The sequence below is a fragment of the Watersipora subatra genome, chromosome 3 (genome assembly GCF_963576615.1).
Source record: "Watersipora subatra chromosome 3, tzWatSuba1.1, whole genome shotgun sequence".
NCBI classification, from domain to species: domain Eukaryota; kingdom Metazoa; phylum Bryozoa; class Gymnolaemata; order Cheilostomatida; family Watersiporidae; genus Watersipora; species Watersipora subatra.
In genome coordinates this window covers 54,113,833-54,376,331 of record NC_088710.1, presented here as the reverse complement: position 1 = coordinate 54,376,331, position 262,499 = coordinate 54,113,833, and the positions used below count along the sequence as shown (strand labels likewise).

At 36.3% G+C, this 262,499-nt stretch overlaps 13 protein-coding genes across 13 annotated transcripts; 8 read left to right on the top strand and 5 right to left on the bottom strand.

The window, feature by feature from the left end:
* The first annotated feature begins 9,945 nt into the window (after positions 1–9,945).
* On the top strand, positions 9,946–22,564 carry LOC137391136 (uncharacterized). Its single transcript, XM_068077500.1, has 12 exons — positions 9,946–10,080; positions 10,421–10,582; positions 12,255–12,432; positions 12,796–12,990; positions 14,473–14,663; positions 14,828–14,941; positions 17,085–17,382; positions 18,260–18,499; positions 19,139–19,345; positions 19,709–19,910; positions 20,080–20,248; positions 21,866–22,564. Exons 1-12 carry the CDS (start codon positions 10,010–10,012, stop codon positions 22,101–22,103), a joined length of 2,265 nt encoding a protein of 754 aa, XP_067933601.1. The 5' UTR covers positions 9,946–10,009; the 3' UTR covers positions 22,104–22,564.
* A 5,825-nt stretch (positions 22,565–28,389) lies between these two features.
* Positions 28,390–58,017, top strand: LOC137390083 (mitochondrial sodium/calcium exchanger protein-like). Its single transcript, XM_068076331.1, has 19 exons — positions 28,390–28,559; positions 31,233–31,371; positions 35,116–35,259; positions 35,598–35,650; positions 36,183–36,240; positions 39,499–39,613; positions 41,432–41,599; positions 41,988–42,110; positions 42,580–42,639; positions 43,249–43,329; positions 43,442–43,477; positions 44,049–44,191; positions 45,270–45,408; positions 45,648–45,763; positions 47,668–47,745; positions 52,073–52,148; positions 55,685–55,765; positions 56,279–56,343; positions 57,405–58,017. The coding sequence occupies exons 2-19, from the start codon at positions 31,285–31,287 to the stop codon at positions 57,606–57,608; spliced, it is 1,827 nt and encodes a 608-aa protein (XP_067932432.1). The 5' UTR covers positions 28,390–28,559; positions 31,233–31,284; the 3' UTR covers positions 57,609–58,017.
* Positions 58,018–58,767: 750 nt separating this feature from the next.
* On the bottom strand, positions 58,768–65,327 carry LOC137391154 (uncharacterized protein C22orf15-like). The gene is made up of 6 exons (XM_068077525.1): positions 63,659–65,327; positions 63,293–63,420; positions 62,377–62,466; positions 60,673–60,801; positions 60,504–60,575; positions 58,768–59,053 (listed from the first exon to the last, which is right to left on the bottom strand). The coding sequence occupies exons 2-6, from the start codon at positions 63,390–63,392 to the stop codon at positions 58,809–58,811; spliced, it is 636 nt and encodes a 211-aa protein (XP_067933626.1). The 5' UTR covers positions 63,393–63,420; positions 63,659–65,327; the 3' UTR covers positions 58,768–58,808.
* A 3,095-nt stretch (positions 65,328–68,422) lies between these two features.
* LOC137390742 (putative helicase mov-10-B.1) lies at positions 68,423–84,855 on the top strand. Its single transcript, XM_068077065.1, has 7 exons — positions 68,423–68,531; positions 70,292–70,318; positions 74,532–74,782; positions 81,445–81,700; positions 82,951–83,061; positions 84,307–84,484; positions 84,703–84,855. The coding sequence occupies exons 1-7, from the start codon at positions 68,527–68,529 to the stop codon at positions 84,853–84,855; spliced, it is 981 nt and encodes a 326-aa protein (XP_067933166.1). The 5' UTR covers positions 68,423–68,526.
* Positions 84,721–108,168, top strand: LOC137390034 (putative helicase mov-10-B.2). Its single transcript, XM_068076263.1, has 12 exons — positions 84,721–84,845; positions 87,444–87,638; positions 88,974–89,121; positions 90,800–90,955; positions 94,404–94,513; positions 96,760–96,947; positions 98,963–99,180; positions 102,287–102,511; positions 106,706–106,903; positions 107,000–107,088; positions 107,477–107,589; positions 107,793–108,168. Exons 2-12 carry the CDS (start codon positions 87,514–87,516, stop codon positions 107,864–107,866), a joined length of 1,644 nt encoding a protein of 547 aa, XP_067932364.1. The 5' UTR covers positions 84,721–84,845; positions 87,444–87,513; the 3' UTR covers positions 107,867–108,168.
* Positions 108,169–111,247: 3,079 nt separating this feature from the next.
* LOC137390741 (kinesin-like protein klp-3) lies at positions 111,248–137,910 on the bottom strand (the record flags this gene model as incomplete). Its single annotated transcript, XM_068077064.1, has 15 exons — positions 111,248–111,686; positions 113,028–113,123; positions 115,271–115,457; positions 116,736–116,941; positions 120,492–120,689; positions 123,117–123,290; positions 124,807–124,926; positions 125,881–126,057; positions 126,337–126,471; positions 127,389–127,589; positions 128,202–128,414; positions 133,667–133,714; positions 134,816–134,902; positions 135,737–135,835; positions 137,872–137,910. Coding segments are annotated over 15 exons (2,115 nt in total), but the record flags the coding sequence as incomplete, so codon positions are not given.
* Positions 137,911–145,965: 8,055 nt separating this feature from the next.
* LOC137391919 (beta-TrCP-like) lies at positions 145,966–161,277 on the top strand. Its single transcript, XM_068078477.1, has 12 exons — positions 145,966–146,116; positions 154,288–154,440; positions 155,896–156,139; positions 156,627–156,813; positions 158,219–158,306; positions 158,512–158,649; positions 158,843–158,961; positions 159,268–159,373; positions 159,608–159,751; positions 160,117–160,346; positions 160,451–160,529; positions 160,792–161,277. The coding sequence occupies exons 1-12, from the start codon at positions 146,030–146,032 to the stop codon at positions 160,942–160,944; spliced, it is 1,728 nt and encodes a 575-aa protein (XP_067934578.1). The 5' UTR covers positions 145,966–146,029; the 3' UTR covers positions 160,945–161,277.
* On the bottom strand, positions 161,261–189,874 carry LOC137391918 (RRP12-like protein). Its single transcript, XM_068078475.1, has 30 exons — positions 189,719–189,874; positions 189,215–189,396; positions 188,919–189,002; positions 183,620–183,696; positions 183,418–183,523; positions 178,678–178,794; positions 178,084–178,246; positions 176,302–176,429; positions 175,647–175,745; positions 174,397–174,488; positions 174,042–174,153; positions 172,576–172,782; positions 172,248–172,381; positions 171,929–172,169; positions 171,717–171,828; positions 171,459–171,607; positions 170,817–170,981; positions 169,012–169,170; positions 168,043–168,235; positions 167,620–167,729; positions 167,144–167,255; positions 166,458–166,593; positions 165,916–166,095; positions 164,948–165,117; positions 164,501–164,626; positions 163,973–164,037; positions 163,823–163,889; positions 162,788–162,876; positions 162,530–162,612; positions 161,261–161,395 (listed from the first exon to the last, which is right to left on the bottom strand). Exons 1-30 carry the CDS (start codon positions 189,867–189,869, stop codon positions 161,293–161,295), a joined length of 3,912 nt encoding a protein of 1,303 aa, XP_067934576.1. The 5' UTR covers positions 189,870–189,874; the 3' UTR covers positions 161,261–161,292.
* A 4,886-nt stretch (positions 189,875–194,760) lies between these two features.
* On the top strand, positions 194,761–229,967 carry LOC137390740 (uncharacterized). Its single transcript, XM_068077063.1, has 39 exons — positions 194,761–194,862; positions 195,100–196,330; positions 196,795–197,160; positions 197,450–197,658; positions 197,777–198,047; positions 198,278–199,026; positions 199,310–199,385; positions 200,548–200,719; positions 202,166–202,335; positions 203,486–203,685; positions 203,872–204,447; positions 204,880–205,048; positions 205,231–205,431; positions 205,738–205,885; positions 206,007–206,052; positions 206,370–206,415; positions 206,870–206,984; positions 207,087–207,241; positions 207,346–207,544; positions 208,010–208,118; positions 208,337–208,450; positions 208,655–208,859; positions 209,021–209,127; positions 210,834–211,108; positions 211,421–211,696; positions 211,805–211,958; positions 214,682–215,093; positions 218,109–218,470; positions 218,591–219,106; positions 219,236–219,310; positions 219,507–219,713; positions 219,889–221,581; positions 221,767–221,948; positions 222,351–222,504; positions 222,587–223,135; positions 223,467–223,504; positions 224,055–224,176; positions 224,604–224,700; positions 225,150–229,967. Exons 1-39 carry the CDS (start codon positions 194,761–194,763, stop codon positions 229,299–229,301), a joined length of 15,000 nt encoding a protein of 4,999 aa, XP_067933164.1. The 3' UTR covers positions 229,302–229,967.
* Positions 229,968–230,316: 349 nt separating this feature from the next.
* Positions 230,317–245,647, bottom strand: LOC137391887 (thioredoxin reductase 2, mitochondrial-like). Its single transcript, XM_068078435.1, has 17 exons — positions 245,566–245,647; positions 243,492–243,595; positions 243,153–243,236; positions 242,998–243,054; positions 242,045–242,195; positions 241,841–241,915; positions 239,750–239,825; positions 237,924–237,986; positions 237,606–237,676; positions 236,661–236,772; positions 235,277–235,433; positions 235,019–235,164; positions 234,631–234,726; positions 232,893–232,985; positions 232,635–232,706; positions 231,469–231,566; positions 230,317–231,368 (listed from the first exon to the last, which is right to left on the bottom strand). The coding sequence occupies exons 2-17, from the start codon at positions 243,553–243,555 to the stop codon at positions 231,245–231,247; spliced, it is 1,539 nt and encodes a 512-aa protein (XP_067934536.1). The 5' UTR covers positions 243,556–243,595; positions 245,566–245,647; the 3' UTR covers positions 230,317–231,244.
* Positions 245,648–246,631: 984 nt separating this feature from the next.
* LOC137391381 (tRNA-splicing endonuclease subunit Sen34-like) lies at positions 246,632–256,666 on the top strand. Its single transcript, XM_068077837.1, has 7 exons — positions 246,632–247,409; positions 252,284–252,356; positions 253,212–253,349; positions 254,274–254,374; positions 255,141–255,330; positions 255,712–255,867; positions 255,966–256,666. Exons 2-7 carry the CDS (start codon positions 252,296–252,298, stop codon positions 256,151–256,153), a joined length of 834 nt encoding a protein of 277 aa, XP_067933938.1. The 5' UTR covers positions 246,632–247,409; positions 252,284–252,295; the 3' UTR covers positions 256,154–256,666.
* A 1,760-nt stretch (positions 256,667–258,426) lies between these two features.
* On the bottom strand, positions 258,427–260,524 carry LOC137391574 (F-box only protein 5-like). The gene is made up of 4 exons (XM_068078088.1): positions 260,440–260,524; positions 259,382–259,874; positions 259,171–259,255; positions 258,427–259,051 (listed from the first exon to the last, which is right to left on the bottom strand). Exons 2-4 carry the CDS (start codon positions 259,858–259,860, stop codon positions 258,632–258,634), a joined length of 984 nt encoding a protein of 327 aa, XP_067934189.1. The 5' UTR covers positions 259,861–259,874; positions 260,440–260,524; the 3' UTR covers positions 258,427–258,631.
* Positions 260,525–261,294: 770 nt separating this feature from the next.
* Positions 261,295–261,882, top strand: LOC137390739 (caldesmon-like). The gene has a single exon (XM_068077062.1). It carries the CDS (start codon positions 261,295–261,297, stop codon positions 261,880–261,882), a length of 588 nt encoding a protein of 195 aa, XP_067933163.1.
* The last annotated feature ends 617 nt before the right edge of the window (positions 261,883–262,499 follow it).

Here is a 262,499-nt window from a genome sequence, read left to right as displayed (position 1 = left end):
ATCTGTAATAAACTGATAATCCTTTAATAGTAATATTTGCTAACAACAGACAACTTCAAAGCGACATGCCCATAGTTAATTATTTCACTATTCAACTACAAACATACAATTTAGCTATAAAATATTTGGGAAGAGGACGAAATCCGTGTCACCATTTGCTTGGTATTGCATCTTGCCTTCCACTCGTGCATGGTGTGATATGTGGAAGTTAAACGACTTGAAAATTCTTCTGCTATGGCTAGTGGAACTGTAGACGATTGGACAGCTTGCTAAAATGCTTTCAGTGCTCTTAGTTTCAGTGGAAATACATGTAGTTTAGTTAGACCAAAGAAAGAAAGCAAAGAGCATAGTAGTTTGAGTTAGTCGCTCGCTCTATTTCGACTTTTGATATATTTGCCTATTTATCCAATGGTAATTAGGGTGGACAGTGAAAACTGTACTTTTCCCAGTATATACTGCCCCGGAAAAACATAAACCGCCCAGAAAAATCTTGCAATGTTGTATAGTTATATATGTATCTATACATGTACTTTTGAGCAGCTCACAATCATTTTATAGAAAAAATGTTTAATATATGGTGCCAGAGAAAAATATAACAATAAAGGTATTGTCATCTGGTGTCATCAATGCAAGAACAAAAATTTACACTAGACTTGAAATTACTAAACTCACGAATAGATTAGAAATTGAGCTTTTTTTTCGTATTCTTTAAACAGCCTGTTGAACTTTCATAAATAAGGGTATCAAAGTGTGACCTGTTTGTTGGTTAAAAAGAGGCTCTGGCCAAAATGTTTGATTCGTAATCTGTATACAACAGTAAGTTTACACTAGTGCAGATCAAATATTATGATGCTCGATAATACGAATGTTATAAGCATGCTACTGATTTTGTACACAAATTAATCCACCGTTTCTTGTCACATACATGTTTTGATTTCTATTCTCTGGTCCGGCCTTTACTGTCCACTCGTAGGTAAAATAATAGTTATGGTGTTTTAGTTCATACCTGTCTGCCTCCATCAATTGAGTTTTAAAATTATAGAATACTGGACAACTTCATAATTTGTTGTAGTGTCAACAGAGTTGTATAATTCTGAACATCAAAGTTAAAAGTAATTATTCAATGTTTTAAAAATATTGAAAAAATATTTTCTCGCTAGTAAGCCTGTAAATACATTTTCATTGAAGTTTTAGCAAATATCCATCCTTATAATAATGCAAATTTTTAACGCATTTGTTGCTAACTTTTTGGGGCATGAAAATTGTTTCAGGTAAATCTACATTAGATGCTCACTACCAATCGCGAGATGTCTTACTATTTGCTGAATCCTAGACCAGCACCTCGTGTGGTTTCAAAATCTACATTCCTTATAATAGAGTGTTGTTAAAACCGTATGAGCTGGACAAACTAATGTGTATACTTATGCCATTATTTATTATTATCAAGGCTCTGCAAGGGGCATACTACATTTGATGTTTAAAAACACAGTCACCTGTGCCACCTGTCAACGGTTGATTAGATAGAGGTTAGCAACTCTTTCCTGCTGCTTTTAAAATCTTGAGTTCTGCCACTCGTAATCATGAAGCTTGAGTTCATGAATAGAATGATAGCAATGTTGTGAGAAAGGACATAATGATGCGTATTCATCCTGAGCCTATCGATGTACTGATAGCGTATCATTGTTAGGTTTTGTAATGATGTTTGGCGCCTGCTGCATCCCATGAGGTGTGAGTCGTAGATATGAAAAACACCTGGGCGCATTACAAATCAGCGATTCCTGGTAACAGGTCGCATGATGTCTGGTATTCACAATGCTGTAAGGACATTGACATTCCTCACTACTTATTAGGTAAGTAAAACGTATCACCATCTATGATTTGTTACAAGTAATTTGGTTAATGGTAACCTTTTCATCCGTGATAAAAAATGTTTGCTGGAGGTGAACTTGCATTGCTAGCTGCAAACTTTTTTCAACAAAGAATATTTGGCATTGTTGTAGGGTACGAAAACGTAAAGCTCGGCATGCCGAGGCTACTCTATCCTTATTGAGACAATGGGAAAATAGGATATGGAAATTCGATGAAGCCTTCGCCAACTATAGCGTACGAGTAAGGTCGGTATGGAAATGGGCATATCATAAGAGCTCTGAACTCGTATATGTAAACAAGAAAAATTGTGTGTCATGTGGCTGTAAGGTTAGTTGTGTGTGGAATAGAACATACAAATTATCGTGGCACATGAACAGCATTGCAAACATAAGATACCTACGAATTGCTATCTTGATCGGTGTGTACAAAAAATCCATAATTTCTGTCATAATCTTATGTTGCTGCATTATATGAACACAGTTGATGTAAAGTTTAGTTACATCAGACATTTTATCAAGCTCCCATATTAAGTATTAAAAATTTATGAAATATACTTACATATACAGCTGACAGTAGATACCCAAACAGTTACATTGCTGTATTTATATTTGCTTGGAAGAGCAGCAACACAGCATTCTATGAAATTCATTAAATTTTACTTTAAAATCGATTACGGTGGCAGAAAAAAAGGCTGACATCTTGTAAGCATTTTTATATTGAATTTAAACTACATGTGTCTCTGTTGGAACACTATGAAAGTTTTCAATCGTTTATGCAATCGGTCATTTTGTAGCAAATCACAGGATGTCTGACAAAAAGCAGCAACCTGCTTTGGCAAAAAAGGCATCTTTGGCTCACCCAGCATCAAAGGAGGCTGGCTCCATACACTCCCCGACATCAAATGCTAAAGCGAGGTATTAAATGCTACAAGCTACCATCATGACATCTCAGTATCAAAATGATAAGTTTACACCGTATCATTTGAGTCCTCTTGTAGATTTGCTCTTGAGATTATAAACTTTTATCTTATACATGTTTTCCTGTTTCAAACACTTTGGAAACTACCGGCTTTATGTTCTTTATCAAGATGAGATACGCTGACAGTGTGATTTTACAGAAATTTCGCCTGCCATCATGCGTGTTTGAGGAGGTTAAGAGGTTTGTAAGGGCCAGTGATCTACAAATTTCAATTTTCGTTCTTCACCTAGGTTTACAGGCGTGTTTATTAAGTGACGCATACTAGACACACACATAGCACAGCTTATTATTTTAGTTTCAGACCATTATCTTATGTTATTTTAGACAGAAGTTATCTGCATCCCTCATGGATCCAGCCCCATCAAGACAAAGTGTTAATCGAAGACAAAGTTTCATCTCACCTAAGCCATCCAAAAGTCCAACAGTTGCCCTCCGCCGGCAGCGGTCATATAGCATAACAACCACAAGTGGCTCTGGGACTCCAGCAACAGGCTCCGTGTCACTTTCACCTTCTAGAGCGAGCATGTGAGTTTTTTAGTTGAATACTTTAATTATTACTCAGTAGGTAAGGCCAGGTCAAATGTGGTTGCTAATCATTGTACCTAAATCTACCTTAGTTTAGTATGTAGCACATTGTAGTCAATATATGCAGGTATTTTACCGCACAACATGCGAGTACGTAACAAATTGCAGTCAGTATATGTAGGTATTTTATTGCACAACATGCGAGTACGTAACACATCGCAGTCAGTATACGCAGGTATTTCACTGCACAACATGCGAGTACGTAGCACATTGCAGTCATTATACGCAGGTATTTCACTGCACAACATGCGAGTATGTAGCACATTGCAGTCATTATACGCAGGTATTTCACTGCACAACATGCGAGTACGTAGCACATTGCAGTCATTATACGCAGGTATTTCACTGCACTACATGCGAGTACGTAGCACATTGCAGTCATTATACGCAGGTATTTCACTGCACAACATGCGAGTACGTAGCACATTGCAGTCATTATACGCAGGTATTTCACTGCACTACATGCGAGTACGTAGCACATTGCAGTCAGTATATGCAGGTATTTCACTGCACAACATGCGAATGCATCAGTTGTGAAAAATGACATAGACTATAGATCTAAATATGTTAAAAAACGGTTTATATTTAGTTGTACTTGCATATGAGTAAACCATCAGTCAACGAGCTCTATTGTTAAAAATGGGGATCACTATGTCTTTCTATATGCACAGAGACAAGCTGTCTGCACTTAATATTCATTGTGTTTTCATGTAAAGACAATCCCTGCTGCTTCAATTCTGTTTATGATGTTCACTGTATTTAAAAATATCAATTAACAAGTTCACAATTACTATTTGTATTCCATAGAACATTGAGCTTTAGTTTTGTATCATATTGTGTTTGTCCTGTTTAGTCGAAATGATCTGCAAGTTCCAGAAGAGTCTAGACGCATAACTGATGACACAGTTGATGCTGGGTGAGTTTTTAGCCTCAATACTAGTTGATGCTTATGCTTATGATAGGTGCAATGTAGTAGCCAACTCATACATGCCAAAGATACTCATACTAAAAAAGAGAGGGGTGATTAAAAATGTTGTTACATGTCGGTTAGTGTTTATGTACAGCTGTACTTGTTTGCACCTTTCAGCACCAGATGAGGCAGTTACACATTCTTAACCATTCTCAACATAAAAGTTGATACACTCTGCTAATGTCTTTTTGTATGTTTTAAAAGCATAACTAGATTCCATAATAAAATTAGAAGTCCTAGAAGTCCATAATAAAATATTTAGTTAAATTTGTCAACTGATAAACTCCCTCAAAGGTCTAATAACTTCCTATTTTTAGTAACAGTTACGTATGGTTTACAACGTTTAGCTGATACTGGTGTCATCTCCACTTACTCAGCTGTCAGAGAGTTCAGTGATTCTAGAAAAAGAGACTAATCAAATATTAGCAACATTTCATTATTGCACATTAAGCACGGCAGCAATAGCTAGTAATAACATCTGTTTGTTGCTGTTCAATATGATGTATATCGGATTTGCTTCTAGTTATGAATAAGTAAATATTGTTTTAAAATAATTAACGCGCCATTAGAGGCAGCGCTGACCATGTAATATATTCTCGTAAGTTGTAGTAATTGATCGTGTGTTTCTGTTATAATGTTTGCATCATAAAATTAACATTAAAACATGTTTGCATCGTTTAATATAGCTCAGCCACATTTTAGAAACACGAGGCGTATTTCTCCTAAAAGTTCGCGCACGCGGTCATTATCCTCATCCCCACCTAAATTCTCACATAAGAAAAGAAAAGGTGTACATGTCAGTGTGATAGAAGATCCTGCACTTTCTCTGTTGCAAGCTGTAGATGACTTGTAAGTAAAATTTGGTAGTATATGAAGTTATCTTCACATGCTTCTAAAGCTGGTCAGACGTTTAAATTTTTTTCTGTTGATAGAATGTAAATTATCCAGAATTTTATTAAAAGTTTAGAAGTTTAAAATTTTTTGGAGTTAGTAGTTGCTCCAAATGTCAGAGTTAGGCTTTTTTTCTTTTTAATGTCGTTTGAACGCTGTGCAGACAGGAAACTGATGGGATAAGAATGTGAAGAGTGGTACAATACACGCACATTGCAAACAGAAATGTTTAGCTTGATCAAACCTTCTCACCTCGGTGCTTGACCAAATCGAACATTGCTAAAGCAATAGAAAGCTTTTTGTAGATTTAGTTGCATTGTATTTACTAAATTTAAAAAGTTTTAAACATTTCCAATATTTTTTTGAATATAATTAGAAGTAGTTGCTGATAGTTGCACTTTATTTTGTTATATTTTATAATCAACCATCAAGTATTTCCCAGATTATTCAAACAGTTTTATAAGAGTATATTATCAGTAAGGGAGAGCATTCAATATGCTAATATTCATACAGTTTCTTACAATATACCTGAGGCAGTCATTAATTTCATAGCTACGCACATAAAATAATACTATTCATGCAGCGGTCTATTCTGTCATAGAGGTGGCAAATTTTGTCAAAGAGGCGGTGGACCCTGTCTACACAACATAAATGGAGCTACTGATTGTGAACAAACAGTATTAATTCTAAATAATTTGTTCACTGGCATGACCGGCCCTTATTTGTATAAATTTTGGGCTAAACCAACTAGATTAGCACTTGAGCTAGATAGCTACATAATTTAAATGGCTCTTCGTGGAACATCCATTGTGAACTAATGAATTATTGTGTTGTACAGAGTGAGAAACTAGTGTTTAAGACCAGAAATCATGTGATTATTTTTAAGGATTTAACGAGGAGCCCACTGGGTGGTGAAACACAAAATGTGCTTGCTTTTACTACTGGAAGTTGTAAACACAAATTTGGTGCTTTTGTCATTTGGTGCTTTTGTGTCATTTGGTGCTTTTAATAGGCTATCGTAAGTGCACCGGGATAGCTGATTGTGTCACCTTGTATGAAATGATAACCTTCAGGGTATACTTTTTGAAATGTGTAATCATCTCATTGTATTTTGGTTGCGTTTAGCTGAACTCAAGCTAAACTTCAGGACTTTTTAATTACAAAAATACTAACTATTTTTTAAACTACATGTATTTATAGACTTGGCTCTACACTTCATGTTGAGCAATTTTTATTAGCTTTACTTAAGTGATTATCTTTTAGATATATCCTTACTTTTGCAGTTGTAAAAAAAGAATAACATATCTATATATAAATGTCAATGTTTGTCTGTATTTTGTCTGTCCATCTGTTCGCTTAAAGCTTTAAAATTTTGGGAATTAAAAATTTGCTACGATCTGGTTTAAACACAGTACACAAAAATAACAAACACCTTCATGAAAAAGTTACAATGGTAAATGTTGTATATATGTAGATTAAAAGTAAATTTTTTGTGCAAAAACGTTTTAATTAACTGTGCAACACAGGGCATTCAGTAGTATACAGATATCGGCAAGTCTGAGTGTTGAGATTTATATAAAATTGAAAGTGTTTACAATAAATATGTGGCACTGTTCAAAGTATGGATGCCTTTTGTACCCTTGTTTGTCCCTCACCCACTTACTTACCTCCTTACTTACCTTCTTACCATATAACTCGTCATTTAGTCAGTTCCACCATGTCTTCTTGTTGGTAACCTATCTGTCATTACCAGCCAGTCAGTTGTCTCCCTTGGAAGCTTCCATGTTATAAAATGTCAGAAACTCATCAGTCTTTCCTCAAACATGTGCTCAAGAAATACTAAATTTATAACTTTAATATGATTCCTGATTGTCTCTACAGTGCATCTGGACAAGGTGGGAAATCTGCCATTTTGTTCAAAACTTATTAAAATGTTTGTAGCTCTGCTCATTATAGCGATATGCCATACGCTTCTGACTGTCAAGTAATATGATAAGGCAATTGGGTGAAATTGGGTTACGTTAGTTTCTTGTTGTCCATTATCAAAACAAATTATTATTAAAAACAAACATTTCCAAAGGCTTAAACATGCAAATCATTTCATGTTAATGAGTACATGTAGATATGAAATAAAAAAAACTTCCTTAACTAAAATTAATAAGACTTTAATGAAATACTCAGCTCTGTGGCTCATTTTTACTATAATAAGAGCTGAGTCCATTCGTCTGTCCAGAGCCACAGTTGGAGGTCGAGAAAAAACATTGCATCGAACAGGGATTGAACTCACTATCCTTGGGACAGTAAATAAATCTATCACCATAACAGATCACAAATTCAGAATAGTTGTGAGGATAGTTATTCTTTGTGCTTTATTGGCACCCTTGATGATCTCTCACAACACACCGGACTGCGAGGGTACTAGTGACTATAATGACTATTACTAGTACTAATAATGACTATACCATAGTCACTATTAGTATTGCTAATAGTGACTATAGTATATATAGTCATTATAGTACTAGTGACTATATATTATAGTCATTAGTACCATAATGACTATAGTACTAGTGACTGTGAGAGTACCAATGATTGTTAAAATAACATGGCCAGCTTGAATTGCTGAAGGCTAATAGCGTTTTCTGTGCTAAATACTTTTTATCTCCATATATTAACATGTCATTTGTTGTACATATAATATTTCAAGCCTAGACAGGCAAGAATCAATAAAAAACGACAATCTTAAAATTAAATTGCATTTTTAAGTGTTCAATTTCTGCATCTTATTGGTTGCCTGGCGTTACTTACTGAAGGCGGGCAGGAAGATGCCAACTAGCCTGTCCTCTAAATGTAACTCTTCATTCAGATTCGCTGCCATTGTACAATTGTGTTCACTACCTGTCCAAAGTTTAGCAGCATATTTTTCATCAGCAGTACAAATATCATCAGTATACGGGTTCACTTTTTGTATCATTATAAACAAAATTACACTTAAATATTGTATTATATATGGTAGGTTTATACATGCAAATAACATACTAGTCTTTATGTAATCACAGATTGTTTAAATCATGTTTCTTTCATTATTCCTTTCATAAATGTCACTCACCTTATCCAACCGAGAATTTACGTATATCCCTCCCCTTACACAACCTCTTGAGCTGACAGAGTTATCTCCTCATCGAATGGTCATTGCCTCTTGCTTCATTGTTTCCTTTCAGAACTGTTGTTCACCTTGGGTTAGAATTACCTTCAACTTATACCCTACTGATATATAACAATGACTGTTACCTTCTGATTCATAATAGCATACAATTGCTTGTACTCGTTCACTGTATCGTTTTTATTGAATTTAAATATTTGACGAGTTTCTAAAGACTTAAATTAGCACTCTTTCAGTTGATTGAGTTTTAGATTCGCTTTGCCGTGTCGCGTTTACTTGAAGTAGTCACTGACGTTATGTAGGGCTGCGTGAAGAGCGTTTGCCATGCCATACAAAAGTCGTCTATACTAGGTATTTAGTGAGAGGAAACATACCAATAGTCGGTTTTAGTTTAACAACATGGCTGTCGAACGAGCCGAGGAAGGATCCAGCGACATCGAATGTATAAATCTCAGCACATTTACTGCCCACAAGTGAGTATCTCCTTTCTATGGTGTTTGCATTAGTCACTCTTTGCGCTGGACTCGTGTTGATACACCTCGGTTGCTATGCGTCATGAAGTTTCGATGTAAGACCATAGAAGATGGATTAAAGAGCAGCCTGACAACGATCTTTGTTATGATCGAGTATCAACTAGGCTTCATTGAAAGGGTAGGTTCGTTCCTCGTTTAGTTGCTTTTGTCTGCATTATTCAAAAATCCGATAGCTAACATGTAATGACTGTCGCAATATTAGTTGTGTACAAATGCTTTTCTTAATAGTTCTGACTTAGCTGCCAGACAGCGTAGCTGTGTGCATGTTCTTGGCTTCAAAGGATATATCTGTACAACTTTTGGCATCAGCATTGGCCAGCGCACCAATTGCAATGGTTGTTATGAAAGGAAGACGTCGCAAACAATCATCATCTCATATACTTCCGTCTCCAGATGGGTAGGTGTATGGAAAGGATTTGTCTGCTGACTTTGAAGGGCTGTTTTTATGTAGTTAGCGAGTTCAACTATACGCTCTTCCATTGTTGACTATGTTGTGTTTTTAACACGAGCCGGAGTGAATTTGAATCTGAACAACAAAGCATAAACACGGACACAATGGTTATAAATTTTTATTAGTGACTAGCTCTATTATTGGAAAAGGAGACCTCGCTAAGTCTTACTACAAAAGCAGGCTGTCTGCATTTATCAATCATTATGTTTTCATTGACAGCTGACCCATGCTGCCTCACGCTGTTTGTAATGTTCACAACTCGTGAAAATAATAGGCTGCCCCATTTTTGTGTTTGAGCCCGACTATTATAAATCTACTGTGTCCCACGGCAATTGTTCAAAAATATAGAATCATATTTATTCCTTGCGCAGCTCTCTATAGAAAATAAGAAGCCCTTTACCTGGCAACGGTTGCATGTCGACGCTTGTGGCATTATACACACAGCGACAACAGGTTATTGCACCTGGTACCATTAAGCTTGGTAATGAGTTATTATTAAGCTGTGACCTGCTGACTTTGAGCTGCCACAGCTGCGCATTTAGTTGAGTATTTGGAACAATTTACTCAACAGCATGAGAGTGAAAGACGAAGTGGTGCGGAGCAACCGTGTCCGTACTGGACGACTAATTAACTACCTGGATGCGTGGGTTGCTCACTTTTTATTTGCCTTCAATAGCTTAAAATATAACACTTTGCAGAAATTGTTTGCAAAAAGAAGATAAACGAAAGTTACAAATTCAGCATGAGTTAAGAAATCTGAATTTTAATAATACTAATAACTGTTACAGATTGCTGCCATACATGTATATGTTTGGGTTCGTGTCAGCATACAGCCTTCTTATTATACAAGAACCTGTAATATATCTACTTCTCTATCAAAAATGCAAGGACAGATATTTACCGGTTTTCCTTTCTACTTTCTACTTTTCCTTTCCGCTTTCTTATATATGCTTTTCCAAACATGAATGTTTCATTGATTGAAGGAACACCTTGGACATATGGTTACACAAGAAAGGAGGAGATTTTGATATATTCGATGGAAAAATCGTCATACATCCCGGAAATTACCAGCCAAAGAAAGACTATATAACTGTCAAGCGAATAACGGCTACTGACCGAAGGGATCATGTGCCAGAACTTAGCAGGTAAGAAAATACAATGAATACAAGTGATTTATTTACAAATGTATAGACAGGATGACATCTTCCGTACAAAGATGAATGACCTAGCCCATGATATATATATGTGAAAGTCATCAAGCATCATACAACACTTATTGGCAATTTTGTTCTTTTGTGTTACACTTGATGATGCCGCATAACAGACTAACGGAATTACTGAGGTTCATGTTTACAATAAGAAACTAAGCCTTAGCCTTAGTAGATATTTAGCGTGGTAAAACTAGACTGTCAGGCAAAGTTAAAGCAGGGATGACACAACGTCTCCTAGTCAGTTTATTTCAACACAGGATTATCTGCTAAAGCACTGCATAAATAATCTGCTAGGTAATAAATAGAAACTATATAAATAATATCTTAAACTAGTTGGTTATATATCGACATATCCTACTATAGTTTGCTAAGAAAAGGTGAACCTGTGTTTCATTTACTAGGAGAAAAATTCCAGGTTGTAGCTCTAGTTGAGTGTTTTCTACTCCAAGTACAGTCAAATTTTTACATTTATTGTATGTTGAGAAATCTTCATGTTCGGGTGGTCTAGGGTAGAGGTTTGACTGTACCAAATCAGCACAATAGTTTACATATAGGTGGTTCAATTGCAGCTAAGACATATTTTGAAAATTGTAGCAATTACTTTTATGAATAACCTGCAGGATGAAAAAAAGGGCAGGATCTAGCTATGGCTCTATGAAAAGCCATAGGAAATGTATTTATTTACATAGAGTTATATAGCTTTACGACTCGTAGCATGTTACTTCCATGTAAAGGCGAATGACTGATACCTTTCTCAAAGGGTTGCTATTTGTTTTTGAAGCTGGAATGTTAAACACGACTGCTGACTCGTTATTAACGTTCTCCTCTTCTATCGAACACAAATACTGCGGTCGGCACGTCTTTGTAATTTGATAGCCTTTTAAAGCAATTGTTACTTTTGTAAAAAGGTATGGGTGGAGTGTTTTGTCTCCATGGACAGTTGATACAGTCTATGTAGACTCACTAATCTGAATGAACTAAACTCTCAAGTGTAATAACAGTAGAACTATACAAGATAATTTCCTGCAGACCGAGACAGCATTATATTTAGTCATATGAAATACTTGTAATATCCTGATAGCGGAAGATCTTTGCTAGATTGTATTGCGTTCCTCGATTCCTCACGCTGTCATCTGCAGATTTCAAATTTTTTACTCATACTGCAATTACAAAAACGGTTCATGTAGGTTATTGCTTGTAAACAGAGTTTTTCTTAAGTCTGTTGCTGAGACAGCAAGGAATGACGCAGTTGGTAATGCTACAACCTCTTAATTGGATAGGAGCAAATTTCCAACTCTTGATCACTGGGTTTATTTGAATTAAGACTTCAAGCTAAAGAAACTTGCTGGCATGTAAAAAATTTACCTTTCAGTAAAAAGTGAAAAGGGTTGTAAATTTCCTTGTCTTACCATACATGCAGTCTTCACTCACCGTCAAAGAAAGGTGATCTTATAACTGATGACAGTCCTGTTGGTACATTGTACGATATAAGTTTGACTGCAGGCAGGCCTTACTACACCTAGTTGGCTTCAACTAATGTGGGAGTTGTTGCTCTTCTCTTGGAAATCTTCATAATCTTTTTACACAATGAAATTTTTTCTACCAGATTAGAGAAGATCAACGGAGACATTTATGACTTTTCCACAAACAAGAAACACTTGAAACATCCAGTTGAGGTATGGCTACCATGCCACCCCATCACCCATCCACATCTTCAAGAGATCAAGCTAAAGGCTAAGTTCAAGGGAGAAGAAGAATGGACCTATCACGATTGGACACTCTACGTGAGTCTGACTTTACAAGTTTTAGACTCTTTCGCATTTTTTTTCAGTTTCTTATTCAACTACCGCGCTGTAAGCTGTCGTGCCAACTGGTTGCTGTCAAAATTGACAGCATTCAGCAGATACACAGAGTTGAATCTCTTTTATGACTGGCAATCATTCTGAATGCCATATAATTTTAATTGTCGGAAGCTTCCATAGCAACCAAGTAAACAATACAATCAGACAAGCCATATAATCAATATATTTCAGTTTCTACGATTAATATGTTCATAACTCATGGCATCTGATCAATTAATTATAATACTGATCTGTCTCGAGGCAGAATTTAATAGCTATCGATGTATATTTTATTTATGATTTTAGGGCGATGATCCTCAGTACCCTGTGATGGAATTCGCCACAGATAGACTAGGTGTATTCGTAGCCACTGTGCAGCCACGGGTAGAGCGTGTAACCGTCACCGACCAAGGTCTACTATACAACGCAAAGCTCAACCGCTATATATCGCTACGATTTCCTAAGAAATGTGTAGACCATGACACAGCCATTGAAATACGGGTTGGTATTCCATAGCTTACTCTTCATGCGCCTGCTTATCGGTGAGCTGTATCTATCGCTACAAAATTGAAACGAAGTAGTGAATAGGTGAAACTAAAATGCATTGTTAGGATTAAAAAGATAATAACATGAAGTGTGCGTTGCTAGGCAACAGAGATGTGTAGTCTGCGTTGGCAAAGGAAGGCTGATTGGCGTCTAAGAGAGAAGAGAATATTGGTGAATGACTAATAACAACAAGATGAATAATAGGCAGCGTTGAATAGCGCAAGCTAATACAAACATTGCTGCCTCATGAATAATTAACTATATACTGTAATGAGAAAACTTTATATCTATTGAATGGAATTATAATCGGCAGCATTTAATCTGATGTCTGTCAGAATTGACACATCTTATTGGTCACATTACCTATTATTAGCCTCATTAAATGTGTAATTAGTTTGTATCTGTATAAACTTTATATTTCTATGACATTTCTAGCGATACACGAGTGTAGTCTACAAATATAATCATATAATCATTGTCTACCCATAAGAACCTGCAATTCAAGTGTGAAAATTCACTGATTCTTTTGACCTTTTGTATGAAGGAGTTTTATGGTTATTGTTAAGATTTGCTCAAATATGACATGACATCAATCAGGCATGCTCTTGCTAATTGCTTGTTTGTTGCATGCACTCGCTTTTGATCACGTATTGCGTCATTTCATTGGTCGGATCAATAAACTGTAAACAATTAGTTTACGCATGTATCGAGGCATATACCGATAATCGAAAATGTTTTTATTGTGCAGCAATGATTTTATCTTACAATCTGGGTGACCTTAATGTGACACGATTTTGGTGGTCCACTCACTACTATAATCTACACCTACGGCATATTCAGTTGGCAAGCCTAGTACATAACGCGCATGTTATGATATACATGTAATATGGAACCCTTGATGGATAGACTGTGTTATACAATCCGGTGAATGCAACCTGAAATCTCCAACTAGACTTTTGGGTTGAACAGTCTTGCATAAACAGAGTTCTTATTCTTTGCATGGTACACAGACTAAAAAAAGTTTTAATGTTTCTGATTTTTTTACAAGCATTAAAAAAACTCGGAATAACACTGTATAGTTTAACACAATGCTCACATCCGCTTTGAATCATTGATCATCAACCAATCATCTGTAAATAATTCTCTACCATTAGGTGTAAACATGCTAATCCTATAAGTTAAATGTTACAAAGCTTTTTTCTGAATGTTGATTGGTCAAATTTACTTGTCACCATTTTACAGCAATTTTTTAAAGCCTGTAGCATATCTTGTGATATTTTTAAAATTATTTCGTAGTACGATTTTGGATTTTGTAGTGAAACTTTACCCTAAACAAGGCCAAAGTTTTCAGATTTTGAAAATGTCAAAGAGCGCTGACAGATAGTTTGGTGTCCGCATTGTTTATAGCTATCGGTCATTGTGTTTCTTTCCTTTCAGATTATACCATTCAACATGGAGAAGGCAGAGATGGTGAAGGAAAGCTTCCGTTACAACTACCCTGATCTGAATGACTTCGAGCTAGCCACAGATTATTTTGAAATCCTTGCGGATGGCGGCGCAACCAGCTTTCGTCGCATGGTTTCCGTTAAGCTTCCCACCACTGCAGATGGTTTTACAGAAGAACACAGGTCAATATATAAATAGAACTATTTATATGAATTACACAAAAGCGAGTTCACAATCTATTTGCAGTCTAATTTCCTGGAGTGTCTGAAGTCGCAGCTAGCTGTCGTAAGTAATGCGCTGTCCCTCGGGAGCTGGTCATTGACTGCTGGTTTACCTTGTCTTATAGAGATGAGATTATAATTATGAGGAAGGACATGGAGCTCAACCAGTGGTTTGTGGTGGAGAGTAACATGAAGATTACAAGAACTACCGTAGCTTTTGATGCCAAGAACCTCGGAAGGTACGTAGTTAATGACCGACTAGACTGCTGCTGACCAGTCTTGACTTCTGAGTTTCACTAGAGCTCTGTGAGCCTCAGTGAGACATCGGATTGAGTTCAGAAGTTTAGTGACCCCTCATTAGAATACTAACTATCTAGTCCGAGAGCTAGTCTTTTTCTTCTGAGTGTTTTAATTGTGATCAGGTTTTGTTGATTTTAATCTTGAAACGTTCTGGCAGTCAGATAACCTCAAACATAAAAAAACAGTCGCAAATGATAGAAAAATACTAATACTTTCTGATAAAATATACTAAAATTTTGGGCAAGTTCACCTTCAAGTCTGTCATTGATAGTGACAGTGTTACAGATTCGGAGAAAACGATTAAATGAATGATATCATAATCTTATTTCTGAGCAAGTTTCATGTAAAATATTTTGACAAATTTAGCATTCAGTTGCGTGAGTCAATCACAAACTTGGATTGTTAGTGTTATTGCTATGTAGTTAACTTTTAACTCGGTTATTGGAAAAGCTATGCCATTGGTGATCTATGGTTTTGCATTAAGAAACCTTTTCAAGACAACAAAATGTTTATGAATGAAAAACTTTTGCTATTGATACGATTGCAGGTTGTTTGACTGTAAAACTTAATTCTTTAGATGTTTTTTGCTAAAAAATCTATTCTCCTTACTACTTGAAAGGTGTTGTTAGTTAAACTTGTATAACTATAATGAAAAGCGCAAAATGGAATTTTCTGTGTTGAGTTGCATTAAATGTGCAAGAACAGCTCAATTTTGCAAGTTCTTGCTAAATGTGAATTATTGAATAGGCAGCAGTGAAAATAATTTTTCAGCAACAATTGAGTTTACTTACCAAGGGAAGTAAGTCTAAATTTAGTTTTAGTATAAAGCAAAATATTGAGAAAATGTGACAATGTAAAGTGTTTAAAAATTCTCATAGATATGCCACAAAAATAGCTAAAAACTTTGCAATATGATGTTAGAGTGATGGTGGTAGACTACCGATACTATCTCGAGTTACGGCTTTGAACAATAAAGTTTTTTTATGGTTCAAAGGTGAAAAGTACTTGAACAATTTGTAAATACGCATACAGTGTCAATACGAAATTTACCATCTAGCATTCAGAAACTTTATAGTTTCATCCGGTATACCTGTTTCCTGTAGCTACCATTTTTAATTAAAATCAGATTCAAGAGGTGATCGAACTACACTTGTGTAGGAAGTTTGACTAGTTTGTTTGCATTGTAGGATTAGAGGCTATTTGCTGCTAATGCCTGCTCTGTTTTATACAAAGCATTACCCTGGATTGACTTTATATACATGTAATTTGTGAATCTTTTCATTAGTGACGACACTGTCAGACGACGGAAAACCATCTTTAGCATTCAATTCGAGACAAAATCTTTTGGAAGGTATAACTTCCTTTGCCACTTTAGTTTTCTCCACTTTTCACTGTCTCAATACTGGCACACAAACCTCTGTTATACTTTCTACTCTGTTCAAATTGCTTTTTGCTGCTCACTTTATTGGTTTTTGTACCTATTCATAAAACTGGTAAATAAAAAATTAATTTGAAATAATGATATTTTTTGTAAATAAAAAGACAACGTATTCAAGGCAATACTTTTAACATTTTGCATAAACAATAATTATTTTAATATTTTTTATTTTTTGTTGGTTATTTTTGAACTATATTATTATTGCGTTATTAGAATATTTATCTTTTTGTAGCATATCATTTGAGGCTGCTGGTATCTATAGATGTGATTATAACATGCCATCTAAGAATATTCACATCTATGTAGATGTCGCAATAACATGCCATCTAAAAATATTTGTATCTATAGGTGTGACTGTAACATATTTCCTAAGATTACTCACATCTATAGATGTCTATAGACATCTATAGATGTCTATAGACATCTATAGATGTCTATAGACATCTATAGATGTCTATAGACATCTATAGATGTCTATAGATGTCGCAGTAACGTTACATCTAAGAATTTTTATAGACATGATCATAGCATGTTATCTAAAGTTGTTCACATTATCTACAAAGGCTCCCAACTATAGGCATAATTATAGCATGCTATCTAAGGCTGTTTGTGATATTCTGTAGTATCAGGTGAGTGTGTTACAGGTTTGTTATACTTCGAGCTCCTGCTAAAAGAAAGCTAAGGATGAAAAATGCTCTGCCAGTTCTGGAAACTAAGATGACTAAGTGTCGAAGAGAAATTCTAATATTTAAGAAAATGTTAAAGAAGTCTTGGAACGTGTGGATAGAGCTAGTCAAGCCCCTGCAATTAACTGAGGTAATCAGCAAGAGAGAGGCAGATGGAATTATGTGCATCAGCCGACCGGAGCACGTGTCTTTAGACTTGGATGGTCAGCCGGAGTATGCTGTGCCTGTAACAAGGGAGCCTTCTCAATCAGAAGTCGTGAGTTTCAATCGTTTTCGAATTGAAGAGCCCAGTACTAAAATTGCTCGAGTGAGATTCCTAATAAAATTTGATTCGCAATGGTTAATTTAAAAAAAATGAACTTCAGCATTTCCAGCAAAAGTGATCTATATAAAAAATTAACTTGAGAATGTCTTAAAGGGTGTTTAAATTTTATATCTCAGTTTTTTCTAGAAGAAGACTTGGGTACTTTCAGCACTGGGCTCTCCAATTTTACTTCTTGTAACTATTACTATGCATTCACCTTATGTGCATAGTTCTATACCTTTGTTTATTTCTCCCTTTTGGAAAATGCGCCTTTTTATCCCTTTCAAGAATGCAATGAGGGGATCTACTACAGCACGCCAAACTCTTTATTTACTACAACAAGATTCGTTTAGGTGCAATGACTGAGAGTTGAACTTAATCTTCAGTTCATTAAATAGGGGACGGGTGCTCAACCTCCCAATCCCCCTTTGAATACATATTCCTCATGGACATTGATATTATCTAGTAGGCTGTAATAGGGAAATCCATTACCTGTTCATTGACATTGACGTAGCAGACATTGTTTTAAAAAAGGTAGATAGCAGTTCAGAAAATAGGTTGCATTTAGGCCTACATGTATGTCACAGATAACTGAACAGTATCAATTGAAAAGTGCGAAATTATGAATTCTTTTCTTTTTTGCACTATCTTTAAAAAATGAGCAGATGTTACGATAGTTTAAACTAATACTTGTCCAAACTAATATCCTAGCAATTGTTTGTTGAACAAACCATGAATATAAAAATGCGCAAATAAGCAAACGTTTAATGGCAGCTGATTTTTACCTCTATGATAGCTCAAAATAATGATTTTTTTATTGCGCTTTTAGAAGCTGACTGATTCCGAGTTAGACTTTGCTAAAAGTCTTTCAGAAAACGAAAAAAAGGAATCTACACTAGAGTTTAGACACATCTATGACGTCGAGTCTGAAGATAATATTCAACATTCCCGAGCCAAGCCGATCAACAAGCAGCTATCTAGGTCAAAGTCTATAAAAAAAGACTACAATTATATAGAAGTCGATGACGGGAGTGACTGTGGGTTCATAGAAGTCGGAGGCAGCGTGCAGGTAAGCTAATACGTTATGGCATAACAGAGAAAGTCGTCACTTCTTGGTATTGATACTAATCATTTACATAGATTAAAATGCAAGGCATGTAAAGGTTAACTCCTAATTTATGAATTCCTACCCTACAATTGTAGAAGCTTGTGTTATTTTTTGCTAACTGCCAAACTAGAAAATATAAGACCGATTTGGAGCTACTTTTCACATTCCGGAATTACTTTATGAAATTTTTTCTTGTAAAAAACGGAAAATAATTTAACCGATTGTAATGGTTCTTACATTGCTTTATTTAATACATTATCTGTATTATTTGTTTTTTTAATCAATCCAAAGTTTGTAACAACGCTTTGTGCAATTGTTTATAGTCACAGAAAATATTCGTAAAACAGAGTTTTCTGGTTTTATTTTTGAGTTAATAAGTTTTGAAAATCTTGCCTACGTGTAAAACACAGCAGCTTTTGTAAAAATAACTTTTGTAGATTTTTTTTATTTAACATTGGTGATTGATTGCATTGACAACTCTCTTTTTTTGGTCTTTTATGTCCTTATAAATCCATCGGTATGAGGCATTATGGAGAGCTCCCCAACTGGCTTTCCTCTCCTCAGTGGCCTCCGAGTCTAACCTAACTATTCAACTTGTAGCCAGTCGAAGATGCTCCACTGCATCCTTACTTCCTCGAGAACCATGTTGACAACTTCATGACATTTGAGATTGAGCCAAAGAGTACAGACGCTAGAGGTGACATCGAGGCCTTCATAAAATATTATGTCGAAAACACCAGCGCCTCGGATGGTCTTGTCACCAAGACTTTGGTGAGAGAGTGTCATTTTACCATCACAGCAGAACAGGTGCGCATAAGATTGGTTTGAGTCAGAATTTTTTTATAGCATTTGTATCAACGAATGCTAAGAAAAATATTAACGTTAGTCAATAATTGGTTATACAGCAAGTTATCTCTGTTTTGTGTTGATGTGAGCATTAGCTACCCGAGTAGTCAAGATTTCCAGTAGAATGGCTCCTTCCGTTTTTTACATGTTCAAGACCTAGAAGCCGCAGCTTTTTTTCTATGTTTTACGTACTGATTTATACGGTATACATACATCAGTTGAAATATCATGGCAAGATATGAGATTACAGATATTATGTTAATCAATCCAGTCTTCTCGCTTGATGAATGTCGCTCTATTGACACAAACGACACTGTCTTACAGGTGGCTGAATACTTCTATGTTGAGCAAGAACAGGAGCCTGTGGTGGATGAAACTAAGGAAGAGGGTCCTCTCTCTGACTTGAATATTTATGTCAAAGACCTGGTTAGTGCAGAGGAAGCTGCTAAGGTTACAGCAGAAAAAGCGCGAGAGCAGACTGTCACAGTGAGACGCCTTGCTGCACCTCTCCGACCAAAGAGGATGAGTAAGTAGATGAATTGCTAATATAATATATTTGTTAATCCATTTTATTGCTATCAGTGTGCACTGATATAAATTTATTACTATACAGTCATGCACTCTGAAGTTGACTAAGTTTGAAGCCAGTCATGAGATTTTTACTCAATCGCTGATTTGACCTTTGCTCTCTACAGTTTACCGAGAGCCTCGGGTGCTATCTGGACGCTCTCTGCAGACCCTATCTCGCATGATAGAGGAAGGGTTAACTCTCGCTGTTTACCTTGACATGCCTGACAGTACCATCACTGGTATTGGATTTGATGCTCTGAGCAATGGACTCAGTCTGTCTGACGTCACCTACAGGTGTGCTATACTCCCCTTTTTAGATTATTTAACCATAAGTATCATACCGTGTCAAGGTCAATTCTACCTGGTAACAGTGTTTTAATGTACCCCTTGTTCTTTTATTATAAAAAGTTGTCATTTACAGAGCAAAGCGATAACTAGTTCCATGTCCTACAGAAAATACTAATCTGTAGCAAAACATAGCATAACAATTCAAAAGCTTGTAGAACATTGTTATGGTAATTAGCTTAAAATAAACAAGTTTTCCCACTGATCAAGTGTAACGCTCAGTGCATGCAGCTAGTTATGTGTGTAGCTGAGCATATGTAAACTTATTTATACCTAATGCTGCCATCCTGCTGTCTAACCAACCTGACTCCTCAAATATCGTATATTTCTACCTGTGATTATTGAGTTATACTGCTAGAGTATATGTAAATATTGGGCATAAAGTGAAAGTCGAAGAATTGAATCATTCCTTGCGCTTAGCCAATAATAACACATACCATGAGTTCCTGCATACAAGTCGACACGGCGTATAAGTCGAGGTCTAAAGTTTGTACCCGATGTATGAGTCGACTCTCTTCTCTGACTAAAATTATTCGATCGCTAATAGTTCAGTCGGCATCAGAGGCAGGAGATGCGTAGCTAAATAAATAGCATTCAAAATTGCCATCAGCAAAAAACGCCCATGTTTTTTGTGCGGTTGGCATTATGTACAACCATTAACAAAAGAGCGAGAGACGCCAGTTCTAGTGAAGACCACAAAGCACGACAAACAATACTTAACCATCGTATTGACCAGCCTCACCAATAAATAAACCGAAACTACCACCTATGATAATATGTACACTTTTAACAAAAAATTTATGCCACAAGACAGATTTCTGTCAGGAATCGGGATTCATGTTCAAGAAAAAGGATTGATAGACTATAGTGGATGTGTCAAATGGATTACTGAAACGTGGGTTTGTGGGCAAATGGGTTACTGAAACGTGGGTTTGTGGGTAAATGAGTTACTGGAACGTGGGTTTGTGGGCAAATGGGTTACTGAAACGTGGGTTTGTGGGCAAATGGGTTACTAAAACGTGGGTTTGTGGGCAAATGGGTTACTGAAACGTGGGTTTGTGGGCAAATGGGTTACTGAAACGTGGGTTTCAGTGGGCAAATGGGTTACTGAAACGCGGGTTTCTGGGCAAATAGTATGAAAAAGAATTAAATTAAAAAGAAAGTTTGTCTAGATGAGAATCTTAGTGATGAAAATTGGAATGGTGAAAAGTAGAACTTTGTGTTTGATCCATTTCATATTGAGTAGGGTTACTAGTATTTTACTATTTTATAAATCTCTGTATATTATATCATGTAATTTTGATTTGCTATGGTTTTTTAAAGTTGAATTTTACTAGAAGTTCTGCAATAAAAAATGTAACTGCTGTAGAAGTTGAGGGTGAAGGTTTAAGCTTGAAATTTGGTGTCAAATATTTGACTTACATGCCAGAATCTAATGAAACAAACAATGAACAAGGGAGCATAACTACCAAAGAAGGCACAAACAGAATTAAGATTTTTATGTATCTATCTTACACTTGACTTTTGTTTACCATTTTTGCCACGAAACATTGGTATCTCATGTAGAATACTGCTGAGGTGGAAAAGGAGCACCAGAACCAGAGGTGATAGTGCCGTCGAGGTTCTACTCAAAGCTCTCAGTGGGATGGGTCGAGAAGATATAGTCTCTGTAGTCCATGACGCACATCGTAGGAACTCTGAGCTAACACCAGCATCTTTTCTTCATCTTCAGCAGGATGATGACGGGGAAGGTCTGCAACGTAGAACTTCCAATGCAGTCCCGGTGAAGGAGTTCACTTTTTGATATTATTTATTGAATTTTTTTAAGTCAAGAAACACTAATTATTCCAGCATGATGTTTTAGATAAATCGTCTTGAAAATCTATTTTATATTTCACTATGTAGTAATCTCTATAAAATACAGTTCAGTATGCTATCTTATCAGCGTGTTTCGCACAAGTCAGAGACTACAGGGCTTTTGGAAATGATAGTACACTGCGCGCCATTTTGGTATTGGCGAGTGTTCACTTTTCATATTGACAATGATGACATATTAGCATTGCTATAATACTATTAACAGTCATTGCATGACTATTACAAATCTTTTTGCAATGGCTATAGTAAAGTTCTGATAGCCCCTTCATAAGCCCTATATAAACACTGTATGTCACATACGACTGGATACAATCCAAAACTCATTTACAAGGCAGAATCTGTTGCTTCTAAGTTTACCGAGGCTACCGCTGATATTATTTCAATAGTTATATGTATTTATTGTGCATTTAATAAAACAATTTAAATAAAAGTGTAATAGTGATACATGTATTTTATTAGATCATTGTGTTTTAGAGGTATCTAACTTTCTCATCATTAGTATATCTGGCTGTTCACAAAAACTAGTTGGTAGCTTAACCAGGTGCAGATAACTAAACATCAACTTCACCTCTGTCCATTGGTGATTATTTCAGACCTTTCCAACTGCTCATTTACTCTGCCATTCAGTAAAAAATCAGGAATAGGCAACTTCTGAATGTTCCCAGCTCATTCGAAGAAGTATTTTTAAGAAATGCTGTCTCTATGAAAATTCCTTTAGAGACATTTTGAATAATCTTCTCTAAAATAATAAGTCTGTCTGTCTGTCCATATGTGCGGCGCCACTGTCGGAGGTTGCGAAAAAGGTATTGCACCGTACAGATTCGAATTGATGACATACAGCTTAGTAGACTTACATGTGTATTCGAATACCTACGCTAATCAAGCACCTTGCTGCCTTTCAGAATAATAGTGCAGATAGTTATTTTTTATGCTTCATTTGGACACCTGATGATCTCTCACAGAGCACTAAAATGCCAGGGTACTAGCAACTAACAGAGATAATTACCTAAAGGAGGAAAACAGCAAAAGTTCGACTTATGGTAAAACCAATGTAGGGAGTGCTCCATTCTTGTTCGCGTTTAACAACGTTCGACATAATAATAAATTCAAACTGTTTGTAAACTTTGCTGACTCTTGATGGATGCGGTTGGGAGGTGTAGCAACTCCAGCATTACTAAAGACTAAAAGTTTGCCAGTCGATTTTAAAGAATATAGTCTATATACAGCAAAAAAGTTGACATAAATGGCCTGTTAACTCGTGACGATAAAGAGATAGTGTGGAAAGATAACTACCACTATAATAAGTTCTACCTTCATTTTTTGAAAATATTTTATTAACTTTTTACTATTTGTAGTAAAGTCTAATGTTTTAGAAAATCTTAAAGCTTTTGTTCATCCGAAGTGAATTAGTAGAAAATTAGCTTTTGTCTGAGTCAACACCCCGGAAGCTGAAAGAAAAGATGAAGTGTGGAACACAATGCTATGAATGAAGAGGGAAGAAAAACAGAAAAAAAAACAATAGTTACTAAGTTTCTTCTTAGAGAAGGAAAAAAGTGAAATAGAAGTTGGTCTGGATGATTAATGTTACTGTAGGTAAAGAAGGTAGAGAGAGTTTGGCATATCAAAACAGGTGAGTGAAACGAGGATGAGTATGGCATACCAAAACAGGTGAGTGAAAAGAGGATGAGTATGGCATACCAAAACAGGTGAGTGAAACGAGGATGATTGAGGAACTCTAGTAAAAAAGTTTGAACAGTTTGTAATATTTGTACGCATAACCATACATTTGCCATGACCAACAGAATATAACAAGCTATATGTTTGTTTCACAAACAGAATAGCTTGTTTTTGTGAAATGTTCTGGTTACTAGCCATTGGATTGAAATGGTAAAATAAGTGCCTACTACTGATCTATGAAATATTTATAAAACATCAGAAATGGGCTCACACATAGAATAAAATAAATAGTGTAGCTTAAATAGGCCAATAGATTTAGAAGTGAACCTGTTAGAGGTAGCAACTCCATTTTTAAGCTGTGCATTTTGCATTCATAAAAGGGTCAAGTTTGTGATGGAAGGCTACCGAACATTATGATAAAAAGCAATTCAATCGAAGCCTTAGGTTTAATCTTGTTAATGGTTGACTGCAGAATATCATATTAGTATATTCTATAGTCCAACGCTGTTTACAAAATCACAAATAAGAAAACTACAAACAGCAAGTCATTATTGAGAAACAGAAAGACTAACTAGGATATTTAAAAGACATTGGATTAGAGCGGTGAAAAACGTTTGGGAAACATTTTCAAGAAGAACAAAAATCGTAGTTGTTACTGACATTTATTTATATTTTACTAGAGTCTCTGTTTGTTGTTCAACTAGTGTATTCAGTCAGAGTAGCTATTCATTGCATGAGTTGAAATTCCAAAAAAAATACATGTGTATCTATTTTGGTATGTCAATGTTATTATGTACTGTCTATAAATATTTGCTCAGACTAGACCATATATTAGGGAACCCATGCTACTTGTTTAGCTTGTCTAGCTTAAGGGTTTATATACTGGTTTGTCTGAGACAATGTTTTAGGGGAAAAAATTTAGAGGACAAATCTGTCACATGCATTGGACTCACTACCATACTTATGAACAATATCATAGTTTTATTTAAAACAAACTATACAAAAGTCTAATAATATACTATTGTACGATTTTAAGACAAATGCCCAATCGCACCATAGACCTATTAACTATACTAGACTGGGCAATCCAATGCATCACGGCTCAGCATTGTGTCCTACTTAAATAGCCACATTCTTCACGACGTAACGTCAACGCTTTGTTCACTTGCAGCCGGTCAGGCAAGCGAGTCATCATTGTTTACATTGAAAGAATGAGAGAGACAGCTTTGTTGCTACATGTCATTTGACATAACTACTAAAGTACACAAGATATTGGTTTAAAATTTTAGATGCAAAGCTTATACACTATGCATTTCCTACCCTGCAAATTTGTAAACATAAAGTGGAATATTTCATATGTAAAGTGCCAGTAAAAATGTATATTGATCTATTAAAAAAATATTGCAAAATTATCAATGTTGCCCTATGCTATGGGCTAACATGTCAGATAGCTAGGTGTACAAATTGATTTCAAAGGCCTACACACTGGTACATCGTACACTGATTGCAGTCTGCCATGAATATAAATGTTGGGTCTTAGGTGTTATGCAAACAGCATCAGAAAATAGGTTTATGTTCACTTTATTTCTTTGTTCACTTCGCCTAGTCCAGGCCATAGTTTCAAGTAGGAAGCCATGGAAAGTGGAGCAACTACCAGCACTGGAAATGATTCGAAGGTAAATTTTACTCCAATTGTTATCAAGTGTGGTTGTGAGAGGTACCTAGATATGAAGAGCAAGAAATCTTGTGGATTTTTCCGAGATATGCATACAAATAATAGTTTTTTCCAAAATGTTTTCTTATAGTTCATTGCTGGCACTAATATTTGAAAAGTTGCTTCGCACAAAGAGGTGCCAACCGCGAAGTAGACGAAGTTTTGCCCATTTCATGAAGTTTTTCATCACCATGGCAGGTGGACATAGGCTAGTAAATGAGTATGGTGATGGCTGTGCTATATTTAGAAGTGTAGTTAAACCCAACGAAAAGATTTTTACTTTATGATGGTCTCATAATAAGATTATGAATATATGAGTTATGAGTATATGATAATATACTCATAATATGATTATAAATATATGAGTTATGAGTATATGATAATATACTCATAATATGATTATGAGTATAAGAATGCAATTATTTACTGATTATTTTGCAGGACAAGAGTAAAAATTTTTGCTGTGCATTTGGTTGTTCTAATACTCCAGCAAAAGACAGCTAACTCAGTTTCCACACCTTTCCATCGGAAGAAAAACACCGAGACATATGTAACAAGTGGATAGACGCCGTGAAACGTAAGGACTGGATGCCTTCCAAATACTCTGCGCTCGGCAGTGATCTCCTGCAGACCTCCTGGTCTGACGATGGCTGCCATACTAAAGCCTACTGCTGTACCAAGGGTGTTTGATTCTCTGCCAAAATATTTACAACCGACTCAACTAAAGCATAGCTGACTGTTATGCCGACCAACACTATCTAAATCATCTCCACCAGACCGAGATGAGCCAGTCCTGGAACCTTCACTTTGCTATGAAGAGCCAACAGCCGCCGAGCAATCTGAAGAGATCATTCCCCTCTACATAAGCGTACCTCGTACCTTGGAATAGGGAATTAAATTTTTCAAACATTTAGCGAGGCTAAGTATCTACTTCTGTACAAGCTTGGACAGGAGCATATAGAAACACTGCCCTCAAAGATTCAGGCCAAGGGAGGTTTCAACCATAATCCAGATGTCTGTAGCTTCAAATCTGCACTGAAAGCTCGACTAGTGAAAACAGACATCACACCTAGCACGAGTGCTAACTGTCTTGATTGTGATAGCTCAGATGGCTCCTGCTCCCTACTTCTCTCATCTAAACGAAGAAAAATTCATGTAGAAAGTGACGATAACTTCCATGATTATTTGGAATCAAGCAAACGGCTGGAAATCGATCTGTCAAAATCTGTCTCGAACATAGTGGAGTACATCAGTAGGTAAATACAACCAATTCCTCCAAATCTTTTACAAAACAAGAGATCTGGCACACATTGCAGCCTTGCTGCATGTGCTAAACTGCATGACTGCCCATATTGTGGTACATGATTTAGGTATGTACATGTATTTTGGTATTAGCTACTTTCACTTTTTGTTAGTGTATAGAACAGATATACAGGTAGCAGAGTGGCTTGAAATAATACTGCAGCAAATCAGTGAGATGTAGGTAAATTTATTTTACGGTTGATACATATACTTTTTATAATAATATTAACATATGATATTTATTTAGCAGGTTATGTGGTACGGAGCTTAAAACTCAACTGCAATGATTGCACCAGCTTTATAGCCTTCTGTCCAGATTTACGCACCAGGGATGATGCGATACTAATCAGTGTAAAATATGGAAGTGGTCTGTTTACACCTCATCCTGTCATCACAAAGATATGTCTAGGCTCAGAACAGATCATATGGCAGTGTGTCGACTTACAAGGAATCACTGCAGACATACACAAGCTGGTAGTCACGAAGACTCTTTCATTGGTTTTACAAAGCAATTTGCATCAGGAATTTCCATGCTCAAGTCACAGCGCAGCGTTAATTAAAACTATCACATCCAGATATGTCAGAATTAGAATTCACCATGAGGCTACAAAGGTAGCAGCTAACAAAAGTAATCTTAGATCAAAGCTCCGCCGACTGGTCGTCTTTAGTCATGTGTAGCCTGTCACAATATGTCTAGAAAAGTGTACCATTTGTCGTTTGTTTTCTACGATTTTTCTGATGCTGTTTGCATAACACTTAAGACCCAACATTTATGTTCATGGCAACTGCGATCAGTGTACCATTTACCAGTGTGTATGCATTTGAAATCAGTTTGTACACCTAGCTATTGGACATGTTAGCCCATAGCATAGGGCAACATTGATAATTTTGCAATATTTTTTGAATTGATCAATATACATTTTTACTGGCACTTTACATATGAAATATTCCACTTTATGTTTACAAATTTGCAGGGTAGGAAATGCATAGTGTATAAGCTTTGCATCTAAAATTTTAAACCAATATCTTGTGTACTTTAGTAGTTATGTCAAATTACATGTAGCAACAAAGCTGTCCTCTGTCATTCTTTCAATGTAAACAATGATGACTCACTTGCCTGACCAGCTGCAAGTGAACAAAGCGTTGACGTTACGTCGTGAAGAATGTGGCTATTTATGTAGGACACCGTGGCTTGGCATTGCCCAGTCTAGTACAAGTATAGCCCTGTAGGCCTATAGTTAATAGGTCTATGAATCGCACAATGAGAGAACTAAAAGTTATGTGCTCAATAGTGCGGGCTTTGACAACTCCCTTCTTATCACAATATGACGATTATTTTATGTCGGGTTTAAATATTGGCGGCACAAATATTAGCAAGGACTCATAAACTTGGAGCAGAGAAATATTTGCCGTTCTCGCCCCGATAAAAAGTGTAATTTCTGCTATTTTTATGGATACGTTTCATGCGTGTTTACTAATTACTGCTCGAGCTGTTCACGCTTGATATACGCTTACCGTTCTACCCTGGTATAAGCATACCGTTGCATTCGTCTTCAGCTGGATTTTATCGAAGGAATATCAAATATTGCTAGCGCTTACATAAGCACAGCAGCCGTTCTTTGAACATATTGTTCTGCAAAAACTTTAACTTGATGCATACACTGTCTATAACGAAACTTCTCAACTGGAAAGGTAATTAAAGCACCAGGTATGTACTATTTGCACATTATCTAAACATACCTTGGGTCGTATCTATCAGAATTCAAACGTGTTTATCTCTTCAAATCGCTTTTGTCACTAGTCTAACATCGAAAAAAAATGTAAAAATTTATTATTTAGTTTACGGTTAAGCGCTTGTGCAAGAAGGCTGATGGCATTGAAAGTGTTGTGTTAGCTAGCTATCAAACGAAGGTGGAGAATTCTTAGAAGACGGTTTTTGGAGATACGATTAAACCTTTTTTGCGAACTTAGCCCAAGTGTACCGTAATAACAAAAACTTATGTAAGTAAAAACAATCCTATCAAACCGGATGTTAACATAAAAATACAATAATACAACAGAATGAATGATAATACCGCTAACATCGTTTTACGTACATGTAGCGGCAAACCCAATTGAACAATTTGATGGTGTTATGCCTGAGTTAGCCAACATGAGGCTTGGGCACCATTGTTCATGCATTTTACTATGTATAATTTGCATTAACAACGGTCTGACGCCAATTTCTGTTTTGCTTAATTGCCTAAGAACTCAAGTTGCAGGTAGGCTATGCAATTGAGAAGAAACTAAACAAATCCAAAAATGACATTTTTGCCAGGTCATAACATTTATAATTTTTACTCAGGCAGTCAGTCTTAATTGCATGTAAAGTTACAATGACAATTAAAATAAATGATGCTGTTGCCATCGCTAACCCGATGGCAACCATATAGATACTGCGGTAAAATTGCTTATAAATAGCTTCAAACATGATTGGGTTAATGGAACAAAATTGTCTTGTTAAAAAAGCTTGACTGTGAAAAACTTCTTCTAAGCCACCAATTATATAATAAAGCTCAACTTCTTTTTGCGTGGTTGTTTGTTTAAAGGTATAATTTGTCATGGCCATACTGGCCAGGCCAGTCCAGAAAGGCTGTGTGCAACTCTTTTATTATGACAACAAACCTACTTGTTAAAATAAAACATGTAATAAGAAACTGCAATCCGCTGCAACGATGTAAACTGGAAGTAGGTTTGAGTTGCAAAAACATTGCATTTAGGTATATAGAAAGTTCATTAACGACTTTTAGTCAATGAAATATTATATGTTTGAACATTTCTGCTAAGCAAAATAATTTAGAGTATAGAGGACATCCTTCATTCTTTCATGGTATTGCCTACACATCATTAATAAATGTTAGATAAGTGTTGTTAATAAGTGTTGCCTCTGGTCTGGCACTACTGTCCTCTGGTGTGGTACTGCTGTTCTCTGCTGTGGTATTGCTGCCCTCTGACATGGCTATTAGATTACAGTTTTTTGAAGTTTATATATATCAAGTAATACTCTCACATAAAATCACCAGCTTACCTAACATCGCTTTGTTGCAAGGATGTGTTATGGCCAGTAAATTTTTATGACTGTCCAAACATAGGAAGGGTCGTTGGAAAGAGGTCAAAGGTTATTCAAACAAGCTGTCTCGGCGCAATAGTTCTTTACAATAGTTGGGATTGGCCAAAGTTGAAATGCACTTCTTGGATGAAGCCGGCTCATTAATGTATTCTGTTAGAGCAGTTAGACCTGCAGAGCTTGTATCTGAATAGCATAGTCTCTAGACATGTTTTGATTTTTTAAATTACTTAAATCACAATCAAGGCAGTCAGTTTTGTTAAACTGTAGTTCTAGACGCCACATTTACAGTCGTACTGAAATATATAAACATAAACTTGAGCATCCATTGAAGTTTACCCACTTGCAGATTATTTTCTGAGTTTTTGCCAAAGAGTAACAATAATAAAATCATTAATGTTATCACAATTGTTTTAATAGCTTATTTTAATTATTGTGATAGTTGTTGTATAGAAGTATTAGCAAAAGCAGTTAACATAATGGAGAAGCCCCTAAACACCAGAGACATATGCAATATTACAAAGAAAATGACACCTAATACATTAAAGGACAAGCAATAAAGACAGTCATCATCATTGTTTAGAATTTTGTTAGTTGTGTATTTTAATTGCTAGACATATAGAATAAAGAAGTAACTTGTACTGGTAATTATCAATATTGCTTACAATAGCTTAACGCCTTCACTTGTACCTGAACCTGTAATATTCAAAGTAGTTTCCACATAACAAAGCAAAAGTACACAAACTAAACACAGTCAAAATAGAATGAAATGGCAAAGAAAATTCAACACTGATGTGTGTGTGGATTCGGATAAATTATGCATAACATAATTTCGGCAATTGTACTGCAACTTGACAACCTTGCAAAGTCTTGGAAAATGATCCTTGAAAAAGCGGACATTAGGTTTACATTTCCATTCACACTTGCCTGTCTTTATGTAGTAGTTTTTTTTAATTGAAAAGAAAATAGAATTGCACTTGTAAAAGTAGTCCATGAATGGAAATGCCTAAAAAAGTCAATAGATTTCATGGTGTGAGAGAGTCAATGGATAGAGATATGTAAAGAGATCAATGGCAAAAAACATGCGCAGAGGATCAGGAAGCGATCCATTACTATGACCTTTTGCTTTTTACAAGGTTATGTCTCATCTAAATAAGCTGTGTCAACATTTCCTGGTGGGTCAGCGTGTATTTCTCTTGGACAAACTCTAGGCTGGTCATAACTTGCTAGTTTGTATAAAGCACACATTTGATTTGTAGGCATACAGAGGATGAGGTCTTGATAAGTCTAGTTCTACTCTCTTAGTTAACTATGATTAGTTTGTGGGGAAAACTGCTCTGCCTTTGTCTGGTCACCAGCTTGGTAGCAGGAGACAACTCCACCAAGGCTACTGCGTCAGTAAGTACATTGTAGTAGTACAAAAATGATACAACAAAAAATATTGAAAATGTTTTTTGTCTATAATCTGCAATTAATTCTAAATTGTTTGATTCCTCGTGATGTTTTGACTGTTCTTTCATAGCCTTACCTCCTACAGCTTGTACATCATTACAAGCATTTGAATGTTATTTATTATATCAACTAGAAATTCCTCTGTCATACAGCCCACGACCAAAGTGATATTGGAAAAAAGAAAGGGTACTGATGGTTGAGAAATGCAATATTAGCAGTCAAATAGGATAACTGCAATGGTAGCTGTAATGTACTGTGTGTCATTATATACAACAAATAGCAATAATGAAATGAAAAGATTATATGTTTATATCTCTCCTCCTGCAAAAAAAGAAATGCAATATTGGCCAATATTAGAAGTAAAATGCACTGACATTATTAGAATAACCAATATTATTTATATAGTAATAATAAAAAACCAATGCACAATTTTGTTTACATTTCAAAACGGCATTGCTAACAATATCACGAAGTTGTGATATTTATATAGATTTTTAGAAAATCTGTACTACGTAGTCATTGTCCTGTAGTCATCCAAACTTATAATTAATTATTGCAATAATCTCATTAGAACCGTTAGAAAAAATATCATCGTCATGCCTTTACTTACACTGCGTTAGATTTTTAGAAAGTCTGTACTGAGTAGTCATTGTTCTGTAGTCATCCAAACTTATAATTAATTATTGTAATAATCTCATAAGAAACGTTAAAAAATATCATCATCATTTGCTTTACTTATACTGCGTTGGACCTCAGTTAAAATGGGAAAGTATTCAAATGTGTCGGCAAATGAAAATGAAAAAATTGAAATCGGCAAAAATGAAACGATTTCTGTACTCCTATGTTAATTGCCAAAACCTTCGGCAATTCGACAATGCTATAGACTGGTGAAACGTGCACGTTAATTTTTCGTTTAGAAATTCTACTGTCATACAGCCCACGACCAAAGAGATGGCCAGAGATATTGGCGAAAAAGAAAGGGTACTGATGGTTGAGAAATGCAATATTAGCAATCAAATGGCTCTGCAGTACAATAGGATAACTGCAATGGTAGCTGTAATGTACTGGGTGTGGGTGTTATTATATACAACAATAAGCAATAATGAATGGAAAAGATGTTTATATTTTCCCCCTGCAAAAGGAGAAATGCAATAGTGGCCAATATTAGAAGTAAAATGCACTGATATTCTTAGAATAATCAATTTTATTAATATAGTAATAATAGACAAACAATACACAATTTTGTTTACATTTCAAAACGTCATAGGTAGCAATATCGAGAAGTTGTGGTATTTATATAGGTTTTTAGAAAATTTATTTAAAAAGTGTTTGGTCATGACAAACAACAACAATGAAAGGAAAATATTACACGTTTATATCTCTCCCTTGCAATAGGAGAAATGCAATGTTGGCCAATATTGTAAGTAAAATGCACTGATATTATTAAAATAACCAATATTGTTAATATAGTAATACAGCAATAATAGAAAACCTATGAGCGTTCACGCGTCTCGAAGATTTCTGCAAACTGCAGCAAAATAAAAGCTGTTATAAAAGTGTTATAAAGCTGTAGGCCTAATTTACTGTAATGTATGTAATTCAACAACAATAAAGAAATATGTTTATTATAACTCTGAAATGCAAAATTAGAAGTAAAATGGCAAGCTACTGTGTACTATACACAGTTTGAAAGTTGGTTGCGTTGAATGTAGAAAGGTTTTGATAAGCGATCTTTAACAGAAAGCGAGTAAGAATATTCACGCGTATAAAACTGTAGCAAAATAAAAAATGTTCTCGTCATGAAGGGGCGTTGTAGTTCGGCCCTAGCTTGTACATAAGTTGTAAAGAATTTCGGCTAACGTTTCAAATAATGAAACCTTCGGTGATGGGACAAAAAACACAGGCTGATAAACTGTGTACCACAATTTCGTACCTGTAAATCGGTCTACGCCTCAAACGGTCTACGTTTATTACAGAAACCTTCGAATAAATTCGATTACAAGTAAAAAATGCCATAGACTGATGGAATGAGCACGGTTTTCTCGTGAAATGCGCACTGCTAAATAGTTCTACAATCGGTCGCACGGCTTTATTGGCGTTTCAATTGTCGGTCTTAACTTTTGTTAAACCGAGCTTTTCAAGCTTTTTGTGGCAATTTTCGTTCAAATTAATCTGTCTATTTGTGTATAATCCGATCAGATGGGTAAGTTTTAAGATATTATCGTAGGTTTACAAAGACTTGGTAACATATTTAAATAGGTTTAAATGTGTTTTGTATCGTTTTTATACTTTAACGACTTTAAATTCCGATGCTTAAATTTTTTGATGAAATTTCTTGACGAGGGTTCGTCTCATTGTTGATGAATAATTTTCGTAAGTTGTGTGCACATGCATTTATCATAAAAACTCCCACACTTCCGCTCCACTCGTGTGGTCGTGGGAATACTAGATAAATGTGTTGGCTGGGTAATAAAAAGGTCTGCGCAGAAAATTAATTTTTTTAACATTTACAACAATTATCATTCTAACTTTTAAACTTTATATCATGAGAAAAGTGATTTTGTGCAGTTCAAATAAATTAGAAGAAAAAATAAAACTGTAAAGGTGTTTAAACATAAATGTGAAATCATTACAGAGTAATGGCTAAATATAGTCTATTTCGCTAAAATTACAATAAAAAATTATTTGGTATACAATTATATGATCTCTGTTTGTTTCATTGATGGCATGCAAAAATTGGCATGTCAATTTGTGCTAGTGTTGGCATGCGAAAATATCGTAGGCTATAGACGTACATAGAGTGGTATAGAAACCCATAGTCATTATCTATTGCAATCACCTCCTGGTAAAAATCGTCACCATTAAAAAATACTAACGAAACAATATGTTAACCTTAGTAACTATAAGTACCTACAATGACTTTAGTGCATTTTGTGGTTATGATCTGCAAGATAATAAACATGTACATGTAACGTTACAATGTACTACGTGCAGTACTTACCATGGGGAGTACTTACCTTTGAGACAGATGTGTAACATAAACGTTGAATCTAACTTAAATAAATTTAGTTTACTAAACACATACTTGAAGGAAATTTTAGTATGTATTTTTATAAACTTCAAACTTTTAACAAAAATTTTATCATTTATCTGTTTGCAAATCGTTTTTATTATAACGGATATACTGGAAAACGGATACAGATAACTTGCTATGGCGAGTTCAGCGAGGTATATTTTTTAATAACGTAGATAATCAATACACAAATTGCCAAAATCGATTCGTGTTCGAGGACATATTGTTCGAGATAAATTATTGTTGATATCCTGGGGCGGAACAAGTTTGCCTATCCGTAAGTCCCAAAATATTTCTCAACAGAGGGATTGTAACACCCGGGCGCATTGCCAAAATAATAGCTATAGCTGGACAGTCACAACAACAGACGAATACACACACAAACTTGAGAAATATATATATAGATAGATAAAAGTTAAACATAGACTAGAATGAGGTATTTTATATTGCTCTCTAGTGATAGTTTTCATCACATCATAAGGCACGACTCACATACTCTGGATAACGTCTCTATTGTCAGACATCCTTCAAGTCACTTAAATGTGAAATAGTAAGAGGTTAGGTGACTCCTGCTTTGTGCTTTTTTGACGTTTAGTAGGAACTTGTCTCTTCTCTAGTGTGATGACATAAACAATGTCAAGGACCAATGCTCATTTGCCCAGAAGACAGACGCGTGTGCGATAGATGAGGGTTTCATCAACTACGTAGTCACTGCTTACTGTAAATTTTCGGGAGTCATTCCTCTTGGAGTGGTTATCTTTGTAAGTTCAATTTGTTGGGTTTAACAGTTTAGATTTTATATTTTCTGTTAAGATATTATATATAGCGCTCAAGTGTCTACAGTTGAAAACATACCCTAACGCTTTTTGTAAGTTGAAATTGAATATAGTCGATTGAATATAGCTATATGTGAGTCCAAGACATAATTATTCAAGACAAGTCATACTATATGTCAGCCATGATATAGTGCCCCCTCTATTGTAATCATATGGGATATGTGTCATACGATCTGACTCATATCTACATATACATGTAAAGTGCGTCTGGCTTATGTTAGTACACAGTAACCGAAACTAGAGAAAATTTACTATGCTTTTAGATTCTCTGGTGGCTCTTTTTGTTCCTCGCTCTGGCGGTTACAGCTGATGATTTGTAAGTAGAACAGCTCATACAATGAACTACAGACTCCAGTATTCGCTATCATAAAATCATATTGTTTGATTTCTGCGCGTGACCAGTGCTAGCAATGCGCTTGTTGTACTGTGGCATTGTTCAACAAGTGATAGCAGGTGCTCTTGTCACACCGCATTCATCTACTGAATACCTGATGGAAATGGCATTTTGGTAGATAAGAAGGCTTACTTATCGATAACTAATCTTCGGTCACCTTATCCTTTTCCAACTGAACGTTCGCTATTGAGCATCATCACAATATTATCACTCTTCAGTCATAAGTTCATAGTCAAGTCCTGTCACCTTCGTAGGCATGTTCATCACAGCAATTTCCTTGTTCTGCATTCAGTATTTCCTTGTTCTGCATTCCTAACTCTTGTCTACTGCTTATGTTTTCAATATCCTTTAAAACTCATACAAAATTTATGTAATGGATTTAGTTTTTAATTGTTGTTACAACGGTCAATAAGTTATTAATAATATTTATTGCTGGCCTGTCACCTCTTTGTAGCTTCTGCCCTTCTCTGACAGTCATGGCGAAGGTTTTGAGGATGAGTGACAACATAGCTATATCCTTTTTACTGCTATTTAAATGGTTGTAGACACTGCCCAAGTTCTATCAGTATTATTTTATAGCTTTATCCCTGCATTATTTCTGCAAATATTCATATTCGCTGTTCTTATACATATATATATCTTATCTATATTTCTCAAAGTTTGTCGTTTTGAATGTCTGGCTATAGATCTTAAAATCTTGGAATTAATATTCCATGCCGAAGAAGACTACAGAAATCGAATTGCTAGCTTGCCAATATAAGTCATTATATTAGAGCAAATACCCATAGACCTATTAACTACGTATACTGTATAGTTAATAGGCCTATGCAAATACCTAACTGCTTTGCGTATGACGTATAGCATAATGTCACGAGAAGCTGTTCGCTCACATTATTAAACTGGCTAATAGCGAGCAACTCTCACTACTTCTCATTGTTTATAAGACAAAACACTTTTTTCATGATATGTAGCTTGAAAGTTAGAATGGCAAATGTTGTGTATGTTAAATACAAATCAATTTTCTGTCCAAAGACTTTTACATTACCCGGGCAACGCCGGGTGGCACAGCTAGTATATAAAGAGGTGAGAGTTAACCACATAGCCTTCGCAGATGACATGGTTTTCCTTGCTGAGAGCCCTGGTAATCTGGGAAGGCTATTCAGTCGGTATGCAGAAGAATTGGGGAAGGTTGGCCTGGAGGTGAACCCAGCCAAATGCGCCTCTGTGAACATTACAGTTCATAAGCGAAAAGCCGGTAGGAGATGGGTAGTCAATCCTGATCCCATCAAGCAAAACAGAGTTCGCATATTCCACCTTTAGCTGCAGGCGAGACATATAAGTACTTGGGTGTGTACATCGGGGTGTCTCGTCGGGTTGAAAGAGAGCAATTATACACCCAGACCATCGGCTCTCTTACAAAGTGGTTGCAAAGGGTTACTGATGCACCACTCAAACCCCAGCAGCGAATGCAAATTCTCCGTGTTCATCTACTGCCTAAGCTCCATCACAGCTTAGTGCTGGGCGATCCTGCGAAGGACCTCCCTCTGAGGTTGGATGTTCTTGCGCGCCGTACTGTGTCTAAGTGGTTACACCTTCCCCACGGTACCACCACCGGGTACTTTCATGTCCGAGTTGGGAAAGGTTTGGGAGTGCCCTCATTCAGTGAATTGCGAGAGGCAAGGGAGAAGAGGCTCTCTAAGCTTCTCGGGTATGAGGCCTGGGTATCCGACTGGCTCCTCAATCAAAGCCGGTGGGGGAAAGGCATTTGCGTTTCCTGCGCCCAGTTCCATCTAGACCCCCAGACTCTCCCATCCGGCAGTCAAGCGCGGGTGTCTCGGAGGGGCGGTTTTTCAGTTGGCCCTGATACTGGGATGCCCCGCAGGGCTGTGTGGCCCGTCAAGAGCTTTAAGGAAAAGCTACATGAGTCGGTGGATGGTCGTGGCTTGCGTTACCGTGATCTAGTACCACAGGCTCATCAATGGTTGATGTCGAACAGTGTGGTCGGCCGGAGTGGTGCACAGTTTATTAGGGGAATCCTCTTGAGGATGAACCTAGTGCCCACTCCGGCGAGATGGTGTCGGATTGGTCTCCTTCCTTCTGACACCTGCCCGCACTGCGGTCCCGGTCATCGGGCCACGCTAGGTCATGTGATGCAAAGCTGCGCTCTCACGCATGGATTACGAGTAAGAAGACACAATCTCGTAACCAAGTACGTCGCTTAGAAGCTACGCTATTTGGGCTTCCTCTGCAGAAAGGAGCCCATCATTCCCATTGCCCAAACTTTCTGTAAACCTGACCTGGTAGCCTGGTGGGATGAACAGGCATATGTGGTCGACACAGCCATCACAGGAGGAGCATGGGACCCTGATAAGGCTCATGAGGAGAAGGTCAGGAAGTATGATTGCCGAGAGGTCACCCGATGAGCAAGGAGTGAAAACAGGGAGGTCACCGTCTATTATGGCAGTGCAACTCTCAACTGGAGAGAGGCGGTGAGCCCAGCTAGTGCAGGTTTTCTGCGCACTCTTGGCTTCACCAATCATGACTTTAAGATCTTGTCATGCCGCACGCTGGACGGTGGATGGGCAATATGGTGTATGTTCTGAGATTACGGTGAGTGCTAGTCTGTCGGCCCGCCTGCGGGAGGTGATGTTGGGGGGCCGGCGCGGCCCTCCTGTGGTGGTGTCCGGCTCAGGTTAGGCATTACCTTCCCCTAAGGTGGGTCACAAGACTCTTATATTGAGTTTCAGTGTTCGATGACGAGTGTATGAACTGTCCATCCCGACTGGGCCTGCCGAGCACCGAAAGCCTGCCGCCAAGCAAAGGCGGGAAGTTGCGCAATTGCGGTGGGTAGTGGGAACTCGCATCCGGCACACTGTTCACCCCCGGCGCCAGGACCTGCTGGGTGACGTCTGGATCTTACCATCCGGGCTCAGGAGTTCCGTGGCCCAAGGAGCATGTGGTAGTTGACACCTTATACCACAGCTAAAGGTCGTTAATCTATAATATCTGCAAATAAGCGCGCTGCAAAACATAGCACAAATAGTAAAAGTTTTTTTATATTAAGAAAATAACATAAAAAGTAAAATTGTTTACTTCAGCAGATGTGATAGCGTAGAAGCCCCTGGTTTTGCTTAACCAGGTGTTGTCTATAAAAATTACTGCTACTCTACATATCTGCCTTAAATGCTGTCTCCAAAAAGACTTTGCTGCTATACGACGCTGCCTTGCTGAAAGACTTCAACAGTGAGCCATGACATGGTGCTCATCACATGTATGCAGTATTTTACTGTCCTCTTGTGACACATTACAGTGGTAGTATCAGAGGCTCCATGTAGAATACTCAGGTGCATTACAGTGGTAGTATCAGAGGCTCCATGTAGAATACTCAGGTGCATTACAGTGGTAGTATCAGAGGCTGCACGTAGAATACTCAGGTGCATTACAGTGGTAGTAACAGAGGCTCCATGTAGAATACTCGGGTGCATTACAGTGGTAGTATCAGAGGCTCCATGTGGAACACTCGGGTGCATTACAGTGGTAGTATCAGAGGCGCCATGTAGAATACTCGGGTGCATTACAGTGGTAGTATCAGAGGTTTCATGTAGAACACTCGGGTGCATTACAGTGGTAGTATCAGAGGCTCCATGTAGAACACTCGGGTGGCAGTCACATTAACTGTCAAGGAAGTTGCTTCCTTTGCCATTTGTTTTGCTTTTATAATGTACATGTATTCCCTAAACTGATACTTTCCCTGACTATAAATGCTACACGGGGTAACACTTTTGGCATTCGGCAACGGAGCTCCTGACATCTTCTCTGCCATCGCTGCCATTGGAAATATGAAGAATGGAAGTGATGCTGGTTTGGCTTTTGGAGCTCTTCTGGGTAAGTCATTCAGTACTCTAGTGTAATAACAAATCCGGGCCAAGGTCTCTGATAGCCTACAAACATCCAGATCTTGTCACAGAATATATGTGGATAAACCAGACATTAAAAGGTTGGCAAAACAACAAATAAAATAAAAATGATAAAACAACTTCACCGTCTTAGTTTTTTGATACATTTCTGATGTTTTGTGTAGTGCTATTTCCATGTTTCAGCTAAACAGCATTCTCTGCAAACAAACCACCGGAATTAATTGGTTGTGAGAAATTAAAGTGAAATTTGCATCTGCTAATAATAAATTATCCAATCAGATTTGAGGGTTGGCTGTACTTTGCTAAACTTAGTTGAGCCTGACTAATGCTTTGAGAGTTTCAACTTGTTGGAACCCGTTCCTCTCCAATGCGTCATTTGCTGATATGGAATACTTAACATTGTAGCAGTTATTGTTAGTATTAATCGGTTATTATGAAGCAAACTTTGTCATAAAACTAGTCAAAAAGAAATGGAAAGTTACATACTTTTCTGTACAAAATGACACTTGACGCTCAAACCTCTCATCATTGCCTTAACACATGCATTTGCCAGCATATCATTTAATATTTCTGCAAGCACTTGATTTTACTCTCAAAGTAGTTTCCAACATGAGCAATGAAGATTCTCCAAGTATCACAGGTCGGTGTCAAAGAGGTCGGTGACAATAGAAAATATGACAAACAAAAATAAAGTAATCTACAAGATTAGTTTAAACTTTACATAGTTTAAGATAGACTGAGTTCTATCACATATCTCTATCCCCACCTCTGAGTCTACGCATGAAGTCTACACTTCCTCCCATGTATCTATAAGGTAAAGTAACAGTAACAATCTCTTTACTAGTGATAACTTTATTAATTTAGTGTTTATATTCAGCTTTTTACAAAGTTTTATATGAAGTTATTTTAATGCTACGCGTAATTGTCTGCGGTATTTATCAAGGAGTTATCATAGGCTCTTTGGTTGTGGAGGGAATAACAGTGTGTTCTTACAGGAATATTTGCTCTAACAGGTGATGGCTTTAGCATATGAAGCTGATTTTCAAATGAATTAATTTCATATGTAGAGGCTTGGCTGTATATACACAACATCGCATACGATAGAAGAGGGTCATGTTTATAGATTATTTTCTTCTTTAGCTACTTATAAGAACTCTGGAACAGAGCTTCTCTGTAGGCTTCAATTTTACTGAGTTTCTCAACTCACTTGACAAGCCAATATTATGTTCTTTTTACAAAAAAACCGTTTCTTCTAATATCAAATATCAGCAAAAGTGTGTTTTTCAAGTTTTATAGCTCTTTTCTAAGCTATAATAATTTCTAGAGTTGCACATTAGATATTAACAAGAAATGAGATGATTTTGACAGAGAAGCGCACTAGCCAGGGATATAAGAGTTACGTTTGGGCTTGTTTCAAAGTCTATGATCACAGCATAACCCTGCATTTAGCGGCTGAAGATTTTTAACATATTCAAGCAACTACAAGAAATGCGATGTAATACACACAATAGGTTACACGTAAATGACCCATTGGACTCCAAGGGAGCTCTCCATGCAGGAACATTTGACTTTATCAGCAGTAGATAGTGCTCATTCGCCTAGGGATGTATTTATTATTGTTAAGCAATACTTCTCTGCTCTGTATCTTATCTTCTAATGACCTTGAAGAGTGTCAGTATGGGGAAATATTAAGCCTACAGGTAGACTTTATCCAAGAAAGAAGTCAATATGGCTATTTTCATACAGTGTTCATCATACCATTAGGTACTCAACCTCACTATTGCAGGGGCTGGTGTGTTTGTGACAGCGGTTGTATCGGGCGCTGTCATCATATCTAAACCATTCCAGTGCATGGAAAGGCCTTTGTTAAGAGACATCACCTTCTATATAGGCGCTGTTTTCTACACCTTCTATATCATGCAAAGCAAGAAGATCAATACTCTAGAGGCTGTTGGTACGTTTGTTTCCTTCATTTGATGCAGAATGTAGTGGCAAAGCTATTTTACTCCCACAAAAATTTTACCTGTTAGTCATGCTATTCAATAAAATTCACCGCGACCAATTCAATCACTTTCAAACTAAGGGTTGTCTTCCTCGCGTAAAGGGCTTTAACTGTTAACAGTGCTGCCAAATAAAATTTAAAATTCATCAGAATCTCTCACTCAATAAATTATAAAATAAGAGTTGTCTACCTTCCACATAATTGCTTCGTTTTTTAACTCCAATGCTGATAAAAAAACTGTTTTTCTCGATGCATTTCTCACATGATGGTGGTTACCACCGTTATTGTTGCGCTAAATATTTGCTGATGGATAACCTTGGTTTCTATTGTTCTGTTGTAGGCTTCCTGATTATCTACATAGCGTATGTGCTAGTGGTGGTCATTGGAAGGTATATCAGGAAGCAAAGCCAAACTCCTGACAGTCAGCCTGTTGTAGGAGATAGGAATGATCATAGACACCCAGGTACAAGAATAAAAAACTATCTAATTTTTTTCCAGTTTGTGTTGCATTTTTATTTTAAATGTGCTGTATAAAAACATCGTATACTTGCAAAAATTAGGAGTTATCTGCTGCTAGAAATAAGGAAAACAACTCATATATGTGGTGGTACAGCTCCCAATGTTTGGAGCTTTGTTTGGAGAGATAAATAGCAAAAAGAGTTGTTTCCAAAATCAGGCTTGATACTAAAACCTGCTCCTACAGATGAATAGGTCATATGGAAAACCAACAGCTACCTATAGTATATACAATGTTCTGTGAGCTTCATTTATCTGTCCAGGATTCTATCTTTGTTACAATGAGCGCATGGCCATGGTGTTTCTAACTAAATCGAGGGGTAGGTTTTCTCTTTTTCAAAAGATTTCCATTTATTCACCATCTCTAATGGTTGTGCTACCACAGAAACTGTACACTCTCTCGTTAACACTTACAGTTGCTGTCTTGGATACAGACCCGAATGCTCCAACAACTATGAGCAAACACCTCGCAGAAAGTATGTGATAAACAGCACTTTTTACTCTGTTCAGGTTATTATAGTTGTAGTTAATATACGTTCAAACTTGCCTCTCTAATGTCTTTCATTCCCATAGTGCTTGACATAGTTATAATCTTTACTATAATTGGAGCCATGTCTGTCTGTTTGTGCGAAGCCACGGTAAGATATTAGGGAAAAACATGGGTTGCACGGCAATCGAACTTGGATATTCAGCTTAGTAGCCAGGCACGCAACAACTGTGTCACTCAAACACCTTGCTGCATTGTGGAATAATTTTGCGATTAACTATTACACATGATGATCTCTCATGGTGCACCGGATTACTAGTAAACACTATAAAAAGGAATAGATGACTAATAGGCATGCCTACATATACATTTATTATTTTATTGTGGGGGCTGAATCTCTCATTTCCAGTGTCTATATATTTGTATACATGTATCTTCTGTTATAGCCCATATGCAGGGTAAAACTGTTGGCTGTAATTCCCATCAGGAGCTTTAACAGATTTTGGAAATATAGTTTTTCAATCAGTGACGCTATTCATATATAACATTTGCAAGTGCTGCGTGTAGTGTAGTGGCTTGTCTCTGGTTTGCAATGCAGAGGCGGACTATGATGAAGGTAGCAAGCTGCACCATGGTCACCACCACCAAGATACTCACTACCACAATATTCAAGAAAGAGGTGAGCTGTTCTTTATGGAAGCATTCAGTACTTCTCATGCCATTATGATAAAATATAAAGTTGAGCTTGATCTCTTCTCATGACCTTATGACCTTATGTTATGAATATCTAGGCAGGAGGGAAGCTACTGATAATAAAGCTATTACAGGTAACTGCAGACTAGTAGCTAGTTGGTTATTTTCGCTCTGTTATGGACTCAACTGTGGCTCGCTTCACCTCGCAATCTTGCAACGTACACAGGACAAACTGCCATAGAGAATTTAAGCCACGAAATTTCTAGCTGTGAGAAAATGCTTTTGTAGATTGAAGGGGCTGCTTTTATGTACACCTGCTATATTTTAATAAGATGTTTAAGCTAGGATATTTGTCCTTCGACTTGTCAGGTCGTTATATAATCACGCTTGTTCTAAAATACAGCTGGATTACTGGTGTTGGGGAATATCTAGTTACTATCATCCTAGCTTTGCTTTTCTGCCCTTACTTTAGTCCTGTCATCATCATATACTCATAAATCAATTTTGTTGGGGAGGAAAAACTTGCTTCAACCCTCCGCTTCATGCTAATGCGACTAACTTCATTTCTACTGAGTCAGTGTTGGTGATTAAAACTTTCGAAATGCAAAACTTAGCATTCTATGGACATATAAGTTTTCTTATCAACCCAGAGGAAATTCACTGCCATAGAGGTCCATGAAATCGCTGTGTTGTATTTTACTCCAGAGTCTGGAGAGACTGAGCCTCTGTTGCCAGGCCAACATGAAGAAACGAGTGCCGTGAAGGAGTTCCTAGATGCTATAAATCCAATATGCAGGGAGGAGTGGATGGACAAGAAATGGTACGGCAAGGTCTACATGATAGTCAAAGTAAGAGCATGATTTAATGCCAACCTTAGTTATTGTGTATCTCAAGACTTTGTAAGTTGTATTCTCTTGTAACCACTTTGTAATTCCATTTAATGTGAGATCTGCTACCATCTCTCTTTTAATCGTTTGGTGCTTGGATGTTGTTTTCTTTCTTAAACAATTTGTAAGTTGTGTTCTCACTGAAGCGCCATGCGCATCATGTCTTCTCTTAGTCACTTGTCTTCATTATCACTTTTTGTAATTTCCTTTGCTTTATATGTTATGAATTTATTTAACTTAAGTGAAGTTTTGTAGATGTGGTGCATTACTAGCATAGTTCATATTACTAGCTTAGTCCATATTATTAGCGTAGTCCATATTACTAGCATAGGTAGTTCATATTACTAGCATGATTTATATTACTAGCGTAGTTCATATTACTAGCATAATTTATATTACTAGTGCAGTTCATACTACTAGTGTAGTTAATATTACTAGCGTAGTTTATATTACTAGCGTAGTTTATATTACTAGCATAGTTCATATTATTAGAGTAGTTAATATTACTAGCGTAGTTCATATTATTAGCGTAGTCCATATTACTAGCATAGTCCATATTACTAGCATAGTTCATATTACTAGCATAATTTATATTACTAGCGTAGTTCATATTACTAGCGTAGTTCATATTACTAGCATAGTTTATATTACTACCGTAGTTTATATTACTAGCATAATTTATATTACTACCGTAGTTTATATTACTACCGTAGTTCATATTACTAGTGTAGTTTATATTACTAGCATAGTTCATATTACTAGCGTAGTTCATATTACTTGCGTAATTCATTTGTCTCCCTTGTATGAACATGTCACCAATTAAACCACCCAAATTGCTCTATTATTTTCGTTTCATCTGATGTTCTTTAATAATTCTTTTCCTCTGTCATCCCCTTACACTTGACCTGTAATCTACCTGTATACTTAGTTTGCCTCACTGTGTATGGATAAAAACACATCTGACTATCAAATGATTACTGCCAATAGAGTGTTTGATTTACTGTGAAACGTCATCTGTTGATTTTACATGATTCTACAGGCACCAATACAATTTATTTTGACGATTACATGCCCGGTTGTTGATGAGGAGTCTGAGAAAAACAACTGGAATCGTCACCTCTCAGCACTCCAGATCCTCATCGGACCCATCTTCAGCATTTTTGCAACTAATCAATACGGTAAGTATTTTCACTATTGCTATTTCTAACTTTGTTATAATACTAAACCTTTCATACCCAATAAGTCAGTAAAATGTTTTACACCTGTCAACCTCTGACATCAAAAACTAAACATTGCATGATTGCATGAGGTCATAATTCTTTCTAATCAACCTTGCCAAAATGTTTGACATGCTCGTTATTATGAGTTTCTCCTTGACCCTCTGTAACCCTGCATGACATTGTGTTGTTCTTCTCAGGTGTTATGTTAGGCGATAAATTTCCACTTTGGGCTTTGTTTCTGTGTGTCTTCGCTGTCTTATCTGCTCTTTCTTTCTATACTTCATCAAATGCCACTCCTCCAAAATGGCACAAGGTGAGTCGTAGAATGAGTCATTGTATGCTCGTGTCGGCGTGTGCATACACGGTCATGTCTCTGTGTGCATACACGGTCATGTCCTGTGTGCATACATGGTCATGTCCTGTGTGCATACACGGTCATGTTTCTTTGTGCATACATGTACATGTATTTGTGTGCATACACGTGCATGTCTCTGTGTACGCATACACATGGGTGTGCAGCAATACAAACCCATGCGTTGTATGTCCGCAGTGCACACATATGGACCCACATAGTTTGTACTGTCATGTTTCTTCTGAGCTTTAGCAACATGAAGGCCAGGGTTGGGACTATTTACACATTATAAATGTCATTTGAATATTGCTCATAACTCACCACTAGTGCAGCTGTAATGCTGTTGCCATCAACTACTAATGCAGCTGTAATGCTGTTGCTACCTACCATTAATGCAGCTGTAATGCTGTTGGTACCTACCACTAGTGCAGCTGTAATGTTGTTGCTATCAACTACTAATGCAGCTGTAATGCTGTTGCTATCAACCACTAATGCAGCTGTAACGCTGTTGCTATCAACCACTTGTGCAGCTGTAATGCTGTTGCTACCCACCATTAATGCAGCTGTAACGCTGTTGCTATCTACCACTTGTGCAGCTGTAATGCTGTTGCTATCAACCACTAATGCAGCTGTAACGCTGTTGCTATCAACCACTTGTGCAGCTGTAATGCTGTTGCTACCTACCAATAATGCAGCTGTAATGCTGTTGCTATCTACCACTTGTGCAGCTGTAATGCTGTTGCTATCAACCACTAATGCAGCTGTAACGCTGTTGCTATCAACCACTTGTGCAGCTGTAATGCTGTTGCTACCTACCAATAATGCAGCTGTAATGCTGTTGCTACCTACCAATAATGCAGCTGTAATGCTGTTGCTACCTACCATTAATGCTGCTGTAACGCTGTTGCTATCAACCACTTGTGCAGCTGTATTGCTGTTGCTACCTACCACTTGTGCAACTGTAATGCTGTTGCTACCTACCATTAATGCAGCTCTAATGCTGTTGCTATCAACCACTTGTGCAGCTGTAATGCTGTTGCTATCTACCACTAGTGCAGCTGTAATGCTGTTGCTATCTACCACTTGTGCAGCTGTAATGCTGTTGCTACCTACCATTAATGCAGCTGTAATGCTGTTGCTATCAACCACTATTGCAGCTGTAACGCTGTTGCTATCAACCACTTGTGCAGCTGTAATGCTGTTGCTACCTACCACTTGTGCAGCTGTAATGTTGTTGCTACCTACCACTAATGCAGCTATAATGCTGTTGCTATCAACCACTATTGCAGCTGTAACGCTGTTGCTATCAACCACTTGTGCAGCTGTAATGCTGTTGCTATCTACCACTTGTGCAGCTGTAATGCTGTTGCTATCAACCACTAATGCAGCTGTAACGCTGTTGCTATCAACCACTTGTAAAGCTGTAATGCTGTTGCTACCTACCACTTGTAAAGCTGTAATGCTGTTGCTACCTACCATTAATGCAGCTATAATGCTGTTACTACCTACCACTAATGCAGCTGTAATGCTGTTGCTATCAACCACTTGTGCAGCTGTAATGCTGTTGCTATATAGTAAAACCATGACATACAATGTTTATTTGTTCCTATAGTTGTGTTACATGTCAAAACTGTCATTTGTTGGAGCCAATACTCTTACTAGGATATAATTATTTTGTTTAATCTGTTTCAGTGCATATATGCATATTATTAATGTATTTATTCATATTACAACTTTCTCTTTGCATCATGATTAATGTTAATATACATTTACCTTTACATTTAATTACATTTTTATCTATTGTATGAATAACAGGCTCCACAAACTACTTTTTATGTGTTTCATTATTGCTATTGCCATTTTAGGCATTGTCCTTCCTCGGCTTTATCGTGGCATGTGTATGGATCTACTGCATAGCAAATGAAATAGTCAACATTTTGCAGGTTAGTCGGTTTGGCATCACTAATCATTGTAGGTGGAGATAACTTTTACATAACGGTTAGTGACTACTAATGTCCCATAATGTACTATACGTATAAGAAAATTATTCTTTGTCTGCGGTCTGAAAGTTGTAGAGACTTGTTTTTATATCTACTGAAGGAAAATCTCAATACTATAATATAGTATTGCATATATTATATGCATTAACTGGATGCCTGGCGTTGCACGGGTAATAAAAAAGTTCTTGTAGAGAAAATTTATTTTTAATCAACATACAACATCAACATTTACCATTCTAACTTTTAAATGAAGGTGTTTGTTTATTTCAGTGTACTCAGTTTATTTGTGTGTAATACAGTACCAGCTGCAGTGCCTAGTACAGATCTATACTGATTGCAATAGTCTTGTTGGCTATATGAGTTTTTAGTACTTTTTTCACTTAGGGGGCATGCATTTTTCTTCTGGTACGGCTTCAGGGATTTTTCTTCTGGTATGCCTTTACACATAACGCTAGCTGCAGTCAAGTGGTTAATGTGGAGCCCTGAAATATTGGTAGGCCTATGTATTCCAAGTACGGTATGTGTCAAATTTTTTCCATGGTGTAGCAAGTTGGACGGTGTAGTTTATTGAATAAATAGATGTCTGCAAAACTGGGGATTGTGAGCTCTAATCCAGTTCGCAGCGGATTTTTTATTCCTAAAACTTTATCCCCATAGCTGGACAGACAGAAGTGTGGACGGAAAGCAGGGTTGACAAAAAATATCGATATTTAAAAAAATATCATATCACTGATATCATGATATTTATTGATATTTATGATATTTTTGAAACAAATGACATATTTGAAAAAATTTGAAGCTAGGTTGAACTTATATGGTGTTAACATTGTGATTGATGTATTTTCTAGGTTGTATGGGACCATTCAGCAATGTTTAATACCAAACACTTGATTTATTGTAGGCCTAGTATAATAATAATATTTATAAATATGCAAATGTTCGTCAAACATTGGATTGGAAATCATGACACGAATGCGAAGTGCAAACAAAATAGTGCAAATAGTAAATACACCACTATGATAGTCCAAGCATGCTCAATGTCCTACTCTTGTCTAGTTTGGGCATTTGTAAACAAACACCAACTTGCCAGCCTTCACTACACCGAAACAATTTCTCAACTTGCTGTGAACCAGTCCACATGATGAAAACACACACTCAACACTAGCAGTCAGAGTTATATCATCACATTTGTAGATTTTATACTGAGCCAGAATCCTTTGATGCTATTCATTGAATGATTTTAACTGAAAATGATGAGATGAGTTAGTCTATGTCTCTGTCATCTCAGTGTAATGTGCTTACAATTCTGTCTCTGGGTGTCAGATTGTTCAATTCAAAATCATGGATTATGAATTTCAAAGGGTTTTCAGCAGGCTGGTCTTTCAATAAGGCAATAAAATATAACAGTTTAACATGAGATGAGATAATCAGGTTAGGGAGATAGTACTGGGATGAAGGAATACAATTTAGAGCTGAAAAACTCTTCTCAACTCAAACACTAATTAATTGGTATAACCAATGTCACTGCCTTGGTCTGGCTGTCTTTGTTTGTCCATGTTGGGTAAGCCTATTAGGCCCCTATGCAAGTATTTGATGATTTTAGATGTTATTTAATGTTTTTAGACTCTCATATCGATTTTTTTGACCCAAAAATATCATATCTATCGATGATATATATCAAGCGATATATATCAAACCAACCCTGACGGAAAGACGGACAAACATTAAGATTTATATATATATATAACAGATCTGTCTGATATATATAAAGGTGTCTGATATTAATATAACTTAATATATATATATATATATATATATATATATATATATATATATATATATCAGACACCTTTATATATATAAGGTTATTATATACAATATATAAAGGTTAGACACCTTTATATATATTGTTGTTATATATATAAAGGTGGCTGATATACGTATATCAGACACCTTTATATATATAAAAACAAAAGTCCGGAACCTTTAGACCTTAGACAAAGAATAGTTTTCTTATCATATATCTTTTTTCTGAATATTCATAATTCTATTTTTAATCTTTGCCTTTCAATAACCTCTTCTTTAATTAGTGTATTACATTTGACATCTTTTTCCTACAAAGACTTATTATTGAACAAAGCAAACACCATTCCTTCTACTATATATAGTCTTGTTTACTTACTGCCTTTTGGAAAGGAGCATTATTGTTATTATTGTTTCACTCTAAAACTAAAACTTAGTAGAGAGCATTCCTTTATTACAACTAAAAATTCCTCCGCCGTTATTAAACATCATCAGTGTTCTTAGACATTTGTCACGCAGTTCTTGCAAGCTGGCAATATTTTTTTAGCTATGTGGATTTTCTGGCAGCATCTGGTTTTTTCAACAGATTCTACTTCGTAAATTGTATTATTTGTTCCATTGAATCTGTTTTGGTTTCACTTGGATAACCCATTTTTATATATATTTATTCACATTTATTCATATATACATTTTTATAAACACTTGTACCCTTTATGACTCTCGTTAGCCGTCTAAAACTTTCTCACTTTTTTCAGTTGTAATGCGTGTTTGTGTTTGCCTAAAAATTGATTTTTTGGTTCATTTTAAGTTTGGCAGTTGACACTTTGTTGTAGTTTCTTTTAAAAATTTTGGTTTTGTTCTATTTTGGGGAAGCAAGATTGCTTTGATTAAGCTAGGACAACCTGAGCAAGGACAACTTCAGTATGCAGTGAGGTTCTGTGTTACCTTTAAGTATCACATTCAAAATTATTTCGTCTTGTCTCATGGGTGTAGATAGATGTATGTTTAGCATAAATACACAACTGTGGTCTGCAGACATATTATTGTAAAAAAGCGTATCAGAGAGTCACCAGGTATATTCTTTCTTGATAACAGGTTTCACGAACCTTCTTTTGAGAAAATATCTTTATTATTTCACCAGGGTGACTAAATTGTGAACATCGTGTTTAAACTAAAATCATTGTTTATGCTATTTAATACTACTCTTAAAATTTTACTCAATTTTAATTTTGACTCAAACATTTTGGCTATTTTGGTTATAAAAGGTAAAGAAATAACACTTGGCATTTCATTAAAGGCTGCATTTAGCTTACCCAAAGAAATCTGCGAAACACAATCCTAGGTGAGTCTCTTAAGAAATAAGCAAATATGCTGCCTTTAAATGATCCTAGGCAGCATCATAATATCATCTAACTAATCAAATGGTGGTTCATATTCCATATTTTTGATGCATATCATTTTTTGCTGACAGTTACCATCATGAAAGATATTTACTTCACTCCATTAGTTGTATCAGTATAGTGTATATCCATTACTGAAAACTACACCTCTGATCTGATCACAATGGTGAACCCTATTTGGAAAAAATACTGATTAAATACATCTAGAACTACGAGTTACTTGCAATGATATGAAAATCATTACCGTAAATATAAGATATTAAATATCTCTTCATGAGATGTTTACTGGTTATAATCAACCAAGAGCAACATGCAAATGTATGGAGCACAAAAGAATGAGAAACTGATTTGCTCTCTCTAATAAACCTCTGACATTAAATTACCTCTACACATTCTCTGTGTATCTCTGTGCTGTCTGAGATCTGCAACCTCTTAAGCTAGGTTATTTGACATCCTCTCTAAGAAGACAGCTTAGGTTTTCTTGTTGTACTGTCAAACCTTGACATGAGCTTAGTTTAGACATCTGCTTTGTATGTCAAACTGGGATATGTTGGAGGAACTATAAATAAATAGTATTTTAATTTGTTTCAGAGCCCAAAAATGATGAAAAATACTTCAAATAATTGCATATTACATCAAAATAGGTGCAAACTATGTAGAGCTAAACATATAAACTTAAAAAGTTAAATGTAGGAGATTAAATTAATAAAGTAATAATCGATATAAAGGTTTTGGCTGATACTCTAACTTAAAAACACTCAAATGGTAGTATAGGTTCAGTCAACTGTGTATGTTTGATGTTAGAGAGAGTGTAACGTACTCTAATATATACTAGATATAGTTTGAATTAACTCAATTCATACACTTTTTATTATTTTAAAACTATATTTTCAATTTTTACCAGTTCTTTTACTGTGACTTACAAAACTTTGTATTAAAAAATTTTGAGTGTCATGTATTGAAAATTAATCCATAGTTCAAGAAAAATATGTGCCCAATTTTTTTGTCGCAGCCGTAATTATGTTTTAACATTTGTTGGATCTCTGCTCAAACTTTATTTATTTCAGTTGTTTGGAGTATTTTTTCGGATCAGCGATGCCATACTTGGACTCACTCTGCTGGCTTGGGGAAACAGCATTGGTGGTGAGTAGCTGTACTGACTTCTGTTAGTCAACAATGCATTGTGGGATGAATATATTTTAATGTTTATATCTAATTGCTGCCCATTACGCTGTTGCTGATATCTAGTTGTACTGAGACAGAATTATCAGCAAGTCTAGGAAGAGAGATTATATTCTTCCCAAAAAGATTCTGGCTCGTAGCCTTTTCTTCAAAGTTGCTTTGGTTTACTGTTAACAACAATTGTTAAAACGCATGATCAAAAATAATTCGGTGATATTACATATGATCTTCGGCTTTGGCTCCATGAATTTTAAAGTACAGTAAAGTGGTTTGAGGGGTTTCGCTTGTTGCTGCTTATCTTCTTATCTAATACTTCTCTAGTCTTAGAATTAACTCTTGCTATTATCTTTTGCTTGTTTAAAGATGTGGTTGCGTCAAAAAATTCGTTTTAATGAAATAAAGACCCATAAAAGGCTAAAACATCAGCTACAATTTGATGCCATTTTTGTCTTTGTAGACCAACCCTGTCCAGAGATATATGCGTTTGAATGGGGCCCTCTTTTAAAAAGCTCACGTTCCAGTAGGTGCTTCTTTCGTGACGTCACAAGCAATATATCTGAAAAGAAGCCACGAGCGATAAATATGAGGTCGCTTCCTTAGCCAATCATCAGCGCGAAATTTTTATATAGGCCGTAATAAATGTTATCACTCGTAAGGCGCGTTGGCTGTGATCTCAAATTTAGGAATTTTACTCTATTATTAAATCGCATGAACATCGATATTTACTAAATTAATTAACTTCGTTACTTTAATGAATTACTCGATCGACACGTTTTATTGGTGAACAGCATAATTGTAAAAATTGCTGCGAAGGTGACTTCGAGTTTTCATGGCATCAGGTAGTAAAAGTTCTACGGAGGAAGATCGGAGAATGGAGGTAAATTTATCTTTTACTATGAGTCTCCTATAGAGTTTCCTGTTAAGTTTACATTCAGATTATATTTCCCTGTTTGAGGCTAAAATGTAATTTCCTGCGCATGCGAGATACAGTGAGTTCTTGATGGCTTCTTTTTAATCTTTAGCATCTAGCAATACAATGGCTTAGATTGATGAATATATTAAAGGTAATATTTTAGTACTCATTAATACATGTACTAATTAATAAAATTATAACTTTTTGCTATCACTAATCATCGTTTTATAGTTTTTTATCGGTTCTCCTAGCTACATTTGCTTCAAATTTTCTGTGGCAGTTTTATCTAGTAAATTAGATTTATGATTTGACTTTAGATGTTCACTTTTCACTTGTAGAAAGTGAAGAAAATTGATTGATCAATGCAAATCTTTAGTTTCCAGAACCAAAGCTCCGAATCGTTGGCTTGGCGTACTTGTGCCTTTGTTAAACGTTTATTCGTTTTTAAAATTACACTCGCAATCTATCAAACTCCCAATTTGAAAGCTTTCAGTAGATACGCTTTAGAATGACATATCTATGAATGACATATATTTATTGCATTTGTTTTACTGACTACAGGATGTTTATGTCGTCCCACCAGCCGAAGCAGCTTTGTCAGTGTGGAAACTGCCATAAAGGGGAAAGAGAGACTTGAATGTGTGCTGCATAAACCATGTTTTGTTTGAGTTTCTTGCAGTAGATGAATTTGTCTTATTGTATCAGCTAAAACTATGTGAGTGGCCACGACTTGATGAATATTTTTAATAAAAGCTTTATGCCAGGATGAAAATCCTTTGCTTGTAAAAATTATATAATAAAATTATATTGTTGAAGATAATGCAAAACATGATTTGCAGAATATTGTAGTGAATTGGATACGGTATATGGATGTCCGCAGAACTGGAGAATGTGAGTTCAAATTCAGTTTGCAGCAGACTTCTCATCCTTAAAACTCTATCCCTATGTATATTATTTTCAAAGGTAGTAAGAAACTAGTTTTCAGTGTTGGCAATGATATACAGCCCCGCCCCAAGGATAGGCGACGGACATAATGTGTGCGGGGCTTTTGGGAGGCTGTATATCGTTAGTGTGGGTAGCCGCGGAAGTGTGCTGATACAAAGACCTTATTCTACAGTTAACTTGACAGAATTACCGTAGACCGGTAGAATTGGTAGTCGGGACTCAAATGTTTACACAGCATTTAGAGAAAGTGAGTAAGACAAATTTTCAATTTTCGTTATTTAAGGCCTTTGAAACATTCATAATAATGTATCTGTAGTAGGGTTTAAAATTTTATTCTAACCAACATGAGCAAATACAAAATAAAATATATGCCAATAGAGCCGCGTAGGACTAGACTTTTATCACAAATAGCCGATGTGAATACGAGATATATTGACAGATAAATTCACTCGTGACATCATTTTGGGCAAGTCTGGGCATTTTTTTTGGCCTGAGCGTTTTTACGGCGACCAGATTTTTTCGATTTTAATCTTCAAATATCTTGGCAATGAGATTGCCTAACACTACAAGCAGCATATCAACTGATAGAGAAAAAAAATGCTTTCTTTTAAGATCAACTCAAATTTGACGCAACCACATCTTTAAGTTTAGAGACGGATTTCTCAAGTAAAACTTGAAAGGCTGCGATTTTATTAATCATGTGACGCTGTTGCTATTGATTAATTGATTAACTTATGCTTTATGGTTGGAGAGCAGTCATGGTCATGCCTGACATGCAATCAACAGGGTCGGGTTCAATTCCCAAAAAAGGTTACTGATAGGGACAGGAATGATATTCAACCTTAAATTACTCTCTGCAATTGGACATGCCTCCGGTCATCAAGGTTCCCTCACCAATGGGCTCATACATGTCCAACCAAGATCATAGAGTCCTTGTTTATGCAACAATGCTTTTGTACAATAAGGCTCTTGAAAATGTGCGTAGGCTCTGCCTTTTGTTATGCTAAACGAGACATACTAGATCTTCGAGAGATTGCATATATACATGATTAACTATAAACCCTTGGCAATTTTCTAACATCAGCGAGTTATATACTTATAAAGGTCATATCAATAGCATATTAATATCTTATCAATAGCACACACATAGCAGCACATTGAATGAAACTAACACAGTAGCCATTGTGTGTATTGTAGCCTCAGATTTAGTTAAATATTACAGTATTACTGAAGTATTGACAAGCTATTATTATGTTATTGATAAGATATTGATAAGATATTGCTGGTTAACATAAAAACAAAAACACCATTCATAGCATCTGCTATATCCAATGGCAATATATCTACATCTAGTAGCATATGTAACATCTAGTAGCATATTCTATCTCATATATATGACATAGAATAAGTTTTGTTCTTCTGCTGTTCTTCAGTGAATTCTGCTGCTGTTGAAGATACAGTAATCTAAAATATAACTATATGTTACACTGACAGTTTATCAGAAGGTATTCCACTCTTCTAGTCTTGAAATTATGGATAACCTCAAATCTGTAATTCATATAAGTTGGTGCGCTGCCCTGTATGTGGCTCCAGCTGTTGTTCGGTATTGTGGCATTATTACATAACATGTATATTGTAGATTTGATAGCAGATACTGCACTAGCCAGACGTGGCTACCCTAGAATAGGCATATCAGCCTGCTTTGGAGGACCACTCTTCAGTATCCTTCCTCGCATGAATACCTGTTACAAACTGCATCTAATTATTTTTTAATAAATGGTTTTTACATGCGTAGAGCCGTTTGTTTCATATCATGCCACAGGAGTAGTGCTGTTTGTGTCATATCATGCCACAAGAGTAGTGTTGTTTGTGTCATATGTCACAGGAGTAGTACTGTTTGTGTCATATGATGTCACACGAGTAGTGATGTTTGTATTATATGATGTCACACGAGTAGTGATGTTTGTGTCATATCATGCCACGGGAGTAGTGATGTTTGTGTCATATCATGCCACAGGAATAGTGATGTTTGTGTCATATCATGTCACAGGAGTAGTGATGTTTGTGTCATATCATGTCACAGGAGTAGGGATGTTTGTGTCATATCGTGTCACACAGTTCATGCTATGTATTTACGTGTATATGCTGCCACATGGGATATCTCTGCAGGTCATATTATGGTTTATGAACAGTATTGTGTGCTGTACGTGATGTTCCTTAACTGTAGCCTCAGATCTGCTTATTGGTGTTGGGCTTCCTTTCACCATAGCCTGTGTAAAGAATGGCGGAGAGATGGCGGTAAGCAATGATTACATTCAGTTGCATTTAATAGGCTGTATTAACTTTCCGTTGTTTTTACTTTAGCACTTTAGAATTTGAAGTTATTTTGTTCTGAGATCAGCTTGGCATATCAAAATGCTGTATATTGGGGGGAATATTCCCATAATTCGCCCCAATATACAGCATTTGTGGTTTATTTTATTCAACAAGACAACAACTTAGCCATACTAATGATAAATACTTCAGGCAATTAAACTTAGCAATTAAACAAATGCATGATATAAAACTACATAAAAACTAAATTCAAAAATGAAATTATACACAGAAACTAAAGTTATAACTTAATAATCAATAAAGAGGTGTTTGTGTCATTACTTTACTCTAGATATATGTGGAGAGAAGTGTGGGGCTTGGTAATAGTCAGGTCTGGAGGCAGAGAGGGCAGTAAAGATGAGCTGTCTATTTCACTCCAACTTAGATTAAGTTACTCAGGGCTGGAGGCAGAAAGGGCAGTAGAGATGAACTGTCTATTTCACTCCAACTTAGATTAAGTTACTCAGGGCTGGAGGCAGAAAGGGCAGTAGAGATGAGCTGTCTATTTCACTCCAACTTAGATTAAGTTACTCAGGGCTGGAGGCAGAAAGGGCAGTAGAGATGAGCTGTCTATTTCACTCCAACTTAGATTAAGTTTCTCAGGGCTGGAGGCAGAAAGGGCAGTAGAGATGAGCTGCCTATTTCACTCTAACTTATACTAAGTGTAGATTAACCTTGTTATTTTTATTCTTTTTGTATATTTCCAATTTTATTTGCAATTTTTGTCATCCATTCTAGTCACCGAACCAGAAGTGTCTCAACAAACTCTGTCATGTGAATGAAATGGCTGTAGGTGTCGAGTTCACTATTTGCTTAAAATTTACATCGCCGATTAGAATCTTGGTATGTCGAGGTGATTTCAAGTAGGGATTTGACAGCATTGATAAACCAAACCACAGTAAAGTTGGCAGGGCAACATGAAGAATGATCAGAGCATTACTACAACGAATTATTTTTACTAAACACGGTTTACCTATTGTTTGTAGCTCGATTTCTCTTTCGAGTTGGTGGTTCTCACCGGGGGACTGACTATTAGCCTTCTCTCTACCTACATCGCTGCGCCGTTTATCCTCAAATTCTTTATGAAGAGATGGTTTGGAATCTACCTGCTGTGCGTTTATGTAGCCTTTTTACTGACTGCCATATTAACAGAGACTGGTGTTATTACCATTGATGTTTCTAGCTGGTAGAGGTCGTTAACCTGGTGAGGTCTAGGCGTATTTATATTCAGGGAGTTATGTAAATATCTGAACATGGATCGGAACCCTGGAGCCAGACGCTCGCGTGTACACATCACACATCAACAGTGCAACACAGCGCAAATTACGAGTACATATTGCAGAAAGGTTTGCATCACTTATTTTGTATATGAATCATACACTTTTTAAACGCACAATTCTACAGAAGTTCAAAGGCTATGCAGAAGCCTGTTTCAAACATTTTTTTTCAGAAAATGTTACTTTTACAATGTCCAATTGCCATATATTTAACTTTAATTTAACATTTAATGATTTCCGGTGTAATATTCATATGCAAACTATTTTATAGCTTACATATTAAAGTATAATTTTTTATATTTTTAATATAAGTTTATCAGTTATACAATGCAGTTTACATTATGAAATATTATATACATTGTACAATTGACACCCTGACAATTTTTAACGGAAAACATAAATTCAAAAAGAGATACAATTCTACAGGTAACATGACTTCAACAATTGTTAACTCCTATCTTCTGTGGTTTACCTATTGCGCGCATAACTGATGCGCCTACTTCACTCATGTGAAAATTGATATCTCGGGTACAATTTATGTCCGAGTTTAATTTATCGCTAAATTTGTTGTTTGGGCTCAGGTTAGACATGCTCAGAGAATTAAAGTAGCGTTTTTCTCAAATCATCCAGTAATCTTTTTTGTTATTTGCATTACGCGTTTCAATTATCAGATTTGGTAAATTTGTTACAGTCTGAACTTGTAGAGTTTCAATATCTGCTCTCTTGTTCAAGTGGATCGCAAAGGTCTAGCGAAGGTCAACTTACATGAACAGTGCTAAAATTAAACACAGATACAGCTTTATTGTTTCATATTTGGTCACTGAAATAGGTCTGTTGTTACTGGCTATGTCCATCAATACTTGGCACTTAGCACTAACCAACACATAAGCTGGTTTTTTCTTGGCATATTTTATCATTTTAGTTTTACTATGAGCCCTATTATCTACATTTTGTTTTGAAATATTTCTCTTGGTATTTTTTAGGCAACAATTTACTAATTTAAAGGTAAAAGTAAAATGACTTTAAATATTTATTTAAATAGATCATATAAAAATGTTTTCCAAAAGGAGCAGACAATAAATAGATTTTCTGCATTGCTGGTTGATTGAGATTTTATTTCTCTGAATTCTTATTGCGGGTTTCTTCAGTACCCCCCAACAAGTCTTTACTTCTCATCGCTGAGTTTATTAGGTCTAAGAACTTGCTGCCTGTTGCCTTTCGTGTCAGCAGACTTTGTTTAGGGGCAGCGGAGCTGTTAGGGTGATCTGATTGGCCGTTATGCATTTCTTTTCGTGACATAGATGACCACTTGGCTCTGATGTGCTTAGCTTGTGGTCTGGAGAGGTCATGCAGCTTCACTGTAAACCAAAAGGATTACTGTGAGCCATAGACCTATTAACTATGCAGTTGATAGGTACACTGTATAGTTAATAGGTCTATGCTGTGAGCAGTGTGAAATTTGCACACAAAAAATACTGGTTGCTATTGAAGCCTGTTTGCTTTGGCCAACTTTTGTAGTCTATTAAAGGTGTGGGACTTGAAGGAAGGCTACTTAAATTTTTCAATAATGTTGACATCAGGTGTAGGTGAGAAGGGCCACCAATGAGTTACCTGGTACTTTAGCTGCCAAGTGCATCACAGTCGCTTACGCTGTCAGTGGGCACATTGCATTAAATGGATTTTAGGTGAGAGATTTATGAGTTTTGATTGAAATCTAGAAACAGCAGATATTCTTAACAAAATACATTACCTAACATCTTAGTAGCACTACTCATAGCAGCTGTAACAAGATGTCTGGGTGTGCCAATAAGCCGAAAAAGGCTGTGAATAAGCATATATTAATTGTTATGTGAAATACTACGTGGATTATTTATTCACACCTTTTTATTATGATTTAGTTTTGTATTATGCACTAGCCAAATATTATATTATAAATATTCATTTTCATTATTATGTAACAAAAAGATTTAACCATTGTTATAACAACAGCTCTTTTTTTTTCATCGCTTTTCCTGCCGACAACATATATAATATTTTTTCAAACAACTGAGCTTATTTTAAAATCTAGATAATATGACTAAAAAAAGAAATACCCTGCGCATGCAAGCAACAAAACCAATGGTGTGAGTGTTGTATTGACATGTAATATGACATTGAACTTCAGTGTACAGCCGATTGAACATCATATTACCCAACATTTTTTAAACCTGACAGAGCTAATCTAAACAAGATTTTCCATAACTTCTCATGACAACTCTCTTTAAATCTCAAATATTTTCATGCATGATTTTTATTTACATTGAGTTTACACAGCCTGTTGACTTTAAAGGTGAAAAAAACTTGAATACTGACCTAGCACCTCTAACTTGAAACATATTAAGGTTTTAGTTGACCGTTTTTAAACTTGATCAGTGAAATAAGCGCGGGTAAAATTCTTGTTTTCCAAAGATTTCAAAATTGAATAAAAATGATGCAGAAATATTCATTATAGCAACTAAAATTAGCAGTCCAAATCTTCAGTTTCCTTAATCAATAATCATCAGGCAATTGTCAGTTAAATTACTATCAAAACTTTCACTTAACCGCATCTCTATGTCTGATTTGCTGTTAATTTTATAGATCATCCAAGAGTGATAACTGAGCTCGTGTTGGTTCCTTTCTGTTGTTAATAAAACTCAAATGTTGTAACCTTTCACTTTAACTCGGCTCTTATTCAACTTGTTTATGATAAGTAATAATTGAAATTTTACTTCAAATCATCAGCAATGAAAATGCATATGAACAGCATATGGTAGATGAGATACTTACAGGCCAAGTCAGGCTTAAATTTCTCTAAATTATGTAGTAGGGATATATACTCAGGATTTGGCTCATCCTCATCTGTAAAAACAAGGATTAGTATATGACAAAAGATTTAGAGACGCATCAATAAGAAACGCATTGCCTCCGAATATCCTTACAAACAAGATCAACATACCGTGTTGTATGTGAACTAAGACATAGGTTTCTCTCTCCTTCAGACAAGTACTAGCGTACTCGTGTAAGTTCCTCCGCTCAGACACGCCTTGCAAGTCACCATTTCTCCAACTGATCAAGTCTAGCTCCCCTAAAGCGTATCAAGGACTTTAAACGCAAGTCGTGTTGATCCAGAACAGAGTTGTCTGCTCACAACGAGCAACTCTTTCTTTATGGTCATTGACTGAGTGTAAGCAGACATATTGTGGGATTTGCATGAGTTGAGTGAAAATGAAGCTTCATGCATTTCAGTTGGGTTTTCACTTGGGTTAGCCCATGTATGACACCGTGCTGTTAATCATAATAGAAAAATATCTAGTTGTGAACACAACTCCAAAACTGTGACTGTCACAAATGTAGGAAAGTCAATATTATGAAAATTAGCAAAGAATTTCATGTTTTTAGCGTTGTTGGAACACCTTTTTTCCAGTTTATATCACACAGGCCTTCAGCTTGAAATCTGACTGACCATGACAGCAGCTCTTACTGGACCAAATCATTTGATGATTTGGTGTATGGAGCAATTACACCTGGAGCAACTGGTTAGAATGACCTCCTCAGGTAAAAATTATATTTGTAATGCAAGTCAAATCAGATGCAAACTCCATACATGCGTAAACATAATTAAAATTTGACTTGCAACAAAATTCACATTACAGTTATTTGGTATCAAAAGATTCACCATGTCTTACTATGCTGTGTTGTAAGGGCAAAATATGTGGAAATGTGATTAAAAGCTCTTAAAAGCTCAAAAATGAAGAGTTAATCGCAGCCATCACAAAAATGCGGTAGGTTGGAATCCCTCTCCAAAACGGCTCAAATGTGATGTAGTTAAACACGATGTGTTTGTTTACAGTTTCATGCAACCTCATTCGTCGAAATATTTTCACAAATATGCTTTAAGCATTCAATAAAACCATATCTATTGTCCTTAAGCATCTATTTTATCATCATCATATGGCTGTCACTTTGAGCACTGATATCTCAAACTCTGCTGTAATAATCCGTTTAATTTTTTAACCTTAGCCTGAAGGAGTGCATACCATCCTCTGATAAACATGACAAGCCTGTTGGTCACCTATAATAGTTGAAAAATGCTGCAGAAATGTGTGTGCAGATGTGTGAGTCACGTGATCAGATTAGGACTAGATGATTAGACCAAGCTGAAACAAAACTGTAAAGTAGCAAGCATCTATATTTGATACAGGCTTTTCGGTAAAACCCGAAGTGTTTGTCATGAACTAGTGCTACGAGGCGTTTTATATTGAGCTTTTCATTTGATGCGATAACATCACGTGTCAAAACAATCAAAATGTTTGAGAGCGCCATCAAAATTACGAGATTCCAAACTACAACTTTTTCGTGATGGCTGCGATTAACTGTTCATTTTTGAGCTTTTAAGAGCTTTTAATCACATTTCCAAACAATTGCACCTACAACACAGCAGAGTAAGACATGGTGAACCTTTTGATACCAAATAACTGTAATGTGAATTTTGTTGCAAGTCAACCGTTAACCGCTTTTGAGAAACAATTTTCTCATTTATTACTAAATATAACTCCAGCTGATACAATCATGTTTTGGTGCAGCAATAAAAATTATCTTGTCTTGAAAAATAGTTCCATAATGACTGAATTTGCAGTTGGTAAGAACTTTGAACATATACCTTCCAAGTCTGTGTAACCGCACTTCAGTTTCATGTGTTTGATCAAAAGCTCACACTGACATCTAGAGTTGAAAACTGCCTGCTGGTTATCTAAAAGTTGTGTAGAAAGAATATTGGGAGATAGTTCTATTGCACTGATGAGTACAACTGACTAGCAACGAGTCTTAAGAGAAGCTATTACCCTCATGTACATAAATCTAGAGTGAGTACAGGGTCTGTAGGTGGTCATCGTATAAACATAAGATACTCTTCAAGAAGAAAGTTCTACCAGTACAAGGTGTACATGAAGTAGTGAAGATATGGAAGGGGTAAGAAGTGTACAAACTATCATACAAAAACAAACATGCAAGTTGGGACCCCTGCTAAAAATTCATAGTAGTTATTTCATTTCATTGTTACTTAAATAAAAATTTTCAGTGAGTGTAAACGTCATGACAATGTAGAAATTCTGGTATATATGGGATGAAACCGCCAGCAGTTAACTAAAATTAATTGAATATACTATTAAAAATGTGTTGGCAAAATATAGGAGGCATAGAAATCGAGAAAACGATTGAGGCTAACATGCAAACACAAACATGTAATTTGGCTCCTGCTAAAATCATTAGCAAACCTTATCCTAAGAAATGTAAGAATGCAGCACGTTATCATCCCATTTATACATACATGAAGAAGCTTGGGGCAATCTAAAAAGTTACCATGGCATTCTAAATACTGATTTTGCAATTTTAAATCAAGATGTAACCTTCTTGTAAACTGCATTAGTAGCTCATAATGGTCCAAAGACAGTAGCCAATCTCAAATAAGCGGCAGCAATTGAAAGGTGCATAGATAACCACATTATGTTTGGCAAACACAAAAGGTCTCTCTATCAGAGCCTTTCCAACAACAAAAAGAACGTGCTAGAGATTGTTACCTCCGTATCGGACCTTCACTAGCCCTGTAGTCGTACAGGGCGCAGTTACAGGTCTCCGTTTTTCTTCAGCTCGAGCACTGATTTGAATACCAGCCGGCATCGCGTGAGTAACTGGTCACTCTTCAAGCCTATACATAGAGCATAAATTTGCTATGAGAGTGGTGAAGAGGCGCGACCGGAAAGGGTTTAGAATAAAAGGAGAAAAAGGAAATAGAGAAAGGCAAACAATGAGTAAGAAAAAAGTGAGAGAAAGTAAGTGATAAGAGAGCTCAATGCTCGATAACTGGCATGTTGATGGCCTGTTAAAATCATTTATCCTTCAATCAGTAAGGAATGTAATTCAAAACAGACAAAACTTTGACATACCTTAAAAGCTGTACTTTTCACGTTGCCACGCTGCCTTCTTTGGTCTTACAGGGCTGTCAGCATTCCTTCCATCAACTGTTTCCTATGCCCACAGCTTCAAGCCATTGTACGACTGTTTGCATTTAGGCACTCATTGCCCCTATTAGGGTCCTTTATCCGTGACAATAGTCAACAAATAGTCAAATTAACCTCAATGCTGCGAGTCGTGTGCTAGGAATTTTAAGGCTGAGTGATTAATTGGCCACCCGTCTGGCATTGTCATTCAAAATTGGCCACCCGTCTGGTATCGCCATTCGATATTGCACCTACGCAATATTTTGTCAAATCACAAACCTTTTAATGTATTACGCATGCAATATGTTGTGGAACTAGCCTCAGTTTTTATTAGCTGATATTCTTAATGCTCAATTGAACTCGAGCTACTATCTGTCATAGAAAATTTTCAGTGCAAATAAATAAAAACTACAAGTAATGAACACGGTATTGTAGAAACATACACACGTGCAAATCAAAATAATTTTTCTGTCATATAACTTTGTAAAGAAGAATAACCATGCTTAATTGTAATTACGTCATACTCTACACCTGTTAAAGTTGCTTCTGGATCATGCATCAAAATACAAAAAAGGTATACATAAGTAAATGTCATATAGGATAGTTTGTGATCAGAGAAAATACCGGCAGGCTGCCCAGGCATCAGCTTGATCATATGAGATGTGACAGAGTCAAAATCTGTGTTTTTGAAAAAATATTACAGACCATAGCAACTTTATTAAACTAGGAGTAGTAATCTCAAAAAACTCTCATGAACAGAAGCATGGGTCAATGACAAATGTAAAGTATTTTTAATATAATTATGCAGATGAAAATCTATTCAGTTAGCTAAAAACATAATGTTGAGTAATGTAGTACTATTACACCAACTTCTTCTGTCAAAGAGATTGTAGAATAACTGTTACTGTTACTAGTATTATAACTATGGCTATCCCGGTATCTCAACGAATTATTTGGACACGCATTGCTAAGGAACTAAGTCTATAGCCAACTACTGTTTGCTATATTAATACAAGCAGTTTTATAATGCTTTAGCAATAGCTCATAAACCAACGAGGCTCAATACAATTAAATCTTTTGTTTTGTTTATAATAAAGCATGTATCATTGAAGCTGACAAGCTAATCTATAATTGATTTTTGACATAAATCAACTAATCAAATAACTATTGCTTTATAAAGTTCGCATAATTCTCATCCTGTTTGAATTACCCATGATAACAGTTTAAAAATGTGGCTGAACACAGAATGCATAGGCAGGTCTGTGAACATTTGATAATCCACAATGCTAAACAGACTTGTGTGAAAAGGAATCATTAAACAAATAAGAGATCATTGTCAACATGCAGGTCGTGACAAGCCAATGCCACCATCTGCATGTTGCAGACAATTTGCAAGGTGTTATTTATTAACTAATAATATATAACTTATCGAGTTTTCAAGTCGACTGAAATAGAATGTAGAATGAAGTAGGTGTAGAATAAAAAGCGCACGGCTAACTAGCCAAGGACTTGTTTCTGGCCAAAACATTTTAAGCAGACCATTGGTGAAATTTATCATGTGATAAATGCAAAGAGAGCAGCTAACAGATGACAATACAGTGAATAGAAATAGAATCAGTAACTAAAGGCCAAAATAAGACAGTAGTGGTAATTGTGTATACGGTTTACTGGAAAACTTTGGTTATGGATGAGCTGCTTATTGTTAAACTATGACAATACAATCTTACAATATTACAATTATACAAGGCATCTATTTAAATATATCATTTATAGAAATTTCACTTTTACTTTCTGAGAAATATGGCAGTATTTTAGAGTTGTTCTCTTGGAGTTGTGTTAAAACAAAAACAACATACAATTTTTCTCACACCGATAATGTGCTTTACTGTTTATTGTAAAACTGTATGTCTGTTAGCATACTCTGATATCTGCTGTACAAATGTTTCTATGTATACAAGTTGTCTCGAATTTACCTTCTTCTTTGTTTATTCATGCATTGATGAGAGTGAAAGTTGAAGCATTTTGAACTGATCTCACTAAGTATGGCCACCGCAGAACTTATAACTATAAATAAGTTTATTATTGCTTAATTAAATCTTCAAATTGAACAAATTTTGTATTACAAGTTTGGCCAAATATGAAATAGTGATAAAATACAATAAATTGACGCAAAAGTTGTCTACACTTGCCTATTATAAGCTCTTATTAAAGAGAAAACAATTCTTGTATTTCAAAAATGGTAATTGCTAACTGCTTGCTATATGTAAGGACATACATGAATTCGGTAAGGGGTAAATTTATTAACAATTCATTTTTCAAGAATTTGGTGAGCAATTAATGAATTTTTTGCAGTAAAGTGCTCTAAAACATCCAAACTGATGAATATTATGTTATTATTACAGATAGTACCAAAACCATCATTGTGAGCCTTACTATAAATGTGTATTGGCAAGTAATCACTGATGTCCAAATGTAAAATACATTACAGCTGTAGTAAATTTTCATCTGAATATCTATTTAGTTGCATTAGCAGTGCAGTACTAAGCATGTCACAGCCACGCTGTATGATTGCATTGCGTACTTTTACTACTGCACAGTATGTAGCACACATGTGACACAATTATTTTCTAATGCATAGTAAGCAGTATTGGTGCAGTGACCATAATAACAGTTGATTTACACTATCAAATTCATACTAATGCACAGTTGCTGGACACATATAGTTTTAAGTTTTGAATTATGCACATTCATGATAGGCCCTTTATGTAAATTGTATGGATTTAAATGATGTGTCATGGAAGAAAATGTGTAGTAGACCGCTGCAGAGGATTTGCAGTAAGAGCGCAGAATGTTTACTGCGCATTGGAAAGTTGTCATGCACTGCAAAAGTATCACGTACTGCACTTCAATGACGCACTTCAGTTTGAAAGCATCACGACACTGACTGAAGCATATGGAACCAATGGAACTGCTATTGCAACTAAGTATACAAGATAACAATGATTTGAGCTTTAGTCATCCAGCAGCAAGCAATATCAATCCTCCAAGTCTGCACACCACAATATGGCTGATGGAAGGAGAGAAAAAGGCATTTCATCAAAAAATTTTTAACTTTTTTTTCTTGTGAAATAAATGAGGGAACTACCAGCGTGGAGAACTTAAATCGGCACTTTGGAGAGTACAAAAGAGGTGTAGAGCTTGATGAATATAGCTCACAGCTGATGATTTAATTTTCGTTATTGTTTTTTGTAACAAAAAGATGTACCGATTGTCAATAGATATTTCAAACAGCAAAATAGTCCAAAGATTTGTGACTAGGCTATCAAAGCCTTTGTATAAATGATAGTTCACATGTTTATTCTCACAATCTTTCCCACAAGCAATTCACAAATCTTTTAGTCCTACTAAGCAAGTCATCGACTAATTGGAGTTTTGTCAATAGGCTATTATGAGTACAATCACAAAGGTCGTTGGTTACTTTTATCACAGCACTTGAGCATGTATATAAAACGACTAGTGAAAGCGGCTATTGATTTGGCATACAAACAAATATAATTAATATCTAATACATTCTAGGAGCTAAAATATTTTGGTACGTTCAAATAAATTTACTTCCTAATGAAGCATCCACATTCAGCTTATCAATATTGTGTAAAGCTGTCAGCCTCTCAAACGATAGTGAATAGTTACTACGAACCAAAAACTGTCTTCCAACAAAAGCATTGAAAAAAAATACTAACATCCTCTTATACAACAGACTTGTGTAAAAAACTTATTTTGGCTTCAGGTTATATAGCTACTTAATATTTACCAACAGTTTTTCAAGAGCTGAAAGGCTTTTGTGTTGGTACCAAATCTCTAGTGTTGTTGCTTTTCCAAAAATAATCACCCTGAGTAGAGTTCATACATCAACGCAGTCTCAGCAGTGTTAGGTGAATCAAGTAAAAAGTGTCCATTGGGTAGGGGAGTGCAAAGGCTACTCACATTGTCAACTACATACATACCTGCCAACTCTCACGCATTGGGTGTGAGACTCTCGCAATCACCCCAAAGAAAAAATGAAAATGCGTGAGATCTTTGCCCCAATATCCACAATTTTTATATACTATCATCAATGATATACAGCCCCTACTGGGGTCTGTATATCATTGCTATCACCGATACATCAATTGCCCCAAAATCAAATCTCAAACATTGTCCCACTCTTGGGTCGGCGGGCCTGACTACATATACTAATCAATGTACAGACTTTAGGAATTAGAAGAATGTCTAGAAATTTCCACAAAAGTGCAAATGTTGCGCTTATACTCGCAAAATATTGATTTCCTAAGTAAATAGTAACCAATTCGCAATAGCTAACTTTCTAGCTAGCATTCTAACAAGTCTTGTCAACAATGTGAGCTCACTGAGCTGTGTAAGCAGATTCGCATGATAACAGTAATTCTGTATTGATACTACAATCATTCAACGTGCTTTTATATTTTGCAAAAGTTGATGAAATGATATTGTCTCGTCGTTTGCATTAGGTAATCGACTAAATCGATGCACGATGGCCGCTTGATGCCAAAACACGCAAAGATTAGTGTGAATATCACTGACTGGTCAGTGGTGAAAATACATATATCACGTGACAATACAGCTGATCAATATTCACGCAAAACCCACCAATCAAAAAAAGGAGGAAGGGAAATTCCCTGGACTCCGACAAGAAGCTGCGCTCGGGGCAGCCATTACGCGTAACATTAACAGAAAACTACATTTTTTACAGCATTGACATTTTGACGATCTGAACGATTATACATTGTTAGTTTGTCATGAGGTATGTAAAGTAATCTTAAGTTTATTTGAACTTATTCAACGCGTGTTAGCAAAGTATCTTAATATTTCTATTGATACATATGAAAAATACTTGGACATCTGCGGTGAGACATTACGCGGTGCTACTACTACTTACTCATATGCTAATGTCTTTTAGTTATGAAAAAATAGCATGTGTGCAGATATGTAGTCGTTGAGTAAGGACTTTACATAATAACTCCGTTGTAATACATGTATTGTTGGTTAGTTTCACTGGCACGATCGTCACTGCCTGGTAACACGATATGGAGCGCAGACGGCGTTGTTATTAGGCACGTGGTAGCTTACGGTTAAAAAATCAAATATTGCTCGAATGTTTATAATTTTAGGCGGTCATGACCATACCTGCCAACTCTCACGCATTGGGCGTGAGACTCACGCAATCACCCCAAAGAAAAAATGAAAATGCGTGAGATTTTTGCCCCAATTTCCACAATTTTATATACCGGTATACTATCATTGATACATCAATTGTCCCAAAACCAAATCTCACGCATTGCCCCACTCTTGGGTTGGCAGGTCTGGTCATGACACACGCTGTAAGCTTGTTGGGCTGTCTAATATGAGGCCTATTTGGATTCGGCTACTGAGAAATATTGGGGTTTATAAGTATGCGCATGGTTGGGCCAGAGTTACAAAATTGGAGTTAGCCAGAATTAGCGAAAGAATGCTTAAAGGTCCTCTCTTTGTATCTATGCTCAACAAGATAGGCTACGCAGAAAGGTATGTTAATATTAGGGACCGCTCTAAACATCGCCTATGTGAACGCTTTCTGAACTCTACAATGATAGGATCCTGCCACTGATCTAAAACGACACAAAATGAATCACATGAGCTGGATGTAGACAGTATGAAGAACGGAGTATTAGAATATTATGGTCAATATTATACATGTATATATAATATTATTTTATTCTGTCAATTTTAACCTGGTAAAGCTATATTTGGCGATTAGCACTTTGTGCTGCATTTTGTTGAATAAGATCCAAGTCTTCTCTCCTGAGCAAATGTAAATTAGCTGTAAAAGATGCTGAAAGTGGAGCTTGGAATTCACAGTAACATTGCTCCCACATATTCTTAAACCTCTGTGAGCAGCTCTCATTAGCCACTGAAGACTGTGGTAACCTCCTGTGATAGCGCGTTACTCTAGCTCTGCTATCCCAAAGCCCAGTGTTGTATCGAATTGCTTACTCAATGAAATAAGACGAAGTTCCAAATTATAAAGTCTATTTGTTAAAGTGTCACATGCAGATGAATCGAGTAGAAAACTGACTGACCGACTGATACATATAAAAGAGTATCATTTGCTTTTATATACTAAGCTCTATGCATGACATGAACCAAACACAAGATTAAAAAAGTAACAATAACATTACAAAACTAATTTTTGTTTCAGACCCGCAGCAGAGGTAACAAGCAAGCAAATAAAAATTTCCTTTGTATAAACAGATTTCACTATTACAGCTGACATGTTATGATGTCAGATGTCACTTTGGCGTCAAAATATATGCATATACGTAGTGCACGTCAATGTCCGGTTTTGAATCTTCAGAGCTTATTGTTTTACCGTCTAATTTCATACATATCTATATATAAATAGCAATAGATAATAATATATAATCTAATGTTGTTTATTATATATATTACTTATATATAATAATATTACATAAATGTAAATAGAGCTCACTAGAATTAATGTAAGTTGAAATGACTGTTATTTAGCTTTGACAGGAGAACGGAAGGATACTGGTATGTTGAGGTTATGCTGAGGTCATGTCATGCTTTGGTAGGGGTGGCTTGGCTGTCGGTTGTCGTCGAGATATACTTTTCTCAAACTCCTTCCTTGTCAAATCTTAATGGAAACATAAATTTATATGCTCCACTAACAACAACATAACAAGGCTAGGAGCATGCTACTAACAACTAAAAATAAAGCTAACTAATCCAGCATGATAACCTTGTAATGTTAGTTTGCCACAACTGAAAGCTTTGTTATAAGTCTACTAGTTTTCATAGATTCAATGTAGACTAGTCCGATGTGGATAGCAGTAAAGCTTCATGAGCATGAAAGCGAGATATCATTCGGGGTGCTCTGGCAAAAAGAAGAGGTGTTGTAATTTTTTAAATATATCTAAAAAACTAATACAGCGCATCCTCTGGATACGATGTTGATCCATTCCAAGATTAGCATCGTATGGTGAAAAATCGTATGAAGGGGTATAGAAACCATTGTCATTATACAATGCATAATAAAAATGGTAAAACTCGTCCAAAATTTTATAAAAATGCTGTACATATTGAAAATTAGTAACAAAATAGCACATACATACTTTGTACAGTATTTTTTTTATGTACCAGTCCACATCAGTAAATTAAACACTTGAAATTTTTCTGCTGCTGTAGGCTTTTCTGTCTCTTCTACTTCCTCACTACTAAATGGTTGCTCTACTTAATGCTGATCTTGTGCATGACCTCCGACTCCTTCGTCAGTCCTAAGCTCCTCCTTGTGCTTGCTTTAGTGGATGTCTTGTTTTTAATAATAATAATCGCAATTGTTATTTGATTGCAACCATATTCCTTGGCAGTATTAACCATATGAGCGCCTTCTTCCTATTTATTTATGACCTCCAACTTTGCTGTCATAAAGACCACTTTTCCTTCGTCTTGTGACATTTGTATCGGTCTCAGATTTCATAGCTAACAAATTAAATATAGATACTTGTACATATAGTAATATAAGTATGCTGAATAAAAGTTTATAATGAAATGGAGTATAACACTAAAAATAAATATTTGCTCTTGCTTACCCTTTTTTCACGAAATTTCCCATGTGGAATGCCGACCTGAGAGAAGTCGGTCATCGTGTCTCTTCTAAATGTTGTGAAAAGGTTTTCAGCGTACGTAATAAGCGCATCAACTGCCAAATTTCAACTCAGGCGAAAACTTTCTTGAATTCGTATGGTGAAATAAAATTCGTATGGTGAGGTGAAAATCTCACCATGTTCAACTTTGTATGGTGAAAAATCGTATACCAGGGTAATCGTATCCTGAGGGTGCACTGTAATGTGCTTGTGAAAAATCGATATATCGATTCTTTACAAGCACGTCATCGATAACAACTGGTTATTGATAGTTGCTGACATCTGCCTTACTAAATTGGTAGTTATGTAGGATTTCATATTGTTGTTATTGATAATTAAAAGCTATTATTTTGGAATCACTATTACTAGCAAGGGTTGTCTCCACTTATTGTTATTTTCGTTTACGTTCATGTCATGCTCGTTAACACTTCCAAGCTTATTCTTGTACAGTAGACATTCCTATAACGTAAATAGGAATTTCTCCTTTTACAGAAATTCCATTCAACCAATTATGTAAAGATTTTTTTTGTATTACTTGAGAAATTCTATATAGAGCATCAAGTTGGTGCAAGTTCCCAAATTTTATTTGAATAACAAAGTCCCATAGTCACCCTTGAAAGTATCCTTCGTTTTTTCGTGACGTCATTTTACTGTTGTCGGCCATTTTTATAGACAGTTTTTTTCGTTAAAAACACGAAGCTTTTGCAATGTACTTTTGAAAACGATGCTTTTGTTTACAATTTTTTTATTATAGTATCAAAACAACACCAAAAAGTACTATTAAGTAAAAGAAAAACAATCATTTTCTACAAATATGGCGGGTTTTTTCTCTTGCTGCGCTTGGGAGAGAATGGGGTATGTCTATTGTACATACTAGTACCCTGGCACCCTAGTGTGCTGTGCTTATCGTCAGGTATGCAGATAAGCATACCTGACGTTAAGCACAGTGAACACGGAGCTGCAAAATTATTCGCAAATACCTGGTGCAGGTTTTAAGGTAAGGCCACACGTAACGTTTTTTTCCATGATTCTCACCGAAATCACGAAATTTCACAGAAATTCACAGAATTGTCAGTGCTGTGCATGCACACCGAAATCGTCGACGAAGCGCTTTTAATTGGCTAAACAAATAATTAGCGAGCACGATTCTAGCAGCTTTTGCAATTTAAATAGTCTGAGGCACATTATAGTAATTATTACTATTAGGCAATTTATATAGTTCGATGTTTTTTCATATTTGAGAGACCAAAGGGGTGAGTTTGGGATGATCTTGGATTTTATGGTTCATATAACGTAAAATCCCTAGAACTTAAACATCTTTAGAACAGGTTATTTATGTTTTAGTAAATGGTATATGCACATATATCGTTTACTGTATATACAAGCAGGACCCCTGCGAGATCGTATTACCAACTTTCCATCAACTATGAAAGCATTAGAATAGCGTAATTTCTTTTGAACTGAATATCATTTGAAGGTCTGAGCTGGTAGAATACAATGAAAAAACAGAAATCAAATAGAGTAAATAGTTTTTATTTCACTCTCAAAAAATTGATGTTTTGAAAGTAATGGAAAAACTGATAGGTCACTTTCTTTATCACTGGAAAATTCCATGGCCTCTTCTTCAACCTCTATACACAAATACGTCACAGCAATGCATTTACGGAGTGTATTTTGTTTCATAATTTTCAAAAATTTTCTTGTAATGAACCAAGGGTATTTGCTATCATAGCAGTATAAAGTACATACATCTATGTAAATGAAAGAAGCTGTTTTGTTCCTCAATTGATGTGAGTGCCTACACTCTTTAAAAAAACTTGGTTGCATAGTCACACAGAAGTATAGTCGTCATTGCGTGCGGTCTTTCAATTGCTTGAAATCATATTCAATTTTTTTTAAATTTTTTAAAATAATTGCAGAGATCGACTTAGTTTGCAGTAGCAACAGCAGTAGACTCTGACCTAGTGCGAATGTTGAGACCAGAAGCACCTATCTGGATCACCATCTGAATTCATTTCTGACCTTTTGTTACCAAGAATTTCAAACAGGGTATTTCTAGAAACATACCCTGTCAGCAGTCATTTTTTATTTTTGATTCTATGCTTGAAATGCCCATAGTATTTTGGTGATATCTCATGAAAGACATACAGTGCGCTCACGGGTTATGACGTCACCATTTTACGGTTGGTTTTTTTCACCTGGTGATGTGTAACACGATGTTTTTGTTACCTCATTACAGCATTTTTTTCACCATACGACATCAACATAAATGTCTCTCGAAATTCAAATTTGGCAGTTGGTGTGCTGAATACGTTGGAATAACGAAGAGGCAAATATGCTATTTGCTAAAATCCCTCCCACAACGCCATCAAAGAGATGAGATGTTCACTCGCTCTCAGTTCAGCATTATTCGTGCTTTGTAAATGCTTGATATTGCGTGAATTAAACGAAAGTTTGTGAAGAAGTAAGCAAAAGTGAAAGTTTATTGTGCATTTTAGCGTTTGATATGACACTCACCATAAACTTTTAATTATACGTATATGACTATATACAGTGCACCCTCGTCATTCGATTTTAATCCGTTCCGGGGCTGGCATTGGATATCGAAAATGTCGTATAGAGGGATATAGAAACCCATAGTAATTATATAATGCAAACACCCCCTAGTAAAAATTATCAAAATTTTATATAAGTACTGTACATCTTAAAAATGAGTAACAAAATAGTATGTTAACCCTCAGTAACTATAGTTACCTCAGTAACTATAGTTACTAAAGAAACTACGCCAAAAAGAAACTATACAGCTGAGATTTCTCAGACATAGGATCAGATGGGAAAACAACTCCTCCAGATGTTTATTGGGCTCAGTAGGCTTCAAAGTTCTAACTAGAGGTTACACTTGTACACTGACAAATGTTTCAACTCCCTCTAACTAGGCCACATGAAACATTCCTCTCAATTTTTCTTTCGATTTAAAAAGTATTTTTTGACCAGGCTTATGCTGGGCCCTCTCCCATCAATTGTGCCACTAAAACTGTTGGCTCTAACAACGCTGATTTGCAAGAACATGTAACCACTTCTTACTCATTTTGCTGTTGCAGCCCTCCAGTGGAAATAGCGGTGTCCTTGAATGGGCAGCCAGTGAGCATGGAAGCTAACTTCACTATACCACTCATATGTGCAGTAGGCAGCAGACACCGCATAGACTTTCTTGTGGCAAATCGGTCAAAGGAGCGGATCATATTTTCCTCATATGAGCATAGCTATCGAGCACGACACAGGAGAGTGGAAATAGCTATGAAGGATGAACATGGAGTGGGACAGGACAGACTCTGTGTACTTCCACCTTCAGGTTTTGCTAATTTTTCATTCATTACCATTTACCATTCTTTCAAATGAATTGATTTTCAGCTTGGGACCTGCTATCACCACGCTACCATACAAAATCATGATTTTTATGTGCTGAAATAAGCTGAATGCCTCATATCTGATGATAGATATGTCAATTTTCAATTAAGATCCTGTTCCACTTGCTACATTCGTATATAAAAAACTGTTTTCACGCTGCTTCAAGGTGGTGCTTAATGTGGTTAAGCTTCCTACTCTGCCAAGTATGGTAGCAGGTCAACTACCAAAGAATGCAGACCACCCAAGACTTTCACAACGCTACTCCCTGGAAAACTGTGTGCCACATTTTATTACCATAACCTAACACATCAAATTTTGTTGCTCGTTGTGTGCAGGACTTTCTAACTTTGCAAAAAGGGCAAATTAAATTGCTGAATGTAGAGGCGTAAGTGATGATCATAGGCAGAATATTAGCAACTTATTTCCTGAACATCATGTTTAGAAGATCAGACGCTTGCAAAGCAATATGATGATAAATTTAAATTCTACCATTTATAGATCTAAGTGCTCTATAAATGATAGAATCTATTATAGATCTATCATTTACAGATCTGTATTAAAGCTATAAATAGAAATATGTATATTTATTTCTCAGTTTTGTTGTGTCATTCTAGCTATAGCTATTAAAATTTTGGAATAAAGAATCTGTATCACAGAATATTTGATCTTGGACCCTTCGGTTCACCAGTCCTGCGTCGTACTAATTCAGCCACACAAGCATGATAGATATCTTGGTGATATATGTCGCTATATGGGAGCAAATATGCAATGGCTTGCCGTTGATTCGCAGGGTGATCGCAACATCACGAGAAGCTGGTAGCTCTTATTAGTAAGCTTACTCAAATTATCAAATGGCAATGTGCCAGGCTAATACCAGTGGCAGGCAACTCTCATTACCTCTCCTTGTTTATAAACTGATTTTAATACCCAGGCAACGGCGGGTAGCACAGCTAGTATATATAAATCTCAAAGTTTGTGTGGGTGTGATTCGGTTCGTCCAGTTATAGCTATTAAAATCTTAGAGAAGAATCCGTAGCGCAGAAGATTTGATCTCGGAACCTCCCGTTTTCTAGACGATATGCTAAACCGTTGAGCTACGATTAAGTGATTATTGTCGCTGCGTGGGTGAAAATACGCATACCGCGCTGCATTACGTCAGTTCATGCTTGCTCTCACGGTTCTTAGTAGTAAATTACTCAAATTACTAGCTTGCCCAAATGTGCCAGACTAATAGCAAGTGCAAGGCAACTATATTACCTGTCACTGTTTATAAGCTGATTTTTAATACCCATGCAACGCCAAGCATTCCGCTTGTCCTAGATAGACGTAACGAGTGATTTAAGATGTCATTAGCAAAGCATTACCAGTTGACCTGGTAATCTTGTATCTATATATATATAAATCTCAAAGTTTGTCTGTTGTACATCTGGTCAGCTATAGCTCATAAAGTTTTAGCAACTGAAACTCACTTTTGTCTTGGACTCACGACATTCAAATCACAAGTCTATTAACGAGCGCGCATAATTACAAGGCTAAGCCTTCTTATTATCAAATGGCTAAACCGTTCTTATCACCTCCATTGCTCTTATCGTATACTGTACATAGATTCTTTTCGCGATTGCACACGCTAAATGCGCACTTTTTATTATAAATTAATACAGTGTGCTTTCGAGTCATGATGCCCCTGCTATAAGATTTTTTCACCTCACTGTATGGAACACGATGTTTTTTTCGACAATTTTTTCCTCTTGAGTCTGCGACAAAAACAAATTTTTTTCAATTTTTTCGCCATACAATATCAGCAAAAAGTTCTCTTGAAATTAAAACTTGGCAGTCAGTGTACTGATTACGACGAAGTAACTAAAGTGTCGATATGCTATACGCCGAAATCCTTCCCATAACGCCTGAAAGAGATATTCGATGGTCGCTATCTCAATTTAGCATCATTTGTTATAAGTTATAGTAAAAACTAATTCAAAAACAGATAAGTTACAATCTTTTAGCTTATGACAAAGTTGAAGTTTAGTAAAATACATACTAAAACATAGTTTTAAGTATGTGTTTAATAAGCTAAATTTATTTAAGCTAGATTCAACGTTTACGTTATACGTCTCTATCAAAGGTAAGTACTCTCCATGGTAAGTACTGCACGTAGTACATTGTAATGTTACATTTTCTTGCAGATCATAACCACTAAATACACTAGTTACTGTAGGCAACTATAATTACTAAGGTTAACATATTGTTTTGTTACTAATCTATTATATGTACAGTATGTATAAAAATTTTGATGATTTTTACCGCGAGGTTTTTGCATTAGATAATTAATTACTATGGGTTCTATATCACTCTATTTGATATTTTCGTTGTACGATGCCAACACTGAAACGAATTAACATCATAAAATTGTATGCCAAATAATTTTTCAATGCAATCGTAGCGAAACAGACTTTATTTAGTCATTACTTGCTAATTATTTCACATTTACATTTAGACACCTTTACAGTCGTTTTATTTTTTCTCCTAATTTATTTCAACAGAACACTTTTTTCATGATATGAAATTTTTTAGAGTTACAAAAACTGTAAAAGTTTAAAAACTTTTACAGTTATTTTATTTTTTCTCTTAATCTATTTGAACTGCATAAAACACTTTTCTCATGATATGAAGTTTAAAAATTAAAATGGTAACTGTTGTTATATATTAAATAAAAATAAATTTTCTATGCAAAAACTGTTTTTATTACCCGGGCACCGTCGAGCATTCAGCCAGTATTTCTATACAAATAACTTTATTATAGTAAAACCATTAGACTCACTTCAAGGTTTTACTTTACATGTAAAAGGTTTTGTGCGGTAAGGATGTAATAGCAGAGGTTTCACCGTATGACAATAGTCTTATTTGTATTACACGTATACTTACCATAGATTTGGGGCTGTTTTAGATTTTCTTTTTGGTATTGCTATCTGCTGATGATTCAAATACTTTCTCATCTCATATACCCTACAGGATGAAAATATTCGATGGATATAAAAATTCACGATTTCGCGAACAGTCAATTCCGCGAATTATTAAATTCCGCGAAAAAATAGTTCTATTTTTAATCACAAAGGAGAACAACTACTGCCTCAAATTTAAAAACTAGTCGCTAGGCATAAATACTAAATGTAGCCGAGTTTCAAAACATTTTTAAAATAGTCGCCGGGGCTTTGAGTTAACCCCATTGCTAATACATCAAATTTCTTTACCAAATTATTCAAGGTGTCTCAAGATATGCAGAATGGCGTCATCGCAGAATGGCGTCATCGCAGAATAGCCATTAGGCAAATGTACTAAACGTAGCTGAGTTCCAAAACTTTTTTAAAATCATCGCCGGGGCTTCGAGTTAAGCCCATTGCCAATGCATCAAACTTCTTTACAAAATTATTCAAGGGTTTCACAAGTTACTAGGCATGGTATCGTCATTGCAAAAAGCTCTCCTACAGTCATTTTACATTGAAATCAACTCCATCAACCTCTAATACCGACGTTGAGGACGATAATGATTCTGACCTGGACCTTATGGTATGTATTTGATTTGAAGTGCAGTTACGTTTTTCCATAATTAACTGCGTTAGTTAGTTGTTTTGTTTAAAAACTGATCGCGTTCATTAAATACTTCAGCTATTGTTTTTGTACTTCCTTTACACATGTTAATATTTTTCTTTTGTGTTTACTGCAGATTGAGAATGAAACAGCACCTACCGGTATTCTGATTACGAAAACTAAAGACAAGTAGTAATATTCACCGTGGCAGGAATATTGGCAGAGAAGCAACTAATCAACCTAGACCCTTCTTCAACAACAACTTATTGCTATCGCTGTGGCAAACTTGATTATATTATATAGGGTATTTTATTTCATGTATAGATATATTATAATTTATTACAAACTTGAGTGTACAAATGAAATATTTCAAATGCAAATAAAATTTTACAAACGATGAGTGGAGTAAATAAAAACGGTTTCGCCCATATGGTGGTTGTCTGACAATAAAATTAAACTGATACTCTTGGTAAGCAAATACTAGCGTATAATAGTGCAATCTGACTAGTTATTTTGGTAATAGCAGCTCTATACTGCTGTCACTGTCTTGGTAGATGTTAAAGACGATTCTCTCGCTACTACATGGCTGGTAAGGGAATTATCATCAGAACTCTCCCCGTGGCATACTATTGGAAAGTTCTGCCGGTTGACAAAAAATTTGTGCTCGCAAAGGCGCTTTTGTTCCTTTTTTAAAACAGATATCTTCTCCTCGTTAGCAGCTGTGGTCACTTCTATCTCAATTTCAAGACCTCCCTGAATGATTGGTGATCTTTTAGAAATGACATCTACCACCCTTGCAGCCGTTGTGCCTTCGTTTATGATGAAAAATCTCTCACACTAAAACAAATAACGAAGCGGTAGGGATGGAAAAATAAATATTGCGTTTTACCGAAGAACCAAAATAAAATTCAACTAATTTAGTAAATGGTTTTGAAAAAACTCATTACTTACCACAAGTTCTTGGTTCATCAAAGGCCTCCAAATCGATGAATATTCGTGGAAACCTCTGAACGCAGCAAAAAATTTATAGCTTAGCATGATCGGCTAGTAGTTGTAAGCTAAATAGAAACCGAAACACGCGGTTTGCGCATGCGTAGGGTTAACTCTATTGTTAGCCGCAATAGAGTTAACTCTTCATAGAGAATAACAATGTTCAGCCGTGAATAAATTAATCCGCGAATAGCATGAAAAAGGCAATTTTCGCGAAATTTAACTCCACGAATAAATTCATCCTATAGAGTATATACTAGTCGAAGGCTCAGAGTTGCACAGGTAATAGAATAAAATTACCCAATGAATATAAGTAACTTATCTGGAAAGCTAGATCTTTACTAAAATCTACTAAAACAATACCTTCGTTTTGGTCCAGCTTAACAAACGTTACCCTAACAGTCGATAGTGCTAGTTATTAACCCCAAGCAAGCACTTCAAGTATCTTACCCAATGTAATGACTATTTGTCCAATCAATCCATTCTGTATTCTGTGTAGCTTAATGGTCTTGTTCGCCGCCTCTAGATCTGGAGGTCCCGAGATGAAATTCAGTGCCTTGTGGAGTTTTCATTGCTATAACTGGACACAGGGTTTAACAAAAATACAAATACTGATATTTATATATATAAATCTCAGTATTAATTATAGTAATGTATATATATATACATATGTATATATATATACATATGTATATATATATATATATATAGGCGAGTAACTTACGTGGTATGCTAGCTGTAAAGGTACGCTTACTTTTACTAAAACAATTACCGTGTTTGAAGACAGCTTAATAATTGTTTAGTCACACGTAATGATCAACAGTGCTAGTTAATAACCCCAAACACTTCAAGCGTGAGTATTTTAACTGATGTAAGGAATATTTTGACTGATATTATTCACTATGCTCAGTTGGACACTTAGTCTATTGGCTAGGCTAGCCGCCTTCACATCTGTAGGTTTTGTGATCAATTCCAGTGCAATACAGATTTTTCATTGCAAGATTTTAATTGCTGTAACTGGACACAGGGTTGGGAAACAAAAAGACCAACAAAAAGACAAACACTGAGATTTATATAGATATAACATATGGATTTTACTATAATAGATTCGCATTACGATTAGTTTTTTGCTTGTGCAGAGGTTAGTTAGGTGCTAGATAGAGACTAAATTTGTTTAGGTACTTTGATAAGTGATATACATCAGTGATAAAAAACACTATGACAATGCCTAAATGTTTGAATGCACTCAATGATGCCTATTTTTACTAGCTACTCATAACTTATGAGTTAAAAGATCATCAGATTCTTTAAAAACCCAAATTAAGTTGTTTAATTATTTAACTCAACTAAGCATCAAAGTGAAGTTGCATGTCATGCTTAATGCATGATCAAAACTCACAACTGATGCACTGTTACAACTGATGCACTGATACAACTGATGCACTGATACAACTGATGTACTGATACAACTGATGTACTGTTACAACTGATGTACTGTTACAACTGATGCACTGTTACAACTGATGCACTGTTACAACTGATGTACTGTTACAACTGATGCACTGATACAACTGATGTACTGTTACAATGCCTTCTTCATTCAGATGAGCGTTTCAAGTTTTTCTATCTATTCTCTACTTTTGTAATGAAACGAGCTTTTTATCTAGCAATCATTATTCTGCTTATGAAAAGTTGACATTAAAAAGTAGTTTATCTTAAGTATTAACAGGTTGGAACGTTAAGATGTTTGAAAAACACTCACCAATCTTAGATCACCTGTTTACAGCAGTGGATAGATCGATCATTTAATCAGCACATCACAGCCGTTCTATGTGATGTGCTGTTTTTTTAACCATTTGCAAGATGTAATTATCATGTGCCTTTTATTTCATACTATGCATTTACCTTTCTAATGCTTTATAGCTTATCCATGGAGCATATCAGGCAACTGCTTTGCAGCGATATAATGAAGATCATGTGTGTCTTACTTCGTAGGAAAGATGCCAAGTAAACACTGTTGTATGTTGTCAGGTTCCTGCTGGGTTACCGCTGATTTGGAAGCCAGAGATACTTTAGGATGCTGCATATCAATCATGTTCATGCTAAAACGGGCTGACGGTTGTCCATTGAAGATTGCTCGCGACATTCTCTACGACTGCATTGGAGAGGACAGGCAAACTCGTGCCATGTTTGAACACTTGGCTCCAGATTTGGACCAGGTTGTTCCTGATGATGCTGATGATGAAAAATTTGATGATTTGGAAATTGTGCCATTTCCAGGTTATAGGTAATCTTGCTAAACTTTACCTTTTATTTTGTGTATGATGTTGCATTGTTGTCTGTGCATTGTTTTTCTCTTTTCATATATCTATGACAGTGAGTTCAGTAGACGTGTGTGATCAGCTTTGTAGAATATAGTTTTTCATTAATATCAGCGCTCATTTGGTAAATGTATAGTTTTTGGTAAGACTGGCCATCTCCAGACAAATTAGTCCATAATCACATTTTTCCTTGACAGACAATACTTTTAACCTATCAAAAATTGATTATGTGTTCAATAATTGATAGACTCCAATATTGCGGAATATGTTGTCATGGTTTCTGCACTAATCATTATGGATTGATAACAATAAAAATACGATGATCAAAAACATGAAAGTTTTGCAAAATATTTTTCACAATTCAAAACTATGTTTAGTGAATCAGAAAAGTTACAGTAGAAAAAGCTCTATTAGGCTTCAGCGGCTTGTCCAGGTTTGGCAAAACCCTTTTTTTCTTAATATCTAGAATAATTGAATTATTCATCTGTCTTCCACCATTAGAATAACTGTTAGAAGTTCATGATTTAATGGATGCTTTCCCTCTCAGTAACCTTTTTACCCATCCTAAATGGTAGTGAAATGCTACGGTGCTTAAAACAAGACTAAAGGAGAAAGGGGGGCTAGCTAGTAGCGCCCCACCTACAAGCTTATGGTCTTTTCTAACATTTTACTAAAAGAGTTTGAAATCTGATTATCTAATTTGATCCAACCTTTTTGTTGTCTATGCTGTTGTAGTATGCTGGGTGCTCTTTTATGTTAGATATACCTACTTTCTTGATTCAAACTTCCTAAGATGCAGTAGATGATACACTGACAAATTGGAGCTGGTTTGAAAACGGAGAAACTCATACAAATAAAAAAGTAGAGGTGTTTTAAATGAGATGACCATTTAAATTTAAGGAAATAAAAATTTAAGAAAATTATTTAGTATTGCTATAATTACACACGATTTATAATGCTACTGCCATGTCCGTACAATGCCACTTGAAAAAAATATTGAATTTTTTTGTGTCAAGAGATTTTTAGATTTGGAAGCTATATAAAAATTACTTTTGATGATACAGACAGATGTTATACTTGCTATATATAAAAGTTTAAACTGAACTGAGTTATTGGTGACAAATTGCAATATAACAGATTGCTAATTCGTGTCATTGAAAAAATTGGAATACAAACTCCCTAGTTATGCTCCATCAAGTTTTTTATATTGTCTTAGTTCAGAATGTGCCTTGGAGCATACGCTTCCTCTAGAAGAGTACAACATGGAGGAGGAAATTATTACACTAGTTTATTCTCTGAACACTCCCGGTGGACTGGACAACCTCAGGTACAAGCATAGTCTTGGGCATTTCTGGCTTACAACGAGTGATCCAAGTTATGATATTTTCTGGCTCAGCTGGCAGTGTTCAAAAGTTTGAAACTCCTTTGTCAGCCAAAAACATATTAAGAATTGATTTCTAACAACGTTAAACGGTGCACATATGAAATTAGAGTGATTAGAGAAAAGGGAGCCAACTTTTGAAGAATGGTGCAGTTAATATTACAAATTTAGGTTGTCACAAGGAAATAGCAATAATGTTCGCCAAGAAATGTTGATGCAGGAAGCCTGTATACTCATTTAAATTGACTCAAACTTCCATTGCAGAACTTCTTAAAATGCACAAAATATTTTTGGACATATGCAATTTGAAACATTTAAAAAACTTACTTATAAAACTTCAATTTGAAAATTCAAATTAAATGCTATTTCATATATACTGAAAAATTCAACAGGGTATATAATAAATATAATAGACGTGACCACTTTCTTTAAGCACTGCGTATACCATGAAAGTTCTCTAACAAATAAAGAAAAAAACAAATTAGAAATAACAAAGGAATTTATTGTAACAAAATTACAAATTACAAAAATAATTAAGAGAGGAAGACTAAAGAGATGAATCTCATAAAGCATGAAATTATTTATTTTTGCTGTAAAATGAGCATTCTTCTTCAAAATACTACAGTAGCACACGCTGACTGTACTTAAAGGTGATCTGGTGCTAATACATAATCACCAGTTTCATGACAAACAGGCTGCTTGTTAACACGGGCGAACAAGACACCGCCGACTTTATACTCTTTCCAAACCAACATGTCACAGCATTACGATTGATCTGGTCACTCGTTTGTATACTTGAATTGTCCTACAGGAATCTCTGCAGACATTCCTTTGAAATAAAAAAGCACAAAATTGCTACAAACGTTAGTTGGAGATTGTATGCTTTATAAAATACTGAGTTTGTTTACTAAATAGTTGTTTATAATAAATACAAAATAAAAAGCAACCATATTTCATCTTTAATTCCATACCAAACAAGCCTAATAAACTGCAGGTTTGAGGATCTTCCATAAATGCTTACTTACTGGCAAAACATGGAACAGTAAACAGAAATTGAGATAAATTTATTATTTCTAATTTATCTCAATTTCTGTTTATTACAAAAGCATATTGAAAATATTTTATTAATTTAATTGATTGGGCATTGATTTGTTTAAAAGTATTGTTTAACTTGTGTGATACTGCTTTTAGGGACACGCTCAAGATCCGATACTCAAGTTTTCAGAACTATGCAGATTTTTTCAATAACCTTCTTTACTTAGAAGAGATCCAACATTGGAGAGACATTCGACACTACACCATCACCAGCTGTTCAGTTATTAAAGATCGCAAACCCGATAGCCATGGAAACACAAGATTCCGTCTTAGAGCAAGTCGTTTCTTGAACTTATTTTAGCTAGTCTAATGTGAGATTTTAGGCTGCTTACTCAATCAGTGTTATGGACATGTGCTATGGCCTAAACGGATAGAAACGTACAGTAAATTTCCCATTTTGCAATTGTTACCATGAGCTTAACCAACTCCTTGTCAGAATTTTTTCATATGTTAATGACAAGGAAGATGTAACAGTGTGTCTGACCTTTGCAGGTGCCTGGGTTGGGAGAGAAGAGACCATCGGTGTTGCGAGGAGACAGGCTGTATGTGATTCCTTTCCCTACAAACGGGTACAAGTATGAAGGACTGGTTGATGACACTTCTCAGAATGATGCTTACCTAGTGTTCAGCCCCAGGTACAAATAACAGTATTTTCCATAGTCCTCAAAAGTTGTTGATGAAATGACCTTCCATTAGGTGTCAAAGAGACTTTGAGCAAGCAGGTAGTGATACCCTCACAACACCGATACAAAAATGTTGTGTTCAAAATGAATTTCTGATAGTATAAGAGTGCATCTCGTGGAAAAATATATTATAGTAAAGCCACCACCGCGCCACCTGTTCTGATTCCTCCTAAGGGTTATGTTAGCGCATTTCATTCTTCTGTCATCTCAATTAATGGTGTGTCAATGTGAGAAAAAATCTGCTCAAATGGCCATACCTTAAAGCTGATGCTTTGAAAACATCAATATAATAGCTCTGCTTCCAGAACCCAAGTTTAGTGCCTTTTTCAATACTTGCTCTGGTGACATTAGCAGAGTTGCCTTGCTATTTTATATTGACATTTGTACTTCTATAATTAAGTCCTACAAAAGATTCCTTGACAAAAGAAAATAGTAACCTTCACAGATTTCAACTTCTCTATATAACCTGAAGTTACCTGAGCTCGAGGTAGTTTGCATCTATCATTGTATATCAATCAGTGGTGTTTATCTATTGCTCATTGAACACTTTGAAGCCTGATCTTGTATATACAAGTGGCTCCTCTCATCCTAGACAGTATTAACAACTTCCCATCAACTGTAAAAGCCCTTGAAATAGCACCATTTTTTTTAACTGAGTACATATCATATTGAAACTCCAAGCTGGCAGAACTCAATAAAAAAACAGAAATCAATTGGAGTAAATGGTTTTGCCTTCACTCTTAGAAACTTTCTATCAGCTGTGAAAGTATATGGAAGGACACAAATCTTTTTGAATTATCTTTTTTTCATATCATCATTTTGGTGCTTAAAGTTTGTAGAAAACAACGGAAAAAATTAATCAAACTGATTGAGTAGTTCTTATTTCCCACTCTTTCAAAGAAGGGATGTTTTAGAGATAACAGAAGAAATAATGCTTGCAGTACACCGAGTCTGATAGGGTGTGTATATTCGTTAAAAATAGAAAAACACATAGTTTTATTGTAAAACTGTTGCTAGGAGAAGCTTCCTAGCAACAGTTTATTTTTGATCATTCAATCAGTGAGTCATTAAAAACTAATGCTCTGTCAGCAGCCATTTATTTGTTAGTCGGTTAGAAGTACCCTCTCTAGTTCAGCAATATCTCAAGAATTAAAAGTCTAATCGACTTCAAACTTCGGAATTAGACTGGAAATGTAATACACACAAAGCGACCAAAATTTTGTAATCTTATGTAAACCGAAAGTGCAGGTAAGCAAAGTGAAACTACGCAGCCAAATTTACTCGGGCGTAGAGTCAGGTGGGAAAACATCTCCCTGAATTATTTCTAGCCTAGGTGTCAAAGTGTTATGAAAAAAGGAAGCTACTTTTTTTGGTAAATTTTAGGTTGGATCTTGTTACCAAATTGACATACTTGAAATATTATTAGATTATTTGAGTTATTAGTAGGCCTATTAGTGTAAGTGGTGTTGTATAGGTTATACATCTTCATTGCAAAATATGTAAACAGGGTGCCTATTTTAAAATAATAAATTGATAATGTCATCAGTTATACTTTATAAGGCTAACACAATTGTTCATAGTCGAGTTTTCAAAACAGATGATTTTAGTGCAAAAGTACGGTAGACGCTCATATAACATAAACCTCCTATAACATCAATTACAGAATTTCCGTTAACATAAAGAAATTATGTAAAGGTTTTGCTTCATATTCCATATATAGTAAAGGGTCAAGTCAGTGCAAGTTCTTTAATTCTATTTGCATAACGAGAATCTCATAATTAGCCTTAAAATAGCCTCTCTTGTCGCACTGGAGAGAGAGAAAAAGCGATATATAGAAGTATCTCTATTATATATACACCCTGGTAGTCTAGTGTGCCATGACAGATCGTCAGGCGTGCCGGTAATGCGCAGATAAGTATGTGCACAAATATTCAAAAATGTTTAAAGGCGGTTGATTGGTACAGGTGTTAGAGTGTCGGTCTACCAAACTCGATGTCACGAGTTGGAGTCTCGTTGAAAGTCTCATTCTAACCTTTAACCCTGACTTCAGACAGACAAACACCACTCTTATTATAGTAAAGATTCATTTTTGCTTCCCTTTACCTAATTTAGACATTAAGAATATTTTAATTTTTTCTTCACATTATAAACCTTCCTGTATAAAAAAAGGGAAAAAAAGATTTAAATTGACATTGAAAGTGTGTGCTCTCTTTAACAATGTAAACTTACCATAATCTTGAACCCTAATCCAAGTGAAAGCGATGAGAAAAAAAAAGTAGATACAAACTAATAATACCACAATTACTGTACAGACATTAAATAAAAAGTTAAGTTGTTTTTCTTTTTTGAAGGGCCAAAGGATTGAGTTCGGGGAAATCATGGAGCGGATTAAGCTATTTACATGTATTTTGCGCTTCGTATAACGTAAATCCCTAAAAAGTAAACGTTCTCGGAATGGTTTATTTACATTGTAGGAGCATCTACTGTACTAACATTAATGCACCCGATACATGCTGAGAATTAACTATCACTATTGAGTGTCCAATGCAGGTTTGAAGAAGATGTTGATGTGGATCAGCTCCACAATTTGCGCTTCAGGATAGAGTTCACCATTGACCGTATGTCTCTTCGACTCATGCATAGAGCTGTAGAGATCATGGCAAATTCAGAGTACTTTGAAGATGTCTTGTTCCCAACCACACTTCGTTTGAAGCCTTTTAAGGACCCTGAAACATTACAATTGGAGTAAGTATTGGTTGAGTTCATTTCATGCCCTTTCTTGTCATTGAGTCAAAACACCATGTTCTGGGTAGCGCTTGGAATTGTAGACCTTCAAACACTAGTAATCAGTCAGGGTACACTACAGCATGCTAGATTCTTTATAGGTATCTGTAGAGTTCTCCATGATGCGATAATCAGTTTCTGCCATGCATCCTAAAGACGTGCTTATACTTACAATATGCAGAGTTTGTTTGTTCTAAAAACGTCTTCTCATGACGAATTGTTTGATTTACAGCACTGCTCATGGCAAACAGTTGGTGTGCTACTAACAGTAAATAGGACTGGTACCTGTTTGATTTCACATTGTTAACACATTAATGTATGTATAAATTTTTATTGGCACTCGTAATCATCAGCGAAATGATGTTTTTCGTTACACGGCAAATCAAAAGTTGGAAGACAAAAATCAGGAATTATTGAGTGAGTTGAACGGAAGTGTTATAAAAGTTGACAATCTAATAGTGTTGTTGAGGAGTCGGGATAGTTAATTGTAGGCTGCATTAGCTGAAAGTTCATAAACTAAAACTCACGATGGTGGATGTAGTATGTGGGATAGAAAACGATGTCTTGTCGTGTGTGGAAAAATAAATATGAATAATCGGGGCATAGTTTACGAAGAATTTTAAAACCTGTAACACAAATGCAGAAACAATTGAGTTTATGATAAGGCAATACATATATGTTAAATACTTTGTGATATGATTGGTAAATGTCTGGTAAGCTGGAATACATGGTCGGTAGTACGGAAGTCTCAGTATAGATTTCTGTAAAAGGAATATATTTTTTAATGTTAACAAAACTATTTTAGCTATAAACTCCTGCAGTAAATAAATAATGTTTGTGGGAAACATTTAATTAGCTAAATACATTAGTTGTCATATCTATTTTCATTACTAACAAATGTTGCTGTGTAGGCTTCAGACGAGGAGTTGCTTATTACTTGTTTATATTCAAAGGAGGTTTCTAAGCAATTATTGGACAGTCTCAGTAGAATAGTGAGTAAATTGTTAGTATTCCAGTCCACTTTCTGTAAGTAACACTAGTAACTAAGCACCACAGTTATATGAAAATATGTGAAAGCAAGCAATATAAAGCTTGATTTCATTTATCATCACACTTCCGATATCCTCTGCTATCTCTTCAGGAGAGAAAGCTTGTTTTTTGGCGCATCACCAAAAATTGGTATATCTTCAAAAAGGCTACTATGAATGTAAAACTTATAGTAGTTCGATTTGTAAGGTTTCCTGTCATTTCTATGCATAATTGTAAGCATTACTCGGAGCTGATTGTCTGATCTAGTTTCTGTGAGCCAAAGGTGGAAAACAACGAGGAGCAGCTCAAAGCAATCAAGCACATTGTATGTGGAACCTCGAGACCAGCACCGTACCTTATTTATGGACCTCCCGGTACAGGCAAGACCTTCACACTTGTTGAGACTATCAAGCAGGTCAGCAAAGGAATCATGAAATACCATTAGTTACAAATACCATTATAGTTACAGATACCATTAGTTACAGATATCATTAGTTACAGATATCATTAGTTACAGATGTCATTAGTTACAGATATCATTAGTGACAGATGTCATTAGTTACAGATGTCATTAGTTACAGATATCATTAGTTGCAGATATCATTAGTTACAGATGTCATTAGTTACAGATGTCATTAGTTACAGATGTCATTAGTTACAGATATCATTAGTTACAGATGTCATTAGTTACAGATGTCATTAGTTACAGATATCATTAGTTACAGATATCATTAGTTACAAATATCATTGATTACAAAATACCATTGGTTACCAATATCATTGGCTGCAAATATCATTGATTACAAATATCATTGGCTGCAAATATCATTGAATACAAATTACCAATTACCATTGATTACAAATATTATTGGTGACAAATATCATTGATTACAAATATCATTGGTTACAAAAATCATTGGTCAAAAATATCATTGATTACAAATATTATTGGTTACAAATATTATTGGGTACAAATATTATTGGTTACAAATATTATTGGGTACAAATACTATTTAGTACAAGCACCATTTGGTACAAACATCATTGGCTAGAAACACCTGGTTAAAAACACATAATTGACAGAAACAAGTGAGCTTATGATAAGGCAATACATATATGTCTGGTAAGCTGGAGTACATGATCGGTAGTACGGAAGTCTCAGTATAGATTTCTGTAAAAAGAATATACTTTTTAATATTAACAAAACTATTTTAGCTATAGACACCTGCAGTAAATAAATAATGTTTGTGGGGAAACATTTAATTAGAGACAGGGCAAAGCTGTCATCAAGTCGCAGTGAATACTGCCAAAACTCAAAAATAAATCTTCCGATTTTTTTTTCAATACTCAAGTCTCTTACAGTGTGCGGTTTCTTTTTGTTATAACATTTATCTATAATTGATGAAATTTGAAAAGATTAGGAATAAAGGCTAGAGCGCACAGGAGGCAAAATGGAAGGTATTGGCAGATTTCTAAAATTAGTGAGCATAATGTTGAATAAAAATATATGGAGAATACTTGTGCCCTCAATATTCTTGCATCAATATTTTTTGTTGAAAAACTTACAATAAAAATATGAATATATGCTTTATATATAGTTTTATAAGTTTTTTAAAACATTAGTAAAGAATTACTCGATTTCTATTTTAAGTTTGCTATATTTTTCGGCTTCAAATTTGGTTTCAATTCTTAAGCAGGGACAATTGTTGAGCTATTCACAAATATCAAGCAAAGCTGCATACGTACATGTAATTTATTCTCATGAAATTTGCACAAAATATACAGTACATCTAGTGTGCTTCGCTCTTAACTCCACATATCAGTGAGGCATTTACAGCTTTGCCAAGGAGTACATTTGCATCCTCCTGAGGCATCTATTGTTATGCAGCAAAAGTTATGAAATATTATGTATTTGTGATGTATTTGTAGAAATTCAGGTATATCTGAGGTGAAACCACAAGGAGTCAATCAAAATCTGTTGAATCTATTATTGAAAATGTGTGTTTGTTAACAGGTATAGTTGTTGCCATTTTCTTATACAAACTTATTTTAGTGGAGTGATGCGGTGTGGTACAAAAATATATTTGTTTAAGGTGTGCAAGAACTTTCCTAAGTCCAAGATCCTTGTATGTGCTCCCCAAAATGATGCTGCTGATCTCATAGCTGAAAGGCTTTTGGACCACGTTAATCCTGGCAGCATCATCCGTTTTAATGCTGTGTCAAGGTCAAGTGAGAGTATGTGTGAAGCGGTGAGTTAATGAATTTGGTATGATACCATATCATCAGATATTAACAGGTTTTCTGTGTAACCAAACTGTCTGCATCTTTGTGTCCGTCTTAACACTTTTTCTCAACTAGCCTCTTTGCTTTTCACGCTTTTTAGTATTCTTAATCAAGTTTTGCAATAATACTTTAATATTGGTATTATTATTACTATGCTTCATTACACCATTAAATAAAGCACATCAAATGTTTAGCATCAAGTACTACATATATAAATAATGCACCAACATATTACCATTACAAAAAAATTATCTTTATTCAATAAAAACAAGTTTGATTTTGTTGTGCGCAATGCTGGATTCTGTATTAAATTGTAATTTCACGAGTGCAATCAAACCTCAACAATGTGAGGCTAATTCGTCTCAGGATCGTTCGACGGCCGACAATTTGTGACAACTCCTAAATAAATACTACAGTTATTTACACATGGCATTAAAGCAAGTACATTTTATAAAATTATATAACAAATATAAAAAGCTACTTTTTATGTCAAAAACAAAGTTAATAGAGTAGTAATCAACTAAAAGAGATTTCTGTTATTACTGTGCCATCTGGTGAGCAGTTGTCCCAGGGCTGATACTCCCCCCTAAAAGGCCCATTAGGTTCGGCCCAAAATCACGTTTTAGGGGGGTTTTCAGACCATGGGGCACTGTCAGTGAATTTGCTACTTTAGGGGGTGTTTCCACAAGCAAGCCAGTACAAGGGCCCATGCTCATTAAAGTTTTATTCAGCCAAAGTATTACCAAGAAATTGCACCGAAATTCCCGTCTTCATTTTAAAGCAGATTGCTGCTGCTTGCTTGCTAACAGGAAAGGAAGGGAAAAGAGACAGTCGACACTGCATCATCTTAGCAACCCTTTAGCAATATATTCAGAATGAGAGAGAGAAATCTTTATTTTATATATAGAATTAAGAAAACAACAACGCCTTCAGAATGAATGATATTTATTTCATTGATATTCATTATGTTTTTCTTTGTAAATGAAAATGAAGACCTGATGGTTGTTTGGAATCAGTTTTATTAACCCTTTTGCAGGCATAGCGACATTTTGTCGTTTTGCGATACTGATGTTAGTGGGCAGAGCAACTATTATGTCGCCACACGAACGGTTTATATAAAATGATTTATGGTTAGCTAATTGCCTTTCTTGTTTAATTTTTTGCTAATAGTAAGCTACAATATGTTTGTCTCTGTTAGCAACAAAAAAATAAGCCGCCTGCAGAAGAAATAACGATCGTTTTTGCAGTAGCCTACTAAACAAACAAAAAATCCGAAATTAAAACGTATTTAAATAAAATTGAAAATTTTGTTTGTAGCTTTATTTTTTTTATTAATGCAATGAATCATATTGGATGTTTAGCGGGGCGTGGAACCTGGGCGCCCTCTAAGGAACTCCAGTGTTTAGGTGTATTTAAAATTGATCAACCAGGCGATTGGGGGTACAATATCCAAATTCAAATTGACCAACCAGGTGATTGGGGGTACAATATCCAAATTCAAATTGACCAACCAGGTGATTGGGGGTACAATATCCAAGTCTGGGCCTATCCAGGTGGGTGTTTTTTTCAGAGTATCAGCCCTGGGGCAGTTGTAAGCTTGGTAATGAGTATGCTTTGAGGTGAAAGTAGTTTTAGAGATACGCCGAGTAACTTACGTAGACACAACAAAGTTTAAACTAAAGTACTTGATATATTTTCATGTTTTTACCAGCCTCTTCCCTTTCACTTGTGAAACTAGAATACTTCAAGACACTTTGAAGGTCGTTTGTCGGAGTGCAGTTAAATTTTTGGAGGAATTTTATGTCTATGTTGTAAAATTGGTATGTTAAAGGTTGACTTGCAATAAAATTCACATTACAGTTGTTTGGTATCAAAAGATTCACCATGTCTTACTCTGTTGTGTAGTAGGTGCCAAATATGTGGAAATGAGATTACAAGCTCTTAAAAGCTCAAAAACGAAAAGCCGCCGTAGACTGAAATCTGTTTATTTCCCTAACGTAGTCATGACAGTTTGGTTATTGTCTTGTCACGTGATGTTCTTACAAAAATTGAAAGGCCAATAAAAAGCTCAATATAAAACGTATCGTAGCACTAGTTTATGACAAACACTTCGGGTTTTACCGAAGACCCCGTATCAAATTAAGATGCGCGCTACTTTACAGTTTTGTTTCGGCTTGATCTAATCGTCAAGTCATAATCTGATCATGTGACCCAATACTTCGCAAATAATTTTTGCAGCACTTTTCGATTATCACAGGTGACCAACAGGCTCGTCATGATTATCAGACAATGATATGTAGGCCTACTCCATCGAGCTAAGATTAAAAAGTTTAACGAATTTTTACGGTAAGTTATAAGATATCAGTGCTAAAAGTGACAGCATTACAATAACGATAAAATAGACGCGTAAAAACAATAGACATGGTTTTATTGAATGCGTGAAGTATATTTGTGAAAATATTTCGACGAATAAGGTTGCATGAAGGTGTAAACAGAAACCATCCTGTAACAACTACGTCCCATTTGAGCCGTTTTGGAAAGGGATTCCAAACTACGGCGGTCTCGTGTCGCTGCGATTAACTGTTTGTTTTTGAGCTTTTAAGAGCTTGTACGTACATTCCCATATATTTTGCACCTACAACACAACAGAGTAAAACATGGTGAATCTTTTCATATCAAATAACTGTGATGTAAATTTTGTTGCAAGTCAACCTTTAAGGAAATCATACGAAGAGGTTTGATTGTATTTAGAAAATCAAATCATTCAAAATTTAAAGGACTGCTTTTCTATTATATGATTTTACTGCATTGGCTAGTGAGAGGTGCCCGCATCAGCGCTGGGAATTGCAGTCTAAGTAATAGCATACAGTAGATCATAGTAAATAGTGAGAATGATAAATAGAAAACGTTTTTAATCTCATTGCTTATTATTATATTGTTTCTAATTTATTATGAAAGCATATATATTCATCGGAAACTGGTTTTACTCAATATAGTCTAAAAAAATGAATGTAGGCTTCAAGCCATTCACTGAGATTCACATCATGGTATGTCACATTTTGGCTAATCTTTAAGCAAATGTATTTGGATCTTAAGATCCAACTTTTCTAGTAAATGCAACATTATTTACCTTAGACACACGTTAAACATTTATAGGTATTGCTAGTACACCGCATGAAATCGAATTATGCTGTTGGTTTCTTTACATGAGTAGCTGTACAAATGAACCTTTAATATAAATTTTAATTTTATTCAAAACAACCTCAATCACTTTGCAAATTTAGTTTTTTGTTCTTGTAAATTTTCTGAGTCAATTTACTCTCTAATAACTACAATGCAGTTAGGTTATAAAAACTTGCTGTAAACAAATATTGTTATCCGTATAAGCGAGTGACTATTTTAAACTGCTGGTAGGTACGGCAGGTAGCAAATTACAATGTGGAGAGAAACCGTGTCTTCTATCCTGCGAAGGATGATCTTAAAAGGAAGCAGATCATTGTGTCCACTCTCGTCACTAGCGGTCGGTGAGTTTAAAACGTGTTCAAAGAATAAGTTTATGTGAACATAAATAAAGTGTGACAACTGCAATGTCTAAACATCTGAACAACTATGAACAAAAAAATTCATTTTAATCTTGAAGATTTAAGTCTTCATAGAAGCAAAGGTTATCACACTTTTTGTATTAGAGTTTTCTTTGGTAGAAATCTGTCTAAAATGGCTAAGAGTGAGTGAAAAACAACAACTTCAGTCGTCGATACAATTTTTGGTGCTGCATTATGGAGCCTAATCTTTTTAGAATGTGTGTTGTTAAGGAATTTGAGTCTTATTTCTGCTGATGTTCATTGTTCCAATTCTTGTTATATCATCATTGTAATATTTCCACAATTAAACATGAAAACAAATAAGATGAAATTTTCCATCTTTTCTGGACTAAGAATATTCATATATAACCAGGCCCGTATTCCCTGGGGCGGCTGGCCGGCTTACTAGTCGCCTAACTTCCTAACATTAGCCACCCCAACTTGCAACCAGGGAATACAGGCCTGTATATAACCAATTTTTTCCATGTGTATGCATCTTTAATATGAGTCAGATGTTATTTTAATTGTTGATCCTAGATGAACAAGTGCATAATTAGCAGCGATTGAACATTCAATCATGCAAAAGTAGGCAAATCTACAAATTTTGTTGTGGTATAAAAAAATATAAAACATGCTTGCTTAAAAAATCCTCACATTGAAAATCCTCCTGAAGTAAAACAATCTGTTACCATCATGTTGTTACGCTGTTTTTTATGTAGAGAGGACAAGTTTCAGGTCATTTGAAGCATCAGTTTTTTTGTAACTGGATATACCTGCAAATCTGGCCTTGGTTAGAAAAAAGGCTATGATTTTACCAGTCATTTGATGACGTGTAAAAAGAGTTATGAGTTGATCTTTAGGACAGCTGACCAAGGAACTAAGGGCATTTGAAACTTACAGTGGAACCCCTCCATACGACATTAATTGGTTCCAATGTTGGCATCGTAAGGCAAAAATGTCGTATAGAGAGGTATAGAAACCCATAGTAATTATCTAATGCAAACACCCCCTGGTGAAAAAACATGAAAATTTTATGCAAGTACTGTACATATTAAAAGTTAGTAATAAAACAGTATATTAAAATTGGTAACTATAGTTACCTGCAGTAACTTTAGTGTATTTAGTGGTTATGATCTGCTTATGATTATGATTATGGTGAAGATTACTTAACCATAATTAAGGTTACTTCTTCCTTTAACGCTGTTATCCATCTTAGGACCCATGACTAACGAATTAAAATTATATATATATATAGTTATATACGTATAACGAATTAAAGTTTATAGTAAATATTATATTAAAGCTGAAATGCAGAATATATTTTTGCCTTCCGCTTACTTTTCACTAATTTTCATTTCACTCACGCGATATCAAGCATTTACAGAACATGTAGACTGCTCAACTGAGAGAAAGTGAGCATCGTATCTTTTTCAGGCGTTGTGGGAAGTATTTTAACAAATAGCATATCGGCATCTTCATTATTCCGACGTATTCATCATACCAACCGCCAAATTTAAATTTTGAAAGACATTTTTGTTATGTATAATGGCGAAAAAAATGCCATAACAAAGGGATGAAACAACAGTGTTTCACATCGTAAGGCGAAAAAACCGTGAAATGTGGGCACCTTAACCCAGGGGTGCACTGTATCTCTAAAATATTCTGCACATACTACTAGCGAAAGTTCTACGCTGGAAATAGATTGTGACTGGTTGCAGCAATTAGAAACTTTGACTAGTATTTTGTAAACAATAAAGAGGCAGTTCTTTTCATACATCATCAAATAACTGTTTAAACCGTCATCATTATCGAAACTGACGCTTCGAATGACCTCACATACGGTAATTCTAAATAAAAGACACAACAATGGTGTCGGCAGATTGTTTCACCTGAATCTGACCCAACAGGATCTTTAAAGTGTCTGCCCATTTAGCCGTCAAAGAATGTAATGTGCCTATAATTTCACTGCTTTATCCAATAACATACATATTACTGATTTAATATGTATCTATGGTGAGTCAATATAATTTGTCTTCATGGACATGAATTGAACTAATCAAAAAGATTTTGGTTATCCCAAAAAATTAGTTTCAACGACTGCTACACAACTTTTCTTTTTGCTAGTAATAAAAGTTGCATCGTAATGTAGACCACGTACTACCTATCAGCTTCTTGAGTTCTATGTCTAGACTGGTATCTGCTGAGATGACTGACCACTTCACTCATATATTCATTGACGAGGCAGGCCACGCCTCTGAACCTGAAACAGTCATTCCCATTGGTCTGCTTAGTCAAGGTGGACAGCTTGTGTTGGCCGGTGATCCAAAGCAACTTGGAGCTATAATTCGGTCAGATCTGGCAGCAGCGCATGGTTTAGGTAAGTAGCTGTCTATTGCCTACGTGCATTACTCTATACAATCACAATGTGATGCCATTTTCTGTGTATAGCATTCTAGCTTTCTGTATGTCAACCTCTTTTTTGTATCCATCGTTTTTTGACGTCATCAAGTCGTTTGCACATGCGCTCGTTTATGAAAAAGCCGCCATATTTGTAGAAAACGATCGTTTTTCTTTTATTTAATAGTACCTTTTGGTGTTGTTTTGATACTATAATAAAAAAATTGCAAACGAAAGCTTTGTTTTCAAAAGTTCATTGCAAAAGTTTTGTTTTTTAAGGATAAAACTGTCTATAAAGATGGCCGACAATGATAAAATGGCGTCACGAAAAAACGAAGGATAGCCCAATGGCTGCTTCCTTCGGGCATTGGCTCACTTGCAATCAATCAGTAAAGATTTTATAAGTATATTTCTATGTTCGCTCTTCACTGATACGTACCTTTACCTTTAAATCTAACATCTGTACTTAAAGTATGATAACAAGGCCAAACTAATGGGCACCTGTTGCAATTTAATCGTAGAAAGAAAAACTCATTATGTCTGGTATTAAATTTATGTTATTGATGTACTAACTTTTAATTACTAATAAAACTGGCATTTGCTTTGGGCATGAAACTTAATATTTCTGCTTAAACAAAATATTGTGGCAAATTATCAATGTGGTTATAACTTTCTCCAATTCGTTTCATCCTAAAAAGTCAAGAAAAGGAATGTATAAACAACAGATTTTCATTCAAACTTCAGATTCTACAGCATTTTTGATGCTGAAGAATTTAATGTACCAAAATGTGTAGCTGTGAAAAGAGCCTTAGTTTACTGTTATGGCAACTTGGTACACTGATGAGCTGTAAATTAGCCTTAGTTTACTGTTATGGCAACTTGGTACACTGATGAGCTGTAAATTAGCCTTAGTTTACTGTTATGGCAACTTGGTACACTGATGAACTGTAAATTAAAGTTGGTTTTGAAAGAGAGTTAGCGCTTAATATAAAGTGCAGTAAGTATTTAGAGACTGATAACCAGTGAAACATAATTTACTTATTGGAAAATTTGTAAGAGAGTGTTTTGTACAATCCTCTTTTGAGGATGTTTTTTAATTTGCATTTTAGTGTCTGGCAAGTCCGGTATGTGTTGAAGGTCTGTCAGTGTTCATTGGTATACATGTATCTCAATAAATCATATTTTGTTTTCTTATGTTATAAACTACATATATTTTAAATAATATGAGATGCATCACAATGAAAATGGCTGTGGTGACAACAATATGAGTGCTAAAAATTGTTATTTACTATTATATAGTCGATTTTGAAGGAATAACAAATGAAAAATAATTTAATTTTCAAGTCATAAATGGGTTGTTATTTTTGCATAAATTATTCATCTACAAGGAACGTTCATCAGAATGTATATCGATAAAGAATGTCTTCACGATTAGGCAATTCTATTTATTAGAACCAGATAACCATGCAATGGTTGGAATTATAAACTATATTTTGTTCTTTCCAGACCTTATATAAAGTGTCAATTGGAGAAACAATGTAGTTATTTCAAAAGCTAAAATAACTTGAGACTTTGTAGAGCACAAAGTTTTGGTCAGACTTACAAACTTGTCTTTTTCTTTTATATAATAGATTTGTTTATTCTGAAAACCCACCATACTCTATTCAGTCATTTTAGTCATTATGAATACTTCAATCAAAATTCTATCTATCATATATTGTTTATTTTTTCAAACTAATTTATTAAAAAAGTGTGTACACGGAAATTTTGATTTTCCTACAATGCGTTGAACTCGGAACATCTATGTTAGAGATTTGACCATTCATTCTTATTATTGAAGTTGATTCAGAGTATTAATTATATTATATTTTTTGTTGCATCAAAACTTATTAAAAGAGTTTAAAATTATTTTGTCTTTGTGTTGTTATATAAATGAAAGATTGACTCCTCTGAGTATATGTTAACCATTTGCCATTTGTTTGAGTTTTGTTGTAGGAAAGAGTTTGCTGGAGAGGTTAATGGAGATAAAAGATGGTCTGTACACCAGAGGTCAAGGTGAAAATTCTGTTTATGACGAGAATTTTGTAAGTAAGCTTCTGCAAAACTTTCGTTCCCATCCTCAGATTCTTGAAGTCCCCAATCAAAGGTTCTACGAGTTTGAATTGATACCACGCGCTGACAAGGATCAGTGTCAGAAGTTTTGTGGTTGGAAGGTAAGGGGATTGCCAATGTGTATGCAAATATATGCATAAAGTTTTAGTGTTGAGGTCCTTAATACAAGGTTATTAGCTTCCCAGCCTGCCACACACTGAAAGCTGATCACTTGATGTAAATCTGAGGACTAGTATCTGTTACCAACTATATAGTTGTATACCATAGTATATATACCAACTATATAGTTGTATACCATAGTATATATACCAACTACAGTCAAACATGGATAACTCGTCCACGGATAGCTCGAACACATGGTTAATTCGAACGGTTTCTTTGGTCCGTTCCCACGTAATGATAAATTGCTATAGATAACTCGAACTCAACACTGTTAATTCGCACTGTTTTTTTGCCCAACGGCTACCGAAACGGTTGTTATCACTTTAGAAAATCACTTTATTCAAAGCCATAGAGGTAAACCTCATCTTTTCGTAATTCATAAGCGTTGTTATTACCACCATCGGCAAAATAATTTTTTCAACGACTTTTCTAAAGGTTTGATCAACTTTGATTTATACTGCTATACGATTAATAGCACGGGCTTGCCGGGTCACGCGCGCAAGGATTTTCGCCACGCACATACAAAACAAAAACAGCGTGTTGTTTTGTATGTGCGTGGCGAAAATCCTTGAGTGCGTGACCCGGCTAGCCCGTGACGAATAGTTTTCCGACGTTGATTTCGTGTTGAATCAGCGTCGGAATGTTGAATGTTTTAAACGTCTTAAAAATTGTTTTTATTAAACGTATACGTTGTATTAGCTAAAAAAACTATTCATCGTTTGACCTAAACACAGAATACGTGTGTACATTCAATAAGTATCCATTCAAAAAGCGTGAGTGATATACAATGTACCGTTAAACCTCGTAAAACTTTTAATTGAGCTGCCTCGGAGTGTTGCTCTTAACGAATCCCAGGTAAAGTAAGGGATTTTTCTTTGGTAACTTTTTCTTGAAGTTGCATAAACTTCAAGAAAAATCGGCAAAATTGATCGAGGGTAAAACGCTCAAAAGAAAAAGATGTCTTTTCTTTTGAGCATTTCAACAACGATCAAGTTTTGCCAATGTCAATCTAAAAAAACGTCCTGGCAATAACATCACCTCAAACAACAAACCAATCTCAAGTGATAGAAAAATCTCTATACTTTTTGATAAAAACGTTTTAAACTTTACATTAGAAGCATTTAATTTGAAACAAGCCATTTGTGCTTTTGATTTATATTATAGTTTGCATATGTACATGTATCTACTAATAAATAAGTAAATACATGGACTTGTGACAGTGCTCTGATAACTTGAACGCTCTGATAATTCGAACACTTTTGCTCGGTCCCGTGAAGTTCGAGTTATCCATGTTTGACTGTATATAGTTGTATACCATAGTATATATACCAACTATATACCGTACTTTTCGGACTATAAACCGCACCCCTATATAAGCCGCATCTGCTTTATTTTCCAAAAGCGATAATAAAACAATACATAAGCCGCACCTTTGTATAGGCCGCAGAACTCAGGACGGTGCTTTTTAACGCGGCAGCAACTTTGCTGTTTGAAACGGAACAGTGCCTAACGGCACTATCGGTTAATACGAAACAGTGCCTAACGGCGCTGTTTCGTATTAACCGACGCTTTTTAACCTAATGCCTTACGGAACAGTACCGTTAGGCATTGTTTCGTATTTTCTTTGACCGCTAGAGGCGCACTAACCGGAGATTCTGGTTAATGCGCCCTAGCGATGAAAGAAAAAGCCACAGAATAGCCACACCCTTTATATAAGCCGCATGGCTCAAATCGTCAGAAAAAAGTAGCGGCTAATAGCCCGAAAAGTACGGTAGTTGATGTTAAAGAAATAACAATAAAAAAATAACCTGATTTTTGAGCCATAAATGGGTTGCTGCTACTTTTGTACAAATTATTTGTCTACAAGAATGTAGACAGAATCTATCAGAACGCATTTCAGTAAAGATTTTTTTAAAACCAACTAGGTAACTAGCTAGGTAATGTAGCTAGGTAACTCTGTAACTAGGTACTCTGTAGCTAGGTAACTCTGTAGCTAGGTAACTCTGTAACTAGGTACTCTGTAGCTCTGTAGCTAGGTAACTCTGTAACTAGGTAACTCTGTAACTAGGAAACTCTGTAGCTAGGTAGCTCTGTAACTAGGTAACTCTGTAACTAGGTAACTCTGTAACTAGGTAACTCTGTAGCTAGGTAGCTCTGTAACTAGGTAACTCTGTAACTAGGTAACTCTGTAGCTAGGTAACTCTGTAACTAGGTAACTCTGTAACTAGGTAACTCTGTAATTAGGTAGCTCTGTAGCTAGGTAACTCTGTAGCTAAGTAACTCTGTAACTAGGTAACTCTGGAGCTAGGCAACTTGAGACTCCATAGAGCGCAATGCTCAGAACAGTTTTAATCAGACATGAGATAAAAACTCCCAAAACAAACATAGATATTGCTCTATGTTGAACACCTGTCTAATATGTTGCCAGTTATAAATATTTTTACAAGAGTGATTTTATATCTAGAATGTTATATGAGTTTATTGTTTGAGTATTGTTTTATTATTTTTATCTGGTTATTGTTCACCACCGATCAATATCTGAATATTATTAAGCACCAATCAATAACTGAATATTATTAACCACCAATCAATAACTGAATATTATTAACCACCGATCAATATCTGAATATTATTAACCACCGATCAATAACTGAATATTATTAACCACCGATCAATATCTGAATATTATTAACCACCGATCAATATCTGAATATTATTAACCACCAATCAATAACTGAATATTATTAACCACCAATCAATAACTGAATATTATTAACCACCAATAAATATTGGAATATTATTTACTGCTAATTGATATTTAAATATTATTCACCACCATTAAATATCTTTGTTTATAAAGAAATTTTGTGGTAGAAACTTGCCACATTGTGATAGTTAAAAGTTAAATCATAAATATTTTTGAATTTTTGTAAGCATAAGTAGTAAATTACATTTAATAATTAACTTTTGTGTTTCATTAATAAATAGATATACTGCTTGGTAGCTTTTGAGTTTGGTTTTATTTATACACCTGTTATCTTTTAGCATCTGAACGTATTTGCTCAATATCGATGGGAAGACGACAAGATTGGCTTTCCATTGATATTTCGACAAGTAGAGGGACGTGAGGAGCAAGAAAGAAGCAGTCCTTCTTGGTTTAACAGACACGAAGTTCTGGTCGTTGCTGAGTATGTAGAACTTCTTTTGCGAAGCAGCGACCCTATAATAGAAGCACGAGATATTGGAATTATCTCCCCTTATATTCAACAGGTAGCTAAGAGATGTTGACCTAAACTTTAATGCTTGCATTCAAAATTGTGAGCTGAGTAAACATTAAAAATTATGCTATCACCAAAATATTGCAATTTTCATAGTATAATAGTTTTTGATCTTCTGGTCTATGCTAAAACTTCATATCAATTTGTCTCGTTTGCTGATGTTACATTTAGCTGCGCGGAAAAAATTGAGTTAGTTCAATTTTTCTATATGACTACAATATAAATGCATTAACAATGATTAATTTTACATTTTTGCATAATATGTACACACGTTGCTGGAACACTGAGTCATTGTTGCAATAGTAACGTAACACGAGAGAGCAATAGATGACTCCGGCGTGATGAAACAAGTTTTTTAATAAAACCCAGCCAACTCAAAAACAACAAACCTACAATTTGATTGCTAAGGAAGTTTTCTTGGTTAATGTCATGTAATCATAGACAAAGCTGTATGCAAACATAAAAATTAAAAATCGTGTGAATTCTAGTGGATGGTTACACAAAAAGGGATTGAAACATGTTGTCTGTTCAAATGTACTTCTGCATATACATGTAGATAGTATTTGCTTCTGTAATACATCTTGTAACGTACGTTGTCTGTTACGGTAGTTCCTAATTCAGCCCTAACAACATCCTGTAACAGTATAACAGATGTATGTATCTATTTTAGTCACTCATGTTTGCTTAAAGAGAAAGTAAAAATGAGTATCCATACTAGTGCTGGGCACGAGTACTTCTTGGTCAACGGGTTTAAACCCGCCCCCTTCTGCTCGGGTTTTTTGAGTATCGGGTAGCTAGTAGTGCTAGGCTCAGGTATTTCTTTGCCTACGGGTTTTTCGGGTATCGGGTTTGTTGATATGGATTTTATGTTTAAATTTTCTAAACAGATATATCTTCAAATTTACATAGCAATTATATTTCTTTTCAATTTACTTATCATTTTTCAGTTTTTATCGACTGACATTCGTACTCGCAGCGTTAACAGGCGGATTGTTAAACAGTCAAGATAGTCTGGAGCCACAGGGAATTTTCGTGTCAACAGGTGGCAGAAGATAGGGTCTATGGTAGCTTAATACTTAAGCATGTTCTATGGACCTCTCTGATTTTTTGTAGATGGTGCTCCAAATCTCATAAAAACTTTACATTATCGGCTTTTTCCGTTAGTAAGGCTTGTTGGCTTAGTAAAACTTGGTTATAATGAATTATGTAATCCATAATAGCTAGCTGTGGTAATCAATTTAAACAGAGTTATTAAATTTTCACTGCTACTACTAACGCTGATGGCAGTTTCTAACAAGGCGATAGCGGAAACAGACTAAGGACCTATGTGTTATCGGTGAAAGCAAACACGCGCTGTATTAAAAAAGGCATAGATTTGTTTACGAAGCCGATTTGGCTAATTGCGCAAATAAAATTTGATGTAAGTATTAAATTTTCTACTCACCTTTTAATGACAAGTAATCACTGCTTGACTACAATATCTCCGGTAGGTATGGTAAATAAGGTATAAGATGCTTTATTCTATCTATTAAATTAAAGACTCGTTATACCCCATTGTCGTGCCTCCTTAGCAAAAACGACACAGAAATGCCCTGTGGCCCCAGACTAAGAGCGCAGGGTGCAATAGACCGAGTTTTTGTTCATACTACCCGACGGATCCGTGTACCAAAACCCGAACTCGAAAGTCAAAACCCAAACCCGAAGGACCGGAATACCCGAAATCTCTATTACCCGATACTCGAGAGAAGATAAACCCGCGAGTTCAACGAGTATTACTACCCGTGCCCAGCACTAATCCATACACATACCATGGTGAATTAAAATACTTGTTTTTATCGGTTTTCATTGACGTTGAATTTTTAATATTTTAAAGAAACTTTTTCACAAAATGATGATTTGTTGATGAGCATTGTTGTGTGTACTTCTCCAGCCCTCGATCAATTAATATTATTAAGATTTGAACAGATCTTAAAATAATTCCTTCATTTAAACTAGCATGCCCTAGCTGATAATCAGGTGTATTTTGCTAATATAGTTACATCTTCTGATAATTTGCAACAATTGTTTGTTATAGAAACTTGCTTAACAATTGGTCAAAATTTAAGTTTTTGTAATCCAATTTTCAGAGGAATATTTCATTACTGGTAAAACCAAATACAAAAGTCTGACACTCAAAGATTATGGTTTCAAGAATTGATCAGTTTCACTCGAAAACCTATTTGGCGGTAGAATATTTTATTGCTAAAAATTGTGCACAAATTATATCACAAAGATACTAGATTGCTGTTACTACAAATGTTTATTGCAGTTACAAGTTTTTGAACAATGGTACTCGCTTTAGTTACTAGTAATGTCAGAAATAAGGCAACAAAGTATTGCCAATATGCTAAACACTACAGGAACTAGATTAGACTTTATTGTTTATTGGTTTGTTCAGCTTTGTAGCTAAAATAGTTATTGCTACTTCTCTGTGTCTAGCTGTTGACACATTTTGTGATAAGTAAACACAGTGAATACACACACAAACTAATAAAAATATAGTCATACATCACCTTCTGATTTCAACCAAATCGGATTTGGACCAGAAAATTCGATCTTTTTATGCCTCACACTCTTGACAAAAAATGTGTCCTTCAACCATAACCTAATGTACTTAATGTTTATGTTACAATTAGTACAAATAGAAGATAAAAATGTTTCTTCTGTGCCTTTTTTATTTCCCATTATCTTTGCAAGAATACCTTACTATACGCTTTCATTAGAATCTTTATATTGTAACATTATCATTGACTAGCCTTTGCTACTTTTGTGTTATGTTAAAATTGATAAAAATAAAACATGAGAAATGTCTGTTTTTTTCAAGTTTTTAGATAGTATATCTTTTATTAAAATAAAACACATTATCTACTTTTACACATTTTAGTTATTTTATTCAGTAGACAAGCCTTTGAAGACACAACGGCTGAGGTATGAGTTGATACATTACTGTACATTCTCCAACCTAGTCTAGTCTATGAATGCATTTTTCATCAGACAATCATTGTATTTTAAATATTACCTGCTTTCTTATTACATGTGTATACTGTTTAAAATAGAAAAAAAATGCTGTAGCAAGTTGTTATTTAAATTGCGACTAAAACGGACTAAGATTATTTGCATTAGATATAAGGGGAAAAAAATAGGTTCAGATTTCGAACAACTCACTTCTCCAACAAACTTTTGGAACTATTTATGGTCGAAAACTCGAAGAATGACTATTTTGACTATTTTCAATGGAGAGTAGCTGTCAATAAAACTATTTACTTTTTCACGGATTCACAACTGCTTGATAGTTACAAAAACATATGAATTGTTTTTCTTTGAATAAACTTTGTGATGTAATTTATATCTTAGATAAGCTCATAGCAACAATTTATATCTTAGATAAGCTCATAGCAACAATTGTCATTCCCTAAAAGTTATTTATTTTTTAAAACAGCCCTGTGTTGCTGGACAAGATTCAAATGAAGTTGCTCATAAAAAAACTCCTAAAATGATAGCAATAACCAATAGCAATATCTAACAATAATAACCAATGAAACGGAAAGAAAAATAATGTTTGTAAAGCTCGACTTTGCCAAAAATTTTAACATCGGTATGAATGTAGCCGTAGCCTTAGTTCATACAACTATGATTATCGCAACAATCGGAAATCGTAACAGAAACTTTATGATGTTCAATCTATTGGCTTTGTATTTCTAGCAACCAAACACTCTGCACATGAGTATATTACCATTGTTCGAGCTTGTTTGCTTACAAAGTACTCTATAATTTATGTATTTAAACTGACAGCTGTTGCAAATGATAAAATGAGTAATCTACAGTTTTTTTGACTTCGCTTGTTAATAAAAAGGTTTTGTTGTGTCTTTAATTTGCTTGCTACCTTCATTGTCCTGTTGAACACTACTATTTGTAAGTTTTTTTGTTTACTGTAGTGGTGCTAAATGATTTGCAGTTTTATTTGGAACCTTTTTTTTGTTACAGGTGTTTATTGTTTGAACCCCTCTAGGTTTTTTTATGCCAGTCTAACTTAAAGTTATTCACAAATAATATACAAATCATTATTCATTTTCAACATATGTAATACATGTTTATGCTAAAAAAACTAGTGTATAATTTAATGTCATTTTAATGTAATTGATTTCAGGTCAGAAAAATCAAAAGGGCATTAAGGGAAATTGATGGGCTGGATAGAGTGGCTAACGTACAAGACATAAAAGTCGGCTCAGTCGAAAAATTTCAAGGGGATGAGCGAGATGTTATCATCATCAGCACTGTTCGAAGCCAAACCGGACATCTTTCAAAAGACAAAAAGTTCAACTTAGGTTTTGTCAGCAACTCAAAGGTGCAAATGCATTTCATATTACATTGGCGCTAAATATGACATGAGAGCTCGAGTTCAACACTTACTACGTGCTGTTTGGTGTGGTTGCTATTGTAGAGGTTTAACGTGGCTGTGACGAGGGCAAAGTCCCTGCTGATTGTAGTTGGTAATCCTCGGGTCCTCTGCACAGATGAGAACTGGCGAAGGTAAACCAAACTTTTAAGGATACGCCCATCTATTATTTTCTCACTTGTACATGTTCAATACAATGTATGTATAGTTTGTTTGAGCAGTATTGACAGATGTAACATATCATACCATTGATATGCTTCTCAGTTTTAGCCACGAGTTATAAATGAACAACAACCTATGGTTGTGGTTGGTTGTTTAAGTGTGTCTTTCTAAATTATGAAATTTAAGGTTGTCATCTCTGAGCTTATGACATCAGTGTGAGTGTGGTCTGAGCATATGACATCAGTGTGGGTGTGGTCTGAGCGTATGACATCAGTGTGAGTGTGGTCTCACACGCTGATGATGAAAAAAACTAACAATATGCTTGTTAAATTGTGGTCTCTCTATATTTTGTTTTTGCAGACTGGTGGAACACATAATGAAGGGTGGTGGGTACATCGGAGAAGAATTGGATGAAGACTCATTGCGAATAGAAGAGGAAGACCCCATTGACATGGATGCCCTGTCTCTCAACGGTGAGCTTAAAATTGGTTTTGTCAATTAACTTTTACATAATGTTGTAATGAAACCTTACTGAAGCTTTGTCATTGTACGTTGAACATGAATAACGGTTTTTGATTTGTTGATTTAATTATTATAGTGTAAACCATATAAACAGTATTTTGTTATACGAGCAAGAAATGTAGAAGTTAAATGGCTTGGTATAATATTTTTTTAGATTTAAATGAAGGCACTGATAAGAAAAGCACTCATCTCTTGCACCGTGATGATGAGTATGCAAGGAGGGAGTGAACAAGTGTTTGATTGGTACAGCATAAATCATTAATTTACATATATATATATATTATAAACATATTTATCATGCTATTTATTTTTTCAGCGCATGTATTAAAATAATTTATTAAAATATATTCTGCGTCCGCCCAATTTTATTACACTCACGATAAACATATATAGTCTTGCAATAGTTATTTTCATGTAACATAACAGCATGACGGACCAGCTTTTTTAGTAAAAGAAGTCTGAATTAACTGTTGAATTTCACACAAGATATAAGTTGCACCAGGCTACTTACCAAATATTGTAATAAAAATTATTCGTTATTTCCACATTTTACTTAACTTTTTCAAGTGTTATTAATCCATCAGGTAGGCAGAGAACAGAAATGAGCAAAAACAGAAACTGCAGATTGTCATTTTATTGTCATGAAAACATACATAGCCACCATCAAAATACCAAATGACATTCATTTTTGGCAAGCTGTAGAAATAAATAACAAGTAGGTGTACAATACGTTAGAATGAGGCATGCTTTACAGCAAGGCCCAGGCACACTAGCTGTCGCGTGGTGAAGTATCAATGAATATTGACATATTAAGTGTCAAGGTTATTCAAGGTCTTGCTAGTCTTGTTGGTAACTGAACAAGTTATCGATGAACGAGTTCAGAAGCAATTAGCAGATCTCCTTTTAACATTCTGGAGACAGGGAAAAGTGGAAAGCAAGAGTAAACTTGCACTTCAAAGAGGAAGAGCAATCTGCCTTAGACGCTGACATATTATAGACTTAAGGAAGTTAAAGTTATAACTGCTATGGAGTCAGTGGCTCACTTTGGTTTCCACAAAGACTTCTTGGTTTTCATTATCATACATACATCCTATACTGACCCATTATTTTGATACTTTTGTCCTACTACTGAATTCCCCTTTGTTCGGGTAATAAAATAATTACCTAGTGAATTTGAGTTAGTCAAGCTAGTAACTTGAGCTCGTCTAAATATTTACAATAAGAGCTGTGTCTGGAGCCAGCTTAACAATCATTACATTATGCGTAATTATCTCAAAAGCATCTAGTAATTGATAGGCTAAGCTAGTGGTAACCAACAGTATTTTCCCAAGGGCTTTAAGCATGAATATTTTCACGCATATTGTAATAACTATGTGCACAGTTATTCCATTGTATCGCGAGTAGGCTGTGTGGTTTAGTGGGTTAGCTCGCCTGTTTGGAAAACTGTAGGTTACAAGTTTGAATCCAGTATTAAGTGGATTTTTCATTCCCAAACTTTATCATTATAATTGGATTTTCAGAAGACAAACCACAAACATAGAGATTCATAGATAATTATAGATTATCGAACTATCTGTAACTAAACTACAGTAAGTAGCTCGCTGTTGCTTTTGCAATTGTGTGTTCAGAATTGAATTACGAATTATTATGTGTCAGCAAGCTGGCTGACCATCTTTAAAATATGTTGATAAAGTTCTTTGCCATTGGTTTTTTTTATTCATCAAGATTATTTTCAAATCTTTCATACAGCTCACCCACTTATTGAAACTTCCATTTAGTTATGATATTGCACAATACAAGCTACTAGATGAATGCCCTGTGTTGCATGGGTAATAAAAAAAGTTTTAGCATGAAAGTTTATTTTTAATCAATATATAAAACATTAAACATTCTAACTTTTAGATGAAGGCATTTTTTGTCTGCGTGTGTGTCCGGCCAATGCATAATTCAAAGATTCAAAAGCTTGAGCCATAGCTAAAACAGATTGCGGAAAAACATTTTTACGCTATACGCTCGCTCAAAATTTAAAATAGCTTATGGGACAGATAATGTAGTTGCCATTGACTGAGTTTCTTTACCCAATGAATTTGAGTAACTTGGTAAGCTAGTAATTTGAGCTAATATTGTAATCTTTGCTATAATAAGAGCCGTGTCTATCTAAAACCAGCTAAGAATGTTAGAAAAAGAATTGCTTCTCACAGGAATCAAACCTATTCATTCAGATACACGAACGTAGAGACAAGCTCACTACCACTAAACCAAGCAGCCGTCTCACCCACTTTAGAATAATTGTATATATAATCATCATAGATCACATATCTCTCACGGCGTATTGGACTGCAAGCGTGCTTTTTTTAACCGATTGCTATTAACTGTACACGTGACAAACACTTCGATATATATATATATATGATTATATATATAAATATAATATATATTTAGATTATGCAAAGAAAAAGAGATAGTATTAGTGTTTTTTTACTTTTACACGTATTCAATTGAGTGGATGTTGATTTTTAGTGTAATAATGGCTCTAACGATAAGCCAAGTTCAGTTCAACTTTGTTTCCCAGTTGTATGTGACAGTCAGAAACAATCAGTTTCAAAAGTTCTCGTGGATGCTGAGCATACGCAACTTTTTATACAGAGCAGAGACCGTAAAACAGAAATAAAAAAAATTCGAAGTTGTCTTCTCTTACATACAAGTTTTACAAATGCTTCTGTTAGTATACAAGTTTCTCACAGTAACGCTAATTGGTTGCATGATGAGGTGCTACCATTATAAAATTTGAGAGAGAGTTCAGTTGACTTGAATAAAAATGGGAAGATGTTATGTTTTACAAGTGTTTCTCTACAGCTAAATTTCTTGGTAGGAATACCTTTAATTGATGAACTTATGATTGAGTGTAAGTCAGAAAGATCAGAAGAGCACTAAGTAAAAGTAATGACTGGGTAGAGTAGCTAATATACGAGACGCATCATTTTGTAGAACGATTTTAACGTATTATCGTAACACGTACCATCATTAGCGCGGTTCGAAGTCAAACCTTTCGCATGACAAAAAGTTCAACCTAGGCAATGTCAGCAACAAAAAGGTGGAAGTGTATTTCCTATTACATTGACACTATATACAACATGAAAGCTCAAGTTCAACACTTGTTACACACTGATTGATGTGATTGCTATTGTAGTGCACATCTATTATAATAATATGATTACCCGTATGAATGGGCAGATTGATCACCGAGTGTAAGTATCTTCCTTCCTCCAATTTCTAGTGTATGATCAAAATGTTTTCTGCGTTCACATACTTTCAACCTGTAAACTTCTGTTTACAATTTGGCTTTTCCTAAATTCTTAAAATTTTGGACGCTCAAATTCTTGCATCATCTTAAAAAGTACATATCAATTTATTATTGTGGTTACTCTTTAACAAGAATAATTTCAAGACATTCAGTTGTAAATGATAGAATGTCATGCGTGGCTGGCCTACGCATTCACAACTTTAATAGAATGAGCAATCAAGCGTAGGCTATATATTTCTCCTTCAGCAACAAATAACCAATTTTAAGTATATGATGAGTGTAGGGAGTATAACGAAAGGCATACATACAGGATCAGTAAACAATTATATTGATTAAAAAATTATACAAAAGCGTATAAAAATAAAAACTCAAATAAAACAAATTCAGTGATGGTAAAGAGCAAAAAAGCATAAAATAAAATTAGTTTGGGACGGATAAATATAAAAGTTAATTTGTTGAGCTAAAAGCATCTGGAAGGAAGACATGATATTACCCGTTGCAGTATATAGCACAAATATAGTTAAAAATAGAACTACCACATAAAAATTAGTAGTCAGAAGGCATCTCTGAAGTTTGACCAGCAACAAGAAATTCAAAAGCTGTTGTGGATTACTTTTTAGGTTTAATGACATTTCTCTTGGGAACTCCTAACTCTACCTGCTTCACATTACTGCCGAATGTCATAGTTGAAATAGTCTCAGCCAAGTTAGACGCTGCCGGGCTTACAGCTAGAAACAAGACTGCCTGCAACATAATTCATAGATCCTTCAGCCACATGAAGTGAACTCAAATTTATATCAAAAAGCAGGTACCTGTGACAAGCGTCAGCTAGTCATGACTGCAGTTAATATTAAGTACTACAATATTTGACTACCAGGTCAAGCTTTGCCACCCAAATGCATGAAGTCGCTAAAATATGCTACTAATGTTTGACATTCCAGTCATATAGCAATAATATATGTACTTTTCATTGCTTTAATTTAAAACTAAATTCCAACCTTCTGTAGTTGTTAAAGGTTGACTCGCAACAAAATTCACATTACAGTTATTTGGTATCAAAAGATTCACCATGTCTTACTCTGTTGTGTTGTAGGTGCCAAATACGTGGAAATGTGAGTACAAGCTCTTAAAAGTTCAAAAACGAACAGTTAATTGCAGCCAAACGAGACCGCTGTAGTTTGGATTCTCTTTCCAAAAGTCTCAAATGGGACGTAGTTGTTACAAGATGGTTTCTGTTTACACTTTCATGCGACCTCATTCGTCGAAATATTTTCACAAATATACTTCACGCATTCAATAAAACCATGTCTGCTGTTCTTACGCGTCTGTTTTATCGTCATTGTAATGCTGTTACTTTTAGCACTGATATCTTTTAACTTACCGTAAAAAATCGTTAAACTTTTTAACCTTAGCTCGAAGGAGTACATATCATTGTCTGATATCATGACGAGCCTGTTGTTTACCTGTGATAATCGAAAAGTGCTGCAAAAATTATTTTCGAAGTATTGGGTCACATGATCAGATTACGACTTGACGATTAGTCCAAGCCGAAACGAAACTGTAAAGTAGCGAGCATCAATATTTGATACGGGGTCTTCGGTAAAACCCGAAGTGTTTGTCATAAACTAGTGCTACGATAAGTTTATATTGAGCTTTTTATTGGCCTTTAAATTCACAAGGAGAACATCACGTGATAAAACGATAACCAAACTGTAATGACTACGTCAAATAAATAAAACGATTCTAATCTACGGCGGCTTTTCGTTTTTGAGCTTTTAAGAGCTTGTAATCACATTTCCACGTATTTGGCACCTACAACACAACAGAGTAAGACATGGTGAATCTTTTGATACCAAATAACTGTAATGTGAATTTTGTTGCAAGTCAACCTTTAACAATGTCGTTTTGGAAGATCACCGTGTCAGTGGAGGCAGGTAAATAACTGCAGCTTTGTAAAGAAACTTTGTGTGAACGTAATGTGAAAATATGGCAAGATACAAAGATGGTTAATAAGGCAGCAAGAAGTTTACCAAAACAATATATAGCTATGAAATTCATAAAAGAAAGCTGCATGGAAATATGTACCTTAGCATCTCCGCTGAGTGATGGCTGCAGTACTTGTGTAAGCTTGCTGTTTCTAAATGGTATGTGCATAGCTGATTTACCGAGCGCTGCGAAGACCTGCCAACATGATGGAAGAGGTTAGACACCTTCATGGCACCACTCGAACAATTATGGATTTGACACCAATCTTAGCAAGGGAGAAAAATATTCAAGAGTGTTAATAAAAACCTTAATATTTTATCTTGAACTTATAAATACAAGATAAGAAAATATTTATGTTAATATTAATAATTAATTTATTATTGCTCCATTAATTTATGATGCATAATAAATTTATCTTTTTTAGTAATTGCTAGTTCGGTAGTAATATGATGTATGTTATCCCCAAAATAGTAAAAAATAAAATACTAATAATTATTTAATGCATATATAATATATATTATGAGGTGTGATTATATTATTGATATTAGAGAAAAAGGACCAAGGATTAGTTTTCTTATCAGAGTTTTCAGACTTATTAGGGGTTTGAAGCTTGGAAATCAATTTTTCTGGAGAAATGGAGCCTACTTGCATTAACACACTACTTTGACGTGCCTTCTATGGTTGTGCGCAAAAACACGTTAAGTTTTACCCCCAAACCTCAAAACAAATGTGGTGAAAGCATTGCTATGGGGAATGGTGGTCATTTTGTTTCTATAATCCAAGCAATTTTTGCCTAAGAGCTTTTACTTTTCCATGATTGGGATTATTTTTCATAGTGCTATAACTTCCAATAATTGATTAGATGTGAACTAGAGCTAGAGCAAAAATGGCATCTAAGAAAACTTGGACTGGACTTGATTCTGTCACTCTACTCATCTCAGTGATATATCGTCCGTACATCGCTGCCCCTTGAGACTCTAGATACAATAACATCAACTTTCATGCACCACATTGATGTGTGTTGTGGTAATTTAACTGATCAATATTGCAAGCATTTCCTCTCATTCAAAATAAACTAAAATAGTATCAAACCAGATTATATTATTCAACTAATTCACTGTATGCAGACTAATGCAAGTCACCTTGCGACTGTGTTCGAGTATCATCAGGTAGTGATTGACCCAATACTCCCCCTTGAATGAATGAAAATAAATTTTTCCTTTTTACTTGAGACAGTTTAAATTGTGATTTTTGAATTTAGGATGGTCCGATTGACTGATTTCATGTGCTGAGCAAATACAGCTGCTAATTGTTAGGTGGATGCAAAATCACCTACAGATTTTTCTCAAATGAAAACTTTGACAGCATAATAATAAAAAAGATTTCGATTGTGTCTGGCAAATATGTGATTGTTAAACAGCATAATCTGATCAAAATCATCCAAACACCAACATATTATATATTAATCTTCTTAGCAGAAAAACTTCTATCGGATACTGTCAAAAACCAAAAAAGTCAGAGCTAACCATTAGGTCCCTTCTCACGCCTATAGTAATCATCTAGCAGACTGACGCATTATTACCAATATCTATACAGTATATATAAATCTCAGTGTCCATCTGTAATTTGGTCTGTGATTCAGTCTGCTCAGCTATAGCTGAAGCATGAAGCAGCCTGCTTTGATCTCGGAACCTCTCTTTCACCAGACAATAAGCTAACCAATTGAGCTACGCGAGAAGCATTGGATTTATTGAGCGATGTGAGTGGCTATCTACATGTAGGTTAAATGTGCATAGCGACTCTGTATTATGTTACGCGCAACATCACTAAAGCTTGCTCTCACGGCTCTTATTAGTAAGTTTAGCAATATGGATATTAGCTTACTCAAATTAGCCATTGGCAATGTGCCAGACTAATGGCAAGTGGCAGGCAACTACATTACCTGTCACAGTTTATAAACTGTTTTTTAATACCCATGCAACGCCGGGCATTCATCTAGTTAAATATATTTTATACCTTGTTAAGAATACAATAAAAAATCTATTGCAAGTACAAGAAAATTAAGCTTGCCAATAAATAACTGCCCAAGCTATCTTAACACATATCTTTCAGCAGACATGTCTTGTCAGGCAGGATTGTCAACTGATCAGAACCTCATCAAATAATTAACTGAACTTCAATTTCCTCACGTTCAATCTTTAGACCTTACTTCTGTTTTAGCAATTAATTAGAAAACATAAAAGTTATGAAATAATTCTGTTAGTTAAAGCATTGGAGCTTAAAAAAACTAACATCAACATTTAGTAATATTCCCTTAGTGAAATGTTGACGTAGATACTAACCTGTCCCAATGCAGACAGAGATCTATTTATTGCGACAGCCTCCACCAACTGCTGTCCAGAAACCTCTGTTTTGGCCAACCGTTCGGAGCCAGCCAAGTCGACGAGTGTCAAGGTTCCCATGGTCCTTGCATTGCTGACCTTGTCATGTCCCTCCACTTTCAGTATTACAAGCAGATGAGATCTTGAGCTAGAAATGTTCCACTAGACTGTAAGTTTGTGTAATGCATACACAAACATTAGGCAATTGATACACTTTTAGTTACTCTCGACTCAAAAAAGACCAGTCTGGGTGAATGTGGGCTGTTTTCGACCAACCATTTACAGTTTTTTAGTTTGTTACAGTTTTTATTTCTAAGAGTATAGTTGTTAGTATGGTTGACCTGCAATCAAAATACTTAAGAGATTAGCATTGGGCAACCATGTTAACACATTCAATACCAGATGGTCTTAATTAAAGTTATATTTGATATTTCTATAGACTATTACCAATAAGTATACATATATAGATAGCTCATCTGTCAAACTGTCATAAATGATGGATTTTGCAAAAGCTTGAATATAAGCCGATGCCCAAATACCTGGTGTGCTATTTGGGCTATCACAACAGAGTATTGAGTTTAAATATCCAAATAAAACATGGCTAAATTTCCCATGAGTCTTGCTGCTATTACTAGTGCAAAGAAATAGTAAAGTTCCATATGACTGGCATAAATTTGGGCACAGTATGATGAGGCAATTGAAAAAGACAAAATGATGATGCCAAGTGTAATTACAACACACTTATGTAGGTGTAATTATAATATGTTTATTTATGTGCAGATACAAGTAAAATCAAAATTGATTTGTCATTTGTCTGAATTAAGTTATTTACTGCAGTCTCCATTTTTATGGCTGCCTATATGACTTGATCAGAGAAGAACTTAGAAGACTTTTTCCTAGAAGAGTAAATATGCAAGGTCCTCGTATATTGTATTATATATATTATATTATATATATTGTATTGAATGGCCCTCATATAATTATTGTATATATCATATTGAATGGCCTTCGTATATTGTATATATTGTATTGAATGGCCTTCATATATTGTATATATCATATTGAATGGCCTTCGTATATTGTACATATTGTATTGAATGGCCCTCATATATTGTATATATCATATTGAATGGCCCTCATATATCGTATATATCATATTGAATGGCCTTCATATATTGTATATATCATATTGAATGGCCCTCATATATTGTATATATCATATTGAATGGCCCTCATATATTGTATATATCTTATTGAATGGCCCTCATATATTGTATATATCGTATTGGCCTTGATACATTGTATATATTGTATTGAATGGCCTTCAAATATGTATAGATAGGTGAGTGCTGTCACTACTAAAATGAAAACTCAAAAAATTGTGGCCCATTGTAGCCGTCAATTATACAAGATCATAATAACAAACCTCTCAGAGTTCATTTTGGTGGAGGCAACAGTACGATTGGTCATTCCTGTCTTCATGATATGTGAGATGTCTTGTTCTGTCATCACGGTGTGGCTAGATAGTCCTGACATGGTAACAGAATGTCCCACATTCTGTGCTGTCACAACGTTACACTGACTAGTTAAAAGGTCATGTATTACTTCATTATATATCTCAACCATAGAAACCTACAAACAATCATCCTGAATGCAAAACTGCTTTCAAAAATAAGGTTTTTAACCAAATAGGTTGTAGCACAAAAACCTGTCATTATTAATGAGCATCTATGCAAAAGATTTCTGCTAACCCATGCTGAGATGTGTTATCATATGTAGTATTTAAAGCTGTACTATTTACTGTGACACCATTTATTGCAGAACTACTTATTGCGGCACAATTTACTGCGACACTATTTATTGTGGCACTATTTACTGCGACACTATTTATTGCAGAACTATTTATTGCAGAACTATTTATTGCAGCACTGTTTATTGCAACACTATCTTTTGTGGCACTACTTATTGTGGTATTATTTATTGCAGCACTAGTTTTTGCAGCGCTAACCACTGAAAAAAACACCCAGTTGAAATGCAACAATAAATGATCATAAATTATCAAGTTGGTTGATAACAAAACAACAGGTATAGAGATTATTATTGATTTATAGATAAAACTTATTCAATCTTTTGTCAGAATGTTGTGAGTTTTCGCTGCATGATTTACAATGTATTCACCTGATGCTGTCTTTTGTTGTTTTACATAGTCACATTTACTTGAAAAATACCAAACACAAATGTTAAAAAGCCTTCAAGTAGTTAAACAGTAATAATCTAAAAAGATGTTATAGTGCCCGACTATATATTTTATACATTTATGTATTTAACACTCGCTTTTGTTTGGCAAATCTTTATAGCTACTGTCCAGGATTCAGTTAGTCATATCTTTAGCTTTTTAATTGCGCTTCCTATTTATCAATTAATGTTCAGCAAGCTCTATGACTCATATTTTGAAATACCTAATATTTGCCATGTCAGCAGTATCGACTGGCATATGCCGGCTTTATCAAATATAAAGGAGCCTTAATTTTAGAGCAAAAGAGGTTTAGTACAAGAGGCAGTCAGAGATTAAGATTTGATTATACATGTAGTTATCCTCCAGGGTATGGGAGGCTGTTTTATTTAATACATGGACGAGTGCGAGTACACCGTTGCAAAGTAGAAGTCAAGCAGTTCCGTCGTCAATATAAATATAAAAAACTGCCAATCCTCTTTCAATACAGCTCGATAGGTTCACTAAATGCTGAGCATTGAACTGACTAAGCTAAGATTGCTCCAAATAGGGAGAAAATGACACTTTCTTTTTCTATATGGCATTTTATAGACACGCAATCTAAAGCATGGTCATGCAGATTATCCACATACAGTGAGTAATGTTGTCAATTACTAAAGCTCACTTTAAGAGAACTTTACATAGACATAGTTGTCTAGCTCAGAAACTCAAATATGAACTGATGATATGTGATATGTTGTCAAATCAAATGCTTTGTGATACTTTATGGTAGCAGCTTCTCACTGTGAAACCAAATTGGGTAACCGAAACTTTAAAACAATTCCTAAGAGTGTTAACAGAACCGAAGACGCAAAAAAGCAATCATCTCTACAAACTATTAGTGAACTCTCAAGCTTCTGAAAGTACTTTTATTACTATCTCTGATTGGCTTATTATACTAAGGTGATACCCAACAGAAAAGGAGAAGAGATTAGCTTTTCAAAGGGATTGATTGATTATATAGATTGATTAGATAGCGTTGAGTCTAACACTGTTAATTGGCTTCTAATCTAAGCAAACGCTGGTTTATATGATCACTTGTCAAAGCATCAATCACCAATTACCTTAATCACCTTAATTCTTAGAGGTGTAGGTTCACACAGCCTGATTAGCCAGAACTTTAGTTCAAAAACTATTATTTTCATAAGTTTAAGTGTTGTTCTCAGAGTGCAAATTAAAGCCATTTTTTGTTGTACACCTCCAAACACCATGCCATCTTGGTCCCCCACAATGTATTAAACACACTTGAAAACTTATTAAAACACAGCACTAACTTTGGCAGTTTAGTGCTTGGTACCTGATGATCCTAGGAAAATGTAAATAGATGCATTTGTCAAAAAATTAAATGCAAATTAATAAAATGTTAGTTTTAATTTCTGTAAATACACGCGTATAGGACGATACCGTGTATAGAACGCAGTAGATATTTGACCTCAAAAACTATGGAAAACCTGGGTAACTGTGTATAAGACACATCCTAATTTTAGTGCTAAATTTCTATTAGTTTTTATATAGACGGTGTTTCATGTAAATTTTCGAGAAATCCTTCGACATTCGTCATGTTGAATGATTGGTGGCAGCGATCGGTGCTGATGTTAGACGCTTTCCGGTGCCGTACGACCAACAATGTTAAATGAAAAAAAAAGCGGCACAATACAGACCTCGTCTTTATCCTCGGCAGCATGACCAGTATTCTGCAACCGATGGATGTCGTTGTGAATAAGCCATTGAAAGCAGCATTATAGCAGAAATGAGCTGAATGAATGATTAACGGTGAGCATACTTTCATGAAGCAACAGAAGGAATGTCGAAATGTCTACAATAGTGACCACGAGGATAAATATTGTAAAATTGAAATTTTTATAATAAATCTTCGTAAAAATATAATAAATCAGTAAAAAATTCCACATAGCGTAAAGTGTCAAGTATGGGCAACTTCTCAAATTAGACTTGAATAGTAACATATCTCGTCGCACTTGTAAGAAAAAATATTAATATAATATATATATATATACATATAATATTTATATATATACTATAATATATACATATATATATATATATATATACATATAATATTTATATATATATATATACTATAATATATACAACTCCATGATATTTTAGTTCGTTGTGATAGATGATCATCAGATGTGTCAACAAAACAGAGAACAGGTAGCTGCGCAATTATTAATAAATACTTGAAGGTGATCGATTGGTGCAGGTGTTACAGCCTCAGTCTACCAATCTGAATGCCACAAGTTGTGAGTATCGTCAAAAATTATTTTTATCCCAACCTTGATCCCCGGATACAGCTAAATGAGAAACAGGTAAAAACCGCTCTTTTTAGTAAAAAAAACCTATTTTTGTTTTGCTTCATATTAGACATAAAATATTTGTTATTAGTTGTACTTTGCATAATATGTAGACTTTGATGTCTAAAAAACTAAACGAATCGTTGTAAATAGACGCCGAATATGTGCATTCCCCATCAACTTATAGCAAAATTACAGCAATCATAGTCTATAAAACCAGTGATATTGATCAGAAAAAGGAGACAAGTTGTTGATGCAAACTAAAAATATTACAGTTACAGACAACAAATTAAAAAGTTAAGTCTTGATTTTTTATTGTATGGCCAAATGAATGAGTTTGGAAAAATCTCGAAATGGATTAAGCAATTTACATGTATTTTACTGTTCATATAACGTGAACTCCCCATAACGTAAGCGTTCCTGGAACGGATTACTTACATTGTAGCAGCGTCTACTGTACCAGATTTGCTCCCAATGTCAATTTTAAATAAAAAAAAAAGAGTAGTGGAGGATGAATGTGATTATAACTCACAAAACCTGAACTTTAGACTTCTTAGAGACTTAATGATTATAATAACAATGTTATATGACTCACACTGAGCTGATAGTCAATGGACTCCCTCTCATTGGTAAGGCGAAGCAACTCCTGTATTGCTCTGATGTTCACACCTACATCATCCGAGGGTCCCATCATGGTATGAGTTTTGCCTGCCCCGGTCTGACCATACGCTATGATGCAGACGTTGTATCCATCCACACAAGAGGTAATTATGGCACGAGTCTCCTCAAACACCTGTTGACAAATGTCGTACATATGTAGGCCTAGGAAAAACTTGTTACAGATATAATAGAAGTCACCAAAGCTGGCCAATATGCTAGAGCCCAGTAATATTCTAATAATTTATATATAGGTGAGATGTGCATTTAAGTTGTTTATATAATACTCCTAAAAACAACTCAATTAATAACATTGAAAATGCATAAAATGAACTTTTAATATTTGTTGGTTTAAAATATTTTGACATAGACAATGCTTATGCATACTGTAGTGGTTGGTTAAGGTGAGTTTTTGATGCAGCCTGCACACTGATGGCATTAAATAATTTGATATGAATTTTACCAAGGTACAACCTCTACATAACAAATTAATCCAATCTAAAAATTTTCATATGTTAAAACCGTCGCGTGTTGGAGCAGCTGTTATAAGAATATTCTTATAATTATCTATAATAACCCTTTAATAATATACTGCAGATAACTACGCATAGCATTAAAACAAATCAGTATATAAAAATTCATAAAAAATTTAATGTCATTAACTAAATTATATGCAAAAAACTAATCATTAAAAAACAGTGCAGTCCATCACAAACACAAGCAGAAGTGTAGACCAAGCAAAGCTAGTTTTGTAAGCGGAAGCATGGGTAGAAATAGGTGGTGCAACTGACTAACATCGACTAGGTGAAGTTAAACTAAATTACCTTATATGGGGTTTTAATAATTTTTGATATTATGTTAATTCCCTTTAAATTTTCAAGAGCCTTTTTGCTTTCGTTTATGCATGTTCGGCTTCAAGAAATTTTGAAAGCCTTCTATTGGAAATCACTTTGAGACCAGAGTCAAACATTTGCTTGTACTTTACATCATATGTTGGGCAAATGTACTTTACTTTTATGTATATTAGTATATCATAATCCCACGACCAAACACGAGCGAAGCGATTGGTGGGGAGAGTTATGATAAATGCACATGTGCACACAACTTCCAAAAATTATTCATCAACAATGAGACGAACCCTTGTCTCAAAGTTTCATCAACAAATTTAACCATCGTTTTGTAAAGTCGTTAAAGTATAATAACGATACAAAACACATTTAAGCCTATTTAAATATGTTACCAAATCTTTGTAAACCTTCGTTATTACCTTAAAGCTTACCCATCTGATTGGATTATACACAAATAGACAGATTTATTTGGACGAAATTCGTTATTAAAGCTTGCTAAGCCTCACTTTTATAAAAGTTAAGACCGGAAATTGAAATGCCGAGCGACAGAGAATAGAACGATTAAGTCATACGCATTTCACGAGAAAATAACGTGCACATTTCACCAGTCTATAGCATTGTCGAATTGCTAAAGGTTTCTGTAATTAACGTAGGAATACTGAAATCGTTTCATTTTTGCCGATTTCAAAGTAACTGACATTTTAGACAATTTTGAGTACTTTGGTATTCTAACTTATGTCCAACACAGTGTAAGTAAAGGAAATGACGATGATATTTTTTTCTAACGATTCTTATGAGATTATTACGATATTTAATTATAAATTTGGATATTTTTTTTTATACTTCTTGATATTGTTAGCTATGACGTTTTTAAATGTAAACAAAATTGTGCATTGGTTTTCTATTATTACTGTATTACTATATTAATAATATTGGTTATTCTAATAATATCAGTGCATTTTACTTCTAATATTGCATTTCTCCTATTGCAGGGGGAGAGATATAAACATATAATCTTTTCCTTTCATTATTGCTGTTTGTCATGACCAAACATTTTTTTAAATAAATTTTCTAAAAATCTATATAAATATCACTTCTTGATATTGTTAGCTATGACGTTATGAAATGTAAACAACATTGTGCATTGGTTTTATATTATTACTATATTAATAATATTGGTTATTCTAATAATATCAGTGCATTTCACTTCTAATATTGGCCAATATTGCATTTCTCCTATTGCAGGGGAGAGAAATAAACATATAATCTTTTCCTTTCATTATTGTTGTTTGTTGTATATAATAACACCCACACCCAGTACATTACAGCTACCATTGCAGTTATCCTATTGCACTGCAGTGCCATTTGCCTGCTAATATTGCATTTCTCAACCATCAGTACCCTTTCTTTTTTCCAATATCACTTTGGTCATGGGCTGTATGACAGTGGATATTCTAGTTAAAAATAATTATATTAATATTATTATGTAATAATATTAGTATAATTATATATAATAATACACGCTTAATAAATATTATTATTTATTTGAAATTATGTTAAGATAATCATAAGAAAAGGTTAGACTATAGAGCTGTTATTATTATCGACTGATATTTCATGCCAGAAAGAATGCTTATGACAAGTCAGTACTGCTATTACTGTAAACAGAGTGTTAGTCCTGATGAACTAAAGTAGACACGAATAATGCATCTTACCTGCTCTTGGCTTGTCTCTGGGCTATACACTCTGTCAAATGTGAAAGTTTGTTTGTTGCCTCTCACATCATTCAGTGTAATGTCCTCATCATTGGGAAAGTTCAGAATGCATCTCGTGCGCGGGTCGAAACGACATCGGGCAAAAACTCTGATATTTCCATTTAGTTCCTGCAGCTGCATGAACGCAAAAACACATACGACTTGATGTACGAAAGATAATTTTTCACACAGGCATATCCATAAATGTATCATCTTATATGAAAACCACTCAACCACTTCAGTACATAGATTAGAAAATGGATACGTATCTTGCCTAAATATCTGTTCAGAATAAACATCTTTGCTCAAATAAAACGTGAGGGTGTGACCGTGTTTTATTTCATTAATCAGTAGAAATATTACATTAAGCAAAATTGAAGACATAATTACAGTATTGATTAAATGAAAACATACATGGAAGCTTAATCCCTACATGTTAACTCCTGTGACCACTTCCATCGGACTATAGTAAGCTATCCTATGGATGTCAATCTGTATAAATTTCTTATTCTTGAGAGGCAGCACAGTCTTCAGTTTATGAATTTTTTGTGGCATTGTTAGTGATAAGCATTGTCAGGGTCAAGAGAAACTCTGAGCGCATCTGGTACTCATGTATATGAAAGGTCTTATAACCCATTTGGTAATAGGATGAATCTTGTGCTACTCGTGTGGCATTAAACACGCTGCATGACATGATATTTCAGGGTTACATCATAAACCATATGCGACATCATATGTTGAGTGTAACATCAAATGCTGTCTGTGATACCACAAACCATATGCGACGGCACCATGTATGTGACATCAAGTCCTCAATGTTCAATTCTTTATCATTTGTGACATCATATACCATGTGTCACATCATACACTAAGTGCAACACCAACCCATTTATGACGACATCACACGCTTGGTGTGATCGCAAATCCCAGGTGTGAATCACAGGTGGGGCATGATATCATATGTTGGGTGTGACATTTTACACTAAATGTGAAACATGGAGTGTGAAATATTATGCCATATGTGACATTACACGATTGGGCGAGACATCTTAAATATATATATGTGACGTGACACTACAGGTGTTACATGACACAACAGGTGTGACATGACACTACAGATGTGACATGATACTACAGATGTGACATGATACTACAGATGTAACATGATACTACAGGTGAGACATGGCACAACAGGTGTGACATGACACTACAGGTGTGACATGGCACAACAGGTGTGACATGACACGACAGGTGCGACATGACACGACAGGTGTGACATGGCACAACAGGTGTGACATGGCACTACAGGTGTGAAATAACACTACAGGTGTGACATGGACTACAGGTGTGACATCATAAAATATGTGTGGCACAATATTCTAGGTGTTTATATGATAAAATATGTGCACCAACATAATCTATAGTAGATATGAAATCATAGATGTGTGCAAAGGTTTAAAATATGTGCATGTATAGAAAAGATAGATAACATACTTCACTGCTGCGACATCTAAAACAGCGGTTAGTTCACGATTGGCCGATAAAATCATAAATCTTTACTTCTCAAAGTGTAAGGAACCATACGATTGTGTGAAGCACATATATATGTGACACGCATATATGTAAATACATGTATCTAGCATCCACCAACCTTGTTATATAGAAGCTTCCGGTGTAAAAACTCTTTCCGGTATAGCGCTCTCACTTCCTCAAGCTCACTCTTTGGTACGAGAGATCCTGAGCTTGGAAGCTTTTTGGATGTCTCCACTGCCTGTAGGTTACAAACGCATAATGAACTTGCGTGGCACTATTTTGGTAAGTAGTAAACTATTTACCAAAACGCAAGTTTTGTTTTACCAAAACTTGCGCTTTCACCAAAACTTGCATTTTGGTAAAACAACAAAACTCTAAAAAAGCAAGGATTTTATTGTCTTACAGCTATAGCCATGTAACTTCGGATACAAATGAGCTCTTCAAGCCAGTGTAACTGAACTCTCGAACGATATTCATCATATTAGAATTTTTTCAATAATAAACAAAAAATAGAATCTGTAATGACACTAGCCTTCACTTTCAGTCAACACCAACAATTGCAGAGTCACACCAACCATGGCAGTCACACCAACCATTGCAGAGTCACACCAACCATTGCAGAGTCACACCAACCATTGCAGAATCACACCAACCATTGCAGAGTCGCACCAACCACTGCAGAGTCGCACCAACCATTGCAGAGTCACACCAACCACTGCAGAGGCACACCAACCATTGCAGAATCACACCAACCATTGCAGTCACACCGACCATTGCAGAGTCACACCAGTGCAAATGAACTGAAGAAAATGATATGTGAAGCTGCAGTCAATGTTGCAATCCTACCAAAATGCTTCACACAAAAAACCAAGTTGAAAATTTGAATGCAGCCAACCTTTGGTTAAGATTTTAAACGATCAATGGAAGGTGGCATATAGTCACTAAGCTATGATGCCAATGAATCTGGAATAACAATAAATCGGCAAACTGAATGCTCCTTACTGTCAAGCATGCTGAAGCTAAAAAAAATTTCAACGGATTCGTTTATTGCCATGTTAAAACAATAATGATAACGTATAATATTAATGATGCCATTATAACTACTTGTATGGACATTTTAGAGTAATATTAGAGACTAAATAAACAGAAACGATGCAACTGCCATAAAACAGCATGAGGGATAACTCCTTACCGTTTTAATAAGTGTAGCCAGTTCTGAGAAAGTTTGTTTTACTTCCAATTTCAGTAAGTGGTGAGACTCGCTGATGAGTCTGGCATGATGGGAGAGAGATCTGACAGACTGCTTTGGCACAGAGCTCTTCGGTCTGGTGTCTTGCTGGCCTCTCTGAACATGTGAAAGAGAATTCACCTAAAATGATGCAGAATGAGATTATACATGTATAATACTAGGAGAATCTTGAAGAAAAGATGTATGGCTCCAAGATGTCTTCCACTCAAATAGCAAACAAATCACAGCATTCTGCTACCCAGAATTTTATATTCCAACAACTCTGACTCTCTTCAAGCCTCTGACCATAGAATCATGAATTCATCTAAATTGATTATATCTGACTCAACACCTAGCGAGTTACTGCTGGACAACAAAACAATAGAAGGGATAAAAAAAACTTTTAACATTTGCTTTTACCTGTAATTGAGATGATCGAGCTGAAACTTCCAGCTCTGCCACTCTTTTCTGCAGTTCTTCTATCTGAGCAAGAAACCTTGTTTTTTCCGAATGAGCAGTATTCAGCAATTCTTTGTCTTTGTCATATCTGTGTTGCTGAAAAGTGCTGATATTATGACTTATCATGAAACAAAGAGAGGGTTAGAGAGAGGGTGAAAAAAAAGAGTGAAAGAGGGAAAAAAGAGCAAAATGGAAGAAAAAAATTGAGAGAGAGGTGTGGGGGGAGAAAAAAAGGCACTTCATCATATCATGAGTCTTAACACAAACAGAGAGAGAAAGAGAGAAAGAAAGAGAGAAAAAAAAGAGAGGGCCATTACAGTTATAGATCAGCCAGTACGGGTGGAGCTATCATTGTTTATTGACAGAAGAGTCTGCGCATTTTGTGTACATTCTTATTTTATATAGAAATAATAAACACACAAGAAAGTGTGACCCATTCTTTATTCAGTACCTCAAATATTCTCTAGTATTATCTTTAATGTAGACACTCTCATATCAGCATTCAAAGAAACAACAAAATTACAGACTATTTTAAAAGATGTACATCTTTATCAAATATTTAGTGCTAAACTACAATGTCGAATACAAAAGCATTTTTAACACACCCAATCTGAACCTTCGCAAAAAGTTTGGATACTACTGCTACAGAAAAATACATAGATACTCTCGCAGCAATAAACATCTTGATATCTGCTTACACTTTGCCCATTGCGTGTCCGCAGGCAAACATGTACACAAATATTTATTTACATGAACAATATACATAAACAATTTAATTCACATGTACAGATGTTCTACAAATGTTTTTTAAAAAAGCATTAAATTATTTAGCATCATATTTTGATTAACACATGTCATCTATACAAAGAAAATAGCCATTCATGAATTCATAGAGAGATCCATAGATATAACATAGGCACTTATATGATATTGCAACTGAGACTCGAGTGAGCTTAGGCAATAGCCATTCATGAATTCATAGAGAGATCCATAGATACACCATAGGCACTTACATGATATTGCAACTGAGACTCGAGTGAGCTTATCTTCTGGTCCTTTTCGAAGAGAACGTGAGAGCCAGGAGCAGTGCTTGCACTAGCAAAGCTGTTATAGCCTGCAAGGTGCATATTCTTCACGCAGTCTGTGACATCATAATTGCTTGCCCTGAGGGCAGCGAGAATATCACGTGTGTCTGTCCAGCTTGGTATTTGTTGCTGCGCAAACAGAGCAGTCATACAGATATAATAGTTATATATAAAATATTTACTATTATATATCACTCACTTTAAATTTGCATTTGATCTCTATCAATTGCTCTAAAATATCAAAAACCAGAAATAAAAAACTGATATGCTTGTAATCTGTTTTTGTATAAAGGAGGAAGCAACTAGGGAGCTTATGAAGCATCATACAGTAACTACATTTAAAATACTTTATGTAACTAGTGTGTGTAATCGCTGCCGTATCGGCATGTCACACAACAACACTAACATCATCATTGATAGGATTAAAGAATGCTAAATGTACAATAAATTCTACAACCTTGAGTTCACATATCATCAATTTGTTTACAAAACATAGCCAAAGTTCCAACTCTCGAATACAACTATACAAGTGGACTATCCTTATAACAAAGTCTCTGAGTGCAGAACAGGAGATTTAACCAAATCATCAGATGCTCAAACCAAAAGATCGTTGTTAGAATATTGGTTTGGACAAGCACTAGAACATGTATGAAAAAATTAATGCAGAACACAACTTGTGGAGTTATCTACTCTTTTTCTAAACTTGATTTAAATGTATCAGTATGGTGAGATCTGACTTACTCGAACTTCTGATATGAGTGACTGAATTTGCTCGGACTGAAGCTCAAGACAGACGGGCAGCTTCACCCACTCTCCTGATGCCACATCAAAAAAGCAGTGAACGTTGTGTTCTTCTTTAAATATGTAGGTAGAAACATCCCCTTTAACAGGATGTCTCAGCTTACCAGTCCTGTCATCTTCCGACCCTTCTGCTCTGTTGGTCTGCTGCTGTCTCTAGAACAAATGAACTGTACGCCTCGAGACCTAAACTTAGTGTATATATAGCACTTAATCCGTGTACAAGTTATGATCATAAAGGAGAAGCGGGGAGGGGGGTCAATGACAACATCAATGATCTGTAACACAGAACTGTTCAAATTTGGAAAAATCTAACATGCAGTTCAATATTTAAGCAACAGTAAGTAACAGTAAGTATTCACAAACCACCTCACCATAGTGCTACAGCATTGTGAACACACGCCAGTTTACAGGTTTTTATTCAGTTTTAGAAGCTGTACAATTCCTGAGTAAAATTTGAAATAGAGCTATTTTACATAAAATATGCTAATCAAAGTATAATGCAAAATATTACAAATTAAAAAAGAAACATTTGTCAAACCATGCATCTATACATGCTAAGGATCAGACACAGACCAGTGAAGCCTAATTGCCAATCTCTATGCAAAATCCCTCTCTTTAGAGTAAGATGTCTGCTTGCTTTATTGATGTGTTTGGTGTGTTTTAAGATGGCTCCGTAGTCCGATCATTGCTCTGCATTGACGATTGCAATGTGGACATTGGTAGTCATCATTCATCAAAGTATCAGATGAGCTAAGCCGCACTTTTCGTGCTGCCCTGAGCTCTTCTCTGTGACGCATTTTTTCATTTTCAAGTATCTTCACCCCTTTATGAGTTAGAGTTCTCCATCCAGTTCTTCTCGTGGCATTCCATTCCCAGGTTTCACATCTGATGTGACAATGCTTCAAGCTATCTTTGAGACAGTCTTTATAGCGCTTTCTTTGTCCCCCCTGTGACCTCTTCCCATTTTCTAGTTCGGCATACAGAATCTGTTTTGGTAGTCTGCAGTCTGGCATTCTAACCAAGTGTCCAGCCCAACGAAGTCTGTTCTTAACGATCATACTTTCGAGGCTGGACATCTTAGCTTGTTGATACACACCATTGTTAGTGCGTTTGTCAGACCATTTGATCATTAGTAGTTCTCTCATTTTCCTCATGTGATAGTTCTCCAGAACCTTGACGTCAGTGCTGTAAGTAGCCCACGTTTCTGAGACATACAGTAGTGTGGGGACAATTACTGCCTTGTACACTTTTAGCTTGGTGTCGACTTGCAAGACTGGATTTTCAAACACTCTTTGTCTCAGTTTTCTGTATGCTATGCTAGCTCCTTGCAGTCTTCTCTCTATCTCCTTCCCTAGGTCGGCCTTGGAGGAGAGATTACTACCCAGGTATACAAAGTCATCTACCGGGCAAAGTGGTTCGCCTCCGGCAACAATGCGTGGAGTGACTATGTTTTTTCCAGGTTTCGGCTGGTACAATACTTGAGTTTTCTTTGCATTCAGCTTGAGTCCAAGAGCCCTGTAAGCATTTTCAAAAGCTGTCATGACTTCTTGAAGATGTTCTTCTGTATGAGCCACGAGAGCATTGTCATCAGCATATTGGAGCTCAAGAACACTTTGTTTCGAAGTTAGAGTTTTAGCCCGAAGTCTCTGCAGGTTGAACAGATCGCCTATTCGATAGTTCAATGTGATACCTTCAGAGAGTTCTTGTTTCACAAGGTGCAGTACAGCACACAAGTAGATAGAAAACAGCGTTGGCGCAATCACGCAGCCTTGTTTCACCCCAGTTTTTACTCCAAAAGGATCCGTTTGTTGGCCATCCACCAAAACTGATGCGTTCATCTCATCATGCAGAAGCTGCACAATAGCCACAAATTTGGGAGGGCAGCCGATTTTCTCAAGTACTTTGTATAGAGATTGTCTGTCAACAGTGTCGAAAGCCTTGGTAAGGTCTATGAAGGCTATGTAAAGGTTCTTGTTCTGTTCTCGGCATTTTTCCTGGATCTGTCTAGCAGCAAATATCATATCTACTGTACCCCTGCCAGGCCTAAAACCACACTGCGTCTCTGGAAGAATTTTTTCCGCAACACTGGAGAGTCTATAGGACAGAATTCTAGCTAGAATCTTCCCCGTTATTGACAAGAGGGATATCCCCCTGTAGTTCCCACACATCGTCCTATCTCCTTTTTTGAAAATGGTAACAATCAGTGCATCACGTAATTCATCAGGTATTTTCTCAGTTGTCCACACAAGTGTAAAAAGGCAGTGCAGTTTCTTGGTAAGTTTAGTTCCACCATGCTTGAAAACTTCTGCAGGTATTCCATCAGCGCCAGCAGCCTTCCCACTCTTCATTGCTCGAATGGCGGATTTCGTCTCGACTAGTGTTGGCTCTTCTCCTAGCTGCAGATGGGTTGGCAGCTGTGGGACTTTCTGCAGGACTGGATCAGCTACAGTGGATGTTTGGTTCAAAAGATTTGAAAAGTGTTCTTTCCAGCAATCTCTGATGGCATCTTTGTCTTTATGGAGCACACCACTCTTGTCTCGAACAGGTACAGAGCCATGTGACGGAGGACCGTACAGTTTTCGTGTCTCTGCAAAGAAATCCCTTGTCTTATTCTGATCCGCCAAGCTCTGAAGCTCCTCTGCCTTTTGTGTCCACCATTCATTCTGCATCCTTCGAACTCGTCGCTGCACATCTGTTCGTATGCTGTGGTATGCCTTCTGTTTCTCCTTGTTTCTAAGATCGTTTTGCCAGGCTGCAAATTTAGATCGTTTTTTATTTATAAGTTGTTCTATTTCTAGGTCATTCTCATCAAACCAGTTTTGGTGGTGCCTTTTCGCTTTGCCTAATACCTCCTCGCATATCTCAGTGATACAGCTCTTTAGATTTGTCCAAGTCGAGTTGACATTTTGGTCATAGATTTCAGCTGATAGTCTCTCATTGATTTTTGTTTGAAAGTCTTTTTTCACATCCGGTTTATTGAATAGATTCACGTTGTACTTTGGCCTTGCTGTCCGTTTAGCTCTTCTCTGTTTGGGCTGTAGAGTGAAACTCAGCAGTTTTCACCAATCTGTGATCCGTCCAGCAGCTATCTGTTGAGTTGATCGCTTTGGTTACTCTTACATCTGCCAAGTCCCGCTGTCTGGTGATTACATAGTCTATCAGGTGCCAGTGACCGGAGCGAGGGTGCCTCCAGGTTGTTTTCCTTCTATTCTTCTGTCTGAACAGAGTGTTTGTAATCACAAGGTTAAGTTCTGCACATTTGGTGAGAAGCATGAGACCATTGTCATTCATACTGCCAATTCCCTCTTTGCCGATGACGTCTTTCCATGTCGTGCTGTCCGTATCAACTCTTGCATTAAAGTCTCCAAGAAGCACAACCTTGTCGGCTCTAGGAATATGCGATACAGTGTCATCAAGAGCTGAATAGAATAGCTCTTTATCCTCTTGCTCGGCCATCAGGGTCGGAGCATAGGCGCTGATCAGTGTTGCTTTCCTGTTCTTACTGATGTTTAGTTGTAAGGTCATCAGTCGATCTGAAATGCCGACAGGAAGATGGTCCATGTGCTTAACAAGCTCATTTTTAACAGCGAAACCTACCCCATACAGCCTATGATCTTTAGCATCTCTCCCTTTCCAATAGAATGTATAACCACCTTCCACTTCTGTCATCTGGCCCTCATCAGCAAGTCTTGTCTCCTGTAGTGCAGCAATATCAATATCATGTCTTCTTGAGCTCACGTGCCACAAAAGCTGTGCGACGGTCAGGTCGATCACTGCGCTGATTGTCCATGAGCGTGCGTACATTCCATGTTGCTAGTGTAATCTGTTGTTTTCTACCGCAAATAAGGTGAACCATCTGGACGCGGTAATCCAGCCAGGTGAGAAAAGGAACAGACCATGTATAGGACACCTTTTCTAGTCCCTTCCTCGGATTGAGGTGAGCAGGGCGGTCCCTAAAAAGGGCTGCTCAGTCGTGAAAGCAACTACCGAACATCTCTCCTGTTCCATTCAAGAGACGAGCGACTGATAAACTTCCACCGCCTGCGTGCTGGTTGGGAGCTGAGGACTCCCAGGTTTCACTACCCTATCCCCGTTGCCACCTTCCAATCGCCGCAGGGCTTGGTTGGTTGGTTTGGTGCAAGCAGAAAGCTGTGCGTGGATTTAAGTGGTTCTTCTGATGCACTGCAGAGATCCACTAACTTGGCTAGTCATATTCTGATCCAATGGCAAGAAGACCTAGACAATTGGGAGTATGACAAGTTGCAGTACGCGGCCGTTGATCTACAAGAGATTCTTTCGCCCTTCCAACTGGTGTTTTTGCTGTCGGGATAGTACATGCCCGAATGTTGGGTGGATGTTGTTTTTAGTTCCCATCCAAACCCTCCTTTCAAAGAAAGGGAGGGGTTGCTGGTTTAGTTGCCGGCGACCCGACCCATGGCACAGGTAGTACTGGGTTACATGGTTACCCGTAGCAGGCTAGCACCTGACCTGATTGCCAATGCAATGCCACTGACAGGAGGAGAGGATCGCAGGTTGAAGAGTGACGGAAGGCGAGCAGGTAGACAAGTGACAGGAAACTAGCACGAAGAGGAATGACAGGAAGCTAAAAAGCGGAAGAATGATAGCAAGATAGCAGGTGCAGGAACGACAGGAGGCTAGAAAGTTGAAGAATGGCAGGAGGCTAGTAGGGGAAGAAGTGACAGGAGGCTAGCAGGGGGAGGAATGACAGGAGGCTAGCAGGTAGAGGAATGACAGGAGGCTAACAGATGAAGAGATGCCTGAAGGTTGAGGAGTGACAGAAGGCTATCAGGTGCAGGAATGACAGGAAGCTAGCAGGTAGAGGATTGACTGAAGGCTAGCAGGTAGAGGATTGACTGAAGGCTAGCAAGGTTGAGGTTAGAGGAGACTAGCAGGTAGAGAAATGACAGGAAGATAAAAGATGGAAGAATGACAGGAAGCTAGCAGGTGGAGGAATGACAAGAGGCTAGCATGTAGAGTAATGACAGGAAGATGGAAAAATGACAGGAAACTAGCAGGTGGAGGCATGACAAAAGGCTAGCATGTGGAGGAGTGACAAGAGGCTAGCAGGTGGAGGAATGACAGGAGGCTAGAAGGTTGAAGAGCGACAGGAGGATAGAAAGTTGAAGAATGAGAGAAAGCTAGCAGGCTGAGAAGTGACAGGAAGCTAGCAAGTGAAGAGTGACAGGAAGCTAGCAGGTGAAGGAGCGACAGGAAGCTCGCAGTTAGAGGAATGACAGCAGGCGAGCAACTGGCGAGTAAAAACAGGAAGCTGGTAGGTAAAGGCATAAGCTGCTAAAGTTGGCTACAAGTTGTATAACAAGTTAGCATAGCAGATCTATCTCATCAGATGCTGTTTAGAATATGTACAATTGGTTTAAGCTTACTGTGTCATCCCAAATGGCCTTTCCATATTCCAATTGCATCAAGAACTCCTAAAACAGTGTGTGAACTGGTATTAAAAAGTTGTTCAGATTTCTAAATACTTCAAATTCAGATAAAAGCAAAGTGTGTAATACAGTGACAACCAACACAGTTGCCAGAGAACTGAAACAGCGACATACTCACAAATAGAAGATAAACGCTAAAACAATAATAACTAACACAGAAGTTGAACTAATGACAACGCAAGACGCCTACTAAAAACAAAATCATAAAAAAATATTTCTCCGCATCTTCCAAACAAGCGGTGGATACACAATTCTGCCACGAGCAATTTTCATGAATCAAATGTAACGGCTAGTGATAATAGGGTTATATGAGGTCACTATTATAGGCTATCCTAATAGTATTGTAACTTCACTGACAGTTATAATTATATATAAACAAAAATTACATCTACTGATATGCACAACCGCTCTATGCTTTAATAGTTCATACTCAGTGCTATGATCTACCTCATAACACTGAGTATGAACTATATATCTGTATGGATGTAATTCATACCATAGTACGGCTATCATACCATAGGACAAAAGTGTGATCATGCTCTATGATTTCATTTTCTGTACAATTGTTAAAAAACGCATCTTACAACTACAACTATGTGCATTGCAAGTGCAATCCACTAGATGAGATATTCCAGTATTACATGTATTTGGATTGCAAGTACCAATAATCTACAGACAAAAATTCTAGCACTGCATGAATACTAAGATAATTATACAGCTTAGTCCACGCTTCAAAGACACCTTAACATTATTCTTTTACTCCGTTATGAAGTTCTTTTTCTTCCAGGCATGGATTTGTAAAATTTATCATTGAATGAGATTTATCCCGATAAAGTCCATATAGATATGAATATTAACAACATTCACTGTATAGAAACAAACCATATAGCTGTATGGATACAAATCATATCCATGCATAGATATAAGGCATACCACTGCATCAATACAAACAATACCACTGTATCAATGCAAATATCTGAGTAAAATCCAGACATACATGAGTACCACCAACACAATATTACACCACAAATCACATGATTCCATAGATGCAAGTCACACCTTGCCCTGATGTAAGTATAAACTTACTTTTTTAAGAACTGGGTCATCTGATACAACCTCGATTGTCTGAATCACCCCATCATCATACCACCTTTCGGGGAAGATCTTCCAGCTCTATATAATAAACCTTCTCTCATTAACTTGATAGAACTACTATCATGCCTCTCTATGAACGCCACCTTTATTTGACTACCATTTTGACATTCATTATGTTTAATCTTTACGAACCAACAATAACAAGTGATCAATAGAAAAGTGTCCACAAAGTGGTACTAATAATGACTCGGTGACATCAATAACAACTAATTCTTTCGTTGTGTTTGTAGTGGTTGCCATGGATTTAGTGACGGTCTACCTAAGAAGATAGATCATCACAATCATCAGAACTCTCATTCGGAGTCGCTAAATCACTGACCTGAAAACCTCAAAGTATTTTGATGAATATTGAGAATAGTCTTTAGGAGCGCCGAATAGAGCATCGTAATAGCAGCCATTGTTACGGCATACCAAAGTTCATTTTCTTACTCCAAAACTTTTAGGTTTTTGCCTTAAAACTTTGAAAGCAACACTATCGAAATGAGCGATAACTGTATCCGTCTAAAATGTTTTATTCAAAGTAATTCCTTGTTTAATTCAGTCAAATGTTTCGACTTATATGAAAAACCTTGTAGTAAAAACGTTGAGGCTGACGACCTTAACATCGCTATACCTGGGAGTGCAAAATATAGGCATTAGCATCGCTTCACCTATCAAAGAGTTAAATTCATCTTTCCAAAATGCTGACCAGCTAGTAAAGAAATAAAGCGTCTATAAGAAACGGGTTGAAGAATAAAACGTCATGTGACTCAAATAGAAGTTTTACTATAACTTTAAAAAAAGGTACGGTAGGTAACCTGTAAATTGCAACATTTCAGATCACAGGTCAAATATTGAAGGTTATGGGCTTACATTATTGGAATCCAGGAAGAAGCGCTCTCCACCATGATATACACAGGAGTGCTCGCTGCCCTCTTTGTGATAGAAGGTTTCAATAACAATATCTTCATCCTTAAACATGTATTTTATATGATTAAATGATTAGCAGAGCTGTTTCAAGACAACTTGCTCTCATAATTTCAAATGAAGATTATCTTTTGTAAATTACCTTCTTAATGAAAACTGGGCTGCGGCATTTATGACAATGCCAATTAATTCATAGACAAAACCTCAGCTAACCATAGCATTGACAGTCAAGACTACTGGTACACTTACATAAACTTATGCACTTACACCCACTTGCGTACTTACACCCACTTGCGTACACTTTAGTTTGAAAATACTAATTTGTTGCACCAAGGCTCATGCATTTAAAAGAGCACACTTTCAGCAACACCTTTATGCAATTTCTAGTCCGAGAGGTCAAGCAATTCATTCCAGCTGCCAGAACGTTTGTACACATTCACCAAGTTGATGTCATAAATTAAACACATCAAGAGAGCTTTATCACAACGCCGAGTGCCTCAACTTGAGATAAACTTGAAAGAAGCCATTTATTATATCTCAATAAAAGATAAACTACTATTGATGGAGAATGAAGGAAACAAATATGCTACAACTCGCAAAACAGTCCACTATAAGAGTGTGTTGAGCAATGCATTGATTGTTACAGTTTACAACCATCTGCTGTAAAGAACATGCGAGTTATTTCATCCTAAATACATAATTGAACTCCAGCAATTTTTGACATAGTTTTGTTTCTGAAACAATATTTTAAATAAATTCAGTAGTGAAAGCATTTTAATTGATCTCTCTTTATTATTTCATCTGGTTTGAATTTTGAACCCGCGAATGCATTAGCCCAGATCCTAGCTCTAAAATTTACAAGAAATAGAGTGTTTGTAACAATAGAGCGTTCTGTTACTAGTTATTACAGTGCTAAGACAAAACTTCATTAGACTTGAGTTATTATCTAAGACACTGGCTGTGATAGAGATATAAGCTAAAATGGTTCCGTGAGCCTCTTTCAGTTTATTTGGAGACTTATTAGGTTAGACCCATTAATTTCATTTAATGCTGTGAATCAGTTCCAACTTACTGCAAAAGCCTTTGATGATAGCTATTACCTTGCGATAACGATAAACAAAAAAAATATAATATTATTTTAATATGTACCCTACCGTATAAAGATTTATTTCCATGTCATTCTAATGCTCAACACAAGTTAATGCTACTTTTTCAACTGAAACTCAAATACATCTACAGCAAAGACTGGTTTTGGAACAACTCCTTATAAACACAACAAAGTTTTGTATACTTTTATTGAACACTTTCCATAGAGATTCTGGGAACTGAGTCCGTATATTTAAATTTAGAGCAGATAACTTTTGAAAGAAAAAATACTGTACATAAAAAACCAAATATATTAATAAAACACAAAGAGAGATAAATGCTGACTTGGTCTCTTTGTGCTAGAATAACTTGATTCATGTGATATGCCACAAGCATCGCCAGCCCTCAGTAGACAACAAGAATTATAGGCCTCTGCAACTGATAGGTCAATTTAATTCCTCCCCAAGTCATGTATTTTTCAAACTAACTGAAGTTGCTCTATGATCAAGAGTAAGTGTGTAAAAACCTCACTCATGCGTATGGACATTAAGTGGCTTCACTCTTGTTGGCGAGGATTTCCACTTGAGAATTAACATTAATAATAATTAATTTCAATTAATTAGGTAATCAAAATAATTTTTGGAGCAGCTACTGAAACTAATCTAAATTTAGAATTTGAATTTTGAGTGAACATTGATCTCATTACGTAACAGTTAATTAATAATGTATTGAACTTTCTCCATCTTTTAAATAAACAGTAAAACACTGCTCCTGCTCCTACTGCACCTGAACATTGGATGCACCAAATATGGTAACTGTATGAACCCGATGAAAGATTCACCAGTGTTTGTAACCACCAAATGATGCGCTCCAAAGATCCACGTTATGTACAAGGTTTACAACATTTCCTGATACTTCATCTCAATTCCTTATGAATTCAAATGACATCATCAGCCAGAGCATAGCGAAACATTGAATTTGTACTGGTCACCTACCGCATAATTGGATGGACAGTGAAGACGGTGTAAATCATCTGGACGACTGGAAGGTCCCGCTTGCGATTGCAGTACATGTAATTCGTTTTTTTCTCTGTTTCCTGTGGCATGTGCTGGATAATTGGTATCAATAGCAGGGGGAGCTGATGCAACTAAAAAATATCAGGGAATAACCTGTATGTCAACTAAGTGTATAATGGCTGAGTGTGAAAACCAGAGTTTTGAGTTAGATTGGAATAATATAGTTCAAAATAGTTCAGAACTTGAAATATTTAGCTAATGCAATTTAAAATTAAATTCTAATATAACTGAAGTGTGAATAAAATGCAACAGTTAGTTTGACTTTATATAGAAGCTGTGAGGTTGTAGAGAACTCACACGTGACATTTGGAACATCATCAAATGACTTGGGTCCTGGTCTGTGTGACTGCTGGATACTTTTATGCATTGACCCATCTTTTTCCCGCAAGCTCACTTGTGAAGAGGCCGCTGTGCCCATATTTGTTACCTTTAATGATAAAGGTGTTGTAAGAGAGATCTTTTTCAGACTAACACGACTAAATTTATGAATACATCTGCAAAAGGATGATGCAGAAATGTTACAGAGCCAAAGCATTTAATAATCATATTGGTGATGAAACATAGACTTAGTTCAGGTGCAGGTATTTATTTAAACATGACCCAGTTACATATTTAATGATATACCAGATGATGTTTAAGCAAAAGGGCTCACACTTACATATATAATTTTCAAAAACCCAACAGCAGTCGACTTCTGACAGGTTTAAAAATATCTGTTGCGAAGAATCAGTTCCTCAATATTTGGAGCCAAACATTCACATTGCAAGGATGTGGGCTACAGACTGTAATCACCTCCTGTGTAAAACATAATTTCTGTAATCGGCAGACGAGAAACAAGAAGTGAGCGATGACTTTAGTAATGCACACAAAAAATTTACCATCTCGATTAAAAATGCCAGATTATTTTGATACTGTGTTGTATAGGAGTATTAACAAAAAACCACCTGAGGAGATATATCCAATATTACAACAAACCAAAAACACTTAGTATATAAGAGGACCATCAGGAACGACAAGCAGATTAAAAACCTCCAGTAGAAGTAACCCATAAGGAAAAAAAAATTAATTGATGTGTCAGAAAACCAATAAAAAATTAGACCTCTGCCAGACATGACCAAGCCAATTGGAGTTGATCAGTTCTAGTCGGTAAACTTCCATGACATACTCAAGACAAGTCCAGTCAATTGCTAACCCTCTGCTACATATAGAACAGAACTTGAGCGCCTGAACATTTTCTCACAGGGACATCTATAAAAAACAGCCCCCTTTCCCAAAAGCCTGCTGATGCCCTTTCCTCTGCCTGGCCTCCCTTACCCCTGCCGGTGGAGCCTCTTCTCTCACCACTGGCTGAGCTCTCTTCCCCTTACGTCTGCAGAGCCTCTTTTCCCTACATTTGGAGCTTTTTCTCGTTCACTATCTCAACTGCTGAGCCTCTATATCTATGTACAAAAATGACTCTCGTTTGACTGTCGAGACTCGCAGCCGTACGGGACTGAGCATCGAACATGACCTCTTTAGGTCGACTTGAGCATCTGTTCTCTCCTTAGTGGCTGCGATGTATGTCTTCTAAGACCCTTTTTCTCTCTGATGACGGTATGAACACTTTATTATTTTTGTACGCTATACCATCAATGGTTGTCAAGTATTCTCTGTAGCTATAGAATTTTTGTAAGTCTGGACACATCTTGTGAATAGCTGGCCAACCATTAGTGATGTACTGAAGCAGCTCCCTACCCTCCTTGTCATCTAATGTTGATGCCTGCAATCTGGCCAATCTTGCATGAGAAATTAAAAGTACCTCTACCATATCATTCACAATGGCATTCTTCTCATCCATTGTAAAACCTGGCTGGCAGGGGTGCGGGTGACAGGGCATCTGCCAAAACCAGTTTCTGACCAGGCGTGTATGAAATATCGTAATCGTTTGCCATTAGCTTTAGACGAAAACGTTGACCTCGAATCGGTAAACTGGCTAATTCCTTCTTCCCCAAAGTTGAAATGAGCGGTTTGTGGTTGGTCTCAGATGTAAAACTTTCTCCCTGCCAAATAAAAAACAAATTTTTTACATGCACAAGCAATTGAGAGCGATTCTTTCTCTATTTGGGCATATTTGGTTTCAGCGGGGCACATGGTCGGTTCTAGACGAATGAACTACAGGCCTCTATGCATCTCCAACCCTCTGCATTATGACAGCACCAAGGCCATAAGATGAGGCATCGGTGCTTACCATCGTTTCTGCCTTCAGCTTATAGGGTGTGAGGGTGATTGGTGACGCCAAGTTATCCTTCAGTCCTGCAAACTGCTTGGCCTGATCTGCGTCCCAAATCCACTCCTTATCTTTCAGAAGTAAGTCTCTCAGGGCAGACGTGTCATTTGCCAATGAAGAAGAGAACTTTCCAATATAATTGATTAGAAGAATCGCCATTAGAATGGCCAAAGAATCGCCTTAGTTCCTTTCTGGTCCTTGGCGCTTGGTAATTCTGTATAGCTGCCGTCTTTTCAGGCTCTACATGTATCCCATGTTCATCAATGACGTGCCCAAGAAACTTGACTGTCCGCTTGCTGAATTCACATTTGTCTGGGTTCGGCGTAGTTCCAGCGGCCTGCAACTTCACCAATACTTTTTCCAGCATCATGTCATGTTTTTTTTGGGTTGGAGCAAGCACTAGAATGTCGTCCATCTGGCAGATGACACTTTAAAAACCCGCAAGTGTTTTTTGCATTTCCCTTTGAAGAATCTCGGGGGTTGAAGAGATTTCGAAAGGCAAGCGTTTACAAAAGTATCTACCAAATGGTGTGATGAATGTGGTTACCTTCTGAGACGTAGTATTTAGCTTCATCTGCCAGTACCCGCTGTTTGCGTCCATCTTGCTGAAGTACTTTGCATTCCCTAAGTTGCTGAGTGTCTCATTCATGGTGGGAAGTGGATGAAATTCCCAAAGTACAGATTCATTCAGTTTGGTGAAATCAATACAGACCCGGATTTTTCTTTTTTTTGGGACGACAATACAAGGTGCGCACCATTCCGTGGGAGTTTCAACTTTTTCGATAACTCCTAAGGCCTCCATTCACTGTAGTTCCTTGGCGTAGTGGCTCTTTTCTAGCTGCAGCTACTATTTGTGGCACAGCTTGAGCGAATGGTTCAGCATCCTTTTCTAATTTAATATTCACTGCCGTTTCTGTAGCACACAGTCCATTAAACAATCTTGGATACCTCTCGAACGATCTATCAGTGGCGATCCCATCAATGAAGTCTATTATCCAAAATCCTGATATAGCCGGTTTGCAGAGCAAAGGTGTCACTAACTCTTCAATAAAGTAGACGTTTTCTACAGTTTCTCTAGATTTATACCTTAGTGGTATATGGGCAGATCCGCATACATCAAACTCTTGATTACCTGCTGCTCTCAGCTTCTTGGTTGCGTTCTAAAGTGACACTCCTAACTTTCTAGACCATGTTGCTGAGAGAGCTGTCACAGAGGCCCCTGTGTCAACTTTAAAACGTATTTTTATGTCGTTTAAGCTCAGGTCACAGTACCATGCTTTTCCGGTTTCTTGTATGCTGTTGAGTGTATGCCCATTAAATCCATATAGTCAGAAAAATTCGGATCCCAAAAATAAGCCATCAGCAAAATTCTGACTCATTACACTGCTGTGATACGACCGCGTTGACCAGCTTACCTGCCTGCTTCTTGCAAAAGTGTAGGCCTTGCCCAATGCCCTCCCTTTCCACATGCTTTGCAAATTGTGGATTTAGCTAAGCACTTCCAAACCTGTGGAGCACCCACATGCACGCTTTGCAAGGATGCTTGGATGAAGGAAATTTCTCATTGGCATGATGAGGTTCTCTGGCAGCATTGTGGACGGTATCTAAATTGTCAGGTATTTGTGCAGATTTGGCCAGTTTAGACGTTGGATGATAATTGACAATCCACTGCTTCGTTTTTCAAATGCACTTACTTAAATCTAAGTCATCCATATCAATGAGATACTCTAGCAAATTTGCGTCATTTACACCTATGACAATTCTATCACGAACCAAGTCGTTCTTTACTGCACCATACTCACATTGGTCTGCCTGTCCCTGTAGAGTCACAATAAACTGGTGAATGCTGGCATTGCCTTGCTTCATAGTGTTGAACTTAGCCCGCTCATATATTATGTTCTTGACTGGTTCAATGTGATTGTCAAAGAATTTAATTGTATTGTCAAGTGTTTTCTTTTTATTATCATCTGACTCATCATATACAAACTGCGAGTAGATTGGCACGCTTTCCGCGCCCATCCGAACCAACATGTTGGCAATCTGCTGTTCTTGAGACATTTTACTGTAGTCTTTTGCTAGCCAGTAAATCTCAAACTGCATTTTAAATACTTTCCATTGAGTAGCGAGATTGCCAGAGGAGAATTCAGTTCTCTTAACAAATCTATCATCTTTAGACTGAGATTCAGCCATTTTAACCGATCAAATATCAGAAATAATAAAAATATCGCCTTTTACTAACAATGCTTTATTGCACTTTCAACAACTGAAGAAGTCACCACTCACTAAAAATGAGGAAAATTCTGCTTATATAGTCGTGTGTTGTCCAGTTAGTTTTCCTTAATAGACTCCTTCATTAACTCTGCGCATAGCTATCAAATCTGACATCATGTGATACTATGCTGTAACGTATAAACAACTCTCACTTCTATTTGTGAGTCGTTGAGCATTCCAGGATAACACTTGTTGATTTGACGTCCATTCAGTTGTATTTCCCTTCAAAAACCGTTCAGTTGACGAGCAGAGGTTTTTACGTAGAGATACAGTTTTCAAAGCTCGCCAAGCACACAATTATAATATTCGCTATTGCGCTCGTGACAGGAGCCCACTGGGTTTGCTTCAACCAATAAAGATTGTTGAAGGGACTAAGAGAAAGCCACAAATAACCACGGTCGTGGGAATAAATGGAAGAGAAGTTTTAGTAGAGAATGATGGAACCATTCTTCGGAGTAACCGAGCTCATATATTCAAAGTAAGTGATCGTCACAAGGATTGTAGTGGCACTCCGGAGCCGAAGCCAGGTGTGTCAGCACCTGTAATGAATAGTGAATTTACGCTCCCAGTTCACTCGTCAGCTGTGACAGCGGCGACAGAGCATGTGCTAGTGTCCACCGGTGTGTCAGGGCCAACCTCACCGTCCGTTGTGACAGCAATCAAGAGTGTACCAGCACTGTCATCTACTGGTGTGTCAGTGCCATCCTCATCAGTGGTTGTGACAGCAGCCAAAGATCTCTAGCAGCATCTCTATCAAGTGGTGTGTCAGCACCAACATAATTGTCGGTTGCGACAGCAACCAGAGGTGAGTCAGCACCTCTACATGCACCATCAGCGGCGGCAGCAACCAGAGGTGTGTTAGCACCTCCTCCTACATCATTGGTTGTGACAGTAAATGGGAAGAAAAGAATGAGAACAATGTCCTATCAAACTAGAGCTGGGCGAACAAGTAAACCTCCCCATAAACTAGATTTGTAACGGACACAGTCATTTTTGATACTCTTACTAACTAGCAGTGATATTTATTTCTATGCTATTTTCTGTGCTATTGACATTTATGTTATAGATGGCTGTGGTATTGAGTAAATCTATTGTGAATAACCTCAATGTCCCTAATATTAATACCATATCAAGCAAAGGGCTTGATTGGTGTCAGGCATCCAAATATATAATCTCCCATCAAAACAGTCTGCGCAGGAAACACATATTCATCATAATTGGGTCACTAAGGTTTACCACTAAGCACCAGTCTAGAAAAAAAGTGGCTTTTGTAGATACCAATCTGTTATGTGTCGAGCAAATCTTTGAATCATTTTATAACGTACTACGCTTTCTGGACCTTAAAACACATAAATTACATAATTTTTTTATTGTATATTTCAATGCATCAGAGTCTTAGCTTTTGAATGAGCTATTGTTTGCCATGGTGAGACAGACATTGGTTGATGTTTATAAGATTTTCCCAAAGCTCTACCGCAGAAATGTTTACTGGCATAGGCTCGGAAATTGTGACGTCACAATTTTCATATGCGGTGTTGTGTGCTCTTACCGCCTATTTTATTGCTCACCACTTATATTTATCAACTACTATAATGACGCTAGTGTCAGGCGAAGATAGAACAACTCCAGAGAACCAATGAAGATGACAAAGGAATCAGTGTCATTAGTTCTCCATGTACAGATTATTTCTGTGATAAATAACTCAGATTCCAAGCACCATACTATGTTTTCCCGATGATATTATGCACTAGCCCTCTCATTTTATTGTGATGTTGAGGGTCGCGACTGAGACTAATTAGTTTCAAGCATTGCGTGATCTCGCGACGGTGCGATTGACATTTAGTCCTAGGGCCACGCAACCACAGGTCACAATTTAATCGATGTGATTTCATTACCTTTATCAACAACAGTAGATTTATTGAAGCATAATTAACCCAGAACATGTGTTTGTATTGGTCGGGCGTTAGCACGATCCCGGGCATTGTTATCTAGAATCCTAGTTTATTATTAGTGCTCTTTGGGTTTAACAGCACCGATTGTCACAAAAAAGCGCAGCCTCAATGGCAGCGAAAGAGATCGACTACCTACAGCTAAATAATAATTGTGACAACACATTTTAAGAACCTGAACCAAGTGTTTTTTTGCAGGACATACTTTTGACACCCTATTTTTCATAGGTCTATTATTCTTTGTGTATTGAATATAGGCTCATTCGAAAGCTAAGACTCTGATGTATTGAAATATATAATAAAAAAATTATGTAATTTATGTGCTTTAAGCCGATACCGTGTACAATATTCCCCATGAATTTTGAAAAATACAACCTGACAGCTAGTTGTTCTATTATGTCAGCTTTTTACCCCGAGTGGAATGGGAAGATTAAAGAACATGCAGTGATAGAAAACGGCAGAATCATTGAATTTAATAATGCCCATAATTTGCCGACACCAGACATTGCAAAGGCCATCTTCTGGAGATGCAGAAATCGATGTCTTCAAGGACCGAATGCTTAGAGACGGTCTACACCCTACCGCAGCCACACCAAAAATGAAAGGCAAACATTTTGAGGGTTATGCACTACATATAAAAAAAATTAGTGTACTGTCTTAGTACCTCTTTAGTAATGCACTTTATGTCCTCGTTTTAGTAATGCACTTCATGCTCTCACTTTACACCTTTTGTTGTTCCTATCTTGCTTTCCCACTTTCTTATGTTTTACCGAAAAGTTTTTGGGTTTAAGTACATTTGCTATATAGAATTTCATTGATGCTCCTAGTTTGACGGTGTGATAGCACCTGTCGGGAGTATATGTGCTTGGAAGGGAGGTGTAATAGTATGTCAAAGTCAGCAAAGGGCTCATCGCAAGAACGACATTGAATAGAGGGAAGTACAACTGAACGGACAACAAATCAACGAGTGTTATCCTGGACTGCTCAACGACTCACAACTAGAGGTGAGAGTTGTTCATACGCTACAGCATAGTATCTTAACACCTTTACTAGTACCTGAGCCAGTAATAATCAAATTGGTTCTCACAAGCTAAGCAAAAGTGCATAAGTTAAACATAATCAAAATAGAATAACACGACAAAACAAATTCAACACTGATATGGCGTGTAGACTCGGATTAGTTATGTATAACTTAATTTCTCTCTAAACGTAGTACATGATAAACGCAAGTTATGAACATAACGGTAGAGGATGAAGACAGTTTTATAATTAAACCATCTGATATCCTATAAATTTTCATCTTGAAACATTCCAATTTGGTAATTATACAACAAAATAGAACGTCATTGATTTGTGAAACATTGTTGCTTGACGGTTTAAGCCTATCCACCGTCACTAAGCAAAATATTTTTTGTAATACCGCGAGAAACATCATTTCCTGTTGAAGCGCAGCTTTTATTCACAGACGGCGAACCGAGTGCGGCCCGCTGAACCAGTTAACGGAAATCTGTGAAGCTATAATTTCAATGGAAGTGTAAAAACCAAAGCTCTTTAAAAATACAACTAACATTTTTAGGTTACAGAAAAAACAATGGATCAAAATTTAGATTTAATGGACACAAGATCTTACAATTCAGAAGATGAAGCAGACGATGGTGACCTGAACATAAATATTCCGGTATGTTGAAACTCAGAATATAGAAAGCAAAGTGGTGTCTCCATCAGTTATGGCAGCGTCGTAGGTGAATAGCAGATAGATTGCAAACAACTGCTAACAGTCATAGCCAATTTTGATACCAGGGTCACCATGTTGTGAAAAACTTCACAAGCAGTGTTCTTTTTATACATGAATGAGTTCCCATCAAAAGTTTCTTTGCAGTGTCGTTTGTTTTGGTATGATGCTTTGATTTATAGCACTGATAGCGATAAGCTATATTGCAACAAGATCTTAAAGAATTAGTGATTGGGCTGATAAATAGCTTATAAACTTTAATTTCTTCAAGTGTTTCTTTTTATTAGAGCTGATTGTAAAAATCTGGCAGATCTTCAATTCTTTTTAAATGGTCAAGTTCTTAAGAAAGTTTCCACTAACCCTTATTTGGAAATCATTTTGCAAGAAGATATGAAATGAAACACTTATACTGATGCTATTGTTTTTAAAGCTACAAGACAGTTATCTAAGCTTTGCAGAGTTTTAAAAGATGCAGATACGCAAACAAGGAAAGTGCATCTATTACTCTATTGTTAGATTTTGTAAGTATTAAATTTGCTTCTCATTCATGGGACCCTTATCAAAAAAGTATGTTAAAAAACCAGAGAAAGTTGCAATCAGACCTTGTGTTTCATATTTAGATTGAAGGGCCGTGCTAGCTTTACGAAAATGAGAGAAAACACAGATTTTCAATCACTATCAGAAAGGAGAAAATTACCCGACAAACTATATATCAAGTGTTGTGCTGAACAACTTGTTTTTAAAAACAACATTTGTTACAGATAAAGCTCTTTAATGAGACAGAAAAAGGAAAACATGAGACAGAAATAATGAGACAGAAACATATATACTAATCTTGTTAAAACTTGTCAATTCTACCGATCCGTCTGGCCTAGACCTATAAGAAACCTGAGATTTTAAGTATATGCAAAAAGGTTTACTTGCAACAAAATTTACCTTACAGTTATTTAGTATCAAAAGGTTCACCATGTCTTACTCTGCTATGTTGTAGGTTCAAAATATATGGAAATGTGATTACAAGCTCTTAAAAGCTCAAAAACTAACAGTTAATCGCAGCCACCACGAAAACACTGTAGGTTGGAATCCCTCTCAAAGCGGCTCCAATATGTTGTAGTTGATCACGATGTGCTTTTGTTTACACTTTCATGCAACCTCATTTGTCGAAATATTTTCACAAATATACTCACACATTCAATAAAACCATTTATGTTGTCCTTACGCGTCTATTTCATTATCATCGTAATTCTGTCACTGTGAGCACTGATATATCAAAACTTAGCCTAAAAATCAGTTTAATCTTTTAACCTTATTTTAGTGGGTGCATATCATCTTCTGATAATCATGAGGAGCCTGTTGGTCACCTGTGATGGTTGAAAAATGCTGCAGAAATTGTTTGCGCCATTTAGCTACTATGAGTAGATGATTAGACCAGGCTGGGACGAAACTGTAAAGTAGCGAGCATCTATATTTGATAAGGGCTTTCCGGTAGAACCCAAAGTGTTTGTCATAAACTATTGCTACGAGATGTTTTATATCAAGCCTTTTATTGGCCTTTCATTTCGGGTGATAACATCATGTGTCAGAACAATAACCACGTCAAGTTGAGTACGTCATCAAAATAGCGATTCCAACCTATGGCCATTTTTTTAATTGTTTGTTTTCTAGCTTTTAAGAGCTTGCAATCACATTTCCACATATTTTGAACATACAACACAGCAGAATAAGACATGGTGAACCTTTTGATACCGAATAACTGTAAAGTAACTTTTGTTGCAAGTCAACCTTTAAAAGAGTAAAAGAAAACAGAAAAGTACAAAATAAATTTAATTTTTTTTTGTTTATTTGTATTCTCACACTCATTTAATGCACAATGTGCAGTGTTATTGGAAAAATCTTATCTTAACAGTGGAGCATGTAGACCGTTTTATAATTAAAAATAACTAACAACGCTTTAAATATTTACCATAAAGCATTCCAATTTAGTAATTGTACAGCAAAGTAGAACGTATTTTGTTTGTGAAACATCAGGGAGACGTACACAATGGAATACATATAGAATATTTTTTACTTATTTTTAAATTTTACTCACGATCGTACATGATGGCCTTAAATTCAACCACATTCGACTGAAAAGAACTAATCAACCTACAACAAGATGGTACAAAAACTTGCTGTCTAAAACCTTTTGCCATTTCAAAAGCATTTATACGTCCTACATTAAAAGGTACAATAAGCTACAACCGTGGTTTAAGAAATTTGTTTAGCTCCACCAATAACAATATTAAACATAGGCCTAATAGAAAAGTATTCTTCAGTCCTTGTAATGAAAATGACGAACCTTAATCTGTTGGGGATATATAACCATACAAATTAAAAGATGAATTGGGACTCAATATCTGAAGTAAAGCCACTGAATTGTCCACAAAGCACTATGATGCATAGATCAAACAAAAATACTACTTTGCCGTTGAATTAACTAAAATAGTGATTTGTAAATATTATAATGCACAATGAAGCTAAACTTGCATTCAAGAAACCACCTTTTTGCTGTAAATTAAAAATAGCAAATTTAAATACACATTTGTTACCATGCATTAAAGAAATGTATGTGTAATATCATACATTATATTATGATAAATATAGACCTGTAAAATAAACCAATCAAAAAACAGCTTAAGAGTACTGACAGTTTTCAGAAAACCAAATGAAAAGTAAATCAGGCTCGCGCTGAGAAGAACCCACAGCAGTCAAGTGCAAGGCCAAACATCGCGTCACACACATGGGCAATTTTTTTAAAATTGTTTGCGATTATAATATGCTGTCAATTAGTGAGTAAACATGTTCGGACATACAGAAACATGAAAATTTTTAGACTAAAATCTCTCATAATGATATGAATCTTGCATGTAGATTTTTATGGTACAGCGCGGGACAATAGGTCATCTTTTCTCAAACTTTGCTATTCATTCTGAAATGAAATTTGCTTTTATTTTATAATCAATAAAAAGTAGATGTTTTAGCCCAGATATTTTTTCCTAGCAAATGCAATTTTTCCTTACCATCCATTTGAATAGTTTGTCCCGCGCGTCGCAATTTTAGTGCATGCAGTTGCAGCCTGTTTTTCATACGCCATCTGAGGTAAAAAATTATTTATAATTCGACTTTGGGATGCAATGTCTTAGCCAAACTCTCCAACTTGCTGGAAATACGACAAGTTTCTGTTTTATAGACATGTAGAAGTTTTTGTGATGCGCAGGACATTTTTAATAATATGACCTTGTTTGAAATTTCATTTTGATGATCTGCATGTGGAAGCAATGCTGGATATCCCAAGTCAAAAAAAGCCAGTTTCTTTGAAAGAAATGAAAAATTTTAATTAATATGCGATGTTTTTGTAACTCAGAACATAAAGTTTGTCAAGATTACCCTACTGATACACACATCTGGTGTGATGCCGTCAAATCACGAGGTAATCTTTAAACCAAATGTGTGTTTTTATAGTTTGGTTACAAAAATTACATCGCATGGCAAAGGTGCAATGGACGGTATTGTGGGAAAGCATCAAACAACAGGTTTTAATGGCAATGTACCGGAAAAAGTATGTCATAATTTTGGCAGTCATTTGCGAAAGCTTCAACAACAACGACTTCCAAATCCGTGAAACTAATAAAGATATTCCACATCTTAGAAGATATGATTGCTGAAACAGGGCGGATCTGCTAAGAACGCTGGTCCACCATGCGTCTAATTCATGGCATTTGATCGTGCCATCACCTAGCAGTTAAAGATGATGGTGATGTTTTTTCTGATGGAATGATGTCTTTTCCCTTGGCATCCAATTCCACACACACAGAGCAGCGAACCTAATCAAGAGGTAACCACAGGAGATATTTCACAAATGCTGACATAGTTTTCACCACAAATGTTGGTTGCATTGGCCTATGACTCTGAAGTCAATATTGGAGAAATTCTCACATCGGAAGCCAATGAAAGTAGCTACACTATTGAGTACATCCACCGTGAACGCAAGAGGTTCATGTGGTCAAACCCCAACGACAAAAGAACCACCCACTAGAACTGTCTTCTCAAAGCATCTCCGGTTATTGCACCAGCGACAACTATCAGGTCACTGCGATACTTTTTACTAGAAAATGAACAAATAATAATGGCAGAATATGATGATTTTAAGAAAAAATGGTTTACTGCATAAAAGTCAGACAATCTTTGAATCATATGTGTTTTATGTGTCTTGTTTAAATAAAATAAATATAATATATGCTAATTTTAAATTGGCTGGTTTATCGCATGTAAATCGATGTTGCAACTCCAAGTCATGACAATTTGTTGTCTAACAACTGCAAATTGTAGAAAATGCAAGATTTTACATGATATTTTTGTCCCGCGTGTCACAGGTGGTTCCCTTCTTTCAAGTCTCACAGAATCAGTAAACTTGAGCCTGAAAACAAAACAGTACGTATTTCTAGTAGAAGGATAGTAGAGATATGAACTGGTCGATCAATAATATCATGAGTCAAAAACATCAGAAGATTTTTGCAATTGCTCAGAGTAGTTTTTCATGTCAAATTATGGTCCCACTTGTCACCCCAGCTTTAATATTTAATAATTCTTCAAGACGTTGCATGACAATGATAAAATCTCATTCAGTGATGGTTGGTGGCAAGAGCTGCTTAAAACAGCATAAATGACAGCGAAATTTCACATCTGGACTAAAAAGTATGCGAGAAAGCATTCAATTGTCCCGCATGTCACAATCATGCCAAAAATAGTCTTGCCCTCAATCATATAAAGCACATCAATATTATAAAGCAATTACATTCCATATGATAAATACAAAGGCTACTAATGCAGCCGGTCAAAAAATTGTTGTGGATGTTGTTTAATTATGTAGAACCACGACAGCAACATAGGCCTACCAAAATTATTATCAATGTTTCAATATTTAAAAGTAGCAATTTTTTCGGTCATCAACAGTTAAATTATGTCAATGCCATGAACAAATTGTGGTATGAAGATATGAAAAGCAAATAACATTATATGATGATGTAGGTGAAGCTTGTAAAAAAGTGGATCCGTACCGTGTTCTTTAATGGTTCACTTAGTATAGAGGAAGGATGAATAATGAAGTGGCACATCAAACCCAAACAATGCATTGAACAATACATTTAAGTCTGCTAAACACTTATGTTGAACAATACTTGAAAGCAATACATTGCAAAATATGTTAAATCATATGTTGATGAAAAATCCTTGAAATGTGTTGAAAAATACATTAAATAATACATTGAAAAATACCTCGAACTCTATGCTGAATAATATGTGGAGTAATATATTGAACAGTACCATCACTGAGACATTTAATAATATATTCAACAACATATTAAACAATACATTCACCGATATATAAAAGTCAACAATACATTCAATAATATGTAAGCAGTACACTCAGTAATACATTATAACACATTTTTCAATACTTATACTGTACATGCAACAATACATATGCCATACATACAACAATACATATAGGAGAGGGTGGAGCACGTTGCAACAAAAAATGCATTTTGGCTATAAGTTTTCCTAAAATTTTTGAATATTGTGTAGATATTACAAAGGATGCAGAAATATGTTTTACATGTGTATGCCAATTCTGCTGGTTGTATACTTTGGAAAATTACATAACAGGTGTGTCGACAAGCCCCCCCCTCGATAGGGGGTACGTTAAAACACCCTATGGGGCACGTTGAAACGTCCTTGATTTTCATTGTGAATTTTAGTTTTGAAGTTGTGTTCTCTTGAATTTATTTTTAGCCAAACAATTCAAATTTCCACCAATTATCTGAGCAGGAAAAACTTGAAAAGAGTTGGCTATGAACTTCAAAGCAATGTGTACAATAATCAGGACCAACAAACCTCCACAGTACAACAAAACATATATAAATATTCTTTTACATACATATAAACTTTTCTTTCTATATCGTATGTTAAGCATTCGCAGTCATGATATCAATATTGTCCAGAAATTTAGGAGTTAATGGTTAACTTTTAGCTATGTCATCGAAGGTTATATCGAACCACAGCTTCAATGCTACTCGAGCTGTTCCCCTCTATAAGAATATAGGGGCAAATTGAGACATTTTGCAACTTGCCCCTCTATTCGTATTAGAACATGTGGTGGTCAATTGGAGGTGGCATTCAAATAGAGGCTGGCGGTGTCTTTCTCAAATGGCTCATCGCAATTTTCTTAAAGGTTGACTTGCAACAAAATTCACATTACAGTTATTTGGTATCAAAAGTTTCACCATATCTTACTCTGCCGTTGTAGGTGCAAAACATGTGGAAATGTGATTACAAGCTCTAAAAAGCTCAAAAACGAACAATTAATCACGGCTATCTCGAAACTGCCCTGGATTATAATTCCTTTCCAAAACGGATCAAATGGGACATAACTGAACAAGATGGCTTCTGTTTACACTTTCATGCAGCTTCATTCGTCGAAATATTTTAACAAATATACTTCTCGCATTCAATAAAACCATGTCTATTGTCCTTATGCATCTATTTCATCATCATTGTAATGCTGTTTGAGCACTGGTATCACAAAACCTACCGTAAAAATTCGTTTAATTTTTTAACCTTAGCTCGAAGGAGTGCATATCATTCTCTGATAAACATGATGAGCCTGTTGGTCACTTGTGATAGTCGAAAAATGCTGCAGAAATTATTCGCGCTGTTTGGCAGGAAGTATGGGTCACATGATCAGATTACGATTAGACTAAGCCGAAACAAAGCTGTAAAGTAGCGAGCATGTATATTTGATATGAGCTTTTCAATGAAACCTGAAGTGTTTGTCATAAACTAGTGCTGCGAGACGTTTTATATTGAGCCTTTTATTGGCCTTTCAATTCACGTGAGAACATCACGTGTCAAAACAATAACCAAATCATTTGAGTACGTCAGAGAAATAAATCGATTCCAATCTACGGGCGGTCTCGTGATGGCGGCGATTAACTGTTGGTTTTTGAGCTTTTAAGCGCTTGTAATCACATTTCCACATATTTTGCATCTACAACACAACAGAGTAAGACATGGTGAATCCTTTGATACAAAATAACTGTAATGTGAATTTTGTTGCAAGCCAACCTTTAAGATAAATGTAGCCCTATTACGGGTGAAACGAATGTCACCTATATTTTGCTCTCTTTTTCTGGTGGAGCAATATTAAACCTGCTAACTTACCTCTAACTTGTCAAAGATCTCTTAATAAACTTTCAAAGTTGGAGATAAGTTGGCAGATTTATTGCATCCAAAAGGTTTAACATCACTCTACCAAAAAAGAGAGCAAAATATAGGCGACTTCAGAGGTAAATTTATCTTCCGAAAATTCGGACAAGCTACACCGCCAGCCGAAAAATACACCGCCCGCCTCTATTTGAACGCTGCGCCCAATTGACCGCTACTATAGAGGAAAAGTTGAAAAATAGAGTGCCATGACGTTCAATTAGAGGTTTCATGGTAATTTTATTTCAACAGAAATCTGATGATGAAGGGTTGTCACTCTCACATTTCAATTGCTTAGCATGTACCTACAGCTCATTAGATAAACAAGATAACATATGTGTACCTAGAGCTCATTGGATAAACAAGACAACATACGTGCCTGTCTGCCCCTCTGTGAGCCTTAACCACAGCTTTTGATGTTACCAATAGAGAAATCCGTAATTCTTTCACCAACTTTTAAAACATTGCTTCGACTAAGCATGTGTGCCCATTAAAAAATATAAAACTCAGCTCTAAGAGTTGTCTGCCCTTTTCATAAATGAAAAAATACTATCTCTTCATTAATACCGCTATATCTTACCAATCCACAAGGGTAGGTCTTGACATTAATTAATGCGGGCATCTTTAACCATACAGACATATTTTGTTTAATTATCTGCTTTGCATTGATTGTAGGTCTTCATTCTATTTACAGTTGTATCGATTCAAGCTAAATTGATTCCATGCTCGACCTTGCCTTACTGTACGTGAGGTCTTTCAACTGTCACTGCAATTAGCACTCTCATTTGCAAGACTCAACCTGTTTCTTATGTATTTAGTTTGGAAATGAAGAAATAATGAGAGACTCGGCTGTTATGGTTATGGACACAGTCTCTCCATGTTCAGTCGGACTCGCTATTGCCAGCACCTCTAGTCCACACACTTCCCTCCATCATGAGCAACTTAAGCTGATCAGCGATGAAGAGCGCCGGGTAAGAAAAACCTGATTATTGCATGTCAGCCGCCTTGTATTCTTGTCATCTAATTTCATATCTTTAACTCAATAATTTTAACTTAATACTGTGTTATCTCTCTGATATCTTTAACAAGACTTTCAGCTCCATTTTGAGGTTTAGTAAACCAATTTTATCTCTAAATTGAGAATTTTAGCATCTGGTAGCTTTTAATATGAAGATTTAATGGAAAGCATCATTGATTGATTTTGGATTTTTGGTGTAATTAAGTTGCCCATGGGATTACTGATTAGTTTGTGCTAATCGTGCTAACCTGCAATTATTGTCACAAGTGAGTGACTCCTGCATAACTTGTTGGCCATATTGTTTTTTTAACATGCTTTGATGATGCGACCCAAATCAATGAATGACTTATCAACAAAACCATATTTTGATTGTGTGCGCAACACCAACAATGCCAGTCTAATGTGAGCTTGTTTGCTTGAACTAACACGCTGCCAATAATGGCTGACACCCGGGAAAGAGGGAAGTTAAAGATCTCAAGAAGTATTCTGAAAAAACTAGCGGCTAGGAAGTTTGGCTTTCATTCTCCTCCGACACAATATGGTAGAAGAGATGATGAAAGAGTGTAGTAGAGTATACGGTTCTGTATATGTGTATCTGAACTATTATAGTAGAGTTATTGCGCCATATAACTAATCTCTTCTGTACAAAAGCATATTATGTAATCGGAGTCTACAGATGTGGCCACAGGGCTGATGGAAACAATGTTTACCACGAGTATATTTTGATTGAAGCAACCGTAGCTTGTGATGAGTTGTCGTGTCAACCAGAGAAGTTTTTAGCAAATTAACAGCGCAATTAAAGTGGTGAATTATAGTGAAAATCTTTTTTATTAATAATATATCACCCATTGCTGTGTTAAGAGATCAACATGGTTCAATTGTTTTTGTGCTCCATCTCCAAACGGTTCCATTTCAGCAAATAAAGCAGCGTGAATGAACTGCTAGTAATGAGAGAACTAATAATGTATTACTTGAGTAAACTCTGGCTCAGTTGTGCATAATCAGCGCTATTTTATTACAGACTTTCTGGTTTCACTCGCAGACGCTCATTTTTGAAAGCTCGCTTTCAACTGTTTTATGGCTACCCATTTACATTGCTGTAAAATCAATCTTAATGCTAGACTGGGCTTGTGCACTATTATTACGTGTTGGCAAGATGCCTTGTAATATCGAATGGATATTGTGCCCAGAATGCTTAACCCCCACACATACACATCTATTCATTGTTAAAACATCTAGCTGCTTTGTTAGCAAACCATATTACCATGTTACCATAACCTTTTACCATATTTTTGGATGCCCAACTTTTCGCATGCTTAGATTGGCAAGTCCACAACTGCTGTATTATGAAAAGAATTTTCCTAATTCACAATTTTTATGATTATACATTGACATATTGCGGCTACAGGCTGACCTCGCCGCCAATGTGCAAAGCATCAGATGCGTGCCGCAGATGGAAAAAAGATCGTACAAGCAAGAGGACTATGAACGTGAGTCAGCGGAGTGTCTCAAAGCCTTTGATAGGTGGGGCGAGCAGCAGCAGGTCTCTCACATAACTAAACTTTTCTCAAAGATGTGTCACTATCAACACGGCCTCATCAACACATTCTTGAAGCCCATGCTGCAACGAGATTTCATCACAGCTCTTCCAGGCAAGTGTCATTAGGCTAGATAATTTCATCAGATAGAGGTAAACATTCTAGTAGCTACAATGATGTAGAAAAATAGGGTTTTGTCAACTGTGTAAGCTATACAATACGACTTCATAGAATACCTGAATTATGGTTTGACTGAACACTCTTGAGTGCTTTAGAATGTAGTTCCTGCCATAGTTACTGCGGGATGAGTAATCTTGGTTAGAAGCCTGGTCTGAGGTCACAAAACAAGTTTGCCCTCGAATGGTAAGCTCAGAAATTGGGCTATTTATGATCCCTAAACAAAGCTTCTATTGTAGCAGTTTAATTTCATTTATATCCATCAGTTTGAAATAACCGTGTCGTTTTTACCCTTTTTGTAATACCGATTGTAATATCCCGGTCAAAGAGTGTTGTTTAGTCTTTTGATAAACTCCGTTATATTTGATGATGCGGAGTACTTACATAGTTAATATAGTAACCCGATAAGAATGGTCGATTGCAGAGAAAGGAATGGACCATGTTGCAGAAAAGATCCTGACATATCTCGATGCTAACTCGTTACGAGCGGCTGAGCTCGTCTGCAAGGAATGGCATAGAGTAATATCACGAGGAATGCTATGGAAGAAACTCATAGAACACATGGTTAGGACAGACGAGATGTGGAGAGGGCTGGCTGAGCGGCGGCAATGGTATGGAAGTAAAATGTAAATACCTGAGTATTGCTAGTAGCATGATGAAATCAGATTTAATTTTTATAATTTTGTTCCTAAATTATGCTTTCAGAGCATCAACTAATGACCTGTTAGTATCATAATGCTGTACCAATCAAGTGAAATGCCTTTTTATCTTTTCACTAAATTTTTGCCTATGGTGTTGCCATACTACCATTAAAAGTGCTGTTTGGAAGACAAATACTATTTTAGACCACTTATTGGAATTCAATGTCATTTATTACATGTTGAAATCAATTACAGTCAAACATGGATAACTCAAACTTCACGGGACCGAGTGAAAGTGTTCGAGTTATCAGAGCGTTCGAGTTATCAGAGCACTGTCACAAGTCCATGTATTTATTAGGAGATACATTTACATATACAAACTATAATATAAATCAAAGGCATAAATGGCTTGTTTCGAATTAAATGCTTCTAATGTAAAGTTTAAAAAATTTTTACCACAAAATATATAGATTTTTCTCACTTGAGATTTGTTTGTTGTTTTAGGTGATGCGACTGTCAGGACGTTTTTCAGATTAAAGTTGGCAAAACGTGATCGCTGTTGAAATGCTCAGAAGAAAAGACATCTTTTTTTTAGCGTTTTAACCGAGATCAATTTTGGCGATTTTTCTTGAAGTTTGTGCCAAGGTTACCTCGCTTTTCCTTGCCTTCGAAGGACCATCGCTAAGTGGATGTTTGGTAAAAATCAAATTTTACCAAATCTTTTGAAAAGTCGTCGACAAAAATATTTTGCCGATGATGGTAATAACGACGCCTATAAACTACTAAAAGTTGAGGTTTATCTTTATGGCTTGGAATAAAGTGATATTCTATAACAACCGTCTCGGTAGCCGTTGGGCAAAAAACTGTTCCGAGTTAACGAAGTTGAGGTCGAGTTATCTGAAGCAATTTATCATTGTGTGGGAACGGACCAAACAAAATCGTTCGAGTTAACCATGTGTTCGAGCTATCCCAGGGCGAGTTATCCGAGTTTGACTGTAGCTCAAACAGACAATTTTACATGTTGGATTGTACAAAATAGTCACAACAATTATTAGTGAAATTTATTTCTTTGGCATTCTTTATATTCTCTCCTTTCAAGCAAAATCATAGTGAAGCAAATGTGTCCGGGTATTGATAACTATAACAAAATGTAACACAACTGAAAGCGTAGGTCAAGAGCATTAGATTATGATTCACATCTGACGTGTGTCAGTGTATCACAACTAGTATCAGTTCCTAGACACAAAGCTCTAAGATTTTAAACTTATCATTTTATTGAGCTCTGAGCTTTGGTGAAGTCTGTAAATGTTGCCTAAGAGAGTTTCACCCGTGACATTACAAACTTTACCTAAGAGAATTTTCATTTTTATGCTAGGATTGAAACATTATTCAAGCCAACCAATCAAGGAGAAGCACACAAGTACTATAGATCTCTCTACCCCAGAATCATCAGCGACATACAGGTAAGAAAGTATTATTCTTATGGACCTCAATTTTGGTCAATTAACTTGTTACTGCTTAAGTATTTTGACATAGAAAACTAACTTTAATCTTGCATAAACTGTCACACTGATCTTGTATGAACTGTCACACTGATCTTGGATAGACTGTCACACTGATCTTGGATAGAGTGTCATATTACATACTAATGACTATTGTCTTCTACAGAGGATAGAAAACAACTGGCGTACTGGAAAGCACAGACTACAGAAAATAGAATGTCGAAGTGAAACTAGTAAAGGCGTTTATTGTCTCCAGTATGACGACAAAAAGATTATCAGTGGCTTAAGAGATAATTCTATTAAGGTGGGCGGAGGAAACCACTTGCACTTTCATCGGTTGATAGCTAAATCACGATTCTCACAAGTCCTTTTGCTTGTTGGTTATCTTAAATGACTGAATGAACATTACACATTTAACTTATGTTGAGCTTCAACTAAAAACTGTGATTGCCGCTGTTTTGAAAGATGCTGTCATGATCAGTTTGTTCTGCTCACAGCTATGGGACAAGAAGACACAGGAATGTACACAGACACTGACCGGTCACACCGGATCTGTCCTTTGCCTACAATACGATGATAATATTATTATCTCCGGTTCTAGCGATTCCACAGTAAGGTAAGAAACTTCAATCTTTCCTTACTCATCAGAAGTCGTTCAGCGTTAAAAATAAACACAATCATGAATGAGATTATGGCAGTAGCAAGTGCTCATCAGGCCATTCAACTTAGCTGTTTCACTGTTATTGCTCTTCAACCATAGTCTATAACATCTCTGAATTACTTTTGATATCAAAATTGTTGTGATTCAAGCATTTCAAAAGATTTACTGCTTTTGAAACTGATTTTGAAAAAATTTCTGTTGTGATCAAGTTTAGCAAAACTAATGACAGTAAATGTATAATCAAATATGGTTTCCTTGAAGAGTCTGGAGTATCACAGATGGCCTTCTACTCAACACCCTTATCCACCACTGCGAGGCCGTATTGCATCTCCGCTTCCAGGATGGAATTATGGTTACATGTTCTAAGGTAGAGGAGTTATAACATTGTCTGTTCGTATAGAATTCTATAAAATCAAAAGCTGTCTAATGAGAGGATACTTGAGGTCATGAATGGGATATAATTACACTCATGTTGGTGCTAATCGCATATGCTCAGGAAGGAGTTGATTACTCTTAACTTCTCTTTATGCTAGAAGCTGCCTTCTTAAAAACAAGACGTCCATTAATACAATTTAACCTCTTAAAATAAATATCATTGTAGGATCGATCAATAGCAGTTTGGGATATGCTATCAATAAATGACATTAGCCTGCGGCGAGTGCTGGTCGGTCACAGGGCTGCAGTTAACGTCGTCGACTTTGATGATAAATATATAGTGTCTGCCTCCGGTGACAGGACCATTAAGGTGAGTAAACAATACAGTTCAACACTGGTAATGTTTGCTGTTTGTCATCAATTAATTACTTCTAGACAGATTCTGGTCATATATATTTACTTCATCTTTGGGCATGTAAACAGTAGTGTTGAGGATCGCAAAGTACTTGCTCGTTTTATAATCTATTTCTGTTGAATATCAGCTAAAAATGTTAAACATTGTTTTTTTGGAAAGCAGTTTTTGGCATTCCAGTAGCAGATTTCAGCATTGTTAATTCTGAATGTTTATTAATTTATGTTTACATATGATACAGAGATGAACAATCGCACACACATTAGTAATTTATCACATCGGCAACAATATATGGCAAATTAACAATTCCTTCCCATCACCAGGTTTGGAGTACATCTAGTTGTGAGTTTGTCAGAACACTAAATGGTCACAGACGAGGAATAGCTTGTCTTCAATACCATGGCAACCTGGTTGTAAGTGGCAGCAGTGACAACACGATACGCTTGTGGGACATTGAGTATGGCGCTTGTCTGCGGGTGCTCGAAGGCCATGAGGAGCTGGTTAGGTGCATTAGATTTGACAGCAAGAGGATTGTTAGCGGCGCTTACGACGGGTAAAACAAGCTTTATTGCTCTGTGATGAATTAATGAATTTACCAAAGAACAAGTAGTAACAATCAATGGATGGATTAAAGCAATTTGTTCTTACTCTTTACAGAAGGATAAAAGTGTGGGACTTGCAGGCAGCTCTTGATCCTAGATCACCCAATGGCACCCTGTGTCTTCGAACCTTGGTTGTAAGTATGCGTGATTGTAATAGCTGTTGAATAACAAGGTCTTGAATAGACTTCCTGGTTTTTATGAACGGAGTTGTATGCTCGTACTGTACTAATGATAAATAGGGAGCTTATACTACCATATTGTTGTGAATGGCAAGATTTGCATCATTTGGTGAGATTGATACTATCTTACTTCCACAACCTTCCAGCTGTTCTTGCATGCCTTGATGATAGTGGTTATTAATTTCATCCATCTGTGCATGCACATATTTATTTGTAGGAACACCACGGCCGAGTATTTCGATTACAGTTTGATGAATTCCAAATTGTATCTAGTTCTCATGATGACACAATTTTAATATGGGATTTCCTTGACACTGAAGAGCCTGAAGCTAAGGGTATAACCCACCCATACACTCACCTCAGCAAATAATGGCTTGAATTCATGGTTTTTTATTGTGCTTACCCTCTTACACTGGAGGTGATCTAATCACCAGGAACATGGAACCATCACCAGGAACATCAAACCATCACACATGCGATATTCAACAAAAGTTGGACATTTTAATAAGTTGATTTCAAATAATGAGAAACTTGTATATACGCATTATTTATGTATTACATTGTGTCTTAGCGTCCCTCGCATGAACATGCTTAAATTAAATTGGCGATTTTTATTGTAGTTGTAGAACAGATCTGATTATTTTGAAAGTGTCTGATATTTATATTTTCAATGGTAATGAAATAAAAGCCATCCCTTAATTCACTAGTTAATTGCAAGTTATCGCCTCTTTCCACTCTTCTTTATTTTGGCACCTTTGCTCGCTCCTTTCCGCGCACCACCAACAAGGCTTTTGTATTGTCCTTTCATCTTAGCTGCTTTTCTGTAACAATTGAACATTTCCATGTACAGTGAGTTTTAAACAGCCTGGTTGATACATCTTCAGTAATTTGTCGGTGAAAAGAAGTTTTCGCTATATAAATTACTCTAATAAAAACAAATGCAGTTGCAATAATCTTGATGGTGTAACATCACTTTTTGTCTAAAGATGCGTAGAAACTTTGTCACATCAGGAAGACGCAGGTTTTCAGTGCAGCTTGCTTTTGGTTTATTGTCTGTAACTGTTTGGTTAAGTGTTAGATAAAAGGTTTATTTACTGTTAGTGCAGAAGGAGTAAACATACACTTGTTGTTGTTTACATACAACAACACAGCAGAGTAGGACATGTGAATCTTTTGATACCAAATAACTGTAATGTGAATTTTGTTGCAAGTCAACCTTTAATCATATATTTTAACTCATTGTGTACCGTGAGCTGTGCTCAGCAAGGTTTGCGTATGGCCAAGAGCCATGGGGTGCAGCCTTATTATGCTCCATACAAAACATTTCTGATGAGTAGTTAAATAGACAGCCTAATCATGTCTGTATTTAAATGAAAGGAAACAATCCCCTGCCTGCATTGAACCAATAGAAAACAAGTTCACAGCCCGCGCTGAGCTGAGAAAGATAAAGTTTTGTAAAAACTTCATTTTCTATCTCAGTATCTTCTTTGCTGTGTCAGACGTAGTACAGCTACGGAGAGGTTTTAAAAATTGTAGAGCAATGAACTAATGATCATCTATTGAGCAATGATGCTACTTACAGTGATTATTTTGTTTTTAGCAGCAATAATGATGCCGTAAGCTATGGTAGTAGTTTCGAGTCAGATAGCTCATCTGACTCGAAACATGCTCAGCTCGTTATTCATGCTAGTAGCAGAAGAGGATAAAAACGTGTCGGTGCTTATTCTGCAACACATTTGCAGTCTTTGTATGGCATCAGCTGATGTATAACGTTATGCTGATTAATTTGGTATCAAAATATTTTTCTTTAAATCTTTAGCATTAAATTCTTTTCACAGGCCTTGTAGTTCCAAAATTATGACAACTTGTCTTTTTGCACCATTGTCAAATATTAGGTTTTATCGGATATTAATCCCGGTAAAAAAATAATTTGGTAGCGGAAGAATTAAGCTTACCTCCTGTTCAGGTTGCTGGCGTTGAGAGGCACGTATGCATATGGATCCAACTTGTTTTTCTTCTTTACATCACCAGCACCTTTCTATTTTGAAAATAAATATAAAGTGACAAACAAGTCAAATTTTATGCAATGATGAAGCTCATTGTCACAACTAAGCGTTTGTGGGCCCACCTACAATTACGTAGATAATAAACAATATGATGTAATACAGATCTGTCAGTATAAGAGCATAGGCTATGTAAATTAATATAATGACCTTGGAGGAGAATTCAGCTCCAGTGTGAGCCTGTGGTTCAGTCTTTTTCTTCTTACTATTAAGGGAGCGATGGATACCACGGCCACCAGCTGCAAATAACACTGAACTGAGACTGCTCACAAAACAGCTTATGCATCTTAACAGCTGTAAGGAGCCAAAATGTTCTTATTCAAAACATAAGCTGCAATGTAAACATAACCAGACAAACAACATGAGCTTATCAACCAAGTGCAGGAAGCAGCACCTGTGTACCTCGTGAGACCAAACCAATCATTTATTTACCTACAGTCATCGATGAATCAAAATGTACCGTACTTTTCGGACTATTACCCCGCTACTTTTTTCTGACGATTTGAGCTATGCGGCTTATATAAGAGTGCGGCTATTCTGTGGCCTTTTCTTTTACCGCCAGGGCACATTAACCAGAATCTTCGGTTAGTGCGTCTCGAGCGGTGAAAGAAAATACGAAACAATGCTTAACGGTATTGTTCCGTTAGACACCAGGTTAAAAAGTGTCGGTTAATACGAAACAGTGCCGTTAGGCACTGTTCCGTTTTAAACAGCAAAGTTGCTGCCACGTTAAAAAACACCGTCCTGAGTTCTGCGGCCTATACAAACGTGCGGCCAATGTATTGTTTTATTATCATTTTTTGGAAAATAAAGCAGATGCGGCTTGTATAGGGGTGTGGTTTATAGTCCGAAAAGTACGGTAGTTTTTTTAAATGAATTCCACACCAACTTTGAAAACAGTCTGCCAAAAACATCTAATATAATTATTCCAAAAGGTCAAGTTTCGCTGACCTCAGCCGTAATTAAAGTTTTAGCGACACAAACAAAAATCATAGACTTTACAAAAATAGGTAAAGTTTTGTATTTAAGAAAAACAGAAGTGAACCGGAACTTGTAATGTGGCACATTTTCAGCAGCCAAAAATGCAAACGCTGCAAGACTATGGAATCATCCATAGACCAGAAAGCTAGAGACTTAATCGCAACCAAATATTGTTCATATGGCACCAAATCTATGTATACTTACATTTGTAGGTAGAACTTGATATTTGGCTAGCAGATTCACTCATTGACTCAAATCGTCTCTTTTTACTCTACAAAAACAGCAACACCTGATGCATTATGGTAGCATCTGAGTACAAAAAAATACTACAATGACTAATAACAAAGAACTTACCTTTTTACCAGCCTGCATCTCAAACTGTTCAAAGATATCATCGATGTCCTCCAGCTCTGCTTGCCCTAAAACCAGACTCACAGTAGAATGAAATCAAGCCTACTAAAGCAAAGAGTAATAAAGTTATACTAAAACAAAGACCAACCAGTCACTAACCATACACATTGAATCACCACCACTGGGAGACCTAAGTAACCAAATTTAAGTAGCCTTTGGCATATACGCCAGTTGATGAGATACATTTCAACAAATATAAAATAATAAAAGTGATAGCAATTAATAATAATATTTATCTTCAATATATTGTAACAAAGTCTGCAAAAGCACGCGCCACTCTAGCGAGTTAAAACTAAACTAAAAAATGTGGACTGGTAAACTACCAACTTTTGACAGAATAAGGATTTTTGCCAAGGTAAAAGAACAAATGATAAAAAGTTTTAGTCGAGTGTTTATTAGGCAGACTATCAGATTAAAGTGAGCTTCTGAGGTATAGTGTCAGGACCAGAGGCCAAAAGTGCTATATCTTACCATCAGCTTTCTGATGGTTCTTTGGCTGCTCATCTTCCTGCTCTGTTATAACCATTCTACCATCAACTGTCTTAAATTCTTCAGCCTTCTTTGTGTTGCTGGGCTTGTGGACGGTGGGCCGTGACGCTGCAGTCATAAATAGATGTGCACATTGTTACACGCGCTGATGATGACTGTCTAACAATACACGCTCTCTACTACTCCACCAAATCATAAGTGTTAGATAATAACTGTTATAGCTGGAATAAATGACTAACATAACACCTACATGTGAGCTAATTCAGCCTTCTACAAAATGTAACCCCACCCATGCATTGGGGTATATATGCATGGGTGGGTGGCATGTATATATATACATGTGTATATATATATATATATATATATATATATATATATATATATATATATATTGGTATATAACTTTAAACTGACTAGCTGCAGGCTCACCAACAATATTCTTGGCAGCATTCGAATCCAAAAAGTCGGTGATGTCATCTCCATCATCTTTGAGCCAGGCAGGAAGACTCGCTGCAGCTCTCTGCTTCTTCCTGGATTTCTTAGCTTCATCTGGAGCCGATTCTATTTCAGAATCGGAATCCTGCAGCAGCTCATCGACACTGTAATAACGGAGCCAAAGTCTGTTCTCACAAAGCTTTTTGGGAGCCGCCCTTTCTGTTTTTTTCAAGTATTTCTGTCACATTTATTGAATATATGATAGGCAATAAATGTGTGTTATCGGTTGTATTCTAAATCGTCAACAGTTTTACAAGACAATTCCAAGACATTGACACAATGTTTGAGTGAAATTATGGCCAGGAAGTTTGTTCAGTAGTTTACATAATAATGACACAATAGAAATACAAGCAAACAAATGAGCAAATAAACACACCAATAACTAGACAACATAGCGAGTAAGTTACCTCATGATATGTAACTAGCTATTGATATGCACAAATAGGCAGTACAGAGTGATTGACAACAGATGCTTTCTAATACATTCGCAACCATTGCTTTTATAAAATCGGCAAAGGCTGCCAAAATAAACTGAAAAAACCCCAAACAGCCACTCTTCATGTGGACACACCTTTGGTTTAACAATGATCAGCATGATGTAAAATATTTTAAAATACATTTATAAAACCAAAAATTGTCTTTTTGTATAACCAGTTTTTTTGTGAGAAAAATAAATACCGAATTTTGGATAAATATGATCTCACTTTAACCAGTTTTGCTCGAGCCCACCATTTGACATCTAAAACAGCAAAGTGCTGCAACAGACATAGAACGTGTTTATGTACTATATTCAGATGTACCAGATTGGCCAACCCACAAGCCGCTGCCAGTTAACAGATAATACAGCTTTCATACCACATAATCTAAATAAGAACAAGTAGAATTGAAACAGGATGCAGCACCTTTCTGGCTGAGACTTTTTGACAGACTTGAGAAGCGACTCGTCCTCCCCATCTGCTGATCTCTCAGTTTTCTTTGAGTGCTTGTCAGCAGCAGCCCTCTTCTTCCTATCCTGCGTCTTCTTTATATTAGCAAGCTGCTTGTGATATGACTCTGGCAGCAACTTAATCACTAATTCAAACCTGTATGATAACATAGTAATGTTTACCTAGTGTGCTCAAAAACTGCGCCACATTTGTTTCGGATTCATCAGTTTAGTTTGCTGATGACTAACAGTTAACGCGGAACCACCAAAGATATGAGACCACTCTAGACTAGCCTTGTTTGTCCAAAGCTGTCCTTTTTTTACAAGTTTTTAAAATAAAATCAGAAAAAACGCTTGCGATTGATGATATCTTTGCAACAATGTGCTACGCATACAGTGTCCGCATCAGCAGAAATAATACAACTCGTAATATTTAGTGAAAATTACAACTTGAGCTTACAGAATGACCTCAGCTGGACATACCAACCAGAAGCTAGCACAAAAAAAGCTACAACCTACCCGAATTTTCTGACAAGGCGGTCTAAAATCTCCTTGACTTTAAACCTAAGGTGAAGCCGATTGGCCTCCTTCATGTATGATATAGACTGACATATAGACTGGAGATGCCGTGAAAGGACTGTTACATCGAAGCAGCCTGCAATGAAAAACCTCTAGCATGTGCTTATGCTTAGGAAACCCTTGTTTAAGAAACTTGGGCAATGGAAATAGAATGAAGACACTGCAAGTTAAGATCTACTAGCTTGATAACCCTTTACACATGCTGGACAATAAATGTTATTTCAATCAAGCAATTTTTCTGTAATATCATAGAATACATATACAAATGCAGTGCACTTTCGACCTTGCAAGGCCTGAGGTTTTATTCATGAGAAAAAATAACTGCGGGTTCGGCTGTTCCATTTTGCGACAATTGATTCTGGGTGAAAGTTTGGAATTGTTACGTACATGGTAAATCTCAACCAATCTCTCTATTAAAAAACTTCAAATCAACAGATCTCAAGGAAACATAGCAAGTAACTCTCATTCATTTACTTACAAAAACAACACCTGAAGATTAATATTTTCCCTAACAATAAAAAAGCATTACTGAGCCATATTTATTTCAATTACATACGGACAGACATACAGACAGGTTCCTGAATGTCTTAACGGGGAGCATAATTCCTATAGATGTAAACACTTACCGACTATGACTTTGAGCAGGGACAAAGCAGGAGTGACAACTTCCTTAGATTTAGACTTGAGCAATGCGCAGCAGTGATTCATTATTATGACCAGATTGTCAGATGTTAACACCTGTCAACAAGTAAACCATTGCCAGGAAAAACTTAAATGTTAACAGCTGTCAACAAGTAGACCACTGTAAAGTGAAACTATAAAGTTATGCAAGGGACAAATGGGTGTGAAGTTGGAGTTGGCTGTTGGTCAACAGTTGCAAACAGACTTTGGATACAACATTCAAACAAATTTTATCAAAAAATATTTCTGACACAACAATACGATTTTACAAAGTTGATATTTGTAAAAAAAATAGCCATTTATTTTATGTTATTTATTTGGATATCACATGAATAAATAATAGCCTGTCAACACAAGCCATGCTATATCAACTTTAACTGCTATTACTACACTAAGCAACGAGGAGACAATTACAACTCACATCTTTATACTCGAATATAATTCTAGTGATGGCAAGAATAGTGCAGTGCATCATCTGTGGGGAACCTGCAAGGCCTGCCACCATGGCATTCATGAAGTCCATTACCACCTCTACAACACACCATCACTGTAGTAAATCAATCACTAATAAGAGGTGTGTCTATTTCTTCTAGTGTTCAGCGCAGTCGACACATGACCAATAGAAAAAAAATGGTAACTTTACCAGAAAACTAAGATTTTGTACTTTCAGTACTTTGAACTTAAACTCTAGCAAATACAACAACTAGAGCAATGGAAAATAAGAAATCACCTTACACTGAGAAACAATTACATGTATATGTAAAGGTACATCCAGCTGCTACACCAATCAAAAATGAAATCCAATTTAAAAGAAATAGCGAAAAAAGCATTGAAACTGACATACCACTCAGTTCCATCTCGGGATTCCAACTTATGTTAGCCTCACACATGGCCACCAGCAAGTCATAGGAAGCCTTTCGGGCAGCCTCTGCCACCTCCCGTGTGCACAGCATAGCCTCAGGGAGTACAGCCACAAGAAAGTCCTTATTCTCTTTCTCTAACATTTTGAATATGTTGATGAGACACCTCAGACGTGGCTACAAGTAAGGAGACATTGGTCTTCACTGCTAATGTAAAATGCAGTGAAATGAAGCTACAAAACAAGTAAAAAGTTGTATCTTACTGATACACACGACTTCACACCATTGTGTTCAGAGTGACTCTGATCAGCTGCCTCAACTCACAATTATTTACCTGATCGGGGACTCATACAATCTACCCAAAAGGGTTCCTTTCAATTTTAACTTCATTCTAATAATGAACCACTTATATGTTATTTAGTATTTTAACGGCTGCACAAGACTCTCGCTACCTTTCCATCGGTCAAAACATGATAACATGCACAACACACGCAAACTTGGTGACTTGGGAGGACAGTTTACAAAGTGTAACAGGTACTACTCTCATGTCATTTTAACAATAATTCCTTGGTACCTTAGCATTGACTGTTATACAGTCGGGCATCTGACAAGTCTCGCATTCTATTACACATGTGAGCTTATTTGAACCATTGACAAGAGATAAATAAAAACTTTAAATTATTAAAACAATTTCTATAAATCAATCACTATCACAATAGCTTACTATTGCGATAGTGATTGAACCTAAAAACCTTTTGTGGACAAATTGGCCAATAATTTATTCTCTATGGACCTGTAAATAGTTGGGTGTGTATAGACTTACACCCTGAGACTGGCTCATCGAACCTTCAGATAGAGGAAGTCAAGTCTCAAGTTCTTTTTACACAGCGATGACAAGATGCTAGAGTAATACATGTATAAGACAAAGAGGGAAATATGTAGAGACCACCTACAGCTTTAGAGGAAGGGTTAGCTGTTGAGAGGTTGGAAGTGAGCATGCCCTGTAGTTGGTCCATGTGCTCCACAACGAACTCTGAACAGGTAGTAGTTTTCATTGAGCAGATATTATCAAGGAACCGGTATCCCTTCTTTTGCATTGTCTTGTCACTGCCCTACATTCAGTCATAGAACGTACAAGATCTGAGGATGACTCATAGCAGACACGCACACTCAATGAAAGTATACTGTAAATATTTTATACTTTTGAAAGTTTTACAGCAATTTTGAACTAAGTGAAGGGTGAAGTATATGTATCCATTACTGAAGGATGAAGTACATGTTCACTTTTACTGCCAAAACTATTCGAATGCCAGAAAGTTCAATGAAGTAATGTTTGTCTAGGGAGTGAAGATACAGTTATTAATAGACAAAACTAGAGGACCATAGTACATCCTAACATGATTATGTTTGTCTAGGGAGTGAAGATACAGTTATTAATAGACAAAACTAGAGGACCATAGTACATCCTTCTAACATGATTATGTTTGTCTAGGGAGTGAAGATACAGTTATTAATAGACAAAACTAGAGGACCATAGTACATCCTTCTAACATGATTATGTTTGTCTAGGGAGTAAAGATACAGTTATTAATAGACAAACTAGAGGACCATAGTACATCCTTCTAACATGATTATGAACAATTAAACAATCCCATTTACCATAAGAAAACTATTTAAAAAAACTTTTCGCCAAGAGATAATTTATTTCAGATGTGTCAAGCTCACGTGTTTTTAATAGCGAAAATATTTAATCTAATAATATAAACTGAGATAAGAGCTGATGCTCTCACCCAAGCAAGACAGATATAAAAGTTTGTTCTTATCACTTGGTTTGATTAAGCTTCCTTGACATCTACTCTATTCTAAGGTATGAAAGTAGCTGAATATTTGCATGTATACAAATAATGAAAAATAAATAATTGAGCAGAAGTACAAGCTTTCAACTTCTATGTTGGAATTGTTAAACTGTATATCATTTAGCTAAAGTTCTTATATATATATATATATATAAAATCAAGTGTTTGTCTGTCGTCATTCGTATGTCCAGTTAATAGTGATTTATTACAATACGCACGCTTGCAATTCAGTACTGTCAATATGTGAGCAATGGCAGTAAATGCATTTAGTATGGTTTACTTCAAAATTAACTAACACATTTGTGAATTTTTTAAATTTATCTGATCATCAATTACTCAAATTGAAGGTCATATCTCAATGATGGGCATGAACACAGAGTGAAGTGGACAATTTTCATAAGGTGCCCAACCGACTGACCTTTAACAATAGAGCTACTTAGCTCTAACGATAGTGGTACTTACCTCTAACGATAGTGGTACTTACCTCTAACGATAGTGGTACTTACCTCTAACGATAGTGGTACTTACCTCTAACGATAGTGGTACTTACCTCTAACGATAGTGGTACTTACCTCTAACGATAGTGGTACTTACCTCTAACGATAGTGGTACTTACCTCTAACGATAGTGGTACTTACCTCTAACGATAGTGGTACTTACCTCTAACGATAGTGGTACTTACATTTAACGATAGTGGTACTTACCTCTAACGATAGTGGTACTTACCTCTAACGATAGTGGTACTTACCTCTAACGATAGCGGTACTTACCTCTAACGATAGCGGTACTTACCTCTAACGATAGTGGTACTTACCTCTAACGATAGTGGTACTTACCTCTAACGATAGTGCTACTTACCTTTAACGATAGTGGTACTTACCTCTAACGATAGTGCTACTTACCTCTAAAAGAGGTGCAACGAATGTGCAGACCTGAGAAATCCTTTCCACATCTACATATGGGGTCATGCTGATAGCCAAATCCATGATGGCATACTTTCTGGAGCGACTCACCTCGGAGTCAGAGCTCAATTTGCTAACACACTTGTCGAAGAATGAGTTGACCAGCTAAAACAAAATGACAAATATAACAATAGCTTTCATTTTATACAACCACAGTAATTACTGAAATGAACTGTCCCAAAAAGTGCCCAGCTGTCAGATTGATTAGAAGCCAACACCTGTAATAAACTAGACAGTAGACCAGACCACTCGTGTATACAAACACGTGTCAATAGATGGAAATACAAATGCTCAATTCAATTTTATCGGTGAAGTTTATAAACAAATCTCCTCAGCTTCTCTTATAAAACATATATTTCCAGTGATGTTTCTCATCCGTTGAGGTCACGCATGAACAACGAATTTGCATGACATATTTTTAACCGATGGTAATAGCCGTGAATTTATTTATGACAAAAAACAATTTGGAAAATCAAAATTTGACACTGTGACACTTATTAGCAGTTACCATATTGACCAATCAACATAAGTCATGATTGGAATGAAAAAGGCAAATGCCATGAAATCTGTTATGTGGCACACCTGTTGCTCCGCCACCTCCAGGTAGTCCCTAACAGTGTCAAGCACCACCTGGTGCTCTGCACTCTCTCCCTCCACATCCTCCGTGTAAATGTTGAACAATATGGGAAGGAAATTCTTTGCGTATTTTTTCATCTCTGTCGTGTATTCCTCTAAAATATCCATAATAGCTTTATAACCAATATGAAGAAGCGAATAAATGGCTATAATTTCGAAACTCACAAGCTGAAACTTATTTGAGCTAAAAAGGGTTATAGTTACCATTATCTTTAGCTGAATAAATAAGTTTTCTGAGTCCAGCAAGGCAGCTTCGTCTGAGCGCAGGATTGTCAGATATTACTTGTCCAATTGTCCTGGCTACATTTTTAAATGACTAAAAACAACCCGAAAAGACAACTGCAATTAGTACACTCATCCATTGAACAGATAAATTTTAAAACATCAAGAACTAAATCTCATTGCGCATGACTTACTTCGAGCAGGTCTGTAGGTTTGGTGCAGAACGCTGGCAACAAATCCCATATCTGTCCCAATAGTACTTCATATACCTTTTGTTGAATCGCATTGTTGGCAGCCTTGTGTTTGGCAGCAACATCGCGACATTTGCTAGCAAGCGGTAAAAAGTATCGTCGAAAAAAGTCTAGTTCTGTGTGAGATATGTATTTACTTAGGATAGGCATAAGCCATGACCTTCTGATGTCCTCTCCCGCCACACTGTAAAAGAAGAATCGACGAAAGTCAATAACGCAAATCGGTAAAACAGAGTCAGGGAACAGAGGAACTAAGGAATACCTGAATTCCAGGGGAATAACCGAGAGGACGGTATTGGGATGAAGATACTTCACGGCAGCACCGATGGCTCTGTCCAGTTCTGCTTTGTATGCAAAATCTGTATTGTCTCTTAAATCAGATAGCGCTGGCAATATCTACAAATCGCATCATGACACGGATTCAATTTGCCAACCTAACAGATTATCGGCAATGCGATCAACACTATGACACGTAAACCACAAACCATTTTAAAACAATAAGATAATTTAAATCAAACAGTCTAGTTTAGACGAAAGATATGTAGTCCATCAAGCCTTAACTTAACGAAGAGAATATAATTATAAGTTACCTGGGAGAGTCTGTCACGACAGGGCATTCCAAGCACTTCAAATAATGAAGTGATAACTTGAAGAGCAAGACTCCAGCTTGCATGATACTGATAGCCGAGCGTGGCTTCCAAGTACTGTATGATCTGCATGAGAGGGCCATCGGCAGTGGCACTATGTTTGTGGAGTTGCTCCTCCTCTATAGACCCGACACACCGTACGAGCAAGGACTGGAGATAAAGAGTTAAAGCTGAGCAGAGACAATAAGATTTAGTACACTGAAAGAGTGTTAAGATGCAGATTAAATGAAATTTGATATACATGTATATGAAATAATGAAAAATCACTGTAGTAAGGTAGGGAATGAGAGATGCATAAGGCTGTCACTTAATGCAAGAGATGAAAACGAAGACCAGAAACAGGATGTGCATGTGACAATAGCCAAACTGTACATAAAGCAGTCTGACCTCAGTTCACGACCAGAACCTCTTCAAGAGAACTGATCAAAAACTGATGTTTTAACACCAAACAACATTTTTTCAATACAAAAATGCAAATAATTTTAACTCATTCTAAGACTAGGATACAACCTGTTCAAGCATTTTTTGCATTATTTTACACCATGTACTATGCATTAAAAGCAGGTGGTGTATTGGGTACACTGAAATTCTCATGAATGCAATATTAACAGAGCAAGCTAGAAGAGTGGGAATGTATTGTTGTGTCTATAGCAACTCATACCCAAGCTATTTCCTCAGATTTTGTGGTCGAAGTGTAGAAATTGTTTTGTTTTTTATTCTAATACAAGATACAAATAAATCAATACACCGCAATACTACACAAACCAGTCTGTATTTGGTGAACCACGATGAACACATCCAAGTACAACGGTTGACCCACTAAAGACAAAGAGAAGAGTGCATGAGTTGGCAACCCAAACAGGATCATCAGTTATTTTCGGCTCATTGCGGAAGTGTTTGAGCTCCTTACTTTTGTCTAACATCTGAAGCAAGTCTTGAAATTAAGGCTAGCATTGTGACTTGTTAGATTTGTGAAGTTCAAAAACCATAATAGGTGGTCTTTGATTAGTAGGCTAAACTAGAAATGACTATTTTCATATATTACTGTTTTGGTTGCTTCAAAGTTGTATGCAGATTTAATATGAAGCTATTTAATCATGGCTCAAAAGAGTAATCGTTTTCACAGAAATATAACTTATCAGATTTTGAAGTTTACCCTTAAAGTAGACATTGAAGCTGAAGCTAACATTGAACCAGACTACATAGGCTGAGATAATCTCCATGATTGAGGTTTTGGTTTACTAACTTACAGCGGTATAACATGTAATAATTATGTTGCTTAGAATGTATAGAGAGTCAGCTTCAGCTATCCGTGAGGACTATTTTAGAGAGCATGCATATTGATCCATATGAACTTTCTAGTATTGACTGACACTCATGCCATAATTGATCATACAAAGCGAGCTGACCTTGAGTGTAACAGCGGCTGCTGTCCTGCTCTCGACCCTCTCTGACAGAAAACACTTTAGACAGCAGCTGACAAGTCGTGGCAAATGTGAAAGGCATAAAAATGCATCATTTCTACAACAAATGTGACACAGTTGTCAGCTCTTGCACTTCATCCATTATACTCTCAAGAAATTATAGCTACTGGCAGTTCCCAGTAATAACTAATAAAATTGACAAATCATTGAGAGTACCTTGTAGAGTTAGCTGCAAAGCGAACGGCTTGCAAAAAGATTAGGAGTAACCCGAACTATAATCTTGAATGAAAATAACATAATAAACAATAAAACATCAAGAATAAGATGAGTGATATTTCACCTGCACAGGTTGATGAGGGCATTCTCAATGACTAGTAACCAGGCTGGCATCATTTGTATGTCGTTTACATGAGGAAGAAAGTCATACATAGCCTGTGGACAGAAGTGAGGACAGAGTCAGAACTATCAGCTAATGAAAGTAGAAATCAGTCTCATATCTTTGCAGCCTGTAGCTGAGCAAAAGATTAATATAAAACAGGATAGAAACCTCAAAGCAGTTTTTAAAACGGTTCATGAGTTTTTATTTCTGTTTATAAATCACCTACCAGAATTATAACTTTCCTGCTGCTGATATGCTACAACTAGATGCAGATTTAGTACATACAACTTTGATAACTTGCCGGGGAACTTTAATTTTAGTTGAAAAGACTAGATGGAACAAATGAATAATTAAAAAATGTACTGATTTATTATTATGGCTAACAAAAAACTACACATCACTTATACTATGAAAACAGCGATAGAAGACAAGAATGAACAATGCATTTTACAAGCATTGGCAAGTTAATAGTTAATGGAATTTATCAATCCTCCAGCACCGGTAGCCTTGGCCTTGACATAGTTATGTTTACACTGCGACAATGGGTATTGATTGCAGTAGTGAAATTTATAAACAATAGACTTCGGCATAAATGACGTTTGGACCGCCTATTGTTAAACAGAAAACAGTCATGTTTTGAGCTTATTACCGGTGGCAAGTGATCCCAATATGATTTTCTGATTTAATTACTTTTCATTCCTTTGGTGTTGTGAAATAAAAAGTGACAGAAAGGATAATATACTTGAAATAATGAAAAGCGGTGTTGATTTTTGTATCAAGTAAATGAAGTAATACTAAAATGCAATATCATATCATAAATTAAATGTTTGATCATGTTTACTGATTAATCCACATATTATTATATATTAGGTTATCATATTATTGATTATCAGTAGTAGCAGTGATGTCAGACTTTTGGCCCTACAGCCCATGAGATCGGGTCGTTTGTTGTTAGGATGACAAATGACATTGAAATTGACAACGCCCTGTGATTGGATGCCGAAATCTATTGTTTATAAATTTCACCCATTGCAGTCAAAGAAATTAATAAAAAACATGAAGGAAGATAGTTTTAAGGCTGGTTACAGGGACGAATAGGTTCCTGTCTGTTTTGTTGAGTAGATGAATAGTTCTAAGGCTATGCTAGTTCTAAGGCGATGCTAGTTGTATTCATTTTAACAATTGCAAGCAGAGGAGGTAGTTAGCCTTACAGTTATGATCTTAGCATTGAGGTCAGGGCTGAGTCTATCTGTCGGAGGCTGACTGTAGAACAGGGAGTTAAGAACTTCCAAGCAGACACCTTTTAGAACCTGCGCACAAAAACACTCTTCAAAAAGGTTGCAAGATGATGAGATAATTCCATGAATCATGCAAATGAGTTAGATTGCTTTCATGAACCAGTTTGAGTAAAATGCTGTTTGTATTATTCGAATAAGATAAAAAATGAAATTGTTCTCACTCCTGGACAACTTACTTGATATGCGTTTATGTGATCTCTGAGGATAGTAAGCAGGAGAAACACATTGTTATTCTTATTATCAATATTATCGTTATTCTATGAAATGATATTTTGGATTTAACCTAAAGTCATATTTCTATAAATACCAAAAAACTTATGAGATAGCGCAATATCTGGATAACTGTTTCCCTATCACACTATGCATGCAACGTGTTTATTTGGGGCACCATGGTAAACTGACATTCAACTAAATCTTGTCCAAAAAAATTGCAATTCTAAAATGTTTTTACTTGCATTAACAGAATCTAATAAATAAATAATACACACATTCAAATAATACATCGTCTAAAGAGTTATGACTAAAAAGTGCAAAAGCAGACAAGTGGACTTTAAATAGTACGAGTTACCAAATTATTGAGAGACATGAGCCTGAGAACCATCTCACAGGATGACTTGAGACTGGAGCGGGGCAAGTAGCCAATGACATTCTTGATCAGCTGCAGAGTGTGAATGATGTCACTACATTGCGCAGCGTCTGTAAAACAAACCGGAAAACCTGTCAAGATAGCAGCAAGAAATTTGAATTAGCCAAACATAGCAGAATTGCAAGAATGAGGAATAGCCAGGGAGTCTTGACAGAGTTTTCAAGTCGGAGCAAAAATGACTTTAATAGCAGACTACATTTACCATCAATGTAATATTTGCACATATAAATATGCAAATACATGTATAAAGCTGGTAACGTGGTGAAGAGTTAGTTTAGTCACACACAGGAAACAGTAGCAACTCAGGAACTTGTCGTCTGAACAGAGATTACAATCTAGGGTAAAAAGGCGAGCAGACAAAATTAGTTATACACAACACAGTTTAAAGTGGATGTGACCCTTATAAAAATCACATACCAAAACGTAATCAGTGTTTTTCTAATAGGCTCACATCAATGTGTTAACTTTACATGTATCATTATTAATAAGAAAATACAGTAAAACCAACATATTAAATTAATACGTTTCGACGTTTGCTGTATATAAAAATGATCAATGCTGTAAAAAATGTTCTTACAAGAATACATTGTGTTTCATGTAATTTGTTCCTCAGGTCAAAAACTTAATGATAGATACAACATTGAAGTTGATGCATTATGTAAAACTACGCAAATAAACTAAATGTGAAATACTACATAACATGTGAAATACTACATAACATGTGAAATACTACATCACATGTGAAATACTACATAACATGTGAAATACTACATAACATGTGAAATACTACATAACATGTGAAATACTACATAACATGTGAAATACTACATAACATGTGAAGTATTACATTACATGTGAAATATTACATGTAAGAAACTATTTATTAAAGCAAAAATCGATAAAAAGAAGATATTTATAGTAACATTGCCTTTGCCTTTAGGTGAAAGCCAGGCGAGTTGAGGTGTAGCATGGGAGACAGGAGATGTGTAGGTAGAAGCCATGATAAAGATATGGAACTAGCCTATCTGACTATATAATCTTAAAATTAACATAACTATGGAAACTCTTGTTTTTAATATTTTATCCTTTTTTAGATTTTATTGTTAATACACAACTTCTTCACTCTAACTAGTTTCTTTTGCTTATGCTGGCAAGGTTTTCTTTAAAAGAATTAATCTGAGTATATTTGCTGTGGTTTTTTATTATTTGTTGGTTTAATGCTAAAAAAAAATTTTCATCACGACTACCACTTGCATTCATCATCTTAAAATCAGTGATTTCAAAAACAAAGAAAATTAATATTATTATAGCACCATAGAAGCAGACTACATGTATTTGAAAGAAAACTGTTGATTTACAAAATTGAAATATTTCAAAAAACTTTGTAAGCCGTACGATGGAAATTACTTCGCATGCCGAGACAAATATTTAATTTAATGACATATCAAAAGAATTCAAATGTTGAGGAGATCATAAGTAAAGGTTGGCTGAAAAAGGTTTTTTCTAGTTTGCATTATTGTAACCTCACAACAAGACAGTGTTGCAATTTTGTAGCAATTTCGCGACTGATGCTGATGCAAGAAATGTGCTTTTTATTTCATAGCTGGTGCATTACTTTGTCATAAAAAGACATTGCATAGCCATGAGGACATTAATTTGGTAACACAAAACATGTACTATAAATGAGATGTGAGAAGTGCCCACCTTTACTTTTTTGTACCAAGGTACTGTTGAGCAGATGCTGCACCTGAGTCATGCAGAAGGTTTCGGTCACGGCAGCGGCGGGATGTACTTCCACAATACCCTCCCTAACAATCTCACTCGCTCTTAAAACAAGAACTACAGCTTCTCGCACTGCCTTCCGTACCTAATGACAGCAACGTTTATAACAGAATAGTCTTTTTTCAATTAGTCCATAGTACAAACAGAAAAGACAACAGACATTGAAAATTTTACTGTTATATTATCGCAATGCATCTTTAAACACCAACAACATGGGATCAAAACTGGAAGAATAATGAGTATCTCAGTAAAATAAACAAATTCTTACTACACAAAATAGTTTTACGAAAAGAGGCTCGTCTGATTAGGTACTGATCAAGTAGTTGTTGCCTTCTAACTGCTACGCTAAACGATTTGTATTTGATGTAAGCGCCATGCTAGCGTTATTATAATCCAGCATAACTTAGGCGTAGCTACCATAACCATCAACTCCACACCCATCTAAATCCGATGACATGGAATTTAAAGGATTTTTATCTCTTTTTTCAGATTAAAACAGGGAGTAGAAGACCATACCTTTGGCTTTGAGCAGCAAGAGAATGAAAGCAGAGATCGGTAAACTTGCTTTGTTTCATCCAGATCCCATGTGGAAGCATCCTGACTTCTGAGCACGGTAGTCAGACAGTTGATCAACTAAATCAATAAACCATTTATCCCATTTATCACTTACACAGAAGATGTTCAAGTTCATGGTAGATATCAGTGTCTTAGAGGAAGACCTTGAACAGCACAAAATATTTGGGTAAAGATTTTCACAATAATACGATCAGTTTTACAGTTTCTGTGAATTGGCAGCATTAAACTTGTGGATATTTCTAATATAAGTTACACCTGCATGTACATACTGATGATGTTTATCTTTCAACATAAACAACGACTAACCATAAACAGAGTAATAAGATATTTAACCTTTTCTAATATAATACTCAGAAAGAACGCTAACAACAGTTGACAGAACGATTGGTTATGACAACAAAAATGCCCTCGTAGAAAACCTAACAACCGGCAATACTGACGAGGACATGAGTGTCATCTGGCTTATAACTACTAAAGTCCTATTTGGCTTTTTTATATCAATTATCTATACAGTCTATGCACCGTCTAACTGTATCAGTACAATACAGTAATACTTCAACTTACGAGTGCTCCAACGTATGAGAAACTTGAGATATGAGCCAGCTTTTAAGCAAGTTTTAGCACTAACATACGAGCCATGTTTGAGATACGAGCACGTGAGTCAGTTGCCAAGTATGCCGAAGGTGTTTTATGAGAACAGCATCACTCTGTATTTTTCAACTGATCAAGTTATACTTTTGTACCGTGTTTTTTGTGCAATTTTCAGTGCAGAATTATGTGAATTAAAAGTACTCTGCGTTGACTGAAAGTTTTCCAGTAAAATGAAAGATAATGCAAAGAAAAAGCGAATGATAACAGTTGATATTAAACGGTAAATTATTGACAAATATGCAAAATGTGTATGCGTGATTGAGCCAGCTCAGCAATATGACAGAAATACATCCACAATTATCAAACCGAAGGATTATATTCAGGGCATTTAGTTCGCAAAAGGACTGGCCATAGTTTCTAAACGGCGCAGCGATCTTCACGACCGCTGATGGAGAGACTGCTCAGGCATTGGATAAACAATTGGCCGGTGACAGCGTAACTGAAACGATGCTATATGATAAGGCCGATGCTATCTAGCAAAACTATAAAAATAGACATTCGGACAAGTTGGCTAGTGGTCGTGCATTAACCTTTTATTACGACACCTGCGTTCGTCCTAATGGCAACATGTTGAAAGGGCGACAAAGGCAAACGTCTTTAGATAGGAATATCTTAAAACGGCCGGCTAGTCGTGAAAGTGAAACAAAGGAAAAATTAGCTAACCAGCGAGAAACTTCAAACTACGAACGCCGAAGAAATTTTAATTACGTTAAGTTAAAAATGAAAGTTTGCTTTTAGGTTTGCTTCTACGTTTGTCTTTTAAGACATTGATAAAATTCAAATTTATCAAAGTCAACTGTTGTAATGAAGAATAACTTATATCTCCCTCTCTGGCAAATGCTAGCGTTAGCTGCTATTGTATGTATTTAATTTTACATTTTAATTAATCACATTTCCTTGCATTATTTTTTAATTGTGCTTTTTTAAAGCATTTGGTAAATTAGGGCAATAACCAACATGTTCTTTCTGTTACAATATCTTGTTTTGAGTGTTTTATTTGCATTTTTTAGAGTATGGAAACCAATCAATATATATTTAATGGTTCTATATATAAATAAACTGCACCAACATGCGAGTAAATTAACATACGAGCTCAGTCTCGGAACGCATTAAGCTCGTAAGTCGAAGTTTGACTGTATTTCATACTGATGTTCAATCAACATTTAAGGGTGTGTTATACATGAATAAATTCGAGTCATTGCATAAATCCTTGCCATTTCTATGGCTACAGTGCGCACTGCAATAATTATTAAAACCATACTGGAAAAGCTTTCATAACAACTCTACATACCGGTAATACTGTTTGTTGTTTTGAATACACAAATGAGTAATTGCTATTCTAACAGCTATATGGTGAATCAGATAATGAGTTCGCTATTGAAAGGACTCAATTGTAAATTTTATTTGTGAAGTATGCTCATACTGGCAGTTAGCTATTCCAAGTACTATGTTGTCGATAAATTTGATGTCATGGCCGCATGTCTTCAACAGTAGTTATTACTTTCTATCCTAGGTCAGAGCTAACAAGTGAAAAAAGCTTTACACCAATTTTCATTTAAAATTAAGATGCACATTACACTTGAATAAATATGGTGATTCTATACAAACAATATACACTAATAAGTTTACATCAAACCAATAACTACAAACGCCTGCTCTCAGTTTAAACGACATCATTATTTAGGAGATTTTAACACACCCACTGCTCCTAAAACACCCTTCCGAGAATGTAGCAGATGGGAATCAACCAATCGGAAGATGCAAGACAAGAAATATGTAAACCTTTCCGCTAACCTGGGATGACTTAATATATTCATGATAAAAATAATATAAGATGAAGGGATGATGAAGGGAATAAAAAAACATCAGAGTACGAAGATGAGAAACCTCCCTTATTGGAGACACTGCAGGTAAATGTTCGCTCATTAAAATTTGTGTTTTTATTAGCCGTGGCCATCGGATAGAATTAGCCAAAGTGAAAGCCCTGAAAACATAACTTTATTGTTGAAAGTCATCGTTGGTGTCAGATGGAGTAATCTTGACACCAATATTGAGTAATCTTAGATGACTGAGATGAATGATTAACCTTTTTTGAATTGTTACCTTCCTAATTCAATGTTTGTTAAATATTGTTAAATATATAGCATATTAAAAACTGAATTAAACTTATATGATTCAACATCTTATCAACTACTGCATAATAACAAAATGGTTGGTGGACCTTGATAAAAGTTGTATGAGATCGCTAGATTTAGGACTGGTTAAAACCTCACGCCTTCCACCACAAAAATATAATTTTCTCCTTAAATTACCCAGGATGAATTGAAATTAATCGGAAATTTTATGCAATTATACCATTACAATGAAAAGTTTCTAAGTAAAACTTCACCCGCAATACACAGCAAATAGGAATTATTACGCATTACTACATTTTATACTCTCAAGCTTAAATGGATGGTGCACGCCTTTAAATTTTGTTTGCATGTCGTTCATAATGTATTTAGCTATAGCGTATATATAAATCATATTAACGCCAGTGAATCAGTCTGTTGGTCAAAAACTGATCCAATATTTCACAATGAAGCTTCGTACTCACATACAATATACTCGTTTTGCAACAATCCTATTTTAACGGGTACAAATTCAAAACTAAGTCCATTTTTAACTAATTTGATTGCTGTCATCTCCATACACTCTTGTCAAATTCATCATGAACTGGTTTACATGTAGTTTTGAAACTTCGCCGCACCATAAAAGATAGCCCGTGAAACGTGGCAACAAGTCATCGTTATAGTGTAGATTTGCCTTTTAACTAGATCGAAGTATTAGCAACTTATAAACACATATTCTGACAACCACTGACACTGGTAACAGGTTGCAATGCTCGTAACCAAAAATACTAATGATTACAAGAGTGAATCAAATAAAATTTGCTGCTGTAAACTAGTGTACCTGAATATATGTGGACAGAGCCCTACTAGCATATACATGTAATACTAGCTGCTGTTATATGCTAGTCATATATGTACATTCAACAGTTGCATAGCCAAAGCTATTTACTAAAACACATACACTCGTTTTAGTAGAAACCAATGCAAGTCAAATGTTTGATGCATGCTGACTTACTAGTTTTCTCTTGGTTTCATTTATGATCCAGGTATCTTGTTTCGCAGACTAGATGCAGAACTCAGACTATTCTCTAACCAATGAATAATTTGTTTCACCCATAACTGAGTTAATATATATGGTGCATCTTCACGATTGCTTGGCATCTTTTTTTTATTAATATTGGCATACATATTACATAGATTAATACAACACAGTGCCAGTGGGTCACATGATTATTCAAACTATTGACCCCTAATGTAATACGTAGATTAATCAATAAATTAACTATTGATCCAACCTTTAGCTGTGATGTCACCAGAGGAAGACAACAATATAAAAGTTATTACCTTAAATATCTTCAGCATCACCTCTACTTGTACACCATTTGCTTCATAAATTGTCAAGTTGAACGCTAATATACGCGCGTCTCCTGAGTTTACGTTTTACTTTTTACATTTCTCCAAAGTAAAGTGACAATAAAAACCTCTTTGCTGATTATTACTTTACTAATTTCGTGTTTTACATATAATTTAGACTTTCGTCTGAAAAAGTTTTTTGCAACGTTTGATATAAAGCATATACGAAACTGCTCGATATTTATCTTTGTTTTTTAAGCTCAAGAACGATTTAAACATGTTTCTTGAGTAACAATAAAAACATATTTTATGTACATGTAATATTATATAAATATATATTAGTTTTATTGCTATGTGCAACCATCTGCGGCATCACGCATCAAAAATTATGGATTTTTTGAGTAAAAAGACAAAATAGACGGAGTAGAATATATTCATAAAGAAATTTGATATGAATGTAAAATTAAGCTGTAGAGCTAAAGGCAAAGTGGCTTCAAGTTTCCATCTTGAGGTTTGCCGTCGCACGAGGTGAAAGCAGCACGAGAAAAGACCTTGTTTAACTAACCTTTGACATAAATGCCGCCCCTTCGTTGTCAGCATTCTTTTCTAACAGCGACATGAGTACTTTACTGATATCTGAGAACTTTCCTTGGATGACACTTCTGGGTAGCCTGTAAAAAATGAGCAGAGTAGACATCACTAAGTCTACCTAGACAACAAACAGATGTACACATCACAAGCAGCATGTCACGAAATTAATGACCTACTTTTTGAGAACCATACTGAGGAGATATATAGTGGCACCGAGTCCGGCAGCATCCTCTGTGGTCTCCAATGTCGTCATCTGGATCAAACCACAACAGAGATTAGATGTTCAGACTGTACCACATGTTCAAAGAAAAAAACAACCATTTAGTTTACACTAAAATATGTAATATGAGAGGAGATACTATAAAGCATGTAATACACAACAAAGTAACCTGTAAGGACATAAGGACATTTCAACAAGGTACTGTAATTATAACTACTGTGCGTAAAGTAACAGAACAAGAGTAAATATGTATGGTGGACAAAGACTATTAAAGTGAGTACCATCAATTCCAGCTAGTAGGTCGAAAATTTGACAACAAATTCCAATCTAAAAATCCATCTTCGACTTGTACGGTCACACTTTTCGTGACATGAATTCTAGTAAAATGCAACTTCAAAAAACCATGCAACATCAGAATTACATAGGACATGACATAACGGGATTTATTTATAGAATAGTAAAATACTAGTAATCCTACTTTGAAATGGACCAAACACAAAAACTCTTCACCATTCAAATTGTCATCGTTAGAATTCCCTTCTGGAACATGTTTTTTTTCAAATTTAATGTTGTTTTCGTAGTATCTGCTTACACGCCCACACTTCTGTAACTCATTTGACACATCCAATATCATCCATACATCCTTTTTCCTATACATGAATTACAACTCCTGCCAGAAATTTGCCTTCTGGCATGGCTTTTCTATTAAAAATGTAAATATTATCACAGGCTGCAGTTTCGTTCTATTGGCGAGGCGGACCAACGCGAAGGTGAAAGTATTGTTTTTCATGCCTTGTGGTCTTCAATAGAACTTTCATATCTTATGTTTTTGTTAATTGTTGTATGTATTGCTGACGGCACAAAAACATGGGCGTTTTCTGCTGATGACATTTTTGAATCACATTTCTTCAGCTCCGCATCGTCCACCTCTGATGCCAACTGAACTATTAGCAACCAAACGACTTGAGCCTGAGATAGGGGTTGACCTATATGACAAGTGCATGTCAAAACCAGGATTTTTACCCAAACATTAGATCTCGACTTATATGCCGAGCAAACCTGTACACCAGAATTTATGGTACATGTAAAATATATCGGAATCACTTTTTGTAATTGTGGCAACAAAGTGAATTAATTTGTGAGCACTTTTTAATAACTAAAAAATTATTAAATTAGATGTTTTTATGAAGCATATAACATTTTCTGCAAAAAACCATGTGGCAGTTTTGCAACACGAAAAAATTGCAATATGTTACTTTTTTCTGATGAAGAAGTACAGAGTAAAATTTTGCAGTACCTGAACAATTGTTAGAAACCGCTGAGTATCGAAAGGTATTGATGAGATGTTTATGTTGCAATATAATGGGCATTTTATGTGTAGGCTAGATGAATGCCCGACGTAGCCTGGGTAATAAAAAAAGTCTTTACACCGAAAAAAATATTTAACATACAACAACAGTTAGCATTCTAACTTTTAAACTTCATATCATGAAAGAAGTGTTTAGTGCAGTTCAAATAAATTAGGAAAAAGAATAAAACAACTGTAAAGGATTTTAATTTTAAGCCTTTTCAAATAATTGTAACTTTTTAATTTCATATTACGAAAGAAGTGTTTTGTTGAAATAAATTAAGAGAAAAAATGAAACAAAATGTAAAGGTGTTTAAATGTGAATGTGAAATAATTAGCAAGCAATGACTAAATAGAGTCTGTTTTGCTACGATTACAATGAAAAATTATTTGGCATACAATTTTATGATTTTAATTCGTTTGCGTTGGCATCGTAAAATGAAAATATCAAATAGAGTGGTAGAAAAACCCATGATAATTATCTAATGCAAACATCCCCTGGTGAAAATCATCAACATTATATAAGTACTATACATATTGACCATTAGTAACAGAACGACATGCTAACCTTAATAACTATAGTAATCTACAGTAAGTTTAGTGTATTTAGTGGTTATGATCTGTGTAAAAAAAGTAACATTACAAGGTACTATGTGCAGTTCGTACCGGAGCGAGTTCTTACCTTCGAGACAGAGGTATAACATAAATTTTGAATTTAACTTAAATGAGTTTAGCTTATTAAACCAGCAGTTATATCTATGTTATTGTATATATTTTGCTAAACTTCTACTTCGTCATCGGCTAAAACTTCACTAAACACATACTCAGAGCTAAGTTTTAGTAAGTATTTTACTAAGCTAAACTTCAACTTAATCATAGGCTAAAATTTTATCACTCATCTGTTTTTGAATTCATGTATACTCTAACTTATAACGAATAACGCTGAACTAAGATAGCGAGCAACGTATATCTCTTTCAGGCATTGTGGGAGGGATTGCAAGGAATAGCGTATCGCCATTTTTGCTATTTTATTGTATTTAGCACACCAACTGCCAAATCTTAATTTTTTGAGAACTTTTGTTAATATCGTATGGCAAAAAAAAAAAAAAATTTCAATGTCAACGTCAATGTATGGAGAGAATGAAAAAAACATTGTGTTCTATATGGTAAAGCGAAAAAAATCTTATAACAGGGCATTGTGACCCGAAGACGCACACTGTATTAATTAATAATTTAGCGTGTGCAGTCGCGAAAAGGGTTTACAGTATATGGTAGGAATGATGGTCACGGTAAGAAAGGCTTAGCATTGTGGTTAGTTGCAATATTTGTGAGATCAAATTTAGGAAGCGCATCGTTCAATCCTAGATGTTAATTGCTATAACTGGACAAAGCGCATCGTTCAATCCTAGATGTTAATTGCTATAACTGGACAAACCGGAGCATACACAAACTTGATTTATTAAATACAGATATGTTTAAACATTTAATAGTCAAGTTTTATTTAATCTTGTGCAGCCTAATTTTACTTCAATTATAGACAGAAAACTTAGAAAGGTCTTGTATAATCCCTTTAATCTATCCATAGATAATAAACACTGTAACATTATCTTGAGAAATAAATACACTCAGAAACTCAAAATAATTTCAAAAGCATGAACTAGTGTAGTTTGTTGCAATATATGACGATATGATAGCTCTTGTAAGATAAATCCTAGTTTAAAAAATGTGTATCCACAGCCTTACATTGAAAAATTCTAGTAAAAATGTTTAAATTAGTGAATTAAGTTAATAAATGAACAAGCTAAAACATAGAGCACAAAAATGTTCAAATACGTATGTGTTTGCACATAGAATATGATGAAGGCTTTTAGAGTGACAGACAGGCAACTACACACAATATACCGTACTTTTCGGACTATTAGCCGCTTCTTTTTTCTGATGATTTGAGCCATGCGGCTTATATAAGTGTGCGGCTATTCTGTAGCTTTTTCTTTCACCGCTAGGGCGCATTAACCAGAATCTACGGTTAATGTGCCTCTAGCGGAGAAAGAACATACGAAACAATGCCTAACGGTACTGTTCCGTTAGGCACTAGGTTAAAAAAGCGTCGGTTAATACAAAACAGTGCCGTTTGGCACTGTTCTGTTCTAAACAGCAATATTGGTGTCGCGTTTAATAGCACCGTCCTGAGTTCTGCGGCCTATACAAAGGTGCGGCCAATGTATTGTTTTATTATCATTTTTTGGAAAATAAAGCAGATGCGGCTTATATAGGGGAGCGGTTTATAGTCCGAAAAGTACGGTACTTAAACTACCTACTACACTACGCACTACTCACATTGTACTAAGATGATATTCACAACTACACTACGCACTACTCACATTGTACTAAGATGATATTCACAACTACACTACGCACTACTCACATTGTACTAAGATGATATTCACAACTACACTACGCACTACTCACATTGTACTAAGATGATATTCACAACTACACTACGCACTACTCACATTGTACTAAGATGATATTCACAACTACACTACGCACTACTCACATTGTACTAAGATGATATTCACAACTACACTACGCACTACTCACATTGTACTAAGATGATATTCACAACATAAACTCATACTGGCAATTGGTGTTAATTTGTAATTGCTTATAGAGCTTTTTCTTTCAACAGCTAATAAGAGAATTTTAGAGCTTCTATAATAACCTAAGCTGTTTTCAAGTTTAGAGCAAACTTTAAAAGTAAAATTTTAACCTGACAACCCTAAGTTTTTCTGAACCAACTTTAAAATAAAATTGCAAAATACTTTTTAACAATACAATTATTAGAGGTATTTGTCGAGAGCAGGCCAAACCTACGGAGTACATAATTATTCCACTACATTGTGACTCATCTACACCTGACTACCAAGCTTTTATTTGATAGTAGAAAATAACAACTAGATGAAATTATTCAACCATATATTAATACGAGTGTAGGTAAATTCCCAGTACAGTGGACACCCTATAAGGTAAACCTCCTTTAACGTGAATTTTACTGAATGTAAAGACTTGACGTAAACTTTTTGCTTTTTATTATGTAAGAAATTTTGCATAATGTAGTGCATGAAGTAGGTGCAATTCCCAAATTCGATTTGAATGATAAGACTCCCATAGTTAGCTATAATGGTATCGGTTTTTCTTTTGCTGCATTTAGGAAAGAAAATGATGTTCAGGGATACCTATTATTTATATTTTTTTACATATTAATATTATTATGATTTTAGATACATACCAAATGTTTTTCTTTTGCAGCATAGAATTTGCTGTGCAGAAACAAGTGAAAAAAATCTATTTAAACTGACATTGAAAGTATGCGCTCCCCTTAACTTAATGTAAAACTACCGTAATCATGGATCCTGAACCAAATAGTAAATGATAAGGAAAAAAGGGTAAAGTTGTCAATAAAAAACTAATAATGCCACAGTTACTGTACATCATTAAATTAAAACGTTAAATTCAGTTTTTTGAAAGGCTAAAGGGGTGAGTTTTGGGAAGATCTTGGAGCGGATAAAACTATTTCCCCGTTTTTACGCTTTGCACATCTATTGTATGTAAATGGGATTTGATGCAAAATAGTGTGCTTAATCACTCAAAATTTCCATTTTTTTTAATAAATAACAACTCAGAAGTGTGTAAAAAGCACTGTAGCAACATTATTACCTTATCATCAACTTCATTGCAAAAGGAAAATTACTTTAAAAAGTTTTACTACATTAAAAACCACTTTAAATACCACTATTAAAAATGGCTTTTTTAAATCGGCTAATAATTTACCATAATTTATTAATACTGTCCTAAATTTAAACACAAAAAAATTATGTAGCCATTGCCTAAGCTAAATCTAACTTACCAAAATTGCAAAATATTCCACCTCAGTCTCTTGTCCACCTTCTTGTTTGATTATCTCTGTTATTGCTGCCAAAACTGCTAACACCTACATAAATATACAATGTAATAACATGATGGGCAGTTTATTAATTTGAAGCTACAAGTTACAGCTTACAAGTTTTGACACATTAACCGAATATACTGTGAGATTTTAGGATATCAGAGATGTTCTCATGAATAGTAAAGATATCAAAACAGCAACTATTAGGGCCTACCGAAACAAAGTGCGTTAAAGAATTATTAGTCATTGAGGCATACCTCCTTGTGCAATGCATCATTGCTCCAATTCTGGTGAACTTTATTAAATGTAGTATTGGTACAATCAGTCCAGTTAGTGGCCCAAGTTTTGAAAGTCGTAGCATCATTTTCTTGTACTCCAAGATGTTGAGAATTTTGAACGTCATGCTTGGATAACGCAGAAACAGTCAACTTACTTACACCTGTCAAATACGTTATCACCATTTGCAGTTTACAGGTATCCAACTTCTATATTTTTAGCAAAACAAAAAAGCTCATATTGAAACTTTCGTTGAGCCTACTATCAACATGTCGATCTAGTTCAGCACGTTGGATTAACCAAAATATGGGTAAGCAGTCGGAATAATTTCGTTCTCATTTTTACTGAGGATATTTTCTGGGGTTACGTAGAACTGACAAAACAATCATATAGCAATTAAAATAAAAACTAAAAATAACCTCTAGACAAATGTAACAAAATTTATTCAAAGAAATGAGCATCAACTATTAGGTTCTAGAAGTCACCTTCAGTTAAGTTATGCGACGATCTAGAGTGATCTGTGTTAGTTATGAAGAATCTACTTTTCGCAGCATCTCTATGATTTTTTGTATCTGGATTACTGCTAGAACTTTGACCCTTTCGCCAACGTTTCTTTGTACTAGGTTTCTTCGCCATACGGTCTCAAGCCACAACACCGACAGACATTAGCTACGTCCTAGGCAAGCATGCTCTCCCTGTAGCTGAGCATTATATATTATTATCATAACATTACGGGGCTCCCTAATAAATCCAAAGTTTGCTAGTAAAACAGAAATCTATTGCTATTTGAACGTTTTTCTGCAGATTTAAATTTGCCGCAGATTGCAGGTCACATTGTAGGTCAAACAACTTTTCACAGCGAGCGGAATCTTTTACTACATGTAATTCGACCTCCATTTTGAGAGAAGTTTTGCAATTTAGGAGTTACTTATGCTACTGTTCAACCTTACCCAACGTTCTCCCGCGTATACCAGGTGATGATGTGTAAATGCAAACGTTGTCCAACTAAATGTATTTGATCACAGTTAAATTTTTCGTTATGAAAGTACGAAAAATAGCTAATAATGACAGCCAAATAGTAGGTTAAGTGCAAGCTAATGATCTGAAAACTTGAAATTTCTTGAGCAATTTTCATGTAACGATCAAGTCTTTTGAGTTCATTTTATGCACTTGTGATATTTCGTGCCATCCTTCTCTGGCTAGGCATGCAAAAGTGGTAATTAACGCTCATCGCTTGTAAAACTGCAAGCGTCTTACGTAGTTTCGTGCGATTAGGAAACGATAAATTCGCGCCTATTTACTAATTTGAATAATTGTTTGTAAGTAAAAATGTTTGGACTTTTTACCTTGCTTCTATCGTTACACTTAATCTTGATTGTCTACATTAATTGCAAATAAATATTATTGTTTCATATATGTTGATCTTTAATGTAAAAATATGTCACGTACTCAACGGCAAACTGCTTGTACCTTTGAACAGGCAGTATAATGTCCTATTACTTAGCTTTGAGGGCGTAACCTTTATAACTCTTTTTATTTATCGTTACTTTGATTCAAATGTGCTGATATTTGTTTAAAAATTCTCAATACTTTATAACCCCTAATACAGCAAGAGCATGTTGTTTGATTGTTTCTGGTACACATGTTAACTTTAGAGAGTTTGCACTATAAGTTAAGTATGAAATGATGTGCAATAATTTATTATTCAATATCTACATCACATTTCATTTAACAGTTCGTATAGCTTACTTACCTAGATCATGGGCGTTCACTTAACAACTGACAATTTTATTACTGCTTTTTCAATCGCTTCCTCCTGTTTTTGTTCAACTCAAATACGCCATATATTTGTAGGAGATTTGCAAGAGACATATGTTGTGGGTTCTATTTTCTTCTCTAAGTGGACTAATTACTTGATGCCTATATGATATGGATACTATGGTAAGCGTCTGCTCTCACTATGTGGAAATTGTATTTAGTTGCTGGGATGTTTGTTATAGGAGGCATGTTAGTTTGCAAATGAATTATATAACAGCTTCGTGATAGTCAAGTGTAGCAGAGAGTCACAATATTATCTAATGGGTACGTGTTACTTTGTCAGGTTTAACATACATGTTATTAATAAATACCCATACATTTTATTAATTGTATTGCTGAGAAGTATTTTATTTAATGGTTTGCTAACTAAGAAGAAGTTGGATTCGTCAAGTCAAGATTTTACTTTCGTCTTTGATCAAAGCATGAGAACAGTTCAGGTTATTGTTAGAGCTCTGCAAAATTCTCTTATTAGCTGTTGCGGTCAATATCTCTAAGCGTATGTAAGCTAACCTAAATTCCACAACCGTCTGTAGCCAAAATAGAATTCTTTCAAGTTAAAGATAAATATTAAAAAGAAAGCAGATTGTTGTAAGATTTGAACTGACCAACAATTATCGATTGTGAGAATGAGTTTATGTTGTTAATATCATCTTAGTGCAATGTAGGTAGGGTGTGGTGAAGATAATGTGCATAGGGAAATAGGAGTAGTCCCAGCCTGTCACCCCTAAGGCGCCTGCGCCATATCTTACGCACAAACACATAAGTATTTGGTATATTATTACCAATTGTACACTACGATAATATAATTCTTCATTAAATTTCTTAACTTTAGTTATAAAACATTCATTCTCAGATAGTTTCTGAATCGTAGTATTTTAATAGTTGCAACGATTGGTATATTTTTATAGTTGTCACACAGCGACTGGTTATGAGCTTTCTCTATTAACTCTATGCAAAAGTTTAATGAGCTCACGGCATAGAATTATTAGTTATGTCTGCATTCTACCTCAAACCATACCTTGGCTGTCTCCATAATTACTTTTGTGTTGCTATTTAGGGCCTTCGAGCTCCACACTAAATGCTTGGTCTGGCCTGTGTTTGATGTTAGTTTTTCTGTGTCATTTTTTTTTTAATTTGAGATTAATTTGAGTGTCAACTTAATGGCCACAGTGAATGCTGCATTTCGTTCTGTTGCAGCTTGTGTGTACAATCTTGTAATAACTTAAGGCAAAGTTACTTCAGACGCTTTCACCGTATTACCAGTTTCCATTAACATGTGAAATTATTGCTCGGCTGTTTGTTTAGCGCAGTTTACAGTAGTGTACTATTTTTCAACAACATTACATAACTACGTATAAATGAATTGTTTGAAATAAAAAATAATAAATTTATTAATGAAATGCACTAGTATAACAAAGTGCCTTGCCTTGTTATATGGTTCCTAGTCTGTATGTCTGTACCTGGATGTGATATAATGTAACAACTGATCTTGGCTGACATTTATAGCTGCTCGCCTTTTTGCCCATTAGCAGCTTTTGCTGAATATCTTCCCAAGAACACAAAAGTTGAGAAAAAACGAGCCAAAGTAATAGCTGGGACAGTCAACCTGATCAATAACATGAACTCTGCCAGTCAGGCATGCAGCTGCCCGTGTTTTTACTCAAATGTCTTCATAAAATGCGGTTGTTGCAATCTCTATAAGTAAAACCCTGTCAGCTTCCGGGTTCGTGTTGATAGATGTTAATAACGTATTAGGATTTGCCTCCGTTAGCGTCCCATTTTCGCAATGGCGTATTTACGCTTTGCTGACTACGCATTTTTCTTATATTTTATGTCAGCAAGAAATGAGAACTTAAAATTTTACAAATTAAATATTGATATAAAGCCTTCATCCCAAAATATTATAATGCGCGTATATGATTATGGTAATTGTAATTATAGGTTATTAAACTTTATAACAGTGCAAAGCCTTAATATTATCAGTATTATGAGGAGCTGATTACTCTACAAATAATTAGCAAGCCATAACACAAAGTTGAAGGGTTACAACTGCTAGTGCATCGGGTACCGTCTTAGCAGCTCTTAGGAAGCTAATTAGTTGCCATACTTTTTATTTCATAAAATATACAATTTTTTGCTTTTTGTATCCTGCCCAAACTAACAATCTGCAACACTTTCAACTGCTGAAAATGACTATTGGTACTACAAAGAAGGAGACCTCTAACCTCAGCTTCCATGTGCATGGAACAGTATTCCAAATCCGGGCTAGCATACTGTTCAGTAGAATTGCTAGAGATCGTTTGTAAAATTCAACATAATCCATAAAACTGCAAATATTCAATGTGCTTCCGATTAATTTAGTTGTAACAAAACCTTGTTAAAAAGTACCATAGCATAAAGTTGTGATACCAACAGAGTGTACACGTTGCTAAGGTAATTATGGGTTTCACAACTTCCATAGTTTTAGCGACAACTTCATAGTTTTCGCTACTCTCAAATCGACAGATTTAAAAAAGAAGGCTAAGAATGCGTGTAATACATGTATAACTAGTTAGCCTAGCTTAAACTAGTGATTAGCTTTAACAATTGACAAGCTAGCACGAGTGTTACAAAGGAGAAGCTGATACGAAGGCAATGCTGGATAATCTGAATGCTGTGGCTGTCTTTTGGCAATTGTTGCTGCATAGTTACAGAGCTAGCTCAGAGGGCAATTGCTTGTTCACTAGCTTCCTTATCGGCTGCAGTCATTAACAAGCTTGATATATTGCCAGGCCTTTGATTGGAGTTAGCTGAAGACTTATCCTTCACTTGAGGTTGAGGTTGAATCGTTTGCTCGTTGTTCAGGCATTGATAGCGGGTTCTACTTTTTTTGATCAAAGCGAACAGAAGACCCAGGCATGAGACTTATTTTCGTAGTACGACTATTTTTATGAAAATCATATCTGGTAACTGTATTACTTGCCTGAATAAAACAGACACTTTTTGTTTCCTTGTCTTGATGGAGGGTGTGAAGCGTACCCATTATTGATTGCTGACCCTTAGGAATTCGTATGGTTGTCTTTTTGCGCTTTTCCATGCCAGTTAAATGGCAAATATCAACTACGCTTAACCTAGCTTGCTGGTTATATCGCTTTTCATTCAAGTTTCAGTGAACTTTGGATATGTGAACAATGGTCTTTAGAGTGCGTTGCTTTCTCTGGCTTCGACGTCAATACTGCGTAGTAAAAGCGATGGGCCATCCACTTAGATTTTGCTGTTGCATTACGCAAGTGATTATAATGTATTATGGCTGTGATATCCTGTAAGTAACTCTTGTGAACCTGGTGTAAAGATTGGTTCATACACGCCGTACTGTTTGCAGTCAGTTTAGCGTGGCCGGCTCAAGGCTGGAACTGGACACGTCAAACGACTGCTCATAAACAGCAAAAGTCAGTCAAGCGGAAAAGTCAGTCAATCTATATTTATAGATAGCTCAGCCACCTAGGTAGGAGCTAAGGCCTTTTGTCACAATATACTCGGATTGCTGGTTAGTTCTCTCAAAGGATCTGTTGTCAGATGACAGTTGTACTTTATCAATTACGCCATCACTACTAGCATGCACTAACCTTGTTGCAGTCTCTCCGGCTAAACTATTTGCCTCTGGCAAACCTTCTGTCGACTGAGGAGAGAATATGATAGACACTATTGATCCAGCCCCGTTTATCTAGCAATGAATAATTACGGTGGGGGCGAGAGGTATCCAGGAACAGGCACTCTTGATCAGTCGAATATCTCAGAAAACTTAATAAATACCCTTCGAGCCTACCACCAGGTAAACTTTGGCTAAATTATTTAAATTGTGATTAAATGCGAAGTTGCATTCCTTTCATAGCAGTATTCGCTGTGCGGGGACTTGTTAGTAATACACATTTAACTTGCAGAACGACACTTATAGCAGTACTCTCTCATATGGTTAGAGTGAAACGGAATTCCGAATCACAAGTATAGGCGAGCTAGAATTATCGTGTTTGTTATCTTTGTTATCGTGGTTTTCTGATGTCGTTTGTAGACTGGCCTAAGCCCCCAAGACTATCAAGCAATGCAGGCGATTAGGCAGATGCAATTGCCAACATCACGACAGTTTTCTAACCAGCTACTAGATGCTCGCAATTCTGCTGCCGAGCATCGCATGCCAGATGTGTCTCAAAGTGAACTTCTTCAGATGCAGTTCATGCAGCAGCATCAAATGCAGCAGCATATGCAACAGCAACCACCACACCAGACATCCAAGGCCAGAGCAGCTAATGTTATGCCACACAAGGCCCCACCTTCACATTATAGCAACAAGGCAGCTCAGCAGGCCCATCCCTACCATTCATATTCTATGGCTCAACAGTCTGGGCAGCCGTCAAATCCTACCAGCTCTATGGACACAATTCCTCGTAGTGAGCTCTCCCTCCCTATGACTAATAGTGCTGCTTCGGCACAGATATCATCTCAACCTCAGCGTCATTCTATGGATTATTCTGTACAGCAGCATCAACAGGGGAGAATGGCCAGGCAGCCCATGTCATCACAGGCTCACAGTCAGGGACAAATACACGAACCACCCAGTTATAGCACCTCCACAGTAGCGGAGAATAGTATTGCGGCTGCCCCTAGCAGAGCGGCGCATGCTAACAGATACGCGCAGCCTAAGTCTATGGCAACCGCTCCCCAACAGGCTCGGCAACTACCTCAGCATGCATCGCATGCTATGTCTCAGGAACACAGTCCAAGGGAAGTTGGCCATGGTGCACCTGGGCAGCTACCTTTGGATGCCATAGTTAGTGCTAATAGGGAGCTTGGCCGTGGTGCACCTGGGCAGATGCCCATGGACGCTATAGCTAGTACTAATGCAAATATGCACAAAGACCAACCTGAGCCATCACATGTTCACTCACAGCAAACCAAACCCACTCAGAGTGCTCGATCTTATATTCCATACAAAACTGATTCCATGCGGAAAAATAAAATGGAGGAGGAACATGAGAAAGCCAATTCTCAGAAGAGTTCTAATGAGTTAAATATGAACACGGTGAGACAGGAGGCGCGTTCTAACATTCTATCCTCACAGCCTTCTAGTGTTGCCACCAATCAGCCTGCACCCAACCGGCCTCGGAGCGCTCGTGTTCCCTACAAGATGGACTCGATGCGGCAAGCCCAGCAGGACAGGGAGAAGAGTGTGGCTAACCCGACTGTGTCATCATCTGCCAGCTTTATCCCTGCTGCTGTGTCTCAGTCAGCGAGTCAAATCAAAGGTAGGTAATATTAAATACAGTAGATATGCACAACTGATACATTTCAGAATCGTTGGATTTAACCTTTAGATCTTTTAATGGCCAATAATTGAGTCTATTGAAGTAATATTGTACATTTACCTTTAAGAAACTTGCAATTATCTGTAATTATGCAATGTAATACCGTGGAAAACTCCGGACAATAAGTTTGTAGGTATCACTGGAGTTGTTTGTTTATTTTTTACTAAAGAGCAAAATTATTATTGGTATGTATTGACATGATATATTTTATTAAAGGCACTATGGAGCATGATTCTCTAATGCCTGAAAAAATTCTTGGAAGTTTTCATGGTACACCACTAGTGGCAATAATCAAATGCTTTGTATTAGAAATTTTAGCTGCTTGTGCATTCATGTATTTTATAAGAAAGAGCCATTTTCTTATTTTTTCACAGCAGTTTTTTTTGTTAATTCCTCTGAAACAGCAGATGCAGAACCGCAAACCTCGACAGCTAACCAAGATCGAAATACTAACAAGCCGATGAGGGCCAAGGTATCCAATGTAGTACCATATAAGATGTCAGCCATGCGTAGTCGGGCAGAAAAACCCCCTGATCCTGCCCCTCCATTGTCAGCAGCACCTACAACTACATCCAGTTCTCCACTGACGACAGCACCTGTTTCTCGTCCACCAATCTCGAGACACGTGCCGTTTAAGTCAGCTGCGATGAACCGGCATATGGCACCTCCATTGAAGCCTGTGTCTCAACCGCCAGACAATGATGACAATGAGAGCAGCTCAAGCAGCAGCGGAGACAGTTCTGACAGCTCTTCCTCTTCTTCCTCTTCTGGTATTTTATTGCTTTTACCTCTTGCCTCACAACTGCTCTTATTGTACCACATTATAGCCACACGTGTTACCGAGTCTAATAATTGATGTAAGCGGTGTTGAAGCTCTGTGATGGCAGCGTGGTAAATAATTTCTTTACGTTATTTATTCAGAGCATTTCATCAATTCCTCCTTTCCTCGAGTTTCAGTTAGATTATGCGAGTTTTAATGAAATCATGTGTATTGCCTGGCTATTTAGCATTAAAAGGAGACGCGTGTAGCAAATGCCGTTATGCTTTTCTCTCTCGCAGATGATAGCGAGGATGAAACTCCAGCAAAGTCTGAAGGTCAACCTGCCAAAACGACTGTCACACCTCCGGTTCATGGATCAGCCCCTGTGAGAACGATTCCCTATAAGAATCCATCGAATGCTAATAGGCCACCTCAGAACACTATACCTACTAAGAAACCTATGGGCAAGCCACTCACCCTTATCAAAGAGAAAATTGGCAAGCAGGTAGTTATTTCAAACTGTTATAGTATTGGGTGACCGTTTGAAGCCTCAATGTCTTTTATAAAATTTTCAAATGATTTGCTTATGTCTTATCGCATGTCAGCACACTTTCACGATTGTCCAGGATCCCCCTCCAAAACCGAAGACGGCTGGTAAACCAGAAAGTATGATGCAGTTCATGGCGAACAACGAGATTGGGTCAGCCAACAAGCAGGGTTTCGATCTTTCTGGTAGTACAATGGGTGCTCATTTTCCAACCACACCATCTAGCACCCCTAGTCATCAACCAAAGGTTGCGACACCTGCTATGCCACAGTTTGAGGCCATCAGTGACAGTGAGAGTCCAGAAAAAACTGAACTTAAGAAAAAGAGAGGACGACCTCCGAAACAAAAAGGTGGATATGTTTTTCAATCTGTTAGCTCGGTTGTATTAGATGTGCATCTTTTGGTTGCTAAAGGAAGGATGGTGCTTATGTGATTTGAATCGTAAAGAATGATATTGTTAATTATTGGTAAAGTCGCCCATTTAGATTATTGCAATATAAAAATGATATCACCTATGTTTCATTTAAGGGAGCATCAAATGTGTGCTTTTTTCACCTGACTATATGCATATTACTCACAGGCAAGGATCCCAGCAAAGCTAAGGAATCAGGAAGTAATAGTGCTTCTCCGCCAAAGGTTCCTTCTACACCAACATTTAGTGGTGGGAAATTTGAGATGCCTCCCACACCTAGGTTCCATGACCCACCTGCCACTCCCAATCCCCTCAGTAGTACTACAGCAAGTGTGCCTCCTACTCCTTCATTCGCAGCCGCCGAAAACACTCTATTTGGTAGCTTCACGTCTCCCAGAGATTCGATATCAAGTGAAAATCCCAACAAATCTCCTTCAAAACGGCCACGAGGTAGACCGCCAAAAAAGCAGACGGCTGACGAAGAGAGTCCGAAGCCACCAAAGCAGGAAAAGCCAGAGCAGCAGGATGACATAATGGACATAGTGAGCAATGTTACGAAAAACATTAGCACCAATCTAGCCACAAACAATGATGATGCGACTTTTGAGTTGAAATGGTCTGGTCCTTTGGACACACCTAACTTCGCTGATCACCTCCCAGGGAGTGGTTCAGTACTCCCTCCCTACACTCCTATGTCCACGCCTTCAGTTTCTACACCGTTCCCACCCCCTAGCCGCACTCCTTTTACGACAATGGGCACTCCGTTTGCTGGTGGTAGCATGACTCCATTTCAGCAACCACCCTCCAGGACTCCGCTGCAATCACTCGCCATGTCTGACTTGCCTACCAAACACGCCACATCTCGGCACCCTCCTTCAGATGTCGCTAAAAAAAAGCGAGTTGGTGTGAAAAAGAAGGTTGGTTTACACATTTGAATTGGCAGAGCCAACTGTGCTGTTCTCAATAGCAAATTAGTTTTTCTGTCAAACACGTAGTTTAACTCATGCAAAACATACAGAAACATGGTTATTTAATTTCTACTCTTATAGAATTCATGCGAAGCATTTTTAGCTTTAAAATTGCCCAAGCGCTAGGATATCATTTTGTCACTAAGTAAGTTTTGCGAGCTCCATAGTTAATGTTGGATTCATTGTCTCTTTATTTGGAGCAATGCGTGCATCTTATTCTGTTCGCTATCAGGTGAGGAAACGCAGGCCAGCAGTGGTAGAGGAAACGGAGCAAATGGAAGAGCCGGAATCACCACCAGCATTCTTCTGTAAGTAGGTCATCTCACTGAGCTCATTCCTGTACTCAATATACGGTAAATATAACTATTATCAAAGTGTTTGAACATATGACAAGGTGATAATGCCCATCGATGAAGATTTTTCTAATCGGTCCCAGAAGCACAACTATCGAATAAAATGTTATTGTTGTTATAATAGCGATGGTCATTATGATGCTTCATACTTCCTTACAAGATTTCTCTGACAAGGATGTTTCAGCAACTTTCTTACTAGGTTTAGTAGATCATTGCATTCATACATTGGTGTCAATGGTTCATAAGTGGTCTTTTCTATTAGAAAACTTTGTTCCAATTGTTTAGATTCCTGTTACTGCAAACCTTATTAATTTAGATTAGTTTTGTGGATTTGACTTATGAACAGCGCGTGTAATTTCTACTCATATGCAACTAAGTTTTCATTAGTTGCGTATGAGTAAAAACATGACTGGTGGGCTTACACCTGGCTCGTTAGTTATTTTTGGCTGTTGTATTTGTATAACTGCAGTAGGTTCCATGTTTTTCTCCGATAATATTTTCGTCGATTGATTGTCAGAAAACCATCAAGGCTTTTACAATGTATTTGGCATTCAATAAAAGTTGCAACGGGTTAAAATGTAAACCACTCAGTAGACTTCAAAAATAGAAAAAATATTGTAATTAATCGGGAATGATTAGAGTAAATCTCTCTTATTTTTACTGAGATTATTTACTAACAAACCACCTATATAAAATGATAATGTAAGCTTTGCATCAATTTTACGAAATCATATCATTGTCTATAAAAATTTTGTTGCAGTTTTCAGCGATGATAGTTTGTTGTTGTATTTATATTGGAATGTTTCTTTCATGACCAAAATTCTTTTTTGACCCCGATATTGTAATATTTGCCTTATAGAAAAGTTAGCCAGGTTTGTGTTCTTTTTTTATGTGTTGGGATTCTACCACATAAATTCAAAGCTTTAAGGCACACTAAGGTATACAATGTTCAGTTGCACTATGTCATGTTTCTTGAAAAGTTCAGATTTATATTGTTGTTTTTCTCTATTTACCTAGGTAATAGGCTAATAAAACACTGATGTGAAAATGAGGCAGTGAAAATAGTTCTCATTATTTTTCTTCAGCTGTATTGTAACTGTTTTATTGCGTGTTATAGCTGGTCTGAATGATCTACCTCCAATGGATGTGAGTGGAGACAGCTTTCAGCTCATGAGCCGTCTAAAGGGTGCAGACACTCAAAAAGAGGCAGAGCCTACACAGGAGCGCCATCCTAAAACACAGGCTACCTCTGGTACAGGCCTCTTCGGTGCTATGCTTGAACCGTCCAGGTGACTCTCAATTCATGTTTGTTGTAGGCTAGCATATAGGAAATCTATTGATGTTTCTATTAATATGAATGGGAACGTTACTTACAAACACAAGTTGTAGTAGATGTTTGCGTTTTAACACTTTTAATCTTGGATGGTACAGTGGTTACCAAACCCATGAGAACAACCAAAATGATCATTCTCCCCAAACATCTAGTATCGAAATAGACCAACTGTTTGTCACACGTTTGCTATTAGCTTGCAACTAAAAATCTCTTATTGAGCTAATTAATTGAGCTACATATATATGCACTATGCTTCAAGTTATTCAGTGTCACACGCTTAACTTCTTTAAAAATAACCTTGAACAACCATGGTTATTTTTTAATATTACTGATATATTGTGGCAATTAACAACTAAATAACTTGGCAATACGCAGGTAGCAGTATGAAAGAGTTTGGGTGTTATTGTTGAACTGTATGAAGTGCAGAAAATTTTAATAATCATGAGAGGAAAATTCAGCCGTATGTCTGTGTAAAAGAGAGTAGGTGCAAAAACTGAAAGGTAATCTGGAAAGCTTTAACTTTCATCCTTGAAAAGTACCGCATTTGAAAGCAAAATAATTGGGTAGTCTAGTAAACAAATTTAATATACAGGTCATAAACATTGATCTCTTCAATGCTTTTATATGCCACACCTTTCATATGTACGTCCTGGCTCACAGTGTGCTCTGCGCTCACAGCCTAATGATTATAGGAAAAATGTTATGTGAATCCACAAGTGTATACGCAATATAGCGTTGAATGACAACTAATTAGGATGCATGCAGAGCTTAATTGTTTAATGGGCGACTCCCTGATTGTCCGTGGCCGAGTTTTAAATTAAAAGTGAACTACTTTATAAGAATATATTGATTTTATAGTATAAACTTGTTAAAAATTGTATTTTAAAATTGAATATTTAGGGTTTATCCGTAGCTTTAAAGCAAAATTGGAACCTTTTGATGTCAAAGATAAAAAGTTGTGGATAGGCATTAACCTTCAAGATACGCTTTTGAAAATAGTCATGGGAAGACTGGTGCTAGTATGGACCTTACAGAACTTCAGCCATTTTGTTTCCATTGTTTTGGTACTATTGCTTACCCGCATCTTTTCATGGAACTTGTCAAACACTCAATAGTACAACAGATAACTTTTTGGCCTTATTTCTGTTCACTGGGTAGGTCTTTTGCAATACTTTGTTAATGTCAGCATTGACTCTGGAGGGATTTGGTAAGTTAGACAACCAGAGTATTGGGTACTTGTATAAAAGAGCAGTAGGAAGCTCTCCGCTTCGATGATATACTGCTGTGCGTCGAAGGAGTGCTACTGTGTTAGTAAACTTGTGCTCTCTAGAGGCCTGTCTATCTCAGCACTTCTCTGTAGAAAGTTGGTGTATGCTAACATTTGTTCTACAACCGTTTACAGGGTCGCTGATGATAAGCCCCCTGTAGCTGCTGATGATGAGGCCGAGTCTCGTCCACCTATGTCTGATGTTCCACCTGCGGGGAAGAAAGCGAAGGAAGGTCGGCGTAAAAAGAAGCCATATCCTGCAAAGAGACCTAGTAAAATCAAACATTTAGACCCGGTGTTTATAGGTGTGTAGGTCCTATAGTTGGTAGTGCTTACCTTCTCATTGCTCTGACTGGCCGTTAGTCTCTATGACCTGTCCATCCGTGTGACCGTGAGTATGTATGTCAGTGTGTCTATGAAGTAGATGTTACGCGTGTGCGTGTTTTTCATCGCTTGTTATCTACCTATCTAGGTGTCTCGATCTGTCTGTGTGGCTCGTCACGTTTATTTGTTGTTTTGTTGGAGTTGTCTGTTACTGTTTGAGCTGCTATCACATGGCTGTCATCATCTAGCTAGTTATCTGCGGTAATTTATACCACATTTAATCTGAGTACAGGAGGGAGGTAAAAATCCTGCTGTACTTTTGGCTTATTTCTGCCACGGCTTAACTAAAAATGATTTTTATTGCAATATATAGAAAGCACATGGCATAGCAATGAGTGTGCATAATTTTTTCTGCTATGTTACAACATTATACTGATAAACTATTTTTCAAGTATTGTAATGACCTTTGTTAGCTTTAATTGCATTGTAGGGCCTAACAGTTGTTTTGGTTGTGTTTTGCTCTCTAGCGTTAGTGAAAAGAAACCATTGATGTATTCTGTGAATTCCTTAAGTTGTGGGCACTGTTGGTGTAAGGTATCAAAAAGAATAGTGAAATGTGATGCAAATTATATTTTAAAATTATAGGACTTCATTGTATCACTGTCAATTCAATGTAATATAGTGTAATTATTTCAGGAAGTGGTATGTTTATTTAAAGTACCTGGTGACTTATTGACCGAATCAAAACTGATGGATTAGACATTATCTAAAGATTTTTTTTCATTTCACTCTTTAACATGGCTTAATTTGGATACTGAACATTTTTTCACCATTTCAAATTTCCTGTATCAGATAGATATCTCCTTTTCTTCTTGCCTTTGCTTGTTACTGTAAGATCCCTTATTTTTTTCATAACTGGATAGTTTTTCAAATTTGTTCATGTCATTGTAATTTCATTTTAAGTTGGTGTGATACCCTGAACCAGTGACACCTTCTCTACCACCCGTGCTTTCATTAGAATTTAGACTGAGGTTCATTTCATGATACATTTTTAACACATGCATGAATTTTATAAATGATAACGTCATCTTGCTTAGAGTCATAGTTGAACAAGTTTCTTATTTTTCTCAGCTGATATGGAGCATATATCTGAAAGAATCGGTAATTGCTGCCTTTATGAAGAGAAACAACAAGACAAGCAACTTCCGAAGTACGTATCGGCCTTCGGACAGTACGCACTGGTTCATCCTCCTCCACCTCCTCCCAAGACACTTCCGACACCACAATCACAGATAACCAGACCTAAGCCTGCTAGGGGCAGAAGACCTCAGGTAGGCAGGCTTTGGTGACCTTTTTCATATCGATGAGCTATTTTTAAGGTTTTTCGCGGCAATTGTATAATAGATATAAAAAAATGTTTTTTCATCAAATGTCGCTGTTGTGTATCATCTTGTGAAACGCCTTTGTTTGGAATTGCATTTGTAACTTGTAACACCACAATGTTCTATACCGTTTAGCAACGCACCGCCAACATCAAAATCAAAGTCAAGAGGGGTGACATCAAGCCCCCTTCTATCAGTGAATCAGATCTCTCTCCTGAAATCGTCCCAGTTGTGCCAGAGCCTACGGTACCCTCCGAAGAAGTGATGAAGCCCCAACTAGATCAGCCCACCATCACAACAATTCCAGCCACACCTGAAGCAGAGGAGGTTCCTAAGCCCGCGCAGCCAGACGCCATCCCGGAAAAAGAAAAGGAAGAGAAGAAAGAAGAAACTGAGGAGCCCAAGCCCGTCAATAAGACTGCGGCTACAAACTATGACTCAAATCTCACAGCTCCTGAAGTGGCTCAAAAGTATTATGTCCCGCGCTCCCGTATAGCCAGCAAAAACATTAGTTTTAACAAAGCCAAGGGGAAGAAGCCCAAGTATGGTAGAGGCAGCTCACCACGAAACCCTGGCACGTCACCCCATCTGTCGGAGTCCGAAGCTGATGGAGAAAGGAGACATCTTCCATCAAGAAAGTCACGACCTCAACAGCTGCGAGACGATGTGCTTGTTTCGGCTGAGGATGTTCTTTCTTCAGAGCATGATCTTGCTCTGCCTCCAGGTATCTTTATTTTAGAATAATAATAAGAATATTAATGCTACACAGACTATTATTTGCTCATGATAATCCATGCCTTCAAGTAAAAAATATCAATCGTTTCACGATAGTTCATATAAAATTTATATTGTAGTCAATGAAGTTGTGCATTCCTAGGCATTTTCAACTATTTTTGTTTATTTTTATTAAATATAGACAGAATTATTATTCTAGCAAGCTTCATGGTTACAGTAACTTTTCAAAACACTAATAGCTAGCTTGTTGCCAAAAGATGTAGACAATGCGGAATGAGCAATCCAAATTTCTTCAAACTTACACCAAGCGGTAGCCTGACCTAGCGGCTGCGCTGGTATGAAACATTGTAGCCAACTTTTTCGCTATTGCCGACTAAGTAGAATTAATAGTAGCTGTTCTATTGAAAGGTCATGTGCATTGCAGATGATGACTCTGTACCATCCCCAGTGGTGAAACGAGGTCGAGGTCGACCACCGAAGTCTGAGACAGAAATTCCACATACTAATCTAGTCAGAACCAACCAGCTGTTCCTGCCACTTAAGAAGAGGCACAAGATGGTTGAAGAGCACAGTGCTGGTAATTTCATGGAGTTATCTCTCTTTGTTACACCCAAGTATTTTATTATTGATATGCTAGTTGCTTTTATTGTCGAGTATCAGAGTTTTTTATTGATCTGATTATTGATTTGTTATTACCGCTATAATCACTATTCCCACCGTTAATTGCATCAAGAGAATTAGACAATTTCAAATTTGTAGATGCTATGCTGCCTGAGCCCGCTTTAGGAGGGGAAGACATTGGAGGTATGGACTTGCAGCTATCACCTCATGCGGACAGGCCTGGAAGCAGCCAGGGTCGTAAAAGACCTGCCTCCTCTCTGCAGCGTGAGGCAGAAGCTCTGGCTGCTGATGAGAGCATCACCGGTGTTATTGATATGGACGCAAAGAGAAAGAGGACAGGTAGTTCAACACAAATATTTTATTTTTAGAAGAACTAACCGACCATGATGTGACTTTAACATTGGTGTAACTTTACTATTCAACATTTTGAGCAGTAAAACAGAATGTGTTGTTAGCCCTTTCTTTAATGTGTCGGTGAAAACCGAAGGCTCAACGTTTTGATGTGCCTTGTGAGTAGAGCAACTTGTGAGATATAAAGGAAATCATGAAGGTAGTTATAGTTAATCAAGTTAAAATCTGGATTTGTTGCATTATTTGCAATATATTTCACACGGTTATTCCAGAAACACACTGTTGTTTATTCAGGAAATCTGACGGCTTTGCAAGCTGCTATGGAGACTGCTGCCCAGAATAAAGCCAAAACTGACAAACAGAAGCGTAAGAACCTTGCACCTGCCAAGAAGATAATAGGAGATGGCAACGGACATCCGGACATGGATGTTACATCTGACAGGTGAAATCGCTATCTCTGTTTTACGGTTCCACAATCTGCATTCTCTCATACTTGCAGGTCTTGTAGTCCTTTAAAATGATACCAAATCAGTCCTTCCCTGATACAAAGTCTTCTCTTTTAGTGACCAGAAAAAAGCTAAAGAAACTGCTAGGAAGAAACCAGCTAAGGTATGACATTTCCTTATGGCCATAGTTCAATGAATAATATTATCAGTGTATGCCTTCCGCTTGAAGCACTTTGACGCTACTTAATGCTGTATGTGTTATACACGTCACATAGTTGAATGATTGAGGGTTTTAGTTGTACAGTTATTTCTTATGGACTGATCGTGCCCAGGCTGCCGATTATGGGAGGTGCCAAGTCTGTAAGAATTTCTGTTCTTAGTAATTGATTGTTAATTTAGTTGATATTAGCAATAAGCCATTGCAGTTTTTTGCCATGTGTCGGTCTTTAAATTTTTCCATTCAGCTGTTGTTGCTTGCAGGCACACGGTAAAAGCCAATCACTTCACTACAAAAAGATAAACAAATGTAAGTCATGTATATGTATGTCCAACTATTTTGTCTGAAGTTGCGATTGACCTTATTTCAAGCTTATACTTTGTTCACATAGGTCACTGTTTACGTATTGAACCGACAAAAATGGATAGAACGTGTATGTGAATGTTGGCTTGAAAATGTGTAAAAGTCGGTGAATTGCAAGGTGTCCAATTTTCATCAGGCTATGTTCAACATAAGACTTTGACCTGACTTGCGTCATACTTGACAACCGTCGCTGATGACCTCAAACTGTGGCATAGCCGGTGTCGCAACCTTTGGTTGATGACTAGGGGTGCTAGAGGGTGTGGTTGGAAGAGTAATACTCACTGTATCACTGAAAAGATTGAAACCCTGCTTGTTTGCAGACCCAATCTCATTATTCACCATGAACTGTATTATACTTTCTGATTTACCAGTTGTTTTGACGACGTATGTTTATTATCAGGTGTATATTCGAACGGAGTGAAACCTTTGGTACCATCATATGAACCACACAGCTGCATATGTAAGAAACCTCTGGATGCTAGGTCAAAGTCATGTCATGAGGAGTGTCTCAACAGGTTGGTGCTAACATTTATATCTCAAAGAAAGGATTTTATCTCAGCGAATATTGTATGGCGTGTTAAAGTAATTGCTTGTGACTTGCATTGTTTTATCTGTAGGATTATGTACATAGAGTGCACCCCACAAACATGCCCGTGTGGAGATCAGTGTGCCAACATGAGAATACAGAAGCAGACTACTTTACATGGTCTTGAGAAGATTCAGACTACAGACAGAGGTTGTGGAGTTAAAACCACCAACCTTATCTGCTCAGGTGTGTGCACGAGTGTTTAGCGAGTTCGTTTGAGGCAGCGCTTGCGAGTAAGTGGTACCGGTTATTTGGTTACGATTGAAAACTTTTGCTTTTCTATTTTTTAGGTGAATTCATCCTCGAGTACACAGGTGAGGTTGTAAAGATAGACGAGTTCAGGAAGCGTATGGAGTTTGAGTATGCAAATGATCACCACCATTACTGCCTCACCCTAGATCGGGAGTTTGTTATCGATGGCTACAGGATGGGCAATATTGGTCGTTTTGTCAACCACAGCTGTGAACCCAACTGTGAAATGCAGAAATGGTTTGTTGAAGGACACACCTAGTTCAGTTTCATGAAATTACTTGATCGGTCTATATATAAGTGCTTTGAAAAAGGAATGTAGTCGTATTTACTTGAAGATAAACTTGCAAAAAATTTTTGTAGATTTTATTAGAAGGTTTGTATTTTCTTATCATTTGCAATTTTTTTGACGTTTGAGGTGATCTGACTGCCAGGATGTTTCAAGATTAGAATCGACAAAACTTTATCACAGTTAAAACACATAGAACAAAAATACGTGCGCAATGACATCACTAATTGCAAAGTTGATATTGGCTATTGCGTTCAAGTTGCAGCATTATGCGTCTCTATTCTGTTGGTCTCTTTGCAAATACAGACATAATTACAATTTCGCAGTAGAAGTATTTCAATGCAGTAGAAGTGAAGCAAAAAGTGTAACCGATTTTCTGACAGCAAAAGGGTTAACTTGTGACTCTATTGTTGCAGGAATGTGAATGGTGTGTATAGAATTGGGCTGTTCGCACTCAAAGATATCAGGCCTGGCGAGGAGTTGACTTACGACTATAATTTCAAGGCCTTCAACATGGATGACCAGGTTGGAGCGCAAATCCTTATTCATCTACTTCCCCGCTTACTTGGCACATAATAGTTTCAATTGTATGAAACATTTGGGTTGCAATATTCTTATGTAATTAAATTATTCTGTGTAGTTGCTGCCTGAGATTTATATTCAAACTTTGATTCTGTTGACTAAAATGGTTGTGTAGATCTATCTACTTCACTCGCACTCTAGCATCTCTCTGCGCATTGTAGCAAAAGTGTCACTGCGGAAGTGCCAATTGTCGAGAATATATGGGTGGTAAAACGCAAAGTTTGTCAAATTTGCTCAAATCTAAGAAGAAAGGCAACAGTATCGGCATTAAATTCGTAAGTCTTCCTATTGCACTTCAACATCTGTAATGTTATGTCTGACTTTTTTGTCGTTATGTTGGCTCTCTAGATCATTTGTTATAGCCTTTTAGTGGTTTAGTCGTTATGTTGGCTCTCTAGATCATTTGTTATAGCCTTTTAGTGGTTTAGCTTGGACCTTTTCTCATATACCGATGTATATACATTTTTCTTGTTTCATAGAATCCCAAGGATCCTGTTATCAGTCATCAAAGAGCTTTAATGATGCCAGCTGATGAGAAGAGGTTTGTAAGAGCAGCGCATTGTTTCCTCCTGAGGAACATGATGGGCCATCCTCCGCCTATGGCTCCACCGAAAAAGCCAAGCGGAAATCAGCCTCTTAAAATGTTGCTGCCCTACAAAACGGAAGGAAAGCTCGATCGTAAAGGTTTGTTAATTCTTGCAATGAATAGGCGTACATCACTACCCATAAACCTATTTGAACTAATGTATTGATAGTATGTTCAAACGATTGCCTTGATTATAAGCTGTCTGTATTTCTCTCTTGCTTATTCCCAGTGCATGCTGAATGGACAAGCTATTTTGCAGAATATCGAGTACCCAACAAATCGGAGACGCGGGATGAGGAAGTGATACGATGCGTTTGTGGAATGCTGAGGGAAGAGGGAGATATGTTAATGTGTGATCAGTGCGAGGTGAGCAGAACTGCTTTCCTATAAAATTGCTCTCCTATTTTTAATCAAATCCAGATACTTTAGTACAGTGCACCCTCAGGATACGATTTTGATCCGTTTCAGGGTTGGCATCGTATGATAAAAAAGTCGTATGTAAGAGTATGGAAATCATAGTAATTATATAATGCAAACATTCCCTGGTAAAAATCGTCAAAATTTTATACATTAATTGTACATATTAAAAACTAGTAACAAAATAGTATGTTAACCTTAGTAACTATAGTTACCTACAGGAACTTTATTGTATTTAGTGGTTATGATCTGCAATAAAATGTAACAGTAGAATGTACTGTAGAGACTTCTTACCTTCAAGACAGATGTACATACGTTTAATATAAACTTTGTAATCACCTCAAATAAGTTAAGCTTATTAAAGACACATTTAAGGCTAAGCTTTAGCATGTATTTTAAACTATTTTACTGATTTTCAAATTTTATCACCAAAATTTTATAACTTATCAGTTTTGGTTTTCGCTCTCTCTATAACCTTTAGCGGGCTTGTTTCAAACTTTGTTCAACCTAATTCGGCAAGAAAGCCCGACCAATAATGTTTTCGTAATAAAGTAGATTTTTGTTAGCAGGTTAAGAGAAGTTCTCTGACATTTTGTTTGAAGAGATCCTGACTTCAAATTTGCTGCTAGTTTTAAAGGAAAGGTATCACTGTTTTACACAAGAGAATTGCGGAACTGAAAGAAGTCAGTCATTGGGTCTCTTTCAGGCGTTGTGAAAATATTTTCGGTGAACAGCATTTTCGCATTTTTGTTATTTTGATATACGTAATGAGCCGACTGCTAAATCTGAACCGGTGCAAAAATTTGGTTAAATTCATATGGTAAAATAAGATTCGTATGGTGAGGTAAAAAATCATGGTTCATTTCGTAAGGTGAAAAAATCGTATATCAGGGCAACCATATCCTGAGGGTGCACTGTGCTGGTCTTTTAGGATATGCTCTAGTACTCTGGTACTGTTACTCTGGTATTGTTATTCTGGTACTGTTACTCTGGTACTGTTAATCTGCCACTCTGGTTTTGTTACTCTGGTATTGCTACTATGGTATCGCTTCTCTGGTACTGTTACTCTAGTACTGTTAATCTGCCACTCTGGTACTGTTACTCTGGTACTGTTAATCTGCCACTCTGGTACTGTTACTCTGGTACTGTTACTCTAGTACTGGCACTCTAGTGCTGATACTCAATATTGATACTCTAGTACTGGTATTCTAGCTTGATGGTGCTTATTGTGCTTATATCACGTTATAGCTAGTTATATAAAATAACTGTTATAGTTATATAAAATAACTATGTTATAGTTATATTTATAACTAGTTATATCTTATCTAACTAATATAACTTATATTATAGTACCTTTTTCCTCGTAGTGCGGTGTCTGTGCTGATATTCTGGTACTGATTAATAGGATGATGTTATTACGAAGTTTCTGCAAGACTGGCTCCTCAATTCTTGTTCGATACTCAATAATTTTATTCCTACTGCTTGTCCTTTACTGGTGTGCTATTGTTACTACGGTTACTCAAGTATTTGTACTTGGTTGCTGCCATTCCAACTATGCTATTTACATTATGTTGTTCTGTTTTAGTTCTTTTGCAATACTAAACAATAGGTATATTGAAATGCTGTCAATTTCTTTTTGATGCTGAATATTATAGGTATGGCAGCACTGCGATTGTGTGGGTGTCAAACCTGATGACTCGTCCCGCTACCTCTGTGATAAGTGTGGCAACCGTAACATCAGCGGTGAAGTGGAGATGATTCCCCCTCCTCCTGATGGTCAACCAGATTTCAAATACTTCTTGTCACTGGAAAATGTTGACAACGGAGAAATGATTCACGTGGCAGTCGGAGATGCAGTCTTCATCTTACCTTCTAATACATCCTTGGGGACATATCCATTCAGGATCGAGCGACTATGGAAGAATCCAAGGTAGGCTAATGGTTAGGTAGTCTTTTATGTATCTTTGTTTCTTGTTTATATGTGATTAAATTGCTCACTCGTTAGCCATGCTCACTAGTGTTCTGTCAATATGCTGTTCGCACAGGGAATTGCATGCCTTTGCTCTGAAGCAGTGATTATCTAATAATGTTCTCAGCCTTTAAAGAGTTTTTGTTAAAAAGCCAACTCCACATACCATGTGGTTCATCTTTTAAGAAGTCATGTGACCTAATGCTTTTGGACAATTGCGGAAGAATAATTAAATCTAGAAAACTTATTGCTTATGTCTATTCTTGGATTCAGTGGGGTCAAGTACGTCTACGGCTACTTCTATTATCTGCCGTGGAACCTGCCCAACAGAGTGGATACCACCAAGAAGTTCTATCCAAATGAAGTTGTACAAACCAAACTGTATGACATTCTGCCATTGCGAAATGTAAAAGCACACTGCTATGTCATTGATGAGAAGTCGTACTGCGAAGGTCGGCCCAAAGATTACACGGGAGAAAAAGACATGTTTTTGTGTGAGTACGAGCTCGAAGAAAATCTGAAAGATCTCAAAAGAATTCGACGTCGAAGGTAAGATCTTCTGACACACATCGCCTTCGTATGTTTAGTTATTCTATATAATTACGAGAGATTTTTAACCTGTGTAGGTTATGTACAGCAGTGATGGACATGTTACAGGGAGACAGAGCAGGTGAACAAATATCACTACGCATTCAGTTTCCTCAAAAAGCCCATCGAGTTGAAGCAGTATTTATCTACAAGTCTCAAGAAGGCATACGACATGAAGAAGGAGATGAAATCAGATGGGGCTGCCAAAACCCGGAAGGTCAAGGTAGGTTACTGCAACAGGCTTCCGAACCGCCTGGCTGTTAAAACTGCATATCATTATATGTTAGTTGTCACGTACAGTGCACCCTCAGGATACGATTACCCTTAGTTGTCACGTAGAGTGCACCCTCAGGATACGATTACCCTTAGTTGTCACGTACAGTGCACCCTCAGGATACGATTACCCTTAGTTGTCACCGTACAGTGCACCTTCAGGATACGATTACCCTTAGTTGTCACGTACAGTGCACCCTCAAGATACGATTACCCGTAGTTGTCACCGTACAGTGCATCCTCAGGATACGATTACCCTTAGTTGTCACGTACAGTGCACCCTCAGTGTCGTATAGTTTCACAGAGTCCCGTGACCAAGAGCCGGAAACAAAAACGCTTGATTCCAAACAAACCCGATCGACATACTGATCTCTAATGGAATATTCTTACCTCGCTCTCAACATCTCACTCTTTTGCATTTACTTTATTTTATTACAAAAAATCACTGGTAGTTTCTTGTAGAGAATTTTGTCTTTTTTCAAATGGTGTATAATACAACAATCAATTTCAGAGCGACTGCCAATGGGAGTAATTTTTGTTGGTTAGTGTTGCGGCCTCTCCATTATAACTTATATAAAACAATAGTGGGCGCCGCTTATTTGTTTGGAGCCGTGCGAGCTCCGATATGCGCATCCGTTAGCAGCGAAACTCTGTGAAGTTATACGGCTCTGTACCGGCAGAGTCATATAGCTTTAAAAAGTCTCGCGACCAAAACCGGAAACAAAAACGTCTGATTCTAAACAAACCGGATCGACATACTGATCTCTAATGGAATATTCATACTTCGCTCTCAATAGCGCTCTTTTTTGCATTTACTTTACGTTTTTACAAAAACTTTGTTAGCAGATTTTGTAGGAAATTTTGTTTTCTTTCAAATGGTTCATGATACAACAATCAATTTTAAAGTGACTGCTAATGGGAGTAGTTTTTGTTGCGACCTCTCCATTATAACTTATATAAAAATAGTAGGCGTGGCCTGTTTGTTTGGAATCGAGCGAGCTCCCGTATACGCTTCTGTTAGTCGCGGGACTCTGTGAAACTATACGGCTCTGTGCACCCTCAGGATACGATTACCCTTAGTTGTCACGTAGAGTGCACCCTCGGGATACGATTACCCTTAGTTGTCACGTACAGTGCACCCTCAGGATACGATAACCCTTAGTTGTCACCGTACAGTGCACCTTCAGGATACGATTACCCTTAGTTGTCACGTACAGTGCACCCTCAGGATACGATTACCATTAGTTGTCACGTACAGTGCACCCTCAAGATACGATTACCCTTAGTTGTCACCATACAGTGCACCCTCAGGATACGATTACCCTTAGTTGTCACGTACAGTGCACCCTCAAGATACGATTACCCTGATATACGATTTTTTCACCGTACGAGCTGGAACATTATGATTTTTTCATCTCACCACATGAGTCTTTTTTCATCATACGAGTTCAACAAAACTATTTAAAATTTTTGCCCTAGTTCAGATTTGGCAGTCGGTGTGCTTATTATGTACGTCAAAATAACAAAGACGCCAAAATTCTGTTGATCAAAAATATTTTTACAGCGTGTAAAAGAGACACAATGACCGATTTCTCTGATTTCAGCAATTCTATCGGGTAAAACAATAATATTTTCCCTTTAAAATCAGTAGCAAAGTTGGAGTTGCAATCTCTTCAAACAGAAGGTGTGTGGTTAGACAACTTCTCTTAACCTGCTAACAAAATTCCATTTCATTATGAAAACAGCATCGTTTGGGCTTTCTTGCCGAATTAAATTGAAAAATGTTTTAATGAAATTTGATAAAATTATATTGAAACCTAAGCCAGAAACTAATAAGCCATAAAATCTTTGTGATAAAAAGTTGAAATTCAGTAAAATAGTTAAAAATACATACCTAAACTCAGGTTCAAGTATGTTCAGTAAATTAAACTTGTTGAATTGTGAATTGAAGGTAAGAGCTCTCATTGGTACGCACTGCACATTGCAGCGTTACATTTTGATACTGATCATAACCAATACACACACTAAATATACTTAAGTTACTGTAGGTAACTAGTTACCAAGGTTAACATACTATTTTGTTACTACTTTTTTAATATGTACAGTACTTGTATAAAATTTTGAGGATTTTTACCAGGTGTTGTTTGCATCATATAATTATTATGGTTTCTATACCCCTCCATACAATTTTTTCACCATACAATGCCAATCGTGGAACGGATTAAAATCGTATTCTGAGGTTGCTCTGTTGTAGGATAATATAGTGACAGTTAATATGCTTGTATAAAATACTGAGTACTTGTTATCAGTTATCAGTGTTTAGATGTATTGAGTTTCCCTAAAATCTTCAACTTGGAATAAGTACTTTACAGTAACACTATATTTGAAACGCAAAATGTTCACTTGCATTTTGAAGTATGTCCTTTTAGTGACACAAAAATGGTCATCATGTCTTCCGGTGTTTATATCATATTTGTATAAATTCCTCTGCTCATTTTTTAGGCAGAATCTACATGAGTGTTTGACAGAGAAAGTTCCTTTTCTTCTGTTTAAAATCAATGCATTTTATGATATGTTCTGCTAGCATTTCACGTAACAAAAATTGTTTAGGTGATGACTATTTTCCTATTTTGTTATACATCAAAATTGTGTATTATCACTGTGTCATTATAGAAGGTGCGGATTACCTCTGTGGAAGAACTCGTCAAGAACTTATCTGGCAAGGTTAAACTAGCCTTGGTTGATGCCCAATCAGTCACTAAAAAAAATTATCCAAACCTTCCCAACATCCGTGCCAAAACTCCACCCAAATCTGCTATGGTCTTGAAACGTTCAAATGGACCAAGCCGACTGGAGGCTGCCAAACCTTCCGCACAAACTGTTTCTGCTCGTTCTTCCTCGTCCAAAAAGGAAGATAAATCAATTACTTTAGAAAGCAAGGCTCGTCCAGAGATAGTAGTCGATAAACCTAGCCAATTGAAGGGAGCTCAGGCTAGAAATGGTTCGGCTAAAGATAAGAAACCTGTAAATGAACCATCATCAAAATCTAAGGAAAGCTCGAGTGAATCAGCAAGCAGAAGCTCTGGTAAGAGTTTTTCACTATATAGATACTGTTTCTATGCCTATCAATTCCGTCCGATGCATATTGTAAGTCAATATTGCGAGCGTGGAAGATTTTAATGCATATTGTAATTGATAGTTTTGCTGCTTAATTCTCCTCGGAATTAAGCAGAGATGCCGAGATACTATAATAGGTGATGCCGAGATACTATAATAGGTGATGCCGAGATACTATAATAGGTGATGCCGAGATACTATAATAGGAGATGCCGAGATACTATAATAGGAATATCACAGATACGGTAAATGCTCCTATAACGTATACCTCCTATAACGTAGATTCCAGATAACGTAAAAATTTATGCAGAGGGGTAACTTCTCAAATTCGATTTGAATGATAACATATCTCATCGTGCTTGTGAGAGAAAACACGACATGCGTATAGCGTTATATCTATTATATATACAACTTCCATGCCATTTTAGTTCGTCATGTTAGATCGTCAGACATGTCGACAAAACAGAGAATAGGTAGCTGCGCAATTGTTAATAAATACTCAAGGGTTGACTTGCAACAAAATTCACATAACAATTATTTGGTATCAAAAGATTCACCATGTCTTACTCTGTTGTATTGTAGGTGCCAAGTATGTGGAAATGCGAGTACAAGCTCTTAAAAGCTCAAAAACGAAAAGCCGCCGTAGATTGGAATCTCTTTATTTCGATGACGTAGCCATGAAATTTGGTTATTGTCTTGTCACATGATGTTCTCACGTGAATTGAAAGGCCAATAAAAAGCTCAATATAAAACTTATCATAGCACTAGTTTATGACAAACACTTCGGGTTTTACCGAAGACCCCGTATCAAATATAGATGCTCGCTACTTTACAGTTTTGTTTCGGCATTATTCAATTGTCAAGTCGTAATCTGATCATGTGACCAAATACTTCGCAAATAATTTTTGCAGCACTTTTCGGTTATCACAGGTGACCAACAGGCTCGTCATGATTATCAGACAATGATATGTACTCCTTCAAGCTGAGGCTAAAAAATTAAACGAGTTTTTACGGTAAGTTATAAGTGCTAAAAGTGACATCATTACAAGACGATAAAACAGACGCGTAAGAACAATAGACATGGTTTTATTGAATGCATGAAGTATATTTGTGAAAATATTTCGACGAATAAGGTTGCATGAAAGTGTAAACAGAAACCATCTACCACAGCTACGTCACATTTGAGCCGTTTTGGAACGAGAATCCAAACTACGGCGGTCTCGTGTGTCTGCAATTAAATGTTCGTTTTTGTGCTTTTAAGAGCTTGTAATTACATTTCCACATATTTTGCACCTACAAAACAACAGAGTAAGACATGGTGAATCTTTTCCTATCAAATAACTGTAATGTGAATTTTGTTGCAAGTCAACCTTTAAAGGCGATTGATTAGTGCAGGTGTTACAACGTCGGTCCGCCAATCTGAGTGTCACGAGTTGGGAGTGTCACTGAAAATTGTCTTATCCTAACCTTGACCCCTGGATACAGATAGATAATGAACAGGTAGACGCTACTCTTTTCATAGTAAATTATATTTTTGTTGTACTCTATTGTAGACGTATAAAATATTTATTTTTAGTTTTACTTGGCAGAATAGACATTGCTGTCAAGGAAAAATGAACAAATCGTGAGTGGATATCGAATATGTGCGTTCTCCATCAACTTATTGTAAAATTACCGCAGAGTCTATAAAACCAGTGAAATTGATCAGAAAAAGGAACCAAGTTATCTATGCACATTAATAATATTACAGTTATGATACGGCCAACAAATTAAAAAGCCAAGTCTAGTTTTTCCTTTTTGTATGGCCAAAGGGGTGAGTTTGGAAAGATCTTGGAGCGGATTAGGCAATTTACATGTATTTTACTGTTTGTATAACGTAAAATCCTACAATGTAAATGTTCCTTAAATGGATTATTTGTGTCGTAGGGGCATCCACTGTAATATTACAGTTATAATACAGCCAACAAATTAAAAAGTCAAAAGGTGAGTTTGCAGAGATCTTGAAACAGATTAGGCAATTTACATGTACAGTCAAACATGAATAACTCAAACTTCACGGGACCTAGCAAAAGTGTTCGAGTTATCAGAGCGTTCAAGTTATCAGAGCACTGTCCCAAGTGCATTTATTTATCAGTAGATACATGTACATATACAAACTATATATAAATCAAAAGCATAGATTGCTTGTTGCAAGTTAAAAGGCCTCTCATGTGAAGTTTTAAAAACTTTTATCAGAAAGTATATAGACATTTTTCTATTACTTGAGATTTTTTTGTTTCAGGTAATGCGACTGCCAGGACGTTTTCAGATTAAAGTTGGCAAAACTCTATCGCGGTTAAAGCGTTCTGACAAAAGACTTCTTTTTCTTCTGAAGTTCTGGGCGTTTTAACCAAGATCAATTTTGCCGATTTTACATATTTATCCGAAGGTTACATCGCTTTTCCTTGCTTTCGAGAGGCCATCGCTAAGCGGATGTTTGGTAAAATTTAACCTTTTGCAAACCTTTAAAAAAGTCGAAAATATTTTGCTGATGGTGGTAATGACGCCTAAAAACTACTAAAAGTTTATGTTTATCTCTATAGCTTGTAATAAAGTGATATTCTAGAGTGATAACAACCGTCTCGGTAGCCGTTGGACAAAAAACTGTTCGAGTTAATGATGCTAAGTTAGAATTATCTAAAGCAATTTATCATTGTGTGGGAATGGACCGAACAAATCCGTTCGAGTTAACGATGTGTTCGAGCTATCCGTTGGTGAGTTATCTGTGTTTGACTGTATTTTACTGTTCGTAAAACGTAAATTCCTGTAATAATGTAAAAATTCCTGGAACGGATTATTTTCATTGTAGGAGCGTCTACTGTATCAAAGTTTTAGATTCATCGATGTTAGGTGTACACAGCCTTTGAGAAGGGATCTGATTTAAAGGCTATTCTCTTGTGAAGTGTGTAGAATTGCATTACTATTTTCAACACATTCTTTGCAGCTAGGAGCAGAAGTGCATACTCGAGAGGAAAGGCTGCGACTGCCAATGATAAGCAGGCTACTGATGCTTCCAAGATTAGTGCAGAAACAAAGACTACTGAACAACCGGAGAGGCCATCTACTGGTAAGAAAACACCAGAGGAAAAATCTTCAGAGTCAACAAATAGAAGTTCACCAGAGCCAGAGAGTAATCGAAAGACTGACCCAAAGCCAGCTAAGCAGCTGCCAGAGCGACGGACTCGAAGATTGTCCTCTGATACTATGTTTGCCGAGGCTTTAGCTAATCAGGCGGCCAAAAATAAAAGTATCGATAAGAAGATTTCAGATGACAAAGCGAAGAAGGCCGGTGAAGTTGGTAGGAAGGTGAGAGCACATACTCAAGCAGTCTCCTGTTGGATTACGAATATCTCTGATGATAATTAGGCGATGCTTTACTTCGGTAGGTGCAATCATCATTATGCTTTGTTTCCTAATCTATTTTAGTCAAGAAAACCACCAGAGAAAAAGCAAGCATCACCAAAGAGCAGGAAAGGAAAGTTGAATGACAAATCAAAAGGAAGCAAGGAAACCAATGTTCCTTCACCTTCTGTTTCTAAAAAGAGGCCTGCTTCTGCAATGGATGACACAGAATCTGAAGTGACCCCTGCTCCTGCTTTACGTCGTGGTCGAAGTAGTTCTTCTCGAACTCTAGAGGTCGCTGAGCTTTATAAACCAACAAGACCTGCCAAATCTAGCAAGACTGATACCAAACCTGCGGCGGCACAAATGAAAGAGATGTCTTCAAGCAAGAATGATTCAAAGGGAAAGCTGGAGAGCAAAAACAAGGTTGAGAGCCGAAATAAGAGTGATGGGAAAAGTAAACCAGACAGAGGACCGGAGAAAATTGTTAAGTCAGCTGAGGGCGTGTCAGAGGACAAAAACAAGGCTGATGATAAAATAATGACAGATACAACAGGCAAGAATGAGATGAAATTGAGAGGCAAAGGGAAACACGAAGAGGTATGAATGGTTTTGATGTATGTATACTATTGCTGTGAGTTGAAGCGGAAATGTAAGGTCTCTTACGAATATCATATCTCTTCTTTTTTTTATTTTGCTATTTGAGACAGTTGTATTTGGTCTTTTAAGGAGGGTGTGTCAGAAAACCAAATGGATGACGGTGGTGCTAATAATAGTAAGCAGCTGGCTATAAGGCTGAATAAGGTTTGATTTTTGTTGTCAGTCGAAAGTATACTAGTAAGATTTTCTATGCTTGATATCTTTCGAACAAAATTTTTAAACTTTCATTGTTGTAACAAAGTCTATGGCATTGTTTGTTGTTATTGAGCTGGCTATCTGTGTTTTTATCCTGAACATAGCAAATCGGTTTTGATTATGAATACATGTAAACTGCTTTTAGGTTGACAAAGGGACCAAAAAGCCATCTGAGACCACTCCAAAGGTGCAGATCACAATTTCTCCAAGGGATGGTGACAACAGTTTAAGTAGTACCACTGGCACTGCGAGAGCGCCTAATGTTAATCTTAAGACTCCTATTGTTGTAAAACGGACAGAGCCCGGCAAAGCTCCTACACTTTCTGATCTGCCTTCGAAAGCATCTCAACAGGTGAAAAACAGTGTGTCAGATATTTATATGTAAAAACCTAGTAGCTAATTTAAGTTGACTTTTACCACCCCCGCCTGGATCAATTAAAAATAATTATACCATGACCATGCCTTGTATTTGAGACATCTTGATTATGACTTGGACATTTGAATTATTCGAGCGTCATATTTTTTAGGCAAACATGAAGTCAAATGTTGGCAAGGGGTCTGGTGACAAAACCAACCCGGTCAACATTGAGAATACTGCTCAAATACAAAAAAGAGGTATCTTAAAAAATGCAGTGGCTATGCCAATACTTAAGATAGCTCCTGTTTTGATTAACAAACCAGATGAGGTGGTGAAAGCTCCTGTAGAGGCTCAGAATAGTGAAACCTGTAAACTTACTGACAAGGAACAAATTAAACCGGTCAGTAAACCTGAGAAAACTTCTATCCCTGAGGAGTCACCAGCATCTCCACCTGTCATTGTGTCTGAGCCAGCTAAGTTGAAGAAAAAAGTTCCAATCGCAGAAGTGTTGAGAAGAGGAAAAGCTGCGGCTGCAGAAAAAGCTGCTGGAAAAACATCTGAACAAGCATCTTCGAAGATACCAGACTCATCGGACTCATCCGTAAAAGCACCCCTAAAGCCAACAGAAATTGTGGACAAAATTATTCCTACAGCCACACCTCTTCAGCAATCTTCCGAACCAGCGTCACCGACTAAATCTGTAGCTGAGATTATGTCACCTACTAACACTAAGACTCCTCAAGGTCCCAAAGTCATTCCTCTTATTCCTCTCTCTCCGACAAGCATTGCTCAAGATGACTCTGCTTCTGGTCCGTTGTCAATTCCATTGTCACCCACCAAGATAAATGAAAGCAGTACTCCTTCTTCTCCTAGTCAAACACTTGAACTGTCTTATCCTTCCTCACCAACATCAAAGGAACAAAATCTTACTGAATCTCAACCTCCTACGATTCCTCTTTCACCAACCACTTTAAGATCTATCCGGTCTCGTGAAGATCTTAGCAGAACGCCGGCATCCCCTGATGAACCTCTTGCTGCCTCAAAAGAATGCATAACACCAATAGTTCCTACTATTCCTTCAGAATTATCAGTAGGATTACAGCCACCGATTGAACCATCCTTTCTTACAATGTCTACAGATGAGGATGACAGCGATACTGAACCGATGCTTTCGATTGCCGAGGATATTTGTACTCCTTCTAAAGATGGTTCCAAGGATAAGACAACTACAATACAACCTGAGGGAGGTCCGACGAAAGCTGAACATTTAAAAATCAAACCCATTCCTTCTGCTACTGAAGCTGGTGCTACTTTAAAGACCAAAGTAAGTGTAGCAAGTGTGGCTGAGAGTTCAAAGTCTACTGTTCTACCTCCAGCATCGCCAGACTCGTCGAGTGATTCTATTGAAAACCTACGTTCAGTTGCATCTACTGCTACAGAATTATCACTTGCCTCTGATGCTCTGAGTACTTCAGTTGTTCCTGATAGTAAAACATCACTGAAAAATGCACCTTCTGTGGCTTCATTAGAAAGAGGACCTGCTTCGCCATCGTTAGAAACAGATACGGTAAATTTGCCAATTAACACCAGTAAGTCCGGCGTTGCCACATCTGCCTTGAAACCTGGATTGCTGACCAAGTTGCCTTCTGCCTACATTCCATTGATCCCATGTGACAATATGCTTAGTCCATCCCACAGTGCCGGTCACTCAGTGAACAGTGCCCTCAAATTGACACAGAAAAGTAATCCAGTATCAACAGATAAAAATAGCATGACCAGCACTGCTGAAACATTCATAGACAAGAGCCTTACTAGCGAATCAACAGATAGATCACAGTATCGATCAGTACCAGAGCTTGAAGGTGAGAAATTTTTGCCTGACTTTCTCATCTAAGTTATCAGAGTATATTACTGAGGTTACATTTGTCACACAAATTATATTGTTTTAAATGTGTAGTCAAACAGAGAAGTAATGTCTTTCTAGTCTGTCGAATCTTATGGTATACTGACCCAAATCGGTAACCAGTTTTTTTAATATTTTTTACAGCTCACTCGATACATTTAGAAATCTATGAAATGGACAAGCTCTTGCCAGTTGAATCAATGGCATCATCTTTCTCTGTGGTATTAATTCCTTTGAAGAGTGTTGTCGTATCAAGTGTAGCCATCAAGGAATCATTAGAATCTACTAAAGATATGACTTCATTAGTCAAATCTGCATCTTCCAAGGTTTGTGTGAGCCATGATGATATATTGTTTCAATTCGAACATTATGTCGTCAAAGCAATAGTAGGTGTCTTGATAAAAAAGTTTTATATAGTTTTTATTTTGACTATATTTTTAAAGATATATAATTGTAGAATAATTTTCTAGTCATATTAATGGTTTATGAACATTTTAGTTGTGTATGTGATTAATGTCTTATTTCAACTGGTAATGATTACATTCACAATAATCGTTTTATAACAAGTTATATTGCCCAAGGCATTAACTTCCAAAGAGCAAATTTAATAATAAGAAACACCTTAAACACACGAAAGATGTTGAAGTTTGATTGAATAGATGATTGAAAAGGTCCAGACACCTGCTGTGACTGATTATCCACAGAGTATTAATTAAACAAGGTTTCAGGTTGCGGAATCGGATAGCTGTGCTCCAGCACCTCTTGAATCTGCAGTTGATGTTCCATCACTGAAGGAGATTGATGACACTCGGGTACTGCCAGCTGTGACGTCAAATTCTGCTGATAACAGTGGCTCATCGACACCTGTCAAGGATGAGAAAGGTAACTTGGAGAGTGAACCTAATGGCTGAATATGATGACCTGTGTAAAACAGATTAGGAGTCAGCTTTTCCATCTTTTTCAGATGATGCAACTGATAAAGCTGATCTAGCCAACCCAGCTCAGTCGACTACCGATCTCTCAATCTCTGAGGAAGTTGCATCTGGTATATCTAATCTATCCGAAGATAGTCAAACACCTGAATCAGGTGTGATCCTTTCATGCACTGTCTCAGAAGATGCTGATGATAACCTCTCACAGGAATATATTGGAAGTGCTCCAGAGTCTCATGAGGCTATAAGCACCACAAAAGCTCAGGACATAGCAGGGCAGAGTATTGGTGAAGGTTGCCAGGATTCGAGCCATGAATTTACCGGGTCACCCGATACTTGTGCTATGATGTCATCTCCTGCCAGCGATTCCCTCGCTCAGGTTGATGATCTTCCATGTGATAATGAGATTGTAAGGAGTGATAGACAGCCTGATGAAGTTCAAGCAAGCTCAAATGCTGATGAAAAGACACCTGCATCTTTGCTAGGGGATATAAATGCCAACGAGACAAACAAGGAAGCATGCAGTGAGCAAGCTGATATATCTAAGGAAGTAACCTCTGATGACTCTAAGAATACTCTAGGTCAGTTATGCCACTTATTAGCATTTTCGCTGGACTATCACTGCTTTTGATAGACCTTTGTCTGCAGAGTTTTAACCAAGCGGGTGCTGCTGCACCATCATATGTATGGCATCTCTGTTGTGGAATATACCACAGCTGTTACACATTGATACACAGATGCTTTGGTTGTTAAATAGTGATTATGATTTTTGCCGATTTCTAAAGCTCAATTTTATATTAAGTAACCTTAGTTTTTTCCTTCTGTTCGGTAGAAGAATTTTCATGTTTGCCTGGCCATTTCGTACTTGCCAGTCAACTTTTCCTTTAGTGATTATAATATTCTTGATTTCAGACTTGCAAGCTGAGAAGATCAAAGAAGACACGGTTATTGTAAGTGAACAACTTTTGAGAATTGCTCCTCTACTCAGTGCAATTACCTTAGATTTGTTGCAATCAGCTTAGAAGTGTATCCTTTATATGGGTGTATGTATTTTTGTATGTATTCTTTGGATGTAGATGCATCATTACAATGCCATAACAACGAAAATTGCCTTTTTCTCAAATTGCAGTGACTGCAATTGTTTTACTTGTTTACTCTTGCTTTGTTATAATATTGTCAATGATAATTACTGGTATCATCAGTCAGCCCTGAAATCGAAGACGCTACCTGCTTTGAAACCTGCGCAAAGGTTAAAAAAAGTCATTCTGAGTACCCCGTGTGCACCCTTAATATCATGGCTTCAACAGCCAGGCATGGTATGAGTCTTTTAATTATGGTAAAGTCAATCAGTTCAATTGTCATTGTCTTATCTTGCTTTTGCAAAGAGCATGTGAACAGCGAGTTTTACATTGAGGGTATCTTCCATGACGGTATCATGGTTAAAGGTTAAAGATTGCAGTTCGACATAAACTGTGAAATTCTCCTTTTGGTATTTGCTAGGATGAGCCGTTAGATGACCAATCGAAGGAGGAACAGCAAGACTCCGAGCGAACGAGTGAGGAAACGGGTGTACAAGGTGAAACAGCCATTCTCATGGACACGCCAACTGCTTCTGAGGATAGGTATGTGCTTACAATTGTGATAGTTTGTGGTTTAATCTGGTAACAGTTAGTCAGATCATTTGATATTTTGGGCGCTTACAGAATGTCAACATGTAACCCAAAAAAGGGTGTGTTACAAAATCTGAAAGGTATTTATTGTCGATTGGGGATACACGATAAGCTTTTGTTGAAGTTTGTGCACATTCATGAAAATAAAATTATTCTTGACATGCCACTTGCTTGATTAAAGGATTACTTGCTGAGTATGTTTGTACGGGTGTACGTGATTAAAATGCTAACACCACTCATATGCATCATCGTGTACACCATATGCGTAGAGTATCCAAAACCACCCGTATTGTCAGTTGGTTGATTAACAAGTTTTGGAATAGATATAAATGAACCCATATTGTAAGCTAAACGTGACACATTCATTATTATTTTTCAGCGTGGAAATTGATGCAGATAATGATGCTGGAATGTCTAATGCTAATATAGTAAAACCATTTGATAGCCTACAGCCTAGCATCAATGTCGCCTCTGAGGTTTGTACTTCATTCACACAGTTATTCTTATATTGAATCCACCATCACCTACCTTGGCTGTTGCGAAGTAAGATGTTTGTTCTGCGTGAACTTTAGTATAGTATATCGTCTGTTTGTTGTAGTGACTATGGGTGAGTCAGTGCTAAGTAATATTTCTCTGTTTGATTTGACACATATTTTGGGGCCTCCACTAGGAGCAGTGTTGGTGTCACCTCGTTTGCATTGTGTTTGGCCTGTTATCTCTACTCAACTGTCTAAAATATTGTCATCCAAAACTGTTATGTACCTATATCTATCTAACATTAGTCTGTCTACTTCCCCAACTTATTACATATCTCTATCTAGGTGTTGTCATTACTTAGATCCCTTCAAAGTGTGAATGTCTTCATTTACTGTGTGCACAAGAATCTGATTAGTTGTAGGTTTCATAACATCATTTTTTGTTTCAGGAGGAACTAGCGCTACATCCAGCGGAAATTCCGAACCAACCACTCGCCGCTATTTCCCACATCACAATCGATTCAGATGTTCAAACCAAAATTGAAAAGGGCGGCCTGTCAGAATGTGCAAGCAAATCTCTTCCCGACAGTAAATATTCTTCCGATGACACCAAATTAGCAGTCAATCAAGATACTGAGCAGCTGATTCCTGAACCGAATGAGTCTGTCGCACCCGTATCACCTCCTACTTCGTCACGTGCATCTGACATCTTAGAGGCTGTAGAGCACTCTGAGGCATCATTGTCCGCTATAGCCGGGGTTGAAAAAGCTTCAAATGGATCGGAGGTTTTACCATCTTTCCAACTGATAGAAGAACGATCAACTGATGCTGCCCTTGTTATTCCCAGGTCTACTGAGTCAGTACCATCTGGAGCTCAGATACAAGACTCGGAAAGTCAATCTGATGATGAGGTGGCTGAAAAGGAGACAAGCTTTGAACCAGGTGCAGATAGCTCAAGGTTACAGTCATCAGAATGTTCTCTATTAGCTGGTCTGGAACTTAAATCTTCTGTTAGCAAGCATGCTTGTCAAACTGCCGAGGGAATGTCACAACCAGCCACTATGGAACTTGTGGACTCACTTATTGAAGGATCAGATGATCTGGGACCACCTGAGACTAGTAAACCTATTGCTTCACCTGTTGTAGGATTAGATGATGTGGGAGCCCCTGAGTCTAGTGAACCTGATCCCTCTAAACTAGATACACCGGCGGCTGATACTTGTAATGACTCAATAGATCCAAATCAGTTGGTAACAGAAGCGACACAAAAAAGTGAAGAGTACTTGCATGATCGAGCGATTGAACAGTCACAATCAAAAAGTACTGAAGATCACAATGAGTTGAGTCTTGAATTATCATCTTCTGAAGACAAAGGTTGTGCGGATCCAGAATCTACAAGATCAGACAATATTTCTTTGTCTTTGCACCATCCAAACAGAGAATCAGTGCATGAGTCATATTCCTATCCAACAGAACAGCCTTTGAATTTTGAAGCAGCCGTTGTTGATCCAGTGCCACTTGTTCAGTCAGCATGTCCAGGTAAATCTGTTTCTTGTGAGCCTGCTTCTGCAGGACTAGCTCTTGAGGCACCTGTTGCAGAAGAACAAATTGATTCAGATGTCTCACCTACTGATGAGCCTGTTCAACATGCAACCACTTCCATATCAGATATTCCTAAAGAAAAACTTGTTTCTGAAGAATCAGTTGTTCTTGCTGAAGCAGTTGTTGCTGAAAGGCCAGTTGTTCCAGTAAAGCTTGTTGCTGCTATACAATCTGTCGAAGAACTAGATGCAGTTCTTGTTATTGAGAAGCCGTCAGTTGCCATTGGACCGCCAGCTATTCCTGAAGGAATTGTTATTTTTGAAAAACCTGATATGTTAGAAGATTCAGTCAGGTCAGAAAAGTTAGGGACTCTTGAGGAACCTACAATTACTAGAGAACATGCTGATTGCAACTCAGCTGAGGAACCTTGTGTACATGAAATCATTGCTGAAAAGCCAGTCGCCGAAGAACAACCACCTTGTGAGGAACCTGCTGTTAGTGAAAATCAAGGCTTGCTGGAAGAACACGTAGCTGTTGAAGAGCCAGTTGTTTCAAATAATACTGTCGCTTGCGAACCAACTGAAAAACTTTCTGTAAATCCAGCTGCTGCCGGAAAGCCCATTGTTTCCAAAGAACCCATTAATCTGGCAGCGACTGAAGATGTAGGTGCATCGGAAAGGTCAATGACTGATGAACAATCAACTTTTCCTGCAATGTCTGCTGGGTGTAACACATCAGATGAATCTGCTGCCGAGCCAGTTCTTGAAGAGCTAGTTACTGTTGGAAAGACAGCTGTTCACGATGAGCCAGTTGTTTCTGAAAACTTGGTTGCTACTGAAGAACTTGCAATTTCTGAAGAAACTGAAAGTATAAGTTTATCTGATGAGACAAAGGTTTCTGAAAAGCCAGTTGCTACAGAGGTATCTCCTTATAAATCAACTGAAGAGCCAGGCTTCTTTGATGAACCCACCATTCCTGATGAATCAGCTAGTCTTGAAGAATCTGCTGTTCCTCGACAACCTGATCTTTTTGAACAACCAAATGTTCCTGAGCAACCAGATGTTCCTGAACAGCCAGCTGTTTCTGGGTATCCAGCTGCTCATGAAGAACAAATTGTTTCAAAAGAACTAGCTGCTCATGAAAATCCGATTGATCTTGAACAACAAGCTGTTTCTGAACAACTAGCTGCTCTTGAAGACTCAGCTGCTCATGAAGAACCAATTGTTTTACAAGAACAAGTGATATCTCAGGAACCAGGTGTTTCCGATGAACCGGCTGTGCCAAAAGAACCAACTGCTACTGACAACACTATTCCGGAAAATTTAGCCGCTGTCCTATCAGCTGGTGCAGTAGAGCTGTTTAAAGCTGAACTAAACAACGACGTTGTTGATGCACAAGATGACACTTCGGAAGTGGCTCGAGAAGAAATAATGTCTTATAAACCAGATATTTTAGAAGTGTTGGCCTCTAATGAGCTGCCAGCCCATTCCAACACATCCTTGCAAGATCCGGCTTCAGAGAATTCTAAAGCAGCATGCACTTTTGGAGAAGAGGGTACTCATGAAAAATCTACTGCTACAATATTAAGTCCTGAAAAGCCAATTGTTTTTGAAGAATCAGTTACTGATGCTATCATTGAAAAGTCGGATATGGAAAAATTAGATATGGTTCGTGAATCATCTCATGAAGAATCGGCAGTTTGTAAGATGTCAGAATTTGATAAGACAGATCATGAAAGTCCTGTAGACACGATTGAGTGTGAAGAGTCAATTGCTTCAAACCAAAAAGCTGCTTTTTTGAAGCCTGCTTCAGATGCAATATCAGTGGAACCTGACGACCCCTTGGAATCACCTAGAACAGTTTGCGAACCACTAACCTCTCCTAAGGAGCATACCAGTAAAGAGCTCATTTCTGAAGCATCCATACTTGTTGATGAACCACTACCCATTCCACAGGAAAAGGCTCCCGGTGATCTAAATGAAGAAAATAAAGCAGTGTCTCTTGAAGCACCGACAGCTTGCAGAGAGTTTGCTACCACAAGATTTGAAAAGCCAGCCTTTATAGAATCATTAAAACTTGGCCTAGAAAAGCCGGCGGCACATGATGCTGTCGAGGAAAAAGCTGTGGAACAAAAAGAGCTATCTACTTCTGCATTATCAAATCCTGCTACATCTTTTCTAGAAACACAAACTGTATCTAACAATGAACCAAAGGGTCAATGTGTTAGCCAATCATCATACACATCTGCAGATACATCGCATTTGCTAAGCGAGTCTAGTGCTGTTTTGTCAGCTATGCCACCTGCACTTCAACTTAGAAAACTTTCTAATACCAGTGTAGAATCTGATAAACCACATGACCCAGAACAATTAACTGTTGCTAATCTGACAAAGCCGACTACTAATATATCCAATCCAGAAACATCGGTTGTTAAAGAACAAATAGACACATCTGTTTCCAATGCACAAGAATCATTTTGCAAACCGGAAGAATTGGTTCCTCAAATTGAGTTACAAACTCATGAAACAGCATCGTCTTCTCACAATGAAGTGGTGGATGCTAACAAGCAGCAGTTGCCAATGGAATCTGAATTAAGAACATCACCTGATGTTGTAGTGGAACAAACAGCTGCGCAACCAAAATTGTCTGATTCTATAGATATGCTGCATGCTTGCAACGAGGATGTGGGCAAAGCTGTATCGAGTGATCTGGATCTCACTGATGCAAAAGAGTATGAACCAAAAATTTCAACTACATTGAATGTTACAGAGAAACCTGAGTCATGTAACGAAATTAGCAAATCACTGGAACAATTGAAATATGACACTGCAAAAACCTCTGAGTTGAATACTCAATCTGTTAAAAATTGTGATGAAACAGAACCCACCCTAGACTCTGGTGAAACAGAGAAACAAGAATTGTTAAGCAACAAAACTATACCAAATGTTGCCACAGGTGATACAGATAATTCGCCTGTTAGAAACCCTGAACCTGGTGATAAACCTTCAAGTAGTGGATTACTAGTTTCTTACGACTATGCCGAATCAGACTCCGAGTAATCCTTTCTAATTTTGTTATGTCTTTATTAATCTAACTTATTGTATGTTTTTTTTCATAGCATCATGGCCAATACTGAACTGGTTTTGATTATACGGTAGTAGTAATAGTGTAGAGGTTGGGGGCCATCACACTTGTTACTCATTGCCAATCTGTACATACAAATCTGCTGAGTGCCACATTAATACTTGTGCAATAGCTTATCTTGTGAAATTTATATTGCTACTTTACCAATTTGTATTATGTACAAAAAATGCTGTAAATTGTTTAAAATCTTGTTTCCATACTTCAAGTTATAAATTGCATCAAAATTTGTCTCGCATATAGTATTTTTGGAATGGTTGTGGGCATAAGCGAAATGAGGAGTATCAATTGCATTGATAATGTATTTTTATTCAACTCTATTTTTATTCACACGCTCAGAAATTGTCTCACTTAATGCTGTACATAGTGAAGCCTGTGAATTGTTGTTACAGATCATGTATGTAATTTTTAACTTTGCAAAGCTATATATTACTAAACATTTATTGTATAGAATAACATATTTTACATACTGCGGACCTAGTACTTAGCATGTTCTATTATGTTGGCCAAATGTATCAAAGTTTCAATTTTTACAAATCAATGCTTTGCAATTCTAATGTTATAAAATGATAGTTGGATGGTTACAGGGACCCCCCAAATCAAATAGTGAATTTCAATAACTCTTAATAAGATGAAAATGTAGCCTCGTGACTAAACATTGATGTTCAAATTGTTGCTACTGGTGTGGATTTCAACCACTACCGATGAATGATATTTTCAAACCCTTGAGATTCAGTTACAGATTTTCAAAAGGTTTGTTCCATTCAAGAACCTGAAAGATAGTGTTAAATCTTTACATATATAGTGGAAGTGTAGCGAATTGTCTTGGCTATGCTTAGAGAAACGCATAAACTCAAAGGTAAAAATGAGTGGAAAGAGCCTTTGGCTCAGCCAAAATATCTTGCATGAGAGATGAGATTTATTGTAGGAAAAGTTAAAATTAAAAAGAAATATTAACATGGAACTGGAAAATTTGCTATAGTAAAAATACATTATGTAATAATCAAAGATCAGTATTTTCAATATAGAAAGGAGTTACGGTCAAATTGTAAAGTGGTCTGGTAAATTGTGCAAACATTTTTATCAAAAGTACCTATATCTTTTACAAGCCACTGTTTAACTTGGGAATAGTAAGATGTTCATAAAATTTCTATAGTTTCCACTGCGTGAAAAAGCCAGCTGGCACTTTGGCAAGCATGAAGTATACTTTAACGTTATTCTGATTGCAGTTTCTCATAATCAGAAGTTAGTCTAATAGTTCAGTAACATAAGGTCACTAATTTGTCATGTTCCTTTACCTCATGATGAAAGTTTTTGTTTTGTGTCATAGCAGGTAACCATAGCAACTACAATTAATAGAAGTGTCAAAAACTGTTACTGCTACACATAGACCTATTAACTATACTTATATAGTATATGTATAGTTAATAGGTCTATGCTGCTACATGATATGATTCTAAAATACCAACAAAGGAACAAAACATTTTACAGCATATTCTGCAATGCACTCCTGTTACTTGTCATTGTCAAGCATCAGCGACACACCTGTTTGTACAGACATCTTTAATCTCCACAGCTCTGACAAAGCATTTCTCTTGTCAAATGTATATTATCGATAATATAGAAACATGATTTGAAAAGGTATAAAAAACATTCAAATGTTGAATTACAAATTGAAGCATAACTGAACAGGCATAAACATCGAAACTGCTACGGCAAAGCTTTAGTATGCAGTTTGTCATACTATGATTTGTTCATGTACCTTCATAAACTGCTTTCAAAACGAGAACCGATTTGAAGCAAAACCACGATGCACCTGAAGGAGACTACTTGTCTCAACATTCTAGGTGTAAAACTAGCCTCAGCATCCTGTCACGTGTGGGTCTATTCCACTTCGTTTTGTGATCTGAAGCTTGACTAGTTCTTCTGCTGTAGTTGGATGTATGCCAATTGTGCTCTGTAATGTGGATAGGGTTAAACCCATTCTGAAATAAAAAGAAGCACAGTCATATCTGCAGTACAAGATGTCTGACCAGTGTTTACTATGGAAGGCAGCGCAGTACCATATAGATATAGTAAACATACCTTAAAGCTACGGCGAATCCTTGCATTATTTCACCACTGTTTGGTCCAGTATGATGAATTCCAAGAACAAGCCGAGGTGCTTTTCTCATACTAATAACCTGCAATAGATAACGGGTGGTGGTATGAATGAGTCAGAGCAAATATAAGAACTAATGCTAAGAACTTCTAAATATTAACCAACTAATAATACAACACCCAAGTAACAAGCTTAGCAAGAGTCAATATGACCAAATGAAAAGGTTCAACCTGCTTTATGCCAAGTTATCACAGCTAGTTAAGCAACCAGAGTAAACTGTATTGTTGTTGTTGGGCCACAGCTCGACGCAGAACAAAACGAACGAGTTAACTTTATATTTCTTTTAAGATCAAGTACATTTCCTATGACTACAATCTTCATTGTTATAATGCAAAACAAACCCCTATATTTGTCATATCTATAAGAATGTCTCCTTTTATGTGGAAACGGTGCACTTCAAACGTTAGAAGATAGTAAAATTATGAGCTATTTGAATCTTTTGCTAGTGGGCGTAGTAGTACATCCGTGTTACTACATGTACTACTAGATCTGTCAGTATATCCATGTTACTACATGTACTACTAGATCTGTCAGTATATCCATGTTACTACATGTACTACTAGATCTGTCAGTATATCCATGTTACTACATGTACTACTAGATCTGTCAGTATACCCATGTTACTACACGTACTACTAGATCTGTCAGTATATCCATGTTACTACATGTACTACTAGATCTGTCAGTATATCCATGTTACTACATGTACTACTAGATCTGTCAGTATATCCATGTTACTACATGTACTACTAGATCTGTCAGTATATCCATGTTACTACACGTACTACTAGATCTCTCAGTATATCCATGTTACTACATGTACTACTAGATCTGTCAGTATATCCATGTTACTACATGTACTACTAGATCTCTCAGTATATCCATGTTACTACATGTACTACTAGATCTGTTAGTGTATCCATGTTACTACACGTACTACTAGATCTGTCAGTATATCCATGTTACTACATGTACTACTAGATCTGTTAGTGTATCCATGATACTACATGTAACAAATATGAACAAAAGTATTCCATGGCAAATATTACTTAAAACCTGCATTGGAAGCGTAGATGTATGACTAGCATACCTTGATGTAGCATTGCTGATGAGACATTTCAGGTAAGGCATACTCCAATGGTTTATAATAAGCATGGTGGACCTACAAAATGGTCACCACAACAATGGATAAAAACTTTTATGTTGATGCCACTTCAAACCAACACAGTTGCGGTTATCCATCTGTAGAATAAGCTTGTTAAAGAGCAGAACAACACAACAAACCCTGGGAGCAATGTTGACTGTTTAGCAGAAGTCACAAATTAGAGTAGCGGTACGTTGTACTCACCTCTATTGCCTCAGTACCATGGTGTGCTAATGCATCCTCCTCTGTCAGACCGACACAGGAATATTCCATCGGTGTGAAAACTGTGGTGGGTACCTGACAAAAAAGAACTACAGCTGTGTAAGGATGGCTTTGTCTCCAAATAGCATGATGAATGGAAAAAGGTTTATTTTAAACAACTGAAACTCTGAATATTTACATATTCAGAGTTATTTTATATTATATATTCATATATAATATTTTGTATTATAAATGAATATATAATATTTTATATTATATATTAATATAAATACCCTATATTACATAGAATATTTACGTATACATTATTCCTCGAGGATAGGAGCTTTTTATTCTATACATATTGGGTAAAGCGAACAGTAAATTATTTATAGATACTCGTCTGGATAATTGTACATAATTCAACAACTACAGTTAATGTACAAATGGAAAGTATGCGCTAAAATGCTCACAGTAAAAACTGTATCTACAGCCAAATCTCAACATACAAATTTTTTTACCTACAATGTAAAATTTAAGAAATTATTTGTTTCAAGATACAACATCATCTTCAACATGTGACATCCAAAATTGCTTAAAACACTGCAGTTTCGCAAGCAAAATATAAAATTGATAGCTATTGAAAATAAAACGTGAGAATAATAAAAGGTATATGAATGAAACTAATCTAAGTTGTACCTATTTTAAGATAAGCAAGGCTCGCAGTATACTTTCAGCACACACTTTACCACCACACCTACATTATATTTCTGTTCATTTGTCTCTAGGATCAAGTAATACCTTAATAGAAGCCTCTATTATGGATTATAAACTTGACCAAGTTGGCTTTTACTATCATGTGAGTTTCCATATTTATTTTTTTGCATCATTTTATTTACATGTAATTTATCAGTCTCGATTCTTAACGTAATCATTGAAATCTTTATCATTGCTTTTGAGTTTCTAGAACAAATTAAGCAAAACACAATGTATTTTTATAACAATATTTGCTTCAACATATGATGGTTTTGATATAAGAAGTAAGTATCAAAACAGGTCAACTTCGTATACTGATGTTGGACTGTACTATCTTTTGCACCTTCGAGTAGATACTGATTATTAAGATATGCTTGAACTAAATTAAATTACAAAAGATTTGTGTTGTATTAAAACCACAGACTGATATAATATATTATGCTCCATAACTCCGTGTGATCTAGAGTGAATTTATATGATATATCTTGTAATGTCTTGAAATCTCTGTTGCTTGCAAATATTTCCTTTGAGAATATTGAGCAACTATCAATACTATCAATACAACTATCGATAAATGTATTAATATTATTAATCAACTATCGATACATGTATTAATATTATTAATCAACTATCGATACATGTATTAATATTATTAGTCAACTATTGATACATGTATTAATATTATTAATCAACTATCGATACATGTATTAATATTATTAGTCAACTATTGATACATGTATTAATATTATTAATCAACTATCGATACATGTATTAATATTATTAGTCAACTATTGATACATGTATTAATATTATTAATCAACTATCGATACATGTATTAATATTATTAATCAACTATCGATACATGTATTAATATTATTAGTCAACTATTGATACATGTATTAATATTATTATTCAACTATCGATACATGTATTTGTAAGTGTTTTAATGGCAGCTATAACAACTATGACCAATGATAAATTGACCAACCAGATTGTAATCCATCTGAAGAGAGGAAGCTGAAAAAAGCCGTCTAGCCAACAATTTTCCTGCCTTCACAGCAACTGGGGTCAACTCGGGTTGGCCCTTAAAAAGTAACAATAGAATGTAAGAACAACAACAGAGCAGAGTTATGGATAGCGACACGATCGGAGTCAATATTTAGTGATAAATTGAACAAAGAATCACAGTAACTAACACACTGTTGTGGGTGAAAATAGCAAAAATGCTTGGTAGTGCTTCATTGCAACAGAGAGAAAAAAATGGTTGCTATGAGACCATAAGTACAATTTAACTTTGAGCAAAAAAGCTACATTGCTAAACTATGGCCTCTGATTCAATGCAATAAACATCTTCGCTTATCAGAAAACATACATACGTGCAGAACATCTCCGATGGCGTAAATATTATTTACAGAAGTCCGCTCCGCCTCTCCTTCAAATCCTCCCAGAATACACCCTGACCGATTGTCCAATTGTACACCGAGTTCCTCAACTCCAGTATCAACTAAGCGGGACTCTCTTCCTGATAAATAAACATTCATGTTGAACTCAGTTAAACTCGAGTCGTATGAGCTCAGTTAGAATGCATATAACAACCAAACCTAAATGAAGCAATCACAGTGAATGGCTCTTACCAACTGCCACTAAAATTGTATCATAAACATCTTCAGCATCCTGCCAGCTAACACAGAGCCTCCCATCAGCCTTTCTACTCACATGCTGTGGAGTTGCTTGCTCTATCACGGTAGTTCCATTGATGCTCATGTGTTCCAAAACAAGTCGTGCCATTTGCTATGTAAATTAAAAAGAGACATGGAAAGCTTTAGTGACTACTCGCAGATGACAATTATAGTAAAATGTTCTTTCTGTAAAAATTAGTTGAAGTTTTCATGTCTAAAGAATACCCTAATAGCTTGCACCCAAATCAACGTTCAGTTTTGCGATGGAGCAAAACGATGAGCTGCTATGAATTCATTTTGCGATGAGCGGCCAACATATTGTTGCTAGCGACGATGCGATGGTCTTTCAACGTATTGAACGTTGACACTGATGATCGCAACTGTTAGCATCTTGATTGGCTATTTGTTGATGGCATGGGATCCAACTTAACCAGTTGTGAAGATCAATGTCAATGTCATTCTTCAAACATGATAAAGAACTATGCTCGGGATGAACTAATCCTTAGTTATGTCATAGAGTATCCATATCTCTACGACTTTACGAAAGTGAATGCTTTCGATCAGATAGCTGCACAGATAACCAAGCAGCTCGGCAGCCTGAAAGATGGTTAGTATATGAGTCTTGTCTGCGAGTATTGTTTTCACTAGATAATTATATTGGCATTGCACCTGCGCAAGGAAGAAAGCCATAAAAAGTGTGGTAAGTTGGCAAGCACTGGCAATCACATGGCCACTGTAAGAGTATTCGCAGTGACTAAAGGATTACAAGAAAAAATTGTAAGTTAATATCGTTTATTATTAATATTAATATCGTTAATATATTGTTAATGATCGTTTAGCTTTCTAAATTTGCGGTAATGATTTGTGGTTCAATTGTTGCTTTTTAACTTGATTTTAGGACACATGATTTTAGGATTTCACTCATCGCCAATCTGCACATACAGATCTGCTGGGTGCCGCATTAATACTTGTGCAATAGCTCATCTTGTGAAATCTGTTTCGCTAATTTACCAATTTGTATTATGTATAAAATATGTTGAATTTGTTTAAAATCTTGTTTCAGTCACCAATTTCATAAATTCAAGCCATCTTGTGGCAAAAGCAGTGATATACATATCCTTTTAGGTGTTAAAAAAATTGCCAATTAATCTTTGTACTAGGCAGCTGACAGGCAAATGTTTCGAGATCAAAAATCAGCTATTTAAACACTTTAAACATGCGCTTTTTTGATCTGCCATCAAAGTATGATCCCTTTACAAAGGTTGTTCTCTCATCACCTTATACATAAGATAATAGGGTATCCTTAAGAAACGTTCCCAGACAGAAATAATTAGCTTACTTGATCAAAACCTCGCAGGGGAATTGAGCGTAGCATGACTGAGGTATCGTATCCAAGACCAGTGAGAATACCAGCGCATTCAAGTGCAACATAGCTGCCTCCAACCACCAAACTGCAACACATATAAATAGAGTCAGTCAAACAAGCCTTAAGTAGTAATGAAGATTCAGTTTTTGAATGGATAAAGATTTCGAACTTGTCGTGTGATGATACAGGTAACTCGAATCTAAGCACAATTAAAAACTTTACTAGTATGAAAAGGTATCAATGAAGACAGACCCTCCTTCAACAGATATTCTATGTTTTTACTAGACTATATTTGGCATCAATATCATCTCCAAAATAAAAACCTGTTCATAATGTACCGTTAAAAACATGGCTTAAACAAAAAGAAATGTGACAAGATTGACTTTAGGAAAGAAGCTTTCTGAATAACTCTGATGTGTTTCAGGAGAGAGTTAAGTGTAGTAGCAATGGTATTATTAAGGATGCTAGTAGGATGGAAAAGTAAGCAGTTGTCTCCCGCGCACAACTATATTAATTCAAAACCAAAAGATCAGACACGTAACTTCGAAAAAGTTAATACTTACAAAAACTGATGACTAACTTGATGGAAAATAACCTTGGCTTCTACCATCAGATGGAAACTAGTTTACCCCGTCTCCACTATCTCAACCAATAAAAAGCATTTGCCAGGTGTAGATTCTGTGAAACATGGACCAGCAAAAAACCAATGTGATTTATCTATTGATGTAATCACAAAAACTTTATCGTGATCACATCAATAGAGGTCTGAGAGAGAAACCTCGACTAGACATGTGTGTGTGGGCGGACTCACACTCCATATGCTCATCCCAAATGTGTGATAATTTGATAAAATAGCAGCAACAGTCATTGTAATTACATGAAATATATTATGGGAATCAAAGACATGAACATACACACGTTTTACCAGGTTTTTTTGTCATCCAAAAGAGGTCGTCACTGGTTATGGCATGTTCAGACATCCCCTCAACCTGAATCCAGAGAGCGCATGGTTAAATATAAAGAAGTGTCTGTGGATATAGAGTAAATCTTTACAAGAAGCAAATTGCAAGAAATTATTTTTGCGAAAGAGCGAATTCTTAAAACTATCAAACTGTATGCTTCTTTCTCAGAAAACAATAAAGTTTTGTTTATTTGGCATCCGGTTGCGGACAAGCATGAAAAGGGGCTAGAATTGGTGCATAAACAAAGTTTGTGGAAATACATCACTATTTGTACCTCATGTAGCATTCTAGGTCTCTTTCCAGTCGCTATCACTATATTATCAGCGTGTAGAGTTTCCTAGAATAAATAAAACACCAAAACCTTGCGTCACTTGTCTAACAACAATCTTGACAAAATGGTGGGTTGGGAAAACGGTGACATGCATGAGGCTTGTCAAGGCGAACAATATAGCACATGTACATGAATATATTTCTAGCGAGTGACAAAACATGTAATACATGTATAAATCTTTAGCTATAGTGGTAGCAGTTTATAGATCCTCATATGCATTTCAGAATAATGAGACAACACTGTAAACAAAATTGACATTCATGAAGTAGCCTCCACATCCTAAATGCAAGTACTTTATGATTTTACAAACAGCTGCAATGGAAAATGACACTTGAAATATGTTAAATTATTGCATTCAAATACATGTAAATTATAACAAATGGAGCAAAGCAAGAAAATAATCGCCATACTCCAGTGAAACTAACGTTTACAATTAAACATTACCAAGCTAATATACCCCAGACATAGACAGAGCAAACACTCTGGTCAAACAGTCTTCTTCAACTTCAAAAAGTGACAAGCTGCCGGGGAAAATCTTTTCTATTAAAATAATCTAGTAAAATTATTGGTTTAAGTTTTTAAAAAGCTGCGCAATAAAGACTAGAGTGTGATAACAGACACAGAGTTGTGCTGATGGAAGTGCCATGTCTTCCATAGTGAGCATACTTACCATACCTGAACAGAAACTCTGTATAAAAACCAGCAAACGAAATTCATTAGCGATGTAACTTAGCGATTCAAATTAGCAGTCTTTCTGGGAATTCCGTTACTTCAATATTCATGCTAACGCAATATTGTACAATCATTAGAAATTTTGCCAGTTCTCAATGTAGTAAGACATGCAACAGTTTTTAGGTGTGACCTATTACAGTTTTAGATCTTTGGTCAAAGTTTGTAGTGTTTGACTAAATTTGTCGAATGCTGTAGAACAAGCAACATAAGTTAAAACCTTCTTGAATTACAGTCTGCAGTTTAAATATTTAGTATAGACAAGAGAACTGTACATTATGTTATTATATAGAGAAATTTAATATTTAAGCACAAAATATTCACCATTACTCAGATGCGAGTCAGTTGCTCATACTAAGTTAACGAGGACTAACAATGCTTAAAGATTCTTCATCTCCATATATTTAAATCTCAGAGTTTGTCTGTCGTTCGCATGGCCAGTTACAGCGATAGTTTTAGGTTCGAAAAATCTGCTTCGCAAATTATTTGAACTTGAAACCTCTTGGTCTGCAGACAGGTGGGCCAACCCACCTATTAGACTAGGTGTTCAACTGGCAGTAGCATATAATAATAGTGCACATACTTATTACATCAATTAAAATAGGCACACATAAAGCGCTTCGGAAAATATTATTGGTTATTATTAGCACGCTTGATCATTACGCGTAACATAATGTTTATTAAGCTGGCTTCTAACGCTGCTCTCCCTATAGTAAAGATTTTTCTAGCTTAAGTTACTAGCTTACCAGGTATGTTACTCAAAATCGTTGAGTAATTATTTTATTACCCGTGCAACGCAGGGCATTCAGCTAATTGTATTTTAAAATTCAAAGATGGATTTTGGGTTCGAATAAACAATTTCGTTTTCCAATTCTAAATGTCAAGGTTAGTCATCTTATGAACCTAGCAGCACCTTCACTCTATATTCAATGGACAACCAATGATATTATTGCACAGCATCACCAGAGCAAAGAAAAAATGTCACAGTTGTTAGCATTGCCTAGCTATAGAGAAGACAATTATGAAGGTAGGTTACAAACCCTCTGTTTCCCCTTGACAGTCATCACTGTATGAGAGTTGAGTAGTCTACCTTTGGCTTTTATGTAGTCAACATTTCTAAAAGAAAAACATAGAATGACCCTAATTTAGTTGCACAGCATTTCACTAATCAGTGTAACCAGGAATCCATAACTCATTGAATACTACATATGGGTCAAATTAGAAAATCTCATTTACTATCCACGAGCTGAGTAAGGAGTATAATGAATTTGTATATTTCATACCTGACTATATCATAGTTTCTTACAAATCCCAGCACACTTTCATCATACAATAATGGATAGATGAATAAGTCAACTGCTAAATATATCTTGGAAATTCAAAATTATCTTAAATTGTGTTGAAAAGTGAGAAATATTTGTATTTTTATACACTTAGAATATAAATAGATGAGTAAATGTAATAGGAAGATCCAAGAAAATGCTACATTAGTCAAAGCACTGTCATTCCTCGCAGAGATTGTTATATTATTATAGCGATGTTCCATAAGGCTTTTACTAGCTTGGTACCATTTATATTATTATAGCGATGTTCCACAAGACTTTCATTAGCTTGGTACCATTTATATTATTATAGCGATGTTCCACAAGACTTTCACTAGCTTGGTACCATTTATATTATTATAGCAATGTTCCACAAGACTTCCACTAGCTTGGTACCATATATATTATTATAGCGATGTTCCACAAGGCTTTTACTAGCTTGATACCATTTATATTATTATAGCAATGTTCCACAAGACTTCCACTAGCTTGGTACCATTTATATTATTATTATAGCAATGTTCCACAAGGCTTTCACTAGTTTGGTACCATTTATATTATTATAGCAATGTTCCACAATCATGCAAGTCTTTGCCGAGTCACAAATTGTTTATTTTAGTAACATTCTACAGCATTTGTCATGTTGAGAGTAAACAGTGCCAATCAGCTACACGTACTTTTATGCTATGCTCCAATGTATATATGAAAGTGAGAACATTAATGGAAATCTTTTTGATACATCCATAAATGGAACAAGCTAATGTGGAACAATTAAAATGGGCTGAGTTATAATAAACCATTGTTACATCCCGGTACAGTCACATTCTATTAATAATGCTCATCTTATACATGTACTATACCAGGGGTCGTCAACCCGCGGCTCCGGAGCCGAATGCGACTCTTTCATCCCCTCGCTGCGGCTCCCTCTGACTTTAGATTTTTTCCTTTTTCTGTTTTTTACCATATGCCAAGTAATTCATAAAAATATAGAAGTTCTATCACTAGATTGTGTAATATAATTTTAAAAATTATAATAATGGTGATAAATCAAACATTGTCGCTTGTTATGCATCATTATTTATGCGCCAACAAAACCGCCAAGATTTCTGAGCATCTGTTCACGGACTTTAAAAATAAGACTGAACTTGCGCAGAAAATCAGAGAGATGCCCCTGTCCGCAAAGACAATCAAAGACAGGACGATACGAACGGCAGAAAACATCACCGTACACGCCAAATGACAGCACACAGAAGAAACGTAGTACATTTGCTGCAGTTAGAATTTAAGTTCGGCATATTGTTACAAGGATTGAATTAAACACTAAGTTGCAATGTTTCTTGAAAGCAACCTTGAAAACAACGTAATGTTTCCACGTTACGTTCAAAATATTATTATTATTAGCTATTTTATTGTTCTTTGCAAAAGTGTAATTTAGTTTTCTCAGCAATTAAATCATTATACAGGCCACACATTTTCGTTTCATGGAGTAAACATGGTATAAAAGCATTAAAATCTAAACAAAAATGTTACATGTAGTATTTAGTTTTTTTTAATTTAAAATATCAAAGGAATTTTTGGCTCATACTGCGTTCTTTCCTGCAAAAAACGGGTCCAAAATAGCTCTTTGAGTAGAAAAGGTTGCAGACCCCTGTACTATACTAAGCTCAAATCATCATTGGCTGATACAAAACGAGGTGAATGCAGCGTTATACACTGTACATTATACACTGTACGTTATACTCTAAACGTTATACACTGTACATTATACACTGTGGCGAGCTAAAATAAGAACAAGCACTAAATACTCACTTGTCTATAAGCGCAGCTCTGTGTCCAAAGTTTAATGATTTGATATAATTGCCTACATTCTCCACAAGAACTGACCTAGAAAATATAAAAACTGAAGCAATAACTTCAAAAGCAAACTCTACACCTAATTATAGACATTATAGAAATATGAAGGTGATTTAAATAGCAAAGATAGTTTAAGGTTAAAGATAATAGAACGCTTACCAATCATGAGAGGTATTATCAGCTTTTACAGAATTCCAACCATAAGCTTGAGATCCTCTCAGATGGTGTCCCACAATGCAACTTTGATGCATTAGTTTCTTTGGAATGCAGCCGACATTGACGCAAGTGCCTCCTAGGCCCCACTGTGTCCCTAGCACACCATTATTATTGTTACTACTGTAACTATTACTAAGATATATTAGAATTACAGTTTCCTTCTCGCGCATTAAAACTCATTTGGTGACAGAGAACAGAAGAACCAGAGCAAGAGATTAATACATGAGATCATGAGAGAAGTACTGAATGACACAATCAAAACAGTAAAGTAGCACAACATTACCTTGCATTACCTATGGCAAACATTCAATGCCTATGTTTCCCTTTCTTGTAATCATAATTTGGGCAAACGCAGCACTTACTATGAACACTTGTCTGATATAGTTGGACACATGAATAAATGGTCATAAGATTATCACATGTACAATAGTCTGATTTGGTCTGATATGGTCCGATATATGATGGTCATAAGATTATCACATGTACAATAGTCTGATATATGATGTTCATAAAATTATCACATGTATAATAATCTGATATAGTCTGATATATGATGGTCATAAGATTATCACATGTACAATAGTCTGATATATGATGGTCATGAGATTATCACATGTACAGTAGTCTGATATATGATGTTCATAAAATTATCACATGCATAATAGTCTGATATAGTCTGATATATGATGGTCATAAGATTATCACGTGTACAATAATCTGATACACTGTCGATATAATACTATAACAAAATATGGTCAATGTGTAGATTGCATAACTTTTTATAAAATAAAAAGCTGCTTTCATAGCCCACTATAATTTATTGCCAGCCAATAAACATAGCATATAGGCTACTATAAACCAAATAGGCCTAATTCAAACAGATTTTCTTTATATACCTTGAGTTGACGGGTCGACATAGTCCAGCACTGCAACTTTTTTTCCAAGATCCGCAGCTGTAAAAGTGATAAATAAACAAGCAAATTATATAATAGATAATAATGAATTAATGTTGCTACGGAAATACGAGAATAGAAGAAAGACATTGTCAAACCTTCTTTAGCACAGGCAAGACCTCCGCTGCCACCTCCTATAACCACCAGGTCATATTTTCCTCCACTGCTGTAGCACCTGCTTTCTGTGAATGTAAGCAACAGTATAGAGAAAAAGGTATTAAAAAGTTGAAAAAGTTAAGTCTACGTAAACTTGAATATAAACTCCAAGTAATCATTTTATAGATACATATTATAAGTAGCTGGCTTATCAATTAAGTAGCTCTGAAGGTAAATGTAAAGTTTTAAAGAGACCACATGTCTTCTACTGCCCAAAAATAAAAAATGTTAAATTAACAAAACTTTGAGAAAGAAGCAAAGAAGTGTTACTAAAGACATACCAAGTCGTCTAGTGAATGCGCTTGGCCAAACTGTTTTGTATAACAGCCCTCCGCGATATCTCATCGTGCTAGAGATCAAGTTCTAGGGTTTTAGCATGCTTCAACTGTAAAATATGTAGTAACTCAACAATTAGAAATGCCTGATCATAAATCTTTAGCTTACAAACAAACTAAAACTTCAGCTACTTAGAATTCACTTAAACATACAGCAAGCTCCACTGAGTATAGTTCTCAGCAAAATATTTGTATTGCAAAAATAAATGAAAAGTCATCTGATCTTGTTTGAAATGTGAACAATGCTTTAACAAATATTAAAAACCAGTCAGAATCTTTTAGTTTTAGTGGTACAAAACGGTCATACAATGTCAACTGCCATATCATCTCTACACTAGAAAACAAAAATTAAACGAGTAGATGTTTGACAGCATCTTCCATTGAACATGCAAACATGTTTTTAATCTCTACACTTAGATCTGTAAAAAGGAATACATAGTGTTTATTAATAGTAATGCCCGTTCAACTAAAACGAATTGCCTAATAGTACTATAGGACTGATACTGATATACAATACCAATACCTACTGATAAAAAAGAAATAGGATTTGTTTGTTCTAGTTAAAATTGATATGGAGTGCTTTAACTTCTGCCATATAAAAAGCAATTACCTATAGTTTATGCAGAGCTGCAGTAAAATAAAAAATAATTTTATTTTAAAATTATTATTTATTTAAAATCTGTTCATGCCATAGTTCTAGACTTCTCGAAGGCTTTCGACGTAGTAGACCACCAATTACTTTTAAGTAAAATGATTAAACTTACGATCAATCCTATTATTATTCGGTGGGTTTCATCATTTCTTAGTGAGCGATATCAGAGAGTAATTCTGAATGGCGAAAACTCTGATTTAACTGTTGTCACATCTGGTGTCCCGCAGGGTAGTGTGTTGGGACCAGCATTGTTTATACTCTTTATCAACGACATTGTGGACTGTGTGTCCAACAGCACTATTCGATTGTTTGCTGACGACACTCTAATATACCATCCCATTACTGGCCCTGGCGACCAGGCTGAACTGCAGGATGATTTAAATAGTTTAACATCATGGGCAAAAATAAATAAGATGAGATTTAATGCAGGAAAGAGTAACTTTATATCCTTTGGAGACAAAACACTGAACGCGTACATATACAAACTTGACAAGAGTGTCTTAAACGCATGCACCACAATTAAATACTTGGGAGTCATTATTTCACAGGACATGAAATGGCATCACCACATTACTGCAGTGTATACAAAGGCACTACGCATTCTGGGTCTACTCAAGCACTCACTTTACAGTGCTCCTCAGAAAATTAAACTGCTTGCATATAAGACTATTTGTCGGCCCTTGCTTGAATATGCTGCGGAGGTATGGGACCCAGTAACTAAATCTCATTCTACTCAATTAGAGAATATCCAAAGTAAAGCTATTCGCTTTGTAAAAAACATCAAGGGTCGAGATATTTCAGTGACTGACAGCAAAATTGAAGCGGGGCTGACCTCACTTCAAAAAAGAAGGCAATTGCAAAGAATTTCTTTATTTTGTCGTGTTACAACAGATAACTATTTGCTTCCTTCTTTTGAGGACACTTTAAATTTTATGCAGAGCTCAACTCACAGTATGAGTACTCGCACTCAGGGTTACAATGCTATTGCTTGTGAGTCAGGCTTGTTTTTACAGAGTTTTTTAGTACGAACGGCAAGGGAAATTCGCACAGGAGAAATTCTTGATGATTTTTAAAAAAAAACTAATATTACTATAGCTTTTTCATGTAAATTTTTTATTGAATAAATGGGTTTAACAATATTTTGATAGGCACATGAAACTGTCGTTTTAATATGGTGCTATAACGTGCATACTTTTAGGGTGGATTTTTAACAATCAATTTTAGCTATAAATCTTACATTAAAAAAATTAACTTTTCATTTTAATGACTCTCAATTTTTACGATTCAGTGGTCAGAGGGTCCCACATTTTACTCGGCTCAAGAGGTCTTGGGACCTAATTTATCCAGATCCAGATCCAGATTACTAACCAAGGATGGCTGTGAGCTCAAGCTGAACGACGTAAAAAAACACCTAGCTACAACATTCTGCCTGCACCAACGAGCGTGTGTTATATGTATGTATACCTAGCTCTAAAAAATACAACAAATGGATACTTTGTGTGTCAACGTTGGGTCGCCGTTGAATTCTTTTGAGTACGACTATTTTTGACACCGAGTAAAGTATTTTGGTTTGTGAAGATTAAGTTTTAATGTTTACTGTACATTTATTTCATTGAACGTGAAAACTGTTGTCGAAGATGACAGCGTAACGCATTAATGCAAAGCATGCAACCTTTGTTCGGTTTTTATAATGTTGGCCAATGTTCTAGGTCTAGGTCTAGGTAAAACTCGAGCCTTTAGACCCCGCTCGCGGGTAAAAGAAGGCCTTCAAAATGTCTGTCAAAAATTCGATAAAATTTCATGGCTTTCCTCGCAGGTTGCGGGAAGTCCTGGGCATAAAACTATATTGATAAAAACTCGAATTTGACTCAATGGCGGGGGGTTCCCCGTTAGTTGTTGACCTTGTATTATGATCATGAGTTGTATCTTGTAAATGCTTAAAACTATCAACAAAAGAACTGTGCTTGCTATCTGTTAAAATTTCTAGCATCAATGTCATGCGAGCACTCTTACGCCTTGCCTCCAACAGCTCTAGATCCAAAAACTGCCTTGCTTCCGTAACACTCTGTTTTCCCCTCAAATCTGAAATAAAACGCACAGCCCTTCGCTGCACATTCTCCAACGATGTTATCTGCCTAACTAAATGAGGGTCCCATACCTCACCTGCATATTCCATTATAGGTCTACACAAGGTGAGGTATGCAACCCTCTTCACCTTTCTGGGGGCCTTAAAAAGCACATGCCTCATCATACCCAACCTCCGAGAAGCCTTTGCCGTCACCGAATCAATCTGCAAGTCCCAACTAAAATCACTAGTAATTTCAACTCCAAGATATTTAAAAGCTGATACATTCTCTAACGCTATTCCTCCTAAAAATATTCCTGTTAATATTGAAATGAAGTTGTTCAATGGTACAGAGTGTTGATCGATTATGTAGTGTTATTATGGGTGGACATACAGAAATTATGTTATGCATAGCTAATTCGGATCCACATACAACATCAGTGTCGTACCTGCCAACTCTTACGCATTGGGCGTGAGACTCATGCAATCACCCTAAAGAAAAAATGAAAATGTGTGAGATTTTTGCCCTAATTTCCACAATTTTATATATACTATCATTGATACATCAATTGCCCCAAAACCAAATCTCAAGCATTGCCCCACTCTTGGGTTGGCAGACCTGATCAGGGTTGAATTTGCTTTGTCATTTCATTCTATTTTGACTACGTTCAGTTTGTGTACTTTTGCTTTTGTCATGTGGGAATTAATTTGATTATTGCTGGTTCTGGTACAAATGAAGGTGTTAGGCTACTGTAAGTAATACTGATATTTATTAGTAAAAGGTACTTTTTATTCTATAAATTTAACAATTAACATACACAGCCAACAAAAATCTAAGCAATAATATTAATGACAAAAGCTTGAAATAGCCAATAAAGGTTACACCATTACTCGAACGGTCGTCCGTGTTTGCTTGCTCAGTCTACATGGCTGCGAGTTTTGACTGTCAAACGAGCGTCATAGCAGTTCTTAGATATAGAGGCTCAGTAGTTGAGATAGTGAAGTAAAAGAGGATCAGCTGATGATGGAGAAGGAAGGTCTATAGGTGGGGAAAAGGAATAGGCTCCAGAGAGAAGAGAGGGAGGCTCCAGAAGTAGAAGAACGTGTCTCAGCAGGTAGAAGGAGCCTCAGCAGGTCCTTGAGAAAGGTAGAGATATATAGATCGTTCAGTCTTAAGTCGTTGAAGCTGTTCCCTTTTATAGATGTCTCTGTTAGCCTGTGAGAAGGTGTTTAGGCGATCAAGTTCTGTTCTTTATGTTGCATAGGGTTAGCAATTGAGTGAACTTGTTTTATGTTTGTACATCATGGGAGTGTAATGATTGGAAATGATGACTAACTCCAATTGTTTTGGTGTGTGTGTGGTACAGGTCTGACATCTTTTAATGGTTTTCTGGCATGTCAATTGATGTCTCTTTCCTCATGAGCTACTTCCACAGGAGGTTTCTAAGCTGCTTGTAGATGAGTATATGATGATTGTCTTTATTGCTGGTCCTATAATGTATTAGGTGTTATGTTCATTGTAATATTGCGTGTGTCTCCAGTTTTTAGGCGTTTCTTCATTATGCTCTCTGCTTTTGCTAATACTTCTATACAACAATGCACTAGTGTTCAATTTGTAAAAGTGTATATTAGCAAAAACTGCCAAAAAGACCATAGAATGAAATTCCAAGTGCGGAGCAAAATGAATACAGGCTTATTCAGTGTAAATGGTAAACAATGCATTGATGAAGGTTGTGGGGCACTCCTATTTATTTAGAATAACTCTCAAGAATTATTACTAGAGTGTTCAGCGACAAGCCAATGTTGTGCATGATGAAAATAGTGAACAAATCAGTCTATTCTGTGCCAACAAGTTGGCTGCAAAGGTTCAAGTTTTGGGCAACTATGAAGACACAAATAGGCCCTTGTCGTAAGCAGGTCCAGTTTTTATTTAGCGCTTATTAATGTGCCAGGGTTAGCAAGCCAGTCAGAGACCAAAGGCCACTTTTTAACTGCATTTCTGTAAAGATCTATATGGTACGCATAAGAAAACTTAACCATTAACCCATTACCAATTTCATTCACACACAGTCATTTTTTGTTTATATTCAGTGTAAATACTACACACGACCTAATGAGAGAAATTGGCTCCTGCTGTACCCAATGCTGATTAAGGCTGCTAGTAAATTTCAATGATAAACATTATATGCATTCATCTAGACAAATAAAAAAGTTTAAAAACAAAGATATGAAATTTTATAATGTAGTTTTTTCTAAGCAATGTGCGTAGAGAAAGCAATTTTTTTCTTAGAGAAAACTACAATGTAGAAACTCATGGCATTCCTTGTTTTTTCAAATCTTGTCATATCTGGTTTGTATTTGGATCTGGTGTTGCCACTCAGAGAACTTTTTTCCTGTGATGTGAATCACAGCATCCCAATACTTTGATTGCGCATGTTTTATGATGGAAAACATACATGCAGATGTGCAAACGCATGTTGATACAAATGTTGACCATAGCTTGAGTGCAGTCTGTTTAAAATTAAGATATTTTTTCCATCGGCATATTTTTCAAGATCTCTTTTTTAAAGCTAAAGCTGCTTCTAGTAGGTCTTCCTTATAAATATCAATAATCTCAAACTCAGCCGCAGCTTCACCCATGACTAGCTAAACTCGAACAGTTCACCTTTACATTAAAGAGGGTGTTGATGAACACAACCAATGGCTTTTTCAGCTCAAAAGTATAAAGCTGGGTCAGAAAGCTGTCTTGCAGGTATTCCACATTTCTATTTTGGGCATTAGTGAGTGGTTTTTAGCTGGTTTTTAGCAGAGCTTGAAAGTACAGATTCTCTGCATTCAGTGGGCTCCTTAAGAAGCTTCACTTTATTACTATTCCAAATGCACTTTGATAGAAGTTGGGCAAAATTTGTAGTTTACCCTGCTAGTTTAAGTCCAGTGTATCTACGCGACACAGCATGTTGGCCAACATAAAATAATGCACTTGCAGTCTTAGATTTTGGAATAGTCCTTGTCCTTTTTTACTATGAACAGCAGAAAATATCAATTTGCCCGTTGGTTATAAAATGTCTTGTGTTCTTGATATTTTAGTTTTACCCTCTTTTCTGACATCTTTTTCTGATGGTGATTGAGAAGCAAATGTTTATTTCGTAAATAATGATGATTTTTATCTAGTTTTACAAGTTTGTATCTAACAGGCCTGCGTATTTGTCGTCATTCTATTTGTCTTTTTGGTAAACTTGCCTCATCAAATACTCAATAGCGTTGTTTTGCCTTGATTAAAGTAAAACTCTGTGCAACTGCGGATATTTTAGTTCAGTAGACGCTCCTATAACGTAAATTCCAAATAATCTAAAAATTTATGCAAGTTTTTTATGCTTTGTACTATGCGAAAAATTCCATAAAGCGTAAAGTGCCAAGTAGGGGCAACTTTTCAAATTCTATTTAAATGGTAACATATTTTGCCGCAGTTATGAGAGGAATAACGACATACGTATAACGTTATATCTATTATATATACAATTTCCATGACATTCTAGTTCATCATGATAGATGGTCAGATGTGTCGACAAAATAGAGAACAGGTAGCTAAGCCATTGTTAATAAATACTTGAAAAGTGATCGATTGGTGCAGGTGTCACAGCGTCAGTTAACCCCAATGTCACGAGTTGAGAGTATCGCTGAAAGTTATCTTTTATCCGAACCTTGACCCTTTGTTACCGATAGACGATGAACAGGTAGAGGCCGCTCTTTTTATGTTGAAATATATTTTTGTTTTGCTTTATTGTAAACGTATAAAATATTTGTTATTAGTTTTACTTTTTAGAATAGACGATGAATATGTGTGTTTCCCATCAACTTATTGTAGAATTACAGCAATCATAGTCTATAAAACCAGTGAAATGGATCAGAAAAGGGAGACAAGTTGTTGATGCAAACTAATAATACTGCAGTTATGATACAGCCAACAAATTAAAAAAGTTAACTCTAGTTTTTCCTTTATGTATGGCCAGAGGAGTGAGTTTGGAAAGATCTTGGAATGGATTAGACAATTTACATATATTTTACTGTTCGTATGACGTAAAATCTCTATAACGTAAACATTCCTGTAACTGATTATTTACGTTTTAGAAGCGTCTACTGTAATTCTAAATTAACTCACATAAAGTGTTAACAGCTGTCAGCTGGTTATTCCAGCCTATTAAATCCAGTCAGTTATGAAAACCTAAGCTTGAAAATGACAATAACATACACCAGTTTAATAGCTCAGCTACAAGCAACAGCTACAAGCTTCGTTTGAAGAATGTGAGATGAAAAGAATTAGACTAGCTCTTGTGTACAGTCAGTCGATGTGATGAGGACTAGTTTTAGGATACCTAAGCCTTGAATTTGATTGCAATTTTATGAGGTATTATTATTTTCAGTATTTTGTTAGATTTCTGCTCAATTTCATTGTATTTCAGGTTTTTTCAACGTATCCTAAAAACTCTGTAGTCCTTTTTTCTTCATAGATTTTTGAGTTGATCATACATGTATATCTGGGAAGCAGAACATTGTAAATTCTTTATAACATGTTTGTAGCTATCATAAATTTTTTGTCAAGATATTAAGATAACATATTAATAAGGTTAAGTTGGTGCGATGTAGAATTTCATGGTTGAGCAGTTGGTAATGAAGACGTGTTTCTTTGAGCATTTCTCTTGCAACTATCTAAAACTGAATGCCTTGTCAATGATGCTTCTGCTGTTCCAGAAACATAACTGCTTATTTTGTTTTCATTTATTCTTATTTTTTCGTGATATTGGTTTTATTTATTTTCTGTGATCATTTACTCAGCAGTTGACAGAAGTGATATTCCTGTGCAATTGCAACAGTTTTTCTGGCTGCCTTAGTTGGGAATAATAACAGTTTTAGCTTTTGTAGTTTGTCTATATCTACATCTACTTTGAAATGATAGCAATCAAATCTAAGTTTTCTTTTTATCACCGTCTTGCAGTAGTTAGTCATTTTCAAAAAATATGACATTTTCCAGACGCTCTATTTTTTCAGGTTGTCACAGGTATACTTCTCAGTTTTTTATTTGATTGGCTCATCTAGGCTGTTATCTGTTGATATACTTGAAAAGTATTTTAGATTAGTTTGATCTGTAGTTCCAGGTGCATTTTGCTGCTGGTTAAAAAGTTGAAGTTAAAGGTTAAACAGTTGCTAATATAAAGGAGAATAGCTTTCTGGTATAGGATATTTTGTCTCAAATCTTATTAAACAGCCTGTAATGAAACAAGTGGTGACGACTTGGCAAACATGAGACGCAAGAAACAACAATCTTAACCATTGGATTACTAATTTATCACCAGTTTCATGTGTCACTATTAAATGATTTAGTAAATATTCTCCACACTTTTACTGCTACTACAGCATTACTTTCTTTTACTCGTGAATAAGATTTTAGGAAATGGTTTTAAACAAAGTATTACATATACATGTATATTGAAATTTGCTGTGTAGCAGTACACACAGGTACAGCTGTTCTTTGTCTTTGAAATTTTTTTCAATACAATTATTAATCTTGCAGCCAAGTAACTAGTTGAAAAAAAATTATAGAATAGGTATAGCAAATTATAGAATAGGTATAGCAAATTATAGAATAGGTATAGCAAATTATAGAATAGGTATAGCAAATTATAGACAGTTTATATTTGCTCAAGTTTAGCTCATAAAAATTGTACATTTTATTTAAGTTATATTTGCTTGTTACTAAACATAGGCCTATATAACTCACCAAGTTTAGTACTATATATGTCAATGTATAATGAGTTATGTAGAGAGAGGGCACTTCTATTCACTGATCGGTTGTAAGCTGAAGATGGCATTCTGAGCCACATAACTGACTCCATAGCCTTCCTTCTAATGTCTAAACATTCATGCTAGGCAGCGGAAGAGAGGGTACTTGTGAATGTGTAAGCACATCATTATTTCATGTCTGCTATGTTCAGCACTCAACTCTTGGCTTTTCTTTTTTGGCAGTGTGGTACGCCAATGGGAGATTTGAAACTTTATAAAGGACTGAATGACCATGCTCTGGTCTGGTCTCCTGATGGTTAGTATTATGATGTCGGGTTGCTCTAAGTATAGTAGCAAATGCAGTTGATGGCATTCTCCACTGCAGTTCATTAAATTTTTTTCAAATTCTCCGCCATTGTTACAATTCTATAGATTTGGTAGAATACCACTGCCGCATTTACAGTTGTCTGTTGTCAGATAGCTCAATTTTTTTCTCTGCATCATGATTTTGGATTGAAGCCAGTAGGTCAACTGCGATTATTATAAATTCAGAAGCCAGATAGTTTTATACATAGCCACTTGGTTTCACCAGGGACACTTTTATTGAAGTCTTTAATGCTAAATGCTGGCTTAGTGTTAATTATACTTCATGGTCTATTATTTACTATGGAATCTGTTTAATTGTGTAAACTTGGCTTATGTAGTTCAGTCCAGACTTTAGTCTGTAGATGGTATCACAGTTTTGAATGAGAAAGTTAAGACTCTAAACAGGTTTGTAGACCTTTACAATTTTATGATCAGCTGTTTTGTGTGCTTGAAACTCTGCATCGGGCTGCTCTGAGTAGTCTTTCAGATAATATCTTAGATGGGCCAACAAAGTTTTAAAAATTATGAGTCCTGATGATGGCAAAGAAAATAAAGATTTCAAAATATTTAAGATCTATACCATTAGAGGTGTTTAAGTACTTTGGTATTCCATAAAAATTGAGCATTATCTTTCATTGCTATTTTGAAACATGGCCATCTGTTAGCAGACTAAAAATATGCTAATATTGTATACATTCTCAAAAAAACAAAAAGAAATGTTGATGCAATTACAGAAGAATATCTCTTCTATCAATTTTGGTAAAATAATGGTATGTATAATCATCACCCTGGCTGTCTCTTGCAGACATCATGGAGCTGAGGAGCAAATATCGTATTGTTGGCAAACTAATAGGGAGTCACAGTGAGATGGCTCGGCAGAATCAGACTCTGAGTCGTCCTGTTCTCCTCACCGCCTGTGAAGTGACCTTGCTGTTGGAAAAAGGTGAATAGTTTTCATGATGATGTCCTCACAGCACTCCTTAACAATTGTGGATTTATAGTATAGAAGCTGGACTATGTGGAGATATATACACCTTGAGTATTTATTTAAGAGCGTCCAAATTTGACCTTGCTTTTCTTATGAAAAATAACTCATGAGCGTCTATACATTGAGTCAGTTCCTTATCTTTTGGTAACTAATTTTCATGGGATAATTCCTTTTTTAAGCCTTCATTTCAAGGTGCTCGATTGATGTTAAACTGTTATTAAGCAGACTGCATGCAGCTTCAATTTGATTAATATTTTTAACCTTTGGCTAATTTCACATCCGCAAGTATTTAAGGCTACCAGAGCTTGAATAGTTTGTCACATGCTATAATAGACCAACCACATTCAAGCATCGTCCAAATAATAACATGTCAATATTTCAGGTAAAATAATACATATACATTGATGGCAAAAAGGTGATCCAAACAAATTGGAAACAAGTGAGCCACACCACATGTGGTCTGCAAAGTAGTTTTGAATACCATATTTTTACCTATTTGTTAACAATTCACATGGAAAGGATGTTTGGAGTTCCTATGATTTTGCCTTCTAGCTCATCAGCTGTAGCTCTGATGTTACTTTCTTGGACAGTTTTATGAGCACCATGTGAAATAGCCTTTGAGAAGTTACTATATTAGTAGTTGTTGGAATATGGCGTTAGTTAACAGTTATTCAAGTGCATTTGGTCATTGGTATAATTTCCAAAACAGCTTTCAAATAGTCCAATGCAAAAAGACATTTCATAGAATGCATTTAATTGAAGCTAGAGAGAAAAATAGTCTAAATCCTTGGAATTTAGTTTTTTATGCTGTTGCTAGTGTAGAACAAATTTTTATATATAATAGAGAGGAATTCACAATCAACTTTTTTTCTTATTTAGGTTTCGCAGCCTTGTGTGAGGAAGCAGATTTAGAGGAAAAGGATGTTGCTAAGCAACAGCAAGCTTACGAGATTTTTCATGCACGATCACTGAACGAACAGGTAGGCAGTATACATTGTATTACATACCTTTTGGAATAATTTTAAGTCCTGTCTTCATGTACTTTTTGAAAAGAAAGTACATTTGAGAGAAAGTACACACATAGTTTATGTTACCTTTGTACCCGCTGTATAACGTTGAGCTGATAAATCAGAGGCTGATAAATCATATCTTATATGAAATTTCTCACTTAATGGATAGCAAGTACCTTGGTTGTCAGATGCAGGACTTCAGTTGTCAGGTTGTGGGTTCAAACTCTCTACACCTTCACGCAATATAAAAAAAAACCACAACAAATAATATCCTTTAGATTTTTTAATAGAGAGGATGAGTTTTCTGCAGTTCAGTGGATAGGATCAGCTAGTATACAGCAGACCAAAGCAAACAACCATGGAAGTGGTCGCCTAAAACTCTAGTAAATTTATCAGAATGAGTGAACTTCACACAAGTATGAGTAAACTCATAGTTAATTGGTGTTACCATATACACTGGTTAATTTAGTCTTATGAACCCATGTGCAATTAAAGGCCTCTTTGTTACAGTTAAAGGCCTTTTTGTTACAGGTCTGTTTATATAAAAAGTCTATTTACAGGTCTGTTTACATGAGAGTGATAGTTGCTGTAAAAGTATCATATTTACTCAATATTATATTTAGTGAGGGTAGGGAGGTGTCATATTGTTGTCACTTATGCTATAAATTGTCGTATGTTTTACTTATCTGACCAGCGTGTAGGTATTGAATTATACATCGCTCACCTTGTTTGACAGCGGAAACTAGCTTGTGAAAACAAGAAACAAGAGATTTTATCTCATGCTGATGCAATTGTTGTTGGAGTTATGAAAAAACGGGACCAAGTTGAGCCGTCTACTACAAAGGAAAGAGATGAAATCCTCAATAGCATAATGGATAACATACAACCAATAGAAGAGAAACACATGTTGGTACAACAGCCAATAGGTGATGCTGCTATCATAATGATTGTCTTGTCTTTTCTCATTCTCATCTGTTTCTCTAAGCATTCAGCTTTATAAATATGAAGTCTGTTGGTCCTAATAGTGATATAATACATAATTCAACTTATTAATTATGTCCCCGTCCAATGTCTGCCATCATTACTCTGTAGCTAGTATGTAGCAGCAGTGATTTTTGGCAATCAACTGAACATTCGACTTTCTACTATGAACCAGAATTTAAATGATAATATTATTTCTCGATTAGCCAGTTTTTTTTTGTGTTTTTGGTAGTAACATACTTCTCACACAATGTAACAGGTTTAAAGTTATGATCTGAAAGCTTTTCAGCAACGATTCTCATTTGCTGATTGTTTTCTGTCGACAGAAACAGTTGCGCAGTATGCCACAATAGCCTCAGAATGGACATTCCCTCGCACTGAGTTTGAACAAGTGAAATACCTTGTGTACAAAGACTTGTGGCAGCAGCAGTTTATTTTAACCTGTGGAGCCAAATTCGGCGGCGATTTTCTTGTGTACCCAGGTGAGGATAAGTTTCAATGTAAGTTGAATTTCGTAAGAGCTATGGCATAATGTAATATCGACTTATAGATCAGGTCATTTGTGGGTTGTGTATTGCAGGAGACCCAATGTTGTTTCACGCGAAGTTTATAGCAATTTGCGAGCAGCAAGAAAGTCCCTTACAACCGACAGATGCAGTTCAGATGGCCAGATTGGCTTCGAATGTAAAAAAGACAGTTTTGTTGTGTAAAGCGGACATAACTACTGGGCAGGTCATGTATACAAAGTTGAACTACAATCCGAGGTGACTTGCCATCGCTTAGACCCTAAAAAACTGCAGATTAAATTGTCGGCAGCGGGTATGGTAACACCCATCCTCATAGATCATAATCTCCAGTCATATGCTGTACTACTTATGTTTTTAGAGATGTTTGTTAGCAATCTTTGCCTATCGCTTCTATTTTCCTAGGTGTTACTGTCTAGTGTATATAGATATCAGAAAAATACTCTCTACTTTTATACACGTTTATCTTTCGTATTTCAGTTTTGTCCTTTCTGCTCTCACAGGCATCAAGCAACACATCTAATGTTGTTGTATGTAGTTGGTAAGGCAAAGCCTAATCATAATAGAAGAAATCGCATGTTATAGTTTTGCCGTGTTTTGGGATACTACAGTCCAAACTTAGTGACAATAACATGAGAGAATTCTATCATTTCAATAACACGTTCAGCTCAAAATCTTGCATGAGCGAATTGAATGACAGTCATTTGAGAGTTGTGTTTTCTGCCATGTCTCTGCAATAACATTATATGCATTATTATTTGTTATTTTTGCAAAACTGAAGGGAAGAGTTCATTAGATGTCATAGATTTGACCGGCTTAAATCAATGCTATTCTTACAACACATACTATGTAGAGTCTTTCAGAGTGATTACTTATTACAAAGCTACAACTCTGTCTAAATACGACAGAAAGTTATTATAGTGGCCCATCATCATAAAATATTTGCTTGTTAATATTGTAGAATCAATCAGTTAGCTAATACTAGTAGCTAATACATGGTACCTAATTATTTGAACCCCAAGCCATAACTAAAATATCTCTCTCCAAAGTTGTAGCCAAACTGTTGACACTAGTTTGATGATGCGTACGTGCATTGGAGGTTGCTTAACAAATTTAAGTTAATTAGTATTAAGTATCCGTCTATGCTGACAAATACAAACACAAAATAGCATTTATTGCTGATCATTACACTTAGTTGGTAGAAAAGGGCCCCTTACTAACTCCATATTATTGCCAAGGTCTAATTTCCTTTGACCCAAGACAGAAGTATTTGGAGAATTGGCTACTCAATCATGTTTTTATAGTTTTCCTATAGTTTTCAAGTGGCAATATGTCTTCACCATTCACAATACATTCAACTAGAATTATATTTAGAATATCCAATTCTTCAATATCTTTAGCTGAAAAGAGGTTCGGTGACTGAGGTATTAATGTTATGTTGGTTCTTGAATAGCACTTATGTCTTGAGTCTAATTCTCTTTGGAACAATATCATCTTAGTAGTCTAAATTCAGTTCGTTTTTCAGGCGACCGATTGGACATACCTGGCATTGGTCTTGCAGACTCACTGTTCTTTATATAAACGAGTTGAAAATGTTCATAAGCTGATGAACTAAGCTACGGTTTATTAGAAGAGAGGAAGAAAAGCAGCCAACTATGACACAATTAACACTGCATTATGGCTTACTACATAATCAAGTGTGAGGAAAGCATTGGGCTTGTAGTAGTATCATTTTGCAGCATATTTTTTGTTTAGTTTTTAGATATACCGTAAGTCCTCATGCTCAAGCCGCGCGGCTTGTGCTCAAGAACAGATGACTCACGAAAGAAAAAATAATCCTCCAACAAGCCGCATATGCCCACAGACCGCGGCTAATGACTGAGGTCTTGTCGTCCTTGACCCTTTCGGGAGCGAGAGTGTTGAGACGGGTTTCGCTATACCCCTGTCCTCTTGAATAAGAAAACAGGCTAAATCAGTACAGGTGAAAAGAATTTTCTTTTACTTCTAAGTTCGAATTAAAATTCCTAAACCCTTACATTAAGAACTTGCTTGCCATGTCTCAGCTAGATTTTTATTGCGCTGTTAGAGGGCTTCACGTTTATGGAAAGATGCCTGTCAAAAATGAAAAGGTGTTAATAACCTATGACTGTGGTGAGTGAAACATGAGCAATAAATTCTTTAGTCTAAAGTATTCCATAAACATGACCTTGAAAATAAATGAGTAGGTCGCCAAAACCCCGTACATAAAAGTGTATCATGACTGCGATTCTATGGTTATAGCGCGAAAATGAGCAGAGACCGTATTTATCGAGAAGCCGCCCTGAGCCCCACGTGAGTTTTAAAAACTTGGCTTTAGCCGCGGCCTATGACCTTGAACCAGAAGCCGCACCCAACGACAAGCCGCGCGGCTTGAGCATAAGGACTTACGGTATGCAACTGCATTCTCCAATCTCTATAAATGTTATTTTTGACCCAAAAGTCAATAGATGGTGATTACTGGCTGACTATAGCATATTATATTATACTTACATAATTTAAATATCACAAAAGGAACGTGTGACTAAAGATAAATAAAATAAAATTGGAAAAAATAAAACAAAATCCAACATCATCGTAACAATAAGTGGAGACAGTAACTAAGTCCGTGTAAAAGTATCTCATAAAAGTTTGTTAAAACCCGTAAAATTATATATACATAAAACTGTAGAGATTTTATTTGTGATTACAATCGCCTCAATAGCTTTTTGCTAGCTTTGGAATTTATTGACTTTTCCTTAGCAGTCGTTCTTTTACGAGGACTGGGATGGCTTAGGCATGATTCCGCTCCATGAAATTTGAGGTCACAGAGCGTGCAGAAGACATATTTACACACTTTACTCGTGCACATAGCCTTTCGGGCCTCTTTGTAGAGTTTTGCTGGGCCAATACACCTTGGACACTTTACAAACTGCTGACCAGTGTTGAGCTTTTTGGCTGCTTTGGTGTACCGCTTGAACTGAATGTTTTCTGACCAGTCTTCGGGGCTGCTGGAAGAGCAGGAACTCCTAGGAGATATGTTTTTGTTAATCTGGATAGTGGCTAATGGTGCAGAGGTCGCAGAGTTGCTGCCACTTCGAAATTCCTTCGTAAGGAAATCATTTTCCTGTAAATTTAATATGCCACTCAGCAATAAAGGACCATATATGTAGCCTTTTTTACTGTCTCTCTTTAGATTTTACTTTATAGTATGACAATATGACTATAAAATATGATGTGACAGACCTGTTCCTTGAGATTGGCAAGTCTTGCACTTGTTTTGTTATCCTTTTGTAACACCAACCACCAGCTTTTGCTTACATTTTTACATCTGAAACAAGCAATTTATATCAGCATTATGAGTCATAGAATAGTTTCAATTACTGATTGTATAAAGTAGCCTACATAGATCTTGTGATGTAAGATTCATGAGAGCATTGGGTAGCAAAATAGATACCTAACTAAATCCTTATCGCTGAGAAATGAGAAGATGTTGGATATAGCTGGTATCTGTTGATCATCTAGTTCTTTTATTAAATCTAGGAATTCTTCGCCAATACGACGACCAATTAGTTTCTCCGGAGGGCATTGCTTCTTTAAATTTTCAATGTAGGATAGCATTTGTTCCAGTGACTCAGTTTGTGCATCTGCTTTAGGTAAGGATTTGGTAGGATGGTTATCTGGAGGTTTGATGAGAAGTGGATCATTTATGCAGTTACTAGATGCGTCTTCATTTTGAGATAATATTGAAGATGATAACTCGGAGAAACCAGAATCTTGCGTCAATGAACATTTGGTTTCAGATCTGGAGCGAGGTAAAAGAGGTGTGCTAGTGTCTTCTATAGCTTGAAATGATTTGGTCAATTTAGCAACCGGAGTGCTGTCCACAGTCCTAATCTTGTCATCATTGCTAGAATGTAGATTGTCACTAGACATTGCTTTACTAAAACCTGCAAATAAAATTTTAAGAATCGATAGTGGTTGTAGAATTGCTGACTGACTGCTGTTGACATCAATTTGGAGTTGTCATTTCTAAACAGCAAGGATCGTTTAGGAGTGAACCACAATTATTAGTCATGCTTTTCGCGTCGGTCTAGCGCTTGGTACTCTATGTACCTAAACACACCTGTATAGTTTATACATTATGACATACTTTGTTTGTATTGCTTTTATACTCATCTGATGATAATGCGAGACTGAAAATTGTATCTGCATGCATAAGCTTGGTATTAAATTTATTGCTTGGCTTGCATAAGCTTGGTATCAAATGCATATTTCTTTACATAAATCCTATTATCTAGACCTAGATAAATCCATAAATATTCACTTGGTACAAAAAGTAATTAAGCCATTGAAATTGTTGTTGACTACGTAGCCTACATTATAATTCTAATATTTATTCATGGCGTTTACCCGCGGCTGTCATATCAGTTAGCTATAATTATACTAACATCTAAATTATTGGAATTGTAAACTATCTTACGTATTATTACATCATCAAATTTCATAACTTACAGCTTCTGAAAAAGCGGAGCTGTTAATGCTCGCTCAATAAACAGCTAGCTCTATCGCAAAAATACGATGATTTTAGTGTTTGAATTTGCCGCTAATGAGTTGATTATCGGTCAAGGCCTATGGACCAATAATTTTATCTATTCGCCTGTCATTCAGAATGGCAGAACAAGAAATTATTATTAGGAAGTTTTGCCGAATTCTTTAGAGGGTGTTGGGCTTATCTTTACACTGCTACATGTACGCCGACAAGTTGCTGCCTGTTTTGTCTGGCGAAAGCATTTGACGGCGCTTAGGATTATTTTTCTAATTTCCACGCCAGCTGACTCACGACCTCTCTTAGCGATTTTGAAGTTTTGTAAGTAAGTTTGTACTAACTGTTATGGATGGATATGGAAAACTATGTTATGCATAATTAATCCGAATCCACACACAATAACGGTGTTGAATTTACTTGGTCGTTGTATTTTGACTATGTTCAGCTTGTACACTTTTGCTTAGTTTGTGAGAACTGAATTGATCATTTTGTTGTATGGCCTAATTTGAAAAACATTTCTATTTGTGAAATGAAATTACTGCCAATAAAGTACTATATATATATACGTATATATATGTATATACATATATATATTTATGTGTATATATATAATATATCATTACTGGTTCAGGTACTAGTGAAGGTGTTAAGCTATTGTAAGCAATACTGATATTCACCAGTTACACATATTTCTTTATTTTCTAAGTCAACCAATTAAAATAAACAACTATCAAAATTATAAACAATAATATTAATGACTAAGGTTAAAATAGCCAGTAAAAGTTACACCCTTACTCGTCATAACATGGACGCCCGCGAACATGGACGAACAGCGAGGCTCCACAGGCAGAAGAGAGAGCGAGGCTCCACAGGCAGAGGAGAGAGCGAGGCTCCACAGGCAGAGGAGAGAGCGAAGTTCCACAGGCAGAGGAGAGAGCGAGGCTCCACAGGCAGAGGAGAGAGCGAGGCTCCACAGGCAGAGGAGAGAGCGAGGCTCCACAGGCAGAGGAGACAGCGAGGCTCCACAGGCAGAGGAGACAGCGAGGCTCCACAGGCAGAGGAGACAGCGAGGCTCCACAGGCAGAGGAGACAGCGAGGCTCCACAGGCAGAGGAGAGAGTGAGGCTCCACAGGCAGAGGAGAGAGCGAGGGTTCACAGGCAGAGAAGAGCGCGAGGCTCTGCAGGCAGAGGAGAGAGCGAGACTCCGCAGGCAGAGGAGAGAGCGAGGCTCCGCAGGCAGAGGAGAGAGCGAGGCTCCGCAGGCAGAGGAGAGAGCGAGGCTCCGCAGGCAGAGGAGAGAGCGAGGCTCCGCAGGCAGAGGAGAGAGCGAGGCTCCGCAGGCAGAGGAGAGAGCGAAGCTGCACAGGCAGAGGAGGCAGCGAGGCTCAACAGGCCGAGGAGGGAGATAGGCTTCATAGGCAGAGGGAAAAGAGGGAACCTCGACAGGCCCTTAAGAAAGCGACTGAGTCATTCGAGCTGCTCTATTTTATATGTCTCTGTTAGCCTGTGAAAAGGTGTTTCTACGTGTCCAGGTACTGTTCTTTATGTTTAAGAGGGCTAGCAATTGAGTGGACTTGCCTTGAGTACATCATGGAAGTGTAAGGATTTAAATTAATGATCAACTCCAATTGTTTTGGTCGTGCCTGATAGAGGTCTAATTTCATTTGATGGTTTTTCTGGCCGCCAATTAATGTCTTTTTCCTCATGAGTTACCTTCACGGGAAGTTTCTAATCTGCTTGTTGATAGGTATATGATGACTGTTTTTCAGATGGTTCTCTGATGTACTGTTATGATGTTATTAGGTGTCATGTTCATTATAATATTGCATATAACTCTGGTGGTTTAGGTTTATCTCCATTATTATATGTGCTTTTGCTAATACTTCTATACAACAACAAAATAGACAATAGTTGTAAAATTGCTAACAGTTGTCGCTTAGTATTTTAATACATGTGGCAATTTGGGCTTAGTGATGAATTTCAGGCTTATTTGCGAAATGGAATATTAATGAGCGTTTTGCCTACA

What these genes read in the sequence shown, in the direction of transcription:
- LOC137390034 (XM_068076263.1), top strand. Translation starts at nt 87,514, where the DNA reads ATGTCTCTTCGACTCATGCATAGAGCTGTAGAGATCATGGCAAATTCA. An exon ending in TTGTTGAGACTATCAAGCAG is followed by an intron (nt 89,122 to 90,799) that starts GTCAGCAAAGGA and finishes TATTTGTTTAAG; the next exon opens with GTGTGCAAGAACTTTCCTAA. An exon ending in GTTTTGTCAGCAACTCAAAG is followed by an intron (nt 106,904 to 106,999) that starts GTGCAAATGCAT and finishes TTGCTATTGTAG; the next exon opens with AGGTTTAACGTGGCTGTGAC.
- LOC137391574 (XM_068078088.1), bottom strand. Translation starts at nt 259,860, where the DNA reads ATGTCTAGTGACAATCTACATTCTAGCAATGATGACAAGATTAGGACT. An exon ending in AGCGATAAGGATTTAGTTAG is followed by an intron (nt 259,256 to 259,381) that starts GTATCTATTTTG and finishes TGCTTGTTTCAG; the next exon opens with ATGTAAAAATGTAAGCAAAA. An exon ending in TTGCCAATCTCAAGGAACAG is followed by an intron (nt 259,052 to 259,170) that starts GTCTGTCACATC and finishes TTAAATTTACAG; the next exon opens with GAAAATGATTTCCTTACGAA.
- LOC137391918 (XM_068078475.1), bottom strand. Translation starts at nt 189,869, where the DNA reads ATGGCGAAGAAACCTAGTACAAAGAAACGTTGGCGAAAGGGTCAAAGT. An exon ending in TTATTCAGCTAAAGATAATG is followed by an intron (nt 171,608 to 171,716) that starts GTAACTATAACC and finishes TGGATATTTTAG; the next exon opens with AGGAATACACGACAGAGATG. An exon ending in GAGCTGAATTCTCCTCCAAG is followed by an intron (nt 162,613 to 162,787) that starts GTCATTATATTA and finishes TTTTCAAAATAG; the next exon opens with AAAGGTGCTGGTGATGTAAA.
- LOC137391154 (XM_068077525.1), bottom strand. Translation starts at nt 63,392, where the DNA reads ATGCCGGCTGGTATTCAAATCAGTGCTCGAGCTGAAGAAAAACGGAGA. An exon ending in CGGTTACACAGACTTGGAAG is followed by an intron (nt 60,802 to 62,376) that starts GTATATGTTCAA and finishes GATACGCTTTAG; the next exon opens with GGGAGCTAGACTTGATCAGT. An exon ending in ATTTAAGCCTGACTTGGCCT is followed by an intron (nt 59,054 to 60,503) that starts GTAAGTATCTCA and finishes TTTGGTTTACAG; the next exon opens with TGAAGCTGCATGACCTCTCC.
- LOC137391887 (XM_068078435.1), bottom strand. Translation starts at nt 243,555, where the DNA reads ATGAGATATCGCGGAGGGCTGTTATACAAAACAGTTTGGCCAAGCGCA. An exon ending in CGCATTCACTAGACGACTTG is followed by an intron (nt 243,237 to 243,491) that starts GTATGTCTTTAG and finishes TTACATTCACAG; the next exon opens with AAAGCAGGTGCTACAGCAGT. An exon ending in AGAGCTGCGCTTATAGACAA is followed by an intron (nt 239,826 to 241,840) that starts GTGAGTATTTAG and finishes TTTTTCTTTTAG; the next exon opens with AAATGTTGACTACATAAAAG.
- LOC137390083 (XM_068076331.1), top strand. Translation starts at nt 31,285, where the DNA reads ATGATTAGTTTGTGGGGAAAACTGCTCTGCCTTTGTCTGGTCACCAGC. An exon ending in CAATACTCTAGAGGCTGTTG is followed by an intron (nt 41,600 to 41,987) that starts GTACGTTTGTTT and finishes GTTCTGTTGTAG; the next exon opens with GCTTCCTGATTATCTACATA. An exon ending in TTGGGGAAACAGCATTGGTG is followed by an intron (nt 52,149 to 55,684) that starts GTGAGTAGCTGT and finishes TGTATATTGTAG; the next exon opens with ATTTGATAGCAGATACTGCA.
- LOC137391919 (XM_068078477.1), top strand. Translation starts at nt 146,030, where the DNA reads ATGGATCAAAATTTAGATTTAATGGACACAAGATCTTACAATTCAGAA. An exon ending in TAAGAGATAATTCTATTAAG is followed by an intron (nt 158,650 to 158,842) that starts GTGGGCGGAGGA and finishes TTCTGCTCACAG; the next exon opens with CTATGGGACAAGAAGACACA. An exon ending in CCGGTGACAGGACCATTAAG is followed by an intron (nt 159,752 to 160,116) that starts GTGAGTAAACAA and finishes TCCCATCACCAG; the next exon opens with GTTTGGAGTACATCTAGTTG.
- LOC137390739 (XM_068077062.1), top strand. Translation starts at nt 261,295, where the DNA reads ATGGACGAACAGCGAGGCTCCACAGGCAGAAGAGAGAGCGAGGCTCCA.
- LOC137390740 (XM_068077063.1), top strand. Translation starts at nt 194,761, where the DNA reads ATGAATAATTACGGTGGGGGCGAGAGGTATCCAGGAACAGGCACTCTT. An exon ending in GCTATGCTTGAACCGTCCAG is followed by an intron (nt 200,720 to 202,165) that starts GTGACTCTCAAT and finishes AACCGTTTACAG; the next exon opens with GGTCGCTGATGATAAGCCCC. An exon ending in CGACTATGGAAGAATCCAAG is followed by an intron (nt 211,109 to 211,420) that starts GTAGGCTAATGG and finishes TCTTGGATTCAG; the next exon opens with TGGGGTCAAGTACGTCTACG.
- LOC137391381 (XM_068077837.1), top strand. Translation starts at nt 252,296, where the DNA reads ATGGGAGATTTGAAACTTTATAAAGGACTGAATGACCATGCTCTGGTC. An exon ending in GTTGGTACAACAGCCAATAG is followed by an intron (nt 255,331 to 255,711) that starts GTGATGCTGCTA and finishes TTCTGTCGACAG; the next exon opens with AAACAGTTGCGCAGTATGCC. An exon ending in CGATTTTCTTGTGTACCCAG is followed by an intron (nt 255,868 to 255,965) that starts GTGAGGATAAGT and finishes TGTGTATTGCAG; the next exon opens with GAGACCCAATGTTGTTTCAC.
- LOC137391136 (XM_068077500.1), top strand. Translation starts at nt 10,010, where the DNA reads ATGAGAGTGAAAGACGAAGTGGTGCGGAGCAACCGTGTCCGTACTGGA. An exon ending in GGTTTTACAGAAGAACACAG is followed by an intron (nt 14,664 to 14,827) that starts GTCAATATATAA and finishes CTTGTCTTATAG; the next exon opens with AGATGAGATTATAATTATGA. An exon ending in AGCCTTCTCAATCAGAAGTC is followed by an intron (nt 17,383 to 18,259) that starts GTGAGTTTCAAT and finishes TTGCGCTTTTAG; the next exon opens with AAGCTGACTGATTCCGAGTT.
- LOC137390742 (XM_068077065.1), top strand. An exon ending in GTGCCATTTCCAGGTTATAG is followed by an intron (nt 81,701 to 82,950) that starts GTAATCTTGCTA and finishes ATATTGTCTTAG; the next exon opens with TTCAGAATGTGCCTTGGAGC. An exon ending in ACACAAGATTCCGTCTTAGA is followed by an intron (nt 84,485 to 84,702) that starts GCAAGTCGTTTC and finishes TGACCTTTGCAG; the next exon opens with GTGCCTGGGTTGGGAGAGAA.